Source organism: Podarcis vaucheri (assembly GCF_965113315.1).
Source record: "Podarcis vaucheri genome assembly, chromosome: 13".
Taxonomy (NCBI): domain Eukaryota; kingdom Metazoa; phylum Chordata; class Lepidosauria; order Squamata; family Lacertidae; genus Podarcis; species Podarcis vaucheri.
In genome coordinates this window covers 22,804,006-23,055,043 of record NC_138751.1, presented here as the reverse complement: position 1 = coordinate 23,055,043, position 251,038 = coordinate 22,804,006, and the positions used below count along the sequence as shown (strand labels likewise).

At 42.5% G+C, this 251,038-nt stretch overlaps 13 protein-coding genes and 1 pseudogene across 19 annotated transcripts; 5 read left to right on the top strand and 9 right to left on the bottom strand.

The window, feature by feature from the left end:
• Nucleotides 1–14,931: 14,931 nt before the first annotated feature.
• On the top strand, nt 14,932–18,602 carry LOC309516525 (vomeronasal type-2 receptor 26-like; the record flags this gene model as incomplete). The annotated part of the gene is made up of 4 exons (XM_082195288.1): nt 14,932–15,704; nt 16,038–16,265; nt 16,416–16,542; nt 17,692–18,602. Exons 1-4 carry the CDS (start codon nt 14,988–14,990, stop codon nt 18,600–18,602), a joined length of 1,983 nt encoding a protein of 660 aa, XP_082051414.1. The 5' UTR covers nt 14,932–14,987.
• Nucleotides 18,603–23,419: 4,817 nt separating this feature from the next.
• Nucleotides 23,420–39,006, bottom strand: LOC309516524 (vomeronasal type-2 receptor 26-like; annotated as a pseudogene). The gene is made up of 6 exons: nt 38,981–39,006; nt 36,804–37,095; nt 35,253–36,113; nt 31,972–32,199; nt 31,173–31,299; nt 23,420–24,321 (listed from the first exon to the last, which is right to left on the bottom strand). The product of its transcript is annotated as a vomeronasal type-2 receptor 26-like (transcript).
• Nucleotides 39,007–42,584: 3,578 nt separating this feature from the next.
• On the bottom strand, nt 42,585–61,009 carry LOC309516523 (vomeronasal type-2 receptor 26-like; the record flags this gene model as incomplete). Its single annotated transcript, XM_082195287.1, has 5 exons — nt 60,979–61,009; nt 46,332–47,192; nt 45,551–45,772; nt 44,459–44,585; nt 42,585–43,486 (listed from the first exon to the last, which is right to left on the bottom strand). The coding sequence occupies exons 2-5, from the start codon at nt 47,166–47,168 to the stop codon at nt 42,585–42,587; spliced, it is 2,088 nt and encodes a 695-aa protein (XP_082051413.1). The 5' UTR covers nt 47,169–47,192; nt 60,979–61,009.
• Nucleotides 61,010–65,191: 4,182 nt separating this feature from the next.
• LOC309516521 (vomeronasal type-2 receptor 26-like) lies at nt 65,192–79,892 on the bottom strand (the record flags this gene model as incomplete). The annotated part of the gene is made up of 6 exons (XM_082195284.1): nt 65,192–66,093; nt 72,677–72,803; nt 73,476–73,703; nt 76,975–77,769; nt 79,170–79,335; nt 79,747–79,892. The coding sequence occupies 6 exons, from the start codon at nt 79,890–79,892 to the stop codon at nt 65,192–65,194; spliced, it is 2,364 nt and encodes a 787-aa protein (XP_082051410.1).
• LOC309517034 (uncharacterized protein) lies at nt 67,867–71,602 on the top strand (the record flags this gene model as incomplete). The annotated part of the gene is made up of 2 exons (XM_082196042.1): nt 67,867–68,404; nt 70,769–71,602. 2 exons carry the CDS (start codon nt 67,867–67,869, stop codon nt 71,224–71,226), a joined length of 996 nt encoding a protein of 331 aa, XP_082052168.1. The 3' UTR covers nt 71,227–71,602.
• Nucleotides 79,893–81,374: 1,482 nt separating the features above from the next.
• LOC309516520 (vomeronasal type-2 receptor 26-like) lies at nt 81,375–90,348 on the bottom strand (the record flags this gene model as incomplete). The annotated part of the gene is made up of 6 exons (XM_082195283.1): nt 81,375–82,276; nt 84,383–84,509; nt 86,181–86,408; nt 87,691–88,545; nt 89,013–89,304; nt 90,203–90,348. 6 exons carry the CDS (start codon nt 90,346–90,348, stop codon nt 81,375–81,377), a joined length of 2,550 nt encoding a protein of 849 aa, XP_082051409.1.
• A 4,860-nt stretch (nt 90,349–95,208) lies between these two features.
• LOC309516519 (vomeronasal type-2 receptor 26-like) lies at nt 95,209–106,349 on the bottom strand (the record flags this gene model as incomplete). The annotated part of the gene is made up of 6 exons (XM_082195282.1): nt 95,209–96,110; nt 97,782–97,908; nt 102,376–102,603; nt 103,618–104,472; nt 104,978–105,269; nt 106,204–106,349. 6 exons carry the CDS (start codon nt 106,347–106,349, stop codon nt 95,209–95,211), a joined length of 2,550 nt encoding a protein of 849 aa, XP_082051408.1.
• A 4,253-nt stretch (nt 106,350–110,602) lies between these two features.
• LOC309517021 (vomeronasal type-2 receptor 26-like) lies at nt 110,603–130,213 on the bottom strand. The gene is made up of 8 exons (XM_082196017.1): nt 126,429–130,213; nt 124,951–125,178; nt 124,029–124,155; nt 122,568–122,638; nt 116,058–116,906; nt 114,370–114,597; nt 112,969–113,095; nt 110,603–111,541 (listed from the first exon to the last, which is right to left on the bottom strand). Exons 1-8 carry the CDS (start codon nt 127,263–127,265, stop codon nt 110,640–110,642), a joined length of 3,369 nt encoding a protein of 1,122 aa, XP_082052143.1. The 5' UTR covers nt 127,266–130,213; the 3' UTR covers nt 110,603–110,639.
• A 7-nt stretch (nt 130,214–130,220) lies between these two features.
• LOC309517038 (serine protease 27-like) lies at nt 130,221–142,047 on the bottom strand. 3 transcript variants are annotated; one of them, XM_082196047.1, is made up of 6 exons: nt 141,917–142,047; nt 133,560–133,586; nt 133,304–133,466; nt 132,495–132,766; nt 131,638–131,810; nt 130,221–130,566 (listed from the first exon to the last, which is right to left on the bottom strand). In XM_082196047.1, exons 3-6 carry the CDS (start codon nt 133,378–133,380, stop codon nt 130,327–130,329), a joined length of 762 nt encoding a protein of 253 aa, XP_082052173.1. In that variant the 5' UTR covers nt 133,381–133,466; nt 133,560–133,586; nt 141,917–142,047; the 3' UTR covers nt 130,221–130,326. The 3 variants fall into 3 exon arrangements, with proteins under 3 accessions (XP_082052173.1, XP_082052171.1, XP_082052172.1); XM_082196045.1 differs by lacking the exon at nt 141,917–142,047 and adding an exon at nt 141,799–141,898; XM_082196046.1 differs by lacking the exon at nt 141,917–142,047 and adding an exon at nt 137,625–137,812.
• Nucleotides 141,874–170,555, top strand: RNF112 (ring finger protein 112). 4 transcript variants are annotated; one of them, XM_082196027.1, is made up of 15 exons: nt 141,946–142,072; nt 152,484–152,571; nt 153,412–153,486; nt 155,634–155,937; nt 156,427–156,636; nt 157,407–157,544; nt 158,376–158,480; nt 158,588–158,638; nt 159,430–159,486; nt 162,326–162,412; nt 163,524–163,644; nt 164,887–165,017; nt 167,377–167,430; nt 168,129–168,203; nt 168,906–170,555. In XM_082196027.1, exons 3-15 carry the CDS (start codon nt 153,464–153,466, stop codon nt 169,446–169,448), a joined length of 1,899 nt encoding a protein of 632 aa, XP_082052153.1. In that variant the 5' UTR covers nt 141,946–142,072; nt 152,484–152,571; nt 153,412–153,463; the 3' UTR covers nt 169,449–170,555. The 4 variants fall into 4 exon arrangements, with proteins under 4 accessions (XP_082052154.1, XP_082052155.1, XP_082052153.1 ...); XM_082196026.1 differs by lacking the exon at nt 141,946–142,072 and adding an exon at nt 147,867–148,406; XM_082196029.1 differs by lacking the exon at nt 152,484–152,571 and having other exon boundaries at nt 141,924–142,072.
• A 613-nt stretch (nt 170,556–171,168) lies between these two features.
• On the bottom strand, nt 171,169–179,038 carry LOC309517036 (microfibril-associated glycoprotein 4-like). The gene is made up of 6 exons (XM_082196044.1): nt 178,753–179,038; nt 176,597–176,681; nt 175,573–175,733; nt 174,827–174,923; nt 173,552–173,734; nt 171,169–172,721 (listed from the first exon to the last, which is right to left on the bottom strand). Exons 1-6 carry the CDS (start codon nt 178,756–178,758, stop codon nt 172,474–172,476), a joined length of 780 nt encoding a protein of 259 aa, XP_082052170.1. The 5' UTR covers nt 178,759–179,038; the 3' UTR covers nt 171,169–172,473.
• A 6,037-nt stretch (nt 179,039–185,075) lies between these two features.
• Nucleotides 185,076–198,475, bottom strand: LOC309516518 (serine protease 27-like; the record flags this gene model as incomplete). The annotated part of the gene is made up of 6 exons (XM_082195281.1): nt 185,076–186,031; nt 187,565–187,734; nt 188,703–188,974; nt 189,550–189,715; nt 190,531–190,557; nt 198,418–198,475. The coding sequence occupies 6 exons, from the start codon at nt 198,473–198,475 to the stop codon at nt 185,702–185,704; spliced, it is 1,023 nt and encodes a 340-aa protein (XP_082051407.1). The 3' UTR covers nt 185,076–185,701.
• A 24,863-nt stretch (nt 198,476–223,338) lies between these two features.
• LOC309517041 (vomeronasal type-2 receptor 26-like) lies at nt 223,339–226,297 on the top strand. Its single transcript, XM_082196050.1, has 3 exons — nt 223,339–223,386; nt 223,787–223,913; nt 224,996–226,297. The coding sequence occupies exon 3, from the start codon at nt 224,998–225,000 to the stop codon at nt 225,895–225,897; it is 900 nt and encodes a 299-aa protein (XP_082052176.1). The 5' UTR covers nt 223,339–223,386; nt 223,787–223,913; nt 224,996–224,997; the 3' UTR covers nt 225,898–226,297.
• Nucleotides 226,298–228,729: 2,432 nt separating this feature from the next.
• Nucleotides 228,730–237,955, top strand: LOC309517448 (vomeronasal type-2 receptor 26-like; the record flags this gene model as incomplete). Its single annotated transcript, XM_082196681.1, has 6 exons — nt 228,730–228,805; nt 230,827–231,071; nt 232,075–232,935; nt 233,854–234,081; nt 234,859–234,985; nt 237,017–237,955. The coding sequence occupies 6 exons, from the start codon at nt 228,730–228,732 to the stop codon at nt 237,916–237,918; spliced, it is 2,439 nt and encodes an 812-aa protein (XP_082052807.1). The 3' UTR covers nt 237,919–237,955.
• Between the last annotated feature and the right edge of the window lie 13,083 nt (nt 237,956–251,038).

Here is a 251,038-nt window from a genome sequence, read left to right as displayed (position 1 = left end):
AATCAGTGCTTTTTTCAAAAAAAAAGTTTAGGGGTACTTTCATTTTCCTATTCATATTGAAAAACTGCCCTTCAATGAGGCCAAACTTGGATTCAAAAAATGTTTAGGGGTATGCGTCTCCCTGCGTCCCCCCAGAAAAAAAGCACTGGCAATAATATCAACACACGTGTACATCCTACCTGTGGAATCTTGTAAATATCCAAGGCATTTGCCACATGAAGGGAGATTTCAGAGTCCAGTCCCCCAATGACTGCTATTAGATTATTCTGGATATTGCATATGTAATTGGGGACAAATCTCTCCAGAGTTGAAGTAAGTAGTATAGTGGCATGATAGGTCGCCTTGGCATTGAAATAGCTGTCATAAATGTGGAAACCCAGGGTGATATTGGGTAAGATCTGAGGGTTTTCATTGATCTCCTTTACTGAGAAGGCCAAGGCCAGGATGTGTTGGTAATTATTAGGTACTATACTAGAATGATAGTTTCATTGTGTATCAGAAAGATATAACAAGAACAAGAAGATGCCACTCTTATCTGCCTATTCATCATCAGGATTGTTTCAGTATAGAGGCTTATTCAAATACAAATTACAAAAATATTAAACAGCTGCCAATATCACTGTTTATCATTAAAAATGCAACACTGATACGCAGCGGCGTAGCGTGAGTTGTCAGCACCCGGGGCAACTCAAGTAATTTGCGCCCCCTAACCCGGGGCAAGGCAAGTAATTTGCGCCCCCCGCTGCCGCCCAAACGACGCCGCTTGCCCGGAGGAGGAGGGGGGCAGAGAGGCGAGGAAAATGCAACATGGCCCAGCAGCTGCAGCAGCACCGGCGGAGGCGGGGCTGTGAGGAGGGGCTGCCTGGCGCGTCCTCCGCTGAGAGCGCTGAGAGCCGCTGCCTGCCGGGCGCCTTCAGCCCGGACGCGTGCACAGCTCGTCGGTTCCGCGAGACATGCGGCTCCGCTACAGCCTGCGCCCGAGGCTCTTCGGCGACTCCGGAGGCAGCGAGCGCGCCCCCCAGATGTTGCGCCTGGTGCGGCCGGCACCCCTGGCACCCCCCACGCTACGCCACTGCTGATACGTCTCTGGAAAAGTACTATTTAGAGTAGAATGCACTAAAATGATCCATGCGATTTAAATTAATTTGAAAATGTGATTTAATGCAGTCTCAAACCTATCCACTCTTTGCAATTGTGTTCTAATACAATACACTTTCTACTGATAACATCCTTTTTCTGCACTATCAGCATTCATCACCCAATGTCTTATTTTTGCCCTTTTTATTTAACCTTTCATAGATAGGTATTTACACATATTTATAACAAAATAAAAAGTTTGATGAAACAGAATTGTACAAGAAGATGAAATAAAACAGAGGATGGAGGAACTAATATAATTCGATTAAAGAATATTACACTTTCATTGGCTGATAGATTCCTATTATTTCGATCAAACTAACGAAACAATTTTTGAAGCAATCTCTTTTATCTTCTACAGCATAGAAAGGAATTTTCACAGAGGATGAATGCATACATTGAGAGAGGAAGATGTAAGATGGGATGATGTGTAAGTGAATTGGAGGAACTTGGTGACATGCAGGAATTGATAAAGTAGGATAAGATAGTGCTTAAAACAGTTCTAGGACAGTTACTCCATTCCAATGATTAATAGGATCCTCCCCACTGAGCATTAATGTAAGGCCAAAGTCAGTGCCATGGACCCAATCATATGAGCCATAAGGTCACTTTTTCTGTGGCCATATAAAATGAAATCAGCGTCTCCTCCCCCTCTTTTTTTTTGCATTGATTTAATTGTATTAGCATTTTTACAATCTAACACCATAATTCACTACTGGGAGCCTGATGCTCCAAAAACTGATCTTACTGCAATACCTCATCTCCGAGCAGAAAAGAAGGGGGGGAGGAAAGGTAGGAAATAGATTTTTAAAAAAAATTTAAAAAGGCAGCACTTCCTCACATTAAGTCTTCATTCAGTGTTGGAGGTGGCTGTTCAGTGAAGTCTATTGAGCTAGAGACAATGAAGCTCTGAGAAGCAATGACACCAATGATGAGGTCTCCATTCTGATAGTATCTATGAACAGGCTGAGGTGGGTGCTGGACCTTGCACATATGAATGTGAGTTTCAGATGTTATATGGGGAAGCAGTACCAGCAGCAAAACCACTAATGCCATTATGCTAAGCAGAAATGCTCGTTATTCTACTATATTTGTAGGTTCTTCTCTTTTTATCTATGACGCTATGCATAAGGAATATGATTTTAATGACCTGACCAGAATGTTCAGAAAGTTTCTAAGAAACCTGAAATCAAGATCCCTGAACACAAATATCAGTAATCATACTAAAGTTCCTGTTTCTAGTGCCTAAACCTTTCTCTGAATGCAAGAAGGTATATTTATGACATCCTTCACATACAATATGATCTCTTGATTTTAATTTTAACTTTGCCTTAGAGCTTTTTTTTTTTTTTTACAAGCAGCAGAATTGATTACACTCTTTATGATAATTAATGGGTGAAGTAATTGCCAAGCCAAAGTCAGGGAATTGTGGATTTGAAGAAGAAAATAATTCTTCTGTGTTAGCAGAAGTTTTGAACTTATTTGAACAGAAATAATTGTGGCGGGCTTGGACTGGCCTATGGCAAGGAAAGAATGAGTCTTAGGTGTGGGACTAGATAGAAGATTCATGTTTTTTAAACTAGCTTTTGATTGATTTTATAAATGGAAAGATTGAAAATAAGAGTGTTTCAGTTCCTTGAATGAGAGGGAGTCATGGCAAACTCTCATTCACAAATGCAAACATATTGCTCATAATTGTGATTTATGGGCATCCTGTAGCAGCACTAAACTAGGGGGCTTAGATGATGTTCTACAAGTATCTTCTTTAGAGTGGGAGACATGGAAAATGAGCAGAGAAAATGTCTAAGCCTCTGTTCCAGAGGGTTGTCAGTCCTCCACTCACTGTTAGAGTGTGGTTGGTGCAGCTATGTTTCTTAGCACCATTGCAACTGATGCTGTTCACAATAATGAAAGCAGTTTTTGAAAACAATCCACCAATTTAATAGCTTTTAAGAGTTCATTCATAAATTAATAAATAAACTAGGGTAAATGAAAAGGGCCCATGAGCGTTGTCATTGCTAATTCCAAATAAATACACAGAACGGAAGAATCAAACATACAGAAAATACTTTATGTAGAGAATGTTGAAATTGAAAATTTAGTAAGGGCTGGCTGAATTTTCCTGAACTTTTTTGGGGGGATGGAAGCAATTTCCACCAGGACACTGCTGACAAATTCTGTATTCAAGCTATATGGCAATCCTAGGAAAATACCTCTACTAAATATTTAATGTATCCATTTCTATCACTGAGGTTCATTCATAGGAGAGATTCATTGGACCCATTGCTGTAATACTTGTTACTGCTTTGATTCAAAAAGTGAATTCTATTGTATATGAGAATGCCTCTGAGAGTTTCCTTCTAAGATAGCTACCATCAGATTTCAGAACTTGAAAACAATTAATGTGTCTCAAAAAGCTCCACTGAAGGAACAGAGACTCATTTTTCAGTTCATTCTTCTTATGAACTTTTCCATATTGCTTAGTTCTGGACGCAAGACAATAATGTAGGTAAAGGTAACATTTTGGAGAAAAGATGCAACACAGCAAGCCAGCCCTGGTAGGTAAGATAAAAAAAATATCCACAGCAACCATCAGTCTTCGCTTGGAGCTCAGATAGGTTGGAACAAAGGCGAACCACACACTGCAGAAGACCAACATGCTGAAAGTGATCAACTTATCTTGAACTTACTGACTGGTAATTTCCTGGCAAGGAAAGTCACAGAAAAACAGGCAATGGCCAAGAAGCCCATGTAGCACAAGACATCATAAAACACACCCCTCATTACATTGTAATATAATTTCTTCAACAACTGACTTACTATCAGCATCTGGAATTGCAGGGGAGGGTGGGTTGAGCAGAGAAGCTTAAGCAGATTCCCAAAGGTTGTTCATAAAATAAGAATGTCAAATCTTTGGGGATACACATATTCTATTTCCAGTTTGGATAATCTTTACTGGTGCATTTATAATAGTCATTCATGTCTGAAGGAAGAATAGATGTAATCGGACCCAAAAGTATGCCACAAATCTCTCAAAACATAAAGTAGTTGCTTTTATCAGAGTTTAATGTATGTATTTCTTCATTGCCCTATTTGCTGATCCTGTAAAATATGTAATGAAAAATGATATACTGATGAGCAGGAAATGCAGAATGGTAATGCCTCTGAAGTTTATTATATATGAGAAAAATACATTTCTTTTAACAACAACAAAAAATAAATAGTAACAGTAAATAAATAGTAACAATCACTTAACAAAAAAAATTAAAATAGCAAAGAAAAGAGAACACAAACAGAGCAGACAAATATACATTTAGGTCCGTATTCTCTTTGGATGTCCAATCAGATACTATATGAAGCTCACAAACAGGATTTGAACACAATAACTGTTTCCTGCTCATGTTTCCCAGCCACTGATATTTAGAGGGATATCAGCTTAGATCCTAAAAATAATGAGTGGTGTTCAATGAAGTTTTATTCAAAGTAGATCTATTGGAATTAATGGACCTGACATCACCAAGATAATTAATTTCAATATGCCTACTGTGAGTACAACTTCATTGCATATCATATAAAGCCGTACCTTGGAAGTCAAATGGAATCCGTTCCAGAATTCTGTTTGACTTCCAAAACATTTAGAAACCAAACCGCGGCTTCTGATTGGATGCAGGAAGCTCCTGCAACCAATTGAAAGCCACGGAAGCCCCATTGGATGTTTGGCTTCCAAAAATAGTTTGCAAACCAGAACACACACTTCCGGGTTTGCAGCGTTCAGGTGCCAAAACATTCAAGAACAAAGCTGTTCGAAAACCAAGGTACGACTGTAACTTCATCCACCACGAAAATAATAAAAATAAAAATTTATTGGTATTTCTTTTACTGGTTTATTCTGTTTGTGTTCTCACTTCCTCTCCTGTCTGATGTAACTGTGATTTGTGCCCCGAGGCTCCCAAGCCCTTTCCCAGTAAATAAATTCAAACAGACACATAATTTTAGTTTAAGTTTTTGGGCAAAATTTAGGCCACAACTTTATTGATTACAAAACAAATTGAGCGGTATTGGCCTAGGCATTGGCCAGGGACTATAATTGCCTCCTGCCTCTCTGGCTAGCAGTCTGAAAGGGTAAGCACCAAACCAGGGTAACAACATCGGTGAAGATTGATTGAAGCTCACCCTGTGGTCTTGGAATGGCCCTAGCACCTCAAGCAGACTTCAGACGAGATCCAGGACCCACAAATTACTTTAAGGGAATACCCTAATTCTGGAGGGGCAGGTAATGGCCACACCTCCCCTCCCACACATTTCTATAAACCAATGCCTAACCACCAAACTTTACAAAGTTGTGATGATTGCTAAGGGGGGTAGGCGAAAACCAAGTGGCCGAAGCTAAGCTGCCAAATGGAAAAATTCCTACCCAGACCCTGCTCCAAAGCAGGCGACCCAATCCAAAGCAAGGCCAGTGGAGCAGCACCAAATGGGGGTGGGGGTGTTCGGCAGCACGAACCACTTCAAACCACTGATTGTGTCCTAAAACAGGCATAGACAAAGTCTTGTACTCAGTAGGTTTTTTGACTCAAAATCCCATCTGCCTGGTCTGTCATCAGTTACAATGGGGTTGGGGGGGTCTAACAACTTTTGGAGGATTCACTTTGGGTACCCCTGTTCTGCAGCAAGACAATCTCATGCTCAAACATCCCCTTTTTCCCTGGCTCTGAACAAATTTCTTGTTTCTTACAGCTAATTCAGTTGCCCCTTGAGATCCTTAATGGACTGGAAAAAGTAAAAAGTAAAAAGTTAATTTCAGACATGAAAAACATGTCCTCAGTAATTCCACATGGAATGCTCCTTGTTGAATTGGTGACTTCTTCCTTTTTAATTATCCAAAGTACTCTAATTAACAAGCTACTTTTCAGCACTACAGTGCAGTTTACTGTGGACTCCAGCAAAACTAATAGCACAGTTCTAAATAATTGTATAAATATACCCTCCAGAAATCTAGGACTGGTTTAGGAATTAAGACTATTAGACAATATTGTGTCAGTCTGATTTCTGACCCTATGTATTTTAGTCCTGAGCTTTTTGAGATAAAAATAAGAAATCTGCATCTAGAGAAAACATTTCTGCCCACAATGCTGTTATTGTTCCTCTTGCTTCTGGTACTGCTTCCTCACATGGTAAGCAAAGCGCACATCATTAAGTGCATGGTTGATGATCCAGATCCTCCGCTTCATGAGTACCACCAGTCAGGAGACCTAATTATTGGAGCTATCGCTTCCCACACTTTCATCATCTCCAATGCAATCAGCTTCATTGAAAGACCCCCATCACCTTTGCCTGAAGAGCTCGCGTAAGGGCTTAACTATAATATTTTGTAAACTAATATTAGTTATTAGTCTTAATTTTCATTCCATTAAGTATTTGTTTGAAAGGCAATAATCTATCCAGAGAAACAACTGTTATTTAAAAAAAGAGGGAAAGCTATGCCCAGTGATTTGTATCAAATATCATATCCTGAAGATCTTAAATTATACCATTTTGGAACACCCTGCTCTGAATTGCTACTTTACTGATAAAGAATAGGAAAGCATATGTTTTGATGAACAATGGTAACATTTGGTTGTTGTTGATTTAAAATTTGTATGGGCCACCTAAAGGTAAGGTTACCTCAAGAAAATTGTTAGATGAATATGAATAATGAGATATAGAATACATTATTTTTATAACATTTGCAATACTTTTTACAACATGTAATTGTTCCTTATGATTCAGAATACAACTTATCTTCTAGTGCAGTACCTAAGAATTATCAGCACATCCTGGCCTTGGCATTTGCAGTAAAAGAGATCAATGAAAACCCTCAGCTCTTACACAATGTCACCTTGGGCTTCCACATCTATGACAGCTATTTCACTGACAAGTGGACCTACCATGCTACAATGCTACTCATATACACCTTGGGAGGTTTTGTTCCAAATTACAACTGTGATGTCCAAATGAACCTGATTGGGGTCATTGGGGGACTGGACCCCCCAACCTCACTTCAAGTGGCAACACTGGTGGATATTTACAAGATTCCACAGGTATGATGGGTCTCTTGTGTGTGTGTGTGTGTGTGTGTGTGTGTGTGTGTGTTGTTCTATACAGTGCTTTTTTTCTTTTTTGAGAAAAAAAGGTGCCAGTACTCACCATGAGGTTGTTAAAGAAAAGGCCACAATGTTAACATTTGGAGAGAGAAAGAGTCACCTATGTACCATTGAGTACCCCCAGGAAAAGCACTGGTTCTATGTGTACTTTTACAATTTTAGTACTTTGTCACATTTCCTCTTTTTTTGGTATACACAGAGAATAATATAAATACATGGCCATTCCTTCCTATAAATGTCAAATCTCATCTGTGAAATAAACCTCTGTGCATGTTCTTAAATTAATAATAATTAAAAAAATCCCTAGTTATTATTTATGCTACTGAGAAGTTGACTGGCTCAGCCACAGGAAAGGAAAAGCCACTAACATTTCAAGTTTACTGAAAATATTATTGACAAAATGTGGGTGTATTTTTCTTCGGACATTCTGTCTATTCAACACTGGTCCTACTCATATTAAACCAATGAAGTTAATGCATATGCATTATTGAGATTCATTCATTTCAATGGGTCTACTCTGACTAGGACTTCATAACATACTGTTGCCTACCATCCCAATCTCAGAGCAATTTGAAGTTCCAGGCACTTACCCAGGGTTTGTGTTTCCCTTAAAATAAGGTACAGTGGAGACTGCATAGTCTTTATGAGGCATACATGGTTTGTGTATGCATATATACACCCTGAGCCTATGATGGAGATGTTCACAGCATTAACACACCAAAAGGCTCTTGCTTCTCCCATAGCTGCAGTCTTGGATTCATTAACACCCCAAAAGGGTCTTACTTCTCCAATAGCCACAGCCTCTGATTCAAGAAGAAATGAAGCATGGCTATCTCTCTCTGGCTTCCTAGCCTGCTATTTCCAGCTTCTAACTTACACACAAACACAACTCAGCTTTGTCCTGGTCATTTCTAACTAACTTCCAATGAGTTGAGAGAAGGGCACCCACCCATTTGTTATCAGACACAGAGACACTTCCTTTGTTACGTTAACTACCCATACTTGAGGGCTGTTATCAAGAAGCCTGTCTGGTTATTTAACCATTTGAATCCTTCCTTAGATTTAAACATTTGCTGGTTCTAGCTGTTAAGAACCTTCTAAGGGTCTTATGTATGTAAGCATACAACCTACTTCCTCCTCCAAATTCATAAGAATACAATCCCATTCTTTCCTCTCCACCCTTTTCTTTAGCTCATCTATGGCCCTGCTCCAGTGATGAATGACAAAACGCCAGGCATCCCATTCTACCAGATGGTGCCCAGAGAAGACAGTCAGTTTGCAGGGATTCTTTCTTTGCTGCTGCATTTCAGGTGGACGTGGATTGGACTCCTAACTATGGATAATGACAATGGAGAAAGATTTGTGCAAAGTGTGGTTCTGCCTTTTTCTCAGAGTGGTATCTGCTTTGCCTTCATAGAAAAAAGCCTAACATTTACCATTGTCACTGATATTAATGACATGATTAACAAGGGGGGTAAAATACATGACAAAATCATAGACAGTAAAGCCCATGTAGTGGTGGCATATGGAGAATCCTATGGGATTGCGTTGTTGAGATGGTTTCCATATCTGTCAGGACAAGAACATATAGAGAAGAAATCAAAAGGTATAGTGTGGATAATATCAGCCCAGATGGACCTCACTTCAATGGTGTATCAGAGGACTTGGGATACAGAAATAATCCATGGATCTCTCTCATTTACGATTCATGCCAATGATCTACCAGGATTTCAAGAATTTGTTAGAAGTAGAAACCCATCCAGCACCACAGGAGATGGTTTTATCAAGGACTTCTGGCAACAGGCCTTTGGCTGTGTATTCCCAAATACAAATGCGGTCAAGGTGGATGGAGACATTTGCACTGGGGAGGAGAAGCTGGAGAGTCTCCCTGCGTCTTTTTTTGAAATGAGCATGGCCTCCCACAGCTACAGTATCTACAATGCTGTCTATGTTATGGCCCATGCTTTACATGCTATGTCCTCATCTAGTCTCAAGCACAGTGTAATGAAGAACAGAGGTATGCAGAAATGTCCGGGCCAGTGCCTTTGGCAGGTAATGAATATTAGAGATAGAGGAAAAACCATTCTGTGTATATTTTAATGTATACAAACACACTCCCCAAATTAATACATAAATTTAAATGCAGCTTTCCTCTGAAATTGGAAACTATTCTAATTTTACAATGGTGTTCTCCAATCGAATAATGTGAACGAGAAAGGAACATGTATTGGGGGGAATGTGAGCCCCAAAATGTGAATTTTAATGAAAATAGCATTCATAATATGTTCTATTTGGGAAACCTTGCAAAAATGGAATCTATTTCACATTTATCACTTTACAAACAAGCTCAAGTTGCAGAATTTTCCAATTCTTGCTCTTTCCTTTTCAATTCAGCTACACAGGTTTATGAAAGGTGTCTCATTTAACAACAGTGCAGGGGGGGAAGTTTCCTTTGACCAGAATGGGGAGTTAGCAGCTGGTTTTGATATCGTGAACTGGATTTTTGCCGCAAACCAATCCTTTCATAGAGTGAAAGTTGGAAGGCTGGATCCCCAAGCTCCTCCAGACCAAGCGTTGAAAATCAATGAGGATGCTATAAGATGGCACAGGGAATTTAACCAGGTAGAGACAGTTTTGGATAATACTCTACTGCCCCTATTAAATGCTGGATTTTGTGAATGTTGTGTATCTTTTGAGAATTAGTTTAGATTTTAAGGGTTCCAAGATCCTTATCATCAAGATTATCATTAACCCCTTTCACTTACACTTTAGGCACAGCCTCTATCTGTGTGCAGTGAGAGTTGTTACCCTGGTTCTTGCAAGAAAGTGAAGGAGGGCGAGGCATTTTGCTGCTATGATTGCATTTCATGCCCAGAAGGAAAGATTTCAGAACAGAAAGGTAAAAATGTTATATACAGCATTACCAGACAGATGTAGCTCAGCTTCCTTTTAATAACTGGATATTGAGACTTGGGTTTCTTTTTGAGCAGCAGTATATCAGCTGAAGAAACACTTTCCCATGCCTTTCAACAGTGGAATTTGCTGCCAAGGAGTGTGGTGGAGTCTCCTTCTTTGGAGGTCTTTAAGCAGAGGCTTGACAACCATCCTATCTGCCTGGTCTGTCATCAGTTATGATGGGGTTGGGGGGGGTCTAACAACTCTTGGAGGAACCACTTTGGGTACCCCTGTTCTCCAGCAAGACAATCTCATGCTCAAACAACCCCATTTTCCCTGGCTCTGGGCAAATTTCTTGTTTCTCACAGCCAATTCAGGTGCCCCTTGAGATCCTTAAGGGATAGAAAAAAGGAACAAGTCAATTTCAGACATGAAAAACATGTCTTCAGCAATTCCACATGGAATGCATCTTGTTGAATTGGTGACTGCTTCCCTCTTTAATTATCCAAGGACTCTAATCAACTGAGATACTTTCCAACACCACAGTGCAGTTTACTGTGGACTCCAGCAAAACAAATAGCATAGTTCTGAATAATTGTATAAATATACCCTCCAGAAATCTAGGACTGAGGTTAGGATTTAAGACTATTAGACAGGAATGTGTCAGTCTGATTCCTGAGCTTTTTGAGATAAAAATAAGAAATCTGCATCTAGAGAAAACATTTCTGCCCACAATGCTGTTATTGTTCCTCTTGCTTCTGGTACTGCTTCCTCACATGGTAAGCAAAGCGCACATCATTAAGTGCATGGTTGATGATCCAGATCCTCCGCTTCATGAGTACCACCAGTCAGGAGACCTAATCATTGGAGCTATCGCTTCCCACACTTTCATCGTCTCCAATGCAATCAGCTTCATGGAAAAACCCCCATCACCTTTGCCTGAAGAGCTTGTGTAAGGGCTTCATTGTAATATTTTCAAACTATTATTCGTTATCAGTCTTAATTGTCATTCCATGAATTGTTTTGAAAGGTAATAAACCATCCAGAGAAACAACTCTTTTTTAAAAAAAAGATAGATGTGTTCTGACGTTTGTATGAAATATCATATCCTGAAGATCTTAAATTATACTGTTTATTTTGGAACACCGTGCTCTGAATTGCTACTGTACTGATAAACAATAGGATAATATATGTTATGAACAATGGTAATGTTTGGTTGTTGTTGCAAAATTTGTATGGGCCACCTAAAGGTAAGGTTACCTCAGGAAAGTTTCTATATAAATATGAATAATAATAATTAATAGACTATATACAGAAAACATTATTTTTATAAAATTTGCAATACATTTTACAACATGTGATGGTTCCTTATGATTCCGAATACAACTTACCTTCTAGTGTGGTACCTAAGAATTATCAGCACATCCTGGCCTTGGCATTTGCAGTAAAAGAGATCAATGAAAACCCTCAGCTCTTACACAATGTCACCTTGGGCTTCCACATCTATGACAGCTATTTCATTGACAAGTGGACCTACCATGCTACAATGCTACTCATATACACCTTGGGAGGTTTTGTTCCAAATTACAACTGTGATGTCCAAACGAACCTGATTGGGGTCATTGGGGGACTGGACCCCCCAACCTCACTTCAAGTGGCAACACTGGTGGATATTTACAAGATTCCACAGGTATGCTGGGTCTCTCTTTGTGTGTGTGTTATACAGTGCTTTTTTTGTTTTGTTTTTAAGAAAAAAAGATCACCATGAGATTGTTACAGGAAATGCCACACTTTTAACATTTGGAGAAAGAAAGGTTAACCTATGTAACATTGAGTACCCCCAGAAAAAAAGCACTGGTACTATGTGTACTTATACAGTTTTAGTACTTCATCACATTTCCCTTTTTATCTTTTTTTTAGTATACAAAGAGAATAATATGGCCATTCCTTCCTATAAATGTCAAATGTAAGTCTCTGTGCATGTTCTCAAATTACTAAAAGAAAAATCCCTACTTGTTATTTATGCTACTGAGAAGTTGACTGGCTCAGCTACAGGAACCTCTGCTGAAAGAAAAGCCACTAACATTACATGTTTACTGAAAATATTATTGACAAATTGTGGGTTTATTTTTTCTTCGAAAATTCTGTCTATAGGTGGTATTCAACACTGGTCCCTCTTACAGGTCTATTAAACCATTGAAATGAATACACACGCATAACTGAGATTCATTTATTTCAGTGGCTCTACCCTGAGTATGACTTCATAAAATACTGTTGCCTGCCACCCCAATCTCTGGGCAGTTTGAGAATCCAGGGGTTCCAGGCACCTACCCAGGGTTGTGTTTCCCTTGAAATGGGGTAAAGTGGAGACTGTGTAGTCTTTATGATACATGGTTTTATGCATACATACAACCTGAGCCTATAACGGGGAGGTTCACACTCTTGCTTCTCCCATAGCTGCAGTCTTGGATTCATAAACACCTCAAAGGGATCTTACTTCTCCTATAGCCACAACCCCAGATTCAAAAATAAATCCAGCATGGTTATCTCTTTCTGGCTTCCCAGCTTGCTTATTCCAGTTCACACACACACAACTCAGCTTTGTCTTTTGTCATTTCTAACTACAGGAACTACAAAAGAGTTGAGGGAAGGGACCCCAATCATTTGTCATCTGATGCAGGGCCACATCCATTGTGGCTATATAACAACTTTAATCCTTCCTTCTATTTCTTGCTTGTTCTAGCAGGACAGCTCCCCTTTTTTGTGGAGCGGGGGTGGGCTGACTGTGGGAGGGGTTCTAGGACCTCACAGTGACCCAGCAGTGGGCAGAGGGATGCTGCTCACATCATTAGGACACCCCACCGCATCACGCCCCCCTGCTGACAAATTGGCTTAGCCGGGGCTGGGGGTGTCCATGTGCTGTTTAAACTGCAGCATGGCTGGGAAGGCAGCTTCCATTAATCTGCTTCATCAGATCTCTACCCTTGTTTTCCTCAAAATAAAAAAATTCCTTTCAGTAGCACCTTAAAGACCAACTAAGTTAGTTCTTGGTATGAGCTTTCGTGTGCATGCACACTTCTTCAGATACACTGTATCTTTTTATTTTGACTATGGCAGACCAACACGGCTACCTATCTGTAACTTGTTTTCCTCATTGTTTCCTGCTCTTGCCGTCAGTCTTTGTTTTGTTTCATCATTGCTGTCTTCCCCAGCAAAGCTTTCTACATCTACACAGAAAGTGGCTTCCTCTTGTCTGCGTGTGCCAGGTGCCCGCATCTAGTGATCTGCAAAGCCCTAGGATCAGGCAGCGCGTTTCTCTGCTGCTGAAAGGAGATTGGCCATCGGGCGCACGCCCGCTTCTTTAAAGGATTGGGCGAGATCATTTGGAATCCCCCCTTTCTTTTACAAAGCCTTTGTATGCTGCGTGTGTTTGTTTCCCTCATTATTTAAGTCATTTCATTTTCATGTGTTCTTGGCAACCTCCCCCTTGGAGATTGGGTGTGAATGTGCTTGCTTTTGTGTTGTTGCGATTCTTGTCGTTTGGCTTTGGATAGCTGTGTGCCTTCTACTCTGCAGCTTGGGGTGTGTGGGCAGTCTGGCTGGCCATTACCCCTTCTTTTTGCCTTGAGCTTTTGTGGGTTTACTGTGGAGAAGCAGCCTTCCCGGCAGTTTGGAGCATGTCTGTGTCCCACTGCCCTTAATTTAAGTTTGTTCTCCATGGTGTACCATTCAATCAGTCGGAAGTTGGCAGTGTTTCCTTCTGTTGCTGGTTAGAATCCTCAGGGCGGGTTTTTGTTTTTCCTTACCTCTTCGTCTGAGTGGTTTAAGCATTGCACGTGGTGGCAGGCCTGTACATGCAATACTAAACCACACAGCTGCCGGTTTGTGTATTCCAGGGGTTGTCAACCTGCCCCTACCTCCCACTAGTGGGCATTTCAGGATTCTAGGTGGGCGGTAGAGGGTTCTACGGCACAAGCTGAATCCTCCTTCCATTGAGCACTGGTGGGCAGTAAGGAATTTTTACCATCAAGAAAGATTCATTACTGGGCGGTAGGTATAAAAAGGTTGATGACCCCTGGGGTAGTCAATCCTGTCACTGTAGACAATATTGAGCCAGGTGGCTGCTTGTCAGTGTAGATGTTGTTTATGATAAGGATAGTTGCTTGTCGGCAGTGGCGTAGCATGGGGGGTGCAGGGGGGGCCGGCCACATCGGGCGCAACATCTGGGGGTTAGGGTTAGGGGTTGCAATTCCACGGGTTAGGGGGTGCAAATTACGTGCCTTGCCCCGGGTGCTGACAACCCATGCTATGCCACTGCTTGTCGGTGTAGTCATTATTGATAATAAGTCCCGCTTCCTGTGGGGGGTCTTACTTGTTATTGTGGTTTGCGTTGCTGAAAGTCAGTGCAGACAATATTGAGCCATTTGGTTGCTCATCAGCATATCTTTACTGATACCCTGGTGCATGCTGTCCATTACTCTACACAATACTGATTGGTGTTGCTGCTGTTCAATGAGGGCAATATTGGTTTGCAATTTGATTTATTTCATTTTAACCAAATGGTTAAGAACCTTCTAAGGGTCTTATGTATGTGGGCATCCAGCCTACTTCCTCCCCCAAACTCATAACAACAAAATCCCATTCATTCCTTTCCACCCTTTTCTTTAGCTCATTTATGGCCCTGCTCCAGTGATGAATGACAAAACGCCAGGCATCCCTTTCTACCAGATGGTGCCCAGAGAAGACAGTCAGTTTGCAGGGATTCTTTCTTTGCTTCTGCATTTCAGGTGGACTTGGATTGGACTCCTAACTATGGATAATGACAATGGAGAAAGATTTGTGCAAAGTGTGGTTCCGCCTTTTTCTCAGAGTGGTATCTGCTTTGCCTTCATAGAAAGAAGCCCAACATTGACCGTTGTCAATGATATTAATGACATATTTAACAAGGGGGGTAAAATAGATGATAAAATCAGAGACAGTAAAGCCCATGTAGTGGTGGCATATGGAGAATCCTATGGGATTGTGTTCTTGAGATGGTTTCCATATCTGTCAGGACAAGAACATATAAAGAAGAAGTCAAAAGGTATAGTGTGGATAATAACAGCCCAGACTGACCTCACTTCAATGGTATATCAGAAGACTTGGGATACAGAAATAATCCATGGATCTCTCTCATTTACAATCCACTCCAATGATCTACCAGAATTTCAAGAATTTGTTAGAAGAAGAAACCCATCCAGCGCCACAGGAGATGGCTTTATCAAGAACTTCTGGCAACAGGCCTTTGGCTGCATATTCCCAAATACAGATGCGGTCAAGGTGGATGGAGACATTTGCACAGGAGAGGAAAAGCTGGAGAGTCTGCCTGCATCATTTTTTGAAATGAGCATGATCTCCCACAGCTACAGTATCTACAATGCTGTCTATGTTATGGCCCATGCTTTACATGCTATGTCCTCATCTAGTCTCAAGCACAGTGCAATGCAGAACAGAGGCATGCAGAACTGTCAGGGCCAATGCCTTTGGCAGGTAATGAATATTAGAGATGGAGGAAAATTCATTCTGTGTATATTTTAATGCATACAAATCCACATTTCCCAAACTAATACAGAAATTTAAATGCAGCTTTCCTCTGAAATCCAAAATTCTTCTGATTTTACAATGTTGTTCTCCAATCAAATATTGTGAGCAAAAAAGTAACATGCTGTGAACCCCCAAATTAGCTTTTTAATGAAAATAGCATTCAAAATAGGTTATATTTGGGAAACTTTGCAAAAATGGAATCTATGTCACATTTATCATTTTGCATACAAGCTCAAGTTGCAGAATTTTCTAATTCCTGCTCTTTCCCTTTAAATTCAGCTCCACTGGTTTTTGAAAGGTGTCTCATTTAACAACAGTGCAGGGGGAAAAGTTTCCTTTGACCAGAATGGGGAGTTAGCAGCTGGTTTTGATATCATGAATTGGATTTTCCCCGCAAACCAATCCTTTCATAGAGTGAAAGTTGGGAGGCTTGATCCCCAAGCTCCTCCAGAACAAACATTTGAAATCAATGAGGATGCTATAAGATGGCACAGGGGATTTAACCAGGTAGGGACAATTTTGGATAATACTCTACTGCCCCTATTAAATGCTAGATTTTGTGACTGTTGTGTAACTTTCGAGAATTGCTCTAGATTTTAAGGGTTCCAAGCTCCTTATCATCAAGATTATCATTAACCCCTTTCACTTACACTTTAGGCACAGCCTCTATCTGTGTGCAGTGAGAGTTGTTACCCTGGTTCTTGCATGAAAGTGAAGGAGGGCGAGGCATTTTGCTGCTATGATTGCATTCCATGCCCAGAAGGAAAGATTTCAGAACAGAAAGGTAACAGCATTACCAGACAGATGTTGCTCAGCTTCCTTTTAATAATTGGACATGGAGAATTGGGTTTCTTTTTGAGCAGCAGTATATCAGCTGAAGAAACACTTTCCCATGCCTTTCAACAGTGGAATTTGCTGCCAAGGAGTGTGGTGGAGTCTCCTTCTTTGGAGGTCTTTAAGCAGAGGCTTGACAACCATATGTCAGGAGTGCTCTGATGGTGTTTCCTGCTTGCCAGGGGGTTGGACTCGATGGCCCTTGTGGTCTATTCCAACTCTATGATTCTATGATTCTATGATTCAAAACCAGACAATTCTCTCTCTCAACAGAGTGGAGCTTAATTTCCTTACATAGATTGTCCTGGCTTTCTTTTGTGCACCAGTGGATAATTTCTAGTGCAACATTCAGAAACAGATGGTTGTAATGTCTTAATGTCTTCTTAAATCGGACATTTAAGTATTGTAATATACTTGAGCTTAGCCTTGTAATATTGTAATATACTTGAGCTTAGCCTTGTAATATTGTAATATACTTGAGCTTAGCCTTGTTGTGGGTTTGGAGGTGATGGTGCGTTGAAAGATTCCATTGCTAACTGGGCAGTTGTAAGATAATGACCTTAGTGTGTCACTTAAGCACCTTCATAAACATCCCTTTAATTATTTAGGCTGTGGCTGGGCACTAAGGCCCCCATCCTAAAATAACGATATGGGTTACAATATCATTATTGTAATCTGGCCAGTACAAATAGTACTTTCTGGGCAAATGGATGGGCCTTCTGGCAACTCACCTGATGGGTAGGTAGAGAATCATAGCGAATGTGATGTAAGAGAGCTGAACTGGAAGCAGGCAGAAGGCTGAAAAGCTGAGAGACAGAGAAATGCCAGATTTGTGCTACATTCAAAGCTGTGACCAATGAAGAAATGAGATCTGTTGATGCAGTCAGTGCTGTGAGTCTCACCATCTTAGGAGTGTGGGGACAAGCACTTTTGCTTTAATGCGCCTCCAAACCAAACCTGCAACAATAGCCAAGCCTGATCTCAAGTATATTAAAATACTCAAATGTCTGATTTACAAAGGCATTAAAAGATTACAGCCATATGTTTATTGCATGATGCTGTAATTTCTAGCTACACAAAGATTCCATCCTTTTTTCAGATGCAACTGATTGTTATAAATGCACAGATGAAAAATATCCAAACGAAAGACAAGACCAATGTATTCCGAAGGATGTCAGCTTCTTGTCTTATGAAGAACCTTTGGGCCTCTGTTTAGCCTCTTTAGCTCTTTCATATTCTATGATCACAGCTCTAGTGCTAGCAACGTTTATAAAACACCACAATACTCCCATTGTCAAAGCCAACAACCGGGATCTCACCTATACTCTCCTCATCTCACTCCTGCTTTGCTTCCTTTGTACATTTCTGTTTATTGGAGAACCCCATCTGGTGATGTGTCTCTTCCGACAAAGTGCTTTTGGCATCATCTTCTCATTGGCTGTGGCTTGTGTGCTGGCAAAAACCATCACGGTAGTTCTGGCTTTCATGGCCACCAAACCTGGATCCAAAATGAGGAAGTGGGTAGGAAAGAGTCTGACCAGCTGCATTGTTCTTTCCTGCTCCCTCCTGCAAGCACTTATTTGTACTGTTTGGCTTGCAACCTCTTCCCCATTCCCAGATGTTGACATGCACTCCTTCACTTCAGAAATTGTGTTAGAATGCAATGAGGGGTCTGTGATTATGTTCTACTGTGTGCTTGGCTACCTGGGTTTCCTGGCATTTGTCAGTTTCACTGTGGCTTTTCTTGCCAGAAAGTTACCTGACAGTTTCAATGAAGCCAAGTTCATCACTTTCAGCATGTTTGTCTTTTGCAGTGTTTGGTTATCATTTATTCCTTCCTTCCTGAGCACAAAGGGAAAACACATGGTGGCAGTGGAGATCTTCTCTATTTTAACTTCCGGTGCTGGACTGCTGGGTTGCATCTTTTCCCCAAAATGTTACATAATTGTCATGAGACCTGAGCTGAACAACAAGGAACAGCTGATAAGGAGAAAATCTCAAATAATGTAATTATCCATTTTGATTTTGGTTTTTCTCTTTTTAGTTTCTTCACATGGTTGCAAATTTTAAGGTGAAGGCTGAATCAAACGTTCCCTAGGAAACCCTCAAATTACATTTCCTTTCATAATAGTACAGTATAATATTATTCTCACATGATTGCTATTGAATACTGAAAGCAATTCTTGTCTCCCTGTGGAAGTTTTCATATCAGCAAGTGACAAGTGGGGTTCCACAGGGTTCCATTCTGTCCCCGTTGATGTTAATCGTTTCTATAAACAATATGTCTGTGGGAATTCAAGGGATGGTCATCAAATTTGTAGGTGACTCCAAACGGGGAGGGGTTCAAGATGGCCTTAGCAGATGGGAGAACTGGATCCACACTTACAAACTGAATTTCAATTGGGACAAATGCCTTTCTGCCTCAACATCAGGAAGAACTTTCTGATAATAAGAGTTGTTTGAAGTAGACTCCCTTGTGAGGTTATGGACTTTCCTTTATTGGAGGTTTTTAAGCAGAGGTTGGATGTCCATCTGCCATGGAAGCTTTAGCTGAAATTCTTGCATTGCAGGGGGTTGGATTACATGACCCTTTGGGTCTTTCCAACTCTACAATTCTATGATTCTATGAAATACATAAAATAATACATTATGGCACCTTTAGAGGAAAAAGAAGGCAAAATCTCATGGGAATTGTTGAAGGAAACACCTCCAAAAGGGAGACTTTTTCAGTTTGAGTTTTTCAAGGTTATGGTAGCCAAAGCAAGAATATATTTAGAACTACCAGATGAACAATCCAAGGGCACAGAGACAACAGAGGCAACCTCATCTAAAGACACCTTTCAATATCTACAAATGTATATTAAATGATACAAACAGCCCCTTTATAATTCAAGCTAGTGCATCACAGAAATAATGTGAATGATAGTGAGTCAGAATGATGATGAGATGAGTTTGTGATGAGAATTTACTCCTAAATCACCTATTAATGGTTTATGCCCAGGTGAGATATAACACCTTAAGGAAAAACACAACTGTCAGAGCTGCTACCAGGTCCCAGCTCACATAGGACCACGCCACACAGCGTCCACTTTAAAAGAGTCTTTATTGAGTTACAGGTTTCATTTCCGAACTGCAGCGTGCAGCTCTACACCTTCTGCTCTAGGTCGGCGAAGACCCGTCTGAGTCCCCGCCTCTTGCACACCAGCTTAATACCCTAGCCTTGCTCCACCTCCTTCGCCTCTCCCTACGTCTCTGGGTCCTTCTGCCCCCCTGGGCCTCCTCCCTTCTACTCTCCTCTGACGCTGACCCCCCTGATCCTTCTGCCTCCTTGCGGCGGGCTTTAGGACCTGGCTCACTCTCCGGGCTGCTTACTGCTCCAGCTTCCGCTGCATTTGAACTTGGCGCGCGCGCCCAACTCTCTACTTTCCTCTTAACCGTTGCCTCGCTCTCTGAGGAGGGCGTGACCACCCCTGACTCGTGCCCTCCCTCCTGCTGACAGCCTCCGGAACCCGATGCCTGGCTACCTTCCTCCCTGCTGCTCTCAGTCTTGAGCGTGGGTCCCGACTTCCAGCTGCTGCCGCCCTCAGTTATGAGCGTGGGTCCCGACTTCCAGCTGCTGCTCTCTGAATCTCCTCTGTTCCCTTCCTCCTGGGGTGTCCCTCCGGATCCCCCCCTTGCTCTGCTCACTGGGGCTCCCTTTTGGGAGTCCTCTGACTCACTGCTTAGGCTTGGAGATCTCGGGTCGTCATCATCACTCATTCTCCCTTCGGCTTCCTCCCCCTCGCTCTCTGTTTCCACCCTTCTCTGCGTCTCTGCTTCTGAACCCCTGACAACAACCAAGAGAGATATAGAAGCTCAGCATCCGGTAGGGACACAATTTATTAGAGGAGTTATTGAAATAGGGCTGCCTCCCTAACCCAGTTGTTCAGAGAATTGCCAATTAAGGGAACTGCCCTCAAGTCACATTTTTAAAAAGCTTTTATGGTGGTGTTCAAGCACGATACATCATGCATGCATGCATAAAGAGGGGTCACAGGTCAAGGGGTTCAAACTGTCTGGCTTCACTGCCTTATCTTCTTTCCTACATTATCTTCTGTACCCCAGTACTCTGGAGTCTCAGGAATCATGCTTCTCTGTAGTGATCAGGTGGGATTGCTATGAGGAATTATAACATATATAGAGTAAGCCGTCTGTGTCATCAATGAAAGCATTGTGTTGACTGGGTTTAAACTATTTTGATATGATTTTTGATCAATCCACACCTCTGCATCCCTGTTCCATTTCTCTCTGCTTGACAAGTCACGTACACAGACCAGCTGCCAGCTGCTTCGCCAGGCAGGCATCCTGGGCCATAAAAGGTAGTGGGCAGCTTCTTTGATGTAGCCTTTCTGATATGTTAATCTTAGGGCCAGGAAACAGATTTTCACATAAAGGTGATAATGATCTCTATCCTCCTTGCCATCCTTCTTATCATGTATATTGCTTGTTTATGACCTCCGGGGTTGCTGGATGTGCTCCTTTGTAGTTCTGTTTTATTTACCCCAGAAGTGCATGCTTAATTAGCTTTTGTAGTGTAACTTTGTCCCCATGTGGGGTTTGTTGAAATGCTCAGAGGAAATCTGATTGGTTCTTACGAACACATTGTAAAAAATTCTTTTGTGAATAAAACGACCTGGGCCGGAGGGTGGACAGGGATTATTATTATATGCACCCTTCCCAGAGTCTTGCTGGTTCAAGCCTCTGTGTATATTGTTATTAATCAGAGTTCAATCCTTCCTTTACTTTGGGAATGCCTCACTTCACCCACCTATCATCCATCATCCTTGACAATCAGTCCTCCAAAACATCCTTAACATACTATTCTTACAGTTTCCTACAATCTGGGGGATCTCACTGAAGCTTGTAGCCTAAACTTTCTGATTTTATATGCCCTCATGCTATGCAAACAATCCTTCAGAGATAGATAGGCAAGGAATTTTGTAGTTCAGAGTTTGTAGTTCAGAGTTTCACATAAGGAACCATAAAGATACAGAAAAAGAAGAATCAAACCATTCAATTATACATCGCTAAAACTAATTTTATATCTCAAGTTGGTAACGTGCAAACCACATAAAATGCCAACATAAGAGGTAAACTGAAAGAGAATGGCCTTAAAGGAATGGCACATAGCTGGATTAATGAACATTTTTATATCAATGGTAAGATTATGAAAATATAACGTAAAATTAAGGAAAACAGAAACAGCCTTTATTTGGTGGTACAAAACTCTGTGGTAAGAAAATGTTGTACTACAATTTACATATAATCTCCAGCTACAGATATGGCCACCAGCTCTTTATGAAGAAAACCACATTTATTTAGGATTTATTTAGGATTTGAGCTCCTAGGAGTCATCATTCCACACAGAGGGAAAGGAAATAGAGAGAAATAGAAATACTCATTTTGATTGAGTTATTGTGAAAGAGACAGATAGAAATAAATTTATTCAAGCTCTACAAGCAATGGTGGGGGTGTTTGTGGGCAAAGTCAACTGTGCTAGAGATGATGAAACTGTGCCATGCAATGCCACCTATGATGAGGTCTCCTTTTTATTATATTCATGAAGTGGATGGTATGGATTATGGACATGGCAATGTGTGCACTGTATACCATGTGAGGAAGCAAACGCACCCATGTCAATGAAGTTCTTTCAGCACAAATTCTCCAATAGCCAACTATTTTCATTTTTGAAGGCTCAAGTCTAATGTGTAAAATATCATAGAGCAGCCTGCATATCTCACTCTCTAACTGTAACTCTAAATGTTCTAATTTATATAATCCATCGCAGCATGCTATGTTTTCTAGTGGTGGTTGCTGTCATGCTGATGAATTTGACAAGCCCTTTTGATAATATGAAGTGAAGTTAAACACCAGCTCAAAATTTGTTATTCCCTGTGAAATTACTGAAGAAAATACATTTGTCCCCTATGAAAAGAATCAAACCCCCCCCTTTTTACTTGGATTAGAAAGGACACGGGCTTACGTTGAAAAAAATGCAGTATGTTATGAAGTTTGCATTTAGTGGATCTTGGAGTTTCCTGTTCCAGAAGGGCTGTGTTCATGTAATTCTTTCACCCTGGCTGAGCTAGGGTGCTGTAACTTAAACTGGCATAAATCCAAAAAGGGTGTGTTTGGAGAAGTGGTGGTGGGTAGGATAAGGAGAGACTTGCATCTATTCAAACTCAATTCAGCTCAGGCATGTCATCTAGGGCCCAATCCTCAAAATCCAGGCCCACACTCATCTGATGTCTTACCTGACAGAAAGCCTTCTCACTGACATATTGGTATAAATACCAGCTTGCTATAGCTTGTCTTTGTAGAAGTCCAAGGTGTTGTCTAAGAGTCAGAGAAGAAGTAAATATGTTTAATGCTAGAACTGCTCTCTTTAGGAACATATGTATGTATTTTGAAGATGTATATATAGATCATCAGTGAAAATTCTTAGGCAAGGTGATATAAAAGCGTAAAAACAAAACAGCAGGATCACCAGGTAAAGGAAAATCCATAATATTCATCAGAAGATTTCAAATCAACTTAACATTATAAAGTGTGATGCCATGGCAGATAAAAAGAACTTCACTAGATTGAATATCTTTCATGTTTACCTCTTTGTGGGCATGTGCTGTATTGTTTTCAGTAATTATGGTTCCAAATAAAGAAAATGTGTTCATTGTTTGTCATGTTTTATTTTACCTAATCCCAAAGATTTCACATAGTCAGAGGTTTCAGTCACACACAGTAAGCTCCACACTGCAGACTATAGCTAAATGCACAGACATTTCAGTTATTCAAGTTTTCCTTCTTATTAGTTGTTCCTTGTTATTCAATTCGGGCCTGAGCATAATGATGTAACATTTTGGTGCAAAAATGCAACACAGCAAACCAGCACTAGAGGCCAAGATAGAGAAAATCTCCACTGCAACCATGTACTTTCCCTTGGAGCTCAGGTAGGATGGAATAAAAGACAGCCAAACACTGCAAAAGACCAACATGCTGAAAGTGATGAACTTGGCTTCATTGAAACTGTCAGGTAACTTCCTGGCAAAGAAAGCCACAGCAAAGCTGACAATGGCCAGAAAGCCGAGGTAGCTCAACACACAGTAAAACATAATTACAGACCCCTCGTTACACTCCAGTACAATTTCCTCAGCAAATGAGTGAATGTTGGTGTCTGGGAATGGGGGAAAGGTTACCAACCAAACAATACAAATTCCATTTTGGGCAAGGAAGCAAGGTAACATAATGGAATTGGTCAGTCTTTTCCCCACCCACTTCCTCATTCGAGATCCTGGCTTGGTGGCCATGAAAGCCAGAATCACTGTAATAGTTTTTGCCAACACACAAGAAACAGCCACCGAGAAGATGATACCAAAAGCAGTTTGTCGGAAGAGACATGTCACCTTCCCAGGTTGGCCAATAAATAGCAAAGCACACAGGAAACAGAGCAGAAGGGAGATGAGGAGAGTGTAGGTAAGGTCCCGGTTGTTGGCTTTGATGATGGGAGTGTTGTGGTGCCTCACAAACATTCCTAGCACCATAATGGTGATCAAAGATAGGGCAGAAGCCAAACAGAATAGACTGATCCCCAAAGGTTCTTCAAAAGACAAGAAGGTTATAGCCTTGGGAATGCATGCATCTTGGTTTTTGTTTGGATAGTCTTCATTGCTACATTCAGAGCAGTCACTCTGGTCTGAAAAAAAGGGGTCTTAAGCTTAAAAAGTCATGAACTGCACCAACACATTGATGCTCTGAAGTGTCTGTTCTCCATTGTTTTAGAGTTTTACTGTTTATAGTAGCAAATTTACAGTGGTTTTGAGGATTCAGAAGAGTTCCATATTTGTTGCTTATTTGGGTTGTCTTTGGAGAAGTTTGCAATTTGTTCCTTGAGGAAATGAACTCAATATATTTAAAATAATTCGCATACCCTTTTCATAGTATTGAAAGTATCCCAGAGTTCTGGGCATATAAAACAAAATAAAAATTATATATTATATTATAGTATGCCAGAGATCTGAGGCTATATCACAAATAGCACTGTGGCAAGTACATGGTTTCACACAAAAAAAAGTTTGAGTTATAAGCAAAGACTTATTGATGTTTCTTCAAAAAAACATTCAGGAAATTTCAAATGGATAGCATGCTCCCATTGACTCTTTTAAGGTGCTGTACCAACAGAATACCTATTTAGCAAGAACATCAGATATCATCCCAATTTAAAGGAAGTTTGTCATGCCAAGCCAATTGGGTGTTTTGGGGTTTTTCATAAATAGAAATTGAGTAAGCATCCAATGTATGTAGAACTGAACTTGACTTAATACACACTCCTAAATAAATATTCCTAAATAAAAGTCTAAGCAGGTGTCAGGGAACTGCCATCAGTGCCGGAGGGAGAGAGCAAGCTCCAGAGGGATCCCAGAGAGCGTCCCGGGATTGGGAGAGGCAGCCCATCTTCTGGGGAAGGGAATCAGCTTAGCTCCAGTGGAGAAAGGGGGCAGATGGGGGAATCAGAGAGGCGGTCACATGACTCCTTGCCGGGGACCAGCGGGGAGAGGAAGGGTCCTCCGCTGCCTACGCCCTCCTTGCGCAGAAGGCTTCCGTGCAGGGAGAGTAGGAGGAGACTGGGCATCAAAGAACTTCTTTGCTGGAAGAAGTTTAAGAAACGCCCACTGGCGGATTCTGCCAGCGATTGAGACAGCCACGGGTGAGTGGCTGTCCGGACAGGAAAGGTTCACTCAGGCAACCCAACCAGGTGTTGGCACAGGCTTACACACGAGCAACCCCTAAAACCATTACAGCAATCCGTCAGTCCCTGACGTTGCTTGTGCGCAGTCCCAGAGAGGCAGCACGATGAGCCAAACAGAGCCGGCCGGAGGAACAGAGCAAGAAGCCTTGGTGCGAGGTCTGGTCGAGAGGAACCGAGACCTGGAGGTGCATGTAGCTACCCTGACGGCGCGGCTGGAGGAGAGACGGGCTCAGGATGCACAGGTCAGAGCCACCCCGATAGGGAGGAGGGTTCAGGGGCTGGTACACAAATTTGGTGGAAAGCCCCAAGACTACAATGCCTTCCGAACGGAAATCCAGTACGCTTTGGAATTGCAGAAAAATGACTTTGCTGATGACGGGGAGAGGGTGGCTTACATTGTGGGACATCTGCAGGATGAGGCGCATGAGTGGATCAGGCCCCTAATGGTGACACAGAATGATGCATTGAAAGATCTGAAGAAATTCTACCAGGGAATGGATGCGATGTTCTCCAGCGAGGTTGAGCAAAGCGTGACACAACGGGAGCTGATGGGGTGCAAGCAGGGGAGCCTGTCCGTCAGAAACTACTGGTCGCGTTTCACGATGTTAGTCCACAAGCTCGGGTGGGATCTGGGCTCTGAACCAATGCAAATGTTGTTTGAGACGGGTTTGTCCCCTGAAGTGAAAGACGAATTGTCCCGAGTGCCCCGCCCGCGGTCGATGGATGAACTCACAAAGACTGTGCTTGTGATCGGTGTACGCCAGGAAGTGCAGGCTCAAGAGAAGCGGGAGATAAGGGAGGAATGTTTCCATGACAACCGCATTCCTGAGATGCTGAGGGAGCCTTCCCAGGTGGCGGAGCCGATGGAAATTGATGCAGCGCGCACGCGAAGTTTCAAGCGCTGGTGAAGGTCGGAAAAGGGAGGGAAAGGAGTGGAAAACTACCAAGAAGTGTTTCCTCTGTCAGCGACCGGGACATTTTGCAAAGGTCTGCCCTCAATGAAAGGCCTGGCAAGGCATGATGGGGGCTGCAGGCCACGACGAGAAGGGGGAGGAGGGGCAGGCGCAGAGAAACGACAATGCCTGGCTGCCAACCAGCAGGGCCAGCAGCCAGGCCATCAACTAATAGAAGTGCCCCAGCCTGACCCCTCCAAGGCAGCGATAGCCATAGAGGTGGTGCTAGAACTCCCAAATGGGCACCCTGTCAAGGTGGAGGGACTGCTAGATTCTGGCAGCTCGTGTAATTTCTTCAGCAGAGACTTCGCTCTGGAGCACCAACTCCACCTGTTGCCACTAGATTTTCCCTTGCAGGTGACCACCATCGATGGCAGGGAGCTCCTGGGAGGGGAAGTGACACACCAGACACCACCAATGCGAATGAGGGTCTCCAGGCACATGGAAACCATTGCCTTTCACGTGGCCATGCTGGCAGGACCCCCAATAATACTGGGAATGAGCTGGCTGGCAATACATGACCCGGTGGTGTCATGGAATCAGCGGTCGGTCACCTTTGGGTCAGCTTACTGCTCAGAACACTGTCTGGGAGGGAAGGAACCAAGAATGACTGTAGCCAGGGTGGCGGAGTTGGCCCTGGAGCAAAAAGGGCAGGTGCCACCACAATATGCTGATTTGAAGGAGGTCTTCAGCGAAAAGGAGGCAGACAAACTGCCCCCCCCACAGACCCTTTGACTGCCAAATCAACTTGCTTCCAGGGGCTCAGTTACCAGTGGGTAAGCTGTATGCCATGTCCAACCGGGAGCTGCAGGAGCTGCGGCAGTTTATTGACAAGAACCTGAAGAGAGGTTTCATAAGGGAATCTAAGGCAATGGGGGGCAGTCCAGTGTTCTTTGTGGACAAAAAAGAGACTAATCAGCCCAGATTAGTCGTGGATTACAGGGCCCTAAACCTGGTATCAGAACCCGTGACTTTCCCAATGCCCAGGATTGACGATATTTTGACACGTGTGAGGCAGGGGAAGATTTTTACCAAGCTGGACCTCAGGGGAGCATACAATCTGATTAGGATAAGGGAGGGGGACGAATAGAAAACGACCATGTTCACCCCCCTGGGGGCTTTTGAGTACTTAGTCATGCCATTTGGATTACAATCAGGATTGGCCTGCTTTCAAGCCTTCATGCACCATGTGTTGGGGCCCCTGCTGTACAAGAATTGCGTAGCCTTTTTGGATGATGTCTTAATCTATTTGGACGAGGAAAAGCAACACGTCAGAGACGTCAGGGAGGTGCTACAGAGATTGAAGAAGCATCAGTTGTGGGTCAAGCTGGAAAAATGCCAATTCCAAGCTAGGGAGGTCGAGTTCCTGGGGTACAGGCTGTCAGACAAGGGACTAGCCATGGATCCGGGCAAGGTGAAGGCAGTGCTGGAATGGAAAGCCCCCCAAAACAGAAAGGATGTGCAAAGGTTCCTAGACTTCAGCAACTTCTATAGGAAGTTCATAAAGAACTTCGCTCACTTGACAGCACCCATAACGGACTGTCTTAGTAGCAAAAAGAAGTTCGCGTGGACAGAGGGAGCGCAGCAATCCTTTGAAAAACTGAGGGGGCATTTGCCTTGGAAGAGCAGCTCCTGCACGTGGATCCGGAGAAGCCCATGAGACTGGAGACGGACACGTCCCACCGCGCCATTGGAGCGGTCCTTTTGCAGCCCAGGGCCAAGCAGAACTGGAGGCCGTGTGCCTTTTTCTCAAGGAATCTGAGCAAGTCAGAGCAAAACTACACAGTATATGAGCGAGAACTGCTTGCTATCTATGCGGCATTTCGGCAATGGAGACATCTGTTGATAGGGGCGCAGCACAAGATTCAGGTCCGAACTGACCACAAGAACTTGGAATACTGGCGGACCGCGCGAGTGCTCAACCAGAGACAGATCAAATGGTCCCAGGAGTTCGCCAAGTTTTCCTTCGAGATCTGATACGTGCTGGGAGAGGAAAACGTAAGGGCAGATGCTCTCTCCCGGAAACCGGAGTACATGGAAGGAGAGGGGCCACCAGAGACCAGGCACATGCTCCCCGAGGACCGGTGTGTATGTGGGGGAGCGTTGGTTTGCAAACGGGAACTGGCAGGGCTCACCAGAGACGATGAGTTTGCTCAGACAAAAATCAGGGAACTCAGGGACAGAAAGGAAGTCAATGGAGGGTTCGAGGAAAAGGAAGGGCTGTTGTACTATAAGGGGGCACTGTATGTACCGGGGGAGACTTAGAGGGGGAAGGTACTTAAACAACTCCACAACAACCCAACAGCTGGGCACTTTGGACAGCACAAGACCATGCTACTTGTCACCAGGCAGTTCTGGTAGCCAAAGGTGAGGGAAGACGTAAGAGAATATGTACGAGGGTGCGACCGATGCCACAGAGCTAAGGGGGAAAGGGCTGTCCCCACGGGGTTACTGGAACCCTTACCCACACCGGAAAGACCCTGGGAGGTGGTGTCCATTGATTTTATGACAGATCTGCCCAAGTCAAGGGGAAAGACAGCGGTCATGGTAGTAGTCGATCTACTGACAAAAATGTGCCATTTCGTAGCTTGCTCACATACAGCAACGGCAGAGGAGACAGCCAGACTCTTTGTGGATCACATTTTTAGACTGCATGGGGCTCCCTTGAGGGTAATCTTGGATCGCGGGAAACAATTTACATCCCGATTCTGGCAGAAACTCATGAGCTTGCTACAGGTCGAGGTGAGCTTCTCGCCGGCGAGGCACCCAGAAACCAACGGGCAAGCCAAAAGAGCTAACGGCATACTCCAGGAATACCTACGCTGCTATGTCAGCGAGAGACAGAACGATTGGGTAGAGAAATTAGCTTTGGCTGAATTTGCGTACAATAATGCTGAACACGTGTCCACGGGAATGAGCCCTTTCATGGCCAATTACGGATGTCACCCCAGGGCATTCCCTGGGGGAGGAAGGATGGAGCGTACCTGTGGCTGAGCAATTTGTGGAGGAAATGGAGGGCTTACACCAGCAACTCAGGCTGAACTTGGAGCGGGCCAAGGAAGTTTACAAGAGGCAGGCGGACAGGCACCGTCGGGAGGGGGAGGCCATATGGGTGGGAGACCGGGTGTGGTTGTCATCCCAAGGGTTGCCCCTAAAGGGAGGGTGCAAGAAGTTGCAGCCGAGGCGGCTGGGGCCTTTTGAGTTAATACACCAGGTGAACCCAGTGGCATTTAAACTCAAGTTGCCTGACAGCATGAAGATACATCCGGTGTTCCACAGGTCCCTACTTTCACCTTACAGGGAGGGGCGGGAATTCCCAGGACGGCAGGGAGGGGTTACCACCCACCTGCGGGTCAAGGAGAGGGAACACTGTAACGAAGCCACGGAAATACTCAATTCAAGGTGGTGAGGTCGCCAGGTAGAGTACTTGGTAGCCTGGGAAGGGGAACCTAGGTCGGAAAACACGTGGGTCCCTGCTGAATCAATCACTGACGGGTATCTGGTGGAAGAATTCCACAGTTTGTTCCCGGATAAGCCCAAACCATTAGCTAGACTTTGGGAGGAAGAATTTGGACCCACAGATGACGGAGGGGACTTTGTGGGTTTTCCTGCCTCCAAAGAGGAGGGAGAGGAGGTGTCCGAGGGAGAAGAATCAGACTGGGAGGTTCAACCAGCGGGAAGAGATCTGAGCGGATGGGAGGCTGGTTTTGAATCCTCAGAAGAGGATGACAGCTCTTTCAGGGGATTCCCCGCATCGTCGGCCGAGCAGAGAGAGAGGAGGTTGTGTTGGAAAATCGCGCCGGGGGTGGGAGGGGTCCTGAGGAGGAGGTGGGTATCAGGGAACTGCCATCAGTGCTGGAGGGAGAGAGCAAGCTCCAGAGGGATCCCAGAGAGCGTCCCGGGATTGGGAGAGGCAGCCCATCTTCTGGGGAAGGGAATCAGCTTAGCTCCAGTGGAGAAGGGGGGCAAATGGGGGAATCAGAGAGGCTGTCACATGACTCCTTGCCGGGGACCAGCGGGGAGAGGAAGGGTCCTCCGCTGCCTATGCCCTCCTTGCACAGGGAGAGTAGGAGGAGACTGGGCGTCAAAGAACTTCTTTGCTGGAAGAAGTTTAAGAAACGCCCACTGGCGGATTCTGCCAGCGATTGAGACAGCCACGGGTGAGTGGCTGTCCGGACAGGAAAGGTTCACTCAGGCAACCCAGTCAGGTGTTGGCACAGGCTTACACACGAGCAACCCCTAGAACCATTACAGCAGGAATGGAACATGATCTGTTGATGGAAATAGAATAGATGGGAAAGTATTAGATTTTTTTTTTTAAGTATTTTATTGTGAACAGTAAAAGAGGGAGGGGAAAGTAGCATTTTGAAAGGGGGGTGGAAAGTCAATTTTATAAATTGTGTTAAATTTGAATAAATTTGTTGTTAATCTGTTAAAAATTTGGATAATTAATAGAAATAAATTGGTGAAATAAGTAATGGGCCAGACAGGCTCAGAGGAGGAGCCCACCCCCTCGCCACAGTCTGTCTGCTTGGAATTGATACACAGGGGGAAGCTAGTGGAGCAAGGCGGTGTCAGTGGTCAGTTTCAGCAATGGCTCCAGCTGAATGGGATGAGGCAGAGGAACTCTGCTGTGTTGTTACTTTCTCTGAATAAAAGCTAATTGCACTTCATGCCTCATGTTCTTTCCTGCCCTGTAGATGATCTGTGCTTGCCTGAAAGCTCCTTGACATAGATCCAGAAGTGGCTTTAACATCATGTTAAAGCTCAAGTATAATGTGAAATGGAGCAGTTAGACAAAAATTTTGAAAATGGAATAGTTCAACTATACAAAATATTACTTACCCCTTTGTTCTGAAATCTTCCTGTCTGGACATGGGATGCAATCATAGCAGCAAAATGGCTCTCCCTCCTTCATTTTCTTTCTAAAGCCAGGATTGCAATGCTCAGTGCATAAAGAAAGAGGCTGGACCTATTTCATACAGGAAATGACAGGATATTAATCTTGAGAACAATAACATTGGAATCTTAATGATATGAGGGCCTTTATATGATATTGAAGCAGCATGGGAACTACTCTTTTAAGGTTTCATCTTATGCTGCTGTGCTAAACTTGGAAATGCTGGGAGGTTGATGGGGAGAAGAATAGGCATGTTCCAGACCCAACTGCTTTGTGCTTCAAGATGGATGCTTATTGTAGGATGGATACTCAACATGAGAACCTAGGAATAGTTTTGTCACATCAGGGCCCTCTAGAGCAGCATTGCCTTCTCACAGTGGCCATGATAGCTGCTTTCTATCTCTACTGCCTCTGAATGCCAGTTACTGGGAATCCCAAGTGACGTTGGGCTGGTAACAGGATGGTGGACTACATGTGCCATTGGCCTGATCCAGCAGGCTCTTTTAAAGTTTTTTATTATTATTATTGCTGACCAAATGCCTACGGAAAGCCCAGAAGCAGGACCCGAATGCACCAACACTCTCTACTCATGGACCTCCAGTGATGGTGAATGCTGGAAGGTTCAGGACCCTGACTTCCACAGGAGGCAGTGATGGCTACCAACTCAGATAGCTTTGGAAAAGGACAGGACATCAGTGGTCACTCAAAACTGAAATATTTTCCAAACACAAAATTGGATCCTACCTGATTAAACCACTTGTGCCATGTTATCACATCCTCACTGATGCTGAATGCTTTTTCTGGAGGACCCTGGGGATCTATCTTCCCCACCTTCACTCTATGAAAGGTTTGGTTTGGGGAGATAATCCAGTTGATAATATCAAATCCAGCCACCAACTCCCCATTGTGGTCAAAGGAGATCTTATCCCCAGCACTGTTGTTAAAGTGGATACCTTTCAGAAAATGATGCAGCTTGATTCAAACAGAAAAGGGAAAAGCTTAGAATAATTGGTAGTTTCATGGAATCTTTAGCCCTAATTACTTGGATTTTTCTTCAGAAAGGGAGGCAAATTTGTTCCAGTTGGTTCTTGGTTATGTGGACATTTCCAGACATACAGCTGTGCATGTGAAGGTTCCTTTGCTACCAGCAGTACCATTCTTCACACAAAGACTAAGTGCAGAACATTTTAGAAATGAAAGGATTAACACCGTTGATTAACCTAAGTATCCCCCTGTCCCACTCTTGAATTTCACTTACATTATCCTCAGCCTCTCCTCAGTTTCCAGGGTTGTAGTCTTTTTGCAGCCCAGCACACTTTTCTGTCCTGTGAGCCCAAATACATTCCATGACAAAGGATTGACTGTGGCTCCAAAGGCCTCAGTTGCAGAGATTCCAAAGAATATTGCACAAAACAGCAGAGTGATCTGTTCTAGTGCATTATTATAAAGACGTATATAAAAAGGCTTACAAGGCAATACAGTGGTACTTCGGGTTAAGAACTTAATTCGTTCTGGAGGTCCGTTCTTAACCTGAAACTGTTCTTAACCTGAAGACCACTTCAGCTAATGGGACCTCCAGCTGCCGTCGCACCGCTACTGCATGATTTCTGTTCTCATCCTGAAGCAAAGTTCTTAACCCGAGGTACTATTTCTGGGTTAGCAGAGTCTGTAACCTGAAGCGTATGTAACCTGAAGTGTATGTAACCCGAGGTACCACTGTACACATTTTTTTGCCATTGCAGCTCGGAATGAATGAATGAAACAGCAAGCCTTCATGACTGCTCATGATGAGCTAATAGTATATGCATTATTTATACAAAAACAAAATACAAAAAAACCCACACACAAGCTAGGTTAGCTGGTATAAACAATCCAATTAATCTCTTAATTAATTATGCACACCTTGGGAATTTTTTGTTCCAACTAACAGCAGTGATATTAAAACTAAGCTGGTTGTGGTCACTGGGGGTCTGGATTCCCAACCTCCCTTCAGGTGTCAAAACTTGTGGATATTTTCAAGATTCCACAGGTTTGCCGAGTCTCTCTTTTTGTGTGTGTGTGTGTGTGTGTGTGTGTGTGTGTGTGTGTGTGTTGTTCGATGCAGTGCTTCTTCTTCATTTAAGAATAAAAGGTGCTACTATTCACCATGATTTTGTTACAGGAAATGCCACACTTTTAACATCTGGAGAGAAAAAGGTTTCCCTATGTACCATTGAGTAGCCCCATAAAAAAGCACTGGTTTTATGTCTAATTTTACAGTTTTAGTACTTTTTCACATTTCCTTTTTTTGTTTTGTTTCTGTTTTGTTTTGTTGGTATACACAGAGAATAATATAAATTCATGGCCATTCCATCCTATAAATGTCAAATCTCAGTTGTGAAATAAAACCTATGGGCATGTTCTCAAATTACTAAAAGAAAATCCCTAGTTGTTATTTATTCTATGGAGAAGTTGCTGGCTCAGCCACAGGAATCTCTATGTTGAAAGGGAAAGCCACTAACATTGCAAGTTTACTGAAAATATTATTGACAAAATGTGGGTGTATTTTTTCTTCGAACGTTGTGTCTATAGGTGGTATTCAACACTGGTCTTACACATATTAAACCATTGAAGTTAATACACATGCATAACTGAGATTCATTCATTTCAGTGGGTCTGCTCTGAGTAGGACTTCATAGCATACTGTGGTCTGCCACCCCAATCTCTAAGTTGTTGAAAGTGATGGCTCTGTAGGTTTCATGGAATATACATTGTGGCTTTACATGTCAGTCTTTCTATATGCCAAGTTCAAGATGTAAATGTGGATCCTTAGCCATCATCCACATGCAAAGGGATGGTATGAGCAGGTTTAGGGGAGCCCCAAGATTTGCAGAGGTACCGTACAAAAGAAGACTTTAGCAAAGGAAACTCTGAGTGGAGTACAAACCCCCAAACATCCAAATGAAGACTGAGAGCATTTACTGTAGCAGCCAAAGAATGCTTACTGTTTGTTAGGGGAGACGGACTGAAAAATAGAACATCAAAGCAGCAGAAATATTAGATGATTGGACCTTTTCTGAACTCGAAGCATGGGTACCCCCAACAAAAATTTAAAATTCGGCTAAAGATTTGCAATGTATTGTGTATTGGTATAATTTGGAATTAATGTGATATGATTGATTTGTTAATTGGAAATTTAATAAAAATTATTTTTTAAAAAATAAAAACTGAAAAATAAGGTAGGAGAATGGAAATGTCATAGTAGTTAATAATAATGAAAAATAAATACACAAATAAATATAATACATATGTTCACACACCCCAGTATGTAAGCAAATCTTGAATTGCTTGAACTCACCATATAAAGAATGTAGACCAGTGTTTTGTGTGGGTCCTTTCAGGTAGTAAATGGGCATTGCATATAACTCGTTCATGGAACATTCTGTATAGAAATACTTAATTTTACTTCCAAAATAAAACAGAATGTATAAGGGTTTGAGTACATAGAACATACATACACAAATAGGACAATAGTGTACAGTATCTGTAATGAAGAAAACATTTCAAAACCTTATACAATTCCAACGTATAGGGAAAGAGGAGAAATATAATTTTGTTTGCATCTTAATAATCAATTCACACTTTTTGAACAAATATGTGAACTGAAATACAAATTTCCTCCCAAATTCACACTTCTCTGAGTTTTGTGATGCTTCATTTGTGAAAAGAACTTGTATTGGGAAAATGTATCTGCTAGTCAAAACTGTTTACGAAAAATAATAACAATGAGGATTTCACAAATATATACCCACATTATCTCAGGAAGGTGGATAATAAAATTTACTTTATGAACTGTTAAGTACATGTTGGTGAAGGCAGAATGAAAAAGGGAAAGACTAGAACTCAGCTGGAATAAAACTCATATTTTCATTTTCGCTGTATATTTCTACTTCAATTTTCAAACATTCCCTCTTCTGTGGTACACAGTGAAGAGGCAGGGCAAATAATGTCCATGCCTTGTTAAATGAGGATGCTCAGCCCCTTACCTGCCACAGCCATTGATTCTGAAGCTTCAGTTCTCCACGGCCTTCCATTGATCTGTGTTTGACTTGGGAAGTAGACATGGCATGCAAAGCTTGGGCCACAACATAAACAGCATTGTAGATGTTATAGCTGTGGCTGGTCATGCTCATTTCAAAAAAAGGACCAGGAAGATTCTCCAATCTCTCTTCCCCAGTGCAGATATCTCCTTCCATATTGCCAGTAACTTGATTTGTGAATACACAACCAAATGCCTGTTGTCAGAAGTCCATGATAAAACCATCTCCTTTTGAGCTAGAAGGGTTTTTGTTCTCAACAAATTTGTGAAATCCTGGTAGATCACAAGAATGGGTTGTGAAGGAGAGAGCCCCGTGCAGTATTTCTGTATCCCAAGTCCTTTGATAAACAAATGATGTTAGCTCCATCTGGGCTGTCATAATCCACACTTTACCTTTTTGATTACTTGGCATTTCTTCTTGTTCTGACAGGTATGGCAACCATCTGAAAAAAGGCACAGCATACGATTCCCCATAGACCACAACTGCACTGGCTTTGCTATTAATTATATTATCATGAATTTTTGCCCCCTTGTTAAACAAAGCATTAATTTCTGTGACAAAAGTTAATTTCTGAGTTCTTTCAGTGAAGGCAAAACAGATACCACTCTGGGAGAAAAGTGGAACCACAGTTTGTATAAATTTATCTCCATATTCATTGTTGAAGGTAAGGATCCCAATCCATGTCCACCTGAAATGCAGAAGGAAATAGAGAATCCCCTGATACTGGAGGTCTTCCTTGGGGCTCATCTGGTAGAAATAAAGTCCTGGAGTTTTATCATTCATCAGTGGTGCAGATCCATATATGAGCTAAATAGAAATGTGGGGAAGGGAGAAAGTGACAGAAGTGATAACCACTTTAACTTGAAACATGTTGTTATATCAGCAGTTCTTCCAATGGTGCTACAAAAATGCTATGGCTAGAGAGTGGAGGTAGAGCAAGACTTTTGTAATATGGTGCCCTGAGGAAGGACAAAATTTGTTGTTCCCCTAAATATTTCTTATTTTCACAATAATTACTTAATTATTTATTGCTGTTTTGGGCACCCTCAGCTTGATGTGAGGAAACCGCTTACACCAACCTATATTTGTGTCGCTGGCAGAAGCAGAGAGAACAGTGTCATGTGTAAGGATTTCCAATAGATTCAAGGTGTAGCAACAACACTGAGGACTTCTGGGCTCAAAAGTCACACCCTTTAGATACTAAATTGTAGGAAATGAGGTACATATATCTTGAAGCAGAGCCAAAAGTTTTCGAGAGATAAGAAGTTCCCTGAATGCTCCCCAAATTGTCGTTGCAGTGGTTGAAATGAAAAGAAAAAAACAACCTTATTTCTGCCTCAGGAGCAGGCTTCATTTTAAAAATCTCCCATCCAACATTTATGCAAAAAATATGTCCCTCTAGTTATTTGGAATGCACAGATTTGTTTTTCTAAACTACATCATCCAACATAGATAGAGTAAATCCCTATTCTGGACACCAAGAGAGAAATATCCCACCTGTGGAACCTTATAGATATCCAATATTGTTGCCACTTGAAGGGAAGTCTGGGAGTCCAGTCCCCCAATGATGGCTAAAAGGTTTTGCTTGATGTCACAGATGTAGTTGGGGACAAATGTTTCCAGTGAGGATGTGAGTAACATTGTGGCATGATAGGTCCATTTGGCATTGAAATAGCTGTCATAGATGTGGAAGCCTAGAGTGACGTTGGGTAGAATCTGAGGATTTTCATTGATCTCCTTCACTGCAAATTGCAAGGCCAGGATGTTCTGGTAATGCTTAGGCACCACACTAGAAAGAGAGTTGCATTCCTTATCAGAAAAGTATGCCACATTCTGTAAATGCTTCACAGCTATGTTCTACATTGAGTTCCAGTGCTTGTCATTAGGTCAGCTAGGCAGCTGCCTATGGGGCAGGCCTCAAAGGAGCAATTCTGTCTTCAGATGAGAGGAATACTGACCATTTAGAAAACAAGTGATAGATTTCCTATAACCAGGGCTTTTTTTCAACTGAAATTTGCCAGTGGGTGCCATTGCCATTATAAGATAACAAGAGTGGCTGAGTTCCGGCACCTCTTTTTCTAGACAAATGTGTTTGTCTAGCCTGCAGCATTAACTAAATGAAATAAATGAACTCTACTCCATGTCTCATAAATCTCAGAGATAACAGAGCATCAGTTCAGAATTGCATTGCAAAGAATAAATTTTTATGGCTTCAAACTAAGTAGCTTGTGCTTTTAAAAAAACAAACAAAAACAAACAAACATATTTTAAATGTGAGGGGAGGACAAACTACAGCCCCCAAATTGCCATGACCAAAGAAGGTGGAGATAATTATCACACAATGTCAAAGCTGGAAAGTTGCAAACATTTTGTATACAGAATATACAAAATGGCGGGGTGGCGCCTCCGGCAATGGTGGACTCCTTCTGAACTGGAGGGACTAGCACTGGAGGGACTAGCTCCGCATGAAACGGGTCTTTTCCGCTGCGGTGTAGCGGGGACCCTTCTGGAAATCACAGGCGGATGAAGCCTGTGACCGTGGGACTCGGCGGGCACCATTAGCGCCCCCCCAACTCACAAAGGAACCCATAAACGGGCTCCGAAGTGAAGAGGGGGAAGTGGCGCGGTGCTGTGAGTTAATTGCTTTTTCTGTGGAGCGAAGCTGCATAGCCGTTGCCGGAGAGCGCTGCCTTTTTCCTGGGACAATTTGGCATCTAAAATAACCAACCGTGAGTACTGGAACATTAAATATTTGGACTTTAAATAAGAACTGGCAAAATAAAAGGAATTTGGACTTTAAAATCAACCCTAATTTGGTACTGAAACGGGAAGGTTTAAACAGGAAGTCACCCTTCCGTTTCCTTGTAGTCAGAACAAAGCAAAGACAACGCAAACTAGAGCCTTAAAAATCACTCTTAAAGGATCGACTTTCATCATTTAAAATTGCGGAACCCCCCTTCGGAAGCAGGGGAAGAAGGGGGACTTTTTCCTGAGCCGTTTAAACCTGCAGAAGTGAAGCTAAAGCAAAGTAATTTTCCACCGTCCTGACCCCGGAGCAGGGTGTCAGATTTGATGTTTGAAGCTCATTGACCAGAAATAAATGCTTTGACAGATAGTTAAAAGGAGAGAAGCATTGTGATTCCATTGTTTCCTTTCATCTTTTAAAAGAACAAATATGGACAAAATATCTTTAAAAAGAAACTTTGTTGCTATTGTTTTCAAGGAAAAGAACAACCAGAAGTTTTTCCCCCTAGAGGGGAACTGCGAAATTGTAACTAAATCCTGGGAACTTGCAGCTGCTACTGATTACAACTGTGGGAAAAGTTTTGTGACCTTGTAGGACAATGCCTTCAGAAGCACTGTTGGGTGCTTTCTGTAAAATAAATGCCCTATTGGATCAGTTAAGTCAGAAGACGGTTTTTATGACTAATGCGGCCAGAACCTTTGAACAGGTAGTGGAAAATTATATGGAGCCCACCCAGGAACCAAAACAGGAGTGTGCCATGACAGAACAACTGAAAGAAGAGGATCTTGCTGAATCTTGGGCGCCAGGGATGGAGGGACTCTTGGCCCAGCAGGAAAATGAGCCTTTGGATTTGACATATGAACTTGGAAAAAACCAGATTTGGAAAGACAAAGTTTGGATTGACTTGGAAATGGGGGGTTGGACTGACCCCCTTATGCAGGAATGTTTGGACATTCCGAGTCTGGCAATGGGCTGTAAGAGGTTTGGAGCTGTTGGGATTTCCAATTTTGGAGGGAATTTGAAACATGTCCTAAAATTCCACATGGAGTCTAGTCTGGACTATGGAAAAGGGGCTGATTTGTTGAAAAGGGTCAAAAACACTACTAAGCTGGAGTTCCCACGAGTGAAAGGAAAACATGAAGAAGAGCTGCGGAAGGGACATGGAAGAGATTTGAAGGCCTCGGATATAAGATCACCAGGTTAATGTGCCAGACTAATGGGATAAAAAGGACTGACAATCCCGGGACCGGGGGGAGGGGACACTGGAAGAAGATTGGTTTTTTTATTCTCTTTTTTATTATCAGAAATGTTTTATGAACGTTGCAAAAATGTTGAAATGAAATTACTTGGCTCTTGTAAGAATGTTTAAAGAACTAGGTAAAAAGGTAATGGTTATGAGAAGCTGGTAAAAATAAGATTTAAGTTTTAAGTTTTAAGGTTTTTTATAAGATAAGATAAAAGAGAGTAAGGTAATGCAGTGACAGAGTATTATGAATTATGGAAAGGATTTGCTGTGACAATTATTAATCAAGATACAAGAGATGGGAGGAGGAGGTGGTCATGGAAAGAAGGTAATGAAAGTGGAGAATTTGAAAAGGATGGTTTTATTTTTTCCTTTTTTCTGTTTTTGTTTTTTTTTTCTCTGTAATTTTTTCTTGTTTTTCTTTGTAACTTTAAAAATTCTTTTTTCAATAAATATCATTATATAAAAAAACACAAATTGCCATGACCAAAGAAGGTGGGGATAATTATCACACAATGTCAAAGCTGGAAAGTTGCAAACATTTTGTATACAGATAGATTAAGGCTGTATCCACACTCCCAATTAACCTACAACCATTAACCCCCCCACACACTGCTGGTTTGGGACAAGGTGTACATGTGACATGAGCAGCAATTCATGTCTTTTCTGTATCTACTCTTTGATTTCATCTTATAAAATACAGTGTTTTGATGCATTTCCCCCCAAACCAGCTTTAATCCAAATCAAGAAAAAGAATGATCTAGAAGTGTTTTTAGACAGTAACCTATACACAGCCCAAATATCTATCAACTTATCTTAGACACAGGATGTGAGGATGGGACTGTGAAAGATTTCGATCTCAGACCTCTTGCCAGTAAGAGTTCAAACTGAGCTAATTGGACCAATCATATAACAGAACTTTAACACACTTTCATTGAACTGTGATATCATCCACATCAGTATAAAAGTAGATGTCTGAGAGAAATTCAAAGAACTTTGAAATGGTTGTGAGAATAAAAGGGGATAAGTGTGGAAATCTGTTTCATTTTTTTCAGAAGAGGGTCTATTTTATATACCGTATTATATTCTAGAATACTAAATATCATGTTTGCAGAAGGATAAAAAAAGGAATTAACTATTTCTAAATAATGTGGGCAAATATACATGTGTTATTTTATTACAACATTGATTATGAAAAATGATTGTGAGATACACACACACACACGAGGTGCAGGAGGAGAGACGGAGCATAAGGCACACAATGGGACAGAGTAAGCATGCAGAAACATTTTTGGCAGATAACTTGACAGAGGAATTAAAAGCTTCAATCCACCTTGGTATTCATTAAGGTTTTTTGAGATGGACCAGCCTATCCAGCCCATCAAAGATTCCCTTGCCTTGGTTAAAAAATAACCAGAGTCCCCCTCCCCTCCACTTAAAAACAACAACAAGGAGACAACTGTTCTTTTTCCATTCTAATTTGAGGGGTCTAGAAAATGATATGCATTAATTCTTTGCCAAGGACTGAACTCCCATGCAGATGTTGCTACATGTAATGAACCCACTTGCTTGCCATGGTATATAAGGGTTTAAAGTATGAGTCAAAGTAGAAAACTGAAATTATTAATTCCTTACTTAAGCTCTTCAGGTAATGCTGGTGGGGGTTCTTGGCTGAAGGCTATTGAGTTGGAGATGATGATGCTGTGAGAAGCGATTCCACCAGTGATGAAGTCTCCATTCTGATGATACTGGTGGAGTGGTGGTTGTGGATCAGGGACATTGCATTTAACAATGTGAGTCTTGGATAAACATTGCCTTAACACTGAAAACAACTATTTCTAAAGATGACAGTATCACTGAGAAAAAACATTGGCAATTTAGTCTCCTTATATGTATAAAATACAGACTGCAAGAAAATGTTTTTAAAAAATAAAAACCCTGATCATGCTGGCAGATCCTTGTCTATTCACATTCCCTAATTCTAGCTGTGATCGCTAGAGATTGCCAGCCTTCTTGAGCACCCTCCATATGTTTTGAATTTCAATTTCCAGCATTCACCACTGGCTGGTTCTATTGAAGTTGTAGTCCAAAACAGTTGGAGGACATCATTTGGGGGAAGATTTGTGTATATTATCTTTTACAGACTGTCTCATTAGCTTTGATGGTGTCCACATTCATGGGGGGATAGAGAAATTGGAGAATTACTATACTTATGATAATTAAAGGAAAGATGTTCACCAGCTGAAATCTATCAATTCTCTGAGGAATTGTGAAACTGAATTTGTTTGTCTATCTTAAAAGAAGTTATAATTTTCACTTAGTTAGGTGAAAGTTGGGCATTTGAGCTTACAGTAATGAAAAACAGAGAAACAATGATAGAAATTCATTTTCATGGGACCTTTTCACATAATTCAGAGGAGAGTCAAATTTCTGAATGTTTTCAGGATAGGAAGCCTGACTTTTGTTAACTTTGTGAACTGGTCAATTGATATTGCACACACTTCTTCTGTACTTAAAGGGGGGGAGGAACCTTTGCCAACACACCCAAGAAAGATGGGTAACAGGTTATATTTATTAAAACTAATGAGGTCCCAGCAGTGAGGTGGATTAATGGGAGGATTTCAACTTTCCCAGTTCCCAAGCCAGCTGCCTGCCACATGCTGCATATCATGATAAATCTAGGTTGTTGGTAATCAGCTTTTTCTCTACTATTTAATGTTTCTCATAACAAGAGTTAATCTAAAGCAGTCAAAAAATTTAGTTCTCCACAGTGGTCTTTCGGGTATTGTTTTAATATACTCCAGTCGTTACTCAATATTTGTTTCGCTTGGTCCCTTATCTGTCCTGTCAGTTTATCCATGGAAGCTGGCATAGTTTAGGTTGGTGTAACTTCTACTGGTAGAGGTAATCACTACTCCCAGTTTTGTTCAGGACTCTGCGTCAGGTGCTACTATTGACATAGCAGATGAATGTGAGCCCTAGGTTTGAGGTTTTTATGATCGAACAGTATATAAATTCCATGCAATAAATAAATAAATACATTGGATGAGGGCATTATATGTCTGACTTATCCAAAAATGCATTTAACATGAACTTCTATGAATCCAAATGTTTAAAGTCTGTGGAATTTATGGAATTCATGAAGAATTTGGAAAAGAGTCTTGAGGCAAGTGAGTTGGCATATATTCATAATGCTGTTTCTTACAGCAACACATGATAATACATTATATAAATGCAACAAACACCACTGTATCGTAGGCAATAACCAAAACACAGACAAGTACGTTCTTTAAGACTTTCTTCTTATTAGCAGGCCCCTGTTATTCAGCTCAGGCCTCAACAAAATAATGTAACATTTTGGAGAAAAGATACAGCCCAGCAGCCCAGAACTAGAGGTTAAGATAGAAAAGATCTCCACTGCTACCATGTATTTCCCTTTAGTGCTCAAGTAAGTTGGAACAAAAGATAACCAAACACTGCAGAAGACCAGCATACTGAAAGTGATAAACTTGGCTTCATTGAAACTGTCAGGTAACTTCCTGGCAAGGAAAGCTACAGTGAAACTAACAATAGCCAGGAAGCCCAGGTAGCCAAGAACACAGTAAAACATAGTCACAGAGTTCTCATTACATTCGAGTATAATTTCATCAGACACAGAGTGCATGTCAACATCTGGGAATGGAGGATTGGTTGCCAGCCACACAAGGCAGGTGCCAGCTTGAATGACAGAAGAGGAGATGACAATGGAGTAGGCAAGGCTTTTCCCAATCCATTTCTTCACCCTAGATCCTGGCTTAGTGGCCATGAAAGCCAGGACAACTGTGATGGTTTTTGCCAGCACACAAGAAACAGCCACAGAGAAGATGATGCCAAAAGCAGTTTGCCGGAGGAGACATGTCACTTTCCAAGGTTTGCCAACGAATAGCAATGCACAAATGAAGCAGAGTAGGAGGGAGATAAGGAGAATGTAGGTGAGGTCCCGGTTGTTGGCTTTGACAATAGGGGTGTCATGGTGCTTCATAAAGGTCACTAGGACAAGAGCTGTGATCAAACACAATGAAAGAGACAAACAGGCTAAAGTGATTCCCAAAGGCTCTTCAAATGTCAGGTAGCTTACATTCTTGGGAATACACAAATCTCTGTTTTTGTTTGGATAATTTTCATCTGTGCATTCATAACAATCACTCAAATCTGAAAAAAATAGTTATTTCCCTTTTAGATAAGTTATACACATCTCACCAAAGATGATAGACAGATGATTGATAGATGATAGATGATAGATATAGAGGCCAATTTTTTTCAAGATAGAAGTTCATAATGAATTTGTTATTTATACCTGACACATACATTTAAAATAATTGAGGTAGCTTATAGCAAGAAGAATAAATGGTTTGTGTGTGTAGAAAAGATATAGCGAGTAGAAATCATCGTTCTGAGAGCAGGAAGGTTCAATCCTGTGGTGTTCTGCTTCACAAGGGCTCTGAGAACACAACATGAGATGGGGAAAACTCTTTGAATGATGTGTAAATGCATTTGCTTTTATGCTTACAAGTATCCCCATCATCAGGAATGTGGCCTTATCAGGGCTCTTCTTCACAAGGAAGCTTATAAACATGTTCCGGCAAATGCACTGACAAGGTTCCTTCATATTTTTCTTTTGATCACACAGAGGCCAGGAATGGAGGTGTGACCCAGCTCCTGCCCACCTAGCAGTTCGAAAGCACCCTTAAGTGCAAGTAGATAAATAGGTACCGCTTTATAGCGGGAAGGTAAACGGCGTTTCTGTGCGCTGCGCTGGTGCTGGAGCAGCTTCGTCACAATGGCCACATGACCCGGAAGTGTCTTCGGACAGCGCTGGCTCCCGGCCTCTTAAGTGAGATGAGCACGCAACCCCAGAGTCGGTCACGACTGGCCTGTACGGGCAGGGGTACCTTTACCTTTACCTTTATCTCCATATACGTGTTTGCCTTTATGTATCCCAGCTGAACACTGAATGATGCCTTTTTGAATATGAGTAGTATAAGGAGGGGCACATGAATCCCCAGAGTAATACAAATTATTTATTCTTCTTCAGGTTCACATCCAGTCCAAACAGAAGAAAACAAAAATAAGTTTGTATGCTATGTGGGGTTGGACCTAATCTTTGTAAAGTCTATTTCTTACCATCCTTATCTGAAATCTTCCCTTCTGGACATGGGATGCAATCATAGCAGCAAAATGGCTCCCCCTCCTTCACTTTCTTGCTGGAACCAGGATGGCAACTCTCAGTACACACAGAAACAGGTTGTGTCTAGTCATAAAAAAAGAAAGAAGACCTTTACTGGGGCTGCAGATCTCCATGGGATTCACTATTCCATGGTTTCATCCTATAATACCGGGGTCAACAAACTTTTTCAGGAGGGGGCTGGTCCACTGTCCCTCAGACCTTGTGGAGGGCTGGACCCACCACCTCCCAAAAGCACCCCTCTCCTGAAAGGCCCCCCGCCTATGTCACTCATGCCCCAGCCGCCAATGCTGCCTCGTCTTCACCAGCTTCGGCATCCTCTGTGTCGGCGGGGCACAGAGCCCATGCCACTTGCCTGGGCAGCGGAGGCAGGCTCCATGCTGCTGCTACTTCCCGCTCAGCCGCTTCCTCCTACTCAGCCGCCTCAGCGGGAAGGAAGAGATGGCACCCTGATGCCGCTGACCAGGGCAGCCTCCGCGCTGCCACCGATTCCTCCTACTTGGCCGCCTCAGTGGGAAGGAAGGGGCAGTGCCCAGAGGCATCCATGGCTTTTGATTAGCTGCAGGAGTTTCCTGCAGCCAATCAGAAGCCATGCCGTGTCATGGAAGTCATTCTCCATGTGGAGAGGCTTCTGCCCCTTCTTAGTGCGGGGACTGACCGAGAGGGCGGCAGGGTCCGCAAGGTTCGTGGGCTGGATTAACGAGCCGGGTGGGCCGTATCCGACCTGTGAGCCTTAGTTTGACAACCTCTGTATAATACTGTGCTACTCTTGGGATATACGAGCTGAGGCCCATCATGTATTCAAAATAAATAATCATTTTCAAGTCGTCAGTTGATATATGTTTCCATACATTTCTATTTATTGTGCTTCTATTCACATTAATTCCCCTTTTTTGGAGTTTGCCCTTATTTAGCAAATATTTAAGAGTACACACAAACACACACACATACATTCATACACAAAGACAGAGACTTTCTTCTCATTCAAGTATTAAAGAATAGATACCAAATTGCTGGATGGTGAATCTTACCTGGTTAAACCAGCTGTGCCATGTAATGGCATCTTCGCTGATGGTGAACGCTTGGCCTGAGTGAGCCTTGGGATCCATCTTCCCAACTTTCACTACAGGTTTGTCTCCAGAATTAACCCAGTTGGTAACATCAAATCCAGCTACAAACTGTCTGTTATTGTCAAAGGAAACCATTTCCCCAAAGCTGTTGTTATATGAGATACGTCTAAGGGAATGATGGAGCTGCAATGAAAGGCATACCAAAGAAAATTTGTGGCAGTTGTCAAAATAAAGCAACCTCACAAAATAGGTCACAATTAAAAGATTTTGTTGTTGTTGCAGTTGTTTAAACCCACTAATGCTTGAACATTTTTTCCTGATCAAGAGTGATGGGGTTGGATCTTTCAAACTAAATAGTTTGAAATAGTTTGAATTGCTGTGCACATGAAAATATTTCACCAACCTATTCATCAATTTAAGCTATTGAAATAACACTATTTCATTTCTGTGAAGATGTGGGAAGATGGAGTCTGTCAATCACTACACTAAATAACACAGGAGGTGATACAATGTGAGCCAAAGGTGCAGCAGTATGATCTGGGCTAATGTTAAGCTCATAGACACCAGGAAGAAGAAAAAAGATTGCTGAATGAAAGTTGAACTTTTTTGTTTTCATTCAGGATTGTGGGAGCTAGAATTAAGATGAAAATGTGAGATCACAAAGAATTTAGTTTGCACATTATGATCTATTATTTCACTCAAAATATTCTGTTCATCTACAAGCGAACTTTAAGTTCCTTACCAGCAATGAAAGTTGTTTTTGATGTTTCAGTCCATCTTTCTTCACCACTGCACTTCGTTTGAGTCTAGTGAAGGACATTTTATGCAAAGCATGGGCCACAACATAAACAGCATTGTAGATACTGTAGCTATGGCCAGTCATGCCCATTTCAAAAAAAGAATGAGGGAGGCTTTCCAGTTTCTCCTTCCCAGTGCAAAAGTCCCCCTTCTCCTCATCCAGAGCATGAATTGGAAATTCACAGCCAAAGGCACTTTGCCAGAAGTCCCTGATAAAACCATCTCCTGTCCTGCTGAATGGATTTATGCTCTCAACAAATTCGTGAAACCATGGGATGTCATTGGAGTGAATTCTGAAGGCAAGAGCACCATAGAATAGTTCATCATCCCATGACTTTTGATAAACAAATGAAGTATGTTCCACCTGTGCTGTTCCTATCCAGACTTTACCTTTTAATTTACCTGTCATGTGTTCTTGTTGTGCTATATATGGAAGAAATCTAAAAAATGCCAAGGAATATGATTCCCCATAGGCAACCAATACATTGGCATTGCTGCCCATCACTACATCATGTATTTTTTCACCCTCTTCTAGAACATTCTTAATGTCAGCAATAAAAGTCAATATTGGAATTCTTTTTATGAAAGCAAAACAGACCCCATTCTGGGAAAACAGTGGAACTACAGTTTGCACAAATCTTTCTCCATCTGAGGTATCCATAACAACAAGCCCAATCCATGTCCACCCAAAATGCAGAAGTAAAGAAAGAATCCCTGTATACTGAATGGCTTCATTAGGGACCATCTGGTAGAATGGAAGGCCTGGAGTTTTATCATTCATCACTGGAGCAGGGCTGTATGTTAGCTAAAGATAAATGGAAAATGGAAGTGGAAAATAAGATGCTTATATTTCTGCAGTAACTTATATCAATTGTCCTTAGAATCAAACTGTAAGTTAGGTGTACGCTTGAAATTCTTTTTCTACATATTTTGAAGGGGTTGGGTGGCTACCTAACAAGCCATTCTCAGATGTTTTGCCTGAACCTGAACCTCTTGATTTGGACATGTCTGGTTATAAACCTTTGTCAGGAGATAGTGTAAATATGATTCTATTAAAAATGACTTCTTATAAAATCATAGAAGGGACCCCAAGGGTCTTATAGTCCACTCACTGCAATAAAGAAAACATCCATGGCAGATGGCCATCCAACCTCAGCTTGAAAACTTACAATGAAGGAGAGTCCTTCCTGTTAGCTTTGTTTAACATTAGTGTGATGTTACCAGCCCACTCACAGTTCATACAATTAGAAACTCGAATTTCATTTGCAGGATCAATGTCATGGTTCCAATATCATTTTCAAGTTGATGGGTTGTCAAAGCATTTTGGTTGCCTTCTACACACTGTGGCTCATATGGATAATATTATTTACTTTCCTAGATGTATACATAGCTGTACAGTATATTATTTATACCCCTTGACTGATATAGTTGGGCCACTCCAGAGACAACTCACTCCAAGACTAAGCTAAAAGAATGCTTTCACAATTTCTGGAATGCTCTTGTTCATGGATGGGGAAATTGTGGTTCTCCAGATGCTATTGTACTTCAACTTTCATCACCCAAACCATTCATAATTGGATAACGGGAGTCAGGATCCAACAACATCTAGAAGACTTTAGTTTCCCCACCCTTGCTCTTGGTGAGTAGTACACAATGGCACTCTCATTCCGTTAACTTTTTGTTCTTAACAGAAAATCATTCTTCAGATCAAAAAACTGAAGCTCATTATTGAATGAGAAGTTTATTAAGAACAAGATTGTGCTAAAGGACACAATCATGAGCAAAGAAGGTCAGTTTGCTTCTTTAAAAAGCTTGACAAGTAACAGTTGGCAATATCATACATTTAACACGATAGATGCAAGCCTCTGCTCCCAAGCCACAATACTTCTTCACATCCATGCAGCTACCTTCCTTGTTTTCTTTACCAGCCTCCTCAAAATTTTACATTTCTAAGAAGCCTTTGAACTACCTATCCCTTAGTCCAAGTGGCCACAAGCTGCATTCAGGGGTTGTGTGGTGTGTCTGTAAAATACAATACAAAGCTCTGTTGTTTCCCTGTTCTGTTTTGTTATATGGTAAGTGCCTTGGGATAGCAACCTGCCATATCTGTTCTTACTAGGTGTCATGCATATAAAGAAGCTTAATAATAATAATAATAATAATAATAATAATAATAATAACAACAACAACAACAACAACAACAACAACAACAACAACAACAACAACATCAACACACATGTACATCCTACCTGTGGAATCTTGTAAATATCCAAGGCATTTGCCACATGAAGGGAGATTTCGGAGTCCAGTCCCCCAATGACTGCTATTAGATTATTCTGGATATTGCATATGTAATTGGGGACAAATCTCTCCAGAGTTGAAGTAAGTAGTATAGTGGCATGATAGGTCGCCTTGGCATTGAAATAGCTGTCATAAATGTGGAAGCCCAGGGTGATATTGGGTAAGATCTGAGGGTTTTCATTGATCTCCTTTACTGAGAAGGCCAAGGCCAGGATGTGTTGGTAATTATTAGGTACTATACTAGAATGATAGTTCCATTGTGTATCAGAAGGATATAACAAGAACAAGAACATGCCACTCTGATCTGCCTAGTCATCATCAGGATTATTTCAGTATAGAGGCTTATTCAAATACAAATTACAAAAATATTAAACAGCTGCCAATATCACTGTTTATCATTAAAAATGCAACACTGATACGTTTCTGCAAAAGTACTATTTAGAGTAGAATGCACTAAAATGATCCATATGATTTAAATTAATTTGAAAATGTGATTTAATGCAGTCTCAAACATATCCAGTCTTTGGAATTGTGTTCTAATACAACATTCTTTCTACTGATAACATTCTGTCAGCAGTCGTCACCCAATGCCTTACCTTTTCCTCTTTTTACTTAACCCTTCATAGATAGGTATTTATACATATTTATAACAAAATAAAAAGTTTAATGAGACAGAATTGTACAAGAAGATGAAATAAAACAGAGGATGGAGGAACTAAAATGATTTAATGAAAGAATATTACATATGATGAACTAGACAAAAGCAGTCACTTTCATGCACTGATAGATTTCTATTATTTCAATCAAACTAAAGAAAGAAATTTTGAAGCAAACTCATTTGCCTTCTAAATTAAAATTAAATCAGTGTCTATTTCCCTCCTTTTTTGTGTAGATTTAATTGTATCAGCAATTTTACAACCTAACACCATAATTCACTACTGGGAGCTTGACACTCCCAAAACTGATCTTGCTGCAATACCTCCCCTCCCAGCAAAAATGAAAAAGAAAAGAAAAGTGGCAAAAGGAAAGGAAGGAAATGGATATTTTTAAATGGAAAAAGTTAGCACTTCCTCACATTAAGTCTTCATTCAATGTTGGAGGCGGCTGTTTGGTGAAGTCTATTGAGCTAGAGACAATGAAGCTCTGAGAAGCAATGACACCAATGATGAGGTCTCCATTCTGATAGTATCTGTGAACAGGCTGAGGTGGGTGCTGGACCCTGCACATACGAATGTGAGTTTCAGATGTTATATGGGGAAGCAGTACCAGCAGCAAAACCACTAATGCCATTATGCTAAGCAGAAATGCTCATTATTCTACTATATTTGTAGGTTCTTCCCTGAACACAAATATCAGTAATCATAGTATAGTTCCTGTTTCTAGTGCCTAAACCTTTCTCTGAATGCAAGAAGGTATATTTATGACATCCTTCACATACAATATGATTTCTTGATTTTAATTTTAACTTCAATGCCTTAGGGCTTTTTTTTTTTTTTTACAAGCAGCAGAATTGATTACACTCTTTATGATAATTAATGGGTGAAGTAATTGCCAAGCCAAAGTCAGGGAATTGTGGATTTGAAGAAGATAATAATTCTTGCGTGTTAGCAGAAGTTTTGAACTTATTTGAACAGAAATAATCATGGTGGGCTTGGACTGGCCTATGGCAAGGAAAGAACTCGGGAAATACAAGTCTTTGGTGTGGGACTAGATAGAAGATTCATGTTTTTTAAACTAGCTTTTGATTGATTTTATAAATGGAAAGATTGAAAATAAGAGTGTTTCAGTTCCTTGAATGAGAGGGAGTCATGGCAAACTCTCATTCACAAATGCAAACATATTGCTCATAATTGTGATTTATGGGCATCCTGTAGCAGCACTAAACTAGGGGGCTTAGATGATGTTCTACAAGTATCTTCTTTAGAGTGGGAGACATGGAAAATGAGCAGAGAAAATGTCTAAGCCTCTGTTCCAGAGGGTTGTCAGTCCTCCACTCACTGTTAGAGTGTGGTTGGTGCAGCTATGTTTCTTAGCACCATTGCAACTGATGCTGTTCACAATAATGAAAGTAGTTTCTGAAAATAATCCACCCATTTAATAGCTTTTAAGTGTTCATGCATAATTAATTAATTAGGGTAAATCAGGCTTCCTCAACCTCGGCCCTCCAGATGTTTTTGGCCTACAACTCCCATGATCCCTAGCTAGCAGGACCAGTGGTCAGGGATGATGGGAACTGTAGTCTCAAAACATCTGGAGGGCCGAGGTTGAGGAAGCCTGGGGTAAATGAAAAGGGCCCATGAACATTGTCATTTCCTGTTCCAGATAAATACATGGAAAGGAGGAATCAAACGTACAGGAAATACTTTATGCAGAGAATGTTGAAATTGTATCAGCTTCTATCACTGAGGTTTGTTGGAATGAAACCACGACAGACGAGTTGCAGGTGTCATGAGAGAGTCGTCTGCCAGGGCGAGCCCCAGGAACTCTCTTTTATTGAATATTACAAACATTGCCACAGATGTGCTTGTGGCTGATTGGTTGATACAAACACAAAGCAACTTGTTGCTGATTGGTTAACATAAGTACAAGGCGGGAATTACATGTGAACATTAATCACCAATAGATTAAAGGCTGGGAAAAGGAGCACAGAACTAGACAGGCATGAAACCTCCTAATTAAATTATAACTAAATATTGATATAGCATGACTAAAACAATTACTAATGATTGATCATAACATGAAAGAATATAATAAGTGAATTCCGTAGATGTGCTCAGCTGTGTATTAAATACAGGTCATAGTGTTTTTCATGAACTTAGCAATGAGGGAATGTCTTGGTATTTAGAACAGGTTGTACAGTGTGTGCAGATGCTGAGAAAAGCTTATAAGCAAAACTTCCCAGAATGCAAGAGAAAAGAAGCAATGCTTCCCCATAATGCAACAGTTATGTGCAGAAAGAGAACTTCCCTTTATCTCCCCCTTTCTTTTCTTGTCTTTCATAGGAGAGATTCATTGGACCCATTGCTGAAATGCTTTGATTCAAAAAGTGAATTCTATTGTATATGAGAATGCCTCTGAGAGTTTCCTTCTAAGATAACTACCATCAGATTTTTAGAACTTAAAAACAATTAATGTGCCTCAAAAAGATCCACTGAAGGGACAGAGACTCATTTTTTTCAGTTCATTCTTCTTATGAACTGTCCCATATTGCTTAGTTCCAGCCACAAGACAATAATGTAGGTAAAGGTAACATTTTGGAGAAAAGATGCAATACAGCAAGCCAGCCTTGGTAGGCCTGGAAAAAATCTTCACAGCAACCATCAATCTTGGCTTGGAGCTTAGATAGGTTGGAACAAAGGATAACCACAAACAGCAGAAGACCAACATGCTGAAAGTGATCAACTTATCTTAAACTTAAAGGTAAAGGTAAAGGTACCCCTGCCCGTACGGGCCAGTCTTGACAGACTCTGGGGTTTGTGCGCCCATCTCACTCAAGAGGCCGGGGGCCAGCGCTGTCCGGAGACACTTCCGGGTCACGTGGCCAGCGTGACAAAGCTGCATCTGGCGAGCCAGCGCAGCACACGGAATGCCGTTTACCTTCCCGCTGGCAAGCGGTACCTATTTATCTACTTGCACTGGTAATTTCCTGGTAAGGAAAGTCACAGAAAACTGGCGATGGCCAGTAAAGCAGACCCCTCATTACATTGTAATACAATTTCTTCAGCAACTGACTTAATATCAGCATCTGGAATTTGGGGGAGGGTGGGCTGAGTAGAGAAGCAGATTCTCAAAGGTTATTCATAAAATAATAATGTTATGGTAAATCTTTGGGAATACACACATTCTGTTTCCAGTTTGGATAATCTTTACTGGTGCATTTATAATAGTCATTCGTGTCTGAAAGAAGAAAAGATGTAATCAGACCCAAAAGTATGCCACAAATCTCTCAAAACAAACAGTAGTTGCTCTTCTCAGAGTTTTATGTATATTTTTCTTTATTGCCCTATTCTTTGCTGATCCTGTAAAATATGTAATGAAAAATGATATGAGCAGGGAATGAAGACTGGTAATGCCTCTGAAGTTTATTATATATGAGAAAAATACATTTCTTTTAACAACAAAAATAAATAAATAGTAACAGTATATAAATAGTAACAATCACTTAACAAATAAACATTTTAAAATAGCAAAGAAAAGAGAACACAAACAGAGCAGACCAAAGACACATCTAAGTCCATATACTTTTTGGATGTCGAATCAGATACCTATATGAAGCTCATGAACAGGATTTGAACAAAATAACTGTTTCCTGCTCTTGTTCCCCCACCACTGATATATGTGACGGCTGGTTTCCATCAGGGATATCAGCTTAGGCAGTAGAAATAATGAAATAATGAATGGCATTCAGTTAAGTTTTATTCAAAGTATCGGTAGATCTATTGGAATTAACGGACCTGACATCACCAAGATAATTAATTTCAACATGCCTACTGTGAGTACAACTTCATTACATATCATCTAAAGCTGTACCTTGGAAGTTGAATGCAATCCGTTCCAGAATTCTGTTTGACTTCCAAAACATTAGTAAAGCAAAGCGTGGCTCCTCATTGGCTGCAGCATGCTCCCGCAGCCAGTTGGAAACCATGGAAGCCCCGTTGGACGTTCAACCTCCAAAAATAGTTCGCAAACCAGAACACACAATTCCAGGTTTGCGGTGTTTGGGAGCCAATTTTTTTGAGAACTAAACTGTTCAAAAAGCAAGGTAAGACTGTAACTTTGTCCTCCATGAAAATAATAACAATAAAAATAAAAATAAAAGAAAATTGCTCCAGGCACTCTGGGCAACTTCCAACATATATAAAAACATAAAACTTCCCTATACAGTGGTACCTCGGGTTAAGTACTTAATTTGTTCTGGAGGTCCGTTCTTAACCTCAAACTGTTCTTAACCTGAAGCACCACTTTAGCTAATGGGGCCTCCCGCTGCCGCCGCTGCACGATTTCTGTTCTCATCCTGAAGCAAAGTTCTTAACCTAAAACACTATTTGTGGGTTAGCGGGGTCTGTAACCTGAAGCGTATGTAACTTGAAGTGAATGTAACCTGAGGTACCACTGTACTGGTTTATTCTGTGTGTGTGTGTGTGCGCACACACACGTGCGGGTGCGTATATGCCTGGACAACACAAAAGAGGAAAATGTTCTGTTGGCAGATTTGCAGTTCATATGATGTTATTTAGCTGTGTGAATTCCACTCTTGTCTTCATTGTTGCCCCCCCCCCAATTCTGTAAGAATTGACCGTGCTTATCACTAACTTTGGCTCTGCTTTTCATTAGCTCTAGTTGGTCTCTCTGCCATACCAGTTCCAATGGGCACCAACTTCTAGCTACTGACTGTGTCCTGAAGCAGGCATAGGCACCATCTTGTACTCAAAATCCCATCAACCTCTGTCTGCCTAGTCTGTTGTCAGTTACGATGGGGTTGGGGGGGGTCTAGCAACTTCTGGAGTATTCACTTTGGGTACCCCTGTTCTGCAAGAAGACATTCCTATGATCAAACACCCCCTTTTCTTTGGCTCTGGACAAATTTCTTGTTTGTCACAGCCAATTCAGGTGCCCCTTGAGCTCCTTAACTGATTGAAAGAAATAAAAAGAAAAAGTTGATTTCAGACATGAAAAGCATGTCCTCAGCAATTCCACATGGAATGCTCCTTGTTGAATTGGTGACTACTTCCTTTTTAATTATCCAAAGTACTCTAATTAACAAGCTACTTTCCAGCACTACAGTGCAGTTTACTGTGGACTCCAGCAAAACTAATAGCACAGTTCTGAATAATTGTATAAATATACCTTCCAAAAATCTAGGACAGGTTTAGGAATAAAGACTATTAGGCAGGAATGTGTCAGTCTGATTTCTGAGCTTTTTGAGATAAAAATAAGAAATCTGCATCTGGAGAAAACATTTCTGCCCACAATGCTGTTATTGTTCCTCTTGCTTCTGGTACTGCTTCCTCACATGGTAAGCAAAGCGCACATCATTAAGTGCATGGTTGATGATCCAGATCCTCCGCTTCATGAGTACCACCAGTCAGGAGACCTAATCATTGGAGCTATCGCTTCCCACACTTTCATCATCTCCAGTGCAATCAGCTTCATGGAAAAACCCCCATCACCTTTGCCTGAAGAGCTTGCGTAAGGGCTTAACTATAATATTTTAAAGCTATTATCCGTTATCAGTCTTAATTTTTATTCCATGAATTATTTCTTTTGAAAGGTTATAAACTATCCAAAGAAACAACTGTTTTTTTTAAAAAAAAAGAGGGAAAGCTATGCCCAGTCATTTGTATGAAATTTCACATCCTGAAGATCTTAAATTATACCATTCTGGAACACCCTGCTCTGAATTGCTACTTTACTGATAAAGAATAGGAAAGCATATGTTTTGATGAACAATGGTAATATTTGGTTGTTGTTGTTTTAAACTTTGTATGGGCCACCGAAAGGTAAGGTTACCTCAAGAAAGTTGTTATATGAATATGAATAATGAGATAAGATATAGAATACATTATTTTTATAACATTTGCAATACTTTTCACAACATGTGATGGTTCCTTATGATTCCGAATACAACTTACCTTCTAGTGCAGTACCTAAGAATTATCAGCACATCCTGGCCTTGGCATTTGCAGTAAAAGAGATCAATGAAAACCCTCAGCTCTTACACAATGTCACCTTGGGCTTCCACATCTATGACAGCTATTTCACTGACAAGTGGACCTACCATGCTACAATGCTACTCATATACACCCTGGGAGGCTTTGTTCCAAATTACAACTGTGATGTCCAAACTAACCTGATTGGGGTCATTGGGGGACTGGACCCCCCAACCTCACTTCAAGTGGCAACACTGGTGGATATTTACAAGATTCCACAGGTATGATGGGTCTCTTTTGTGTGTGCATTTGTTGTTCTATGCAGTGCTTTTTTCCCATTTTTTGAGAAAAAAGGTGCCAGTACTCACCATGAGGTTGTTACAGAAAATGCCGCAATGTTAACATGCGGAGAGAGAAAAGTTTACCTATGTACCATTGAGTATCCCCAGAAAAAAAGCACTGGTTCTTTTTGTAATTAGACAGTTTTAGTACTTTTTCACAATTCATTTTTTTGTTTTTTTGGTATACACAGAGTAATATAAATTCATGGTCATTCCATCCTATAAATGTCAAATCTCAGCTGTGAAATAACCCATTTGTTATCTGACACAGACCATTTGTTACCTCAACAAAGAAGCCTGTCTGGCTATTTAACCACTTGAATTCTTCCTTAGATCTCAAAACCTGTTAGTTCTTGCAGTTAAGACCCTTTAAGGTAAGGTTACCAGATTTTTTTCAATGAATCTGGGGACACTTTTCAACTTCAATGTATTTTGTATGGGGACTGGTTTGTACGAGAACTGTCCCCAGGACGTCTGGCACCCTTACTTTAAGACTCTTATATATGTAGGCATACAACCTACTTCCTCCTCCAGATTCATAGCAATACAATCCCATTCTTTCCTCTCTGCTCTTTTCTTTAGCTCATCTATGGCCCTGCTCCAGTGATGAATGATAAAACGCCAGGCATCCCTTTCTACCAGATGGTGCCCAGAGAAGACAGTCAGTTTGCAGGAATTCTTTCTTTGCTTCTGCATTTCAGGTGGACGTGGATTGGACTCCTAACTATGGATAATGACAATGGAGAAAGATTTGTGCAAAGTGTGGTTCCGCCTTTTTCTCAGAGTGGTATCTGCTTTGCCTTCGTAGAAAGAAGTCAATCGTTTACCATTGTCACAGATATTAATGACATGTTCACCAGGGGGGGTAAAATACATGACAAAATCATAGATGGTGAAGCCCATGTAGTGGTAGCATATGGAGAATCCTATGGGATTGTGTTCTTGAGATGGTTTCCATATCTGTCAGGACAAGAACATATAAAGAAGAAGTCAAAAGGTATAGTGTGGATAATAACAGCCCAGACTGACCTCACTTCAATGGTCTATCAGAGGACTTGGGATACAGAAATAATCCATGGATCTCTCTCCTTTACAATTCACGCCAATGATCTACCAGGATTTCAAGAATTTGTTAGAAGCAGAAACCCATCCAGCACCACAGGAGATGGTTTTATCAAGGACTTCTGGCAACAGGCCTTTGGCTGTGTATTCCCAAATACAGATGCGGTTAAGGTTGATGGAGACATTTGCACTGGGGAAGAGAAGCTGGAGAGACTCCCTGCGTCTTTTTTTGAAATGAGCATGGCCTCCCACAGCTACAGTATCTACAATGCTGTCTATGTTATGGCTCATGCTTTACATGCTATGTCCTCATCTAGTCTCAAGCACAGCGTAATGAAGAACAGAGGCATGCAGAAATGTCGGGGCCAAAGCCTTTGGCAGGTAATGAATATTAGAGATAGAGGAAAAGTCATTCTGTGCATATTTGAATGCATACAAATCTACACTTCCCTACCGAATACAGAAAGTTAAATGCAGCTTTCCTCTGAAATCTGAAATTCTTCTAATTTTACAGTGTTGTTCTCCAATCAAATATTGTGAACAAAAAAGGAACATGTATTTGGGGGAATGTGAGCCCCAAAATATGGATTTTAATGAAAATAGCATTCATAATATGTTCTGTTTGGGAAACCTTGCAAAAATGGAATCTATGTCACATTTATCATTTTGCATACAAGCTCAAGTTGCAGAATTTTCTAATTCCTGCTCTTTCCCTTTAAATTCAGCTCCACCGGTTTTTGAAAGGTGTCTCATTTAACAACAGTGCAGGGGAAAAAGTTTCCTTTGACCAGAATGGGGAGTTAGCAGCTGGTTTTGATATCATGAATTGGATTTTCCACGCAAACCAATCCTTTCATAGAGTGAAAGTTGGGAGGCTGGATCCCCAAGCTCCTCCAGACCAAGCGTTCAAAATCAATGAGGATGCTATAAGATGGCACAGGGAATTTAACCAGGTAGGGACAATTTTGAAGAATACTCTACTGCCCCTTTTAAATGCTGGATTTTGTGACTGTTGTGTAACTTTCGAGAATTGCTCTAGATTTTAAGGGTTCCAAGCTCCTTATCATCAAGATTATCATTAACCCCTTTCACTTACACTTTAGGCACAGCCTCTATCTGTGTGCAGTGAGAGTTGTTACCCTGGTTCTTGCATGAAAGTGAAGGAGGGCGAGGCATTTTGCTGCTATGATTGCATTCCATGCCCAGAAGGAAAGATTTCAGAACAGAAAGGTAACAGCATTACCAGACAGATGTTGCTCAGCTTCCTTTTAATAATTGGACATGGAGACTTGGGTTTCTTTTTTAGCAGCAGCATATCAGCTGAAGAAACACTTTTCCATGCCTTTTAACAGTGGAATTTGCTGCCAAGGAGTGTGGTGGAGTCTCCTTCTTTGGAGGTCTTTAAGCAGAGGCTTGACAACCATATGTCAGGAGTGCTCTGATGGTGTTTTCTGCTTGGCAGGGGGTTGGACTCGATGGCCCTTGTGGTCTATTCCAACTCTATGATTCTATGATTCTATGATTCTATGATTCTATGATTCTATGATTCTATGATTCTATGATTCAAAACCAGACAATTCTCTCTCTCTCAACAGAGTGGAGCTTAATTTCCTTACATAGATTGTCCTGGCTTTCTTTTGTGCACCAGTGGATAATTTCTAGTGCAACATTCAAAAACATATGGTTGTAATGTCTTAATGTCTTCTTAAATCAGACATTTAAGTATTGTAATATACTTGAGCTTAGCCTTGAATATTGTTGTGGGTTTGGAGGTAATGGTGCGTTGAAAGATTCCATTGCTAACTGGGCAGTTGTAAGATAATGACCTTAGTGTGTCACTTAAGCACCTTCATAAACATCCCTTTAATTATTTAGGCTGTGGCTGGGCACTAAGACCCCCATCCTAAAATAACGATATGGGTTACAATATCATTATTGTAATCTGGCCAGTACAAATAGTACTTTCTGGGCAAATGGATGGGACGTCTGGCAACTCACCTGACGGGTAGGTAGAGAATCATAGCCAATGTGGTGTGAGAGAGCTGAGCTGGAAGCAGGCAGAAGGCTGAAAAGCTGAGAGACAGAGAAATGCCAGATTTGTGCTACATTCAAAGCTGTGACCAATGGAGAAATGAGATCTGATGTGTTGATGCAGTCAGTGCTGTGAGTCTCGCCATCTTAGGACTGTGGGGACAAGTACTTTTGCTTTAATGGGCCTCCAAACCAAACCTGCAACAACAGCCAAGCCTGATCTCAAGTATATTAAAATACTCAAATATCTGATTTACAAAGGCATTAAAAGATTAATAATAATAATAATAATAATAATAATAATAATAATTTTTTATTTATACCCCGCCCTCCCCAGCCAAGGCCGGGCTCAGAGCGGCTTACAAGCAATAATAAAAACAAGATGAGTGATTACAACTTAAAAACAAAAATAAAATACAACATTAAAATAATGGAACATTAAAATATTAAAATGAAGCCTCATTGCAGGAGAAGGAAAAGAAAAAAGAAAAAAGGGGGGAGGGAATCAAATTGGCTCCAATCCAAAGGCCAGGCGGAACAACTCTGTCTTACAGGCCCTGCGGAAAGAAATCAGATCCTGCAGGGCCCTGGTCTCATGAGACAGAGCGTTCCACCAAGTTGGGGCCAGTGCTGAAAAGGCCCTGGCTCTGGTTGAAGCCAATCTAATTTCCTTAGGGCCTGGGACCACTAGGGTGTTGTTATTTATGGACCTTGAGGCTCTCCGTGGGGCATACCAGGCGAGGCGGTCCCGTAGGTACGAGGGTCCTAGGCCGTGAAGGGCTTTAAAGGTCAAAAGCAGCACCTTAAATCTGACCCTGTACTCCACCGGGAGCCAGTGCAGCTTGAAAAGCACTGGATGAATATGCTCCCATGGCAGAGACCCTGTGAGGAGCCTCGCTGCAGCATTCTGTACCCGCTGGAGTTTCTGGGACAGCTTCAAGGGCAGCCCCGCGTAGAGCGAATTACAGTAGTCAAGCCTGGAGATGACTGTCGCATGGATCACTGTGGCCAGGTCGGGGCGGGAAAGGTAAGGGACCAACTGCTTGATGCGGCGAAGGTGGAAAAATGTCGCCTTGGCTGTTGCTGTGACTTGCGCCTCCATGGAAAGGGAGGCGTCAAGGATTACACCCAAACTCTTAACGGAAGGCAATGGCACTAATTGGGCCCCCGCAAGAGAAGGGAGTTGGTCCCTCATCCCCATGCTATCCCGACCTAGCCATAGGACCTCTGTCTTCGAAGGATTTAGTTTCAATCGGCTCCCACGAAACCATCCAGCCACAGCTTCCAAGCATCTGGTCAGTGTGTAAGGGGCCGAGTTGGTGTGGCCATCCATCAGCAGATAGAGCTGAGTGTCATCAGCATATTGATGACAGCCCAGCCCAAAGCTCCGGATAATTACAGCCATATGTTTATTGCATGATGCTGTAATTTCTAGCTACACAAAGATTCCATCCTTTTTTCAGATGCAACTGATTGTTATAAATGCACAGATGAAAAATATCCAAACGAAAGACAAGACCAATGTATTCCAAAGGATGTCAGCTTCTTGTCTTATGAAGAACCTTTGGGCCTTTGTTTAGCCTCTTTAGCTCTTTCATATTCTATGATCACAGCTGTAGTGCTAGCAACTTTTATAAAATACCACAATACTCCCATTGTCAAAGCCAACAACCGGGATCTCACCTATACTCTCCTCATCTCACTCCTGCTTTGCTTCCTTTGTACATTTCTGTTTATTGGAGAACCCCATCTGGTGATGTGTCTCTTCCGACAAAGTGCTTTTGGCATCATCTTCTCATTGGCTGTGGCTTGTGTGCTGGCAAAAACCATCACGGTAGTTCTGGCTTTCATGGCCACCAAACCTGGATCCAAAATGAGGAAGTGGGTGGGAAAGAGTCTGGCCAGCTGCATTGTTCTTTCCTGCTCCCTCCTGCAAGCACTTATTTGTACTGTTTGGCTTGCAACCTCTTCCCCATTCCCAGATGTTGACATGCACTCCTTCACTTCAGAAATTGTATTAGAATGTAATGAGGGGTCTGTGATTATGTTCTACTGTGTGCTTGGCTACCTGGGATTCCTGGCATTTGTCAGTTTCACTGTGGCTTTCCTTGCCAGAAAGTTACCTGGCAGTTTCAATGAAGCCAAGTTCATCACTTTCAGCATGTTTGTCTTTTGCAGTGTTTGGTTATCATTTATTCCTTCCTACCTGAGCACAAAGGGAAAATCCATGGTGGCAGTGGAGATCTTCTCTATTTTAACTTCCAGTGCTGGACTACTGGGTTGCATCTTTTCCCCAAAATGTTACATAATTATCTTGAGACCTGAGCTGAACAACAAGGAACAGCTGATAAGGAGAAAATCTCAAATAATGTAATTATCCATTTTGATTTTGATTTTTAGTTTCTCCACATGGTTGCAAATTTTAAGGTGAAGGCTGAATCAAACGTTCCCTAGGAAAGCCACAAATTACATTTCCTTTCATAATAGTACAGTATAATATTATTCTCACATGATTGCTATTGAATACTGAAAGCAATTCTTGTCTCCCTGTGGAAGTTTTCATATCAGCAAGTGACAGGTGGGGTTCCACAGGGTTCCATTCTGTCCCCCTTGATGTTAATTGTTTTTATAAACAATATGTCTGTGGGAATTCAAGGGATGGTCATCAAATTTGGAGGTGACTCCAAACAGGGAGGGGTTCAAGATGGCCTTAGCAGATGGGAGAACTGGATCCACACTTACAAACTGAATTTCAATTGGGACAAATGCCTTTCTGCCTCAACATCAGGAAGAACTTTCTGATAATAAGAGTTGTTTGAAATGGACTCCCTTGTGAGGTTATGGACTTTCCTTTATTGGAGGTTTTTAAGCAGAGGTTGGATGTCCATCTGCCATGGAAGCTTTAGCTGAAATTCCTGCATTGCAGGGGGTTGGATTACATGACCCTTTGGGTCTTTCCAACTCTACAATTCTATGATTCTATGAAATACATAAAATAATACATTATGGCACCTTTAGAGGAAAAAGAAGGCAAAATCTCATGGGAATTGTTGAAGGAAACACCTCCAAAAGGGAGACTTTTTCAGTTTGAGTTTTTCAAGGTTATGGTAGCCAAAGCAAGAATATATTTAGAACTACCAGATGAACAATCCAAGGGCACAGAGACAACAGAGGCAACCTCATCTAAAGACACCTTTCAATATCTACAAATGTATATTAAATGATACAAACAGCCCCTTTATAATTCAAGCTAGTGCATCACAGAAATAATGTGAATGATAGTGAGTCAGAATGATGATGAGATGAGTTTGTGATGAGAATTTACTCCTAAATCACCTATTAATGGTTTATGCCCAGGTGAGATATAACACCTTAAGGAAAAACACAACCAAGAGAGATATAGAAGCTCAGCATCCGGTAGGGACCCAATTTATTAGAGGAGTTATTGAAATAGGGCCGCCTCCCTAACCCAGTTGTTCAGAGAATTGCCAATTAAGGGAACTGCCCTCAAGTCACATTTTTAAAAAGCTTTTATGGTGGTGTTCAAGCACGATACATCATGCATGCATGCATAAAGAAGGGTCACAGGTCAAGGGGTTCAAACTGTCTGGCTTCACTGCCTTATCTTCTTTCCTACATTATCTTCTGTACCCCAGTACTCTGGAGTCTCAGGAATCATGCTTCTCTGTAGTGATCAGGTGGGATTGCTATGAGGAATTATAACAAATATAGAGTAAGCCATCTGTGTCATCAATGAAAACATTGCGTTGACTGGGTTTAAACTATTTTGATATGATTTTTGATCAATCCACACCTCTGCATCCCTGTTCCATTTCTCTCTGCTTGACAAGTCACGTACACAGACCAGCTGCCAGCTGCTTCGCCAGGCAGGCATCCTGGGCCATAAAAGGTAGTGGGCAGCTTCTTTGATGTAGCCTTTCTGATATGTTAATCTTAGGGCCAGAAAACAGATTTTCACATAAAGGTGATAATGATCTCTATCCTCCTTACCATCCTTCTTATCATGTATATTGCTTGTTTATGACCTCCGGGGTTGCTGGATGGGCTCCTTTGTAGTTCTGTTTTATTTACCCCAGAAGTGCATGCTTAATTAGCTTTTGTAGTGTAACTTTGTCCCCATGTGGGGTTTGTTGAAATGCTCAGAGGAAATCTGATTGGTTCTTACGAACACAGTGTAAAAAATTCTTTTGTGAATAAAACGACCTGGGCCGGAGGGTGGACAGGGATTATTATTATATGCACCCTTCCCAGAGTCTTGCTGGTTCAAGCCTCTGTGTGTATTGTTATTAATCAGAGTTCAATCCTTCCTTTTCTTTGGGAACGCCTCACTTCACCCACCTATCATCCATCATCCTTGACAATCAGTCCTCCAAAACATCCTTAACATACTATTCTTACAGTCTCCTACAATCTGGGGGATCTCACTGAAGCTTGTAGCCTAAACTTTCTGATTTTATATGCCCTCATGCTATGCAAAAAAAAATCCTTCAGAGATAGATAGGCAAGGAATTTTGTAGTTCAGAGTTTGTAGTTCAGAGTTTCACATAAGGAACCATAAAGATACAGAAAAAGAAGAATCAAACCATTCAATTATACATCGCTAAAACTAATTTTATATCTCAAGTTGGTAACGTGCAAACCACATAAAATGCCAACATAAGAGCTAAACTGAAAGAGAATGGCCTTAAAGGAATGGCACATAGCTGGATTAATGAACATTTTTATATCAATGGTAAGATTATGAAAATATAATGTAAAATTAAGGAAAACAGAAACAGCCTTCATTTGGTGGTACAAAACTCTGTGGTAAGAAAATGTTGTACTACAATTTACATATAATCTCCAGCTACAGATATGGCCACCAGCTCTTTATAAAGAAAACCACATTTATTTAGGATTTATTTAGGATTTGAGCTCTAAGGAGTCATCATTCCACACAGAGGGAAAGGAAATAGAGAGGAACAGAAATATTCATTTTGATTGAGTTATTGTGAAAGAGACAGATAGAAATAAATTTATTCAAGCTCCACAAGCAATGATGGGGGTGTTTGTGGTCAAAGTCAACTGTACTAGAGATGATGAAACTGTGCTATGCAATGCCACCTATGATGAGGTCTCCTTTTTATTATATTCATGAAGTGGATGGTATGGATTATGGACATGGCAATATGTGCACTGTATACCATGTGAGGAAGCAAACGCACCCATGTCAATGAAGTTCTTTCAGCACAAATTCTCCAATAGCCAACTATTTTCATTTTTGAAGGCTCAAGTCTAATGTGTAAAATATCATAGAGCAGCCTGCATATCTCACTCTCTAACTGTAACTCTAAATGTTCTAATTTATATAATCCATCGCAGCATGCTATGTTTTCTAGTGGTGGTTGCTGACATGCTGATGAATTTGACAAGCCCTTTTGATAATATGAAGTGAAGTTAAACACCAGCTCAAAATTTGTTATTCCCTGTGAAATTACTGAAGAAAATACATTTGTCCCCTATGAAAAGAATCAACCCCCCCCCTTTTACTTGGATTAGAAGGGACACGGGCTTACGCTGAAAAAAATGCAGTATGTTATGAAGTTTGCATTTAGTGGATCTTGGAGTTTCCTGATCCAGAAGGGCTGTGTTCATGTAATTCTTTCACCCTGGCTGAGCTAGGGTGCTGTAACCTAAACTGGCATAAATCCCAAAAGGGTGTGTTTGGAGAAGTGGTGGTGGGTAGGACAAGGAGAAACTTGCATCTATTCAAACTCAATTCAGCTCAGACATGTCATCTAGGGCCCAATCCTCAAAATCCAGACCCACACTCATCTGATGTCTTACCTGACAGAAAGCCTTCTCAGAGGCTCCTGAACGGAATTGGAATAAGGAAAACTTACACTGACATATTGGTATAAATACCAGCTTGCTATAGCTTGTCTTTGTAGAAGTCCAAGGTGTTGTCTAAGAGTCAGAGAAGAAGTAAATATGTTTAATGCTAGAACTGCTCTGTTTAGGAACATATGTATGTATTTTGAAGATGTATATATAGATCATCAGTGAAAATTCTTAGGCAAGGTGATATGGAAGAGTAAAAACAAAACAGCAGGATCACCAGGTAAAGGAAAATCCATAATATTCATCAGAAGATTTCAAATCAACTTAACATTATAAAGTGTGATGCCATGGCAGATAAAAAGAACTTCACTAGATTGAATATCTTTCATGTTTACCTCTTTGTGGGCATGTGCTGTATTGTTTTCAGTAATCATGGTTCCAAGTAAAGAAAATGTGTTCATTGTTTGTCATGTTTTATTCTACCTAATCCCAAAGATTTCACATAGTCAGAGGTTTCAGTCACACACAGTAAGCTCCACACTGCAGACTATAGCTAAATGCACAGACATTTCAGTTATTCAAGTTTTCCTTCTTATTAGTTGTTCCTTGTTATTCAATTCGGGCCTGAGCATAATGATGTAACATTTTGGTGCAAAAATGCAACCCAGCAAACCAGCACTAGAGGCCAAGATAGAGAAAATCTCCACTGCAACCATGTACTTTCCCTTGGAGCTCAGGTAGGATGGAATAAAAGACAGCCAAACACTGCAAAAGACCAACATGCTGAAAGTGATGAACTTGGCTTCATTGAAACTGTCAGGTAACTTCCTGGCAAAGAAAGCCACAGCAAAGCTGACAATGGCCAGAAAGCCGAGGTAGCTCAACACACAGTAAAACATAATTACAGACCCCTCGTTACACTCCAGTACAATTTCCTCAGCAAATGAGTGAATGTTGGTGTCTGGGAATGGGGGAAAGGTTACCAACCAAACAATACAAATTCCGTTTTGGGCAAGGAAGCAAGGTAACATAATGGAATTGGTCAGTCTTTTCCCCACCCACTTCCTCATTCGAGATCCTGGCTTGGTGGCCATGAAAGCCAGAATCACTGTGATAGTTTTTGCCAACACACAAGAAACAGCCACCGAGAAGATGATACCAAAAGCAGTTTGTCGGAAGAGACATGTCACCTTCCCAGGTTGGCCAATAAATAGCAAAGCACACAGGAAACAGAGCAGAAGGGAGATGAGGAGAGTGTAGGTAAGGTCCCGGTTGTTGGCTTTGATGATGGGAGTGTTGTGGTGCCTCACAAACATTCCTAGCACCATAATGGTGATCAAAGATAGGGCAGAAGCCAAACAGGATAGACTGATCCCCAAAGGTTCTTCGAAAGACAAGAAGGTTATAGCCTTGGGAATGCATGCATCTTGGTTTTTGTTTGGATAGTCTTCATTGCTACATTCACAGCAGTCATTCTGGTCTGAAAAAAAGGGGTCTTAAGCTTAAAAAGTCATGAACTGCACTAACACATTGATGCTCTGAAGTGTCTGTTCTCCATTGTGTTAGAGTTTTACTGTTTATAGTAGCAAATTTACAGTGGTTTTGAGGATTCAGAAGAGTTCCATATTTGTTGCTTATTTGGGTTTTCTTTGGAGAAGTTTGCAATTTGTTCCTTGAGGAAATGAACTCAATATATTTAAAATAATTCACATACCCTTTTCATAGTATTGAAAGTATCCCAGAGTTCTGGGCATATAAAACAAAATAAAAATTATATAATATTATTGTATGCCAGAGATCTGAGGCTATATCACAAATAGCACTGTGGCAAGTTCATGGTTTCACACACAAAAAAGTTTGAGTTATTGATGTTTCTTTAAAAAAACATTCAGGAAATTTCAAATGGATAGCATGCTCCCACTGACTCTTTTAAGGTACTGTACCAACAGAATACCTATTTAGCAAGAACATCAGATATCATCCCAATTTAAAGGAAGTTTGTCATGCCAAGCCAATTGGGTGTTTTGGGGGTTTTCATAAATAGAAATTGAGTAAGCATCCAATGTATGTAGAACTGAACTTTACTTAATACACACTCCTAAATAAATATTCCTAAATAAAAGTCTAAGCAGGTGTCAGGGAACTGCCGTCAGTGCCGGAGGGAGAGAGCAAGCTCCACTGACGGATTCTGCCAGCGATTGAGACAGCCACGGGTGAGTGGCTGTCCGGACAGGAAAGGTTCACTCAGGCAACCCAACCAGGTGTTGGCACAGGCTTACACACGAGCAACCCCTAAAACCATTACAGCAATCCGTCAGTCCCTGACGTTGCTTGTGCGCAGTCCCAGAGAGGCAGCACGATGAGCCAAACAGAGCCGGCCGGAGGAACAGAGCAAGAAGCCTTGGTGCGAGGTCTGGTCGAGAGGAACCGAGACCTGGAGGCGCATGTAGCTACCCTGATGGCGCGGCTGGAGGAGAGACGGGCTCAGGATGCACAGGTCAGAGCCACCCCGATAGGGAGGAGGGTTCAGGGGCTGGTACACAAATTTGGTGGAAAGCCCCAAGACTACAATGCCTTCCGAACGGAAATCCAGTACACTTTGGAATTGCAGAAAAATGACTTTGCTGATGATGGGGAGAGGGTGGCTTACATTGTGGGACATCTGCAGGATGAGGCGCATGAGTGGATCAGGCCCCTAATGGCGACGCAGAATGATGCATTGAAAGATCTGAAGAAATTCTACCAGGGAATGGACGCGATGTTCTCCAGCGAGGTTGAGCAAAGTGTGACACAACGGAAGCTGATGGGGTGCAAGCAGGGGAGCCTGTCCGTCAGAAACTACTGGTCGCGTTTCGCGATGTTAGTCCACAAGCTCGGGTGGGATCTGGGCTCTGAACCAATGCAAATGTTGTTTGAGACGGGTTTGTCCCCTGAAGTGAAAGACGAATTGTCCCGAGTGCCCCGCCCGCGGTCGATGGATGAACTCACAAAGACTGTGCTTGTGATCGGTGTACGCCAGGAAGTGCAGGCTCAAGAGAAGCGGGAGATAAGGGAGGAATGTTTCCATGACAACCGCATTCCTGAGATGCTGAGGGAGCCTTCCCAGGTGGCGGAGCCGATGGAAATTGATGCAGCGCGCACACGAAGTTTCAAGCGCTGGTGAAGGTCGGAAAAGGGAGGGAAAGGAGTGGAAAACTACCAAGAAGTGTTTCCTCTGTCAGCGACCGGGACATTTTGCAAAGGTCTGCCCTCAATGAAAGGCCTGGCAAGGCATGATGGGGGCTGCAGGCCACGACGAGAAGGGGGAGGAGGGGCAGGCGCAGGGAAACGACAATGCCTGGCTGCCAACCAGCAGGGCCAGCAGCCAGGCCATCAACTAATAGAAGTGCCCCAGCCTGACCCCTCCAAGGCAGCGATAGCCATAGAGGTGGTGCTAGAACTCCCAAATGGGCACCCTGTCAAGGTGGAGGGACTGCTAGATTCTGGCAGCTCGTGTAATTTCTTCAGCAGAGACTTCGCTCTGGAGCACCAACTCCACCTGTTGCCACTAGATTTTCCCTTGCAGGTGACCACCATCGATGGCAGGGAGCTCCTGGGAGGGGAAGTGACACACCAGACACCACCAATGCGAATGAGGGTCTCCAGGCACATGGAAACCATTGCCTTTCACGTGGCCATGCTGGCAGGACCCCCAATAATACTGGGAATGAGCTGGCTGGCAATACATGACCCGGTGGTGTCATGGAATCAGCGGTCGGTCACCTTTGGGTCAGCTTACTGCTCAGAACACTGTCTGGGAGGGAAGGAACCAAGAATGACTGTAGCCAGGGTGGCGGAGTTGGCCCTGGAGCAAAAAGGGCAGGTGCCACCACAATATGCTGATTTGAAGGAGGTCTTCAGCGAAAAGGAGGCAGACAAACTGCCCCCCCAGACCCTTTGACTGCCAAATCAACTTGCTTCCAGGGGCTCAGTTACCAGTGGGTAAGCTGTATGCCATGTCCAACCGGGAGCTGCAGGAGCTGCGGCAGTTTATTGACAAGAACCTGAAGAGAGGTTTCATAAGGGAATCTAAGGCAATGGGGGGCAGTCCAGTGTTCTTTGTGGACAAAAAAGAGACTAATCAGCCCAGATTAGTCGTGGATTACAGGGCCCTAAACCTGGTATCAGAACCCGTGACTTTCCCAATGCCCAGGATTGACGATATTTTGACACGTGTGAGGCAGGGGAAGATTTTTACCAAGCTGGACCTCAGGGGAGCATACAATCTGATTAGGATAAGGGAGGGGGACGAATAGAAAACGACCATGTTCACCCCCCTGGGGGCTTTTGAGTACTTAGTCATGCCATTTGGATTACAATCAGGATTGGCCTGCTTTCAAGCCTTCATGCACCATGTGTTGGGGCCCCTGCTGTACAAGAATTGCGTAGCCTTTTTGGATGATGTCTTAATCTATTTGGACGAGGAAAAGCAACACGTCAGAGACGTCAGGGAGGTGCTACAGAGATTGAAGAAGCATCAGTTGTGGGTCAAGCTGGAAAAATGCCAATTCCAAGCTAGGAAGGTCGAGTTCCTGGGGTACAGGCTGTCAGACAAGGGACTAGCCATGGATCCGGGCAAGGTGAAGGCAGTGCTGGAATGGAAAGCCCCCCAAAACAGAAAGGATGTGCAAAGGTTCCTAGACTTCAGCAACTTCTATAGGAAGTTCATAAAGAACTTCGCTCACTTGACAGCACCCATAACGGACTGTCTTAGTAGCAAAAAGAAGTTCGCGTGGACAGAGGGAGCGCAGCAATCCTTTGAAAAACTGAGGGGGCATTTGCCTTGGAAGAGCAGCTCCTGCACGTGGATCCGGAGAAGCCCATGAGACTGGAGACGGACGCGTCCCACCGCGCCATTGGAGCGGTCCTTTTGCAGCCCAGGGCCAAGCGAACTGGAGGCCGTGTGCCTTTTTCTCAAGGAATCTGAGCAAGTCAGAGCAAAACTACACAGTATATGAGCGAGAACTGCTTGCTATCTATGCGGCATTTCGGCAATGGAGACATCTGTTGATAGGGGCGCAGCACAAGATTCAGGTCCGAACTGACCACAAGAACTTGGAATACTGGCGGACCGCGCGAGTGCTCAACCAGAGACAGATCAAATGGTCCCAGGAGTTTGCCAAGTTTTCCTTCGAGATCTGATACGTGCTGGGAGAGGAAAACGTAAGGGCAGATGCTCTCTCCCGGAAACCGGAGTACATGGAAGGAGAGGGGCCACCAGAGACCAGGCACATGCTCCCCGAGGACCGGTGTGTATGTGGGGGAGCGTTGGTTTGCAAACGGGAACTGGCAGGGCTCACCAGAGACGATGAGTTTGCTCAGACAAAAATCAGGGAACTCAGGGACAGAAAGGAAGTCAATGGAGGGTTCGAGGAAAAGGAAGGGCTGTTGTACTATAAGGGGGCACTGTATGTACCGGGGGAGACTTAGAGGGGGAAGGTACTTAAACAACTCCACAACAACCCAACAGCTGGGCACTTTGGACAGCACAAGACCATGCTACTTGTCACCAGGCAGTTCTGGTAGCCAAAGGTGAGGGAAGACGTAAGAGAATATGTACGAGGGTGCGACCGATGCCACAGAGCTAAGGGGGAAAGGGCTGTCCCCACGGGGTTACTGGAACCCTTACCCACACCGGAAAGACCCTGGGAGGTGGTGTCCATTGATTTTATGACAGATCTGTCCAAGTCAAGGGGAAAGACAGCGGTCATGGTAGTAGTCGATCTACTGACAAAAATGTGCCATTTCGTAGCTTGCTCACATACAGCAACGGCAGAGGAGACAGCCAGACTGTTTGTGGATCACATTTTTAGACTGCATGGGGCTCCCTTGAGGGTAATCTTGGATCGCGGGAAACAATTTACATCCCGATTCTGGCGGAAACTCATGAGCTTGCTACAGGTCGAGGTGAGCTTCTCGCCGGCGAGGCACCCAGAAACCAACGGGCAAGCCAAAAGAGCTAACGGCATACTCCAGGAATACCTACGCTGCTATGTCAGCGAGAGACAGAACGATTGGGTAGAGAAATTAGCTTTGGCTGAATTTGCGTACAATAATGCTGAACACGTGTCCACGGGAATGAGCCCTTTCATGGCCAATTACGGATGTCACCCCAGGGCATTCCCTGGGGGAGGAAGGATGGAGCGTACCTGTGGCTGAGCAATTTGTGGAGGAAATGGAGGGCTTACACCAGCAACTCAGGCTGAACTTGGAGCGGGCCAAGGAAGTTTACAAGAGGCAGGCGGACAGGCACCGTCGGGAGGGGGAGGCCATATGGGTGGGAGACCGGGTGTGGTTGTCATCCCAAGGGTTGCCCCTAAAGGGAGGGTGCAAGAAGTTGCAGCCGAGGCGGCTGGGGCCTTTTGAGTTAATACACCAGGTGAACCCAGTGGCATTTAAACTCAAGTTGCCTGACAGCATGAAGATACATCCGGTGTTCCACAGGTCCCTACTTTCACCTTACAGGGAGGGGCGGGAATTCCCAGGACGGCAGGGAGGGGTTACCACCCACCTGCGGGTCAAGGAGAGGGAACACTGTAACGAAGCCACGGAAATACTCAATTCAAGGTGGTGAGGTCGCCAGGTAGAGTACTTGGTAGCCTGGGAAGGGGAACCTAGGTCGGAAAACACGTGGGTCCCTGCTGAATCAATCACTGACGGGTATCTGGTGGAAGAATTCCACAGTTTGTTCCCGGATAAGCCCAAACCATTAGCTAGATTTTGGGAGGAAGAATTTGGACCCACAGACAACGAAGGGGACTTTGTGGGTTTTCCTGCCTCCGAAGAGGAGGGAGAGGAGGTGTCCGAGGGAGAAGAATCAGACTGGGAGGTTCAACCAGCGGGAAGAGATCCGAGCGGATGGGAGGCTGGTTTTGAATCCTCAGAAGAGGATGACAGCTCTTTCAGGGGATTCCCCGCATCATCGGCCAAGCAGAGAGAGAGGAGGTTGTGTTGGAAAATCGCGCTGGGGGTGGGAGGGGTCCTGAGGAGGAGGTGGGTATCAGGGAACTGCCATCAGTGCTGGAGGGAGAGAGCGAGCTCCAGAGGGATCCCAGAGAGCGTCCCGGGATTGGGAGAGGCAGCCCATCTTCTGGGGAAGGGAATCAGCTTAGCTCCAGTGGAGAAGGGGGGCAAATGGGGGAATCAGAGAGGTGGTCACATGACTCCTTGCCGGGGACCAGCGGGGAGAGGAAGGGTCCTCCGCTGCCTACGCCCTCCTTGCCCAGAAGGCTTCCGTGCAGGGAGAGTAGGAGGAGACTGGGCGTCAAAGAACTTCTTTGCTGGAAGAAGTTTAAGAAATGCCCACTGGCGGATTCTGCCAGCGATTGAGACAGCCACGGGTGAGTGGCTGTCCGGACAGGAAAGGTTCACTCAGGCAACCCAGTCAGGTGTTGGCACAGGCTTACACACGAGCAACCCCTAGAACCATTACAGCAGGAATGGAACATGATCTGTTGATGGAAATAGAATAGATGGGAAAGTATTAGATTTTTTTTTAAAGTATTTTATTGTGAACAGTAAAAGAGGGAGGGGAAAGTAGCATTTTGAAAGGGGGGTGGAAAGTCAATTTTATAAATTGTGTTAAATTTGAATAAATTTGTTGTTAATCTGTTAAAAATTTGGATAATTAATAGAAATTAATTGGTGAAATAAGTAATGGGCCAGACAGGCTCAGAGGAGGAGCCCACCCCCTCGCCACAGTCTGTCTGCTTGGAATTGATACACAGGGGGAAGCTAGTGGAGCAAGGCGGTGCCAGTGGTCAGTTTCAGCAATGGCTCCAGCTGAATGGGATGAGGCAGAGGAACTCTGCTGTGTTGTTACTTTCTCTGAATAAAAGCTAATTGCACTTCATGCCTCATGTTCTTTCCTGCCCTGTAGATGATCTGTGCTTGCCTGAAAGCTCCTTGACATAGATCCAGAAGTGGCTTTAACATCATATTAAAGCTCAAGTACAATGTGAAATGGAGCAGTTAGACAAAAATTTTGAAAATGGAATAGTTCAACTATACAAAATATTACTTACCCCTTTGTTCTGAAATCTTCCCTTCTGGACATGGGATGCAATCATAGCAGCAAAATGGCTCTCCCTCCTTCATTTTCTTTCTAAAGCCAGGATTGCAATGCTCAGTGCATAAAGAAAGAGGCTGGACCTATTTCATACAGGAAATGACAGGATATTAATCTTGAGAACAATAACATTGGAATCTTAATGATATGAGGGTTTTTATATGATACTGAAGCAGCATGGGAACTACTCTTTTAAGGTTTCATCTTATGCTGCTGTGCTAAACTTGGAAATGCTGGGAGGTTGATGGGGAGAAGAATAGGCATGTTCCAGACCCAACTGCTTTGTGCTTCAAGATGGATGCTTATTGTAGGATGGGTACTCAACATGAGAACCTAGGAATAGTTTTGTCACATCAGGGCCCTCTAGAGCAGCATTGCCTTCTCACAGTGGCCATGATAGCTGCTTTCTATCTCTACTGCCTCTGAATGCCAGTTACTGGGAATTCCAAGTGACGTTGGGCTGGTAACAGGATGGTGGACCACATGTGCCATTGGCCTGATCCAGCAGGCTCTTTTAAAGTTTTTTATTATTATTATTGCTGACCAAATGCCTATGGAAAGCCCAGAAGCAGGACCCGAATGCACCAACACTCTCTACTCATGGACCTCCAGTGATGGTGAATGCTGGAAGGTTCAGGACCCTGACTTCCACAGGAGGCAGTGATGGCTACCAACTCAGATAGCTTTGGAAAAGGACAGGACATCAGTGGTCACTCAAAACTGAAATATTTTCCAAACACAAAATTGGATCCTACCTGATTAAACCACTTGTGCCATGTTATCACATCCTCACTGATGCTGAATGCTTTTTCTGGAGGACCCTGGGGATCTATCTTCCCCACCTTCACTCTATGAAAGGTTTGGTTTGGGGAGATAATCCAGTTGATAATATCAAATCCAGCCACCAACTCCCCATTGTGGTCAAAGGAGATCTTATCCCCAGCACTGTTGTTAAAGTGGATACCTTTCAGAAAATGATGCAGCTTGATTCAAACAGAAAAGGAAAAAGCTTAGAATAATTGGCAGTTTCATGGAATCTTTAGCCCCAATTACTTGGATTTTTCTTCAGAAAGGGAGGCACACTTGTTCCAGGTGGTTCTTGGTTATGTGGATGTTTCCAGACATACATTCTTCACACAAAGACTAAGTACTAAGCTACTCTGCAAACCCTTGCTTCCATGTTGCCAAACCTAGAGGCAAGAATACCTAAATTGGACTTTTGAGACTGATATCTCTGTCAACTACTTAATGAGCAAATGTTTACAGCAGCAGCATCAAGGCTTTTCAGTGTATGCAAGAGAGCATGAATGAATTCTTCCAAATAATTTTTGAGTCCTGAAAATGAGGTGTCAAACAAATGTAGGTTAAAATATTCAGAGTGTACAGTCCTGTGGCTTTCTGAACAGATAAACGGCACTCTACAAACAAAAACCAAATAAATACCCCTACTTTATGCACTTCCTGGTGTGGTGTGCTCAGTGACAGGTCAAGGGAAAGTGCTTTGAAGCAGTGGAACACACCTGATCACAGTTAATGGGAACCAGGTGAGAGTGAGGCCGATGCTGACTCCCCAGGAAAGTTTTGAGAGGAGTTCTCAAACCGAAGGGCACTGTGTGTATGGAAAGGGGTTTCTCATGGTTTTGGCACTATTTAAGTGGGAAAAGATGGGAGAACCTCAGTGCAAAAAAGGGGGGCATTCCCGACTGTGAAATGCCTCAGGACCCAAGCAAAACAGCATCAGGTCTCTCTGAAATTAAGACTAGGATATGAAAATCTATGCTTCCCAAGGAAATTATCAGTTCATAACTAACAGAAGAGGGAAGTAAGTGACTTTATATTTATGCTAAATACAGAAGCGCAAGGCAGAGAGATCCACCTCTGCGTAGCTTTTAATATTGTGACTGAAAAGCTTTACGAAAAGGAATACATCAACAAGAAGCAAAAAGCATATCAAGCAACCCCGGTAGTGGTGAGAATAACATCAAATATAAACTTACATGTGAGCAGTCTGATGTGGAACGAGAAAGTAAAGGAGGAATAGGAGAAGCAATGAGAGAAAAGTGGAAAGTTAGACAGAGAGCCAGGGTGAAAGTAAACCTTCACGCAGAAACTAACGGCTGGGGAGCCTCTCTGAGGCTTTGAACAGCAGAGGGAGGTGTGTGGGGAGTCGTGGGAGCAGTGGCAGGCGATGGAGGAGAGGGAGGAACAGGACGACAAGGGATATGGAGAAAGATTGGGCTACATACAAACAGAAGAAGAACATGGTCAATTAAAATTAAAAGCCTTTGAGGAAATTAAACAACATTTTACTGGCTGTCTGCAATACCATCAATTAAATGATATATTTAATTAGGATAAAAAATGGATTTGGAAAAGAAGAATCCAAATTACAAAACACAAAGAAAGTATTATTAAAAAACTTATAATCTGTTGTTAGAATGGGAATTAAAGGATGAGGAAGTAAAGGGGGTGATGGTCAGGGGGTCCCAGGATATTGGATATACCATTCAGATGGAGCTATGGGAAAAATTGTGGAAGCAAGACATTAAATTTACTGCCTGTTACACAATTAGAGAAAACCTGATGAAGATGATGGGCAGATGATATATGACTCTCGTCAGACTAGACAATATATACATATTAAAATCAAATAAGTGTTGGAGATGTCATGAGGTAGGAGAAACAGTGTATCGTGCATGGTGGGGATGTGGGAAAATCTAAAAAATTCTGGAGCAATATTCATGAATAATTAAAAAAGATACAGTGGTGCCCCGCAAGACGAATGCCTCGCAAGACGGAAAACTCGCTAGACGAAAGAGTTTTCCGTTTTGGAGGTGCTTCGCAAAACGAATTTCCTATGGGCTTGCTTTGCAAGACGACAATGTCTTGCAAGTTCCTGCTGGTTTTTTCCCCTTCCACCCCCTTTTTCTAAGCCGCTAAGCCGCTTATCAGCTGATCCGATCAGCAGATAAGCCGCTAAAAGCCGCTAATAGTGCTAATCTGCTAATCCTTCAATGGGCTTGCTTCGCAAGACGAAAAAACTGCTAGACGAAGAGAATCACAGAACGGATTCTTTTCGTCTTGCGAGGCACCACTGTATTTAAAACATCATTTGAGAAAAAGCCAGAAGCATTTCTATTAGGCTTAGTTTCAAAGGACATCCCTGCTGCCTGATTACTAATACCTAAAAATTGGAAAGGTGACAAGTTTTCATCAGTAGCAGAGTGGCAATACAAGCTTTGTGAATTAATTGAATTGGCCAAAATGACAACAGCTATTAGATTCCAATCAAATCAGAAATTAAGAAAAGAATGGGAATGTATGACAAAACATTGTTCCAAAACAAATTCATTGATATGCATTGTCTGAAGTTCATAAAGTTAAGGTTAAAAGATGAAAAGGGATTAATGGGGAATATGTAAATAACTTTCTTTAACACAATATTAAAGGAATGAAAAACAATGGAAGCTGAGCACGGGTGGAGGGAAGTCACAATGGTACAAATATGAAAAATAGATAGATTTTTATGTAGATAGAAATAGATATATATAGTCTGTATTGCAAAGAATGATTAAAGAGGTAATTGAATGTAATGTTTCAAAATAAAATGGAAAAAAAATGAAAAAAGAAAAGAAATACTCCTACTTTATGCTTTCATCTTTGCTAATTCATTCTCCAATTTTCAGTTAATAGACGTATAAAACAGATCTTATTTTTAAGAATTGACTTATGTTCATCCTTCCTTCTGAAAATAAGTACAACTTAAGTCATATTATATATATATGACTTCATATAGTTAATAGTTGGAAATTAATTCCTAAAGTAAGATGGAAGATTTGCTAGTTTGCTAGAGATGCCTTTGAAAATATTATGTCTATATAACCATTCAGAGTTTAAAATTGTACATCATAATTTACTGTAGCTTTTAATAAAAGGGAGTAAGAGAATGCATAATATATCCATCTATGAAATGGTTTCTCTGATCCTTAATGGACTTGTTTAAACACTGGGTCGGAGGCAGATCTTTTGGCTTCCAAATATTGAAGGTCAATCTATCAACAATGCTGTTTGAATATAATTTAGAAAATTGTTGTATTCATCAGTCAGGAGAAATGTTGCAGAGGAACTTAAAAATAAAAGATGAAAATGAGAGAACAGGAGGAGTTTGGGGAGACATTTTATTTTGCACGTGGCAGCCTGCTACTACAACCACCTATACTGTATCATAAAGCATAAGGATGTTTATATCATTACCTGCCATGCATGTTTATCCTGAAAATTAAGCTCCCTTTTGTCCACCAGCAATTTGTGAATGAATCTAGATGAGCACATGGAATGTAAAGCATAAGCCATAGCATATACAGCATTGTAGATGCTATAGCTATGGCCAGTCAAACTCATTTCAAAACAAGTCCCAGGTAGATTTTCCAACTTCTCTTTTCCTGTGCAAACATCCCCATCCATCTTGTTCAGAGCTGGGTCTGGGAACACACAGCCAAAAGCCTGTTGCCAGAAATCCCTGATAAAACCATCTCCTTTTGTGTTGGAAGGGTTTCTACTCTTAACAAATGACTTGAAACCTGGCAGATCATTCGAGTGAATAGTGAAGGATAATACACCATGGATTATGTCTGTCTCCCAAGACTGTTGATAGACCATTGAAGTGAGCTCCATCTGGGCTGTGACTATCCACACTTTGCCTTTTTGTTTATTTGTTGTATGTTTTGAGAGATAGGGAAACCATCTCAAAAACACAATAAGATAAGATTCTCCATAGGCAACCACAACGTTGGCTTTGCTATTGATCACTGTTTCATGTATTTGAGATCCTTTCTCTAGTCTCTCATGAATGTCAGTGATAGTCGTAAATTTGCTACTTCTTTCTATGAAAGCAATACAGACACCATTCCTGGAGAAGACTGGAAACACAGTATGTACAAATCTTTCTCCATATTCATCATTGGAAGTAAGGATCCCAATCCATATCCACCCAAAATGCAGAAGTAAAGAGAGAATGCCTGTGTACTGAAGAGTTCCTTTAGGGGCCATCTGGTAGAAGGAAAGACCTGGGGGTTTATGATTTATCACCGGAGCAGGGCCATAGATGAGCTAAACATAGATTTTAAATTGGATAGATGTTAGTATTCATATTAGCATTGTCACCACCATCTTCAGCGTTTATGAAATTACATGTCACTTTCAGGAGCTTCAAAGTTCTTCACATGCATCACACCAGAAGTCTTTACAACTATTTCGTTAGTAAACTTTATTATTTTTACAATATAGAAGTTCACACGCTATGGATAAGAAATTAGTAATAGAGTTGGTTGATATTGTAGCCAAGATGAAGTGTGTAACGGTTCAACTTGTTACTTCCCTCACAACTCCCTTTCTATTTTAACCTGCCATGCTGCATTCCACATGGGACTGGTAGAGTGAAGTGTAGGGAGTCCAACAACACTTGCAGCCAGAGCCAATGACCGGCAGAGCCATCTATTCTTAGTTTTGCCTCCAACCTGCTCTTTGTTGAGTTCTACAGGAGTGACATTGAGACTAGGAGGAGGAAGCTCACAGGCAGTGCTTCATGGACTGGTTGTAAGTAAGAACAAAGGCAGATGATTGAAGGCAAACTGATGTTGGTGAGGAAGAGTCTCATTCACAGTTATGAACCGGACTCTGCGGCTTTGACTATTACACAATACCAGCTAATGAAGGGAAAATATCTAAAGGAACTAGGTGGGTTTATATTTGTATGCTCAAGCACAAGCAAATAAAAACATAAGGACATAAGAGCCCTGCTGGATCAGGTTGAAGGCTAACATCCTGTTTTCACTAACCAAATGCTTATGGGAAATCTGTAAGCAGGATTTGAAGGAAACAGCACTCTCTACCCTTATGATTTCTAGCAACAGATATTCAGAGGCATACTGCTTCCAACAGTGGCTTACATGTGAAATTAAATAATTATTCATCAAGATCAATTGAGGCTGAATCCTGAATTCCATTCTAGGTGTTCTGCTATTTAGTGATGTGACTCTAATCATTTAGAAGAACTTCCTAATTATAACACTGGATACCCTTCATCAAACACCGGACTTGTAATATTTTCTTTACATGGAATTTGAAATTCTATGAAGGTTCCACTATGTTTTCAAGATCCTCATCCATAAACATATTTCTTAGCTTCCACTTGTCTTTTGCCACAAATACACACATTTCTGCCTCCAAACCATACAATTTTATCTGTGTTGACGAAGGGAGTAATAAGTGTAAAAACCCCACATCCCACTTATACAGAAACATCTACACAGAATGTAACTTAACTGGGGAATCTTGTAGGGATCCAATACAGTTGCCACATGAAGAGAAGTTAAAGGGTCTAATCCTCCGACAACTGCCATTAGTTTATTCTGGATGTTGCATATGTAATTGGGAGCAAATTTTCTCACTGTGGACATTAGCTGTATTGTGGCATGAAAGGTCCTCTTTGCATTGAAATAGCTGTCATAGATGTGGAAACCCAAGGTGTGATTGGGTAAAATCTGAGGGTCTTCATTGATCTCCTTGACTGCAAATGACAACGCCAAGATGTGCTGGTAATTCTTAGGCACTACTCTAAATGGAATAATTAAGTGAATGTAAGAAGGTATTTTAAATAGATTGCTAGAGTTACATTTTGAGCCCCATGTTGCCCTCTTTCCCCCCTTAATATCCTTTGCACTACTACTGTACACATTTCTTCTTAGCCTTAGATGGTCTTAGCAAAAATGAAACAATTGAAGAATATCAGCTATTCTTCAGAATGCAACACTTTCAATGCTAACATGTACTAAAATGAACGATGTGATTCAAAAACTTCAGAAGCTGGTATACCCTCATTCTAATATAGATAAATAGATGAAGACCACTATTGCTGTAGCCCCCCACAACCCCACTCAATTAATCTATTTTTTTACTTTTATAAAATTGTTCCCTCTGGTTCAGATATCTAATTGAAACCCAGAAACTTTTTCCAACGTTACTTACGCAAGTTCTTCAAACAATACTGGTGGAGGTTCTTGAACAAAGGTTATTGAGCTGGAGATGATGAAGGTCTGAGAAGCCATGCCACCAATGATGAAGTCTCCCAGCTGGTGATACTTGTGAAGTGGTGGGTGTGGGTCTCGTAACATGCATTTAATGTTTTGGCACTTACATGCCATGTGAGGAAGTAGTACAATAATCAAGACTGTTAATGCCACCATTCTGAACACTAATCGTCTCTCTAAACAGTCTCCTATTCCATTTCAGGAGACTCAGGTGAATCCCTGTCTTTTCATAGTCTCTGGTAACATACCTAAATGTTCTTGTGATTATTTATATCAATCTTTCTAGACTGTGGGAATTGTTTTGATTCTAACCATAGCAAATTCTCAGGGAGCAAGGAATTAATTACAGTCCTTTTCATAATTATCAGAGAAGATGATCAATAATTTAAAGTTGGTGCTCCCAATGGGAATTGCTGAAGAAACAATGTCTGTCACATCTGGGGAAAAAGTTTTCCCTTCCACATAGATGGATAAGAAGGGATCCTGCTTGAGTTTGGAACTCAAACACATGAGTTGGGAATGATGCAGTGCATGAAGAGAAAACTGTTCCCTGTGGGGAACATGCAGATGAAGCAGACCCCTGCAGCCTGAAGGATTTAATTCTCCACTCACCAGGTGATGAGCAGAGGGTTAAATCCTGCTCAGTTTGACTCTGTGCATGTGTTCCCTTACTGGAAAGCAGGTGCATACAGCTAAAGCTCCTTCTTCCCACCTGACACTCCACCCCTAGACAGGCCTGGCTCATGCTGGGATGCCTGACTGCCTCCACTGGACTAAGTTGAAGCCCATATCTCCTTCATACTGTATAGATTTAGTTTGGGTTTTGACTGAACCTGATGCAAATCCCTATTTGTTATGATGCATGCAAATATACGATGAATTTGAAACTTCTGAGAGAAGCTGATCACATGATGTTCTTTGTCCTGGCTCCCAACTTTAAAAAAGCAGCAAGTGACTATTACTTGTAAATGAGAAATTGATTTTTATTCATGCAGATAATGATATAGAATGGATCAGCAGCAGACAGAGAGCTCAGGAGTCATGCTGGGACAAAGGTTGGTCTGCCTCAGGGTGTCCCAAACCTGGATCTCCAACTGTTTTTGGGTTACGACTCCCATCATTCCTAGCTAGCAGGCGCAGTGGTCAGGGATGATGGGAATCATAGTCTAAAACCAGCTGGAAGATTGGGAAACCCATGTCTAGCTTGATATTCTATGCAAAAACCTGGGAGTACATTTAAGAGCTGAAGAAGCAATGTCCAATATATGCACTGAAAGATAGATGATTAAGCAATGCATTCCTCCTGAACATCAATGTGACCCTCACTGCCAAAATGTGCTATTGCTTAAATCTATGAAGAGGATACAGGGTTTTTGGGGGGGAGGGGTTGTGTTTTAAATCCCATTATTGAACCCATCCTCCCCACCAGGGATGTATGAAACATAAAGGCATATGTTAACTCAAAGGAGCCTCTCTCTAGCAATACAGTAACACTCTGAATGATAATTCATACACAAAATTTCCTGAGTGGCACAAAATAGCAAAACACAAAAACATTGAGATTATTCAGCCCTTCCTTCTTATTAGTTGTTCCCTGTTGTTCAGCTCAGGCCTCAGCACAATGATATAACATTTGGGGAGAAAGATGCAACCTAGGAGCCCAGCACTGGAGGCTAAGATAGAAAAGATTTCCACAGCTACCATATATTTCCCCTTTGAACTCAGGTAGGATGGAATAAAGGAGAGCCAAACACTGCAAAATACCAACATGCTGAAAGTAATGAATTTGGCTTCATTGAAACTATTGGGCAATTTCCTGGCAAAGAACGCCACAACAAAGCTGATTATGGCCAGGAAACTGATATAACCCAAAACACAGTAAAACATAGTCATGGACCCCTCATTGCATTCGAATATAATTTCTTCAGTAACTGAGTGCATGTCAACATCTGGGAATGGGGGAGAGGTGACTAACCATACTGTACAAATGCCTGCTTGAATAAGAGAGCAGGAAAGAACAATGGCACTGGCAAGTCTTCTCCCCACCCACTTCCTCATCCTGGAACCTGGTTTGGTGGCCATAAAAGCAAGAACCACAGTAGTGGTTTTTGCCAACACGCAAGAAACAGCCACAGAGAAGATCATGCCAAAAGTGGTTTGTCGGAGGAGACACAACACCTGCTTAGGATGTCCAATGAATAGCAATGCAGAAAGGAAGCAGAGCAGGATTGAGATAAGGAGAGTATAGGCAAGGTTCCGGTTGTTGGCCTTGACAATGGGAGTGTTGTGGTGCTTCAGAAATATTCCTAGCACCAAGACTGTGATCAGACAAAAGAAAAGAGCAAAGAAGGCTAAACTGATGCCCAGTGGTTCTTTATACGATAAAAAGGAAATGAACTTGGGAATACAGAAATCCCTGGTTTTGCTTGGATAGGCTTTTGCTGTGCATGTAGAACAGGCATTCATGTCTGAAAAACAAAAGACATGGGCTTCATTTCAAATTGATTCCAGACATCTCACAAGCATACTGCAATGTTTTCTCTTTTACATCTAAAACAATCCATTCATACTAGGATATTCCTTTGGTGTCAGTCTTCTCAAACTATGGAAGGTGAGGAGATGGTTATGTGAATTCCCATTCACCTTCCTGGAAATGTCATTATCTCATGTATTTTAGAGCTCTGTGAATCTGCAAAGTAGTGAGCTAAAATTACAGCCAATTCATGTTTATAAGCCCCGTTCTGTGCCCAATAAGCATGGGACACCTTTGTCTGACTGGGCTCTGGCCCATAGATTGAAGCAAAATACTGGACAAGGTTTTACCCAGTACCTCCCTTTGTGGTGGGCTCATGGGAAAAATCTGTCCCATTGGCACCTGGTTGGTATTTTTTCTTCACCTTTCCCTCAGGGAAATAATGGCTTTCTTTGTTAGGCAGAAGAAAGACTCTTCTCCTTCCAGAGGGGAGGAGTTGTGAGCAGATGCCGTTTATTGCATTTTGCGCGTACCGGCCCCTGCTTGGCTGTCCCTGCTGCCACGCTGTGTCCCCAGGCAGCCAACCAATCAAGGGGAGGCTTGGGGGCGGGGTTTAGCTGCTAAAATGCAGCCACGGCAGCACTTTCCCCTCATTTTGCTGCCGGGTGTCAACGGATCACCCACCCTTCCCTTTAGTTCTTTGCTTCGTGCTTGACCTTGCTATGGGCCTGTAGTTGCTCACCTTGGTTGTTCAAGGGGTCTGGTAGGAATTTTTATTCAACTGCCAAATTGGCACCAGCCACTTGGTTTTTCACCTACCTCGTAGCAAATCAGCACAACCTTTACTTATTGGTGGTTAGGCATTGGAATATGTTGTTGGTGTGTTGGAGGGCAGGGTGTGGCCATCGCCTACCCCTCCACTTTATGGGTATTCTGTTAAAGGAATCTGGTGGTTGTGGATCCTGTCCGATGCCCTTGCTGGTGACTAGGGCCCTGGCACGACCCCCAGTGACATCAGGGGGACCTTACAGTTGTATTTTCATCAACAGGCTCCTCCTACTGGTGGCTAACCCCTGTTAGACTCACCCCATCCTGAGGGGATGGAGTCAAGCTCTGCTGTTTTATGCAATGCCTGAGCCAATACCTCTCACATACTGTAATCAATAAAGTCGCGGCCTTTTTTAGCCCATTAACCTAGTAATATACTGTGTCCATATGTGTTTCTTATCCTCAAGCGGGTGGCGGGTCCTCAAATCACAACATTGTTTTTATGAGGGTGGAAATGGCATTGGGCAGGATCAACATAGTACCGGGGAGGGCATAAGGGGCCTGAGGAGAGGATTGAGCATGGCAAACCCAAGCATGGTTTCAGTATCTGCCTGGTTGGAGTCTGCACCCTGGTCCCCCAGTGAGACCCCTGCTTGCTTGCCTTGCAACATGGCATCGTTCAAAATTAGCCGACTCCCATCATACAGATTTGGAGTGATCTAAACCCAGCAGATCCATTCCATCAACATGGGCCTTGTGAAATGATGAACTGATCCTGGGACCCAATGCCATGCCAACCTTTGCCCCATTTGCAGCTGTCAATAAAGATTTGGCCTGATTTTATCCCATCACCTTTGTTTAGTCTGGTTATTTTGCTGCTCTCATGAGTCACATAAAGTGCCTGCCTGGACAATTTCTTTGCTCATTTGTGAAGTTTAGATACAGTTTTCCCACTTTCAATTCCCAAGTGCTATACAAAAGAAAGAAGGAAACCATTTTATCAAACAACAGAGCAGTATACAAGGAAAGGACTTGTATACCATCTCATAACGTAACATCATCTTTACTTGTTTTTTGACACCACAAGAATTGAATGTATGTGTGCAGATGAACACCAACTGGATACAACACATTTCTACACCTTTTAATATAATCCCCTGATGAACAAGCTGTGTCTGAAACACATTGAGGTTAGCATGTATGCCATTTGGTCCAACTTGGTCTTCTACATCTATCACATTCACTTTTGCTTCTACTTTGACATGCTGTAATTTTGTTGTGTTTCCTTGATCGTGCACAAACTTTCCCCAGCTTTCTACACACTATTTCTTACCCTTCTGGTCTGAAAACTTTCCTTCTGGACATGGGATGCAATCATAGCAACAAAACGGTTTTCCCTCCTTCATTTTTTTGCTGGAACCGGGATAGCAACTCTCAGAACACACAGAAAGAGGCTGGGCCTTATTCAAAAGTGAAAGAGTAGAATGATTATCTGGAGAAGGAGTCTCATGTTCTTAAGATGATCTTCATGTATAACTGAAACTCAATTAGGACCACTCTTCCATAACTTCATCTGACATCCTCCTGAGATGTGAAATATCCTGGGCTGTGCAAGGTATTCCAAGTGTGGTTACAACCATTAAAATAAAATATTAAAAACATTTTAAAAACAAATTGAAAGGAAAGGAAGCCTATGGGGAAATATTACAACATTTGGGCATTTTTATCTTAGAAATAAGGCAAGTAAGGGAGGTGTTCTGGTCCAGGGGGGAGATTACCGTGGGGCGAGGTCTCAGGACCTGAGTTGAGGGTCAGCAGACAGTCCTCCACGGGCGAAGCAGGGTCCACAGCGAGGAGCCGGGCAAGGACAGAAACTCTGGGGGAACCGGACTGGGTGCTGGCTGAGACAGCTCTTCAACAACGTTGCTCCTGCAACCTGAGACCGAGCTGACTGGCCTTTATCTTCTCTGAGGCCAGGGGCGGTCCTGGCCCCTAGGAGACCCACCTCTCCTGGCCTTAAGGCGAGCACTCCTCCTGGGAGAAACCAGTTCCCTTCGCCTCTCTGCCCTGAACCTCTGCAGTTCAGGAGAGGCTGAAGGGTTACTGGACCCAGGGGGAGACTCACCTGTAGGAACTGAGTCCTCAACCACCTCCAGAGCCAGAGTGGATTCACCTGGTGCCTGCTCCTGAGGATCCAGCACAGGTGCAGGCACTTCAGAAAGAAGGCCCTGCCCCAGTTCAGCCGGCCCTGGAGGCAGGGACTCCTGTGCAGGCTGGGATTCCTCCGGTTCAGCCTCTGATTTGGATTCCCAGGCCAGGGAAATCAAAATACCATACACTAAAGCTGAATGTTAGAATATTCATAACAAAACGATGTATTTCTTCATACAACACATAGTTAAACTCTAAAATTCACCAGTTAGCACTGGCTATAAACCTGGAGGCCTTTAAAAAGGATTAGACAAATTCATAGAGGATAAGGCTATCAAGGGCTACTAGCTAATTGAGTTTGTAATCAGACTAGCACAAACATATGTTTGTTCTTTTCAACACATTTAATATATTCAACAGCAAAGGAAACAGTGCATGTTTTTTGAGTCCTACTTTCTACATAGGTTGTATCATTTCTAATCAAAACTCGGTACAGTGGTGCCCCGCAAGACGAATGCCTCGCAATACAAAAAACTCGCTAGACGAAAGTTTTTTCCATTCGCGATTTGCCTCGCAAGACGAATTTCCCCTATGGGCTTGCTTCGCAAGACGAAAACGTCTCACGACTTTTTTTCTTTGACTAAAAACAAAGACATGTTTTGTTTATAAAGTTAATTTATTTTCCCTTAAATTTTTGAACTGCTCTTTACAGTATGTGTGACTTTAAAGAGCAGTTAATAAACTGTTGTACCAAATTTGGCTTTGTTTGGACTTTTTTTGACCATAGGAACGCATTAATTGATTTTCAATGCATTCCTATGGGATTTCGTGCTTCGCAAGACGAAAAATTCGCTAGACGACAAAAATTGTGGAACGAATTAATTTCGTCTTGCGGGGCACCACTGTATTTGTTATGGGCTGAACATTGTCCATTCAATGAAAATGAATGGTTTCCCAAGCAGTTCCCAATTGAATCCTACCTGATTAAACCAATTGTGCCATGTGATGGCATCCTTGTTGATGGTGAACACTTGGTCCAGAGAACCCTGGGGATCCATCCTCCCAACTTTCACTCTATGAAAGGATTGGTTTGCGGAAATAATCCAGTTTATAATATCAAATCCAGTTACTAACTCCCCATTCTGGTCAAATGAGATCTTGTCTCCAGCACTGTTGTTAAACGAGACAATTTTCAGAAAGTGATGGAGCTGAGTTGAAAAGGAAAAGAAGCTTAGGAGAAATGAAACACTTCCTAAACTTATTCAACATTGATGGTCCAAAAACATAGTAGAGCTCAAAGCTGCCCTTAGTAAACTGGATTCTGGCTGTAGTTGTAGAGTTTCAAAGGTTTTATCTTGCTTCTACTGGACACCTTCTAAATGACACCGGTCTCTTCTACACACAACATTACTGAATCAGAAAGCCTCTTACCAGCAGCATCCCAACAGCCATCTAGGAGACAAATCTTAGGAGCTAAACACCCCTCCTACAAATATTAAGACCACACTAGTCAAAGAATCTTTGTTCTTGAAGCTACTAGCATGAATTTGATCAAACTGCGGGAGGCAGTGGAGGACAGAAGTGCCTGGCGTGCTCTGGTCCATGGGGTCACGAAGAGTCGGACACGACTAAACGACTAAACAACACAAGTCAAAGAATCATTGCATATTCTCTGCCATACTGCCTGCTTCCTCACCCATGGAAAAATATTTATTTATTTACTTTAAAAATGCAATATACCACCTATTTCTCCCAACTGAATCAAAAGAGAAACACAGAGCAAGAAGACTTCCAACCAATTTCCAAATACAGACTTTTCTTAAGGGCCTCAAAATGTAGTTGTGGCAGTTTCTGTGAGCCAAAAGGCAGCATGAACCAGAGTTAGCATGAATTGGCAGATGTATAGCAGCAAAAGAATAATGTGAATACTTTAAGTTCACCATTACAAAAAGAGGGAAACAGCTCAGTTGGATGAGCATGAGACTCTTAATCTCAAGGCTGTGGGTTCCAGCCCCACGTTGGGCAAAAGATTTCTGCATTGCAGTGGTTGGACTACATTAATCTAGTGGCCCCTTCCAACTCTACAATTCTATAATCTCAGAACATGCCAACACTAATATAGAGAAAGAGGATGGAAAGGAGCTGATGGACATAGTTTGGGATAGAGATGCCATATGTCTGGAATTTCTCAGATATAGATAGGATTCGCCCTTCAAAAATTGTGTCCAGCAGATTTTTTTTGTAAACTGGATTTTCACTTTTTCCAATATGACAACTCTAGTTTGGGGAAACCTTTTATTTGACAGAATAAAAAGAGACCTGCTAGATCAGTCCAAAAGCCTATCTAGTCCGGTGTAATGCCCAACCATATGTCAACGGGAAGCCCACAAGAAGAATCTGATTGGAGCATATTGTTATATGTTATATGTTAACATATTGTTATATGTTATTGTATTTTGCCTTCCAACAGGAGGAACATCATCCCATTACCTGCAACACCTGCTGATTCTGAAAGTTCATCCACCTTCCTTCAACCACTGATTGATGATTCACTCGAGATGAAGACATAGAGTGTAAAGCATGTGCCACAGCATAAACAGCATTGTAGATGCTGTAGCTGTGGCCAGTCAAGCTCATTTCAAAAAATGTCCCAGGAAGACTTTCCAACTTCTCTTTTCCTGTGCAAATATCTCCATCCACCTTGTCCCCATCTACACTTGGGAACACACAACCAAAGGCCTGCTGCCAGAAATCCCTGATAAAGCCATCTCCTGTTGTGAATGAAGGGCTTTTGCTTTCAATAAATGTCTTGAATCCTGGTAGATCACTGGAGTGCATAGAGAAGGACAGAACACCATGGACTATATCTGTATCCCAAGTTCTTTGATACACCATTGAAGTGAGCTCTATCTGAGCTGTTACTATCCACACTTTTCCTTTATTCATTGTGCATTCTCTATCTGAGATAAATTGTAGCCACCTCAAAAACACAATGAGATAGGATTCTCCATTAGCAACCACTACATTGGCTTTGCTGTCAATGATTCTATCATATATTTTGGCTCTCTCATGTAGCTTGTCATTAATTTCTGTGACAATGGTAAATTTACCGCTTCTTTCTATAAAGGCAAAACAAATACCCTTGCTGGAAAATACTGGAAACACTGTCTGCACAAATCTTTCTCCACATTCATCATTGGATGTAAGGATCCCAATCCATGTCCAATTGAAATGGAGAAGCAAAGTCAGAATGCCTGCATGCTGAAGAGCATCTTTAGGAGACATTTGGTAGAAGGAAAGGCCTGTGGTTTTATCATTCATCACTGGAGCAGGGCCATATATGAGCTAAATAAAAGGAAATATGAATGGATGAATGAACGAACAAACAAACAAACAAACAAATAGGAGCCAAACGTTGTCCCACAGAATCCCTTTCTTCAAAAAGTTGATGTGTAAGTTTTAAATTACAAACACAAGATTTTCAATGGAAGCTGTTTCCCCTGCCTGCCATCTTACTTACAACAGGTCAGGGGATTGGTTTCCTTTCATTGCCTCTGGCTGCCATTATTGCTGAAATTCCTCCTTTCCATTGACCTGCCATCACTAGACAGTTTACTTTCTTCTATAGGTGCTGTTACATTTCCAATACTCACATTTTTGATTATCTGTACTTGACCTTCCATTTGACATTCCTACACATTTCACTCACTTCAATTTCCACACCCACAATCTTGTCTGTGTGGTGAAAATAAGCATTTAAATGGATGAAATCCCATATTCAACATACAGATAGAGACATCTACACAACCTACCTGTGGAATCTTGTAGATATCCAAGACAGTTGCAATATAACGAGAAATTAGAGGCTCCAGTCCCCCAACAACCGCTATTAATTTATTCTGGACGTCACATATGTAGTTGGGAACTATTTTTTCTTTTGAGGACATAAGCTGCATTGTGGCATGATAGGTATTCTTTGCATTGAAGTAACTGTCATAAATGTGAAAGCCCAAGGAAGTATTGGGTAAAATCTGAGAGTTTTCATTTATCTCCTTTACAGCAAATGCCAAAGCCAGGATGTGCTGGTAATACTTAGGCACTACACTAAAAAAGAGTACAGATTATTAGGATATCCCAAACATTGTAAAATGTAGACTATGTTGTCCTGCATCTCCTTCCTTATTATTCCTTACAGTATTTGTGTACAAACGTTCTTTAGGCAATGCTTAGCCTTATGTGGGCTGCACAAATATTAGAAAACTGTATTCTCCTTTACAACAATGCACTCAATATACTTTATTTATAAATTACCAATATAAAGTTCCGTGTGTTATCATGAACCATACGATTTGACATTTTCAGAAGGATGTATTTGATGCATGTGAACACCTACTCCCATTCTTGATATTTATCTAATTCTATAACAATACTGGATCATTTCTTAAGAATGCCTCAGAATACAGAACACTTTATAAGTTCTTGGTGAAGTACCCCCAACAGTTGAAGGTGAAATCTACATTTTAAGAACATGTTCAGAGTGTGGTGATAACTGCACTAGAATTAGAGTTGTATTCTGTATTTGAAGAAACTTCCATGTCTTGTAGAACTGTTGCTTCTCCCTTGGCATCTCCTTCCTTATTATTTACAAATATATAAATACTTAGCTTTGAATTCAACAAACACTCCCCCCAGCTCTCTTACAAAGACATTTTGAAATTGTATAAGAAAAATGATACAAATTAAGATAGTTTATCAATTATCATTAATATTTCTGCCCTATTGATAGTACTTTCTAAAATGTTTAAGTGGAGGAAGCCATCACTAGTATTTTCAAAACCGGATGAACTTAATCTGTCTCCATTCTGAATATAATTAAATTAGTATTTCAAGTTCACCACTTGAAAATTCTTTGACAAACCTGGAGAAAGACAGAAATTCACATCCTTAATGCAAACAGAAATAGTAACAGCAAACAATAACAATAACAATAACAAAGTCTTACACAAGCTCTTCAAACAACACGGGTGGAGGTGCTTCAATGAAGGTTAGTGTGTTGGAGATTATGAAGGTCTGAGAAGTGATGCCACCAATTATGTTGCCTCCCAACTGATGATACTCTTGAAGTGGATTGTGTGGCGCTCTTACCATGCAGTTATTGTGAGGCTTGCATGCCACGTGAGGAAGTAGTACCAGTATCAAGACAACTAATACCACCATCCTGAGTACTAATTTTGTCTCTAAACACAGATTGTTCTATTCCCTCTCAGGAGAATCAAAGAGGTAGTTTCTTTGTTTTTTTCTGAGTTCCTGCTTCTACAACTAATTATTAAAGTGAATATTTATATTATCCTTCATACATTGTGCTATTATTTTTGCTTCTGTCCACTGAAAATCCTCGGGGAGGAGCATTGCCAAGTACTTGAATTAATTACAGCCCTTTTCCCAATTGCAGGAGTAAGTAATCATCAACTTAATATTGGTGTTCACAAATGGAGTTGGGGAAAAAAAGAAGTAGTTTGGGGCATCTGAACAGAGGTTTTTTCTTCTTCCATGTAGTTGGATAGAAAGGGGCCTCCATAACAGTTCAAACTTCAAGGCCCCAAAATTGTACTTCCTTTTGACTGGCATGGATTTTCCAACATTCTGTTTTATTGGATGACAGTGTCAGCAACAGTGTAACCTAGCTTCTCCCTGTAACCTAGCTTCTCGCAGTGAGGGAACTGCCAGAAGGCTTTTGGAGCTGGACCTCAGTGTCCAAGCAGAATGATGGAGGTGGAGACTATCCTTCAGGAATACTGGGCCAAGGAGCATGATGGTGCATTCCATGACCTATGTGCATCCATCCAATTGCCACTAGACTGGGAAATGAGGCCTATAATTGTACATCTGATAGATCCTCCACCTATTTGCAATATTTTGTATGCTACCATGGACATTCAAATGCTATCATGGTGCTATGGGATGAAGACATGGAAATTATGTTGCATGTATTTAATTTATGCCACTATGCTAATGCTGGAAATTGTAGGAGTGTCTTAGTATTGTCTAGGGGATTTCCACCCACTTATCCACTATAATGAGGTGTATGTGGTAGTCACCCTCTACCTAGTTTCGGTCTTTCAAATATTACCACAGTGGCGCATTGTGAAAACATGGAAATATATTTTCAAAAAGGTTGCCCATCCCAGCTGTACATGCTCAACAGTATTATCCCAAATTTTAAGACTTAAACCTAGTATTGTAGCACCCTGCTTGTGGTTAACGCTTAGCTGGAATGAAATATTCAACGCAGCAATAGAGAAATTAAAATAATTATTTATTTGTCAGACAAATAAATGAGAGGCACAGTGGTATATGGTTACCAAGCTCTGGCCTGGCCTCCTGCCATTATGGCCAGCACTTATATTCCCTTAATCCAGCCCCCTTTGCTCCTCCTGTGGCTACCTCTGTCCAATCAGCCTGGTTGAATTTCCTATTGGCTGATTGCTAGAACCAATCCTAGAAGATACACCCATATCCTCCTGTCCTTATATGGAACACAAAGAGCTATATATTGTTACATCTATAAATGACAAATAAGTAGTAATATATCTTACATGTGTCTCAACAAGGCATCTTAATTACCAGCTCACCTCTTGCCCTCCTTGCCCTATTGCCTTCTAAAACAAATGGTTAATCTTAAATTTTTATCTTAAACATATGTCAAGGATCTTGAGTTTCACATCAACATTGAAAGATCTCCCTCATTTGAAGGTTTCTAAACAAATGTTTGACAACTAATAAATCAGGACTGCTCGGATGGCGTCTTCTTGTCTGGCAGGGCTAGGCTGGTGGCTGACTTAATTTAACTCTTACAACTATATGAAATCTAGCATTTCTCAAATCCTTTGCATAATTACATTTAAGACAATATTTTTAATACATAACATAGGTAGCCTTTTAAAAGGAATAAGGCCTTTTGTAAAGTAGAAAAGGAACTCAGTAAAAAGGAACACAGTAAAAAACCGCTTTAAAAGAAGCCTCTTCCCCTGTTTACAATTCCCCCCCCTTCTCCAGCCAGCTGCTTTTTCCATTAGCTCTTCCCAACATTTATTGCCCTTTAACTCTCTTCAGTTTAAGAAAGAAACAGTTTTAAAAAAAGACTTGCCAGCTAGATGCTTCTCCATTTGGTCTTTAACCTTGGAAAGAAGATCTGGCTCATTTTACTGGGAGGCACATTGGCATTATTTTACTATTTACTCATTCCTAATTATTTATTTCTGCCTTTTTTTATCTTCTGTAACATATAGGGTCAGTGTCCTCACTCAGTCTGTAATTCCAGCTTTTACGACTTTGAGAATTGTTTTCTGCTATCAATCAAAGGGGCCCTTGTCTAGAAGAATAAACATTACCAAGGTTGTAAACTGCTGGTCTTCTGGCTTGAAACTTTTGAAAATTTAAGCTCTCTCTTTAATATACAAGTCCTGATCAAACATTAATAAAATGCAGGCTTATGCCTGATGCCTCAGTATGAAAAACAGAATGCTTGTCTGAAGCCTAGTAAATTTGGGGCACAAATGAATAGGTATCAGACACGCTGACTTGGGAAGGAGATTGGGGGGCGGGGTTTGACATTGCACAAACATCACAATGGTCAGGGATAATGGGAATTTTAGTCCAAAAATAGCTGGATGTTTGGGAAACCCTGGACTAGCTTGATATTCTTTGTAAAAAACCTGGGAGTACATTTTAGAGCTGAAGGATTACTGGCCAACATATGCACTGAAAAATATATGATTAAGCAATGCATTCCTCCTGATCATCAATATGACCCTTACTGCCCAAATGCACTTTTGTTTGATTATTATTATTATTATTATTATTATTATTATTATTACCCCTCCCATCTTGCTGTTTCCCCGGCCACTCTGGGCGGCTTCCAACAAAATATTAAAATACAGTAATCCATCAAATATTAAAAACTTCCCTAAACAGGGCTGCCTTCAGATGTCTTCTAAAAGTCTGGTAGTTGTTATTTTCTTTGACATCTGATAGGATGGCATTCCACAGGGAGGGTGCCACTACCAAGAAGGCCCTCTGCCTGCTTCCCTGTAACTTGGCTTCTCACAGTGAGGGAACAGCCAGAAGGCCCTTGGCGCTGGACCTCAGTTTCTGGGTAGAACAATGGGGGTGGAGACGCGCCTTCAAATATACTGGACCAAGGCCGTTTAGGGCTTTAAAGGTCAGCACCAACATTTTGAATTGTGCTTGGATGAAGAGGATAAATTATGGGGTTTGGGGTGGGTGGGTGGATGTGTTTTAAATCCCATTATTGAACCCATCCTGCCCACCAGAGATGTAAACAACATAAAGGGATATGTAAAATCAGATGAAGTCTTTGGTAGAAGACAACGTGTTTACAGTTGAACCATTGGCAGAAGGGAAACGGGCAGTGGCCTGTAGATGGGTGTATAGATTAAAAACTTTACCGATGGAAGTATTAAATACAAATCTTGGATAGTAGCACATGGTTTTACTCAAAGAAAAGGAGTAAGTTTTGATGAAAACTTTTCTCCAACTACAAGGAGTGAGAATGTGTTTTTGTTGCTGGCTGTGGCAGAACAATGCAGGTTCAAGGTGAATCATTTTGATATTGAAACTGCTTACCCCAATGCAGGTTTTCAAGAGGAAATATTCATGAGTCAAGCACCTGGGTTCAAGGCAGGTGAACAGGGTTCTGTATACAGATTGTGTAAAGTGATCTATGAGCTCAGACAATGTGCTAGGAATTGGAATGAATGTCTTGACAGTGTTTTGAAGAAACTTGGTTTCAAAAGAAGTATAGCTGACAACTGTTATGTAGGCCCTTTGGTGACAAACATGATAAGTGTGATCTGTGTCTTTCATATGTCTTTGATTTACTTTATACTGCTAAAAGCGATAAGTAGGTAAAACACATTTTCCGTTCTTTACATAATACACTTGATTATTTTCTTAAATTGTCATCCTCAGGTTCAGAAGAATTAAAGTGTTTTGTTGATAGTGATAGGCCAAATTTACCAGACAGGAAATCAGTGGCTGGGATGGTATTTCAATTTGGCAATTCTTTGGTGGGGTAGAAGTCCAGGAAACAAGGGATTGTAGTCACTTCCTCCACAGATGCTGAATACAGTGCTCAATCTGATCTATGTAATGAATTGAAGTACCAATATACAAATTCTCACTGACATAGGAGTAAAGTGTACTGTACATATCCAGTGTAGGTATGGAAGGATAATCAAGCAGTCATTGCAGGGATGGACTCTGAACAGTTTAAAAGTAGAATGAAACACGTGGATATTAAATACCAAAATGTGAAAGAGAATGTGAAGCAAAATCAGATACAACCGCAGTATTGTAAAAGCAGACAAAATGGTGCTGATGTGTTTACAAAATCTCTTACTTTTGAGATACATGCACAATTAGTTGAAAAGTTGGGACTTGTGATGCATAATGTGCCATTAAAAAGCCATTAAAAAGCGGAACTATCAGTTTTGCTTTTGCAGACGGAAGACATCTGACCAATGAGTGCTGCCTGAAAATCTGCTGAGTCAGGACTGCTAAGAATCTGCATCCTGCATCCCCAGTGAGACCTTGCTTCCTTGCATTGCAATCTGATTACAGACTGGAGAGGGAGAAACTGTAACTGAAAGCATGCCGCTATAGCTGTTTGCTTTAATGATTGTAAATAGTTGCTACCGTAATGCTTTTGTAACTGATCAAGTAATAAAACTCTTGACTGAGATTTCAAGGCACCAGTGAGTGTTTCATCTCTAAAAGAATAACTTCAGTTACTGTTCAATGTTTCCAGAAAAAAACTCTCCAAAATGAGTTGTAAGTGTTTACAGAGCTACCTTCACACAAGTATCCAAGTGCAGATAAAGTGTAATGGGCAGTGACATTTAAAAGAAGTAAAGGTCTGAATGATAATTCAAACACAAAATTTCCTGAGTGGCACAAAATAGCAAAACACAAAGACACTGAGATTATTCAGACCTTCCTTCTTATTAGTTGTTCCCTGTTATTCAGCTCAGGTCTCAGCACAATGATATAACATTTGGGGAGAAAGATGCAACCTAGGAGCCCAGCACTGGAGGCTAAGATAGAAAAGATTTCCACAGCTACCATATATTTCCCCTTTGAACTCAGGTAGGATGGAATAAAGGAGAGCCAAACACTGCAAAATACCAACATGCTGAAAGTAATGAATTTGGCTTCATTGAAATTATTGGGCAATTTCCTGGCAAAGAAGGCCACAACAAAGCTGATTATGGCCAGGAAACTGATATAACCCAAAACACAGTAAAACATAGTCATGGACCCCTCATTGCATTCTAATATAATTTCTTCAGTAACTGAGTGCATGTCAACATCTGGGAATGGGGGAGAGGTGACCAACCATATGGTACAAATGCCTGCTTGAATAAGGGAGCAGGAAAGAACAATGGCACTGGCAAGTCTTCTCCCCACCCACTTCCTCATCCTGGAACCTGGTTTGGTGGCCATAAAAGCAAGAACCACAGTAGTGGTTTTTGCCAACACACAAGAAACAGCCACAGAGAAGATCATGCCAAAAGTGGTTTGTCGGAGGAGACACAACATCTGCATAGGATGTCCAATGAATAGCAATGCAGAAAGGAAGCAGAGCAGGATAGAGATAAGGAGAGTATAGGCAAGGTTCCGGTTGTTGGCCTTGACAATGGGAGTGTTGTGGTGCTTCAGAAATATTCCTAGCACCAAGACTGTGATCAGACAAAAGAAAAGAGCAAAGAAGGCTAAACTGATGCCCAGTGGTTCTTTATATGATAAAAAGGAAATGATCTTGGGAATACAGAAATCCCTGGTTTTGCTTGGATAGGCTTTTGCAGTGCATGTAGAACAGGCATTCATGTCTGAAAAAGAAAAGGCATGGGCTTCATTTCAAATTGATTCCAGACATTTCACAAGCATGTTTTCTCTTCTACATCTAAAACAATCCATTCATATTAGGCTATTCCTTTTGTGTCAGTCTTCTCAATATATGGAAGGTGAGGAGTTGATTATGTGGACTGCCATCTACCTTTCTGGAAATGTTATGGTCTCATGTATTTTAGAGCTCTGTAGATGAACAGCTGTCTCATTAGTTGAATCTGCAAGGTAGTGAGCTAAGATTAGAGACATTTTTTGTTTATAAGCCCCGTTCTGTGTCCAATAAGCAGAGGACACCTTTGCCCAGTGGCACTGTGGCCCACAGATTGCAGCAAAATACTAGGCAAGGTTTTGTCAAGTACAGTGGTACCTCGGGTTAAGTACTTAATTCATTCTGGAAGTCCGTTCTTAACCTGAAACTGTTCTTAACCTGAAGCACCACTTTAGCTAATGAGGCCTCCTGCTGCCGCTGCACCAGCACTGCACAATTTCTGTTCTCATCCCAAAGCAAAGTTCTTAACCCGAGGTAATATTTCTGGATTAGCAGAGATAGTAACCTGAAGCATATGTAACCCGAGGTACCACTGTATCTTCTCTGTGTGATGAGCTAATGGGAAAAAGCTGTCCCATGAGCCCTTGCTGCAGAGAGGAAGGGTAAGCCTATATAAGACTGCTTCCCTTGGATGTCACAGCCATTTTGTTTTGAGAGGGTTGGAAAGGATTTCTTTTCTCTCAACCCGATTGGCACCTGGTTGGGTTTTTTTATTCACTTTTCCCTCAGTAAAATTATGGCATTCCTTTGTTAGGCACAATAATATTGTTTGTATGAGGGCGGAAATGGCATTGGGCAGCATCAGCATAGTATAGGGGCCTGAGGGGCCTGAGGAGAGGATTGACCTTTGCAAACTCAAGCGTGGGTTCGGTATCTGCCTGGTTAGAATCTGCATCCTGCATCCCCAGTGAGACCTTGCTTCCTTGCATTGCAACACGGCAAGATTCCACACTGGCCAACTCCCATCATACAGATTTGGAGTGATCCAAACCCAGCAGATCCATTCCATCAACATGGGGCTTGTGAAATGATGAACTGATCCTGGGACCCATGCTAACCTTTGTCCTGCCTTCTGCTGTCAATAAGGATTTGACCCAATTTTATCCCATCAGCATTGTTCAGTCTGGTTATTTTGCTGCTCTCATGAGTCACATAAAGTGCCTGCTTGGAAAATTTCTTTCCTCATTTGTGAAGTTTAGATACAGTTTTCCCACTTTCAATTTCAAAAGAATTCAATTCCAAAAGATTTTTTTAAAAAAAACCAATTTTATCAAGTAACAGAGCAGTATACGAGGAAAGGACTTGTATACCATCTCATAACGTAACATCATCTTTACTTGTTTTTGGACACCACAAGAATTGAATGCATGTGTGCAGATGGACACCAACTGGATACAACACATTTCTACACCTTTTAATATAATCCCCTGATGAACAAGCTGTGTCTGAAACACATTGAGGTTAGCATGTATACCATTTGTTCCAACTTGGTCTTCTACATCTATCACATTCACTTTTGCTTCTACTTTGACATGCTGTAATTTTGTTGTGTTTCCTTGATCGTGCACAAACTTTCCCCAGCTTTCTACACACTATTTCTTACCCTTCTGGTCTGAAAACTTTCCTTCTGGACATGGGATGCAATCATAGCAACAAAACGGTTTTCCCTCCTTCACTTTTTTGCTGGAACCGGGATAGCAACTCTCAGAACACACAGAAAGAGGCTGGGCCTAATTTGAAAGTGAAAGAATAGAATGATTACACTGGTCAACAACAAACTTGTTGTTTGCGTTTTTTTCAGTTGATTTAGGATGAATTTGATGCGCTGAATCCAAAAATCACATTGGTTTTGCTCAGTCAGGTCAAGTTTTGGAGCTATGGCCACATGTCTTTTTTTTTTTACATTTTTGTTCACATGTACACTTGTGTGTAGCATTTTAGAAGAAGTTGGTGGGGGTAAAATGCCATGTCGAATAATTGTTTTGATTGGAAATGATTATTTTAATGACAAGAAGTATTCAGGTCCAATAGTTCTGGGTTATTATGTCGAAAAGGGATCAGTTTGAAGTCATAAAACCTCGAAATCTTCCATAAATTGGTGCGGCTGGGATCAACAGAAAGAACCGGAGCAGCCTCAAGTATCCTGATCTTCAATCATCATATCATCCTGTAGCTCATTGTGATGAAATTCCAGTGCCTATCTTCAGAGAACTTCCTGACATTAGTGACGAAGATGCCTCCAGTGTTGAAGGACATGAAGAAGAAGAAGTGGTTCTTGAAGATGATGCTCCACATCCATTTTCCCAAAATGGGTTGAATGATCTAGTTCGCGACCTCAGCTTGTCAAAGGACTCTGCCGAACTGTTGACATCCAGATTGAAGGAAAAAAACCTCCTCTCTGAAAGTGCTCGCATCAGCTTTTCCACAACAGGCATCAAGAGCACATCCGTTTTTTCTTGGAAGAGAAGGACTTGGTGTACTGTGCAGATATTGTGTGGCTTCTGCTCAAGCTTGGAGTGCCACAGTACAAACCCAAAAATTGGAGACTGTTCATTGACAGCAGCAAGTGATCACTGAAATGTGTTCTGCTACACAACGGCAACCAGTTTGCCTCTATATCCCTGGCTCACTCGAGTACACTGAAGGAGAACTATGAAGCGGTGAAGTATGTGCTGGAGAAAATTGGTTATGATCAGCATAAGTGGTTTATTTGTGTTGACCTGAAGATGGTGAACGTTTTGTTGGGACAACAATCTGGCTTCACCAAGTACCCATGTTTTCTGTGCAAATGGGATAGTAGGGACCGTGCTCAGCATTACACGAAGAAGCACTGGCCTGTGCGGGAGGAATTGGTGCCTTGCAAAGAAAGGAACGTCATCAACAACCCTCTGGTGGACAGAGACAGAATACTCTTCCCACCGCTGCACATCAAGCTCGGCTTAATCAAGCAGTTCACCAAGGCTCTGGACAAGGATGGTGACTGCTTCACTTACTTGTGCCAGGCTTTTCCAGGATTGACCATGGAGAAGTTGAAAGCTGGCATCTTTGATGGTCCTCAGATCCGTCAGCTCATCAGAGATCCAGAGTTCAGAAACTCAATGAACAAAGTGGAACTGGAACCGTGGAATGCATTTCTTCTGGTAGTGAAGAACTTTCTTGGCAACAATAAGGCCAGAAACTACGCAGAACTTGTCAACAACATGCTGACTGCTTTCAGAAACCTGGGCTGCAACATGAACGTCAAGATGCACTACCTATTTTCACATATGGACCAGTTTCCTGGGAACCTGGGTTCAATGAGTGACGAGCAGGGGGAGAGATTCCATCAGGACATGAAAGAGATGGAGACCAGGTATCAGGGTCGCTGGGACACAGTCATGATGGCTGACTACTGTTGGACTCTGAAGAGAGACCTCCCTGCCGCTGAGCATTCCAGGAGTTCCAAGAAACGGAAGTTCAAGCCCTGAAGTTTGAAAAACGTTGAAGCAACGTGCAATTTATGTGTACTTACCTTTATCAATGCCCACCATTCAGTTTACAGTAAACCTGACCTGATGGAGAGAAATGGATGCCATTTCCTGATTCAGCAGTGCAAAAATACCCTAAATCAGTTGTAGAAATCTAGACAACATTCAAAAAGTAAAAAATTGTTGCCCAGTGTTATCTTGAAAAGGAGTCTCAAGTTCTTAAGATGATCTTCATGTATAACTGAAACCAAATTGGAACCACTCTTCCGTAACTTCATCTGACATCCATCAGAGATGTGAAATATCCTGGGCTGTGCAAGGTATTTCAAGTGTGGTTACAACCATTAAAATAAAATATTAAAAACATTTTAAAACAAATTGAAAGGGAAGGAAGCCTATGGGAAAAGATTAATACATTTGGAGCTTTTAAGCTTAGAAATAAGGCAAATGACAGGAAAGAGTAAGGATACATGAAATCATGCATTTATAATGCCTAAATATGTATGGAAGTGAGAGCTGGACTATAAAGAAGGCTGATCGCCGAAGAACTGATGCTTTTGAATCATGGTGCTGGAGGAGACTCTTGAGAGTTCCATGGTCTGCAAGTAGATCAAACCTCTCCATTCTTAAGGAAATCAGCCCTGAGTGCTCACTGGAAGGACAGATCCTGAAGCTGAGGCTCCAATACTTTGGCCACCTCATGAGAAGAGAAGACTCTCTGGAAAAGACCCTGATGTTGGGAAAGATTGAGGGCACAAGGAGAAGAGGACGAGAGAGGACGAGATGGTTAGACAGTGTTCTTGAAGCTACCAGCATGAGTTTGACCAAACTGCGGGAGGCAGTGGAAGACAGGAGTGCCTGGCGTGCTCTGGTCCATGGGGTCATGAAGAGTCAGACACGACTAAACGACTAAACAACAGCAACAACAAAATATCTTACACTGAAGCTGAATGTTGTAATATTCATAACAAAAGGATGTACTTCTTCATAAAACACAGTTAAACTCTAAAATTCACCAAAATGAGTACAGGCTACAAACCTGGATGCCTTTAAAAAGGATTGGACAAATTCATAGAGGATAATTCTATCAAGGGCTACTAGCTAATTTCTACCTCAACCATTGTAAGCAACAGGCCTCTGAATACCAGTCTCTAGAAATTGCAAGTGGGGAACTTCCGGTTTGGCTTGCCATGGCTGAGGCTGTTGATTACATCTGTGCCGTTTTACATGGGATATTTTGAGGATGAGGTGGGAGTAATCATCCTCCCAACCCCCCAACTGTGGGGCTAGTGGGGGCAGCTTCACACGCAGATCACCCAACACTTGCCCCAATGTAGTAGGAATGAGGTGGCAGGGGGCTCTGGGTGGAAAACACTCTCCAAAGTCGCCGCCATGAGTGAACAAACTCCAGTTTTTTAATATGAAAATTTGGACTTAATTAATGGGCATACTCTGAGTGAGGGGAGATAAACTACTCTGCTAACTGATTCAGCCACTGAGGAGCCAAAGGATTCGAGTGGAAGAGAGATTATCTTTACTATGGAACTTTTATGTCAGAACGAAAAAAGGGGGGGATATTGCGTATTTGCTATTTTACTTGACAACACCCCCCCCCCCGGAAACTCTGAATACAAATTGATTAGGTACGCAATTGTTGTTTAGTCATTGAGTCGTGTCCAACTCTTCGTGACCCCATGGACCAGAGCACACCAGGCACTCCTGTCTTCCACTGCCTCCCACAGTTTGGTCAAACTCACGCTGGTAGCTTCGAGAACGCTATCCAACCATCTCGTCCTCTGTCGTCCCCTTCTCCTTGTGCCCTCCTTCTTTCCCAACATCAGGGTCTTTTCCAGGGAGTCTTCTCTTCTCATGACGTGGCCAAAGTATTGGAGCCTCAGATACGCAATTATTAACTGTGTGGAAAAGATTTACAAACTTGCAATTAATTCTGATGGGTTGTTAAAAGCGGAAGAGGTTTCTAGCCAAAGTACAGGCTTATCTGTTCTGGTATAAGATGAAATGGAAACGTTTGGACATATGCCTGGAACAATTGGCAGAAAGCCAGATTTCCTTCATTTTGGGACGTGTCATATTGAAGAAGCAAAAGTGAAAGACATGGAAGAAAATAAACATCCACACAGAAACATACTGTTTTGATGTAACTTGCTTGCTGGATGAACTCAGAGGCTGTGGAAATGAACAGTTTAACATCGGATTGATTTTTGGGAAGCACCTGGACTAATTAAGAAAGCAGCGCGAATGTAAGATGATGGCAATCGTCCAACCTCAGAACATGGGAAGACAAACAAAGATTTATGATTTGCCTAATATTTGGACTATTTGATTATTTTATAATTCAGAATGTCTTTAATGTGGCCTTTATTAGATTGTCAAATTGGAAAACTTAATAAATATTATTATTAGTCTAAAAAAAGAAATTGCAAGTGGGGGGAACACTTCTGCAATTACATCCTGCATTCAGTCTTCTCAAAGACATCTAGTTGCCTATTGTGGCATTGAATATGTAATCAAACTAGCAGAAACATATGTTTATTCTTTTCAACACATTTAATATATTCAACAGCAAAGGAAACAGTGCATGTTTTTTGAGTCTTACTTTCTACATAGGTTGTATCATTTCTAATCAAAACTCGGTATTTGTTATGGGCTGAACATTGTCCATTCAATGAAAATGAATGGTTTGCCAAGCACATCACAACTTTATCCTACCTGATTAAACCAATTGTGCCATGTGATGGCATCCTTGTTGATGGTGAACACTTGGTCCGGAGAACCCTGGGGATCCATTCTCCCAACTTTCACTCTATGAAAGGATTGGTTTGCCGAAATAATCCAGTTTATAATATCAAATCCAGTCACTAACTCCCCATTCTGGTCAAAGGAGATCTTGTCTCCAGCACTGTTGTTAAAGGAGACAATTTTCAGAAAGTGATGGAGCTGAGTTGAAAAGGAAAAGAAGCTTAGGAGAGGCTGCATTTCTGTGGAATCTTTCACAGTAAGTCATACAAACATCTTCCCTGGGTGGAAGCAACACAGTTCTTTGTTTTCATACTCAGACATGTGAAAGTCGATGTCACATTTGCCAAACAACACTTCATTACAATATTGTTGTTTTTTAGAAGTATCTCATGTGGGGTGAGTCTTGGGCCTTTTTCTACACATTGAACTCCCAGTGTGAATCACAGGATGCAAAGACGGCACCAGGAAAGAACAGGTGAGAGAAGATATACAATAGGAGCAAAGGGGAAAGAAATACCAACATCAGGATTTGCTGCCCCGGTGGATCCTTAATTTAAAGCCTAGTGACACTTCATTTAAAGCCTAGTGACCCCTTCCAACTCCACAACTGTATAACCTCAGAACATGCTCAAATTAATATAGAGAAAGAAGATAGAGAGGATGGGCAGAGTTTGGGTTAGGGCTGCCATAGGTCCAGCATTGTGTCTGGGCAGAATTTTCTGAAACGGCTAAAATCTCAACAACTTTGCCAAAAAACCTCAAAAACTTTGTGTTTGGCTTTTCACTTTTTGACATATGGCAACCATAGTTTGGGGAGACCTTTATTAGACAGAATAAAAATAGACCTGCTAGATCAGTCCAAAGCCTCCCTGGTCCAGCATATAGTTCTTGCAGTAGATTGTACAGTTGGACTAGATTGCCCCAGTGGTCCTTCCAACTCTACAATTCTATGGTCTCAGAACCTGCTGGCAGTAACATGGAGGAAAAACATGCACCTTAGAGGAAGAGAAGAGTTTGTCGATACCTTTTGCCAGACAGAATCATAAGAGACCTGCTAGATCAGCCCAAAAGCCTATCTAGTCCATAATATGGTTCTTACAGTGCCCAACCATATGTGAACGGGAAGCCCACAAGAAGGATCTGATTGGAGCATATTGTTATATATTCTGAGAAGTATTTTGCCTTCCAACAGGGGGAACATCATCCCATTACCTGCAACACCTGCTGATTCTGAAAGTTCATCCACCTTCCATCAACCAATGAGTGGTGATTCAGTCGAGATGAAAACATGGAGTGTAAAGCATGTGCCACAGCATAAACAGCATTGTAGATGCTGTAGCTGTGGCCAGTCATGCTCATTTCAAAAAATGTCCCAGGAAGGCTTTCCAACTTCTCTTTTCCTGTGCAAATGTCTCCATCCACCTTCTCCCCATCTATACTTAGGAATACACAACCAAAGGCCTGCTGCCAGAAATCCCTGATAAAGCCATCTCCTGTTGTGAATGAAGGGCTTTTGCTTTCAATAAATGTCTTGAATCCTGGTAGATCACTGGAGTGCATAGAGAAGGACAGAACACCATGGACTATATCTGTATCCCATGTTCTTTGATACACCATTGAAGTGAGCTCTATCTGAGCTGTTACTATCCACACTTTTCCTTTATTTATTGTGCATTCTCTTTCTGAGATATATGGTAGCCACCTCAAGAAAACAATGAGATAAGATTCTGCATTAGCAACCACTACATTGGCTTTGCTGTCAATGATTTTATCATATATTTTGGCTCGCTCATGTAGCATGTCATTAATTTCTGTGACAATTGTAAATTTGCTGCTTCTTTCTATGAAGGCAAAACAAATACCCTTTCTGGAGAATACTGGAAACACTGTCTGCACAAATCTTTCTCCATATTCATCATTGGATGTAAGGATCCCAATCCATGTCCATTTGAAATGGAGAAGCAAAGTCAGAATGCCTGCATGCTGAAGAGCATCTTTAGGAGACATTTGGTAGAAGGAAAGGCCTGTGGTTTTATCATTCATCACTGGAGCAGGGCCATATATGAGCTAAGTAAAGGAAATATGAATGAATGAATGAATGAATGAATGAATGAATGAATGAATGAATAGGAGCCCAACTCTGGCCCACATAAACCCTTTCTTCAAAAAGTTGATGCGTGAATTTTTAATTACATGCACAAGAACATTTTCAATGGAGGCTGGTTCAGTAGGTAAAATGGGGTGCTGCCTTTTCTCAGAAAGTCTACACCCGCTTGCCTCTTACTTACAAGTCAGGTGATTTCTCTGCCTGTCATTGGCTCTTGCTGTAATTATTGCTGATATGCCTGCCTTCCACCTACCTTCTATCACTAGAGAATGTTCTTTCTTCTGTAGGTGCCTCTCATTTATGAATACCTGTATCTCAGCTTCCATTCCTACACAAAGAAATATTTCCCACATGCTTTCAACCACTTGTTTCCACACCCACAATCTTTTCTGTGTGGTGAAAATAAGCGTTTAAATGGATGAAACCCATATTCCACAAAGAAATAGAGACATCTACACAACCTACCTGTGGAATCTTGTAGATATCCAAGACAGTTGCAATATAACGAGAAATTAGAGGCTCCAGTCCCCCAACAACCGCTATTAATTTATTCTGAATGTCACATATGTAGTTGGGAACTATTTTTTCTTTTGAAGACATAAGCTGCATTGTGGCATGATAGGTACTCTTTGCATTGAAGTAACTGTCGTAAATGTGGAAGCCCAAGGAAGTATTGGGTAAAATCTGAGAGTTTTCATTTATCTCCTTTACAGCAAATGCCAAAGCCAGGATGTGCTGGTAATACTTAGGCACTACACTAAAGACAGTACAGCTTATTAGAACATCCCCCACATTGTAAAATATGTACTATGTTGTACTGCCTCCCCTTCCTTATTATTCTTTGCAGTATTTATGTACAAAGTGTCTTTAGGCAATGCTTAGCCTTTGGTGGGTTGCTCATATCTTAGACAACTGTATTCTCCTTTACAACAATGCACTTAATATACTTTATTTATAAATTACCAATACAAGGTTCCATGTGTTATCAAGAACCATATGATTTGATATTTTCAGAAGGCTGTATTTTTTTTTATTAAAGTTTTCTTGGTTTACAAAGGTATGCGCAATGTCTCTTTTTTCAAGTTACATTTTCCATAGGTCATGTGAACACCTACTCTCTTTCTTTCTTTCTTTCGAAAGCCTCAGAATACACAACACTTTATAAGTTCTTGGTAGCAGCACCAGTTTAAGGTGAAATCTACAATTTAAGAACATGTTCAGAGTTTGGTGATAACTGCACTAGAATCAGAGTTGTATTCTGTATTTGGAGAAACTACCGCATCTTGTAAAACTGTTGTTCTCCCTTGGCATCTCCTTCCTTATTATTTACAAATATATAAAGACTTAGCTTTGAATTCAACAAACATACACACAATCCTAGCTCTCTTACAAAGACATTTTGAAATTGCAAATGACATCAATCAGAGCAAGTGGTAAGAAATAGAAATTAAGAAAGCTTATCACGGATTCATTAATATTGATAGTAGTTTCTAAAATGTTTAAATGGAGGAAGCCATCACTACTATTGTCAAAACCAGATGAACTTGATCAGTCTCCATTCTGAATATAATTAAATTAATATTTCAAGTTCACCACTTGAAAATTGTTTGACAAACTTGGACAAAGACTGTAATTCACATCCTTAGTGGAAACAGAAATAGAAACAACAAACAATAACAACAAGGTCTTACGCGAGCTCTTCAAACAACACGGGTGGAGGGGCTCCAGTGAAGGTTAGCGAGTTGGAGATTATGAAGGTCTGAGAAGTGATGCCACCAATTATGTTGCCTCTCAACTGATGATACTCATGAAGTGGATTGTGTGGATCTCTTACCATGCAGTTATTGTGAAACTTGCATGCCATGTGAGAAAGTAGTACCAGTATCAAGACTACTAATATCACCATCCTCAGTACCAATTATCTCTCTAAACACAATTGTTCTATTCCATCTTAGGAGACTTAAACAGGTAATTCCTTGATTTTTCTGAGTTCCTGCTTCTACAACTAACTTATAAAGTGATAATTTATATTATCCTTCAAATACTGTACTATTACTTTTGCTTTTCTCCACTGAAAATCCTCAGGGAGGAGCTTCACCAAGTAGTTGAATTAATTACAGCCCTTTTCCTAATTACAGGAGTAGGTAATCATCAACTTAATATTGGTGTTCACAAATGGAGTTGCAAAAAAAAAAAAATGTATGGCATCTGAACAGAGGTTTTTTCTTTTTCCATGGAGGTGGTTAGGATGCCCCCCCCCCCATTCAAACTTCAGGGCCCCAGAAATGTACTTTATTTTGACTGGCATGGATCTGCCAACTTCTTCAGCAGTTCATGTTGATGCTACCGCAGCAAAGGCAGCATGAGGTAATGGAGGGCACCCATAACGTCATGGCCCCCCCAAATGTACTTCCTTTTGACTGGCATGGTTTTTCCAACATTCAGTTTTATTGGATGACAGTGCCAGCAACACTTCTTGAGCAATTCAAGTCGATGCTAAAGCAGCAAAGGCAGCATGAGGGAATGGAGCAATGACAAAGCCTGCAGCTTGAACTAATGGGGCAGTGGCAGAACCAGTGCTTCAGTGAATTGAAGCAGCTGCAAGCAGAGTGCATGAGAAGTCTCCTTGTAGAGAAAAGTATGGCTCTCTGTGAGGTGGGAACCTTGCCTGGTGAAATGCTATTGGAGTCTGCAACTGTCCCTGGAGCCCAGCTGCCAGGTACCCAAAAGGAAGGGGTGGCCAGAGAGATCCACAATGTGGATGGGAAGTTAAAGGGCTTGGACTATGCAATCTGTAGCTGAAGGCAAGGAGAATGTCTCAGAGAAGGACAAGTTGGCTGTAGTCTGGAAGCAATTAGGGACTCAGCTACACTGAGAAAGAAAAAGCGCTTTATAAGCATTGTATATTCCTTATAACCCTGTGACACCAGATGGCGTGTGGAGTCCAATTTTGCCAACCCAGTTTCTCATGTGACGTTTACAACACTTTTAACTGAAACACTTGTAGTATTTAAACCTCATGCCTACCTTTATTGGTTGTCAGAGGGAACTACTAGTGAAAACCATTGTGAATGGCTAGATCTCTAAAGTTTGCCCATTTCATTTCAGCTCTATGTATCTAATGCCAAAATTTCCAGTCTCAAGAAACCAACTTGTTTCTGTGCATTTATTTGTATTCAGTTTCCCATGTATTCTATGTATTATTCAGGGGGGACTGGATGCAGAACCAGTGACTTGCAGAAAGGATGACCCAATTCACTCATATCTGCACACGATTCCGCCTCCCCTGAACACATAGGCGATCCTTTTTTACCTACTGATTGTTGACTAGCAGGTGAATTAATATTCCATTTAGATACTACTATTAACAGTTATTTTATATGCAATTTATTTTGACTTAAAGAAACACCTGAACATATAACAAGTGTGAGAGGATAACTGATAGAACCACATAGCAAGTCCACAGGGACGCGGACTTATAAAAAATATTGGGGGGGGGCCCGGGAAAGCTCATGAATAATAAATAAGCTCATGAATATGCAAATAAAGTGGCGCCGCCTCCTCGTGAGCGAATAGGGGAGAGCGTGCTGCGCCTATTAATCAGCTCTGGAACAGCTGATATGCGGGAAACGTGGGGCTAGCCGGAGAAGAGAGGGCGAGCCCCCTCCGCTCCGGCCCTAAACCGCTGAAACCGCCAGGAGGAAGGAAATTCCCCCTGGCAGTGCCTTGGCAGTGGTGCTGCGAAGCAGCGAGGCAGGAGCCCCCGCCCCCGGGGATTCCCTAATCTCGCGGGGGACGGCCGGGGCTCTCCGGCCGGGGCTCGAGCCCCCTTCAGGCCCCATGGAGTCGGCGCCTATGCAAGTCCAATACATGTCAAATGGGATTTGCTAGAATGAGCACTCACACTTTACACTGTGGGTGCCCTTTGCGGGATCACGTGTGGCACTTTGGACCCCAGGGAAATTACCAGTTGTATAGGCTGGCTTGCTTCTCAGTGTTATTCTTTGGAGGTTCACTGCCAGCCTCAGTTAGTCAATTTACACTGCTGGGAGGTGGGGCCAGTTGCATAAATAGGGGGTGGAGCCGGCAGCAGCCAGGCAGTCAGCTCAGGAGCTTCACCCACCCAACCCCTCCCTTTGTTTAATGTTTTCTTGTTTGCAAGTTAACCTTTTTCTTCCTGTTTAGCGGGCACTGCTACGGTCTTTTGACTGGTTGCTGTTGAAGAACCAGGAATAAATTTTCCTGCATTGGCAGGTTTTGTCTTCCCTGTAGCAATTTGTCACAACTTTAGCAGTTTAAAGCCTTAGGCAGAATCCTTTAGTCTTTTCTTCCCTAAATGGTGGTGGGGGTGAAGTGGTGACTCACCGCCCCCCCCCCCACAGCAGCAATTCCAGCAACTCTTAAAGGGGTTTTATTATGGGTGTCACTGGCCATACACTGAAAGGTTGTCACTGAACTACCTTCCGTGTGGGGATATGGGGTGGGCTGCCTGCAGGGCACCCCCATATCCCATTTACCCTGATTAGCCCCAGTTCTTCCCTGGCTGCGGGGCTGGGAGGGATACATGCCGAATTCCTAAGCCGAGGTCTTCCTACATTTAAAAGTTTAATAAAATTGTGGCCAAATTTTAATTCCATAAAACGTTATCACAAGTCTTTTTTCCTTTCTGGTAGTCCCTGGGAGCTGGGGCAGTCGGCGCCTGGTCATGCAAAAAAATTTCACAACCACATTTATTGAAATATTTTAATATACATTTTTTTTACGGTATCCTAAGGAAGGTCTGGTGTTTGAATTTTGTTGGGATTTTTATATATGCGATTTGGAGGAATAAATTAGTCTGCTGCATCCTCCTCATTCTCATTTGTTTTCGCTTTGTGATGCTGAACTTTGATGTGTCCTCTACATTCTGATCCAATTGCACAATAACTTTACACACATATTTCTTTCCCTCCTGCTCTGAAAACTTCCCTTCTGGACATGGGGTGCAATCATAGCAGCAAAATGGCTCCCCCTCTTTCATTTTCTTGCTAGAACCATGATGGCAACTCTCACTACATACAGAAAGAGGCTTAATCTAATCCAGAGATGAAATAGCAGAATGTTAATCTTGAGAAAAATCAATTTAGATCCGTATAGATAGATGTAAATCTCTCTCTATATATATATATGTATATGTATCCACCTATATACATCTATATGTACATGTATATTGTAACTGAAAATGAATCTTGAACCATTGTTGAATAACCTAATCATATACCACCACGTTAATGTTGAACATCATAGGAGCATAATGGTGCATTCAATGACCTATGTGCATCCATCCAATTTTCACTAGACTGGGAAAGGAGGCCTATAACTAGGTTTGAAAGATCCTCCACCTATTTGCAATATTTTGTATGCTACCATGGACATTCAAATGCTGTCAGGGTGCTATGGGATGAAGACATGGATATTATGTTGCATGTATTTAATTTATGCCACTATGCTAATGCTGGAAATTGTAGAAGTGTGTTAGTGTGTATTGCCTAGGGAATTTCCATCCAATTATCCATTATAATGAGGCATGTGTGGTAGTCACCCTCTACCTAGTTTCGGTCTTTCAAATATTACCACAGTGGTGCATTGTGAAAACATGGAAACATATCTTCAAAAAGGTTGCCCATCCCAGCTGTAGATGCTCAGCGGTATTATCCACATTTTAAGACTTCAACCTAGTATAAAAAACAGAATGCTTTATGAAGCCTATTAAATATTTGGAACAAATGAATAGGTATCAGACTTGAGAAGGAGATTGGGGTGGGGGCCGACATTGCAGAGAACATCACATTGGTCAGGGATGATGGGAATTGTAGTCCAAAAACAGCTGGATGTTTGGGAAACCTGGTCTAGCTTGATATTCTTTATAAAAACCAGGGAGTACGTTTGAGAGCTGAAGGAGCACTTGCCAACATATGCACTGAAAGATATTTGATCATCCTCCCCACCAGGGATGTATGAAACATAAAGGCATATGTTAACTCAGAGGAGCCTTTCTCTAGCAATACAGTAACACTCTGAATGATAATTCATACACAAGATACCCTGGGTTGCAGATAATAGCAAAACACAAAGACATTGAGATTATTCAGACTTTCCTTCTTATTAGCTGTTCCCTGTTGTTCAGCTCAGGCCTCAGCACAATGATATAACATTTGGGGAGAAAGATGCAACCTAGGAGCCCAGCACTGGAGGCTAAGATAGAAAAGATTTCCACAGCAACCATATATTTCCCCTTTGAACTCAGGTAGGATGGTATAAAGGAGAGCCAAACACTGCAAAATACCAACATGCTGAAAGTAATGAATTTGGCTTCATTGAAACTATTGGGCAATTTCCTGGCAAAGAACGCCACAACAAAGCTGATTATGGCCAGGAAACTGATATAACCCAAAACACAGTAAAACATAGTCATGGACCCCTCATTGCATTCTAATATAATTTCTTCAGCAACTGAGTGCATGTCAACATCTGGGAATGGGGGAGAGGTGACCAACCATATGGTACAAATGCCTGCTTGAATAAGAGAGCAGGAAAGAACAATGACATTGGCAAGTGTTTTCCCCACCCACTTCCTCATCCTGGAACCTGGTTTGGTGGCCATAAAAGCAAGAACCACAGTAATGGTTTTTGCCAACACACAAGAAACAGCCACAGAGAAGATCATGCCAAAAGTGGTTTGTCGGAGGAGACACAACACCTGCTTAGGCTGTCCAATGAATAGCAATGTAGAAAGGAAGCAGAGCAGGATTGAGATAAGGAGAGTATAGGCAAGGTTCCGGTTGTTGGCCTTGACAATGGGAGTGTTGTGGTGCTTCAGAAATATTCCTAGCACCAAGACTGTAATCAGACAAAAGAAAAGAGCAAAGAAGGCTAAACTGATGCCCAGTGGTTCTTTATACGATAAAAAGGAAATGAACTTGGGAATACAGAAATCTCTGGTTTTGCTTGGATAGGTTTTTGCAGTGCATGTAGAACAGGCATTCATGTCTGAAAAAGAAAAGACATGGGCTTCATTTCAAATTGATTCCAGACATTTCACAAGCATGTTTTCTCTTCTACATCTAAAATAATCCATTCATTTTAGGGTATTCCTTTGGTGTCAGTCTTCTCAAACTATGGAAAGTGAGGAGATGGTTATGTGAATTCCCATTCACCTTCCTGGAAATGTTATGATCTCATGTATTTTAGAGCTCTGTGAATGCACATCTGCACCATTAGTTGAATCTGCAAGGTAGTGAGCTAAGCGTAGAGACATTTTATGTTTATAAGCCCCATTCCATGCCTATTAAGCATGGGACACCTTTGCCCAGCAGCACTGTGGCCCACAGATTGCATCAAAATACTGGGCAAGGTTTTGTTCAGTATCGTCTCTGGATGGTGGACTGCTGGGAAAAATCTGGCCCATGAGCCCTTGCTGCAGATAGGAGGGGAAAGCCTATATAATGCTTCTTCCCTTGGAGGTCACAGCCATTTTGCTTTGAGAGGGCTGGAAAGGATTTCTTTTCTCTCAACCCGATTGGCACATGGTTGGGTTTTTTCTTCACCTTTGCCTCAGTGAAATCATTGATTTCCCTGGTTAGGCAGAATAATATTGTTTGTATGAGGGAGGAAATGGCATTGGGAAGGATCAACATAGTATAGGATGCCTGAGGAGAGGATTGACCATGGCAAACCCAAGTGTGGGTTCGGTAACTGCCTGGTTGGAATCTGCATCCTGGTTCCCCAGTGAGACCTTGCTTCCTTGCATTGCAACACGGCTTGGTTCAACACTAGCTGACTCCTGTTGTAAAGATTTGGAGCCATCTAAACCCAGTGGATATATTCCATCAACATGGGACTTGTGGAATGATGAACTGATCCTGGTACAAAATGCCATGCCAAACCTTGACATACATGCTTCTTTCAATAAAGATTTGGCCTGATTTTATCCCATCACCATTGTTCAGTCTGGTTATTTTGCTGCTCTCATGAGTCACATAATGTGCTTCTTTGCTAATTTCTTTGCTAATTTGTGAAGTTTAGATACTATTTTTCCATTTCTATTTCTTTCCATAGTGGTATACAAAAGATTATGGTATACAGAGTAGTATGCAAGAAAAGGGTTTTTATCCCATCTCATAATCTAATATCATCTTTACTTGTTTTTAGACACCACACGAATTGAATGTATGTGTGCAGATGAACACCAATTGGATGCAACTCATATGAATTCTTACACCTTTTAAAATAATCCCCTGATGAACAAGCAGTGTTTGAAACACATTGAAGTTAGCATGTATATCATTTGGACCAAGTCTTCTGCATCTATGACATTCACTTTTGCTTCTGCTTTGTGCTACAATTTTGCTACAATTTTGATGTGTTTCCTTGATCATGACCAAAGTTTCCCCAGCTTTCTACACTCTATTTCTTACCCTTTTGGTCTGAAAACTTTCCTTCTGGGCATGGGATGCAATCATAGCAGCAAAACGGTTTTCCCTCCTTCACTTTCTTGCTGGAACCGGGATAGCAACTTTCAGAACATACAGAAAGAGGCTGGACCTAATTTGTAAGTGAAAAAGTAGAATGATTATCTTGAAAAGAAGTCTCAAGTTCTTAAGATGATATTCATGTATAACTTAAACCAAACTGGGACCACTCATCCATAACTTTATCTGGCATCCTTCTGAGATGTGAAATATCCAGGGCTGTGTGAAGTAATCCAAGTGTGGTCACACCATAGGTTTTACTTCTGTCAACAAGATATTGCCAAGTTTTTTTTTCCACCCCCCTTCCTAATGTTCCCTAATTTAGAATTTGGCTTTTTCACAGCTGTTGCACACTTGATCAATATCTTCAGTGAGGTACACGCGTTGATGCAAATGTCTCAGTCACAAATTTAATGTGAGACCACAGCTGGAATGTTCAGAAGAGTTTTAGATACTGCACCTCAAAAAGAATATTGATGAACTGAAAAGGGTTCAGAGAAGAATAAGCAAAGTCATCAAAGTGCTGGAGCAACTACATCATTGTCATCATCATTCTTAACAAGCCCTTTATCTTAATACGCTGTTAAAATAAAAAATTTAAAGCATTTAGAAACAAATTGAAAGCAAAGAAAACCTACGGGGTTTACAATATTACAAAGATTACAATATTTGGGGATTTTTAGCTTAGAAAAGAGGATTAGACAAATTCATGGAGAAGAAGTCTACCAAGTGCCACTAGCTAATTTTTACCACAACTGTTGGAAGCAACAATTGTCTGACCCAGGCAGAGGGCCTTCTCAGTAGTGGTGCCCACCTTGTGGAATGCCCTATCATCAGATGACAAGGAAACAAAAAACTACATGACTTTTAGAAGAAATCTGAAAGCAGCTCTGTTTAGGGAAGTTTTTAATGCTTGATCTTTTATCATGTTTTCAATATTCTGTTGGGAGCCACCCAAAATGGCTGTGGTAACCCAGCCAGATGGGTGGGGTATAAATAAATTATTATTATTATTATTATTATTATTATTATTATTATGCCAATCACTACAAATTGCAAATGGACAGAACACTGCTGCTCTCAAGTCCTGCTTTCAGTCTTCTCATAGACATCTTGTTGCCTGTTGTGGCATTGTGTGTGTAATCCAACTAGCACAAACATATGTTTATTCTTTTCAACACATTTAATATATTCAACAGCAAAGCAAACAGTGCAGAAATTTTTTGAGTCTTACTTTCTACATAAGTTGTATCATTTCTAATCAAAACTCGGTATTTGTCATGGGCTGAACATTGTTCATTCGATGAAACTGAATACTTTCCCAAGCAGTTCCCAACTGAGTCCTACCTGATTAAACCAATTGTGCCATGTGATGGCATCCTTGTTGATGGTGAACACTTGGTCTGGAGAACCGTGGGGATCCATTCTCCCAACTTTCACTCTATGAAAGGATTGGTTTGCGGAAATAATCCAGTTTATAATATCAAATCCAGTCACTAACTCCCCATTCTGGTCAAAGGAGATCTTGTCTCCAGCACTGTTGTTAAAGGAGACAATTCTCAGAAAGTGATGGAGCTGAGTTGAAAAAGAAAAGAAGCTTAGGAGAAGCTGTATTTCTGTGGAATCTTTTACAGCAAATCATACAAACATCTTCTCCGGGTGGAAGCAACCCATTTACATCCCATTCTGAATCGCAGGACCCCGAAATGGCTCCAGGAAAGAATGGGTGAGAGAAGATATGCATTAGGAGCAAAGGGGAAAGAAATACCAACATCAGGCTCTGCTGCCCCAATGGATCCTGCCACCTAAGGCAGTTGCCTCACTTTGGGCCAGTCACTCTTGATTAAAAGTCATTTAGTGTTTTAAAGGTTAAAGAGTGCACTTTAAATTAGGTATCAAATGCATTTTCTAAATCCAGCGCCTTTTTCACGATATACAATTAATTTAGCACTTCCTAAACTTATTCAACATTACTGGTCAAAAAACATAGTAGAGCTGCCCTTAGTAAATAGGATTCTGGCTGTAGTTGTAGAGTTTCAAAGGTTCTATCTTACTTCTACTGGACAACATCTTCTAAATGAAACCTGTCTCTTCTAAACACAACATTACTGAATCTGAAAGCCTCTTACCAGCAAATACACACACTTCTTAACGGACTCACAGTGTAGTTGTGGCAGTTTCTGAGAGCCAAGTGGCAGCATGAATCAGATGTAGCATGAATGAGTAAATGCATAGCAGCAAAACTATAATGTGTATATTTTAAGTTCACCAGTGGAGAAAGAGGGAAGCAGCTCAGTCGGTTGAGCATGAGACTCCTAGTCTCAGGGCTGGGAGTTCTAGCCCCACGTTGGGCAAATAGATTACCCTAGTGGCCCCTTCCAACTCTACAATTCTATAATCTCAGAACATATTAACACTAATATAGAGAAAGAAGATGGAAAGAAGAGAATGAGCAGTTTGGGGTAGGTCTGCCTTAGGTTCAGAATTGTGTCCAGGTGGAATATTCTGAAAGTGGCTAAACTGTTCAACAACTTTGCCAATGCTCAATAACTTTGCCAAAAAAAGCAGAACAATTTTTGTTCTGCCAAAAAAAGCAGAACAGATTTTCAGCTTTTGAAATATGGCAACCCTACTTAGGGGAGACCTTTTATTAGACAGAATAAAAAAAAGACCTGCTAGATAAGTAAAAAATCCTCCCTGGTCCAGCATACAGTTCTTATAGTAGATTACAGGATTGGACTAGATTACCCTAGTAGTCCCTTCCAACTCTACAATTCTATAGTCTCAGAGCCTGCTCACAGTAACATGAGAAAGAACATGCCAATGAGAGGATGGGCAGAGTTTGTGGAGACCTTTTACCAAACAGAATAGATACTTACTAGATCAGTCCATAGCCTATCAAGTGCAGCGTATGGTTCTTACAATGCCCAACCAGATGTCAATGGGAAGCCCACAAGAAGGATCTGATTGGAGCATATTGTTATATATTCTGAGAGATATGTTGCCTTCCAACAGGAGGAATTTCATTCCATTACCTGCAACAGCTGCTGATTCTGAAGGTTCATCCACCTTCCTTCAACCACTGATGGATGATTCAGTCGAGATGAAGACATGGAGTGTAAAGCATGTGCCACAGCATAAACAGCATTGTAGATGCTGTAGCTGTGGCCAGTCAAGCTCATTTCAAAAAATGTCCCAGGAAGGCTTTCCAACTTCTCTTTTCCTGTGCAAATGTCTCCATCCACCTTGTCCCCATCTATACTTTGGAATACACAACCAAAGGCCTGCTGCCAGAAATCCCTGATAAAGCCATCTCCTGTTTTGAATGAAGGGCTTTTGCTTTCAATAAATGTCTTGAATCCTGGTAGATCACTGGAGTGAATAGAGAAGGACAGAACACCATGGACTATGTCTGTATCCCAGGTTCTTTGAAATACCATTGAAGTGAGCTCTATCTGAGCTGTTAATATCCACACTTTATTTATTGTACATTCTCTTTCTGAGGCATATGGTAGCCACCTCAAATACACAATGAGATAGGATTCTCCATTAGCAACCACTACATTGGCTTTGCTGTCAATGATTCTATCATTTATTTTGGCTCCCTCATGCAGCTTATCATACATTTCTGTGACAATGGTAAATTTGTTGCTTCTTTCTATGAAGGCAAAACAAATACCCTTGCTGGAGAATACTGGAAACACTGTCTGCACAAATCTTTCTCCATATTCATCATTGGATGTAAGGATCCCAATCCATGTCCATTTGAAATGGAGAAGCAAAGTCAGAATGCCTGCATGCTGAAGAGCATCTTTAGGAGACATTTGGTAGAAGGAAAGGCCTGTGGTTTTATCATTCATCACTGGAGCAGGGCCATATATGAGCTAAAAAAAGGAAATAAGAATGAATAACTAACAAACTAACTAACTAGAAGCCCAACTTTGGCCCACAGAACCCCTTTCTTCAAACTGTTGGTATACAAGTTTTTATTACAAGCACAGGAATTGTTTTAATGGAGGCTGGTTCAGTATGGCAAATGGGGCAATGCTTTATCAACCTCTATCTTTTCTCAGAAAGTATACATCTGGCTGCCATCTTACTAACAACAAGTCAGGGGATTGGTCTGCCTGTCATATGCTGTGGCTGTAATTATTGCTGATATTCCTTTCTTCCACCTACCCACCATCACTAGACAATTTACTTTCTTCTCTAGGTGCTGTTATATTTCCAACACTCTCATTTATAATAATCTGTATCTCAGCTTCCATTTGACATTCCTAAACAAGGAAATATTCCTACATGCCTTCACCCACTTCAGTTTCCAAACCCACAATCTTGCCTGTGTGGTGAAAAAAAGCATTTAAATGGATGAACTCCCACATTCCACATAAAGATAGAGACATCTACGCAATCTACCTGTGGAATCTTGTAGATATCCAATACAGTTGCAATATAATGAGAAATTAGAGGGTCCAGCCCCCCAACAATTGCTATTAATTTATTCTGGATGTCACATATGTAGTTGGGAACTACTTTTTCTTTTGAGGACATAAGCTGCATTGTGGCATGATAGGTATTCTTTGCATTGAAGTAACTGTCGTAAATGTGGAAGCCCAAGGAAGTATTGGGTAAAATCTGAGAGTTCTCATTTATCTCCTTTACAGCAAATGCCAAAGCCAGGATGTGCTGGTAATTCTTAGGCACAACCCTAAAAAAAAAAGTACAGCATATTAGGGTATCCCACACATTGTAAAATGTGGACTATGTTGTACTGCCTATACTTCCTTACAGTATTTATGTACAAACTTTCTTTAGGCAATTCTTAGCCGTAAGAAGGCCTCACAAATATTAGACAACTGTGTTCTCCTTTACAACAATGCACTCAATATAGTTTATTGATAAGTTACCAGTATCATGAACCATATGATTTGACATTTTCAGAAGGCTGTGTTCGATGCATGTGAACACCTGCTCCCATTCTTGATATATATCTTATTCTATGACATTACTGGATCTTTTCTTAAGAATGCCTCAGAATACAGAACACTTTATAAGTTCTTGGTGAAGTACCCCCAACAGTTGAAGGTGAAATCCATATTTTAAGAACATGTTCAGAGTGTGGTGATAACTGCACTAGAATTAGAATTGTATTCTGTATTTAGAGAAACTTCCATGTTTTGTAAAAATGTTGCATCTCCCTTGACATCTCATTCCTTATTATATACAAATATATAATCACCCCAGCTCTCTTACAAAGACATTTTGAAATTCTATAAGAAAATGACATCAATCAGAGCAAGTGGTAAGAAATACAAATTAAGATCGCTTATCACTGACCATTAATATTTCTGGCTTCATTGATGGTAGTTTCTAAAATGTTTAAGTGAAGGCAGCCATCACTAGTACTGTCAAAACCAGAGGAACTTGATCTGTCTCCATTCTGAATATAATTAAATTAGTATTTAAGTTCACATGAAAATTGTTTGACAGATTTGGGGAAAGACTGTAATTCACATCCTTAATGTAAACAGAAACTGTAACAACCAACAATAGCAACATCAAGGTCTTACGCGAGCTCTTCAAACAACACAGGTGGAGGTGCTCCGGTGAAGGTTAGCGAGTTGGAGATTATGAAGGTCTGAGAAGTGATGCCACCAATTATGTTGCCTCCCAACTGATGATACTCATGAATTGGATTGTGTGGAGCTCTTACCATGCAGTTAATGTGAGGCTTGCATGCCATGTGAGGAAGTAGTACCAATATCGAGACTACTAATGTCACCATCCTCAGCACAAATTTCCTCTCTAAACAGAGATTGTGTTTATACTCAAACAGGTGGTTCCTTGTTTTTTCCCCAAAGTTCCTGCTCCTACAACTATTAAATTGAATCTTTATATTATCCTTCATACATTGTGCTATTACTTTTGCTTCTGTCCACTGAAACTCCTCGGGAGGAAGCATTGCCAAGTAGTTGAATTAATTACAGTCCTTTTCACAATTACAGGAGTAGGTAATCATCAACTTAATATTGTTTTTCACAAATGGAGTTGGAAAAGAAAAAGTTTGAGGCATCTGAACAAAGGAGCCTCCATAACAGTTCAAACTTCAAGGCCCCAAAAATGTACTTCCTTTTGACTGGCATGGATTTTCCAACATTCAGTTTTATTGGATGACAGTGCCAGCAACACTTCTTGAGCAGTTCAAGTTGATGCTACAGTTTTCCCTCAGTGGGGGGAAAACACATAGGCAAACCTCCAAGAGATGTGCCTGCATGCGCCAGGAGAGCAGGAGGCTCCTGCTGATTTTGGTGAAGTAAAAAGTGCCAGTGATGTTGCCCTTTGGGTACTTCCAGATGGCTTTGTGGGGTGGGGGATGCTTCCCAATGCTAGGGAAAGCAGCCCAGATCAGTGGCGTAGCGTGGGGGTGCAGGGGGGGCCGGTCGCACCGGGCGCAACTTCTGGGGGGGGCGCGCTCGCTGCCTCCGGAGTCGCCGAAGAGCCTCGGGCGCAGGCTGTAGCAGAGCCCCATGTCTCGTGGAACCGACGAGCTGGCAGCGGCTCTCAGCGCTCGTCGCGGTCCCCGCCGTCAGGGCCGCGGAGGGCGCGCCAGGCAGCCCCTCCTCACCGACGGGCAGTGTTCGCCTGCGGGGCTCGGCCAGCGCGCTGGACTGGCCGCGTGGAGTCGCCACGGAGCCGCCGCCTGCCATGCCGCCCTGGCTGCTTCAACCACATCCGACAGCCGGCTCGAGGCTCCTTCCAGCCGGGTCTCCCAACGGGGCGCTGCGGGCGGAGACTCCGGCACCAAGCGCCACGCCGCCCAGGCTCGGGTCGCTGTCTGGACGCGCGCAGCCCGCCAAATGCGCCATCGGCGGTGCTCTAGTGCCTGCGCACCAAGACCGCCCACCCGCCCCGACGGCCCCCCCCACCCGCGCAGGAGGCCGGCCGACGCACTGGCCCCAGAGCCGCCCCCTCCCCGCGCCAGAAAGAAGCTGCGTCGGGACTAGCTGGGCCGGGGAGGGAGACCGAGAAGACTGTGCCGCGACGTCCAAAGACGCGTGTCTTGGCGCAAAGGGGCCCGTGGCACCCAGACGCGGAAGGGACCCTCTCCCCCTGACCCGGCACTGAACTGCAATTTCCAGCTCCCTTGGCAAATCCCAGTCCCCTATCCCCAAGATGCTTTATTTGAGGCAGGGGTCCTTTAATTGCAAAAACAACACCACGGAGGGCAGTAGTCACCACGACGTTTGCCCCAGAGTAGAGCCGTCAGTATTAATGACCATGGTTAGGGGTTGGGGGCGCAAATTACTTGCCTTGCCCCGGGTGCTGATAACCCACGCTACGCTGCTGGCCCAGATCACCCATGGGTTTGGATGGCAAACTGGGAAAGCCATATGCCTTTGTTTAGCCCATTGAAGCTCTTCAGAGATGATTGGAGTAAGCATGGAGGGATTTCTAGCCACCAATCTGAGTGAGCTCTGCCATGGGTTTCTAAATTAGGTGCCTCCAGACAAAGCCTGGTGGCAGGATTTTGATTTGTGGTGTGGGGTAGGAGATGAAATAGATTTGCCCTGGGGTAGCAAAGGGGAGAAAATTGGAGCGGTACCCTACAGTCTTAGTAAGAAAGAAGAAATGATCACAATTTTTCAAACATTGTTTCTTCATGATGCTCTGCAGGCAGCTAGGGAGATTTCTTTGGGGCAAGAATGTGAGGGAAAGCCAAAGAGAATTTGAACAGCTCCAGGAAGAAGGAACCTGCAATTTTGGCCAGTTAATCTACTGGAACTGTGAACTTTGAGAAACCCTAGGACAAAGAACTATACAGTCATATTTTGGAAGTCGAATGGAATCCATTTCGGAAGTCCATTTGACTTCCAAAATGTTCAGAAAACAAAGTGCGGCTTCTGATTGACTACAGGAAGCTGCGGAAGCCCTGCTGGGCATTCGGGTTCCAAAGAACGTTTGCAAACCGGAACACTCACTTCTGGGTTTGTGGTGTTCAGGAGCCAAAACATCCGAGTACCAAGGCGTTCAGGATCCAAGGTATGACTGTACAGACAACCACATGGCACAGGGGCCTGTTTAGTGGTGTACTCTTTACATGGTTATGATGAGGAGAACTATTAATGATTTTTAGGAATTATTCTGAATGTTTTATGTATGCACAGCTGCAAACATCTTGTACTCAGGTTTCAATAATTGAAACTGATACTGTACAGATGGAACACACAGTGTGCTGGACCTCTCCATTTGGACTCCCTGTGCAGTTAAATTACAGCTCTATAGGGAAATCTGGAGGCAGTGAAACTGACAAGCGACAACATATCATCATAAACATACAGTGGTACCTCGGGTTACAGACGCTTCAGGTTACGGACGCTTCAGGTTATAGACTCTGCTAACCCAGAAATAGTACATCGGGTTAAGAACTTTGCTTCAGGATGAGAACAGAAATCGCGCGTCAGCGGCACGGCAGCAGCGAGAGGCCCCATTAGCTAAAGTGGTACCTCAGGTTAAGAACAGTTTCAGGTTAAGAAAGGACCTCCAGAATGAATTAAGTTCTTAACCCAAGGTGCCACTGTATTAGGAACCTCAATGGATATAGGAGGCTCTCTAATTCATACACTTACCCTGCATGAAACGAGGGCAATGAAAATAGGTGTGTGGGGGGGAGCTACGGCACTTGTTCTAATGCCTGAATAGGGTTAAATATATCTTCATGCTTTCTTCCTTATTAGCTGTTCCCTGTTGTTCAGCTCAGGCCTCAACACAATAATGAAAAATTTTGGGGCAAAGATGCAACTTAACAGTCCAGCACTGGAGGCCAAGATAGAAAAGATCTCCACAGCAACTAGGTATTTACCCTTGGAGCTCAGGTAGGCTGGAACAAAGGATAGCCAAACACTGCAAAAGACCAACATGCTGAAAGTGATGAATTTGGCTTCATTGAAACTGTCAGGTAACTTCCTGGCAAGGAAAGCCACAATGAAACTGATAATTGCCAGGAAGCCCATATAGCCCAAAACACAATAAAACATAGTCATTGAACCCTCGTTACATTCCAGGACAATTTCCTCCGTTACTGACCACATGTCAACATCTGGAAATGGGGGAGAGGTTACTATCCACACAGTACAAATGCCTGCTTGAAGAAGGGTGCAGAAAAGAACAAAGAAGGAGGCAAGTCTTTTCCCCACCCACTTCCTCATCCTAGATCCAGGTTTAGTGGCCATAAAAGCCAGAAGCACTGTGATGGTTTTAGCCAGCACACAAGAAACAGCCCCTGAAAAGATGATGCCAAAAGCAGTTTGTCGGAGGAGACATGTCATCTCCCCAGGCTGGCCAATGAATAGTAATGCACAGAGGAAGCAGAGCAGGAGAGAGCAAAGGAGGGTGTAGGTGAGATTGCGATTGTTGGCCTTGACAATGGGAGTGTCGCTGTGCTTCATAAACATTCCTAGCACCACAGCTGTGATCAAAGAAAAAGAAAGGACCAAAAAGGTAAAACTGATTCCCAAAGGTTCTGTGTAAGACAAAAATGTAATGACCTTAGGAATACAGAAATCCTGCCTGTTGCTTGGATAGGTTTTGTCCGTACATGTAGAACAGTCGTTCATGTCTGAAAAACAAATTAGGTAACCACAATTTTACATACAAGCCAAACATGTTGTAACTCTTTATCTCATAAGGTTTTTTAAAAAACCAATTCTTATTAGGGAATCCTTTTAAGGTCAATCCTTTGAAATGTGTCCAGTTAGGAGATTCATTAACTAGCATCCTCATGAAGGTATTATGTTCTTTCGAACAACATATTTATTTATGTATTTATCATTTCCTTTGTTCATTCCTGAGGCTTTTCTCCTTTTGTTTTGAAGTGGAATAAGTGGTGTGCAATTGATATGGCACTTCCGCTCACGTTATGTAACATTGATGGAGGAAAGGAGTCACATAAGGAAGAATCTTCCACAAGCGGCTATCCCAGCACAGAAGTCTGTGGCTATCCAACAACATGCTAAGAATAATTTTCACGAGCTGTTAAGTAACAGGATAGGCAGCACAACAAAACTATGCTCAAGTGTTTGCATGAATGCTTCTAAGGGGATTCAACAGAATGTACTTAGAAACCCCCTTCAGCCATTCATGCCAAATACTTAAAGATCTGAAGAGGAGTCCACGCATCTAGAGGTTGAGGGTGTGAATGCCCATGCACTCCCATACCTCCATCCATAGTTTCAGCCCAGTTTCAGGTTAATGCCCAAACACGGCTCAACACAATCCCTTATTTTGTAGTATTGAACACCTCCTGCCTACCTTTACTGGTTGTCAGAGGGAACTACTGGTGAAAGCCATTGTGAATGGCCATATCTCTAAAGTTTGCCCATTTCATTTGACCAGCTCTATTTATCTAATGCCAAAATCTCCAGTCTCAAGCAACCAGCTTGTTTCTATGCATTTATTTGTGTTTGCTTTCCTATGTATTCTATGTATTATTTAGTGGGGACTGGATGCAGAATCGGTGACTTGCAGACAGGATGACCCAATTCACTCATATCTGCACAAGATTCTGCCTCCCCTGAACACATGTGATCCTTTTTTACCTAATGATTGTAGACTGGCTGGTGAATGAATATTCCATTTAGATACTACAATTGACAGTTATTTTATATTAAATTTATTTTGACTTAAAGAAACACGTGAGCATATAACAGGTGTAAGAGAATAACTGATAGCACCACAAAGCAAGTCCAATACACGTCAAACAAGGTTTGCTAGAAAACAATTTTCACAACATTCATTGCAATATTTAAATATACCTTTTTTTACGCTACCCTAATGAAAGTCTGGTGTTTGAAATATGTTGGGATTTATGTTTATGCAATTTGGATAAATAAATTAGTCTGCTGCATCCTCCTCATTCTCCTTTGTTTTTGCTTTGTGATGCTGCACTTTGATGTGTCCTCTTCATTATGGCCAAATTACACAATAACTTTACACAGCATATTTCTTACCCTCCTGCTCTGAAAACTTCCCTTCTGGACATGGGGTGCAATCATAGCAGCAAAATGGCTCCCCCTCTTTCATTTTCTTGCTAGAACCAGGATGGCAACTCTCACTACATACAGAAAGAGGCTTAACCTAATCAAGAAATGAAAGAGCAGAATGTTAATCTTGAGAAAAATCAATTTAGATCCACACAGATATAGATGTAAATCTATATATCTATCTATATGTATATAAATATATCCACCTATATACATCTATATGTACATATATATTGTAACTGAAAATGAATCTTGAACCATTGTTGAATACCTTAATCAAACACCACCATGTTAAGGTTGAATATCATAGGAGCATGATGGTGCATTCAATGACCTATGTGCATCCATCCAATTGCCACTAGACTGGGAAAGGAGGCCTATAACTAGGTCTGACAGATCATCCACCCATTTGCAATATTTTGTATGCTACCATGGATTTTCAAATGCTACCATGGTGCTATGGGATTAAGACGTGGAAGAAATTATGTTGCATGTATTTAATTTATGCCACTATGCTAATGCTGGAAATTGTAGACATGTGTTAGTATTGTCTAGGGAATTTCCACCCAATTATCCATTATAATGAGGCATGTGTGGTAGTCACCCTCTACCTAGTTTCGGTCTTTCAAATATTACCGCAGTGCTGTGATGTTAAAACATGCAAACATATCTTCAAAAAGGTTGCCCATCCCAACTGTAGATGCTAAACAGTATTTTCCCACATTTTAAGACTTCAATCTAGTATGAAAAACAGAATGCTTGTCTGAAGCATGGTAAATTTGGGCACAAATGAATAGGTATCAGACATGATGACTTGGGAAGGAGATTGGGGGGGAGGGGTCTGATGTTGCCCAGAACAGTACAATGTCACGTAATCTGAAGACCTTACCTGTTTAAACCAATGGGGCCATTCTATGACAGTTTCATTGATGGTGAATGCTTGGTCTGGTGAAACTTGTGGATCAATCTTCCCAACTTTCACCCTATGAAAGGATCGGTTTGAAGAAAAAATCCAGTTTATAATATCATATCCAGCGATTAACTCCCCATTCTGGTCTAAAGAAACCTTATCACCAGAGCTGTTGTTAAAGGAAACACCTCTGAGATAGTGATGGAGCTAGATTGAAAAAGCAAACACAAAAGTTTAGGTAAGGCTGTGATTAGACAACAGTGTTCTGGATCTTTCAGAGTATAAGACCATTGTCTCTTTGTCAAAACTGTTTTCATTTATTTTTTTCCCAGACCAACAATTTCATAGACTATAGTTGGGGAACTTCCAGCCCAATACCTATTGGATCCTGCATGGATCTGAGTTAGACCCATAAGGTCGTTTCCAGAAATCACATCCACCCACCCCACACCTGAGGTCATATGTGATGTCAGGTGTGGGGCCCTAATGTGGCACTCCTGACTGGTCATTGGCAAGGGAGGTTTGCTGACATCACTAAGCAGTTGATGGTTGGTGATTGCAACTTTTGAAGGATCTGCTGTGCTACTGAGCTCTTCACACTGAATTCACTAGCAGAGCTAACTCTAGCCATAAGCAGGACTTAAAGTAACCACCTATCACTTGACAGATGGTGAGGTCAAGTCTGCTGTATTGGCTTAACTACCAAGTTGCCAATAGCCAGATCCAGTTCCTCCCCCCTGCCGTGGATAATAAAACAATACTTTTTCATATTTGAAAGTTTATAAGTTTCAGCTAAATGGTACCTTATAGAGAATGGAGCCTTTCAGTATTGCATTGCCTATTCAGTGTAGGAATCCAGAAAAAAATGAAAGAGAAATGGGAATAAAAGGAATGGTATGTTTTTCTTTTTCAGTGCTTGGAATGAACCAGTTTATAAAATTACATTTGAATTAAGTTCATTCTGGGTAGAATTCTAAAGTATTTTTATTTCATCTTCAAGCTCATTTTCTTGCATATGTTTTTCACTCTTCATACAATTTGAGTCTTTAAGTTTAAAGATAATAATCACACGGGGAAATAAATTAAACTGCTCACATTCCACTGTGCATGTTTTGAAGTTTTCTTAGTGTGTTAAAAAATATTATATACTTAATCACAGCAGCTTGTATCATTCTGAATTCAAGGATTATTTGAATGAATCTGAATTGAATAGTGAACTGAATGTAAACAGAACTAGTTCATTTTGTAAAGGGTCTAAGGTGAACTGGAATTAGTTTATGGACATGTGGAACTGGAACTCTTAAAATAATTATTATTTATCAATTTATTATTAAAAGTAAATGTTCTGAGCTTTGGTCTTTTTAAAAGAGTCATGGGTATTTCTAGCTCACGTGGAAAGGAATATTAAAAATGGAGCAAGCAATGTAACCTTTTGCCCCCCCCCCCCAATCCATTACCTGCCACAACTTTAGATTTGGAAACTTCAGTCCTCCATCAACAGCCATTGTTCGATATTTGTGTCTAGATGAGGACATTGCATTTAACGCATGGGCCACGGCATACACACTATTGTAGATGCTGTAGCTATGGCCAGTCATGCTCATTTCAAAAAATGGCCCAGGAAGATCACTCAGCTTCTCTTCCCCTGTACAAATATCCCCATCCACATTGCTCATCGCTGAATTTGGAAATACACAGCTGAATGCATGTTGCCAGAAGTGTCCGATAAAACCATCTCCTTTGGTTTCAAGAGGTTTTCTACTGTCAATAAATTTGTGAAATCCTGGTGGGTTATTGGAATGAATTGTGAAAGACAGAACACCATGAAGGATGTCTGTATCCCAAGTCCTTTGATAAGCAATGGAAGTCAGCTCCATCTGGGCTGTTACTATCCACACGATGCCTTTCTGTTTATTTGTCATGTGCTCTTGCCCTGATAGATATGGAAACCATCTCAAAAACATAATAGTATGAGATTCTCCATAAACCACTACTACATTGGCTTTGCTGTCAATAATGTTATCATGTAGCTTTGCTCCCTGATTGAACATGTCATTAATTTCAGTGAAAATCATATGTGTGTGACTTTTTTCTATGAAGGCAAAGCAGATACCACTTTGAGTAAACTCTGGAACCACAGTTTGTAGAAATCTATCTCCATATTCATCATTAGAGGTAAGGATCCCAATCCACGTCCACCTGAAATGCAGGAGCAAAGAGAGAATCCCTGCATACTGCCAGTCTTCCTTGGGGGCCATCTGGTAGAAGGAAAGCCCTGGTGTTTTATCATTCATCACTGGAGGAGGGCCATAAATAAGCTAAAGATAGATGTGGAGGGGAAGAGAAGATAATAGCATTAATTTCATGCTTCCAAGTGTTGAAAGTAATTCACAAATAAGATATCAGTAATCATTGTCACATTTCCATATGCATTGTCACCAGGTATTAGTTTGTTCAAACTATGTGTTGGTATTTTTATTATTATTACAAGAACAGTGAGAGAACAAGTACTTCTGAGGAAGGGTTTACATTGTCTTGTTTCTGATTTATGAATAACCCACGTGACTGTATTTCTTAGGGAAGATTTGATGCTCACTCAAAAAGAATGCCCATCTCAGCATGCATCTCTGCCTCTTTCTTCTTCCTACCCCATCTCTTTCAAAACAGTTAAAATCCTATATTCAGCACACACAGAGACCAACACACATACATCCTACCTGTGGGATCTTATAAGTATCCACAACAGTTGCCACATGAAGGGAGGTTAGGGGGTCCAATCCCCCAATGATCGCAATCAGGTTATATGCAATATTACATTTATAATTGGGAACAAACTTCTCCATTGTTTGTATAAGTAGCAAAGTTGCATGGTAGGTCCATTTTATAGTGAAATAACTGTCATATATGTAGAAGCCCAAGGTGACATTGAGTAACATCTGAGGGTTTTCATTGATCTCCTTGACTGCAAATGCCAAAGCCAAGATATGCTGATAATTCTTAGGCAACACACTAGAATGAGAACCACTTTCTGTATTACTGGAAATATCAGGAGTTATTTCACATGTTCACTTAAAGTACAATAACAAACACACCTTCCCTGCACCTTCAAAATGACATTGAGAAGAAGAAGAAGAAGAAGAAGAAGAAGAAGAAGAAGAAGAAGACGACGACAGCAAGGATAGCAGAATATGAGACATAGACAAAGACATGAGATGGGACAATGTAATCATGAAGAAAACTGGGGAGAAGCAGAAGGAGATGTGGGAGGAGCTTAAATTCCAGTTATGAAGTCATTTAATTTTGACACTCTTTTAACTGCTTTGCTTTTTGAAAAAAGAAGACCCAATCAGATGCACCAATGACAGTTTCCAAGACGGAATACAAGAGAGAGAAACAAATCGCCTTACATAAGCTCTTCATAGGATGCCTGTGGGGGTACTTTTTTGAAGGGGATGAAATTGGAGACAATGAAGCTGTGAGAAGCCATTCCACCAATAAAGAGGTCACCTGACTGATGATATTCATGAAGCGGAGGGTGTGGATCTTGAACCATGCATCTGACAATATGTTCCTTGCATGCCATATGAGGAAGCAGTAACAGAATCAAGAAAACAATATTCACCATTTTCAGTACCATTTTGATACAACTATTGCCATCTTTGAAGGTTTGAATGTAAAATAAAAGGCAAAGCATCAGAGATCAAACTGGAAGTGTCCTGTCTATTCTTTTCCTAGCCCCAGCACCAAATGCTAAGTGATATATTTATATCACTCCTTTCCCTGCTACTTTTGGCAACTGCAATTTCACATGGTGTTTTTTAAAGCAGCAGCATTAATTGCAGTCCTCATGATAATTAAAGGGGAAGGTAATAACCAGTTGAAAGTCAGGGATTACCTGTGGAAATGCTGAATAAAATCCCTTGTTACATCTGAGCAGACATTTCCCCTTCCACTTAAATGAGATGAAAATTTGCCTTAGAGACAATAATCACAGGTGCTAAACATGCCTGAACATCTGTCCCAAATGACCATTGAGTCTCATTTAATTTAATCTCATTCACACCCTGCTAAATGGGGCTAGAATTGCAGCTGAAATCACTAACCATCTATTTGTGCATAGAAGTGCTCTCTCATCTGAAGATGTCCTGGGTAAAGATTCCATGAAAATATGTGTCTTGAATCTATGTCTTGTACCATGTTGGTTCTGGCAACATATGTGCAGTCAGACAACACAAAGTAAACTTTCAGTTGAGCCACTTTTTATTTTTTAGACCTTTATTTCTTTCCAGGTTTGAGAACAATCTTAATATTTGGCATTTTTGTCTGCCATTATTTCATTTCTTTTTGGTATGTGTGTGTGTTTACAATATATTTCCAAAATCCCACTGTTGCGCATAGTCCCAGACTGCTTAGACCAGGGGTCAGCAAACTTTTTTCGAAGGGGTCCATTTCACTGTCCCTCGGACCTTGAGGGGGTGGAACTATATTTTGAACAATAAATAAATGAACGAATTCCTATGCCCCACAAATAACCCAGAGATGCATTTTAAATAAAAGGGCACATTCAACTCATGTAAAAACACACTGATTCCCTGACCGTCCGCAGGCCGGATTTAGAAGGCGATTGGGCCAGATCTGGCCCCCAGGTCTTAGTTTGCCTACCCATGGCTTAGACTCACAGTGAGTAACTTTACCCAATGAATGAGAAGATTGGAAGTCACTCTGAGAATAAGAGGGGTCATTTCTTGGATCAAACATGAGAAGCCTACAGATGTTGCAGCATCAATAAGCATATGGGGACATCTAAATGATATAGCAGTGTCTTTTATTATGGATAGTCTTTCACACTCCTAACTGGCTCAGACCAACAATTGTGACACAGCCACTCAGATGATTGACAGTTTACAGAGAGCCTTTGCATTTACAAGTAAGACTTCTCATCAAGCTTGGATGTGGGAACTATTCAAATTGAACTTTACTACAGGAAGAACTGTAACAGTCACATGACACAGTTCCTAACTGTTGTTGAGAAGTTGAAACTAGCAAATTTTAAATTGAATGGATTGAAGGTTTGCTACTTTGTGGGGTAACTTGGACCAAAGTTAGAGACACTTGCCACTCGCTTGGTGGCAAATCATTAAAATAAATTAAGGTTAGATTTAATACAATGTAAAGCTGACAGAAAGTCTATAGAATAGCTCTCTTCTGTAACATAGATGAGGTACCATTGTTTTATGATGTTTCCCAGAACTCCAGGTATTTCATATATCCAAAAATGCTTTCCCGGTCACCTTTGCCAGGTATTGGTCACAGCAAAGAAGCTATAGCAATCCTGACCCTGCATACTGTTGGTAGTTAATGAAGGCAGTGTAGCACTATTAGTACCAGAAACAGGGCACAATCCCTGCTTGAGGCACCATTGATGAAATTGGCAGTCACTTCTGGGGCATGTCTCAATATCCAACTGCTGTGGGCGCTGACCCGGGTATAGACACCAGGACGCTTAGGGGCACCACAAATATCCCCCCAGCTCACCACACCAGCCACAAGCCAAGCCCCACCCCACGGGCAAATCAATGGTCCTCCTGAGTCCCCCTGTAAAGAAAAATAAAGGAATAAATGGTTATCCACCAGGAACACATATCCCCAATCCCACCACTGCCACCACCAGCATCTTATGCAGGAAGTGCTAAATGTCCTCTCTGCAGAAGCCCTGGAGATGAAAAAAACACAAACACCCCCTCCCACAAGCGGAAGTGCTCCCATGACTCCGGAGAGATCAGATTAGTGACTCATGTCCTCCTGTATGGCTCCTTTTATTGTGAATCGTTCACAATGGCTATTGAACCTTTCTTATCAAATCTGCCAGGATGATCAGATGCATTTTACATCCTTTAGCTCCTTCTGGATCAACATGCATCTCTCTCACTCTGTGTGGCCAAGCACTGTGCTGCAGCAAGCAAAACCTACCAGGAACTGATTCTAGACATTTTGTAATTTTCCTCTTTGGAGTTTGTGACAGGATTCTAAGTTTTTAAGATGCTTAATTTACTCTCTCTTGCCAACCTAGCAGATAAATAGGTACCGCTCTGGCAGGAAGGTAAACGGCGTTTCCGTGCGCTGCTCTGGTTCGCCAGAAGTGCCTTAGTCATGCTGGCCACATGACCCGGAAGCTGTACGCCGGCTCCCTCGGCCAATAAAGCGAGATGAGCGTCACAACCCCAGAGCCGGTCACGACTGGACCTAATGATCAGGGGTTTCTTTACCTTTACCTATTTTACTCTATGCTATTTTTTTTCTACCTTGCTCCCCCACCCCACCCCCATTCTACTCTATCATATGCATTTGGATTTTTTTATGTGTTTCCTATTTTGTTTCTATGTTGCTGGTCATTAAAAAAAAAAAAGATTTTGAGAAGGTGCTGTTAGACATGGCCAGCTGTGCCCAGCTACAAAGTTTATAGTGTAATACATGTGAGAGGCTGCAACAAGCCCCCACCCAGGAAGAAGTAAGCATCCAATTAAATTTCTCTTCAGCCATGAAAGGTGGGCAAGTGTCTCTCTCAGTCTAAGCTGTTGTAAGGATAAAATGTGTTTCAGGAGGGCAGAAGGTTGAGCTAATTGGAGGAAAGGTAGGATAAAAATGTCATAAATGAATACATTGTACCTGGCAGGCATCCCTTTTCCCTTCCATGTATCCTGCACACATCATGTCATCCTTGATTACACTAGTACTTGGAGTTTTTTCATCTTTATAGTCACTGTAAAGTGCCTCACAGGTAGCTGTATCCATCAGCGGAAGAAGCACTTCCTGTAGGAGCTCTGGCTCAGGTAGTGGGACTGGGAGAGAGAGAGAAAGAGAGAGAGGTGGGAGATAATGCAAATTTGTCCAAGGCGTACTTTGAGCAAAGCCTCATTCCTGAAACCTGCTTTGCACTTTTCGAAACGGGCCTTTCTGGCTTCTAAACTCTAATGAGTTGACAAAGTGACCTTGAGTGTTTCCATTTTAACCACCATTTTACTAACACAAAGGATGGAATACACGTTCTCCCTAAGATTTCATTCTTTATTAAAAGCACACACCCCACACACAAATGGCCCGCCCCCAGAGGCAAACATCAAACATAGTGATTTGCCAGGGACTATCCTAGGTAAGCAGGAACTATCCTAGGTAAATAGGAACTCTGATTTACTGCTAACATATCTGATGCTGGCAGGTGGCAGCCTTGAGTAGCTTGGATTCTGGCACCCTCGAAAAGCCCATTACTGATTTGTGTCCTGGGTTTCCTTTGGAAAGGTTTTTCCTGGTCCAGTGCCTTGAGCAGCGTCAGGTGACTGGGTCTAGCTGCCTTTTTAATATCCCAAAATTTCAGAGCATTATGGAAAATAAAGGTGGTGGTAGTACTTTTGCTGCTCACCAGTCATTTCCAGGCAAAGATTTTCCAGCAACACAGGAGAGAGAAGCACAGCAGAGGGGCCCTCCCAGGGCCCCATCAAATGTGTAGCCAGCCCTGACTTCCTCACCTCCCGATTGGATGTTTCCCCAGCCTGCGACCCAACACCCCAACCTGGGAAGGAAGGAGATGGAAGGTCCTGGGATGCAGGCAGGCTGGATGCGGTGGGTGAAGTTGACAGGGCCTTCCAGTTCCATAAGTGCAATATCATTGCCATCCCTGTATCCCAAGAAGTCAGAGTGGATGATGATTTGCTTCACAAGAACTGACACAGCTTCAGGTCCAGGGTATGAGAGATTGTGGGCTCCCAATATGACGACAAACAAGGAAGGATCTGTAATACTATAGACAAAGATGCTGGCTAATAAAACACAAGAGGAGAGAGTGCAGTAGAGTATTCAGACCTCTGGTTTCAAGGAAACTGTCAATTTGGGGGGGGGCAATAGGGTACAAAAGTGTGAAAGAGGAAGGGGAAAAGAAATGAGAGCAGATGAGTAAAAATACTTTCAGAGTCCTGTGAGAAAGGAAAAAGGGGAAGACACCTTCAATGGCACATTCTAACCAGAATGAGGATGAGTCGAAGTAGGATTAGCAAGTGGGGCATAACGAAGGGGAGAGGGCATGGCCTGGGAGACTCCTGAGGGGTCTGATAAAGAGGAAAGGAGGGTTGCATTTGGCCCTTCAGACCTGAGGTTTCCCAACCCTAATATACAGCAAATGACAACCACCTTGGTAAGGAAATGAGAGAAGATGGCTACCAGAATGCCTGGATTGTCTGAAAGGGGAGTATCATTTTACAGGTAAAAAATTAAAAAAGATGGGAACAAGGTCTCCAGGTTTCCCTAAGAAGATAGAGAAGCTTGGGGGCTCTCTTCTCACCTGATAAAGCAATGTGCAGCTGTGAGTACCCAGCGTGAGGCAATGAGGGTTCCCCCACATTGGTGTGAGTCAAACATCTGCAAGCTGGCCTGCCATGGCCATGCACCCACCTCAGCCTCCTCACCACCTACAATGCGGGCAGAGGGGACCAGTTGGCCACAGGCTGTGGAGAGAGCAAGATGGTTGGTGAGCATATTGGAAAGGAGATTCCCCCCGCCCCCCAAAGACAAATCCCATCAAAGAAGTTGTTACTCACCTGGTGATAGCTCAGCTTCTCTAATACCTGCAAAGACAAGGGAGGAAAAAATTATTAGAAGCCACAACTTTCCATCATTTTTAGCCACAAATGGTTATAATGAGAGAGTGGCTGTATGCAAAGGAGCTGTTTTATATTGAATAGGATCACTGGAATATTTAGCTCAGTATTGACACAGGCCGCCTAGTCGCAGCCACCCCCACTATGATTTGATGTATTGTATTTCTGCTTGCAGTAATTATTTATATATTTGCATTAATTCACATAAATTAGCATATGCAAAATTTGGGCAAATATATATCCTCCCTTATACTCTTTTTGACAACACATTTCCTCTTTCTGATGATGTGTAAGTGTTGGGGCTGTCAGGCATGCGGGTCCATCTCCAGGTCAGAATGAAGACTAGAACTTCCGGTCTCTTGCTGTGGGAAATGGCTGTCTCCCACATGAACAGACCTCAGCCGTGCTAGTAATTCAGGGTTGATATGGGTGTAATTAGCCCTGGCAGACTCCCCAGGGTGGGGGAGGACTGTCTCATAGACCCGCAAATCGTCTGTGATCTGTCTGCTTGCATCAAGGTGCGAGCTGCAGGGACGCTGGGTCTAAGAGAACGGCACGGCTGGCACTCTCCAGAGCCACTCCTACACGCAACAGACACCCATTTTTCATGCTTGCTATAGAAGGACCGGGCAGTTGCTGTGAAACTGCTGCAGCGTCTGGCTCCTCTTTGTCAGAGTCTGTGCCCCTCAATATTTTTTCCAAGTTGGCACCCCTGGTTGGTGCCATCTTTCAGCCTAACCTATCTCACAGGATAGGGAAAATCATACATGTCATTCTGACCTCTTTGGAGGAATAGCATTTTTTGTTTTAAACAAGGAAATTAACAGTACATCAAGTGAAATGGGAAAGTCCCTAGCACAGCAGCAAATGAAATAGGCAAACCTTCAGATCACATTACACACACCTTCCATGTCTCTGCCAATCCAAGAAACTTCTCATTTACTTTCTTTATTAAGATAACAGAATTGTACGTATGAAATACAATTTATATATGATTTAACAAAATGTTCAGTCAAAGCACGTGGATGAAAATTTGAAGGTAATTCTACATTATCTAACCTGTTTGATAACAGTTATGATAACTTATCTCTCTGTGTAATAAAAATTAGGGCAGTTAGCCCAGCTTTTTTCCTTATTACTATTAAAATATCGTACACACATAGCATATGTTTGATAGTAACCCATTTTTATTGCTGAATTTGGTAAAGTTATCCCATTTTATCCTAAAGTTATGCTAAAGAAAATGTGTTGAATATGGCCACTAAGGCAAATCAAGCCATTCTTTAATTGATGATATATAACTGACAGCCTCCCTGTCCTTGCAAAGAGTATTTGCTGCTGCCAGCATATAAGATGCTAGTTCTTTATGATTTGGCCTCAGCCCAATATACCTGAATGAGCATCTCCACCCCCATTGTTCAGCCTGGACACCGAGGTCCAACTCTGAGAACCTTCTGACTGTTCCCTCACTGTGAAAAGTGAGGTTACAGGGAACCAGGCAGAGGGCCTTCTCGGTAGTAGCGCCCACCCTGTGGAACACCCTCCTGTCAGATGTCAAGGTAATAAACAACTATCCAACTTTTAGAAGACATCTGAAGGCAGCCCTGTTTAGGGAGGTTTTTAATGTTTGAAGTTTTATTCTCTTTTTAATGTTCTGTTGAAAGCTGCCCAGAATTTATTATTATTATCCCCACTGGTCTTTCCACATAATTCAGTAGGATCACCAAATGTAGTGGAATTTCTCAACCTAAACCTTCAACATACTCTCCCCCCCCAAAAAAAAAAATAATAATTCAGATCTGCCTTGGGAGAGCCCGGAAAGTGAAAGTAGAGAAGAAGAGATGGCTCTGTGGATCCCTGCACATCCCCCAGCTTCACATTCTGAAAACAGGTGTGCTGAGACAGAAATATTCTCTTACCAATCAGAATGGAGAAGATGATGAGCTCCTGTATCCTAAGACAACACATCTTCCGCTTAAGGACCTCCTGACTTGACTGAGTGACTCTCAACAGAGGCAATGCTCAGCACGTAGAGGAAATATAGAGGAATATAGCTAGAACTGTAACCTAGCCTCCTCAGTGGACTTTGTGATGTAACGCTGACTCATCACAACAGCCCTAGGAAGTTGTCTGTTGCTATTGACTGGGGATTATTTCTTTGACATAAACCTCGCCAACAGGTAGGACTCCTGAATCCCGCAGCACAGGGCAGCACATGACCCTCAGCACAGGGCAGGAGAGAGAGCAGGAATTAGCTGTCTGATTTAGGGCAGGGGGAAGAAAGTATGGATGTTTGGGCATAAGTATGTAAGTGACCCAAGCCATTTTGCTGCCTGAGGGTCTATTGGATAGCCACAACACCCAATTGGTAGGTCCCTCATTGCTGGGTTTAATCTGGCCAATGGGTGCTGTCTAAACGGATCGAGGGACCTAGATAGCTTCCTCTTTTGGCTCACGCATCGGAACACCCACCTCTCCCTAATTTTAGGGCATTTTGCGATTGACCTTGTTATGCTGTCATGTGTCATCTGTCGTTGGGACAGGGCCACGGCAGGAATTTTCCCCACTTGGCTGATTGGCTGTTGCCATTTGGGTTTTGCCTGCCGCGTAGCAATTCGTCACAACTTGTAAGGTTGCGGATAGGCACTGGTTCATGTGATAGGGATGGGAGAATGGTCTCACCATCCCTATATGAAGGGTATTCTATTAAAGGAATCCAGGGACTCAACTTGGTTTGGTCAACCCCCGAGAAGGGGTTGTGCCCGTGCCTGAATCCAGGGGAACATCTGGGGAGTGAACAGGGTCCGTTCCCAGGCTTTTCACTTGTCTCAGGTGTTCACCCTTGGCTGACCTATGATAGAGCTCTGGGTCAGTGCTACCTGTAAGGGTGTAGGGGGCTAGTCGAACCAGAGCCTATGCAACCACTAACTTTTCTGTAATCAATAAAGTTGTGGCCTAAATTCTGCCAAAAACCAAAACTAAAATTTGAGTCAAATGTGTCCTTATTTAGGAGGGAGGTCTCTGGGTCTGAACATGCAAAACAGCCATCAGCTTGCTGATCAAGCTTATAGAAGAGAAGCCACTGTAAAGCATGGAGGACCATGGACAGAAATGTGCCTTCAGAGAAGTTCAGTGTAGGCTTGGCAAAGTAGGTGCTATGAAGGAGTGGACAATAGCCTCTCCTTTCTTCACCCATAGACAGTCAGGAGGATCACATGCTTCTGTTTTGAACCTAGAAGCAGAAGATACACACATAAAATTCTGCAACATGGCTCAATGTTGTTGTTGTTGTTTTTCCACAGCAGCAAAATGGAGAAGAGTGTGATGGGGATATGAAAGTGTAGTTTTGCCTCAGATGGTTTCCCAGCATCAGACAATTTCACAATGTTCTCTGTGGTAAACAACATGAAACAGCAGATTTATCCAAATTCAGCAGTTATTTATTACTGCCTACAGACAGAGGACAACAATCTTTTACTGTTAAGAGGAGCAATAAACAAATTAACTGAATCATATGCTGATTCTTATTATCTCAGCCTGAATTGGCCAAGCTTTCTTTCCCTCTGGCAGTTTAGCAGACCTAATCTCTCTCTCAGACTTTGAAACTAACTGTGAATGTGATATACTATTATTTCTTCCGCATGGCCTGCTAGCCTGCAGCAGGTCCGTGCAGAGCGGGGACAGGGGAACAAAGCTGGGTACACTTGCCTCAGTCCTTGGAGGGCTAAGCTAGAGGGCAAACCCTCCAAGCATTCCTAATTTCCATGGACAGTCCTGGATTTGCAGAAGCCACCCCAGTTTCTGATTTGATCCCGGAATGTTCCGCTTTTCCTTAGGATGTCCCTATTTTCACCAGAGAAATGTTGGAGGGTATAGAGTTATGCAACCACCCCAAGCCAAGGATATAAGTAACTATACAATCTTTAGAACACATCTGAAGGGAGCCCTGTATAGGGAAGTTTTTAAATGTTTAATGTTTTATTGTGTTTTTATATGCAGTCATACCTCTTGTTACGTTCGGTTCAGGTTACGTCTTTTCAGGTTTCACCGCTTGCGCATGTGCAGATGCTCAAAATGATGCCACATGCATGTGCAGAAGCGGCAAATCGCAACCTGCACAGACGCAGACGCGGGTTGCTTTCTGCTCATGCTGTGAACAGGGCTCTGGAACAGATTCCATTCGCAACCAGAAGTACCACTGTATGTTGGAAGCTACCCAGAGTGGCTGGGGCTAAAATAGCAGCAATTATTATTATTATTATTATTATTATTATTACAGGACTTCCCTATTTTCATTGGAGAAATGTTCGAGGGTAAGCATGTGGAGGTTCCTATTTTGTTAATCTTACTTTCCCCCAAGCTCAAGCAAATCTTTATGGCAGGGGTGGAGCACATTTCTCAGCCTGAGGATGGCATTTCCTTCCGGGCACCCTGCCAGGGGCCACATACGAGTGAAAGGCAGGGCAAGAGTGGAAGTAATTTTTACCTTGGCTCAGTAGACTAGTTTCTACACACACACACACCCTTCTCTGTCCTCCACTGAGGCGGGCAAGAGGCATTGTGAAAGTTCAAGGACTCATTTCAACCAGGCAAAAACACTCAAAGAAGGTGCAAAGCAGGGCTGGTGTGAGGCATTGCCTGGGGGAGAAGTGATGTCGTAAGGAGGGCTGCATTTGGCACTTAGGCCTGAGGTCCCCCACCTCTGTTTTATGACTCTCTGTTTTCAGATTATGTTATTATCCATGACTAATAGCTAACATCATTAGATGCCTCTGGCTCATCATAGATGAATTTGTGGAACCAGTGAGATAAGAGAGATTCCACGCTGCACACTTTTGTACTTGGGACCCTGTTCTAGACACAGCTTTACTGGGATGGCACACAAAGTGCTCTATCCCAGAAAATATGTTTATTCTTATATTACAAAATTTATATACTGCTTAATTTAAAAAAAATCTCAAAACAATGTACATATTGTGGTATAAAATGTGCATTGAAACAGACTTTTAAAAGTAAACATAATAAAATTATCAAAATATAAAACGATCAGTGCTTCCCCTCCAAATGTTAAAAGTGTGGCACTGTAACAACTTCATTGTGAGTACCGAGACCTTTTTTCCCAAAGAAAAAGCACTGGAAACAAATATATTTTAAAGCAAATGTACATAATAATATTGCATGTTAAATTATATGTCTGGTTAGCAGGCATCAAAAACTGTACAATGAAAGAAAAATATGTGTTATCAATTGTCAGACACTATATTTCTTTTTATTTCTTTTATTTATAGGTTGGCTCTCTGCATTAGCTGGTGCAAGGCTCTGAGCAAAAGTGCTTTTGGAAATTGTAAATTGCCAAAATGATGCCTGATTTGGTAATAATTTCATTACTTCTTTCATTGTACTTTTTATCTCTTCTGTTCCTTATTTTTCTTCTTTGTTTTATTTTTGTTTATTTTTAAAGCCTTTTTTCATGTTGCAACATATGCAATCATTACATCAGCCACTAGATGTCGGGGTTAACTCACTTGCACAACGAGTTTCATTTCCCCTGGTTAAGTTAAATCAATATGTGAATTTTTTTTATAATCTAACTGTAGATTTACTCTTTCTGCCCATGCCATATTCCCTAAGCCTCCACAATTCCTTTGTGGATCACTACACTTTAAAGTAAAATTACAGGAGTTTCACACCGTTCCTTGAATGGTAGGAAAACGTGAGCAGGGAGCATATACTGGTGACAAAGTATATTTTTGGAGGCAAGGGGAGGTTGGACTAGATGCTCGTGGTCCCTTCCAACACAATACAATTCTATTATATTCTTTTTTTTATTAATATTTTATTAAGTTTTATCAGTAGAAAAGTTCAGAAAAATACAAAAACAAAAAAATACAAAATACAAAGATGCAAACATTAAACACAAAAAAGAAGAAGAGAAAAGAAACACATAGAAAAGAAAACAAAACTCCCTCTTTTTAAATTTCTCATCTTTAGTTAACTTATTTTCCTGACTTCCTCACGCCTCCCTTTTTTGTATCCCTTTTAAAAATTGGTTCAGCAAATTCATATCCTATTAGTTTATCTATTATCAATCCCATCTTGCATTTTACCTTGTTGCTAGAACCCCTTCAATTCATTTCAATGTCATCAGCATTCAAAAAATTTACAATGTTTCTGTAAATAAGTTTTAAATTTCCTCCAATCTTCTTCCACCAACTCTTCTCCCTGGTCTTGGATTCTGCCAGTCATTTCCGCCATTTCCATATAGTCTATTAATTGCACCTGCCATTCTTCCAGAGTGGGTAGATCTTGTGTCTTCCAATGCTTTGCAATGAGAATTCTTGCTGCTGCTGTAGCGTACATAAAGAAAGTTCTATCCTTCTTTAGCACCGATTGGCCAACTATGCCCAGGAGAAAGGCCTCTGGTTTCTTCAGGAAAGTATATTTAAATACCTTTTTCATTTCATTATAGATCACCTCCCAGAAAACCTTAATCCTTGGGCACGTCCACCAAAGGTGGAAGAATGTACCTTCAATTTCTTTACATTTCCAACATTGGTTGTCGGGCAAATGATATATTTTTGCAAGCTTGACTGGAGTCATGTACCACCTGTACATCATTTTCATAGTATTCTCTCTTAGGGCATTACATGCCGTAAATTTATTCCCGGTGGTCCACAACTTCTCCCAGTCAGCAAACATAATATTATATCCTATATCTTGTGCCCATTTTATCATTGCAGATTTTACCGTTTCTTCCTCAGTATTCCATTTCAACAGCAGATTGTACATTCTTGATAGTATCTTAGCATTGGGTTCTAACAGTTCTGTTTCTAACTTTGATTTTTCCACCTGGAAACCAATTTTTTTATCCAAGTTATAAACCTCTCTTATTTGAAAATAGTGTAACCAGTCTCACACCTTCTCTTTAAGCTTCTCATAGCTCTGCAATTTCAATTTGTCACCTTCCTGTTCTAGAATTTCCCAGTATTTTGGCCATTTGGCCTCCATGTTAAGTTTTTTCAAAGCTTTCGCTTCCATAGGTGATAGCCACCTTGGGGTTTTACTCTCCAGAAAGTCTTTATATCTTATCCAGACATTAACAATTCTATTCTATTCTGAACCTACTTTTTCACTACCTGGTAAAAATGTGAGAAGCTAGTAAATATCAAATTATCGGCAATAAAGGAATTGCAGTAACTCTCTCAAACACCCCAACCACAACCACTATTTCCCAAACTGAAGCTCAGGCCAAACTGTGGAGCAAAATTACATACTCCTTGCCCCTGGAGCTTCCTGATCTCACCAGGAAGCATCCACAACCATCCCCCACCCAATTATATGTCTGTATCTATCTATCTATGTACCCAGACTGCAGATGTTGTGTGTGGCTGCCATAGGTTCAGAAGCACTCAGGAAACGAAACTGTAACTATTTCAACAAACTCCAGGTTAATAGTAAGAGTGTTAAGTAAACATTTGCTTGGATACAGCCCAGTTTTCTTACTGAGACACAGAGGTGATTATTCTTTAAAAAAACCAAATCTCACTATTCAACGAAAGCTAAGTTCCAGAGATATTCATCTGTCATGCATGTACAAGAAAGGAAAAAATGGTTCACTAAATTTCTGGTGGCGGGTAAGCAGGGATTCCAACTTGAGGAAAATATTGGGGGGGGGGGGCGCAGGTAAACCCCACCCCACAAGACGTGGCACAAGCACACCATTTTAATGGCAATGCCCATCATCTGGGGTGGGTGAAGAAGGCTCCAAAATTTTATGGGAGGAGGGCGAAGAGACCTCGGGCCCTAGGAATTGGCTCCTATGAGGATAAGAACTTGTATCAGAATTCCAAAATCCATTTCATGGGAGGGAAAGGGGCAGTCAGAGAGGGACGATGGCGCCCCAGGCCATCCACCTGCCACACTCGATTTTTATCATAGGGTGGCTCAGTTTAACAACGATCTCCATCTTTGCGGAGAGGGCAGAGATGACATGCAAAGCAGTTTTAAAACAAACCAGGAAGGACGGTGGATTGAGAGCGAAACTGGGAAAGTTGACTGTGTCAGCAGGAGTTGTGTGCGCGTGCATGAGAGGAGAGGGGGCTAGAATCAGACATGATTGATTCATCCGTCCCCACCCCGCCAAAGCCCTGCCTTAGAATGTTAAAACAACTTGACTCACTTTTTCTTGTCTAATTCCTTTATCTTCCCTTTATCCTTTCTTCTCGCTGCCCCGCCCCTCTGTCTCTCTCCTCCAAGTCTCTTCCCCCCCCCCCGCAAAAGGCACAGTCCGGAGTCACCTTCTATTGGCCAATCGCTCCTGCCTTCTCAGAAGCATCGCCAGAATGGGGAAGTAGCTGTGCGTTCTTCGCGCAACAACGATGTTTTTACTTTCACTTCTTACGCCTTCGCCCGCAGGCATTGTTGAGGGGTCTGCGGAGCCTGATCGGGAGCAGGTAGGAGCGTGCACGCGCAGAAGAATCTCCTGTGTGAGGGGCTTTTCTTTCCGCCCCCGCCCCCTTTTCCTCCCTCCTCTGTCATGTAGGAGGCTGATCCTTCTGCCATGCATTGTCATGCTCAGCTGACGGAGAGAGAGCCTCCCGTCCCTTCTCCCTCGTGGGCTTCTTTCTTCTTTTGCTTGTGTTTTAAAGATAGATTTAGCCTCCTCGTCTTTCTGCCTTCATTGCTTGGGAAACTTCGCGTCCTGAAGATCGGGTGGGATTTCAGCTCCACCTTTGACAGCTGCAGGTTTTGTTTTGTTTTCTTCCCCCCCTGGATGCTTTACGAGTGCATTTTGATACGAAGCAGGAGTGAGGACGGCTTGGGGACAGGATTGGGCATAAAAACATCGAAGTGAATGTTTAGGGATCATTTCGGTGTTATTGCAATGTTAAGAAAGCTTCGTGTTGCCCTGTTATCTTTGCCTTACCGCCTAGTCCAGGGTTAGACAACTTGGTGCCTACAATTCCAATAATTCCTGACCAGTAATTTATACTGGCTGGGGCAGATGGGGGTTGTAGTTTAAAATATCTGGAGGGCATATCAGACATTGGCTATCCATGCCCTGTTAAGTGTGCTTATAGCATTGGCGCCTGAGTCTCCAATTCCTTGGTTCAATTTGCCTGAAATGTGTCACTTCTAAAAGTTGCTAAGTTAAGGGGTAAAAAGAGGAAGAGAGCCAATTTCTCACCAAACATACCTTTATAGCATTCTAATCAGAAATACCTTTACACCAGGGGTGCCAACTTGAATAAAATATTGTGGGGGCCCAGGTAAGCCCCGTTCCACATAACTGATCACATGGCACAGTGCACACACACACACACACACACACACACACACACACACACTATTTGAATGGGAATGCCCACCAACTTTGTGAGGGTCCAGTCCCCTCAAATATTTTATTGTGGGGGCTGAAGTCCCCAGAGCCCCTAGGGGTTGGCTCCTATACTTTGTACCCATTATAGTCAATGAAGGGCTAGCAGAAATGATAAATGGCAACCTTTCCTCCTCCCTTAAAATTCTAGTCGTTTTATGTTTTTACTGTAAACTGCCTTGGTAGTATTTGTATCAACGTTGGTATGGAAATCCAGTGAATAAATGAAGGGTATTATCTCAAGGAAAGGCAGGGCCCACCTTCAAGCACACATTTCTAGCTCTACCCCTGTACAAAATGTATTCTATCAGCCTTTTTGCATAGGAAGGCCAGTATGTGGTGTTCTATGCATGTCTTCTGTGTGTCATAGTAGATCCAAGCTATCTGAAAGATCATAGTAGTATCTGTAGAGTTGGAAGGTACTTCAAGGATTATTTAGTCCAACCCCCTGCAATGCAGGAATCCTGTTCACATCTATCCCTGGGTGGGCTTGAACCACCAACCTTCTGGTTAAGAGCCAGACACACTGACTCATTGAGCCACTTTGTAAATGCTCACAGACACTGTGGGTTGGATACAAAGAAAGTTCAAGCTACTCTGTAGTCCTGTTGAAATCTATGGCCATGGCTTGACTTTATATTCCATTGGGACAAAAGTGTAGCTAACTTAACCTCTGGATCCAGCCTGATGTTCTTGCTTTGGATGCTGTGAGGTTAGGTGCTGGCAGTGAAGGTAACAGTTCTGGGCTTAACACTTTAAGTGTCCCTGGTTCAAATTAAGCTGAAGACTGGGAGGAAGTAGGTGTAGATCCTCACTCCAAAATCAGAGCTCCTCAGACACATATAGTGTGTTGTTCCATATGCAAAATATACTTGGCTAGTTTAGTCTCCAGCAGGGCTGGAAAAAATTCCCTGCCAGAGACCTTGGAGAGCTGATGCTGGTTGATATCAATATGAGCTAGATGTATCCATTGCCTAACTTGGTATAACGAAGCTTCCTTGTGTGTTTATATCCTTAAGTAGTGAAAATCCTGTTCTTGCTCAGTTATTCCCTTTTCATCACTGAAGAGAATATCTCCATCCCCAAGTAGAGGTTGGTTCCTCCCTCCCTTCCTCCATGAAGACAACATCCTCCTCCCTGAGTAGAGGTCCATCCCTCCCTTCCTCCTTTCCCAGATAAAGTCTGCTATTTATACCTCCCATACTAACAGAGAGATTAACTCAGCAACAATGCCCAATAACTTAAAGGCTGCCAACACCCTTTATTGTTGCTACTGAGGTTTAATGACCAGAGCCACTGTAGTGTAGTGGTGTCTGACTAAGACTGTAATTTCAAACCCAGTCACCTGGGGATAAATTGATGGTACAATTCACGGGTTGGATCAGATTGTAAGATACAGAGCTGTATTGCAGGGAGCCAAAATCCCTCAGTCACAAACCTGCTAGTTGGCTTTAGGCATGTCACTCTCTTTCATCCTCGACCCCTGGTTCTCCTACAATATAACAGTGCAATTATTTGGAGCATATTTTTGGGAGTATGGAGAGTGCTGAGGACCTTCTGTGTAGATTTTGCACCTCTAAGCAGAAAGAGGGAGAGAAACTCTGCATATGTGCAGTGAATGGGTAAAATCATACGATGACTGGCCTGAAAGGACAAATTATTATTATAATAATGTATTTATTTATACCCTGCCATTTCACCTTACAGGACTCAAGGCGGCTTACCAGGAGTGCCAACTTGGCCCTGTGGCCATGGGTGCCATGCAGTGTGCATGGCCCTGGCACTGAAATTTGTGGGTGCCCGGCCCCTTCATGGGGGATTTTGTGGGTGCTCAGGCACCCAGGGCCCCAGGGAGCTGGCACTTATGTGGCTTACAGATAAAAACTATAATCACTTTAAACTCAGGAAATAATATCATTACAATAATAATAACAAAACAACAACAACAATAGGATTAATTCTATATACAGATATTAAATCTATCTAAAACATTCAAATAATTACAATAAAGAACAGCACAGCACCAGCCCTTTCCATAAAAGCTGTCAATTCCCAAAAGCCTGTGGGAACAAAATGGTATTCACATGTCAGCAGCAGGTCAACAAGGAGGGAGCCAGCCTAGCTTGTCCAGGGAGGGAGATCCAAAATCTGGGAGAAGCCACCAAGAAGGCCTCTTCCCATGTCCCCACCAAGCATGCCAGAGAGGGTGGCAGGACTAAGAAAAAGACTTCCCTTGAAAATCTCTGAACCCGGGCAGGTTCATATAAGAGAATATGGTCTTTCAGATAGCTTGGATCTAAATCTTGTACAGCTTTATAGGTCATAACCAGCACTTTGAACTGTGCTTAGAAGCAGACCGCCTTAGCAGGGGAGTCATATGCTCCCTATAATGAGCCCCAGTCAACAAACTGGCTGCAGCTCTTTGAGCCAGTTGAAGTTTCTGAGCATTTTTGAAAGGCAGCCCCACACAGAGTGGGTTACAGTAATACAAACAGGATGTAACTAAGGCGTATGCTGCGGTGGCCAAATCAGACATATGAAGAAACAGGCACCTCAAGGAACCCTCAAGGAGAAGGTTGCACAAGTCTTGAAGGCCTGCATGATGTACTGTTAGTAAATATCCGCAAGAGAGAGAGAGAGCAATTAGGAAATATGCCAGCGTTCTTCCACCTAATGAAGGAAACCACAGTAATTTTAAAGAAATTAAAGGGCAAGATCACTGAGTTAATGTGTGTGCAGTGAATTCTCTAACGTTCAATAAATGTGCCTTTGGTCATTTTTGCACAGGGTTGGAATTTAATTATAAAGTGCCACTTTTGATGGTGCAAACTGATTGCAGGGGCTCCCATGCATGTGTGGAGCTCTCGTATTTGAAATGGCTTCCTGGCTCAGTTGGTTAGAGCGTGGTGCTGATAATGCCAAGGTTGCTGGTTTGACAGCTGCATATTCTTGCATTGCAGGGGGTTGGACTAGATGATCCTCAGGGTCCCTTCCAACTCTACAATTCTAGGACAGTCCTCCATGTGCAGGTTTTTGTACAGGGAAGCTGCTCTCTTCACTGGAAGAGGAGGGAGAAAGGTTGTTTTCTACTGCTCCAGAGAAGCGGACACGGAGCAATGGATCCAAACTACAAGAAAGAAGATTCCACCTAAACATTAGGAAGAACTTCCTGACAGTAAGAGCTGTTCGACAGTGGAATTTGCTGCCAAGGAGTGTGGTGGAGTCTCCTACTTTGGAGGTCTTTAAGCAGAGGCTTGACAACCATATGTCAGGAGTGCTCTGATGGTGTTTCCTGCTTGGCAGGGGGTTGGACTCGATGGCCCTTGTGGTCTCTTCCAACTCTATGATTCTATGATTCTATTCTATGATTCTAAAAGGTCACATAACCTGATGCATAAGTGCCTCTGAGCACATGCAAATCTTTATATCCAGGGGCAAAGAGTTTTCTGCATCCTTTGGAGAAGATGCCCGGTATCTTATTTCAGAAGCTGGCGAACTGAGCAGAAGAAATGTTGTGAATTTAAACCACCACCAAGGAGGATTTCCTCTGCCCTTATCTCTTGCCCACTCATACCTGGTTCTCTCAGACATTCATGCAAGCCCAATTTTGCACCAGGCAGCATTTAAACCAAGAGAACAAAACAAAGAAGTGCCTAGCTTATCTTTGCCATCTGTTTCCTTGCCTCTGACACAGTTTCTCCTCATCTCTTTTTAATGCAGAGGCTTGCATGACTGCTCCATTAGTTCGAGGGCATTTTCAGGTCTTTCCCTATATCTAGGTGGGTCTCTGCAACCTGGTGCCCTCTAAGCAATCTACTCCAATGCTGGTGCTAATGGGAGTTGTACTGCAAAACAAAATATTTGCTGTTGTTCAATGCTTATCTCCGTTCCACCATTTGGCCAAACAGGCAGGGTTGGTCAGATAAAAGGCACGGGGGCCACATGCAGCCCTTAAGACCCTCAACATTCGAGTGCCCCTTCCCAGCCCTTGCACTGCCTTCCCAAAGCTGAGTAAGTGTGCCTCCTTCAAAAGTGGGCCGGAGGGTTGCAACATGAGAATGTGCCTTCTCTGTGGTGGCTCCCTGCTTGTGGAATGCTCTCCCCAGGGCGGCTTACCTGGCGCCTTTGTTATATATCTTTAGGTTCCAGGCAAAAGCTTTCCTCTTCTCCCAGGCCTTTGGATAATTAAACAATCTATGGCCTTTAAAACTGTGTTGTTGTTGTTGTTGTTGTTGTTGTTGTTGTTGTTGTTGTTGTTGTTACAGATAGGTAGCCGTGTTGGTCTGCCATAGTCAAAATAAAAAAAATCCTTCCAGTAGCACCTTAAAGACCAACTAAGTTAGTTCTTGGTATGAGCTTTCGTGTGCATGCACACTTCTTCAGATACACTGAAACAGAAGTTGCCAGATCCTTCTATATAGTGAGAAGGTGGGGAGGGGTATTACTCAGAAGGGTGGTGGGAATGGGAGATTGGCAGATAGCTGAGATGAGCCTGTTGATGACTCTTAACGACTGTAATAGGTCTTACAGGAAAAGGCAAGGGGTGAGAAGGTGAGAAATGGCTTAGTCATGTATAATGGGATAAGGATCCAATGTCTTTGTTCAAACCAGGTCTCTCCATGGTTTTAAGTTTGGTAATGAGTTGCAATTCAGCAGCTTCTCTTTCCAGTCTATTTCTGAAATTCCTTTGTAGTAAAACAGCTACTTTGAGATCTTGTATAGAATGTCCTGGGAGATTGAAGTGTTCTCCTACTGGTTTCTCTGTTTTGTGATTCTTGATGTCAGATTTATGTCCGTTTATTCTTTGGCGTAAGGTTTGGCCTGTTTGCCCAATATAGAGAGTTGTTGTTGTTGTTACAGTAGTACAGTCATACCTTGGTTCTCGAACACCTTGGTACACATACATTTTGGCTCCCGAACGCCTCAAACCCAGAGGTGTTCCAGTCAGGGGTGGAGGTCTGCCCCGGGTGTCACCACTGAGGGGGGTGACAAAATGCCGGGCGGCACTCAGCGCGGGGCCTGCGGTACGCCCGAGCCTGCGTCTCTCCTGGGAGTGACGTGGTGGCTTGGGCGCCTGCAGGCGCCGCTCTGCCCCAAACAGTCCAGCTGTAGGGCAGCTGAGTGGGAGGAGGCAGGCAGACTCCTTGGAGGCCCCATGGAACTTCCTGCTCCGGCTCGCCTCGCCCTATGGGTGGCTGCCCCCACCCCTGGGCTCAGGGCACATGCGCCGCCCCAGGTGCCCGATTGGCTTTCTCTGCTGCTTGTTCCGGTTTGCGAATGTTTTTCAGAAGCCAAAAGTCCAACACGGCTTCCACTTGAGTTGCAGGAAGCTCCTGCAGCCCACTGGAAGCTGCGGCTTGGTTTACGAATGGTTTTGGGACTCCCAGAATGGATTAAGTTCAAGAACCAAGGTACCACTGTATGTATTTTTTCTGTAGATCCCAGGTTGGTTTACAACATAAAATGACAATATAAAAAACAATCATAGAATAGCTTTGGGGTAGATTTTTCTCACTTCTGCTTCTAACATGTTTTGTTTTGTTTTTGTTTTTTAATATTTCCTTTCCTTTTCGATTCTATATATGGGGTGGGATGGATGTTTGGGTGGGCTGGGGAATTTGTTAGATTTTGATGAATTTGTAATTTTTGCAGTTTTTGTTTGTATTGTTGTATTGTTTTCTGGGTTGTTTTTGTTTTTTGTTTTTACTGTTTTAAGGTTTTATTGTTCTAGGCTGCGAAAGAATAATATTAATTGCCATCAATGGAGGCCACTATGAGGCCTGGGATTGCTACCGTGGAGGGGCGAGGGAGGTATGGCGGTGGGGGCAGATGTTACAGGCGAAGGGGATCGAGATATGGATACGCTCGTACCCTTTCCAATCTGCGCCCCATCCCGAGGGACGAGGGTAGGGTGAGCAAGGATTACTCACCTCCGTCACTGGTGCTGTGCAATGCCAGGTCTATAGGCAATAAAACCGCCACCCTGCGAGATTTCTTTATCTCGCAGGGGGTCGACCTGGCTTGTGTGACGGAGACCTGGGTGCGCGAAGGGGCAACAGTTACCTTACGAGAGATGGCGCCCCCGGGTTTCTCTGTCCTCCACCAGTCGCGGACTGTGGGCCGGGGGGGAGGGGTGGCATTATTAATCCGGGAAGATTGTCCTTTCAGGGCTCTACCATCACCATCGATCCCCGGCATCGAATGTGTTGGCCTAGTGTGGGGCTCCGAGGAGAGCTTGGCTGTCTGGCTGGTGTACCGGCCACCTAGCGCACCAGCAGCCACCCTGTCAGGCCTGCTGGAGGCGGTGGCCGGCTGGGCCTTGGAGTTCCCTAACCTATTGGTATTGGGGGACTTCAACATCCATGCCGATGCCACTCCCTCCTCACAGGCTCTGGACCTGGTGTCTTCCATGGCGACACTAGGGCTCTCCCACTTTGTTTCGGGCCCCACACATCAAGCAGGCCACACGCTGGATTTGATCTTTGGCGTCGGTATAGATGTGATCATGTCTCCTCCGACGAAGGTGCCATGGTCTGATCACTACGCTCTGAAAGCCAGGATTGACTTTCCACCCCCACCCTGCTTAGGTGGCGAGCCAATTTGGGCTCGCCCGCAGAGGCTGATGGACCCCGAGAGATTCCGCCAAGCCTTGCGGGACCTTGCTCCCCCTGGCGACTCATTGACTGAGCTTGTTGAGGGCTGGAATGCCCAGCTCCTGGCAGCCATCGATGAGATCGCACCTAAGCGCCCTCTGCGACCCCGCAGAAACCGGGCTCCCTGGTTTACCGAGGAGCTTCGGAAAATGAAGCGGGACCTCAGACGGCTAGAGCGAGTATGGCGGGGTGCCCGTGACGGAGCCTCAAGAACATCTTATAGGGCTTTTATGAAAACCTACGAGATGGCGGTGAAGGCTGCTAAGAAGTCATACTTCTCGGCCTCCATTGCATCCGCTAACTCTCGCCCAGCGCAATTATTTAGCATAATCAGGTCTTTAACGTCCCTTGAGGGACAGCCAAATTTAAATAACAAATTGACACACGGCTGTGAGGCATTTGCGAGCTTTTTTGCGGAGAAGGTCTTGTCGCTCCGCCATGACCTCCCTGCCAATTTGGATACAATAAAGGAACTGGAGGCCCCTCGACTGTCCTCGGGTCCAGTATTGGACCACTTCGACCAGATATCCCCAGCCGATGTGGACAGACTCCTCCGAGCTGGAAAGCCCACCACTTGTCCTCTCGACCCGTGCCCGTCTTGGCTGATTAGAGCGTGTCCAGACGAGGTGCGGGCCCTCCTGGGGAATATCATCAATTTGTCCCTTGGCACGGGGACATTCCCAGGGGAACTGAAGGAGGCAGTGGTGCGCCCGCTCTTAAAGAAAACATCATTAGATCCTTTAGATCTATCCAATTACCACCCGGTTTCGAATCTTCCGTTCCTGGGTAAGGTGATTGAGAGAGCGGTTGCTGAACAGCTTGGTGGGTTTCTGGATGAAACATTGGCTCTGGATCCATTCCAGTCTGGCTTCCGCGCTGGTCATGGGACCGAGACGGCTCTGGTCGCCCTAACAGATGACCTTCGTAGACAGCTGGATCGAGGCGGGTCAGGGCTGCTGATTCTTCTAGATCTATCAGCAGCTTTCGACATGGTCGATCACGAACTTTTGGACCACCGCCTTACCGACGTGGGGATCCAGGGCACAGTCCTTCAATGGCTGCGCTCGTTTCTCTCTGGTCGGGGACAGAGGGTGGCGCTTGGGGGGGAATTGTCATCGCGCCACTCCTTGGTGTGTGGAGTACCTCAGGGCGCGATACTCTCCCCGATGCTTTTCAACATCTTTATGCGCCCCCTCGCCCAGCTTGTTCGGAGTTTTGGGCTGGGTTGTCATCAGTATGCCGATGACACCCAACTCTATCTGTTGATGGATGGCCATCCTGACTCGGCCCCAGACACACTGACCAGATGTTTGGAAGCTGTGGCTGGATGGTTACGTGGGAGCCGGTTGAAGCTAAATCCTTCGAAGACAGAGGTCCTGTGGCTGGGACGGGGCGATATGGGATTGGGGGGGCAACTCCCATCTCTTGCGGGGGCGCAATTAGTGCCAGCACCGTCCGTTAAGAGTTTGGGTGTAATCTTCGACACCTCCCTTTCCATGGAGGCGCAGATTGCAGCTATAACAAAGGCGGCATTTTTCCATCTCCGCCAAGCTAAGCAGTTGGCTCCTTACCTCTCTCGCCCTGACCTAGCCACTGTGATCCACGCGACGGTCACCTCCAGACTGGATTATTGTAACTCGCTCTACGTGGGGCTGCCCTTGAGACTGACCCAGAAACTCCAGCGGGTGCAGAATGCTGCAGCGAGACTCCTTACGAGGTCTTCGCTGCGAGATCACATTCACCCGGTGCTATACCAGCTGCACTGGCTCCCGGTGGAGTACAGGATCAGGTTTAAGGTGCTGGTTTTAACCTTTAAAGCCCTATATGGCCTAGGACCCTCGTACCTACGGGACCGCCTCTCCTGGTATGCCCCACAGAGAAACCTACGGTCTTCAAATAAAAACATCTTGAAGGTCCCAGGCCACAGAGAAGTTAGGCTGGCCTCAACTAGAGCCAGGGCTTTTTCGGCTGTGGCTCCGATCTGGTGGAACACTCTGTCACAAGAGACCAGGGCCCTGCAGGACTTGACATCCTTCCGCAGGGCCTGCAAGACAGAGCTGTTCCACCAGGCCTTTGGCCAGGGCACAGCCTGACTCCCTCCCTCGGCAATCTTCGCAGAGCTCTGGCCCAATGGTTGCTAGTGGCTTGAATTAATTAATTTTTATAATGAATGATTTTAGAATGTTGTTTATGTTGTACCTTTGTACTGTTTTATTGTTGTTAGCCGCCCTGAGCCCGGCTTCGGCTGGGGAGGGCGGGATATAAATAAAATTTATTATTATTATTAGATTAGCCGGATAACTACAGGAAAGGTGCCTCAGTTGGAGCTTCATTACAATCTGACAAGTTTTGGCAATAAGTTAATAATGAATATGTGAAAAATGGAGTGGATGGGAAGTTATATGTAAAGTAAGAAGATATTCTTTATTTTATTATATTAGTTTTTTCCCCTTTTAGTTGATTTGCTTTATAATTTTGTATTAATGGATGATGAAGAATCTTTCTTTTGTTTATTTGAATTAAGCAAATAAAATTTAAAAAAGGAAAAAAGGAAAAAAACTACTACAGGAAAGGTGCCTCAGTTGGAGCTTCATTACGACTGAAAAGATTAAAGTTGGTAGTTTATGGAGTTGATATCTCTAACCGCCAGCCTGTTGTGAGCAACGCCCTTACATTTTTCTGTACAGCAGAGGAACTTCCTGAAACGGTTTTGGCCCACTGGTAGATTATTCAGTCTGGGAGAGCAGCACACACACAAACATTATCATCAGCTTCAGCCTACGCCATCCTCCATTTCATTTTATTCAGTTTCTTTCTTTCATGACATTTAAAAAGAAAAAAGAAAATTCTTCCTTCGAGGAGTTCAAGGCAACAGACATAGTTCTCCCACCTGCCCATTTTACTCTCACAGCATCTTTGTAAGGTAGGTTGGATGTGATTGGCACTTCATAGATGAGTGACGATTTGAACTTTGCTCTCCCTGGCCCCATCCTTTAAGTTGCACCCGTATAAATGCCTCCTGTATCCCCAAACACAGAAGTGACTCCATTGGATCCTAAGTAAGTCCATCGTTTTTAGCTGATGGTTCACACTTTCATACTCACCACATGATGACTTACAGGTGTTACATGATTATAATGATGGCAGGTCAGACATGGCAAGTAAATGGAAAAAAAATATAAGTGGGACCTTCAGCAAAATATTGCAACATGGAGTGCTTTTGTTCGTAATTCTAGTGACTCCGGTCCATTTTCTCTTCCTCGAAATAGTTAGTCTGCATGCCATGACTACTTAGCATTGGGCTGTTTGTGGGGGTTCATCCTCCCCTTTAAGTTTCCCCCCTATTTCTTCTACATTGGCAAACCTTTGGGTTTCCCCAAGTCTCTTACTCCCTTTCTTTTACATGTGGGTGGCATTCCCCCCCCCCATGCTAAAAGTGTGACATTTACTGTAACAGCTTCCTGGTGAGTATCTGCACCTTTTTTTCTCAAAAAACAAAAGCACTGGGAGGAGAAGTATGTACACCACTTTGAGTTCCTTGGAGGAAAAGTGGGATAGAAATGTAAGAAATGAATAATGAAATAAATATTTATTCCATCCCAAATAAGGTGAAAGAGGGGGATCTCCATGTGTTTTAGTGATCTCCTATGCACCCTTACCACCTCCTGCTGCTGCTCCTTTGTTTCTCTATTCCTTACATTACACCAGAGGATACTGAGGAAAGAAGGCACTGGCTAACAGTAACATTATCTTTTTGTTCTAGGAGCAGGGAAGGTTATACTGTGGGAGGCTGCCAGCATCATCCTATCCCCAGGATGGGAAACACAAATACTAAACTGTGAGTTGGCTCTTGTTCAGCTATTCTCCTCACTCCCCCACCCACCCACCCTACTAGAAAAGAAGAAGAGTTTGGACTTGATATCCCACCTTTTACTCTCCTTAAGGAGTCTCAAAACGGCTAACATTCTCCTTTCCCTTCCTCCCCCACAACAAACACTCTGTGAGGTGAGTGAGGCTGAGAGACTTCAGAGAAGTGTGACTAGCCCAAGGTCCCCTAGAAGCTGCATATGGAGGAGCGGGGAAGCGAACCCGGTTCATCATATTACAAGTTCACTGCTCTTAACCACTACACCACACTGGCTCTACCAGGAAAGAAAAAGAAATGCATGTCTTAGGAAATGATGTCTGAAAGAATCAGCACAATATCTATATTTGATTCATCCTTTTTTCCCCATGATTATTATTGCCACTGTAGCATAGGAATGAGAGTGTCAGACTGTGACTGGGGAAACCCAGAGTCAAATCCCTAATCATCCTTGTCCTTTGATGGGTGGACAACAGACCAATCACTATCTGCCTAGGGCAGTGGTTGCGAACCTATGGCACAGGTGCCAGAGTGGGCATGCAGAGCCCTCTCTGTTGGCACGTGCCATCATGCCAGCAGTGCCGTTGTTTGGGGTTTTCAAATTGGCCAGCCACTTCCCCCCATGCCTCCTCGTGAGTAAACCACTCTTTCCCCCCCCCCCCCGCCGCAGCTTAGAGGCAGTTTACCTCCACAAAGTAGCTGTATTCCTGCCCCACCCCCAGCAATTGGTGGGATTTTTGGCAGCCAGCAGGCTGTAGTTCCTGCGATTGGTGACTTTGTCAAGGGTTTTTGTTGATTGGTTGCTGCCTGCGATCCTTGAGACTATGTGTTGTTTCTGCTCTGTGTGCCAAAGGAAGCGTTTATAATGTGTGAGAATGTTTTTCTCCCCCCCCAAAAAAAAATCAACTGTGTTCCAAGCCCCCCCCCCCAAGCTCAACAACTCAGGGCAGCCCCCCAGCTCATTTTATTATGGTATGTTAATTATTATCCCATATTAAATTGCTGTGTTGGCACTTTGCGATAAATTAGTAGGTTTTGGGTTGCAGTTTGGGCACTCAATCTCCAACAGGTTTGCCACCACTGGCCTAGGGTATGGTACAGAGTTGTTGAGAGCATAAAAGTGGGTTGAGTTGGGACACCTTGACTTCATTGGAATCATTGGTGAGTTCTAAGTGTAATAATACTATGATGGGCACATCGCTGCTAAGATGTCTTTAGTTCAAGGGACAATACTTTCATAAGGAGATAAACACTCTGAAGTCTTCTTCTTCTTCTTCTTCTTCTTCTTCTTCTTCTTCTTCTTTTGCAGAGGGGAGCATTCTCATGTGTCACTGTAGGACTCAAGTCTCCTGAAGTTCATTTTTGTACCCTTGGTGTGTCCACCTTGGTGTGTGCATAAGGAGTTAACTCCAGGAAGCTTTTTCTATGAGTCATCCTCCTCAGACTGCCTGCCCTGCCCAGAGGCAATCTAAGAACAGGTCTGGGGTTTATAGCTCCTCCTCTAAGCAATAAGCCTTAACTGCTGTTTCTCTTTCACTCTCTGTCACAACAAAACTCATAGGCTTCAAAATCTGTAGGGCTACCAGGTAGAGAAATGTTGACAGGTTTACTCACCTACCCCATCACTCTTCCCCATATCAGCCTGCATAAACAGAATTCAGGATCCTCCAATGTCTTGAGAGAAGGCATCTCTAGGCTGAAAATCAGGTAGTAAGCCACAGCTGGTGTTTCTTCCCCCTTCCCAATCCTGAGGAAACTTATGGGCCTAAAGATCAGCAGGGTTGCGAGGTGGAAATGAGCAGGTGGATTTGCTCATGTACCCCATCTCTCTTTTCCACAGCAGCTGGCAAAAACAGAATTCAGGGTCCTTCAGAGTCTAAGCAGAAGCCTGATATTCATTGGGAGCACATTGCAAACCGCTTCTTCAACTTTGCTCTTTCAAGAAAGAGCATTCAGCAAGGGGAGGTCACATCCCAGACAATTAACTGAGTGAAATGTGTAAACATGATTACAGTTTGGTTTTAACCAAGGCCTTATTTGTGGACACAGCAGAATGAGGTACTGTCAGAAACCAGAGTTTCAGTGTTCATCTTTGTATTTTATCTGTTTGCTTTTTGCAGGCTGAGCTCACTGGCAAGCCCCACAAAGACGTCTGCAGGAGGCATGATCCAGGACCTGAAAGAGGATATAACTTGCTCCATCTGCCTCGAACCCTTTGAAGACCCTGTATCCATTGACTGTGGGCACAATTTCTGCAGGGTCTGCCTCTCTGCCCACTGGAGTGCAACCTCGCACTATGGGTACCGCTGCCCCGAATGCCGCCATCCCTGCAGCCGGGAGAGGATGATCCCGGACACTCGGCTGCGGAGCCTGGTAGAAAAAATTGGACAGTTGCCTGTAAAGGAGGTGGTTGAGGAGGAACTGGTAAGACCCAATCTGGGGAGGCTTAAAGTGGCTTATATAAGTAACCATCTTATGCCGTTTCCACTAGGACACTTGATGCAACATGAAGGAATCACAGCATCAATGTAAGTGCTGGCTGGGGAATCATATTTTGCATTTTCCTAGCTCCTCCTCTGACAATGAGTTTTCCTAATAGAAAATGAATGCTATGAATGCTCACCTCCAAATAGCAATATGCCCTAAAACACCTTAAAATTCTAGCCTGCTGTGGTGAGATTTATTGGTCAAGAAAGCAAGAGCTGTATATACAGTGGGTGGCCAACAGTCATCATCTGCTAGCAAGATTTTGGTGCACAGATGCTCAGTTGCCAGCCTGATGTAAAACTGATCACGATTATAAATTGATCTGCTGTGCTTTCTTCTGTGCTGATATCTCTAATATCCATGGGGTTGCCAGACTGTGGAGCATCTTCAGATCTGGGTGACCTATCCATCTCCCTTCTCTTTCAGGAGATACTGGTATTGGAGCCAGGAAAGCCAGTGCAGCTGGTGGGCTTGGATGATGATGGAGATCTCTGCCTGGATGAGGAAGCCTTGAGCCGCTGCTTGGAGCAGGGGCAGGTGAAGGACGCCCCTGTCTGCCTGGTCTCCATTCTTGGGGAGCAACGGCGAGGAAAATCCTTCCTGCTGAACTTTCTCCTACGGCGGCTTCAGAACCTGGTGAGAACAAATGCATGGGAACTTCTCTCTCTGTGTGTTGTTAGGGTGGGTCAATAGGTGATGCTTGCAGAATTTCCATTTGAAAAGGGTCTGGCTTGGATGAATGTCCTTCACGGATCATGTTGCCCCATCTCATCTAGGTAATCAGCTGTACAAAATGGGCTTTTGTGCAATGGATTTTGTGCAAGTGCAAGTCAGAGCTGAAATATTATTTATTTTATTTTGTTTATATCCTGACATTTTAAATGAGGGCAGTGTGCATGTGATCAGCCATCCAGACCCAGACCTGCTTAGCTTTAGCAAAGTGGTGACCACATGCACCTTCAAATTATACCCTGGCACACATTTGTGATCCGAGCAGAAGTTAAGCAGCTGTGTGGACATCTAAGGGTAGCAGAGGTATATGAAGATGAGCCCTGCTGGATCAGGGCAAAGTTTCATGTAGTCCATCCTGTTTTCACAGTGGCCACCTATATACTTATGGGAAGCCTTCAAATAGAACCTAAGTACAACAGTCCTCTCCCTGCTTGCAGTTCTCTACAATTGGTATTCAGAGACATACACTGTATGCAGGGCAGATGCTCCAGGTGGATGGGAAGGGCAACCAGAGACACTCTTACTCTCTTCCACCCTTATGGGTTCTGAATCGGAGAGTGGTATTGTCCTATCTAGCTCAATACCACATAGCTTGCCTTTCTATGCCCTGTCTTCATGAACATTCTGTGGGTTTAACAAGATCACCATCCTCTGCCTTTCTTCCTTGTTGACAGGAGGCTGAGGACGGATCATGGATGGGTCAGGAAGATGAAGCACTGACAGGTTTTGAATGGCGACCAGGACCTAACACCACCACCAAGGGTGTGTGGATATGGAGTCGGCCATTTTGGGTCCAGAGTGAACATGAAAAGGTAAGAACAGCACAGCACAGGGTGTGAAGGTAACTAGGGAAAGAACAAGAGGAAGAAAGCTTCTCTCCCTCAGTGGAAATGGGACCTTCTGGTCATCCCAGCCCCCTGGAGATGTCCTCATGAAGTACTTCCATTCCACATAATCTCTGCCCCACACTCCTCGCATCCTAACTCAGCCTTCCCCATCCTGCTGTTCTTTAGATGTTGTGGACTACAGTTCCCATAAGCCTCAGCCAGTACTGGAGTTGTGGTCCAAAGTACTAAAATGCCTAGGCAAATGGGAAGGTCTTCTCCTTGCATTGTAAAGCTTATAATGTTAGTACTGGAACTGCAGCCTTGGGGATTGAAGTTGGAGTGTCACCACAGAAAAGGCTCTCTCCTTGCAGAATTACAAACACCCTGTGAAGTCTGTTAGGCTAAGAGACAGTGACTTTTTGTGGTTATCTGGTGAGCTTTGTGGCTGAGTGAACTCTGGCCTTCCAGATCCTAGTTTGATATTCTAACCATTATACTACACTGCACATCCTCTAAGTTCTATGGTGGGCATTTAGATCAGGGCCTCTCTGGAAGATCTCATGACATTGGCTGGCCAGTATGAGAAGAAGAACTTCATGGGGAATTTGGATCCCAAGACATTTAGGATGTTCAAGGCACATACCACCCACTTAGGCTCAGCAATGGACAGGAAGCCAATATGGCTTACCATCACAACAGACACATGCCACCTATAAGCTATAAGTAGGTACTTTGGAGCCCGCCGGCCAAACTAATTCCTTTTCTCTCAGGAAACTTCTCCTATGAGAGTCTGTTAATCTCTTACTGTCCCTTTAGATTGCCATGTTCTTGGTGGACACAGAGGGGTCAATGGATGTGGAAAGAAATGTTGAAGATGGTGTCAAGCTCTCAGCTTTCTCCATGCTGCTCAGCTCCTATCAGGTGGGTTCCTGCCAGATCCCTCCTTTCCAGGTGTGCTTTCTCTTCTTCCTTCCTGCTGCAAAAGTAAGTTCAGCGCATCTTCTGACACCCCTGTTGTTTCTTCCTAGATACTCAATTTGGCCACCATGATGAAGGACCCAGATTTGGAATACCTGGAGGTGAGTAGGATTGTAAAAGGGGAAAGGGGGATTGGGCATTATCCAGGGGAAGAATGAGGAAAATAGTTGGCTGGAATAAAAATAGCTGGTTCTCTCCATGTGGGCTAGAAAGGTGGGTGGGCAAGATCCAGAATTCCTGAGTTCCCCCAAGTTTCAGGGAAGCAGAAAGCTGGATATATAGAACTGGAAGGGACAAAGTTTCTTTTTGTCTAACAGTCCCTAATAGACAAAAGGCAGGTTTCTGCCCAGCAAAACAATCCATGCAGCCAAAACTGCCTCACACTGCAAGCAGAGAATCCATGCACTGCCAGAAAATGCTGGAAAAGCAGATGCCAAGAGATGGCTTGAGTAAGCCATGCTGCACATTGCAGTGAAAGGCAACTTATCCCTAGGGCACCTTTCCCTGACCTGTAGGCCTCCAGATGTTGTAGATTGAGTTTTTGGACCAAGATTGCTGTGGACTGAGTTTGAATGTTGTTCAACCATGCAACTAATCATGGACCAATCAAGACTTTCTCAGCTTTGCCTACCTCCAAGGGATATTATGACCATAAAATGAGATGACTCCAACTATTGTTGTAGGGGTGGGGATACAAATGGTGATGTACATAACTAATACCACAATATAATAAATACCATAGTCATAAATTTATCCTGTGTGGTTTTGGCTCCTTGCTTCTGAAGCCCATGGCCTCTTGAGAGGGGAATAGATATTGTGGGCTGGGCTAAAGGGCTAAGTAAACCAGATTTCTTCATTTCCTGGGTGGGTCTCCCATTTCCTCTGCCCACAGATGTTCATGTATGTAGCTGAGATGGTAGGAGGCTCCTGCAGATTAAAGCCCTTTCAGGTAATGCGCACCGGCTGTTCCACTTCCTTCTCTTTGTTCCAATCTCTTTTCCTTCTCCTACGATTGCCATGATGTTCGTGTTCTCCGCCTTGCTGAACTGTCAAAGAGCTCCTTTGTTCCTGGGTTCCCATCGCCTCAGCCACCTCTCCCAGCCTCGTGTTCCTCTGCCTGGCACCCACATCTCTTTTTCTCTCATTTGCAAGCACCCAATAATTTGCTCTTCCCACTGTTTTTGTTGTTGCTTTTTAAAACAACAACATTTCTTTTCATTTGCATTTCTTTTCAATCATAAGGAGAGTGTCACAAACCCAAAATAACACCTCTATATGGAATGAAAAAGGCAAAACCGATATATAATTTGGCAGACATTGATTTGTCCACCCAATTCATATGTAAATCAGCTCTGGGCAATTCTGCCTATCCCAAGGTTGGGAATTTCATTCATCCAAAGGGCCATGCTTCTTTCTGGGTCACTTTCCAGGTGTCACATGCCAATGGTGAGTAGGGCCAGAAGCACACATGAGAAAACCAAGGGACGTGCCTTTTACCTTTCTACTGTAGGCATGTTTCTGCAGACACTTGCATTCCCCTCTCCGTCCTTCATCTAGGCAAGCAAGAGACGTTATCAGAATGCAAGGAGGGCTCAAAGGAGGGAGTATGGCTTGGGGAGAATCCCTTCATTTAAGTATATGCTGTGTGAAGGCGTGCCTCCTTTTCTTTGCCCTGAATCTTCCCAAGTTCGGCTTTATTCAGCTTGCAAACAGAACCTGAGCACAATGGCATTCTCCCACTTGTTTTTCTCCAGCAATTGGTATTGCCTCTGATACCTGAGCAGTAGCAATGGTAGCGATTGGTAACTTTATCCTGACCAGGTTAATGGTCATCACTGCATCTTCCATAGTTAAAACAATGCTCCATGTGAGCAAAGATTCTCCATTGTTTGTTCTGAATTTCACACCGTTCATGGATGACCATGTGTATTATGAGACAGGAAAAAGAGCATGTCCCTCTCTGTATTACTCAACACCAGGCATTGTTTTCTATGCCTCTGTCATGTTCCCGGTTATTCACATTTTTCCTAAGGTAAAAACACACAAATGCAACTATTAATAATTATACTGATATTATTATTAGCCGCTCATCTGACTGAGTTAACCTGCACTTCCATGGACAGTGGTGAGTCCAAAAGAACCAGTGGCTATGCATTGTCATACGTGTGGAGGAAAAACTTACTGTATTTTTCTCCCCATAGGACGCACTTTTTCCCCTCCAAAAATGAAGGGGAAATGTGTGTGCGTCCTATGGGGCGAATGCAGGCTTCCGCTGAAGCCTGGAGAGCGAGAGGCATCGGTGTGCACCAACCCCTCTCGCTCTCCAGGCTTCAGGAAGCTATCCGCAAGCCTTGCGCGCCTGGCGGGAGGTCCCGCGGGCTCACAAGGCTTGTGGGCGGTGCTTTGGGTGGGTGTCCGCAGGCCTTGCGCGCCCGGCGGGAGGTCCCGCGGGCTCACAAGGCTTGTGGGCGGCAGCCTGCAGCCCGAAGCACGGGGAGCCCTCTGGAGGGCTCCCCGTTCTTCGGGCGGATGTCTGCAAGCCTTGCTTGCGGGTGTCCACAAGGCTTGGGGCGGCAGCTGCGGCTGGGGGGGGGAATATATATTTTTTATGCATTCCCCCCCCCCAAAAAAAATAACGAGGTGTGTCCTATGGGCCGGTGCGCCCTATAGGATGAAAAATATGGTAAACACAATGCAGTTTCCAAAAATAGACCAGAGGCAATTGTACTTCATCCAGCAGAGCTTTACTAGTGCTGAAGGCAAATGAGTATAAATGGTTACAAATCCAGTACAGTGGTACCTTGGGTTATATACGCTTCAGGTTACCAGCTCTGCCAACCCAGAAATATTACCTTGGGTTAAGAACTTTGCTTCAGGATGAGAACAGAAATCGTGCTCCGGCGGCACGGCAGCAGCAGGAGGCCCCATTAGCTAAAGTGGTGCTTCAGGTTAAGAACATTTTCAGGTTACAAACGGACCTCCTGAACGAATTAAGTACTTAACCCCAGGTACCACTGTACATTAAGGATTGGCACAGTCCATAAAAATCCAGTTGCAGCACTTAAAAAAACTTATAAACTTAAAACAAGACTAAACTTTAACACTAATCATACTATGTACACACCAGAGGGATAGAAAGAGAAAGTAGAAGCCAGGCTCTTTCTGGCCTATATTTATAGTCAGCATGACCTTAATTGGAAGAGATAAGAGAACCAGTTCAAACCAGCTGTACTCAGCTTCCAGAAGGTATAACCAAAACAATCATGACCCTTCTGCTTGCTTCTCTCACACAGAGAAACTAGTAGCTTCTAGAATCCTCTTGTATTAACCAGAATAGGAAAGATCAATACATCAGATCAATACTTTCTTCACTAAGAAATGCAAACTGGTCCTTTAGTGGCAGTTACTCAATGCAGGTCCAGGGAGATCCCACACCTGCCCTTTCCCGCCAGAAACGCCTGTCTTGTTGGGATTCAACCTCAGTTTGTTAACCACCATCTACCTTCCAACTGCTTCCAGACACTCACACAGGGTATTCACTGCTTTCACTGGTTCCGATTTAAATGATATATTGTTTGCATCATTTGGGTTGCACTTTTCTGCAGTTTTCAGCCTTACATTATCGTTTTTCAGACTCAGTGCCCGAGCTGGACACAGTAGTCAAAGTGTGGTCATTGAAAGGATTTGTGTAAGAGGAATATTGTAGGAAAAGCAGTTCACATTGAAAGGATTTGTGTAAGAGCATATTGTAGGAAAAGCAGTTCACATGCTTCGTCTCTCTGTTGCAGCATCTTGATGTCCTGGTGCGTGACTGGTTCTTCCCACCTCAATTTGGATTCCAGGAGGGACAGAATTACCTCCAAAGTACCATACAGGTAAATGTGACAGTGGAAGCATTGAATGGAGAGTCTTTCTCCAGTTTCTCCATTCCAACTATGTGAGTAAGGTGGTTACCAGGGAGAGGGCCTTTTTGTTGGCGGCACCCCATTTTATAGAATGCTTTCCGAAGAAAGACTTGCCTGGTACCCAATCTATGGCCTTTTAAGGTTGAATAGAAGGCCATTTTGTTTATCCAGACCCATTGATTCAGGGATGGGGAATGAGATCCAACTGGTGGGGTGGGTTCTTATCTCATCTACCTTCATGGGCAGCTTGAACTGGTGGGTAGGGTCACTCATCTGTATCACAGTGATGCAGATAACTCATTTTTGTCCACATACTTTGAAGGGCAGAGCTTTGTACTTTTCAGGTGCTGTTGATAGGAGATGGCCTTTGGGCCCAGTCACATCTTTACCTGCCCCACACCTGGCATCAAATATGATGACAGGTGTAGGGTAAGTAGGTAAGGCTTGGCTGAAATGGCCTGGTGGGTGTAACTGGGCCACTGCTTTGATTGCAATAGGCATATTTAAATTCTTGTGCCAAGTACTTTCCCCCTTCCTGATTTTCTGTTCTAATTGCTTTTAGCTTCTGGACTTACGTAGGATTCTGGATTTTTATTCCAACTGCTGTTTGTATTAGTTATCACTTGCTTTGTCGGCTCTATTATTTTTACTGTTGAAGTTATGGCTTGTTGAATGGGTTAGAAAACCATGCAGAGATAAAAGTGAGGTTACAGGGAACCAAGCAGAGGGCCTTCTCGGTGGTGGCGCCCACCCTGTGGAATGCCCTCCCATCAGATGTCAAGGAAATAAACAACTATCTGACTTTTAGAAGACATCTGAAGGCAGCCTTGCTTAGGGAAGTTTTTAATGTTTGATGTTTCATTCTGTTTTTAATCTTTTGGGAGCTGCCCAGAGTAGCTGGGGAAACCCAGCCAGATGTGTGGGGTATAAATAATAATATGAATACAAATATGAATATATCAATCCAACCCAACTAGCTGCTTTGGAAGAGTGCTTGAGAAGTCCCATTCACAACAAGCCTGGCTCCGGGTGGTTGTTTTTGGATGGCTACATCTAATTCTCTCTCATTCTTTCTCCTCAGAAACTGGATCCCAAAAGGCACCCACGGGCTCTGGAGGCCCTCAGGAGCACCAGCACCCGCTGCTACCTGATGCCCTTCCCTGGCAAGAGGCTGGTGGTGGGAACTGAGGGCACACTTGCAGGTAAGAACCTCTTCTCTTTCCATCATTCCCACAAGTAGCTCCAAATCCAACTCTTGCTCCCCTAATCTGCATTAGCTCTGTGCAGCATGTGAGCTGTTCACTCATTCATCCACTAAGTGGAGCTTTGGTTCCATACCAAACTGCTTTGTTAATCCATAGTGGCATTTTCTCCTTGCTAGCCAAAGACTTTAAAGAGGAGAAAACTGCTTAATTCTGCTATCTGGCGGCTGGAATTACTGGTTCCCTTTGATGTCCTCATTGTTTCTTTAGTCTGCCCGTAGAAAGCAGTACAGCATGTACTACTTAACCCCAAAGCAATAGAAAAGCATTTCCCCACTTCTATCATGTAAAAAAAGAAAAAAAGAAGTGATGTTTCTTTCATTATTTACCAACCCTTCACTTCAAGGCCCCAGGGTGGGTCGCAAGAACTAACACAAAATGTTAAAAACAGTTTAAAACAACTTGCAATAACTTGGGTCCTTTAGTCCTTCCAGTTTCTCAGGCTTTGGCATCACTTATGTCAAACCTAAATGTGATGCAAACAAATGTTATCTGTCACTTTGATCTACCATTTCTTCTCACTTTCTCCCACCCATATCTAACTGGGCAGCAGCAGCCTGGATCAGGCTGCAGGAGGGTGGAAGCTACAGCTTCTCATTGCCTAGCCCCAGACCAAGGCGGCTGAACATGTGACATGTCATCAACGCTGACCACTGACCATCCTGACTGGGGTTGATGGGAGCTGGAGTTCCAAAACATCTGGCAGACCCCATGTTCCCCATTCCTGGTATTGCATGCAAACCTTTAACCGGAAGGTTGGTGGTTCGAGCCCAGCCATGGATGGCAGTGCAGGACGTTGGACTAGATGACCCTAAGGGTCCCTTCCAACTCTACAATTCTGTGGTTCTAAGTTACTGCTCCAAATGCTCTGTTCACGTGCTTTTAGGTTTCTCACTCCTTATATTCAGTCAAAATAAAAAAATTCCTTCCTGTAGCACCTTAAAGACCAACTAAGTTAGTTCTTGGTATAAGCTTTCGTGTGCATGCACACTTCTTCAGATACACACATTCAGTGTATCTGAATGTATATTCAGTGGCATGGTCAAATGTAAAATTGGGGAGGGCTACTGAACCTTCAGCATCATTCTTTGTGGCCACCAGGGGGAGCAGCTGTTCTGAGGGCGTCATTTGTTACAGTTCCTTTGCCTGAATTGCCTGCTTTGTTTTTGTTTCCCCTTCCAGACATGGATAAGGATTTTAGGGATTGCCTGGAGGCTTATGGGAACGACATAGCCAGAACAGCTGTAATGCATGTAAAGAGTGATCAGGAGGGAAGAGCCCTTACAGGGGCACAACTTGCAGCCAAGGTGAAGGTAAGAGATGCAGAATCAAGTCTCTAATCTGGACAGAACATGGAGAATTCCACCTGTTGGTTTTCTGCCCGTCACACTGCTCTCATAGGCAAAGAAGATGTGCTATGTGCAAAGAGATGGCTTAGGGTAGGCTTATATAAAAGAGTAGAGGCTTTTGGTTCTGCTCTGCCTTAATGGAGGAAGACCCCATGCAGTGGCGTAGCGTGGGTTGTCAGCACCCGGGGCAAGGCAAGTAATTTGCGCCCCCTAACCCGTGGATTTGCGCCCCCTAACCCCCAGATGTTGCGCCCGCCCCCCCCCTGCACCCCCCCACGCTACGCCACTGACCCCATGACAGCAGGAGATTGTTGGCAAAGGGAAAACAAGGACGATTGAGGGTAATTATCCTTGCAAATCCCCCCCCCCGGGATTGGGGGGGATGGGGGTAGTTTGTCTTGGTACCTGGCTCTTACTCCGGCATGGAATGTGGGGGGCCAGGAGACGCTGAGTGCAAAAGCACTTTGCCTGCCGAAAACCTCCCTACACTGCCATTAAGAAGTAGAGGCTCTCCTGTTAATTAGAGTTTAATTGCACTAAAGTATAGGCATGCGCTAAAAGAGATTGACCAATAAAAACATTGCCCTAACATGTACATGTACATATGACAGAAGTTTGATCCGTTGGCCCTCTTGTTGTCGGACTCCAAGATCCATCAGCCCCAGCCAATGTGGCCAGTGGTCAGAGATGGTGGGAGCTGTAGTCCATAAGCATTGGTGGCAGGGCAGGTGTTCTTCATCCCTGTGTTGCTTTTCAGCAGGTGAAGTTTTTCACAGCCCAGAGCTAAACATTATTGCATGCTAATAGCTGGACACCGTGTGACTGTTAAATGCACAGCTGTAGGGGCTGACTTAAAAGCTGGCCAGTCAAAGTCTAGTTTTTCTCTGAAATGTAACAGTTGCAACACAGGGTTGAAGTAAGATTCAGTGTCTGTGTGATGCTGTTTTGGCTATGTGAAGAAAGGCTGCTAGTATGTATGTGTATAGATGGGTGTACTCTTGGACTGCTTCTAATCTAAAAATAATTTAGACCTGGCTGATATCCAATGGGTGGATGTAACTCAGTGGCAGAACATCTGCCTTGAATGCAGGAGGTCCCAGATTCAGTTCTTAGCATCTCCAGGTAAGTCTGGGAGAGACTCCTGCCTGAAGCCTTGGAGAGGTGCTGCCAGTCAGTGTAGACAGTACTGAGCCCGATGGACTCTGACTTTGCTCTGACTTTGCTACATCCTGTATTAATTAGGAGCATCCATAGCTCAGTGTTAGAGCAACACCTTTGCATACAGAAGGTTTGATCTCTAGGTAGGAAAGATTCCTGCCTAAAATCCTGGAGAACATAGGCCAGCATAGAGTACAGACAGTACAGTGGTACTTCGGGTTACAGACGTTTCAGGTTACAGACGCTTCAGGTTACAGGCTCTGCTAACCCGGAAATAGTGCCTTGGGTTAAGAACTTTGCTTCAGGATGAGAACAGAAATTGCACAGCGGCGGCACAGCGGCATCTGGAGGCCCCATTAGCTAAAGTGGTGCTTCAAGTTAACAACAGTTTCAGGTTAAAAACGGACCTCCAGAACGAATTAAGTTCTTAACCCAAAGTACCACTGTACTGAGCTAGATGGACCCAGTAGCCTGACTCAGTATAAAGCAGCTTCCTATGTATTTTGGGACAGGGACCAACTCATTGCCATCCCTTCCACTCACCTCACTTGCTAAGCTGTACTTCAGGTCTAGTGTAGCCAGTGCTGCTATTGCTAAGTTCGAGATATGAGACCTCTCCGCCAGGCACACTGCTGCAATTCAGAGGTGCCGTTGACTCCCTTCAGCATGTCCAAATGTTAGTGTGGGTGTGGCTTGTCCTAGCACACAGGCTGAGCTGCAACTCCACAGCAGTGGAACTTAGGCCATGATGCCAAAGTCAAGATTTGTTTTTTGTTTTTCTCTCCCTTTTTGGGATTTGTCAGTTGCCCTAGCTTGAACTCCATTTCTCTTGTGTTTGTCATTGGTTCTGCTTCTTACATTTGTTCTAAATCTCATTGCAATCTTGATATTTTTATTATCCTAGTTGTATTAATTAAATGTTAAGGTCTCTTTAACTGTGAGGTTGCCTTATTAGGGCTGAAAGTCAAAACATCGTTTGTAAAAAAAAGCAAATGAATGTACAAACTCCCAGTGTGGGAAAACAAATGTGATGTACGTGTGGACTGTGAATGTATTTAACTGCAGCACTGTGGCTTCTGACAGTATGTGACTGTCTTTTGGTATGAGGAGACAGTTGTAAACCCCATCCTCAGATGCCACTCCTTTTCTTCTCTCTCCTTTTCAGAATTTCTCCTCTCTGATGAAGAAGTATAAGTTTGGCTTCTCTTCAGTCACTCAGGTATCAAACTTCACTCTCATCATCTGATGTTCATGATCAGCTCTACTTCTGTTTCCTTGACCAGGCCCCCATTTTGCTTGTCATTTGGCTTACCTGTTTGATCTATTTAAGCAGAAGCTGCATTTTTGGACACTGCATCCATCAGCCAGGGTACATCTCAATGGCAAATAATACAATAACCTTGCTGAAGCTAAGCAGCTCTGGGTTTGGTTAGTGCTTGGATAGCAAACCACTGGTGTCCATCACTTGATAAATGAAATAAAAACCTTCTCGAGATGAGACTGAGAGGTCAGTGAGTGTGTGTGGGTGCGACAGCTTCTGTTGCTGTGTTATCAATAGGGAAGGGCTATAACTCAGTGGTAGACTATTCATTATGCCTGCAGAAAGTTCAGGGTTCAATCCCTGGCAGCTCCAGGTAAGGCTGGGAGAGACTACGGCCTGAAACCCTGGAGAGCCACTCCCAGTCAGTGAGTACGACACTGAGCCACATGGATCAATGGCTTGGCTGGGTGTAAGGCAGTTTCCTCTATTCCTGTCCATCACCACAAGTAAGATGTCATATGCAAACTGAAGAAGATGGCCGGCACAAGCAGAATTGGTACATGAATGAGCACTTACCTTCCTTTTCTGGCAATGGGGTTTGCGGGGACTCAACTGAAAAATGAGAATCTTCCATTTTTTCCTTCCACCCTCCCCAGATGGCGATCACCTTACACAATCTGAACACCCAGGAAAAACTGCGGCAGGAGTTTGCAGATTTCATCAGAGACCAGGTATGTGCAGAACCAAATCAACAGGTCTAGCTGTGGGTTAAGAAAAATGTTTGCAAAGAAGATTTTGAGGAATTTCTGAGGGTTGGATTTGGGAGAAGGAAATAAATGTGCCGTGCAGGTTGCTGGTGGCAGGACATATTTATAATATTGGACCACTGTTGGTTGCACTTTAGGGATAATGGGTGGTGTCGTCTGCGGGATCCATTTGAGAGAACTGTCTGGGAACATTTAAATTTTTAGATGATTTGGTTAGGGTGTGAAACTGCAGGAGTGACTTTACTTTTGTACAGTAAGCTAATTTCTGCACACACTCACACATCTCTATCCATCTGATATCCAGGCAAGCACCAGGCATTGCCGGAATTCATGGACACATTACGGCAAGGCAAAACAACAACAAACTCGCAAGAAGGTCTTGAAGTAGGAGTGGTGAAGCCTGTGACTAGCAAAGAGGGGATCTAGCTATGCTTGGGGAAAGTCCCCATGGGCCAGATAGAAAGGCCTGAAGAGTTACATTTAGCTCCCAGGCCTAAGGTTCCCCACGGGTGCCATATGATCCTCTAGGAGAAAGGGGAGGAGAAATACAATTGTATTACTATGAAGTGGGATTGTCTTGGGTCATGAACTGGCATCTCCTTTCTGTTTCCCTTTCCTCCTACCCAGTTCTGTAATCCTGACACATCTTTTCCTTCTTCCACTCAGGATGAGCTCTGTCGTCCCATGATTGCTGGCCTGCAAGTGACTCCCAAGTCCATGACACGGCGCCTTCTGAGCAAGCAGTGCGAATTAATGCGGCGGTGTGAGGAGTCTCTGCAGGGTGATGAGCCGGGCCGGACAGAGTCCATCTTGTCGCTGGAGGACCACCTGAAGCACGAAGCTCAAATTTTTAAGGAGCGCTACCACCGTCGCTACAAGTCCCATGCCCTCAAAGCTGGGATGGCAATTGGCGTGGGTGCTGTGGGGTTAGCTGGTGGAGCCATTGGGGCTGGTGTGGCAGCTGCCGTGTTGGCCGCAGAAGCCATTGTGCTGGGCACTGGCACTGCCGCTACGTTTGCCATTGGGACCATGGCTGGCGCAAGCACCTTTGCGGTCATTGGGGGTGGGGTTGGGGCTGGCGTGGGGAGCAGCATTGGGGAGAGGAGGACCCAGGAGGCCAAGAATGTGAGTGAAGATGACCCTGAGGGTGAAGAGGAGACCAGCCTCTCAGACAAAAGGTGCCTCATTGGGCCACGGAACTCACCTTAGGCAGTCCTGTGACCTACAGCTTCCGCTGCAAACAAGTGGCAGATCACTGTAGCCTGCACACCTCTCCTTTTCTCATTCAGGCATATCTCCAAGGGTGTGGATGGCAGCAGGGGAATGGATCTTACATACTGTCCTGTAAAACACATTAAGAATTGTTCTCCTTCTCCCTCTCGTGGCTGGTTAAGGGATAGCAAAATAGCATGCCCTTAGTGTTCATCAACATGGAGAGGTGACACACTAGTGATGACTTGAGGCCTAGTAATGCGGCCTTCTGATGCTAGGGTGATTGCATTCTTTCTAGTGGTAGGTAAGGGAGCAGTGCTTCCTTCTGTGTCCTTCAGTGTCCGGGACAGGTAATGCAGAACAGGGGGCCTCTGGAGTATCATGGACCCTTTTGCAGGTTACTTTTGCCCCCAACACCTATGCTGAGATAATAAGCAGAGTGGAGGGGACGGGGAAATCGGACCCTTCCTATTTTTTCCTTGGCCTATCTGTAGCACCAGCAACACACGCTAGGGAGCAGCCTGGTGGCATCCTAGAAGGGCATCCTGGGAGAAACATTACTGCCACCTCTTTAAAGAGGTACGTATTGAAAAGCGAGCCCTCACTTTAGCCTCTAGTGTGAAGTCAGGGAATGGAAAGAAGTTATTTTCTTCTTGATGTAGTTAAGCTGCACCCTCTCCCTGCAATTTATTTCAGGAGGTCAAAACCTTTCAGCTGTTACCATGTTCATGGGGGGTTAATCAGTTTCAGCACCCTGCTGATTCAGTCTCTCAGGTATGCAATGTCAGGTGAGTGAGGGATACAGTTCCCGATTCTATTGAACAGCAAAGGCTGCTGGGAAATTTGCACTTGTTCATGGGAATAAAGCCTCTCTCATTATCCTCAGGGAAACCTTCCCATTGATTCTCCATAGTCTATTCTGAAGTGCCTAGAAACTTGATGTTCTGATGCAACACGTTTTAGGAAAGCAAATTCATTGTCAGAAATACTCTATATTCCCGGCATTATATCCAAGTGCCTTGGCTTTGGGAGCTGCTTATTACTTGTCCCTGCCCACCCAGCCTCTCTTGGCTATTGTTTCAGGAAATACATTTATTTCTTTTACCTGGCTTGGCTGTGTGTGTGGTTTTTCTGCCCCCTTCTTACTCAGACTGCAGCTCAGGATCCAAACCTTTGTGGTAGGTCTTTCCACCACCGTTTCCTCCCCCTCCCACCCTGCTACACACACCCAAAACACAACCAGTTTTATGAGAACACAAAAAGAACACCATATATCCTGGTTCTCAGCCATCACAATGCTGTAGCCTCAGGTGACTTTTGCCTTAATTGCAGGGGACAAAATCCAGATGTGAACAGCCTGGAGTCAAAACAAGCTTATTGGCAGGACACGAGAAGGCTGGGGAAAGCAGTGTTTAGTCTTCATTTCCATCTTCTAAGTTTGCTTTGCAGTTTGGATGGTTACTCAGGCCAGCCAGATGTCAAAAGAAGCACACATATTGAAGAACTAATACTCTTTTTCTCGGTGCAGGGAAGTTGACCAGTAAAGAAATAACAAATTACCTAAACTTGGGGAGGGGAACCTGTCACTCTCCAGATGTTGCTGTACTAACTCCCATCAGTATGGCCAACAATCAGGGGTGACATCTGGAAGGCTACAGATTTTTCACTCCTGGCCTCAAAAAAGCTCCCCCCCATAACAGTTGTATCACTGTCTCAGTTTCAGAGAATGTGGCTTTATTTCAAAGTATAAACCAAAGGGGTACAAAGGATTATAATTATTCTTAAACTTGGAAAACTGGTTGGGCTGCTTTTGCCTGTGTTCTTCCCCTCTTCCCATCATTTTATCACTCTCGGTTTGAATGCTAATCCAGTCATCTGTGCTGCAGACTCTCAATCCTGGCCTCAAACAACATGAAGATCATCTCTTCCCCTTAGCAGATTTAGATATGTCTCTCTTGTGCACTTGTGAGTTTCAGAGTAGCTTCACTGTTTCCCAAAGAGCTCTGAGAATCATTTTCTGAGAGTATTAGAAAACCTTCCTTAAGGAATTATCCAGAGCATTGCTTTGTAGTCATGGCAGTTAAACAGGTTTGAAACAATGATGTGCAAAAAAGAGAGAGCTCTTTTTAAAATGATTGTCTGTTTTTTGTAAAAAGAAATTGCATTTGAAAATGATCAGACTTTGGGTGAAATCTTTATTAGTGTGGTGTGGGAGTTTTGTTGCACTCACATGACTTTTGACATAGCCTATTTCTTCCTTTTCTACAAAACATCCCTCTGGTGGTCTGCAATCTGTAGTCTGTACTTCCTGAGCATCTCATGACTTCCTTGGGTGAGGTTTCCTGAAAGCAATAGAGATTGCGGAGGTTGCCTACCATGCCCATGATAGCTGCCTGACAGTTGATGTTTTTAAAGTAACATCATCTTTTATTTTTAAAGTGATCCTTGTGTGGATGTTGTGGTGTTGTGTTTTGATTTTAAGGTAAAAGGACAGACCAGTTTCATGCAGTTGGTAGGCAACCTCCTCAGCTTCCTCCAGTTCGACTGAAGCCCAAGGAAAGAAATGATGAGATAACTGCTCCCATGTAGCTTTTTCAGATCAGGAAGCACAGACAGGCAAGATGGCCACAGAGTGCTGGAGAAATTGATTGACACCAAAAAGCCCCCGCCACTACTGGCCACCTTTGCAATGAATGATAAAGTAAGTAAGCTCAGCCCCAACTCACCGTAACTGCAAATACTTTCTGAAGTACACTGAGAAAGAGGCAGAAAAATCAAGCATCTTTCTTTGGGAAAGAAAATTTTCAAGGAATTAGAAGACAGATTTCAGCACAGCACAAGTTTAAGACAAGGTAAAATTTGTTTGTGTTGGCAATGGCTTTAGTTCCATCACAGCCCTAGTCCCCACCTGCTCAATCCCAGTTCCACAACCTTATCCACAATATAGGTTTTGTTTGTTTGAATGGAAATTCATCTTCGGAAGGCCACTGGAAAGGAGGAATGGGAGCGGCCACCCCGTCTCTCAGACACGGCGTATTTTCATCTCACTTCTCTTGAGGGAATAGTAGAAGCCCTTCCACTGGGCCCAGTTAATGCCACTTGCATAGGAGAGGTGGGCCCCGCCAAGGTAGAAGCCATTCAGGTTGGAAACATGACAGCTCTTGAACCACCAGGCACCCGAAGACAGCGCCGCACAGTTCTGCACAAAAAGGTCTTGGTCTCGGTCGAACGTGGAGAACTTCTGGCCGTTGTGGTAGGTCAATGAGTCACCTGGTGGGAGCACAAAGACAATGGTGTGACAAAAATGTGGATTCCATAAAGAAAGGGTGGGTAATCTGTGGCACCTCAGATATTATTAGACTCCCACAAGCTCATTGTGAAGGCCAGCGGTCAAGGATGATGGGAGCTGTAGCTCTGCAACATCTGAGGTTAGGTACCTGCCATGAAGCCTGCTGCAATAAAAAGCTGGAGTAGTGTGCTTACTTTAGAGTAGATTCACTTGCAGCTAGGGGCCTAGCTTGATACAACTGGCTGTTGGCATGCTTTCCAAAGAGTGGACTTTCTTGTGATCTGAGTTTCGGGGCAATTATACTTAACCACACTGATGTACAATTTTTCCCCCCAAAGTTAAGAACCAAACCCTGGGAGGGGAGTTTGATCCAATGCATTGTCCTTATGTGACTCAGAACCAGGACTTCTGGATTATGTGGTGTTGGATGGGACTGGAGGTCACTTCAGGACTCTCTATAACAGTAGCAGGGAGTCTGTTCCTGGACCCCCATCAGCTATACTGGCTGGGGCAGATGGAAGTTAGGAGTCCAACATATCGAGGTTCCTCCACACGTTCCTCAGTGCTGCACTCCAACTCCACATATCCCTGACTATTGTCCATGCTGGCTAAGACTGATGGAATTTGAAATCCAACAACATTTTGAGGGCCTGAAGCTCTCCACCCTTGCTATTGTAGTTGAATGATCTATTTCAGGGGATAGAGCCAATGTGTTAGGAGCTAGCACCCTACCCGATCCTGGGTATGGGGTGGGGGGCTGAAGTAACAGTAGAAAGGGATGGCTAGTAACTTGGCACCCACAGCCCCTCACCTGCTCCCCCATCAATAAAGCCAGACACATGCAGTGTGTAGCCATCCTCTTCTGCACTGATAGCGTGTGGCGACAGTGAGAAGTCCGTATATCTGGCAAAGACCGTACTGTTCTCAAAGTCCTCCAGCTCCACACGTAGTTCATACTTCTGCTTCAGGGTCAGGAGGTGGATATTTTGCAGCCCTGGGCCATAGAGCAGATAAGACGTATTATTTAGGAACCCAAACTGTATACACACAGAAAAAAAGACAGCCACGCAACCACCCACTCTTTTCGTTGGGAGCTATGTATTGTCTGAGCAGTGTCTTTGGACAGAAAAGTGATGGGCAGGCAGAAAAATGAAGGGGAACTTGGCTGCATCTCCTGGCTCAGAGACACTGTAAACATGCTCACATTTTACATTGGAATTGTCTGGGCCCAGGAACATGTTTCAGCTGCATAGGGAAGAAACCCAAACATTTGGTGTTCCAAAATGTCCTGGCAAAGGGAAATGTCTGTGTCAAGAGCCAGGGGGAGGGGGGGGAGAAGAGAAAAAGAGGGCTGGAAAAAGGTCTCACGTTATACCCTAGATAACTGGTTCAGGAAAGTTATGTTCATCACTATCTCAAAGAAATTGTAATCTTCATGCAACTAAAGGTGATGCTGATCTTTCTGACTCTACCTGTTCTTAGCGGTTATTTATTAACTACGTGACAACACAGTCACTCAGGTGGCAAATCCTTGTCTGTAAATGGGCTGGAACCCCTTTCCTCTTATTTGGTTTGTTGTGCAATGTAAGCTGAGTTTTTTCCACCCCGCTGACAACTTCGTAATTATGGAGTCATTCAGACTCTCTTTTGTGCCATGTTTCTAGGCACAGGTCCACACTTCAAAGGGTCCAAGAGCGTTTTGTTGGGTTTTCTTGTTTGCCCCAATGCTTTTCCCATGAAAACCTTCTCTTTACCACTAAATCAGAACAAACTGCAACCCACAGAAAACTTGAATTGTATTAAAAGAGCAGGTTTTCATGGGGAAAGAAAAGTATTCAGCCTTAAAGCATGGATCAGTGCCTAAAAAGTGCAGGACAAATGGTAAGTGTGGATGAGCCCAATATCCATTCCATTTACTCGTGATTTTTGACCAATTGGCTTTTGTATTTTATCATCAAAACCTCCTTGTACTGAATTCATGTTACTTTTTGGTTGTCAATTATTCATATTGTCTGTTTTGTTGTTGTTGTTGTTTAAAAGGAGGGGGGGAGAAAGAAGGTATTTCCCGTTACTCATTTCTATTTACCTAGCCAGTATTCACTGTCTGCTCTGCCAAAGCCAAACCGATAGTCATTCCATCCCCGAAAGAAACTGATTGAACCATTGAATCGTTTCTGGAAAACCTGGAAAATGTGGTGGAAGGAAAATGATAACATTAATCTCTAATGAACTGGTACCCACTCATTCCCCCGGCCGCTGCCATCAACGGCGTTCCTCCCATCACCATGGAAAACAGGAATCCCAAAGTGAAGGAGATGGTGTGCCTTCAAGGTACAAAAACAAAGATTCCTTCTTCCCATAAACATTCACTCCCTCCTGTCTTTTAAAAAGAAAACTTTACTTAAAGCCTGCCTTTTCTGCTGCCAAACACTCATGAAGGTGGAAAAATGTAAACAGTGAAACACAAAAAAATATAAAAAATGAAACATAAGAAAATTTCAACTAGGGTATTTAAAAAATCCAAAGGCTAAAAACAGGGAATGTTGTACCTATGCACTTCAGTGTGTGAGTGCAATTATGCATCCATATATGATCACAAATGAGAAAGACAGACAAAGAATGAGAGAGGGGGGGGCAATGGCCAAAAAGAGGAAAGATGTGAAATAATTTACCAAAAACTCACACACAAACTTTGTTTCATTGCGGTGCCTTTAGTGAAACACCTGGGTAAGCACAGAAACAGCTGAGCTACCTCCATCAATCTACCCCAACCCTGTGATCTCTACTGCCAGGTTGAGGTGGACCTCCCAAACCACACTTTGCTCTTGTTACCGTCCATTTTCCATCGTCGGTGGTCATATCGCAGTACACAGGCACCGGGATATTGGGGCCCGCGGGATAAATAAGGTACACGCCATCTGTCTCAGAGCCTTGGTCATATATGTCTTCACAGTCTAGTGGGAGGCCATCTTCGCAGTGTTGTGGCTGCCGGGCTGCCGCAGTGGAGGCAATATATATATATATTTAACAGAAGTTAAATGTATGTGCTCAATGTAGGGATGTTGTGGGAGAGTCATCGCTCCTCCTCTGCATTCATCTAACTCCTCACATGTGGAGTGGAATTGCTGAATAGGGTTTGTAAGTTTAAAGCGCACTCTTGGAAGGAAATCAAAACTTTCTGTGCTCCCCGGAACCTCACACCAATCCTGGAAGTGGGGATTGTGCGACAGTGTTGTTTCAGTCCCTCAGCTTTTCCAAGCAGGGGGATGTTTCAGGGAGTACCTTTTACAGGATCAATTCCCTTGTAAAGAAAAGAATCCTGGAGACTTGCAAGCTACTCAGAGTAAGACACACCTAAGTCTATTGATTACACTGGATTGTAAGGCCATGATTTGCAAAGTCTTTTTACAAATGTATTACATTAGCTCCAGGAAGTAGGCAAACATCCAACATTTTTTTTTTTTTGGGGGGGGGGAGACTAGCTCAGTGGAACAGCATCAGCTTTGCATGAAGAAGGTCCCAATTTCAATAACCCACATCTTCAGGAAGTCCTGCCTGAAACCCTGAAGACCAACTTCCAGTCACATGCCCTGGAAAAACTGGGGCATCCTGGGTTTTTTCCTATGAGAGCATGGTATCCATAATTGGCTCCTTGCTCTCTCGTGATTTCGGGCCAAGATCTCACCTCGAAAAAAGCATTTTCTCCAGCTCTACGAGAAGATGCCAGGGATTGAAGATGGGATCTTTTTCATGTAGGGGCCCTGAGCTATATGGCCCCAATGGGAAGGGATAGGAATGGCAGACTTAACATGAGGGGCTTGGGCAAGCTCCATATAGCAGAGTCAGCAGGTCTTACCTTCAGGGTTGATGGCCTGTCCTTGTGAGGTGGGCAACTGAACAAGGAGGAGGAGGAACAGCAAGCCTGGCTGGAACAGAGAGACCTGGGAGAGCCAGAAAGAAAGCGCATGGTATTTTAGAACATGGTGCATACTGGGGACAAAACAGAAAACGTGGAGAGGTGTTCTCCAGGGTAGCTGGAGCAATAATCTGACTTGGCATAAGGCAACGTCCTATGTTGTAAGAATACAGTGGTTGTGGTGTGTGTGTGTGTAGACTGCCTTGTATTCATTGAAGGAAAGGCAAGATAAAAATGTGATCAATCATCCTCTATTTCCAAGCTGTGAGTGTTATTGCTTATGTATCCAAAAGGCTACCACCCGTTCACAAAAGGGAAGCATCAGCAGGCTTGGAGGAACACTGAAAATTGCAGAACAAAGCACAACACAATTGCACAACAAATTAGTGGGAAGAACTAAGCAGGGGAGGAAGATCCAGAAACAAACCAGCAAGGACAGAGCTTGCTCAGTGGCTACAAGAGGCTGGCTGTCTTCTGGTGAGGGGTGGGGACAGAAAAGTTCTCTAAGGTGAATGGGACAGTCACTGGAATCCTGACATTTTGTTGAAGATTTCGCTTGTAACTACTACTAACAAAATTTCAGGGAAAGATTGTCGGCTAGTTTGGTCCTATGCTGAGGATCCTGTGCTGAGATTTCCCTCGAAGAAATCTGAGTGAGAGAGCCACCGCTTTGTTTTACTTGGAATTGTACTGAAGTTTTTGGCCAACAGCCTGACATCCAGCAAGAACGCACCGCAAAGAAATCTGAGTTAGCATTCATGCCAATCTTGCTTGAAACAGCTCCCTCTTCCCTCAGACTGAAACCTAAAATGGACATACATTTTTAATCTTCAAATGCTTGGCTTAATCTTTGTTTTATAGCTTGTTCTGAAGCTTTCACGACCCCCCTTGAGCTCCCCCTTTTTTGGAAGGTAGGGCAAATATTATAGGTAATGGAATACCCACAGAGGCGTTAAACTACCCTCCTTTTTCAGACGTTCATTGAATTTGTGGAGGGAGGAATAGGGATTATTGCCTTCTATTCTTGCTCCCAATTGCTACCTATATAACAACTTCTGCACACGCACTGGGACTGGGGAGGCTTTGTCTGTGCAATCTGCAAAAGTTGCAAAGTTTGTACAAACAACCAGATGTACTTTGGGTGATATCCAGTGTTATTATACTCAGAGCAGACCCAAGGGACTTAAGCAACTTGTGTCTATTTATTTCAGTGGGTCTGCTCTTGGTATGACTTAACTGGATATGACCTCATTAAATCTGTATTTTAAAATTAGCTAATGGTGCCACTGCTTTTACAACTTGTGCATCTCTCATTCTTTTTCTCCCTCTTATTTAATTTAACCTTACCTGTTCCTGCTCTCCTTGTCTCCCCACCTTTCCAGTCAAAAATAGAGTTGTGCTTCTGCTAATTTGCCAATCTCTACTATGGTTACAGTATGTGAATAGCGTCACATATCACCAGCACCATCATTGATTGATGAGTCCTCCATAACTCCACACATCCTGGATATAGATCGCTTGCTTGTTTTGGATCAAAGCTCTAGTATTCCGGTGGAATTTCTCCATTTAGAAAGCAGGCACTAGATATTGTTAGACATATGGGTAGCAGAATAAGCATGCCTGTGGCTTGGGGGGGGGATGTCAATTGTAGAACAAATGACTAGATTTAGGAATGCAAGAAAAGCCCTCCTGGATCAAACACAAAGTCTCTCTAGCCCTGCATTCTGCGTGTCACTGCAGCTAGCCTGGATAATCCATGGTGCACGCAAGAAAGACATGAGTTCAGTAGCCCTCATCAGTGTCTGGTTTTCAGAGATATACTATCACTGAAGCTGGAAGCTCCACTAGGTACTATGATGGGTAACAACCATTGTTAGACCTCTCCTCTTTTAAAAACAATTACTCTCAGGCCATTGCAAGTCTTTGATCAGTGAATCCAATGAATTAAACAAATCTTACACTTATGTAGATCACGGCCAAAAGCCACTGATAATAGGGGGAATATAGAAAAGCCCTGTGAAGAAAATTAGACCCAGCTTTCCACACCAGCCACCACCACACACAAGCAAATACCCTCCCCTCAGATACTACATTACCTTCATGTTGTCCTACAGTTCCTCTTCCTTTACTGTTCTTGTTCCTGTATTTATAAGTCTGGTGTGCAGATCTTTTCCCTGCTCCTTTAGAAGCTGTTTCTCCCACCCACCTTCCTCTTCTCCTCTTGCAGGGTCTGGCATGCAGCTGCAAACAGGTTGTCTATTTACCCTTTCCCACTTCCAATGCCTGCCCACTAACACCCCCCAAGGCCAGGGATCGGAGACAATATGTAAATCCTGGATTTATAGTGCTGCAAGAATAAGAAGCCAGGAGGGTTGAGACTGTGTGTGTGTGGAGGGGGGGTTATAAAATAACTGCAAGACAGGAAATGAAAGTTGGGGGAGAGCGGGAGAGAGAGACTAAACAAGCCAAGAGCTTAGACGCTGTCCAGGGCTCTTGGCACAGACAAGTTTTCATTATTCACCCTTCACACGCACGTGCAAGAGGTTGTGTGTGTGCGCGCGCAATAAGGGAGGGCTAACTTCAAACTTTGGATGGAGAGAGTAGAATTATTGGCGATCAAGACTCTTCTCCAACAGCCTGTGGGATCCAGTGGTCTGTGGAATCCAGTGGAGTGTTGGAATTATAGGAGCCAACTTTCCTGGGTTTGGTGAGGGAGCTTTAGTGGTTAGAAAGTAAAGAGCCTGGGAACAAAGACCTCCATTGATGTTCAATGGTAAAAGAGAGAAGCTAGGAAGCCAAGCAGAACTGATGCCCGACTAAGGGAAGGAGCCTTCTGCACACTATTGCTGATGCCCTCCTCAACATCATCGGCTTGGCCACAGCCATGTTGTATTTCTTCTTCTTCTGATGTTGCTATAGATTTTATAGTCCTATAGATTTCAGATGTATATAAGCTTCTTGATGCAAGAATGGGGGTTTGACACAATGGCTCCCTGAGCACTCAGTTCAGTGTTGTGGAAGTCTGAATGGCTTCTTGGTATTTGTGGGGGGGGGGGTCTTCAGGCTGTGAAGCAAGCAAGATGAAGTCCAGAAGGCAAGTGTAAGAGGTCTCACTCCAAAGCCAACCAAACACCAAGCAGGGCACTACTTTATCCCCAATGCTATTTAATATCTGCATGAAGCTGCTGTGAGTGGTCATTAGGAGTTTGGGGCAAATTGCCATCAGGACACCTATGACACTGAGATCTGCTTCTCCAGAACATGACAATCAGGAGATGCTGTGTGGGCACTAATCTGGTGACTGAACACATCAGTGGGATGAATGAAGGGGAATAAGCTGAGCTTGAAAAGGACACTATCCTATCTATACCAGCTCCCAGGCAGGGATGGGGTGGGAAGCTGGGAGTTGGAGCCAGAGGGTTTTTTTGGCACTGTCCAAAGAGAATGCAACTTTCTCCTCTGCTTTTAATTATACGACTTTTGCTTCAGCAGCAGCTGGCTGGGTCTTTCCGGTTCACCCAGAGCTGGATCCCAACCAGCCAGCATGTCCCCCAGCATCCTTATTCATATGCATGTCAAAGCCAGATGGGCCTGAGTTGCCCTCCACATCCTTTCTGTTCCCACCAACAATTCACCTGAGGCCACATTGGGGTGTTGGCTGAGGGCCATAGGAAGCTGAAACCCCTTCTCTGTTTCCAATTAGCTCTCAGACAGAACTGGAGAGTTGGAAAAACAAAGTATGTGAGAGAGAAGCAAGAAGAAAGAACACTCAGCCTCTGCATGTTCCAGGAAAATCAGATGCCTTCTCTTGGTAGGAGGTTTGCTGTAATCTTTTTGTTGTTGCCCAAAAGCATTGTTTTCAGTTAGGATTCATAAGGCACCCCTTTCAAAGTGAGGCCAAAGATTGGAAGGTGGCCCAATGAATGGGTCTCCACCTTTGGATATCCACGTTTTCCATTCATTTATGGAATTCGTTTCTTTAAAACGTCGTGATCCCACCTTAGAGTAAATATATAAAACCATCGGACTATCACAAATTGGCTGCTCTCACTGCAATGACCGCTCCCCACATTAAATGAGAGGCACCTTTTGCATGCTTGAGCACAGCCCCCCTGGACCTATGTGGCTCCCGGCAGTACAGCCTGGCTCCCCCCCCCCCAACTGGACACCTGGATGTCGCTGTGTACCTCTGCCAGTTATCCAATCCCAACTGAGGAGGCGTTGCCAGGTGATTTGGCCAGGTAAGGGGAGGGACTGGCCTGCCCACACAATAGAGGGAGGTACTTACCTGGGAATCCTCAGTCGGCTCCAGAGCTTCTCCCACCCTGCCCTCTCTCAGTTAAGCTTTCTTTTGCAGTTTAACCTCTTCTCCAGTTATGCGGGCGCTGCTATGTCATGGTCGCTGTTGAAGGGCCGGAAATCAATTTTCCTGCATTGGCAGGTTTTGCCTTCCCTGTAGCAAAACATCACAACTTTGGCGGTTTCAGGCCTTGGGCAGAATCCTTTAGCCTGTCTACCTAAATGGGGGGGGGGCGTGAAGCAGTGACCCACGCCCCCCTTGCAGCGCTGATCCCAGGGTTTCCCATTAAAGGGGTCTTGAGGCCATACGCCGAGAGGTTGTCATTGCTCTCCCCTCCAATGGCGGTGAAACGGGGGGGGGGCTCTCTGCTTGAACATATGTTCTCCAGAGCCAGCCCAATCCCCACACATTCTGGATAACTCTGATGTTCCCCAGATCCCAGGCCAGGGACTGGGAGGGATAAACACCCAATGCCTAAGCCAAGGTCTCCCTACATCTGAAGTTTTAATAAAGTTGTGGCCAATTTTAATCCCATAACACAGTGTCTTGAGTCATTATTCCACCCGGGTCACCTGGGGTTGGGGGGACTCTGCCTGTCCATGCAAATGCAATTGTTACACCAGTAAATAATATTCTTTTTTACAGTTGAGGCTGCATTCCTATAGGTTTAAATAGGGGGACAAGCTGAAATTCTCAGGGCTGCCTTAGTAAAGTAACAACCTAGTAAACATTCTGATTTGAAGCAACAATAGCCAAGTTCAATTACATAATAACCATTCAAGCCAGCGAGACCATCTGTTCTTATTAATTCTTATTCAATAGTAAAATGGAACTTACCCCCCCACACACACACACTTTAAAATAGTGGCTGTGCTGTTTTGTACCACTGCTTCTAATGGGTGAACTGAGGTTTTTTGTTGACTGGAAATATAAATACATGATGGCAAGGGATGGGGAAGATTGAACAAATAAGTAAATCATGTAAGAATGGAAGGGGTGCAGTAATAGGGGGTGTGTGTGTGCAAATATACACACACACTGGCCGGTCATCATGCTGTGATGACAGTCTGAGCCACTAGAAGGCACAAGAATCATGTGGATTGAGCTAGGACTTGACAGCTGGCACTTACAGGAATCCACCACAGAGTTCAAATGGGTCACCTTTGATGGAGGAGGAGCATAGGAAGGGAAGCACTGCCAGATGGGCTCTCCCCCCTCTTTGACACTGTGGGAGGCTTTTAGTCATACGTGTGTGTGTGTGTGTGTGTGAGAGAGAGAGAGAGAGAGAGAGAGAGAGAGAGAGAGAGAGAGAGAGAAACTTGGAAGAGGGAGAAGAGATAATAGTGTAATAGTGTTGTCCTTTCTGGGGGACAAGTTGTGGATGGGAGAAAGCTTGGCTGGTGGAAGGGGGGATGTTGTGATCCTTGGGTGGGTTCAGAAGCTGAGAGAGAAAAAGAACACAATGTGATAGGAAATGAGGCAGGGTATTGTCATGTTGTAGAACATGGGTAGGCAAATTAAGGCCCGGGGGCCAAATCCAGCCCAACCGCCTTCTAAATCCAGCCCACTGATGGTCCAGAAATCAGTGTGTTTTTTACATGAGTAGAATGCATCCTTTTATTTAAAATGCACCTCTGAGTTATTTGTGGGGCATAGGAATTTGTTCATTCCCCCCAAAAAAAATATAGTCTGGCCCCCCACAAGGTCTTAAGGACAGTGGACTCTTTACCCAGATTTGCCTTTAGAGGGGAGGGGATATTGCAAATGCCTTAAATGCCCTGCTGAAAAAGTTTGCTGACCCTTGTGTAGAAGAAATGCTGGGAAAGGCAGTGAAAAGGGGATTAGTGAGCAGGGGAGCAATGCTTGTGTGCATCACACACAGTAATACATCACATTTGATAGTATCTGATGGTGGTATCACATTTGGTGGAAGTAATAAGTGTCAGTCCTTTGCAACTGGTGGGAGTGTAATAGTGCTAGTTTAAACCCTTGGCACTGCTGAACACAGTAATTCTGACATGAGGTTTTATAGGCAAGAAACAACTTTGCCTGATAGATAAAGTGAATAAGTTGGGTGCAAGATGTGCACATGGTTTGGGGCGGTGGTAGGGAGAAACTCTTCTGCAAGGGGGAGATTGAAAAGATAAAGTGAAATGACATATGTTGAAACATAGAGATATCATGCATGGATCAATCCACTGAAGTTAACAAGATTCAATCAGCAGATATTAACAAGCCCATAGATGTTGTGATGTTGACAGTCTCAGGCACACCCAGTGTTTTATGACTACATATGTAACAAAGTCCTCATCATTGTTACTGAGGAAAAGTACCTGATTTCTGGTATCTGTTCCTAGCAAACCAGTGGGTCCTCTTTACCCAGATTTGCCTTTAGAGGGGAGGGGATATTGCAAATGCCTTAATAATAGTTAGGATGAGCTAGCTTTCCTTCCACTGTACAAGTAACCATTAAAAAGGAAACTCTTAGCAGTTTACTTACACAACCCCTAAGTCAGGCATAGGCAAACTCAGCCCTCCAGATGTTTTGGGACTACAACCCCCATGATCCCTAGCTAACAGGACCAGTGGTCAGGGATGGTGGGAGTTGTGGTCCCAAAACATCTGGAGGGCTGAGTTTGCCTATGCCTGCCCTAAGTATACCTTACCTCTGCAACAGTTGAGGCTGAAGCATTCAATCATTACTCACACAGCAGGGTAGGGAGCTTGTGGTCTTCTAGGGACTCAGCTATACAGCTGCAAATGAAACATTTTAAGTGTGTTGTAAAGTGCAATATACAAATGTGACACTAGATGGTGATGGTAAGCTGTGGGAAATTTAATATATTTTTCAAAACATGTTTTTTTTTAAAAAAAAGCATGTTGTTTTTTAAAAAGCATTTTCATTTATATGTATGTAGATTCCTCCTTGATCTTGGTGGACTCAAACCCCAATTCCCATTAGCCCTAGTCAGCCTGACCAATTTCTACACAAATCCTTGGCTTTGTGTCCTTTTTCTGGATGGATCCATTTAAATCAAGGCAACTTATGTCATGCATCTGAATAATTTAATTCACCAAGAAACAGGGTTGATTTAAATCCAGTTTCCAACTTTATAATTCATCTATTTCTTGAACATGTATGCATACTAACCGCTTCCTGCAACAATTCAAAGGCATAATATTTTTTTACAGCTAAATAGAGCTGTTGTATTACCCAAGGACATAACCCAAAATCTCTGGCAATGGAATCCATGTCCTTTTTCCACTATGGAATTTGTGCTTAGGGGAACAACTGTGAAATGGAGGATTTCTGCTTGGCACTATCTGTACACATAATAGAGACGCGAAGTAAAATCTGCTGCCTTGAAGGTTAAGGGCTTGGACTGTTGCACTGGTAGTTGTCAGAAGTTTTGGACACACTGATCTAATACTTTCTGAAGTGAAATACATTGCTGGAGTTGGTCATTTGTTTATTGTCTTAAAAATAACACAATATCTAACAGTCTAAAAGAATGTCATTTTTCACACATGACTTTTCCATTTTGGCTTTATCCCTCTTAAATAAATCATGACACAGTGTAATTTGTCATGTGTTGTTCTTCACCTGAGGTTGTATTTACCTAATTTTAAGACCTGCTAAGGAACAGATGATTGTTATTATGTCTTCATATGTAAAACCACAGAATTCAAAGAGGGTGCACTTTCTTTCTCCCACATCTATGTATCATAGAGAGTCACACAGCCCAATCAAAAGGTTCTTTGTCACACATTCAGTGACTCCAGCATGCACAGTGAGATTCCCTTCAGTGCAATTAAGGAACCAAATGCAACATAGCATAACATACTTGTGGAGGGGAGTGATTGGGGAGAAAATGAGACATTTATAAAGATTAATTCTGGGGCCTGACAGCGCCTGATTGTTTTAGGCCCCCACCCCCTGAAATCTCTGTGCACACTGAACTAGACAAACAACACACACCCATACAAATACATATCTCAATACTACTGGAGAAATAATTTAAATCACAACATGGCGTGAAAAAGAAGATTGCAAAAAAAAAAATTCAAGTTCCACTAATTAAATATGATTCTGTCAACCTCTGGCTTAAGACTTGTCAAATATGGCCAGTTGAAATATAGGTTCAAAATGGAGAAAAAACCTTTAGTATTTCCAGAATTTAAATCCAGTGTTCAGAGTCACATTTGAAAACTTTAAACCAGGATGAAATGCAGTGTGTGTGTGTGTGTGTGTGTGTGTGTGTGTGTGTAAAGCAGATAGAAACTTTTGATAACTCCAGAATATGAAAACATATTTTACATACAGGAAGTTGACATTTTGTACTGGTAAGTAAGAAACTGCCAGCAAAAATCCTCATTGACCATGCACTAATATAAAAATAAAGCCCTAATTTCTACCCAACTTAATAATCATCCTTTGCATTTGAAGAATAATGTTTGTTTTAACTGGTTTGCTTGTCTTGCCTAGAAGTTCTTGAAATGTCTCTCACATCAGAGAAAGCAGTAATTCTAATAAAAAAAATTCAACAATAAATAAAAATAATGATCTTCCCCCCACCCCCCCTTTGAAAAAGAAGATAATGAAAGCCAGCTTGTTTGGTACAGCTAATGGCGATGCTTCACTGGGAATTAAGGCCAGACCTCAGAAAGGTCAGTGAAAAGCTTGATGGCATCCTTCTGTTTCATAATCTTGCTTGCTAGGAAACACATTCCCCACTGTCTTTTGGCTATATGAGAATCAGTAGACACAGCAAGAATATCAGAAGGTTGGCGCTGAGAGAAGAGGCGTGGGAAGGTAAGTGGACTCCGGGATGCTTTTGCCCACTGGTGTCTGACCTCCAGTAATGTATGTCACGCCATTCGCGTAGTCCATGGCTATTTGGGTCTTTGACAAATTGGATGCCTGGGATATGGCTGTGGATCCACTTTTGGTAGTATGTGAGCCGACTATACACACCAGGGCGGTTCTCAATGGCACATCCTTCACCCCAGCTCACAATGCCAGCCAAGACCCATGACTGGCCAACTGGACATACCATGGGGCCCCCAGAATCACCCTGTGAAACAAAGAAACAGAAATGAATAGGGGCAATGAATGGCAGAGTTGCTATCACCAACAAGGTCCTCTATTAATTTTAACAGCAGGTGTATTTTAGGAGATATAAAGTGGTGAGTTCAGTTTTGAACATTGAGGGCCCCCTAGATGTTCTTTTTAATGCACATTCATGATGATTTGAACCCATGATGCTGTTGGGGCTGTCACACACAATCCTACTCTCAGTACTGTTTGTGTGTGCAGAAGATTTGGAACAGTCACCTACCATTTCCAGTGAGTGCATATCCCTTGACTTTCAGCTGAAATCCCCTAACTTTTTATACCACAAGTGTTCTGGTTTATTTCCATTCTATTTTTTGCTGCCCCAGAGCACCGCAGAATGAACTAAGACTGCATTTAGACAGCAATTTATTTTGTGTCCCCAGTGTGTTCTTACCCAATGATTGCTGCATTTTATGTGCCTTTTCACATGACATAAAAGGCACATGAAAAGCTAGCAGGAATTCCGTACTTATTCCTATATTAATTGGTTCCAGAACAAAAATGCTTGCAACTGTGTAAACCCTGAAAAGTGCAGGAGTTTTGTGGTGTTTGTGTGGTTCACAGCATGTGATGAAACTTGAGGCAGTGTTCCAGCATACAGTTATTTACCCCACCCGACCTCACCCCCTGTTTTCATGAGGCAATCTTAGGGGAACAGAAGCACACATGCAAATAAAAAGTTGCAACATTTCCATTGACATCTGCTGTTGTGTCACACCATGCCCACTGTTCTGAATGAAATTTAGCATGCCATGACAGTTGTTATATTTTTTTGAGGGGGAGGGGGAGTGGTCAATCTGAATTATATCCGTGGGGTCTCTTCTAGGCCTCTGATCCTGTGTCTGTGAGGTTAGAATCTGAAATAAAAAACCTGGTGAACTGCTCGAACCAGTTGCTTTGCCTTGGCTGGCTTCATCGGCATCTCAAAGAGTAAGATAAGAAGAGATGTCATAATGAGAAATAAAAATGCTTCTGGGGGTGGGGGGGGGTAAGCATTTCTACACCCCACCCCTGACCTGGTTTGATACCAATTTATCCTAGGAAGGAGAATAATAGGCCAGGGTCCATTTTGTCTGATGCTGGAAGCTGAAGGAGTAGAGAATTGAGTTGGGGAAATGAAAAATTAACAGAACCAAAACTGAAGTGCCACCTCTATTCTTGCAGCTATTCTTGTAGCTAATAGCAGCTATGGAGGCCATTGAATTTTAACTGAAACCACAGTGGGAAGGGAGAGCTAATCACTCCTGCATTCTGTGATCCCTTCCCTCTGTAGTTTTTATTTGATTTTTTTTAAAAAAAAAAACAAGAAACATTAAATGCAATCATGCCTTCCTGTCATATCTAATTTGGCCTTCAAACTACTTTCAACTCTCTTAAGACATAAACACAAATATCCATCTGTGCTAGCAGCAGAAGTCGCCAAGCAATAATAGAGGATCAGGAGGAGTATTCACACATTTTTAGAAGTGAACGAACAGATAAGCACTCTCACCTTGCATGCATCTTTCCTGCCCTCCGCAAAGCCAGCACAGATCATATCATCCTTGATCACCCGTGGGATCGGGCCATCAGCTATGTTGGTGCGGTAGAGGGCACTGCATGTCTTGGAGTCAATAATGGGCACCTGCAACTTCTGCAGGGTTTGTGGGGATGGAAGGTCGACTGCAATGACAATAACATACACCACTGAAGCAATCCTCCTCTTAAATGCACTTTTGGGGAGGGAGTGTGTCTCCTCACATACATACAGTGGCATGCATTGAGCCTCTCCATCCCATTATTTCTCATATTTACCAATCTATTCACTTTATTTATTTATCACATTGATATCCTCTCTCCCTCCAAATAGCCTAGTGTTGTGTACATGGTTCTCCCCTTACTCATTTTATCCTCACTAACAACCTTATATAGTTGGTTAGACCACTGGCGGAGGAACGGGAGTGCGGAGGGAGCAGACCGCCCCCAGGACCACTATTCCGGTAGGATGCCATCACGGCGGCCCCCCCGGACATGCGCTGTGCACCCCCCGTGTGCCGGGCGCCATGCCCTCAGAATGCATGCCACGCCCCTGGGTGTGCCAGCCACGCCCCCGCCTACTGTCCGCGCCCAGTAGCGGAGCATGCAGCTTCGCCACTGGGTTAGACTGAGAGAGAGTGATTGTCCCACTGTCACCCAGTTGGTTTTGTGGCTGAGTGGGGATTTGAACTCGAATATCTCAGGCCCTAGTACAACACTCAAATCACTACACCAAACAGGGTCTCTTAGCCACTCCTCCTTTTCTTTCTCTCTCCTACTGTCACTGGCAGAGGAAGGGGGTGCAGGGGGTGCAGTCTGCTCTGGATGTCATCCCTGAGGGTGGCGACATCGCCGTGCCACCCCTCCCACTCTTGCTTTCCTTGGTATAGGGTATTCATATTCAATTTTAGATTTTAATTTAATATAAAGCAATTTTACTGGGTACCCCGCTTTCTATTGTGAAGTTATTACTATATCTTTTTCCTCCACACAAGTTCCTGCCCCTTATCCTGCCCCTGTCTCCTCCTCCTCCTCCTCCTCCCTCCCTCCCTCTCTCTCTCTCTCTCTCTCTCTCTCTCTCTCACACACACACACACACACACACACACACAAACCTGAATGGCGCAGGTTGCCCCAGCCGGTGACCCAGCAAACTTTGCCTGGAGGAAACTTCACAGAAGCATCAGGCAGGCAAATGGGTAGGATAAATTCCGAATAGTGGACCTTCCTGGTCAACTGCACAAGAGCGATGTCCCCGCTGCTGGTCTGTCCTGCGTAAGTTGGGTTTACGATGACCTTCTTCACTCCCAAGCAGCATGACTGGGGGCCAGGATTGGATAGCTGGTTGGCCCCTAGGAGGACCTGGTACTGGGAGAGATCCCTGAACCTGGAAACATGTCAGAAAGAGTGGGGCTAGGTGAATGAATGGTATTCGGGGCTGGATTTTGGAGCAAATTTTGTTGGAGAACTGCACTGCAAAATTTGGATCAGTGCACATTTTGAATGATTGCTCTGTGTCAGTTTGTATCTTGTTTCAGAAAGTATGAGTTTGATAGTTGACCCTGTGGGTGGAGTGGGGGATGGGTGGGAGAAAAGCAAGCCAGAGCAAGCTGTGGTAACTTCTTTGCCTGTCCTTTCCTTCTCAAAAGGCCAGAGTTAGTATTGCCATACATCCGGAATTTCCCAGATGTACCCAGAATACTGTAATCAGAAGCAGTGTCCTGTCAGAAATTGGCTACTGATAAATGTCCAGAAAAATCTGGACATATTGCAACCCAGATATATTGCAACCCGTGTCAGCAATGTTGGTTTCTGGTTTGCAACTCCCCCCCCCCCAATGCTCAACAACCTTTGTGTGCAGATTTTCACTTTTTGAAATATGGCAACTCTACCAGATCTAGTATTCTGGGTTGGGGGATCCAAAGGCATCAGTAATTTTGGCATCCCACCCTGTATACTCACTGATAGAAACAGTGTGCTGCGGTTATCACCCACTCCTCGGAGATGAGGGACCCTCCACACACATGCCTTTTGTTCAGCTGTAAGCTGATCTGCCAGGGGAACTCCCCTGGCACTGTGTCCTGTCCCTTCACAATCCGGTTGAGGCTGACATGAGGCCGCCCACAGGCTGCAAGAAAGGACAAAGATTCATTCAAACTGCCATGAGGTTAGAGGAGACACTGAGATCATATGGATTCTAATTGATAATATAGTGGAGACAGGTTTGACTCAACCTTAACAGCACATTCACGTAATCGTATGGCCATCTTCATCATTATCCCTGGTGAGAAAAAAGCAAGCCAACAGCAGTGACTCTTATATAGGTGCAATGAGCAGAATCTCATAAAGGCGGGGGAATTCCGTCTCTCATAGGAGCCACTCCTAGGGGCCAAGTTCCCTTCAGTACCCCAATAAAGTATTTGAGGGGCTGGGGCCCCCAAAGTTGATTTCAATTGCCATTCAAATGATGTGCATGCACCACACCATGTGATTAATTGTGTAGGGCAGGGCTTATCTGCCTCCCATATTTATTCTAGTTGGCACCCCTGCAGTGTCTCTGCATCAAAAGGTATTCAGTGCTTCACTTGCCCCAAGGAAGAAACGAGAGAAAAATTACTCAGTGCTAGCAAAACAGCTCCTTAGAAGACTTCTCTGTGGATGAACAATCTGTTGATGAACAATCTGGGCTCACGACATTCAAAAATATTTAAATTACTTATTCCATGCCTCACATATATGCTCCGATACACAGCTGGGCAATTACTGGACAAAGGAATTGCTGAGCCAAATATTTTCAAATGAAAAAGCTGAATTTGGAGGGAAAACACAAACCCTGCATAAAAGCCTTCAACCCCTGGAATCTCAAACCGTTCAGAGATTGGGGTGACATGCATCAATACATTTGAAACAGAAGGAAGAGAAATGCAGAAAATGTACACTCACCACTGGTAGCCTGAGCTTCTTGCAGACCTGCAACATGACAAGACAGCAGTGAGAGGGTGCCAAGAAATCCGATGAGATTCACTGGATCTAAGACTCATTGGCGTAGCTGCACTGTATCTCCAAACAGCAGCTCTACTTTATTCCAAGCCAATGCTCTTGAGACAGGAAGCATCCTTGAAAAAGGCAACATACATTCCCTCCAGGACGTCCCAATGCCAACACAATAATGTGTACAACTTTATGGACCATCAGTAGTCATCATCATTCCCTTTCCCAGTGAATGTGCCAAATAAAAGCTCTCTAGGTATGTTTTTGATCTCTCGATGTCCTGACATCAGTCCTGACAAATGAGCAGGTTGCATTAATGTATCAAATTTGCAGATGAATCAGAATTGGGAGGGAGTGCAAACATTTTAGAGGATGGGATTAATTTTTTTTAATGATCTTAGTAAAATGGTAGACATCAACAAAAACTGGTTCTACCAGAATCAAACCAAAACAAGGAGCTCATTCAGCTGAAATCCCGAATGAAAAGTTTCTCCTGTTGTATACATATTCCTGTCTCCTGGGTGGGACTGGAAAATCCCTTCTCTTTTCTTTCTCAGAAATTACAGCACACAGACACGTATTCTGTTTGGCCTTTAACTGGGAGGTGGGCAGCAATTATACAGGATTATGGGGCAGGTCAACAGGGTGGTTGTATGTGGATTGTTGGCTCTAGCTGGGCTTGAGGTGGGGCAGCTAAGCCGACTGCAAGTCTAGCCCATATCTTCATCCCAACAGCCCACATACATCCATGTCTCCAGTTGCAATCGGGAAACAATAGACTGGTATGCTTCATAATTCCTCACTGTCTGGGACATCTATGCTACCTTGTCCGTCTTGATCATACCAGCCTCTCCTTCTGTACTGTGGCATCACAATTTCCGTTCCAGTCAAGAACCTGTGCTCCCAAAGTAACCTCTCTCTCGAACACTAATTTAGCAAAGCCGTAATTTACTTTCCCCCACCTACCTGGCAACACCCTGAAACCCAATTATAACATCATCAAAATCAACTAAAGAAACTATTATGATGTCTCTTTCATCTCAATTAATGGCTTTTCCTTGCAGACACATGTCTGGTGCAGGATCGTTAAGATGGTATCTCTCTGCTTGTTAGTATTATTTATTTTTTAAAAAAACATAGTTTTATTAAAGGTTTCTTAGTTTACAAAAATACACGTGTTGTCTCTTTTTTCAAGTTGTGTTTTCTGCACATCAGTTTCATTTGTTGTGAGACATTAGTGTGACATACAGTGTTAGGTTAGGAAAGGGGGGAACGGTAAGTGGGGTGGGGTCAGGTGGTTATTCTTCTATTCTTCTACTTAGTGTATGTGTGGGGTTTTGTGTCAGCGTTACTTGTATGGGTTCTCTTACTATTCACTTGTATTTCCTTGGTGGTGAGAGAGGTTGGGGTGGCTTAGGGTGTGGTTGGTTGTCTTTGGTTGGCTGTAGTGAGATTTGGTTTTTGTGTGTGAGCAGGGTGTGTGTGTATTTTTGAATCTAGTTAGCCAGATTGATTCGTATGCTGTTGGCAGATTGTTGTTGTTTTGTTGGAGTGTGTATGTGATAAAGAAGAACTATACTGGGGTGAAGGCATCTTCTTCTATTTGTCTCCATGTCAGTTTCAGTTTATTAGTTAGTTTTTCTGATAAAACTGAGCCACAAATTTTCCCTCAGGTCTTGAGTTCCTCTGAAGTCAGAGGCAGAGAGAGTCTCACAACTGTATTCAGGTAGATAAGCCAGCCCTAGGAGCTGCCTTATGCACTGGGCCTAGAACTTCTCTCAGAAAAATTGGGTGAGCATGACCATGCATTATTAAGCCAAGGAAAAAGCATGCCTTGGTTTTCAATCAGTGGATTTCAAGCAGCTGCAGAATAAATGAATGCAGCATACAACAGGTAGAAGAGAGACTTAAGCAACAGTGTAATAATGGATGAGGAAGCATTGGCATTGATCCTTGGCACCATAAGTCACTGGTAGATTAGAGTGCATGCTTTGCATGCAAAAGAGCCTTGTTCACATGGTGGATCTCCAAGTTGGGCCAGGAAAGACTTCATCTGAAAACTTAAGAGAGCTACTGCCAGGCAGTGTAGACCTAAAGCGGGGAACATTTAATGATTCAAACATAGCCAACCCTTTCAGGTCAGCATTCCAGCAGCAGACTGGGTCAAAGGTGGAAATGGCCATAAATGGACTTGTTTGAAATGAAATCAATTGAAATTATGGTGGGATAAGTTAAAATCTACTTTATATTTTGGAAAGTTGATTGCTCATTATAAGTCATAAGATATAGTAGGCAAAATTTGTATAGTGGTTCCTGAGATCAAGGAGCAGATTTTCATACGTTTGGCTACAACTGGACACCATTTTGAATGAAACAGTGGTCAGGACCTTTCAAAATGGCATTGATTTTAACCATTGATCTGAAAACTGCAGTGATTTTTTGGGGGTTTCTTAGAACTTCTAATCATGGATGGTTTATAATGGTTTCATTTCTCCACCACCCTCACTAAACTTTAGATTGTGGGCCTGCACCAAGCAATGCTGGGTATGAGGCTGCCAGTAAAAAAAGAAGGGCAATGCTGCTGCCATAGACAATACTGAGATGGAGCAATGGTTTCATCTGATATAATAGTATTTCCCATGCCCCCTAACATGCTATGAGAAAATTGGAAGAGGAGGAGGAGGAATGATAATGATAATAATAATAATAATAATAATAATAATAATAATAATAATAATAATAATAATGTTATACCCTGCACATCTGGCTGGGTTTTCTCTGCCACTATTAACAAGTGTATCCTTATTTTGATCTGGAGGGTATGCTGCAGTTATTCAGAGGCACATCAGACATGTTCAGAGATGTTTTCCAATTGCCTCACATGCTACAAGATTCAGCCATTGACTTGAAAACCTCCAGGGGAAATGGCAACGGATTTGCAGTGATGTAAAGGAAAAGGGTTAACCACAGCAATACCAAGCAGCAGAATGAGCCACAGAATGAGATGGCTGGGCCTGCTCAAGCAGCAGATGAGATGGGAATCAAGTGGTCAAGTGCTGAGGTGGTAGAATGGACTGTAGCACTTCAGACTACAGGTGGGTGGGAATCACATTTTTGACTATTTCCCTGTGTTAAAAATGAAGCCAAGCTCAGCAGGAAGAGGGATAGAGTAGAATCTTTGCCCTCAGTGCACGAATTTTCAACTTGCAGGGGACTGTGACATGGAGCAGTGTTAAATAAAATGGAGCCCTCACCTGCAATGTGAAGAAGTGTCATCTATTCTACCACCTCATTCTGCTGCATGTGTAGGCCAGACCAAAGATCTAGACCCAACTAGGCCCAGTTTCACAACAATGGTTCACCTATCCCAGAAGCTGGGAGCAGGTTTCAGAACCTGTGTTATGTAGTGGTTAGAATGTAAGTTAGATCCAGGTTCATATCTTTGCTTAGGCATGAAGCTCACAGTGTAACCTTGGGCTCTGCAAATCTGTGAACTTAATCTACTTTGCAAGGTTGATGGGAGAACAAAAAAAGGAAAAAAGTTGAGCTGAAGAAGAACTATGGGAAAAGAGTGGGAACTGGATAAAAATTAAGTTTCTCTACAGTTGAAAGGATAGGAGAATGTCTAAGTGCTTTACTTATAACAACAACCAGCTGCAGTTAAGCTATAAGGCAGCACAAAGCAGGTAAGGCAACTATAAGATCGCTGATTAGAATCTCTACAAAACCACAACCACACAGGAATAATCAACAGAGATCAAAGGGTGAGGAAGGAGAAAAAAAGGGAACTTGGAGGCAGTCAGCAAAAAAGCCAAGCAAAGCCATAATAAGACATAAAGGGAGGCAGAATGATTTAATGTCTGCAAGGGGAAGAAGGAATGTTTCTGAAAATATGTCCTGGAGGAGTGTTAAGAAACCGATTAGAGGGAACACTGGCTGACCTGATGCCAATGAAGGACACAAGAACTTGTAAAATTAATAGACCATCAAGCAAATCCAGGGAGGTAGGGAGGTTTACTGGGAGATATATATATTCTCCTGATGGAGACACAAGGGAAAGTTATTTGCAGCTGAAAATAGATGTTGGTAGGATTTGTGAGTCCACTCATGAGAGGTTTGTGGAGAACTGGAGTAAAAGCAAACTAATAAATGCTTGGCATAACTCTTCCCTCAGGCAGAAAGACAAATTCTCTTTGCTGTGATTTCAAAATTGGAGCCATCTGGTTGAGATTTCTAAGGGTGAGGTAATGTGGATTTCAAGACACAGCTGGTTGAAATTTGTATACAATGTTCACGGGGAACATTCAGAACTGGTCTGGTGTTTAGAAGCAACCCCCACACTGGATCATATACTACAGTTGGGGTAAAGGCTGTTACAGACAATCAAGACATACCTTCAAAGGAAATCTTGTGGGAGTATAGGCGATTAGAAGATGAGCTATGTGTCTGCCTGAGCTATGGTGAACCTGGTGAATGTGATGAGGCTTTGTCTGCAGCTAATGATTGCTGTCATGAGCAGTACTTTGCTTCAGTACCATTGTCTCTGTCTGCTATGTCCATCCTCTGAACTAAGCTCTCAGATTGACAGTTCACACCAGAGAGAGGGAAGTGGCATCTCCAAATCCATGTCCATCAACCCCTACCCTCCACAAAGAAACCAGAATGATACTTTTAGACATGCCCAACTAATGAAAATATTCAGGATCCATTCTGGATAGTTCACAAAAGTCAGATTTTTTGGGGGTGGTTGAAGCATTTCCTTGAGTACATTATTTTGGAAAAGTAGTTGAATAATGATGGGTACAATAGGTCAGTGCCCAACCGGCTGTGCACAGGATTCCTCCTGCATTGCAGGAGGTTGGACTAGATGGCCATCAGGTCCCTCCCAACTCTACAATTCTATTATCCTATGTCGTTTGGCAGCATGCCAAAAAATTGAAGAAGAAGAAGAAGAAGAAGAAGAAGAAGAAGAAGAAGAAGAAGAAGAAGAAACAGCAGCTATACCACTATAAAGAGTAAATGCAGAAAGAACCAGAGTATAGGCAGGGATTGAATTTAGTACTTTTTGCTTGAAAAACTTGTGCTTTGCCACTGAGCTATAGTCCTCATGTGCTGGCGACACTATTTGGATAGCATTGGCTTCAAAGGGATGTGTTTTTAATATAGTAAACCTAGTGCATGCAAGACCTGCTGGAAGAATTCCACTTCTGTTTCCCAGTCCTGAGCAGAGGAATTTCATGGAAATTCTGCGGTAAATCTGGGCTGGCAGCTAAACCTCTGGCACGTGCACTCAACATCATCAGAGATTAGCTTTACATAAGTGTCCCAGATGCTTTGGTGAAGGCTGCTAACTCATTACAGAAACCTTGGGTGATTAATTGTGCGGTCTATAGTCAATGAATTAATTCATTGATTAAGCCTACATAAATTTTCACAATTGCTCTATTAAAAAAAAAAAAAGTTTTATGCTTAAGGCATCTTTGTATTTGCATATGTTTGTGTGTGTTTGATTAAAAAAATAGGTGCAGCAATACAGCTGGCTGGAGCATGGGAATAAATAATTTCAGACAGGTTGGTAGGAGTTAGATGGTAGATCCTATAACAGGGGCATTGCTGTAAACACAGATTTGCACATGCTCATTTATAGGAGAAAGATCTAGGGGTTGAAGTAGACCACAAGCTTAACATGAGTTAACAGTATGACGCAGAAGCTAAAATAGCTAATGCTAGTCTAGGCTGCATCAAGCGAAGTATAGGATCCCAATCAAGGGAAGTAATAGTACTGCTCTGTTCTGCCTTGGTCAGACTACACCTGGGGTACTGTGTCTAGGAATTTACAAGTTGCCACCATTCTATGTTTCTAAGGTCCCTAAAAGCATTCAGCCAGAGGAGCCGTTTACATACATCTCTGCAATGCCATTGAATTCTTTTTGTTTCCATAGTGTTCATCCTTAACTAAAATGGGAACTCTGCCCCCTCTGCGGTGGTTGAAGGGCGGGGGGACCCTATCAAAAAAGAGGGCTAGATGGACTCTAGAGGAAGTTGTTGCGGCACCAGACCAATAGCTTCCTTCCAAAACCATAGTCCATGTGAACTTAACTGTTGTACACTTTCCAAATGAGCACGAAAGCACTCCAAACTATAATGGGATTCTTGGTGGCTTTGCTCTGCCTCAACTGACAGAGGCAGTAATGTTTTTGAATGCCACTTGCTAGAAAACCACAGGAGATGCTGTTGTACTCAAGTCCTGCTTGCAAGCTTGCAGTTAGCCACTGTGAGAACAGCAAGCTGGATTAGATGGGCCTGAAATGTGGTCCAGTAGATAAGAAACAGGAGCTTCAACATGCTCCTTACAGATGCTACACATTGCAAATGAGCAAAGACATGTGAGAACTCTACATATCCCAAGACAATATTTAGACCTGCCCTTATAATGAGTCAGAAAGCGGGTCCATCTACCCCCAAAAACTTACTCTAGAATTACTTTCCAGCATCTTAAGTGAAAATCTGTCTCATCCTCTGCTACCTGAACCTTTTAACTGGAGATGCCAGGGAATGAACTGGGGAGCGGGGGGTGCTTATCCAGACAAAGCTTGGGCTCTGCCTCTCAACTGCTTTCTCTACTCCTTTGAAGAAAGCCTCAGACTTCCCCACACCACTTCTTCAGTGCAGGTATCACTGAGGTAAGGTGGAACAATTTTCCTCAGGTGGCAGATCTGCCCCATCTCCTCCATGCCTCTGCCATTGCGTCACTGACAGCCCCACTAGGACTCTGCCCTCATTGCACTTGCTGCTGCTGAAGCAGCTTCACAATTGTGCTGGCTGCAATAAGGAATGAATGCCTAAAGGGGGAAGTAGTCCAGATATAGGCTAATACATATGAAAAAGAAAAGCTTCAGTTGAGTCAGTCCATTGATCCATGTAGCTCAGCATTGTCTTTTCCTCAGCAGCTCTTGTAGGTCTTTGCAATCACATTTTAGTGGCAGACCACAACTCAATGACAGAGTTTAACAAGATGTGCCATGGATTGAAACTGGGTACCTTTAATATGGCAAACATACCACTGAGCTATGGGCACCTCTTCATTCCTCTGTATGCATATCTAAAAGGCTGCTAATACAAGGCATTAAATGAATTTGTTATAAGGTTATTAGAGAATAACAGGACAAAACAATGCTAACAACCTTGAATTCAAAGTTTGGAAAGTGGGCTATTGCTGAGACTCAGACATCCTTCTTGGACTTCATTCTTCTAGATCTGTGTCCATAGCCACTAGCCCTTTTCCATTGCACTACCAAAGCAATACCACTTCTGTCCTAGAGCTAGGAGCAAAACCAAAGAGTCTTCTCATCCTTCTAAGATTCTAAAACTCACTGTTGTATTTCGTTGTTGTTTAGTCCAATTGGTTTAGCTGTTGGAGGTAGGTAAAAATATGGTGGTTTTTCTTACCCATCAGTGCTAACAGAAGCATGAGTAGACGAGCTTCCCTGGTCGCCACAAGGCCTTGTCTTTTGATCACTTGCCACTCCAACATGGTGGGTTTTGCTAGTGCCAAAAACCAAAGAGCCAATCAGGAAGAATCTGTAGCTTTCCAGAAAGTGGACACATAAGTGATAGAAAGCGACTGAAAGATATCCAGTCATCAGCAACGAGAGTCACCTCACTTATATAGCTGTCTGTGGCAAGTAGGTTGTGTCCTGGTCGAGAATGTTGACCAACAAGTTCAGCAGATCTTGGCACACATCTTTGCCTTCATTTCTAGCATCCATCCTGCTGGGGCCAATTGCTGAGGTTGCCAGGAAGAAGTAAATGCAACTGAGAGACCACACCTGAACCTACCATGCCCAGCCGTCTTTTCTCCATGCTCATCCACCCTCAGCTCCATACCAGCCTCCATTATTTGTCTAGCACTTGGGGAGTGGTGACACCCCAGGTAACCTATACTGAAATCTGAGCTCCAGGAAACAACAACTTGTGAACAGTAGCACTGAAGTGCAATATTTCAGTAAACGTGGCAGCACCGTGATGCTCCTGATAAGGTTGCAGAAGGATAATATTGATTACAGCATTGGTGTGGATGGTGCTTTACAAAATATAAGAGAACATGTCCCTGCCTCTGAGGAGCTTATAGGAGAGGAATAGAGGAAGAGGATGGAAATGGAGATAGGGGTAAATAATTTGAAAAAGTATGCAGTTATTTCAATTGCACATACTTAGACATATTTAGATTATATTCTTCCCACCATTTATGGAAAGTTTGAGGTTATGGGAACTGAGAAGTTATGCTAAAAGTTTTACATACATGGTGGGAGATCTTTGAGGAGAGATACGAAGGAAGTGGAGGAGTTTGCATCATATAGGTTTTCTGGAAAATAGCTCAAAGCCTAAGGAGCAGCAAGTGAGAAAGGGTGGGGTTGTAGAATGAAGTGGGATGTCTGATGATAATGGAGCTAAAGGCCATGGGCAAGTGTATATCAGATGTCTTAATCAAGTCTGCAGTTCAGTACCCATTACCTTGGAAGTGGGCATGTCTAGGATTGCACTATTAAGTTACTTAAAGAGTTCTACTTCAGGAAGATCTCTAAGGTGATATTACTCTTAAAAGAGGTCCAGTAAGCAACCCTGGCATTGGACATTGTTTTCAGGATGGAGTGTGTAGGAACACTAGTAAAGATACACTGAAAGAGTCAGGCAACAAATCCACACACCAGCATAACATGAGATCATTGGAATATTTCATGCACTGTGTCCACCACAAGGGAATGTTTTTAGTGAATAGCACAAAATGCTTGTGCATTAGGTAGAACCATGAGGTCCAGACCTTCCATTTGATGTTTCATTTGAGGTTTCCTTTTCTACCACCAAGAATTATCTTTGCATCATCTTAGATTATCTTTGCTCTTAAAAAAAAAAAAAGTGATAACATCACTTTTTGAGAGTGACACTGCTTTAAGGACATAGTAGGGATAAAAAGAGAGAGGGATGTTTCTCAAAATGCAAATAACCTAGACACTGAACTCACTAAGAGATAAACATAAGATCAGGCCTACTGGATCAGATCCAACATCCTACTCTCATAGTGGCCAAGACTCTCCCCTCCTGCAGTTTTCAGGTATTCAGAAAGATAACTGAGATGTCCTCAAATGTTCCTTCCAACAAGGACAACAACAATTTAATTGCTGTAAACGACATCAAGGAGTGGCTGTACACTTCAAAAGCTTATTAAATACCTTTTGAAATATGATAGCTTCTTCTACCAGAACAAAAGACATATTGCTAAAATGGGGTGTGGGGAATCTGATTTGAGTAACTAATTTGGCGTTTTATTAATGTGCCTTGGTAAATTGCATGTTCTAGGCTGCCTAATAGGCCTAAGACTCCAAGGCACTGAATAGGCATGAAAAGTGCATTGTCACTCCAGAGGTTATACATTAGTATATTACTTAAAACTGATGTTTCTGGTCTTTCGTGTAGACATTATTTTTCCCCATCCAAGGGGATATTCTGAATTGTCTGCTTCGTCCCATTAAATTCTTCCCATTTACCTCCTGGAGTTTGGTAAAGCTCCAGAATTCAATATCCAACTCAAAACAACAGTTTTCCTGTTCCTGGTTTGGCCCCACTTAGCATCACTGCTCCTGCTTTCCAATAATGAGGCACTCACTCCCTATTTAATTAGAGACTCCTCAGGTGGAAGCTTGTTGGACTTTCCAGGAACCCCTTTCTTAAGCATCGGCATAGATGTTATTGGTCACCTGACCAAATGCACAACATGTTCTGTGCTTTACTCCCTCAGCCCTAATACATCTGAGATATTTCCTAGCTTAAATAGTGGTTGAGTAATGGAAGAAATGAAACATGCATGAAATAGCCTACTACAAGTGGGTTTTGGCTCTCTAGCAGATTACCTAAAATGCATATTTATGGGGAGGGAGGTGGAGCTATTATTGAGCCATAGTCACAAAGTCTTGGCTCCCTCCAGAATATTCCACCTCTTTTTATTCCCTTAATGTTCAGATTTCATTTTTAAATATTCTTGGGTCCTGGGTGTTCTGCACTGATCCCTTGATGTAACTTTAGATATCCTGCACACATGCATACACAGACACATGCCATAGAATTTCTGACTTATAGATGTGGACCACACTCTGCTCTACAACAAATATTGAATTTGGGGGTGGGGCTGGAATCCCAAATGCAAATTCTCAAAAATCCAATTTTTAATGGCTTTTCCTACCTACTTTGTATCCTGTCTTTGAGTGGGAGAGGTGAAGAAAATGTGTCTTGCTTTCCTTTAAAAAAGAAAAAAAGCAACTAGTTAAAAAAGTCTTTGTATTTTGTATGAGAAGGTGTTGGCCGTGACCAAACAAAAACATTTTATAATCCATTACTGTTTCGGACCACCCATGAAGAGGTGTTGAACTATGCGGCAAGATATATTCCTCATTCCATTACCTTCCTGTGTGCTCCACCTTTTCCTGTTTGCAGTCTGTTTCCTGGTATTTTCTATTTTGTCCCTATTTTGTTTACAAGGAAAGACAGTAGCTCAGTAGCAGAACATTGCATGCAGAAGGTCTCAGTTAGTGTAGACCAGGGTTTCCCCAACTTGGGTCTCCAGCTGTTTTTGGACTACAATTTCCGGGTCATCTCTGACCACTGGTCCTATTTGCTATGGATGATGGGAGCTGTAGTCCCAAAACAGCTGGATACCCAAGTTGGGGAAATCCTGATGTCAGTGCTATTTTCTGGGGGGGATGCAGGGGTATGCATACCGCTAAACATTTTGTGAATCTAAGTTTGGCCTCATTGAGGGGCAGTATTTCAATATGAGTAGGAAAATGAGAGTACCCCTAAACATTTTGGGGGGGGCGAAAGCACTGCCTGCTGTAGACAATACTGAGCTAGATGGACCAATGGGGCTGATTTGGTATAAGGTAGCTTCATAAGTGCTTTATTTAAAAAAAATGTCTTTGAATACTTTTTATTATTTTGCTGGGTTGAGTTGCAAGAGTCCCCTGCTCAGGGTCTTAAGAACATAGGAATCTGCTGCAATTCCCAGCCCTACTTTAAGATGTCAGGAACTGAACCTGGAATCTTTTTCACACAAAACCACGTGCTGTACCATCAGGTATGCCGACTTGGGAAAGCCATTGAGGGAGCCTGATGTTGCACACAACTTTCAGGAGTTGTGCAGCAGCTCATCTTCCATGACCTGCAGCTCCTCTGCCTCCTTCCGCCACCATGAGCTGTGGGCTGCTTTCCCTCTGTAGCAGGAGGAGGAGCCACTGTGTTCCTGGCTTGCTCAACAGTGTTGCGTCTGGGCATCGTGCATGATGTTGTGACGTCACACATGATGTCCAGACAAACATCAGGGGACCCAGCCCCCTGCTAACCCCCACACTTCCTGACTACTGGCCGTTCTGCTTGGACTGATGGGAGTTGGTATCTGACAACACCAGCTCCCCAACTTTGAGGGCCAAAGTTTTCCCGCCCCTGCTGCATACAGATGAAACTACAAAGAAAAATGCCCTAATGAAAACCAAGGTATGGTCTTGAACATCATTCCTTCTACACAGTCTTTCTGCTACTGAACAGATCATCATTGTCAGTAAACAAAAATACAGATATTATTAGGTATTATGAAACCCTGGGCTAAGATTGATCTCTTTATTTGTGCTAGTATATGCTGACTGTTTTTTGCTGTGAAATGACTCACTGAAGGTGTTACTTCACAACTGGTAAGTGCTTGAGGCATAATATTAACACACGCTAATGTATGTATCACTACTTGTTTTTCATGTACTGAAATTGCTGCAGTAGCAAAGAGACTGAAGAAAATGCAGGGGTTATCTAACTCAGCTGTATGTCCCCTTTGCTACCATATACTAAGGATAGCCAACATGGTGCCTTACAGATGGTCTACAACACCCATCATCCCTGGCCAGCAAGACCAATGGCCAGGGATGATGGGAGTTGCAGTCCAAAACATCTGTAGGGTACTCCATAGTCTACAGCTACCTTATTTCATAACATGTTAACTATGGTATACGCAATAGGATTTTGTGGTACTTCTGGACAGAAGAATGGAACACAGAACTAGTTATGGTATAATTTATTGGGTGCATTCTGATCTGTTTTTGCACTGCTCCCCTGCTGCCTACTCAGGAGAATAGAGGGAAAGCCACATCAAGGCAAGAATAGGAGTGGTGGGCAGCAAATGTTCAGTAATATGCACTAGAAGGTCACTAGCCCATAGTTTGGACTTGATTTGTACCAAAGAAGCTGCCACCACTAAGCTAGATCCACACTATATACTGTACTCAAACTGGTTTAAAGCCATTCCCTCTTCACTGGGAACACTGTGAATTGTGGTTCTGTAAGGGAGGGCTAGAGATGTCTAAAAGAGAATTATCAGCCTAAATAAATCCAGATTATATAACATGAAAAACACAATTCTAGTTGTGTAGCTGTGTTGAAGAGAAACTATTCATTATCTCTGCAAAAACAGATTGCCAAATTTGCACTTGCCATGGTGCAAATACAGGGATTGAAGGCAATTGAAACCCTGGGAAAACCACTGCCAGTCCATGTAGACAATACTGAGCTGGATGGGCGAATGGTGTGACTTGGTCCAAGACAGCTTCCTATGTTCCAGTAGCCCTCCAGATGTTGTTGGACTCCAGCACTTACCATCCCCTGTTAGGGATGAGGAAAGCTGGAATCCACAACATCTAGAGGGCTATAGGTTTTCCCATCTGTGTCATATATACATTTGCAACCACTTCCTGTTTATGTGAGAACAAACAATCCTTGGTATCCTTGCTTTGCTTGGGACGATGAGACATTCAGGGTTAAATAAACCTGCTTGAGCAACACCAGTGACTTCATTTCAATTACACTAAGACACGATTTGGCCCTGCTTGCCACCTCCATGATTCACCAAGGGTTTGGTCTCCTCTTGAGTTCCCAATGTGCAAGGTAAAGGCCACAGGAATCCACACGCAGAATTCTTTCTCCTCCATCCTTCCTTGCCACTGCCAGCCCCCACGATACATGATGCCATTCCTTACCTCCTTTTTTGTTATTCTTGTAAGCTCAGTGGCTTGTTTGTGCACAGTTCTGAACAATGGAGCCCTTTATTTTAAATCCATAGGTGCAACTCGTTAATCACCACAAAACAATAATGCAACTAACAGGTAAACCTGTGACAACACCCACCTCCAATTGCCATGTAAGGGCACAAAATGAATTATTCAAGGACCCAATTCACCCCCACATCATTAGCATGTGAATGACGGTTAATAATAATAATAATTTATTATTTATACCCCACCCATCTGGCTGGGTTTCCCCAGCCACTCTAGGCAGCTCCCAACAGAATAAAAAAATGATAAAATACCAATAATTAAAAGCTTCCCTGAACAGGGCTGCCTTCCGAAGTCTTCTAAAAGTCAGATAGTTGTTTATTTCCTTGACATCTGATGGGAGGGCATGCCACAGGGCAGGTGCCACTACCGAGAAGTCCCTCTGCCTGGTATAAAATAAAAGAATAGAAAACCCAAGAAGAATTGGATTAGGAAGTGGGGCTTTATCTAGGGATGGGGGAGAAATTCAATTCAGTTCACATTTAAAGGTGATTCTACCTTTTTCTCATTTCCTGACTAGAACTAGAACTCAGCCATCCTTCAAAATTTGCAGGTCTCTGAATTTTGCAATGCAGTTCACCAGGCAAGTAATATGTACAAAAATGCATATTGAAAAAATGCATGGAAACAACTACTACTACTACCACTACTACTACTACTACTACTATTCTTCTTCTTCTTCTTCTTCTTCTTCTTCTTCTTCTTCTTCTTCTTCTTCTTCTTCTTCTTCTTCTTCTTCTTCTTCTTCTTCTTCCTTGATCACCCGTAAAGTAAAATTGTCTTCCATGAATATGGTCTTAATGGTATGTCCTTCCACAGTGGGGACATAGGTTTCCGGGCAGGAGTTGATCATGGTGAGGATTTGTAAATGTGCCTTCCTCTTGGCACACTTTTTTCCTTTTGTTCTGAGTTCGTACTTCATATACTAAAGTGAAGTGGGCATAAAAATGCACACATTGGGAGAAATAACATACCGTACAAAACTTTATTACTATACAGTGGTACCTCAGGTTACAGACGCTTCAGGTTACAGACTCTGCTAACCCAGAAATAGTGCTTCAGGCTAAGAACTTTGCTTCAGGATGAGAACAGAAATCGTGCTCCGGCAGCACAGCAGCAGCAGGAGGCCCCATTAGCTAAAGTGGTGCTTCAGCTTAAGAAAAGTTTCAGGTTAAGTATGGACCTCCGGAACGAATTAAGTATTTAACACGAGGTACCACTGTACTAGAGAACGTCGATGCAAAATTCAGGGAAGTGTGAGCTGGGTAAGCAATCATGGAATCATAAAATTCTAGAGTTGGTAGAGACCCTGAGGATCATCTAGTCCAAACCCCTGCAGTGCAGGAATATGCAGCTGTCCCATACAGGGATTGGACCCCCAACCTTGGTGTTATCAGCACCATCCTCTAACCAGCTGAGCATTGTTTCTGCCTTTAAATGGAAACTGAATCAATTTTCTCTCCCACCCCTCATTCAAATACCCTATGTGTTCTCAGTTAACCTTGAGTACAGCCAGTTGAAAGTTGAGCCTTCTGAATGTTGTGCCCCCTTGCTTACAAAGCTCCCCTTCAGTGAAACACCTGCTGGTGAGTTTGTTGCACCTTGTCAGTTGGATTGGCTAACGCTGCACCATTTGTTTCCATTTGCTGTGGCATGGAAACAAGCTGTGCAGTGCCTGCCAATTCACGTAGCACACTTGTAGGCCAAGAAAACCACTGCAGTCATTAAAATGCTAAAATATTTGGAATCATTTGGATGGCATTTCTAAATCTAATCTATGCCAGAAGCAAAACAAAATACTAATAATTAAAATCAAATAAGATAAAAACACTACATTGTGAAGCAATTTAAGGCTGAGCAGCAGGCTGAAGTCATACGTAGCACTTTGTAAATTCTAATCTAGGCATCTCCCTACTTTGTCTGCTGACAAAGCAGTTGTTGAAGGCACTAATTAGGAATTAATTCAAAACTTGAGCTGCAAGGCAGCTTGGATCTGAGGTCTTGCAAGGCTCACACCTGAGCTCAACGTCGTGATCCATTGATTCTCAGCTGTGTCTTAGGACCCACTAGTAAGGTGGACTCTTTGAAAAATAAGCTACTATGTTGAATTAAGCTATTGCAGAGCTTCCAATTGTTCGTATTTTTCAAGGAGAGACCCAGATTTACAGAAGCCATCCTGGTTTCTGATTTGATCCTGGAAAATCTTGCTTTTCATTAGGATGTCTCCATTTTCATCAGTGAAATGTTGTAGGGTATGGACTTATTTGACCCCTGAACCAAGGAGTTAAGTAGCTATATAACCTTTAGAAGAAATCTGAAGGCCGCCCTGTATAGGGAGACTTTTTAACTTTTAATGCTTTATTATATCTTTTAAATATGTTGGAATCTGTCCAGAGTGACTGGGGAAACCCAGTCAGATGGGTGGGGTAATAATAATAATAATAATAATAATAATAATAATAATAATAATACAGTGGTACCTTGGGTTACACACGCTTCAGGTTACATACGCTTCAGGTTACAGACTCTGCTAACCCAGAAATAGTACCTCTGGTTAAGAACTTTGCTTCAAGATGAGAACAGAAATTGTGCTTCGGCGGCGTGGCAGCAGCAGGAGGCCCCATTAGCTAAAGTGGTGCATCAGGTTAAGAACAGGTTCAGGTTAAGAATGGACCTCCGGAACGAATTAATTACTTAACCCGAGGTGCCACTGTAATAATAATAATAATAATAATAGCACACCCCTATATTCATTGGAGAAATGTGGGAGGGTATGCCATTGTTGTATTCTGAGAAAGGAGGCCTCACGAAACATTATCCTCCATTCTGTCTGCCAATATATCAATATATTAATGAGTGCCAGTGTCAATGAGATCATCCTGGGGAGGGAATAAGGACATACACATGGTGAAATGATATTCTCTTGTGCAGGCATGCAAGAATCCTAGAAGCATAATCATTTCCCAGAAAGCACTCAGAAAAACTTGGAGGTGAACCTTGGGAGGTAAAAATAACTGGGCTGGGTTCCAGTTTCAATGAGGTTGCCTGCCCATGTGATCAAGAAAATGTGTGTTTGTGTTTATTAATTTATGATTATATTAATGTATGAATCAGCTTCCACATGAGTCTCAAGGATATTTGCATAAAAGTTGCTTTGGGTTGTCCTGGGCAAAATATAGCAACTAACACATTTAAACAACAACAACAGCTTTAAAAACATTACAATGACAACAATTTAAAATAGGTGTTTATTTTGTATTATTTTTGAACCTAAGTCGAAGACATTTTCACCCTGTTGAAGAAACTTGTCTAAACAAAAATGTCTTCAATTGTTTTAGGAAAGTACAGATATTGGGCACCTGTTGTATCTCAGCTGGGCTACTCTTCCATGTAACAGGTACAGTCACACTGAAAAGCTTGATTGGAGTTATTGTGAGATGGGGCTTCTGATATTTGGGGGCTCTCCTCTAGAGAGCCAGTGCTCTTCATGCAATGACACGAGGTCAAACCCACTTGCGTGGACAGGCGGAGTCCCCAGATCCTGCGCGGTCCCCCCGTCATGTGGAATAACGACTCAAGACAACGTGCTATGGGATTAAAATGGCCACAACTTTATTAAATTTCAAATGTGGGTAGACCTTGGCTCAGGCATTGGGCGTTCTCCCTCCCTGGTCCCCAGCCGGGGACCTAGGGAGCATCAGGGTTATCCAGTGTGTGGGGGGGGGGATGGGCCAGCTCTGGAGAACATATGTTCAAGCAGAGATGGCCGCCCCCGTAACGCCGCCGCCGCAGGAGAGAGCAATGACGACCTTTCGGTGTACGGCCAAAGCCTCCCTTCAGAAAACCCCTTTAACGGGGAACCCTGGTATCGCCGCCGCAAGAGGAAGATGGACAAAAGGATTCCGCCCAAGGCCTGATACCGCCAAAGTTGTGACGTTTTGCTACGGGAAAGGCGAAACCTGCCAATGCAGGGAAATTCCTTTCCGGCCCTTTAACAGCGACCTTAGCGTAGCAGCGCCCGCATACCTGTGAAGGAAAAGTTAACCTGCAAAACCTGTGAAGAAAAGTTAACCTGCAAAATAAGACATTAACTGAGGGTGGGTAGGGTGGGAGAAGCTCTGGAGCCAAGTGAGGATTCCTAGGTAAGATCCTCCCTCTATTGTGTGGGCAGGTAATCCCTCCCCTACCTGGCCTGGTCTCCTTGGCAACGCTTCCCCCAGGTGGGATTGGACAACTGACTGAGGTAGGCGGAGACCTCCAGGTATCCCACCTGAGGGAAGGCAAAGCCAAGCCTATGCTGTTGGAGCCGCTCCAGATCTAGGGGCTGCATGCGTCCACGCAAAGGGCGCCCCCCATTTTAAGTGGGGAGCGGTTATTGCAGAAATACAGTGGGATACAATGCAAAGTTGCTGCTCATTTCTGTGCTATTTGCTTCCAGGAAGAACAAAGTCAAATATAATGTAGAAATTAGTTTGAGAATGTCGGCAAATGGAATAAAGTACCATGTGAATGCAGCCTAAGTGTCCAATTTTAATCCTGCAAAAAACTGTGGTACCGATATCATAAAGAAGGGAAACAGTGTATCTCATTAGCAGAGACATGCTTTTCATGCAAAAAGTCCCAGGCATCTACAGAATCACTGGATCACAGTGTTGGAATTGATCCCTGTCATCTATAGTTGTGGCTGAGAAAGACCCTGGAATCTTAGGCTGCTGCTGCCAATCAGTGAAGACAATACTAAGTGAGATGGACCAATAGTCTGACTTGCTATAAGACAGCTTATTTGTAACCATGACTGCACTCTGGTTCACTTCTACCCCTTATGAGGCAATGCTTCTGAAGGGCAGGAGAGACGTTCATTAAATAAATAAATACATTATAAACTTTGAAGCTGTGGCCAAATACTCCCCGCCCCTGCGAAAGAAGAAGGAGGTGGATATTTGTGACTTTCACTGGTGGATAGACAAATTCAAAGCACCTGTGAATTGTGGGCTTATTTGAAAATCAGATGACTAATAATTGGGTATACCGTGTGTGTGTGTGAGAGAGAGAGAGAGAGAGAGAGAGAGAGAGAGAGAGAGGGAGAGAGAGAGATTTGGCACTGCTTCAAGAAGTGACTTTGCTACACTTAGCAGGTCTGACAACGGTCTCTTTGAAATCTGAGATGGGAAACCCCATGGGAATGATGCTCTGCCATGTTGTTCCCATGGGACATTCTTAGGAAGATCTCTCCGCCCCAATTGGCCAATCTTTGGTTTGATCCTTGGTTTGAGATAAGGGTGTTACAATTAAACAAAGGTGTCTGTCTTTTTCATCTGTGAAATCTAGGAGGGTGCATATATGCAAAGAAGAAGAAGCTCAATAATAATTCAGGATGCAGATAAATAATTAAAGTGATGACATACAGTATCTAAGCTTCATATCTACATATCTTAACCCATCAATGGCCTTCTTTCATTTATACCCATCTTGGGAGGTGGAGGAACACCAGCCTTGTAAGCCAATAGCCTTAGTTTCAATCCCAATATCTGCAGTTTAAATGATCAAGGAGTAGGGAATGTTGAAAACTTCTATGTAGCACACCAGAGAGTGGCTGCTAGTCAGAATTGTCGAAACCAGGCTAGATTGCTCAATGATCTGATTTAGTATGACACCACTTCATGTGTTTAGATAAGAAAAGAAGTTTCATGTAGACTTAGTAAATTAATGAGAAGAGGCAGGACTCCAAGTGGAATGGGAAGTTGTCACATACCTTGTCACACCATAGGTCCATTTAGATCAGAACTATCTACAATGGCTGGCTGACTATCTGGGTTGTTCCCAACACTTCCTGGAGATGCTTGAGGGACCTGGGAGCTTTTGCATGGAAAAGATGTGCTCTGCTCCAGAGCTACATCTTTTTGCCAGTTTTCTACAAGGAGAATTTAAAGCAGGAATCAGTAACTGAACTGGAGGTCACGGGACAAACTGAGCCACCGTCTGGCTCCCAAGCTGAATGCTTAGAGGCAAAGAGAATTGTGACTGATTGCCATCAATGGCCATAGGATTTGACATCAGAGTATTTGGAGGAGCCATCATTGAGCCTCTATTCTCCTCCATTTTCTTCTCAAATTAGCCCTCCTGATGAAACTTTTTACCATCCTGCAATCTCTGGGTTACAACAGAAAAGAGTATGAGGAAGAATTCCCCTGTCTTTGTGCAGCAGCAGTGACCCTTTCCCGAATGTCACTGTGTTGAAATGTACCGACACAGCTAAGCTTACTGTCGCCAGAGCACCTCCTGATCCTTAAATGGCACCCACTGTCATGTCATGTTTAATTATCATTAATTAAAACTGATTCTAGAGGGCTGTGCGGGAAAGGTGGAGAGATACATCACAAAAGGGAGAGAAAGAGGAGGCAGCAAATGCCACAGGGAAGGGATTTTGCAATGGGACATTGCAATCAAAGCTTAGCTAAAGTTCCAGAAGTTAGAACCCCAAGGAACTAATGTATGGTTACCATATTTTTTTCCAATGAATCCAGGGACACTCCCCCCCCCCCCAGCTGCATAGCAACAGGGAGTCAGTAGTGGGGATGGTGAAGCAAAAGACCCTGGGCCCAAGCACACATGCATATTGTATAAAGGTGCAAAGCCCTTCTTTCGCACCCTGTGAAACATAAATGCGCAGAGTTTTTTAAAAAAACTGGGCAACGGCTGGCCGGCCGTAACTCCCGAGCCTCCCCCGATCAGTCAAAACAAAGGGGGAAGGGGGCAGGAGATCCTTGAATTAATTCAAGAAAATAGCCATTGCCTTTCCCACTCTGAATTTTACTGGGCAGGGCAGGCATCACCTGTAATAATGTGCTCCAGCTCCCACTACCCATAACCATTAGGTTTGCTGACTGACTTCACACTCCACCACCATCACCTTTCACTGGTATGAGCCTTACCCTCCATCTTGGAGCTCTCCCCCAGCCACAACCCATCTGCAGCTACACCCCTCCCTTCAAGCCACGCTCATCAGCTCTACCTCATCACACACAGAGAGAGATGATTCATAAATAATAATAACAATACCCTTGATAAATGTAGTAGGGGCAAAAACTGAGGGTATGGTTGGTACAGCTAATACCCCATGGACGACCTTAGTTTCCATTCCTTTCCAAGTTTTATCCAGGAGAAGCTCAACAGCACGTCCAGTTATAATTATACATTCCCCTGTTTTCACTTGATACACTGGGGGGTCATTTGCACCCCACTTTTTACAGTTAGCCCTCACCCAATAAAACTGCCCCCAAAGATGTAATCACAAAGTGTCTAAGCACATCCCACACCCTGCACTAACCCTGATACAGCTGTGAAAGATGGACCGAGTGACCTTGCAGGAACCTTCCCTGCCCTCAGTAATGTGTTTGTGCGATTGGCCTCTTGTTAGCGTGTCTCAGAGATAATAACCCTCCCTGACACTCTAGCGTTACACGGATGTCATAAAGATAATTTTCATCAGCACCTGCCAAGTTACGAGTGACACAGGAGTGAAGGGCGTGCATGAGACGCCTGCAAGGAAATTAATTTCTGCTTAATATGGGGCCCGGCAGGTATGTGGGTGATGAGGCCTCTCTCTATCCAGCCACAGGGCAAGGAGGAGAAAGAGGTAAAACTGGAAGGCTAATGAGCCATTTCAAATTTAAAGCAAATTGAAGTTGGGAGGGTGTTGCAATTGACACAGGAAGGGCACCGGAAACCTCAGGGGAGAACGCTGCAAGTTGTACTGTTTGAGGCAATCTTTTTCATGCTCTGGTGCTATTTAGTTTCTCTCACCCAAAATTTCATTGTTTATTGACCAGATGCAAATGTGCAAAAAGGAGACAATTTTATTGTTCACCTTAGATTATCATTAGAGCATGTTTGCAGCACTAGTAAACAGTTTTTAAATATATGATAGGCTGCACCTCCTAGCAAATTAAGCACCACCTTCTACTGCTGCATGAGCTGCCCAGAGATAAAGGACAGGACCTTCTGGGAGTGAGTCATAGGGAGTAGAATGCCCCTTTTCCTGAGATTCCTATGTCCTACACTGGAGTGGGAAAACTTTGGCCCTCCGTACATTATTAGACTACAAGTCCCATTAGCCTTGACCATTGGCCAAGCTGATTGGGGCTGATGGGAGTTATAGTCCAACAACATCTGGAGGGACATATATTCCATACACCTGTTTTAAAAAGAAATGCACCTCAGGCATTCCAATGCTCTGTAAAGGTCACTTTATTTCACCAGACCTTTGTGTTGATTTGTTGGTTTATTATTTTTGTATTTATTTATTTTTAATTTGAGGCTATTTTTCTGCTGCTCTGTTCTAACACACACACACCATTTTATTTTGGAATTTTACCTCCAGTCCTACTGGGAGTTATAGAGGATTGAACCTGAGACTGTTTGCATGCAGATTAAACTGTGAGATATAGATTTGAAAAGGGTAAGCTTGTTGGTGCGATGGAGGGAAGTCATAAGCTCGGCAGAGCGGTAGGGAATGAGAGTTGTAGACGAATGTTTGAAATTACTGTTTATTTTTTAAAGTGAAAATTTAATTAAAATTATATTCAAAAAAATAGAGAGAGACTCTTTGCATGCAAAACATGTGTTCTCCATTGACCTAAAACCTTTCATTGTGCAAGCTGTAATGAGATTTTGGTTGAATCAAATGGGGTTTGGGTCTCCTCTGCCTTCTTTCCAAGGAAACCAAATTTAAGGTATGTGTGTAACTTATTGCAGCAGAAATAGTGGCAAGGAATAGGGAAGGCAGTTAAGAACTGCACACACCTGAGACCCATAGCTGTCAACGTTTTCCATTTTTTAAGAGAAATTTCCTTATTCTGAATAGGATTCCCTGCAAGAAAAGGGAAAAGTTGACAGCTATGCTGAGACCTGTCACCAATGCACCTGTTCCTTGCTGTAGCTGCCTGCTTATATTCTCTGAGTTAGCAAACAGCCAGGGAAGCAAGGAGAAGGACTTCTGGTCATTTTGCCCTCAGTCCCTGGGCTGTGGTGTGGATTTTAGGGTGCCTTCAGACCATCACTGTTTTGTGGGAGGGAGTAAAGTGCGCATAGCAGGAATTTAGGTTTGCACAATGTGGATTAAACCACTCTGTTGCAAAAGCACAAGAAACACATTTTCTGCGGTTAGCAAAATGTAATGCGGAAATACATTGAAAAGTGTAGGAAGAATGAATGATTAACAGGAAGATGTGCAACCATGCCACAAGCAAATTAGAAAGAATGAAGGAGGACAATGATCATTGTCATAGAACAATTCCACAAACAAATCAGTCTAACCTGTATCTAAGATTTGTGCAAACAAATCAGGATGGATGCTCAATAAATAATGCTCTAGTCATCTAGTCATCCAGAGCTGTCCTTTCTTAGCAGGAGTGATCAAATGGACAGCAGCAATAGTAGCAAGGAATAGGGAAGGCAGTTAAGAATTGCCAAAGGGGAAAGAGGAGCACACTAAAGTCACCTTTCCAGGGACCCCTAACAATCCTGGAGACAGCAGTGTTGGTGGGCATAAACTCTGTAAACTTCTTCAATCTACTATTTACTGTCTCATGGTGATTAATAAGCCTGAGTTCTGATGACGCAGCTATTCCTTCCTCACTGTAGATTAATAATGCAGGAACGTTACAAGGGAACATGATGCTCATGATTGACACTAGTTTCATCTCATAAAGGGAAGATTTAAGTAAACACAGAAAGAATCTGAGTTACACAGTCAGCCTAAAGCAAGGTGGGAGAACCTCCAAACTGTGAAGTGGATCTGGTCCATGGGGCTTCCCCATCTAATCCACAGATTCCTGTTCCCACATCTCCCTGCTTCCCATGCAATAATTAGTTTTGGAACCAGTGCTAAATCTTTATATTTCTGAACCATGAAACTGGAAACTTACATATTCCATTCCTCTTGATGTTTTTGTGTGAAAGAGAACAATGGACACAGACTTTGCTAGCCAGATTAAGTTAAACTGTGTCAATGGGAACATTGGTCGTAGCCTGAATATTCAGAGTAAATCCATTGATGTTAATGGACATGCCTGACTTAGATCCATTCATATCCGTAGGTCTACTCTGAGCTTAACTTAGATGCAACATATTTCCAAGAAGCTCAGAACAGTGGATTCACATTCCCATGGCTGTGAAAATTATTCTTGCTACATCAGAATCCATGGATCTCTTCCCATGAAAAGTAACCCCCATGGGATTTTCACAAGCCAAATCATGAAGAACTCTGTTATAACTTGTGATGAAACGAGCCTTGTAGGTGTTATCATTCCCTCCACTAACCATTCATCTGAGTTGCCAACTCCGCCAGCCCCAGATATCAGCAAGGCGTTGACATCTTCAAAGGCAGCTTTAAAGGGTAGGGGTAAGTGTGGTGTGGGAAGAGAGGCACATAGCACAGGCAGTTAGTGACTGTGCTATGGGCCAGCCCCTCCTCCAACCTGGGGAATTGTGGTTGTCATATCAGCCAGCCCTTGGGTTTGTGACAGCTGCTGTTGAATTCCAGGTTGGCCCAGAATATAATCTCCCTCATCCATGATCTGATTGTGGATGAAGAGGCTGATCTGGCATGTATCACTGAAACCTGGGTGGGTGAACAGGGTGAAATGAATGAGAGCCAACAAACTGAAACTGAATCCAGATAAGACTGAGGCACTGTTAGTGGGTGGCTCCTAGACTGGATGGGTGGGAGATCACCTGCTCTTGATGGGGTTACACTTCCTCTGAAGGAGCAGGCTCATAACTTGGGGGCACTCCTGGATCCTTTGCTGTCACTCGAGGCTCAGGTGGGCTCAGTGGCCTGGAGTGCCTTCCATCAGCTTCAGCTGGTGACCCAGCTATACCCTTATCTGGACAGGGATAGCCTAACTATTGTTGTCTATGCTCTGATAACTTCAAGGTTAGATTACTGCAATGTGTTATACGTAGGGCTGCCTCTGAAGATGGTTCGGAAACTTCAGCTAGTGCAGAATTCAGCAGCCAGGTTGCTCACCAGAGCAAGATGGTTTGAGCATATTACACCGATCCTGGTTCGAATGCCCTGGCTACCAATTAGTTTCCAGGCCCGTTTCAAAGTTCTGGTTTTGACCTTTAAAGCCTTAACTGGCTCAGAACTGCAATACCTCAAGGACTGCCTCTTTCCATATGAACCCGCCGGGACCCTGAGATCATCTTCTGAGGCCCTTCTCCTTGTGCCTTCTCCTTGAGAGGTCCGGAGGGTGGCAACACAAGAACGGGCCTTCTCTGCAGTGGCTCCCCATCTGGGGATTCTCTCCCAAGTGCCTGGCACCTTCATTATATACCTTTAGCAAAAATGTTCCTTGTTATCCAAGCCTTTGGTTGATTTGATTGACATCCTATTCCCTTTTAAAATGTGGGGTTTTTTGGGGGGGTTATTGGGTTGTTGTTTTTATTTTGATTGTGTATTTTGTGGTTTTATATTTTGATTTTATTCTGGGTTTTATTCTGAACCACCCAGAGACCTCCAGGTAAAGGGTGGTATATAAATTCAATAAATAATAATTTTTCCACGCCCCATTAACAGCTGATTAAGCTGCTCTCCATGAAGCTGATAAAAGAGACACACCTCAGTTCACCCACAACAGCAGCAAAAAGTTATCAGAGCCGCATCTGATAACACAGCTCCCATCCAACCGGTACCACAGGCCCTGGAAGCCTAGAGCTTTAAGGACTGCTGGTATCAGCAAGCTATCACTAGAGCACTCAACTGAAGTGGGTGGGCCACATGATCCAGAAATGATGCCTGGGAAGATGCAATCAGGAATGCCTTCTTCAGACACATGACAATGGACTAGGGTAGATGTGAAGAAGTTGATGGGACCTTTAGGTAATTTCGTGGTTTCCAAGAGCAGGCCGAGTGCAGGGATGCTCGATGCATATGCTTTTCACTGAGGAGAAGATGTTAAACTTCAGCAGACATGGTTAGTGTCAACAATGCATGTCCTCACTCACATTTGAGAGTCCCACAAGATCTTACAGAGACCTCTAGAGGCCAAAAGGAATTATTGTGAAAACAAGAAATATTTGGTGGCTTCTTGTTGTTGTTTTGCTAAATGTTTTCCTTGTTCAGGGTGCTATATTACCGAAAACCGTCCCTGGATGTGATTATCTATCTCTTTCAGAATCCATTTCTCCCTGCCCCTGTCTTGCTATCTAAAAATAAATGTGTCTTCTACCTTCAGCAGGGATAAACCAAGGAAAGACTTCTTTCTGGGAATTTGGACACTGACATGAACCCTGGCACTTGAGACTGTTCTCTTGTGTGTACCTTTTTATAAAAACGTCATTTGCTAGCAATCAGTATTGAAAATTGCAATTTTAAAATTTGCCATGTAGAAATTTTAGATTCATCTATCAAAAAAACCTTCCAATCTTGTTTCCACTCTAGTCTTAGATGCTTGGAAATTCACAAGCTCCAAGGTACCAACACCTGTTCACCTTACCTTAGAAAATGGGCCATGTGAGGAACTGATCGATCATGGGTGATGTATGGAGAAAGGATGGACATTAATGTGTCAAATTCTTCAAATCCCATGTCATATAATCCCACCTTTTCCATGCTCTGCTTCCTGAATTTCTAAAGCTCCAAACATTCACTCAGGAGCTTCTTGTATGGCTATGCCTTCAGTCTATCATTGTCTCTTTGGCTGATGTCAAATAGAAGAGGTGTGTGTTGTTCTGATCATGTCACCTTGATGTCAAATATCTCCTTTCTGAATAGAGACAATAGACCCATTGAAAACTTTCCGCCCTAACTCGTTCCTTTGTGTAGGTGGCATTATTTAACCCTTTTGATGTGTGTAGGCAAGAGAATAAAAAATTAGCTTCTGTGTGATTGAATTTGATGTGGGCTGATTTACTGGTAGCATAAGCATTGTGAGTCAGTAATGGGATTTCTCAGGGTGGGGCGGATGTAAAATACCAGTTTGTTTTTTTAAAAAGGGTGCAATCAAATAGCAACTTCTCTTCCTATATGCTCTTGTAGGATGACCTATCAATTCCATAACATTTTGTTCCCCACCACCACATCAGTAATGGGCTGGGACCGGATACAGCCAACTTTAGAAAAGTCGATGAAGTGATTTCTCACTGGTCCAGGGTAGCAATTCGCCAACAAGGTGCTGCAAAAGGGCTTTAGGTCTGCTTTGAAAAACTAAGGCACCATGCAGTGATGCTGTCAGAGCAGGATTTGGGGCAGAAGTCCAGGACACCATTCAACGGAATAGGCAAGAGGGCCCCCCAAACAGCAGGACTATCTTACCATATTTGGAAGCATTAGCTATTATAATCTAAGGGGATTGATTGACAGGATTCCTGAATGAGTATTACATCCAGAGCCAAAAATTACCTAAGTGCACCACCGACAACATGTTGTTTTCATCTACCATAGGGCTGCCATATATCCTGGGTTTGCCCATCGAAAACAGCATCCAGGTGTAATTTCTGAAAAGCGGGAAAATGTCTGGGAAAGCCAGAGCATATTGCAGCCCTATATGAATGCAACATGCAGTCAGTGGTTTTTAGTTTTTGGGGTTTTTTGTGGGTTTCTTTTTGGAGATTTTGCAAAGCAAGCAAGCAAACAAACAAACAAACCCTCTACATGCTACAGAGAGCCAGTGTGGTGTAGTGGTTAAGAGCGGTAGTCTCGTAATCTGGTGAACCGGGTTCGATTCCCTGCTCCTCCACATGCAGCTGCTGGGTGACTTTGGGCCAGTCACAATTCTTTGAAGTCTCTCAGCCCCACTCACCTCACAGAGTGCTTGTTGTGGGGGAGGAAGGGAAAGGAGAATGTTAGCCGCTTTGAGACTCCCTAGGGTAGTGATAAAGCGGGATATCAAATCCAAACTCTTCTTCTTCTTCTACGGAACCAGGTTATATAATGCCCTGTTCTTTATAAGCAGCCTTTCACTGTAAGCATGAACAGATCATGCTAGAGGTGTATGATACAAATGTTTATTTTTGTTTGTTTATTAATTGACTTATATCCCACTCTTCCTCAGTGCAAACTTCAAAAAGTTAAAACAATACAATTTAAAATAAAATAAAATAAAAACCCATTTGAAAATGAACCAAAAATATTTTAAAACAATTTTGAAACATTTAAAAGCATCTAGAAACATTTCAAACAATCAAATACCTCAGTTACTTATTTCAAGGTTTCCATGTACAGTATCTTAAGAGCATATAATATGAAATTAGATATGTAATTAAAAACATATTTAAATGTACAAATGTGCATTTTATCTTACCATTCACATTTCTAAATGTATTTTATCCTAAACTATTTTTTTCCTCAACTAGAAAAATATATCAAAATGCATTAAATGTATTGTAAAATCAGGAGAAAAGTGTACGGGAGATGCAGATCAGGTTAGTTTGCATCAAGATTTGTTCAAATTACATTCGTCAAACACTTTAACAGGCACCCAAGGTTACTTAGGAAAAGCTAAAATTACTCCTTTTTGTAATGTACCTTGAAAACTCAGTGGATATCATTAACAACATTATAATCATCAACACCAATTAAAAAGAAAAAAATGATATTATGATTAAACAAAGAAATGGGGGGGGGGATCTTCTGTATGGTTGGGAGAGAGCTCTAAGGTTATCAAGTTTAACCACTGTGCTGCCTTTGCATTACCTACAGAGCAGGCAATAACATCCTGACACACCTAGAATCCTCCAATTTAGACCTCAGGGCCTCACCTCTCATCACATTAAGGTCAGCTAAAGGGCAGTAAAGTTTAAATTGTATTTCCTGATGTTGGAGCCTGTAAACAAGTCTCCTGATTGTCAAAAGTGTCCTGGATGATCTGATCACGCTGCTATGATCACTCACAGTGGTGCCTCCAACCTATGGGGGGGAAGGATTGGGGCTGAAAGACCAAGAGAACGTGTTGCTCCATTGAGCCTAAGTTATAACTAGCACAAAATGCCAGATCATAGTCTTTATATTCCTAATGTCCCTTTCTTATTACATTTATATCCCACATTTCCTACATAGAGCTCAAGGTGGTGTACATGGCTCTCCGTCTCCCAATTTTACCCTCACCACAACCCTGTTAATGTAGGTTAGGCTGAGAGACTGTGGCTTGCCTCAGCTTACCCAGTGAACTCTACTAGAGAGTGCATATTTGAACTCTCATCTCCCAAGTCCTAATTAGGAATGTGGAACCTTTTGGCTCTGGCACCAGATCTCTATCTGACCCCACTTGATGGGCCAACTTTGACTGGTGGGTGGGACAACCCAGCAGTCACTTCTAGCACCCTTCTCTTGCTGAGGGTTATTCCACAAGTCTCCATTTCTACCAAAGAAAGCAACAGTCAACATGTCTGTTCAGATGTGACAAACATGTTTTCTTCAGCAATTCCACAGGGAATCCCTGGATTTGAGCTGGTGATTACCTTCCTCTAAATTATTAAAAACATGTAATTGAGTCTGCTGCTCACGCAGTACTGCTTGAAGTTTCAGCAACCATGAGAAAAATTAACAGCATATTATAAATAAACCCAGCAGCATTTAGAGTCAGGGAGAGGGACTGGGTCTGATACTATGATCTCCAATAGTCTACATTACATACTTCAAGACCATTTCCTTCATTCTGAATATGATAGTTTTAGTGGTCTTGATGTTGGCAGTGATTCCTCACAATGTATGCCAGGCTCAAACCGTGAAATGTAGGGTTTCCCATCCACATCGCCCACAACACATATACCATCAGCAAGGAAACCTCATCATTGGTGGCATTGCAAGTCATGGCGGCTTCATGAAACCTTTAACAGCTTTTACTGAAGAACCGCCACTAGCATTGCTTGAAGATTTCATGTAAGAATTTTATTTCATTTCCATGTCCTTCCCTCTGAAAAGACCAGTGCTAGTGCTACAATGTATATGCAGAGGTATATCAACTTAGCCTATAGAAAAAAGAATGATTGAATTAAGGTGAAGCTGAAGGTAAAGGTTTCAATTTTTCTAGAGGACGAAGACTTCTGTGGAATACATTTAAGCTTCCTAAAATAAAAGTCTTTCTTTCAACTCCATTTTCTTTTACCTTCTTATATCTTTTTCCTCCTGACTGTTACAAAAAAGTTCCCCTCCAGTTTCTTTGGCTCACATTTCAATTCTGCTTTTATTCTTGCACCACTCATGTCTTTCTTCGACACATTCTAATGTTATATGTTAATGTAAAGATTGTTAAACAAAACTGATTTTTGGATGTTGTCTGGAAACATCACTCAGAGGCAATTGCTTCTGGTATATCTGCATTTTATCTTAATTTGTATATTTCATGTGATGTAAAATACTAGAATCTTTTGACTCATGAGAGCTGCCATCAACTCAGTTCCTTCCTCTGACTTGATATGAAAACAGATATATTCCTACTTGCTTAGTTAAATTCCATTTTCTCATATAATTCTTTTTCATAGAAAGTAACTTCATAAGAGAGTCGGTAATAAAGGCCTATATTGAAAAACGTATATTTGTACCTTGGAATTACATTTGGATGAAGTTTATGATATAACTCACAGGTGACTCACAAAATGTTTAGTGTTCTAAGTTCTGAAATTGTTGGACTCTGTTATCTTAGCCCAAAGCAGTTTAACTCACGTTACCATGCTGTTTATTAAATATAGCTGCTTTGATTGAGGAATTTCACTCTACTGGGGGCTGTTTAGCAATGGCTTATACAAGCACAAGAAGGGAAGTGTGGTATATTGTACATTCGCTCTCCATTATCCTCACCCATAGGAAGTGATAGAAGGGCTCTGGGTGTACAGAAATGCCTTGCTCTAGATCCGATTCCATTTACACACTATCGCCACAAGCTTACTCTTCTGCTTGGACAATAAACAGCTCTGCCGTAAATAATATACCGTGTGAGATAGTCAGAAAGCAAAATTCACACAAACCTTCAGCAATAATTCAGATAGATGGCACTGTTGTTCTAGATTCTGTAATCCACACAGGGCAACATCCACATGGTATGTTGTGATGTCAGGCACAAGCTCTCATAAAATACTCATGTTGATAACATGTCTCTACAACAGTTCTTGTATGCATCCATGCCCACCATAGCATAGGTGTGTGTCACAAATGAGTTCTTCTCTGCTATTGGAGGACCATGTCTTCGTAACCCTAACCTTCTCCATCCAGAGAATCTTGACTTTAGGATTTCTCTAGAATACTGCAATCAACCATCATCAACATGAAAATGCAGATAGTGGTGTTGGTTTTTCAAAAAGTGTGAAATATAATTCTGATAAGGAATGCAATTTTAATTCTAGTGTAGTGCCAAAGAATTATCAGCATATTTTGGCCTTGGCATTTGCAGTAAAGGAAGTCAATGACAACCCTCAGATCTTACCCAATATCACCTTGGGCTTCCACATATATGACAGCTATTTTAATGAAAAGTTGACCTACCATGCCACAATGCTACTTTTATCTTCGTTAGAGAGGTTTTCCCCCAACTACGTCTGTGACATCCAGCATAATCTAACAGCGATCATTGGGGGACTGGATTCTGAAATCTCTGTTGTTGTGGCAAATATCCTGGATATCTATAAGATTCCACAGGTAGGGATAATCTGCCATTGTGTATATTGAAAGTATGGGAATGCAATACTTCTTTATGCGGCTTTTGTCCTTCCAGATTTATTTTGCAAGTCGGAGAGAGGGAGGTTGATATTCTATTAAACCCATATTTATGACTTATGACATGGGAAACCAATGAAAGAAGTATTATAGACAGCAAAATACCCAAGCAATGACAAAGCAAAGTAAACATAGAATCGCAGGACAAAGAAAGTTAGGGCTTGTGTTTTTTTCAGTTTTTGTATAAATTCGTATGTATGTTTCATTTTACTCTTTCCTCCTGCCCCTGTAGTTAAGAAGAAGCATCTTTTTAAATTGTTGTTGTTGTTGTTGTTTGAATAAAGAGCATTGAATCCTTCTTTGCATGGAAAAGACTTCATACTGAGAAGGAGGTGCTGAGAATGAGAGTTGTGGTAAGGAGAGCCTTCCTAGGAAAGGAGTTTCATCAAGTAGACATCCATGTCCCAGAAAAACACATCTCACAATATGCATATGTCATATTATAGTATAGTATAGTGTAAGCAATTTTGCAGATAGCCACATAAGGTAGCCACTGCAGTAGTAGAAGAAGAAGAGTTTGGATTTGATATCCTGCCTTTCACTCCCCTTCAGGAGTCTCAAAGCGGCTAACAATCTCCTTTCCCTTCCTCCCCCACAACAAACACTCTGTGAGGTGAGTGGGGCTGAGAGACTTCAAAGAAGTGTGACTGGCCCAAGGTCACCCAGCAGCTGCATGTGGAGGAGCGGAGACGCGAACTCAGTTACCCAGATTACGTGACTACCGCTCTTAACCACTACACCACACTGGTAGGGCAGAACCATCCTCCCAGGACCAGCATCACTGTGGCTTATTTGGACAGTGCTGGTTGGTGTTGTTGTCCGGACTGTGCAGATGCATCAGAAGCCCTTTACACTGATTTATCCATTCTTCCCTGAGCTTGCTTGCACTTTGACACACTTCAGCACCATCCAGGGATGTTGCAGCAACAACAGTGTCAGGAGTGAAGCTCTGCTACACTGCACTGCACTTCAACGAAGAATTCACAATAGAAACCATTTGCTTCATTTTGAAAATCTTTAGTTCCACCTGCTGATGTCATGTACCTAAAAAAAAGAAGTCCTTAGACTAAGCATTTATCTCTCAGGACTAGCCCCCTATCTTGATAAGAGGTAATAATATCCACGTACCTTATCACTTGCTATACACCTTGTGTCTTAATGTACTGAGTGATCAGAGCATATGAAACTACATCTTAAAAATGACTATAACTGTCTCTCTTTCCCTTCCTGCTTTTTCTTTTAGCTGCTATATGGTTCAAATCCAGTGATGAATGATAAAACTCCAGGGCTTGATTTTTACCAGATGACCCCTCAGGAAACCCTTCAGTATACAGGGATACTCTCTTTGCTTCTTCATTTTAGATGGGTGTGGATTGGGGTTGTAGTCGCAGATACTGACAATGGAGAAAGATGTTTGCAAATTATCATTCCACTGTTTTCTCACAGTGGTGTCTGTTTTGCCTTCATAGAAAGAATCCCCATGTTTATTTCTTTCGATGAAATTGATGAAAACCTAGAAAGAGGAGGTAAATTACATAATGAAATCATGAATAGTAAAGCCAACATAGTGGTTTTTTATGGAGAATCAAATGCCATGATGTATTTGAGATGGTTTCCATATCTGGCAAAACTATTTGCCTCCTACTCAAAACTCTTCAGTAAATCATTCTTGCTACCATTAGACATTAGTCTGAAAACCCTACTCCATTTTATTCCATCCAGCTCCATGACTACTTGAGACATGTTTCATTTAACAACAGTTCTGGGGACAAGATCTCCTTTGATAATAATGGGCAGTTAGTAGCTGGATTCGATGTCATCAACTGGGTGGTTTCATCCAACCAAACTTTTCACAGAATAAAAATTGGGAGGATGGATCCGCAAGTTCCTCCAGAAGAAGCATTCACTATCAATGAAGAGGCCATAACATGGCATTACTGGTTTAACCAGGTAGGATCCAATTGGAGATTTAGGGTGAAAGTGTTTTAGAGAATAGTGTCAGTAACTGTATCTCTTCAAAACTGTCATCAAACATATAAGAGCCCAGACTAAAGATTAGTGTCAGTATTCTCTCAAAGTACAACCTAGTTCTTTAACGAACAATCATGTTAATGATGCATCTGTTTCTAGTTTTGCTGTTAGCCTCACACCTAAGCCTATCATACAAAGCTACCAGGAGGTCTTTAAAGCCTTCCTTCTGTGTGTCTATGATGGAATGGAATTTGTACTTTAATTTGCATGTAAGGTGCATATGTGCTTGAAATTCCTTAACATTGCAAAAAGAAGTGGAAAGGCCCATGAAATTTAAAGATTCCAAGCTCATTATTTTGCTTTCTGACTTATGGATTAGGCCCAGCCACTTTCTACATGCAGTGAGAGCTGCCATCCTGGTTCTAGCAAGAAAGTGAAAGAAGGGAAACCATTTTGCTGCTACAATTGCATCCCATGTCCAGAAGGGAAAATATCAGACAAGGAGGGTAAGTAAGTATAATTGATGCTACTGGGTGTTTTCTGTTCTCGGTATTCCAATTTGATTTGTGTTAGGGACACATTTTTACAATCAGGCTACACCAAGCTTGATGTTTCCCCCCCTGTAGATTCAGGTTTACCTGATGTGGGATTAATCCAATACACGAGGGAAAATCAGGCTCCAAGCTGCTTCACTTGGGTCACAGACTATTCATTTTCATGGTTTGGTGATGAGTGGATAAGTTGTCACTTTCTGTTATCCCTCTTTCCACACCCATTATTCCTTCGTGCTTTCTTTTCGTTTCTAGTCATGCTCATAACTATTTCTGGTGTGCTTCTGAATGGAACTAGTGGTGTACATTTTTTGTTGGTTCCTCAGATTTACACAGAACCAGAAAACTGCACAGGCGAACCACAAAAAATCCTCTATTACACAGCATGTTAAAATTAAAAGTGTAAGCTGAGAATTTAAAGTTGATTTCTTTTCTATTTTGGCTGTGCTCCTATTTCCATTGTTCCCGAATATATTTCCTATGAGCCCTCATAATTATGAAAAACCAGAAATCTCCAGAAACAAACTACAGTTAAATATCTTATTTAATGTGGTATGCTTGTGCAGGTTTCTGGTTTTGTTCAATTCTGAGGGATTTTTTTTAAAAAAACACACCAATACAACTATTTGTGCACATGCCCTGTTGGTACTGATTTACCATAAGTAACTCAACGAATTGGAAAGTTGGGACAAACATAAGAGGAACACCTACTGGTATGAATAGGAAAAACCTAAATATTTCACAAAGAAAATCACAGATGTAGGGGTCAACTTAAACCACTGCGAAAGGAACCATTTGAGCATATTATTAAGGTTTTATGTAAGATCAGTACCATAGCCCTTTTCACATATTACTGGTGTGTGAGGTTCTATTTCACACATGAATTCTAAATCATGCTATGATCAACATAGTGGGAGCAAAAGACAGTGTTACTTTGCAGCTGTGGCTATATATACAGGCCTGCATATATATTTTTTGTATTAGACCTCAACACTCAGGTAATGCAGAAAGAAGGCTTATGTCTTTTCCTGTTTCAGATATGAATGACTGTATTAAATGCACAGATGAGAAGTACCCAAGTAAGAATCAGGATACATGCATTCCCAAGATTGTAACCTTCTTGTCTTATGAAGAACCTTTGGGGCTCAGTTTAGGCTGCATTGCTCTTTCCTTTTCTTTGATCACAGCTCTGGTGCTGGGGACATTTATGAAGCACCATGGCACTCCCATCATCATTGCCAACAACAGGGACCTCACCTACACCCTCCTCGTCTCCCTCCTGCTCTGCTTCCTTTCCACATTGTTGTTCATTGGCCAACCTCAGAAGTTGACATGTCTCCTCCAACAAGCTGTATTTGGCATCATCTTCTCAGTGGCTGTTTCTTGTGTATTGGCAAAAACCATCACAGTAGTTCTAGCTTTCATGGCAACCAAGCCAGGATCAAGAATGAGGAGGTGGGTGGGGAAAAAGCTGGCCACCTGCATTGTTCTTTCCTTTTCCCTTATTCAAACTGGCATTTGTACTGTGTGGCTGCTGACCTCTCCCCCATTCCAAGATGTAGACATGCACTCAATGGTTGATGAAATTGTACTGAAATGTAATGAAGGGTCTGTGACCATGTTTTACATTGTCCTGGGCTATATGGTCTTCCTGGCAATTGCCAGCTTCACAGTGGCTTTGTTTGCCAGGAGACTACCTGATAGTTTTAATGAAGCCAAGTTCATCACTTTCAGCATGTTGGTCTTCTGCAGTGTGTGGCTATCCTTTGTGCCAACTTACCTCAGCACAAAGGGGAAATACATGGTTATTGTGGAGATCTTCTCTATCTTAGCTTCCTGTGCTGGCCTTCTGGGCTGCATCTTTTCCCACAAATGTTACATTATTGTGTTTAAACCTGAGTTGAACAACAGAGAACAGCTCATAAGGAATAAACACTGAAGAATTTAATAAATCTCTTTCCTAAACTGTAATTTGCAATCTGGACTTATCATTGTTTGTTCAAGTATTTGTTTTTGTTTTGGTTGTTACTCAGATATTGTAGTGATGATATGGTGTTTATCATTATGTTTTACACAGCCTTGGTAGTTTATGGTATTGTAAGTGGCATGCTTAAATGGTTATAATAATAGAAAAATCAATCTTGAGCAGTTAATGTGGAAGTCCTGGGCTGTCCAGATGACAAGACCCCCTCTTGGCCTTGCTGAGGTAATACAAAGGAAAGCAAAACAATATACTTGGCACCAGTTTGGCTGCAGGAATTGCCAGAAGTAAATGTCTTCCCTCCCCCAAATGTAATGTTATTGTGTTGAAGCCTGAGTTGAACAGCCAGAAACAATTCATTAAGTAAAAAGATGGGAGAATTTGAATACTCCTGTCCTTTATGATAATTTGTAAACCGGAAATGTATTTGCTCTGCAATATATTTCTAAATGTTTTCTTACACAAAATTTTAAAACAAACCTGTCAAACTCTTCCTTGCTGAAAACCCTTTTAAAAGGTGAACAGACATTTCATCAGTCTTCACCTCCTTGAACACTGCCCATGTCATCATTCTGTTATTTTCATGACACCTTAGTCCAAAGAATCTTTCTTGCGTTATGAAGATCCTGTGGTGTTCTATTTAGCCAGCCTTGCCTTTACCATTTATTTGATCACAGCTTTGGTGCTATTGATGTTTAAGAGGAATCATGACATTCCCATAATTGTTGCCAATAACTGGGATGTCACCTACACTCTCCTTGTCTCCTTCCTGCTCTACTTACTTTCTGCTTTGCTGTTCATTGGCGGACCTCAGAGGTTGGCGTGTCTCCTCCTACTAACAGCTTTTGGCAATATTTTTTCAGTGGCTGTCTCTTGTATATTGGCAAAAGCTATTACGGTAGTTTAAACTGGCACTTTACTGTTTGGCTGGTGACCTCTCCCCCATTCCAAGATGTAGACATGCACTCAGTGACTGAATAAATTGTAGTGCAATGTAATGAAGGCTCTGTGACCATGTTTTACATTGTCCTGGGCTATATAGGCTTTCTGGCAATTGCCAGAGTCACAGTAGCTTTCTTTGTCAGGAAGCTACCTGATAGTTTCAATGAAGCCAAGTTCATCATTTTTAGCATGTTGGTCTTCTGCAGTGTGTGGCTATCCTTATATGAGCTCTAAGGGCAAATACATGGTAGCTGTGGAGGTCTTTTCTATTTTAGCTTCCAATGCTGGGTTGCTGGGTTTCATCTTTGCATCCAAATGTTACATCCTTTTGTTGAGGCTTGAGCTGAACAACAGGAAACAGCTCAGAAGGAGAATAGACCGAAGAACCTAAAAATCTATATAATTTGGATTAGTTATTCATCTGCATATGTTTGTGTTTGTGCATCTGAGTATTTGTGATTGTTTGTTTTATATTGTTGAGATGACCTTGTATTTATTCAATTAAGTTATGCTGCACACCACCTTGGTAATTTCTGTTTTTTAACTGGAAATATAAATTATTCTAGTAATAGAATAATAAATCCAGAAGCTGCTTTTTAAATTTTTGAAGAGTATAGGCTTTTTCTGAATTTGTAGCAGCTGATAAGGAAATTCTTGTAGAAACCATTGTCAATAAACTTTGCAATTAGTAGACCCCACAGATATTTTTATCATCAAAGCAATAATAATGCTATGCCTATGTCATTCTTAATATATTCTATTTTCTATTATTATGTGTGTAATGCCAGGGGTTCCTTCCTCAAACAACCAGCTCTCAAGTGATATATATGCATGATTCTTGGCCCTATTCTTCTTCTTGAACCAGCAGAACTTCCGGCCTGCTCCCCCCATTATCACATTCTACCCCGTTCTCTCCTTGTGGCTCTGCAACTACAGCTCTAGAAATGCCATCAAAACCTACCCCAAAGGCTACCCATTGCCACACAGCCAGCTTCCATACTTTTTAGGAATTTCCACAGTGTTCTGTCATTGCTAAAGTCTTCGAGGGCAGGAACTGGCAAATGCTGGAAGATTCTAGAAGGTTCATTTCTGTTGCAGATATTGTTTTGACTATCTCAAGGTCACACTGAGACAGGAGAGATAAATTTGTGTGCTCAGCGAGCTGGTGATTCTCTCTCTCTCTCTCTCTGTCTGTCTCTCTCTGTCTCTCTCTCTTACTTTTATTTGTACCTCACACGTCTGAAATTTTTATTCCCCTGAAGTTTTTTGTAATAAAGCCTTTACCTTTAGTAAAAGATTTCCTTTTACTGATGAACCTCTGACTCTGTGATTTTATTTACTACATACCACAATTCATCATATTCATACATCTTCTTTTCTCTCCCAAGTAATTTCCACCTCAGCATTGACTTTTGGGCCCCCTGAGCACATGGGTAGCACCCAATGTGGAATTTCTGCCAGTGGAGCCACACAACCCATACCCCAGTCAACAAGTCTGTTCAGATGCAGCAAACATGTTTTCTTCAGCAATTCCACAGGGAATCCCTGGATCTGAGCTGGTGATTACCTTGCTCTAAATTATTAAAAACATGTAATTGAGTCTGCTGCTCACCCAGTCCTCCTTGAACTTTCAGCAACCATGAGAAAAATTAACAGCAAAGATGGTATATTATAAATAAATCCAACAGCATTTAGAGCTAGGATGGGTGACTGGGTCTGATACTATGATTTCCAATATTCTACATTTCATACTTCAAGGCTTATATGTGTGAGAAAGTACCATTTAAGTCAATGGTTTTCATCAGGACAACTCTAACAATAGTGCTGTAGAAAAGCAAAGGATCGTCTATGTACAGGCAAGATTTCCTTCATTCTGAATATGATAGTTTTAGTGGTCTTGATGCTGGCAATGATTCCGCACAAGGTATGCCAGGCTCAAACTGTGAAATGTAGGGTTTCCCATCCACATCACCCACAACACATATACCTTCAGCAAGGAAACCTCATCATTGGTGGCATTGCAACTCATGGTGGCTTCATGAAAACTTTAACAGCCTTTACTGAAGAACCACCACTGGCATTGCTTGAAGAGTTTATGTAAGATGTTTTTTGTTGTGTTTTTTTTTTCATTTCCATGTCTTTCCCTCTGAAAAGACCAGTGCTAGTGCTACAACATATATGCAGAGGTATATCAGCTTGGCCTGTAGGGAAAAAATGATGGAATTAAGGTAAAGCTGAAGGGAAGGTTTCAATTTCTTCAAAGGAAGAAGACTTATGTGGAATACATTTAAGCTTCATAAAATAATAGTCTTTCTTTCAACTCCATTTTCTTTTACCTATTTATAATTCTTTCTCCTGTCAGATACTAAAAGTTTCCCTTCTGTTTCTTTGACTCACATTTCACTTCTGGTTACATTCTTACAGCACCCATTTTTTCTTCAGCACATTCTAATGGTATATATGTTAATGTAAAGATTGTTAAACAATACTGAATTTTGGATGTTTCTGGAAAAATCACTCAGTGGTAATTGCTTCTGGTATATTTGCATTTTATCTTAATTTGCTTATTTCATGTGATGTAAAATACTAGAATATTTTGACTTGTGGGAGCTGCCATCAACTAAATTCATTCCTCTGACTTGATATGAAAACAGATATATTCCTGCTTGCTTTGTTAAATTCTATTTCCTCATATAATTCTTTTTCATAGAAAATAACTTCATAAAAAAGTAGGTAAATAAAGGCCTATATTGAAAAATGTATATTTGTACCTTGGAATAACATTTGAATAAAGTTTATGATATAACTCACAGGTGACTCACAAAATGTTTAGTGTTCAAAGTTCTGAAATTGTTGGATTCTGTTTTCTTAGCCCAAAGCAGTTTAACTCACGTTACCATGCTGTTTATTAAGTATAGCTGCGTTGACTGAAGAATTTCACTCTACTGGGGGCTGTTTAGCAATGGCTTATACAAGCACAAGAAGGGAAGTGTGCAATATTGTACATTCACTCTCCATTTTCCTCATCCATAGGAAGTGATAGAAGGACTCTAGGTGTATGCATATGCTTTACTCTAGATTCCATTTACACACAGTCGATTCCATTTACATATAGTCGCCACAAGCTTACTCTTCTGCTTGGACAATAAACAGCTCTGCCGTAAATAATATACCGTGTGAGATTGTCAGAAAGCAAAATCCACACAAACCTTCAGCAATAATTCAGATAGATGGCACTGTTGTTCTAGATTCTGTAATCCACACAGGTATGTTGTGATGTCAGGCACAAGCTCTCATAAAATATTCATGTTGATAACACGTCCCTGTGACGTGCATGCATGATTGAAAATTTAACCTAACCCTAATGAGAGTTTCAAGAAATAAAATTCATTAAGTACATTATTCTAAGTGCAGTGAGGTGGGCTTCCACCAACCAAGGCTGTGTTGATTAGCATCCTTCCCACATGTAGCTTCCTTTTTTAAGCCTCCCCATTCCAATCAGCATGAATGTAGTTATTCCAGATCCTGACTGCTCTCAAGGAGGGCCCCAATCCTGAATTGGCTCTTTGAAGATAAAGGTGCCTGGGAACTACTGGAGGCATGGATTTGCTCTGAAGCCTAAAATTGGCAACTGCTTGTGGAACAGTTCTTGTATGCATCCATGTCCACAGAGTTCTTCACGAGCATAGCATAGGTGTTTGTCACAGATGAGTTCTTCTCTGCTATTGGAGGACCACGTCCTCATAACCCTAACCTTCTCCAGCCAGAGATTCTTGACTTTAGGATTTCTCTAGAATACTGCAATCAAACATTATCAACATGAAAATGCAGATAGTGGTGTTGGTTTTTCAAAAAGTGTGAAACATCATTCTGATACAGAATGCAATTTTAATTCTAGTGTAGTGTCAAAGAATTATCAGCATATTTTGGCCTTGGCATTTGCAGTAAAGGAAGTCAATGACAACCCTCAGATCTTACCCAATATCACCTTGGGCTTCCACATATATGACAGCTATTTTAATGAAAAGTTGACCTACCATGCCACAATGCTACTTTTATCTTCGTTAGAGAGGTTTTCCCCCAACTACGTCTGTGACATCCAGCATAATCTGACAGCGGTCATTGGGGGACTGGATTCTGAAATCTCTGTTGTTGTGGCAAATATTCTGGATATCTATAAGATTCCACAGGTAGGGATAATCTGCCATTGTGTATATTGAAAGTATGGGAATGCAATACTTTTTCATGCGGCTTTTGTCCTTCCAGATTTATTTTGCAAGTCGGAGAGAGGGAGGTTGATATTCTATTAAACCCATATTTATGACTTATGACATGGTAAACCAATGAAAGAAGTATTATAGACAGCAAAATACCCAAGCAATGATAAAGCAAAGTAAACATAGAGTCGCAGGACAAAGAAAGTTAGGTCTTGTGGTTTTTTGTTGTTGTTTTTTGTATAAATTTGTATGTGTGTTTCATTTTACTCTTTGCTCCTGCCCTTGTGGTTAAGAAGAAACATCTTTTTACATCATCATCATCATCATCATCATCATCATTATTAGCATTGAAACCTTCCTTACATAGAAAAAACTTCATACTGAGAAGGAGGTACATTAGAGCTGTTGTAAGGCAAGCCTTCCTAGGAAAGGAATTCCATCAAATAGACATCCATGTCCCAGAAAAACACATCTCACAATATTCATATGTCATAGTATAGTATAAGTAATTTTGCAGATAGCAACCACTGCAGTAGGGCGGAACCATCCTCCCAGGACCAGTATCACTGTGCCTTTTTTGGACAGGCCTGGGTGGTGGTGATGTCAAGACTGTGCAGATGCATAAGAAGCCCTTTACACTGATGTATTCATTCTGCCTTGAGTTTGCTTGCACCTTGACCCACCTCAGCACCATCCAGAGATGCTGCAGCAACAACAGTCCAACTACACTCCAACAAAAAAATAAGAATGGAAACCATTTACTTAATTTTGAAAATTTTTAGTTCTACCTGCTGATGTAATGTACCTGTGAAAGGACTAGTCCCCTATCATGATAAGAGGCAATAATATCCACTTACCTTACCACTTGCTGTAAACCTTGTGTCTAAGCCACTGTAATGAGTGATCAGAGCATATGAAACTACATCTTGAAAATGACTATAACTGTCTCTCTTTCCCTTCCTACTTTTTCTTTTAGCTGCTATATGGTTCAAATCCAGTGATGAATGATAAAACTCCAGGGCTTGATTTTTACCAGATGACCCCTCAGGAAACCCTTCAGTATACAGGGATACTCTCTTTGCTTCTTCATTTTAGATGGGTGTGGATTGGGGTTGTAGTCGCAGATACTGACAATGGAGAAAGATGTTTGCAAATTATCATTCCACTGTTCTCTCAGAGTGGTGTCTGTTTTGCTTTCATAGAAAGAATCCCCATGTTAATTTCTTTCAATGAAATTGATGAAAACCTGGAAAGAGGAGGTAAATTACATAATGAAATCATGAATAGTAAAGCCAACATAGTGGTTTTTTATGGAGAATCAAATGCCATGATGTATTTGAGATGGTTTCCATATCTGGCAAAACAAGAATGTGAGACAAGCATACCAAGAGGGAAAGTCTGGGTTCTTACAGCCCAGATGGAACTTACATCAACAGTCCATCAAAGGAATTTTGTTACAGAAATAATCCATGGTACGCTAGCCTTCAAGATTCACTCCAACGATGTACCAGGATTCCAGTCTTTTATTGAGACCAGAAATCCTTCCATCCCTAAAGGAGATGGGTTCATCAGGGACTTCTGGCAGCAGGCCTTTGGTTGCACATTGTCAAAAACGGATGTAGGTAACGTGGATGGATACATTTGCACTAGGGAGGAGAAGCTACATAACCTTCCAAAACCCTTCTTTGAAATGAGCATGACGGGCCACAGCTACAACATCTACAATGCTGTCTATGCTGTGGCCCATGCTTTACATGCAATGTCCTCATCTGGAGTCAAGCACAGTGCAAATCTGGATGGAGCGAGAATGAAACTACAGAATCAAGAGAAATGGCAGGTAGTGGCCTGAACATCTTGACGTGACAATGCATAATTTCTTACTGTTATATTTTTACTCCCACAGAAAGGTACTCCTGGAATATTCTGCCTCAGGTACCAAATTCATTTGACCAAGCTTGGGGCCTTGGGATTTGGAGGGTGTTGTTGTGATAGGTGTCACGTACTGTTTGACCTGACTTGCACCAGCCTGCTAGCTCCAGATTTTGTTCGGCGTTTTATCTGAAAAATTCATGTAGGCATGGAAGGCAGGTTTTGCACAGGCATCTGGTTGACCGCTGTGAGAAGAGGATCCTGGGCTAGATGGGCCACTGGCCTGATCCAGGAGGCTTTTCTTATGTCTTTATGTCGTTACCTTCTCTCTTGCCACTGTTGCAGTTGTGACTGGTGATTCCCCGCACCTTGTGGATATAATGGGGTGGATTACAGTCAAATAGATATAAGGTAATGCTCATTGGGAAAGAAGGGTTGATTTTGATTCCTAGAAGGTATAGGGCCTATTCATGGGGCAGAATATGGCTAACCATACAGGTGAGATGCAGCTAAAAAAAGCAACAGAAATGAGTGATGAGTTATTTATACTGGAAAAGATTGTGGAGCTCTTTGGGCATACATTTTGAAAGCTATATTTTCTAAGTTTTTGAGAAGAAAAACTGATGTGAAATATGGGAGGAGAATGTTTTGCTAAAAGATACCATAAACTGATCTCTTTGAGGTGTTTTAGCTTAATATATGAGCAACATGTATTCTTATCAGTTTGCTGAATAACATAGTGATCCTTCCTATTATTCCTATCCTCAATTATAAATAGTAAGCAGATATTTCGCCAACTGCCTCCTACTCAACACTCTTCAGGAGATCATCTTTGCTGCCATTAGACATTGGTCTGAAAACCCTACTCCTTCTTCTTTCCATCCAGCTCCATCACTTTTTGAGACATGTTTCATTTAACAACAGTGCTGGGGACGAGATTTCCTTTGATAATAATGGGCAGTTACTAGCTGGATTCGATGTCATCAACTGGGTGGTTTCATCCAACCAATCCTTTCACAGAATAAAAATTGGGAAAATGGATGCGCAAGTTCCTTCGGAGGAAGCGTTCACCATCAATGAAGAGGCCATAACATGGCATTACTGGTTTAACCAGGTAGGATCCAATTGGAGATTTAGGGTGAAAGTGTTTTAGGGAATAGTGTCAGTAACTCTATCTCTTCAAAACTGTCATCAAACATATAAGAGCCCAGACGAAAGATTAGTGTCAGTATTCTCTCAAAGTACAACCTAGTTCTTTAACGAACAATCATGTTAATGATGCATCTGTTTCCAGTGTTGCTGTTAGCCTCACACCTAAGCCTATCATACAAAGCTACCAGGAGGTCTTTAAAGCCCTCCTTCTGTGTGTCTATGATGGAATGGAATTTGTACTTTAATCTGCATGTAAGATGCTGTCAGGAGTGATTGGTGAGTGCTAGAAGAGATAAGAGTCCAGGAATCCAGCCATATTTACAGGATTTATTGGTTTCTTTCTGCTATTTACATGGAGCTCTGAGAGTACATCTGCATCATGGAGTGTCAGATGCAGAGACTGGCGATGCTTTCGCTTTCTTCCAGCATAACCACTTCCGGAACCCTCCCCCTTTCCTTCCTCTGTTACAAGAGTGGCTGGGCCCTGGAAGCTGCTCCCCCCTCTCTGATTCATTGCTTTCTGACAGCCATTCGTCACCCTCCTCCTCTGAGGAACTACAACTGCTAAGTATCGGAGGCTTATCTCTATAGGCCTCTATTCTCTCCCCCTTCTCTGCCTCCGGTTCCCTGACAGATGCATATGTGATTGAAATTCCTTAACATTGCAAAAATAAGTGGAAAGGCCCATGAAATTTAAAGATTCCAAGCTCATTATTTTGCTTTCTGACTTATGGATTAGGCCCAGCCACTTTCTACATGCAGTGAGAGCTGCCATCCTGGTTCTAGCAAGAAAGGGAAAGAAGGGAAACCATTTTGCTGCTACAATTGCATCCCATGTCCAGAAGGGAAAATATCAGACAAGGAGGGTACGTAAGTATAATTGATGCTACTGTGTGTTTTCTGTTCTCGGTATTTTAATTTGATTTGCGTAGGGACACATTATTACAGTCAGGCTACTCCAAGCTTGATGTTTTCCCCTTGTAAATTTTGGTTTAATTGATACGGTATTGATCAAAGAAGGTGAGGAAAATCAGGCTCCAAGCTGCTTCACTTGGGTCACAGACTATTCGTTTTCATGGTTTGGTGATGAGTGGATATGTTGTCACTTTCTGTTACTCCTCTTTCCACACTCATTATTCCTTCGTACTTTCATTTCATTTCTAGTCATGCTCATAACTATTTCTGGTATGCTTCTGAATGGAACTAGTGGTGTACATTTTTTGTTGGTCCCTCAGATTTACACAGAACCAGAAAACTGCACAGGCAAACCACAAAAAGTCCTCTACAGTCTATTACACAGCATGTTAAAATTAAAAGTGTAAGCTGAGAATTTAAAGTTGATTTCTTTTCTATTTTGGCTGTGCTCCTATTTCCAGTGTTCCCGAATATATTTCCTATGAGCTCTCATAATTATGAAAAACCAGAAATCTCCAGAAACAAACTACAGTTAAATATCTTATTTAATGTGGTATGCTTGTGCAGGTTTCTGGTTTTGTTCAATTCTGAGGGATTTTTTTTTAAAAAAACACCCAATACAACTATTTGTGCACATGCCCTGTTGGTACTTGTCAGGGGTTCAGGAGCAGAGACGCAGAGAAGGGAGGAGACAGAGAGCGAGGGGGAGGAATACGAAGGAAGGATGAGTGGGGATGACGACCCGAGATCACCGAGCCTGTCCAGTGAGTCCGAGGATTCCCAGAAGGGAGCGCCAGCGGTCAGAGCAAGGGGGGGAAGCAGGGGGACACCCCAGGAAGAAGGGTCCAGAGAGGGATCAGAGAGCAGCAGTTGGAGATCGGGACCCACGTGCCCAGCCGGGAGCAGCGGGGAGAAAGGGGACCAGACGTCGGGTTCCGGAGGCTTTCAGCAGGAGGGAGGGCATGAGTCAGGAGTAGTCACGCCCACCTCCGGGAGCGACGAAACGATCAAGAGGAAGGTAGAGAGTTGGGCGCGCGCGCCAGGTTCAAATGCAGCGGAAGCTGGCGCAGTAAGCAGCCCGGAGAGTGAGCCAGGTCCCAAAGCCCGCCGCAAGGAGGCGGAAGGGTCAGGGGGGTCCGCGTCAGAAGAGAGTAGGAAAGAAGAGACCACGGGGGGCAGAAGGACCCAGAGACGGAAGGAAAGGCGCAGGAGGTGGAGCAAGGCTAGGGTATTAAGCTGGTGTGCTAGAGGCGGAGACTCAGACGGGTCTCCGCCGGTCTGACATAGAAGACGTGGGGCTGCACATTGCAGTTTGGAAATGGAACCTGTAACCCAATAAAGACTCTTTTAACGTGAACGCTGGATAACGTGGTCCTATGTGAGCTGGGACTGGGTAGCAGCCCTGACAGTACTGATTTACCATAAGTAACTCAACGAATTGGAAAGTTGGGACAAACTTAAGAGGAACACCTACTGCTATGAATAGGAAAAACCTAAATATTTCACAAAGAAAATAACAGATGTAGGGGTCAACTTATACCACTGTGAAAGGAACCATTTAGGCATATTATTAAGGTTTTATGTAAGATCAATACCATAGTCCTTTTCACATATTACTGGTGTGTGAGGTTCTATTTCACACATGAATTCTAAATCATGCTATGATCAACATAGTGGGAGCAAAAGACAGTGTTACTTTGCAGCTGTGGCTATATGTACAGCTCTGCATATATATATATATATATATATATATATATATATATATATATATGCTTTCGTAGATTTTCACGGGTTACAAGAAGCCGAAAGCACCAGCCTGAAGATGACGAGTGAGACCTCGTCGAAACGTCGCACAGACACCCCGACTCTTACACGGGAAGACACCCGAAGACACCAAAACCTCCATATATATATATATATATACATTAGACCTCAACACTCAGGTAATGCAGAAAGAAGGCTTATGTCTTTTCCTGTTTCAGATATGAATGACTGTATTAAATGCACAGATGAGAAGTACCCAAGTAAGAATCAGGATACATGCATTCCCAAGACTGTAACCTTCTTGTCTTATGAAGAACCTTTGGGGCTCAGTTTAGGCTGCATTGCTCTTTCCTTTTCTTTGATCACAGCTCTGGTGCTGGGGACATTTATGAAGCACCATGGCACTCCCATCATCGTTGCCAACAACAGGGACCTCACCTACACCCTCCTCGTCTCCCTCCTGCTCTGCTTCCTTTCCACATTGTTGTTCATTGGCCAACCTCAGAAGTTGACATGTCTCCTCCAACAAGCTGTATTTGGCATCATCTTCTCAGTGGCTGTTTCTTGTGTGTTGGCAAAAACCATCACAGTAGTTCTAGCTTTCATGGCAACCAAGCCAGGATCAAGAATGAGGAGGTGGGTGGGGAAAAAGCTGGCCACCTGCATTGTTCTTTCCTTTTCCCTTATTCAAACTGGCATTTGTACTGTGTGGCTGCTGACCTCTCCCCCATTCCAAGATGTAGACATGCACTCAATGGTTGATGAAATTGTACTGAAATGTAATGAAGGGTCTGTGACCATGTTTTACATTGTCCTGGGCTATATGGTCTTCCTGGCAATTGCCAGCTTCACAGTGGCTTTCTTTGCCAGGAGACTACCTGATAGTTTTAATGAAGCCAAGTTCATCACTTTCAGCATGTTGGTCTTCTGCAGTGTGTGGCTATCCTTTGTGCCAACTTACCTCAGCACAAAGGGGAAATACATGGTTATTGTGGAGATCTTCTCTATCTTAGCTTCCTGTGCTGGCCTTCTGGGCTGCATCTTTTCCCACAAATGTTACATTATTGTGTTTAAACCTGAGTTGAACAACAGAGAACAGCTCATAAGGAATAAACACTGAAGAATTTAATAAATCTCTTTCCTAAACTGTAATTTGCAATCTGGACTTATCTTTGTTTGTTCAAGTATTTGTTTTTGTTTTGGTTGTTACTCAGATATTGTAGTGATGATATGGTGTATATTATTATGTTGTACACAGCCATAGTCAAAATAAAAAAAAAATCCTTCCAGTAGCACCTTAAAGACCAACTAAGTTAGTTCTTGGTATGAGCTTTCGTGTGCATGCACACTTCTTCAGATACATACAGTGTGTATCTGAAGAAGTGTGCATGCACACGAAAGCTCATACCAAGAACTAACTTAGCTGGTCTTTAAGGTGCTACTGGAAGGAATTTTTTTATTTTGACTATGGCAGACCAACACGGCTACCTATCTGTAACTACAGCCTTGGTAGTTTATGGTATTGTAAGTGGCATGCTTAAATGGTTATAATAATAGAAAAATCAATCTTGAGCAGTTAATGTGGAAGTCCTGGGCTGTCCAGATGACAAGACCCCCTCTTGGCCTTGCTGAGGTAATACAGAGGAAAGCAAAACAATACATTTGGCACCAGTTTGGCTGCAGGAATTGCCAGAAGTAAATGTCTTCCCTCCCCCAAATGTAATGTTATTGTGTTGAAGCCTGAGCTGAACAGCCATTCATTAGGTAAAAACATGGAAGAATTTGAATACCCCTGTCTTTTATGATGATTTGAAAGCTGGATATGTGCATTTGATCTGCAATATATTTGTAAATGTTTTTCCCACATAAAGTTTTTTATACAACTCCCCCTTGCTGAAAACTTGAATTGGAAAATTGAATCAATATTTCCCTAAAGGCAGGCTCAGCACTTGTCGCTAGCAAGTTCTGGATCTGCCTGCAGGTCTCAGTGGCTTTGTGACATCGGCACCCTTTTTGTTGGTCACCTGTGCAGCTGTTTAGGCACTGCAAATACTGCAGTTCTGCTTTTGAACAGGAACCAACCTCAGCTCCTATGTAAGTATACTCTTGGCAACTAGAAGGGAATAGCATTGCTGATCATTCAGGAGTGCAAGTGGGAGCCAGTGGTGGGAGAGAGAAATGTCACGTAATACAATTCACACCAAGTAGAAGCATAAGGCGCAGAACTGTTTTTGATTGGCAATCCTGTGCTTTTAATTCTTTCACATTAGTTTATGGTGCAACATGTGCATGCTATTGAGCATTTTCATATAAATATAGTTACAGGTAGTAGGATTTATTGAGAACCCTGCAAGACAAAAAACTATGAGCACATTTGTATTGCAGAAGCACAGCAAGAATATTAGGCAATAAAACCTATTTCAGAGAACTGAATGGGGCTGGGAATCCATGTGGACATATTGGGCTGCTTTAGTGCTAGCAAATAATGAAATACCTATAGGAAGATATGTGCAGTCAGTCCCTGTATGCCTCTCTCACACTTCCCCCCAACAACAGCACTGTGATATATGTCAAAGTGTGCTTAACTGGGAGAGGGGATTTTACCCTCCCTTTCCTTCTTTGTAGGGACAGGAGGGGACAGGAGACATAAGCAAGTAATTGCTGTGATATGTGGTGATGTACAAGCAGTGGGTGGGGAATGAGTTCATGTCTCTTTGCACAGACTACAACACTCAATGTGTTTTTTCAAGGAGGCCTGCATTGTCATCAAGCTTCTATATTTTTTTTTTATTGTTCCAGATTGCAGCCTAATATTTCTGGCGTCCCCCTTCTTTGTTATTCATTCCAAACATAATCATCAATTTCTTCCAAGCTAATCATGAGTGAAAACTTTTGTTCAGCTGTGAAAAACATGTTTTCTTCAGCATTCCATAGGGAATCGTCATATCTGAATGTTTGATTTCCTTCTTCTTCAGTTATCGAAAGTATTGCAATATTAATCTCTGGTGGAATTTCAGTGGCCACGAGTAAAATAAACTTCAATGATTAAGAAGAATGTTATAAATATGCCTGGTACTATTTAGAGATAAGAGTAGGAACTGGAATAAGGCCAGGATCTAAAGGTTTATTCTCTGATACTTTTGCATTACATGACTCAAGATTTAGATCTGTGAACCAACTACCATTAGAGGAATCTCTAAGCATAGACACTCTGAGTTTAGAAAATCTGCATGTAGAGGGGGAAGTTGCCCTTCTACTGAAGAAGATGGTTGTTTTAGTGGTCTTGTTCATAGTATTCTTTTCTCAGATGCTATGCAAAGCTCATACTGTGAAATGTAAGGTTCGTGGTCCACATTATCCACAACACATGTACCATCAGCCAGGAGACCTTATCATTGGTGGCATTGCAACTTATGGTGGTTTCGTGAATTATTTATTAACTTTCACTGAAGATCCCCCACCAGGATTACTTGATAGCTTTTTGTAAGGACGGGAAAATTTGCTAATATTTTTATCCTTGTGTTTGTACCTGGCAAGACAAACTCTTAACAGTTTATTCTGAAAACAATGGGCGATGATGATGATGATTTCTTATCCACCCTTCCCCATAAGGTCCCAGGGCAGGTCACAATAATCCAAAAACACATTCTTAAAAACAACTAAAACAGATTATGATCATGAGTGAAAGTAGAAGGAAATAAACACTTATTTTCTGCACAGGAGAAAGTCAGGGTAAAATGTATTTAAGCCTTTATATTTTATTTCACTTCCACATTTTCTTTCTCCTCATTTCAGTTATTTCTTCGAATGATTCTGTGATGCTCAGAGGTCATCTGTGGTTTCTCTTAAGGCTCTGAATTCTTGCAACATTTGTTTCTTTGTATAATATTGGCCGTACATAGGACATGCATTTTAACATTATGGGAATCATTCCAACCACAAGTTTCACAACCACCTTCATATATTCCTGATTCCTGGTCTTAAAACATATCCTCTTTTGCTGGCTATATTACATTTCCTTTTCTTGTATAATAATGTTTCCCCAAAAATGTCTTCATAAGAAAGTAGGTGATAGAGACATATAATGTAAAATGAGAATTTGGAATACATGTATGTGTGTATTAATATTTGAATGTTCCTGGCTCCTATTAGTAAACTCAAATTTATATTCTCACTCATATTAGCATACATTCCCTACGTACTAATCAGTAAATATACAGTTCTGTTCTTAAGCTGAGCTCTGAAAATGTTTGGCTGTGTCTCTGCTGAGTTCAGCCTTGTAGCCATTTGAAGGATACTCGTCAGCTCTCTGAGTTGAAGAACCTTCATTCTTCAAGTGACACTGGAAAACAGATGAGCTTAATTTCTCCAGATAGATACAGCATATACCTTAGTCTGTGCCTGGTTCATTTTGCATAGGCACCACAAGCACACCCATCAATTTGGACTGTTAGCAGCTGCAGTAAGAATAAATCACCAGAACATAAAACAATGTCCTGTTGATTGTTAAATTGCTTTTATTTGATTTATTTTATTTTAATATCGTTATTATATCATTCCCACTCTGAGATTGCTCTTGGTAATAAAGGGTGTGTGTGCAAATGGAACTGCAAATGCTATGTCAATCTGTGGCACAGCCTCATATTTAACTTTGTCCTAGATAAAACCATCCCCTCTGGAGGCAGAACCTATAAGTTCCCTCTCATGGATCCTTGTTCAGGTGGATAGGTATAAAAGGTCTCCATTGCTAATCTTTAACTACTAGCTGCCTGGAATAGAAGTTCTATGGTGAATAATATAATGAAGAAGGTGCAGGACACAGTGGAATTAGCTTTAATTTTTGATGCAGAATGCAACTATTTTTATAGTGTAGTGACAAAGAATTACCAGCACATCTTGGCCTTGGCGTATGCAGTAAAGGAGATAAATGAAAACTCTCAGATACTACCGAATGTCACTTTGGGCTTCCACATCTATGACAGCTATTTCAATTCTAAGAAGACCTATCATGCCACAATGCTACTTATGTCCACACCAGAGAGGTTTGCTCCCAACTACATATGTGGCATCCAAAGTAATCTAACAGCAGTGATCGGGGGACTGGACTACCGAATTTCTGGTCTTGTGGCAGATATCTTGCATATATATAAGGTTCCACAGGTAGGGATTATGTGCCTGTATGGATGTGCAGACGATGGGATTTAATCCTTTTAAATGCCCCTCAGATCCTTGAATTTCAAATAATATGATGGGTGAGATACATAAGCATTATAGCATGTCTACAAAAAAGTAACATTTATGTCTTTATGTCTTCAAATAATTTTTATCCCTTTATCTCTCTTTTATGAATGGGAGTTTATTCCATAAGGTCAATGGTATCCTAACACAATTAAAATAATGGTAAAGACCCAAACCATTCTCCTCCTCTTCCTCCTCCTCCTTCTTTTTTATTGAATTGATATACTGCCCTATACCCAGGGGTCTCATATAAAACATATTTAAAATGTTGAGATTAAAATATCAGTACAACCAAACATATGTAGTTGTGTGTGTGTTTATTGTGTGTGTGTGTGTGTGTGTGTGTGTGTGTGTGTGTGTGCATGCACATGGATGCACATACTTGTGGCTTAGGTCATTGTAACTATAACATATTTCCTGGGTTATAGCCAACACTAGTCATAGTCAGAGTAAAGTAACTGAAATCAATGGTTTTAAGCTGATTTCAACATGGGTTATCAATGGTTATCACACCTTCTCCATTTTAAATTTACTGTTATTATTTTAGAAAAAATATAGAAAATAATATAATATAGAAAATGAATCAAATGCTTTAATTGGTGCATAATTTAGTTAATGCATAAGTAACTAAGTGTAAAGCTACGTGATTGAAAAAGCAGAGTCTCTGTGCAATGTCAATATGAATATCCCATTCAGTGTTTGAAGCCCTTAACATTCTTAATCTATGGGCATAAAACACTGAAAGAATATGAAGGTGGGCTTTAAGACTTATATAGCCATAGTACTTAATATAGACGTTCATTGTACAAGTAAATCACAATGTATGTCTGACTTTAGCTCAATCACCTTTAGGCACTTGGATAATAGACACACACACACAATTAAAAAGGGAGTAGAAAGGGGCTGGGGTTCTGGGGAAAATGACTTTGGCACTGCCACCTGCCACAGACCCCAATGTGTTTTAACTATGCACATTTTTGGCTTTATGTGCATGACCCATTATGTAACCCACGTGTAAGATAAATAAAATAAAATAAAGGTACATAAGGAGAGTCTTGCTAGATCAAACCATGGACCTCTCTCTCACACAGAAGAGCACAAGCATGACTGCAATACCTTGTGTTATAGGAGATCTAGTATACCTGTAAGAAGTATTTCTTTACTGATCTTCTAATTCAAAACGTAATGTGAGAAGCGATTTGAATATCCTGTCTTCTGAGTTTACACCGCACATCATCAAACAATGAAGGAAGCTCTAGATATGACCCAAACTGAATTTTGGTTCATTTTAAAGTGTATATCGTTACACCCATACACATCTAATCTTTCTTGAAAATCTTTTGTCTCTGACTGCTAAGGTCAAATATTTGTGACAGAGAGGAAGTTTGGAGAGAAATAGTCCCCTCTGATGTTTCTACCCCCGATATAAACCAACTTGACAACCTTAGCATAAAAATGAAGCATCCCATCTTTAACATATTGTAATAACATTCCCATGTCTGTTGCAAACAGTGTATCTTAGTGCATTTTGTAATCTGAGTTCTTCAATATACTGTTTAAACGTGACTACTAGTGTCACCCTTCTCAAATTTCCCCTTAGCTTCTCTATGGCTCTGCTCCAGAGATGGAAGATAAAACCACAGGAGCTTCCTTCTACAAAATGACCCCTGAGGAAACCCTTCAGTACACAGGGATTCTTTCTTTATTACTGCATTTCAGGTGGACGTGGATTGGAATCGCTGCAATGGATAATGATAATGGAGAAAGATTTCTGCAAATTGCAGTTCCACTGTTTTCCCAGAATGGTATATGTTTTGCCTCCATTGAAAGAGTTCCTATGAAAATTGCACTCACTGAATTGAATGACCTGCTAACATGGGGAGCAAAAATACGTGACAAACTCATGGATAGCAAAACCAATGTAGTAGTGTTCTATGGAGAGTGTAACTCCATGGTATATTTAAGATGGCTCCCATATTTATCGGAACAGAAAAATGCAACAAATTTACTAAGTGGTAAAGTGTGGATTATGACAGCCCAGATGGAACTCACATCATTTCTCTATCAAAGAGACTGGGACACAGAAATAATCCATGGTTCTCTTGCCTTCACAATTCACAGCAGTGAACTACCAGAATTCAAACCATATATTGAGAGCAAAAATCCTTCTAGCACAGAAGGTGATGGTTTTATCAGGGACTTCTGGCAGCAGGCCTTTGCCTGTGTATTCCCAAACACTGAGGCAGATGGGAAAATTTGTACAGGGGGAGAGAATATTGACAGTCTTCCAGCACCATTTTTTGAAACAAGCATAACTGGCCACAGCTACAACATCTACAATGCTGTCCATGCTGTGGCCCATGCTTTACATGCCATGACCTCATACAGAGTCAAATACAGCAAAATAGCACAGGAGGGACGACTGAAGCCTCAGACACAGCAGGTGTGGCAGGTACTGTCCTCCTGAATTGAATATGCTCCTATGGCAATGTATAATATTTTAGGTATTGAAATAGGGCCTACCCAGTATAGTAAGTTGTCTCCCAAACTCTTCTTGTGCACACATTTACTTTCCCCTCATCTCCAAACACTCAAGAAACGCCTCTCTTTTCACCCTCACGTGCTTCCCTTGTTGAAACTCTGTCCTCCAGCCACTCCCCATACTGCTCCTACCCCATACCTTCCTTCAGTCCTTTAATGTATTAGTTCTGGGGTCAGCAAACTTTTTCAGCAGGTGGCCGGTCCACTGTCTCTCAGATCTTGTAGGGGGCTGGACTATACTTTTTTAGGGGGGAATGAACAGATTCCTGTGCCCCACAAATGACCCAGAGATGCATTTTAAATAAAAGCACACATTTGACTCATGTAAAAACATGCTGAATCCTGGACCATCCACGGGCTGGATTGAGAAGGCCATTGGGCCAGATCCGGCCCCCAGGCCTTAGTTCGCCTACTCATGTATTAGTTGAATGTAAAAAGACTTTTGTATGGCTGGCATGTTGCCTAATGTACAAAATTACCCTGCCCACTTTTGACTCTCACCCTGCCTGCTTTGTCCTTAGTCTCACTCACCACTGGCTTGCGGCCCTAGTAAAGTTGCCCATGAGACTGAAAATGGTTGCCTATTCCTGCTGTATAGTATGGTGGGGGTTTTTTTTAGTTAGCTTCTCTGATTGCATGTCGACATATCTGAGTTATTAGCAGCCGGCTGTTGATGTCAGCTGTGGGTTATAAGTCAAATCGGAACCCTTCCTTGAGATCTGTGGATTGTAAATAGCAATCTGTAGCTGGGATGGCAGTCACCCTTTCTTTAGTTCTCATTCCTCTTCCTGCCTTTGGACCTACTGTTTCAGCCAACCACTTTGAGATTTTTCTGGGTTCTGCTTCCCAGTGCATTCTCTTTAGTTAACATGCTGAGAAATCAAATTCTAAATTTAAGCTCGCTGGTTATTTTATTAATCGTCCCCTATTCAAAACTGTTCAGGAAACCTTTAGTCTGCTGCCGTTAGACCTTCATCTGAAAATCCCAAACTCTTTCCTTTTCCATCTAGCTCCATCATTTTTTGAGACGTGTTTCATTTAACAACAGTGCTGGTGACAAAATTGCCTTTGATCATAATGGTCAGTTACTAACTGGATTTGATTTTATCAACTGGATTGTTTCCTCAAACCAAACCTTTCACAGGGTGCAAGTGGGGAGTGTGGATCCAGAGGCTGTTCCAGAGAAAGCCTTCACCATCAATGAAGATACAATAACCTGGAATAACGGGTTTAACCAAGTATGATCCATTTTGGGGGGCAGTTTCAGGAATGTCCCATTGTTAAATGAGCCCCGGCTCTCTGCAGGAGTGTGTAAAGTAAATGTCATGGTGAACGCCAGTAGGAATGTTATTGAATCAAAGTGCAACATTGTATGAATTGATGAATTCTTGGAGTTACAAAACATTCTGTCCTTGATATTCTGCTGTTTCTTTCAATAACTGAGATATTGATGGAGGGAAACTAATGTATATATATATTTATTTATGCTTTCGTAGATTTTCACGGGTACAGGAATGCAGGTTTTGGTGTCTTCGGGTGTCTTCCCGTGTAAGAGTCGGGGTGTCTGTGCGACGTTTCGACGAGGTCTCACTCGTCATCTTCAGGCTGGTGCTTTCGGCTTCTTGTTACTGGAACAGAGCAGAATCTGGTGTTTGAGTTCCTATAAATACTGTTGAGGGGTGTGGTGTATAGCCTCCAACGTTCTGGGCAGAGAGGAAGTTCCTAGATTAGTGTGCCTCTTCTTCTTTTGTTCCTTAATTACTTGAGGGATATCTTGAGTGATTTCATGAGTGATATTCTGAATACCACTGGGTGGGTCATTAAGTGTAGATTAGTTGCTAAAGCTTTTGTGTCTTGACCTCTTGAGCTTGTGAAGAGTTTTTCTGAGAAGATGGCTGTGCTGCATTTAGTTGTGCTCTGGCTTGGCTTCGTGTATAGGGGCGAGCTGTGGTTTTGTGCCTTGTGCCAGCCAGATCTGTGTAGGGATTGCAGGGGGGTGCAGCATCCGGAGGTGCCAATATAGTTTGGCTACTGGATGGAGTCTGTAATATGTCTGTGGAGAGGGTCTGGGTTTGGGTCTGGTGTGGTTGATTGGTGACGGCGTTCTGTGTGCCTCTGGTTCTGGTGTCGGTTTTTGTGGGGAGGGCTAATTTCCAGATGTCTGGCAGGCGGGACGTGTCGTCACGCTTGTTCATGTTGTGAGGGTGTTTCTCTATCTCGATGGCTTCCATGATTATTCTCTTGTGGTGATGTTCCATGTTAAAGAGCAATTTGGAATCTGCAAAATTAATTTCGTGTCCTGTTTCTTTCATGTGTTGGAAAAGAGAGGAAGTTTTTTCTTCTTTTTTGACGGCATTCTTGTGTTCTGCGATACGTGCATTTATTCGTCTGTTTGTTTGTCCAATGTACGTGGCTGGGCAGACTTTGCAGGGTATTTCATAGACCCCTTGGTTTTCCAGCTGGATTTTGTCTTTTGGGTTTCTGAGGATATTGGCTATTTTTTGGTTGGTGCAGAAGGCTGTTTTGATATTGTGTTTATGGAGGATTTTGCTGATTTTGTCTGTAGTGCCCTTGATATAAGGAAGGAGGGCCATGCCATTGTTTTCTTCTGTGTCTTGGTTTTTTGGGGGTGTTTCTTTTTGGATTAGCTTCGTAACCCTGTTTTTCTGGTATCCATTGGCGATTAACACATTTGAGAGATTCTGTAACTCAGTTGTCAAGTGGTCTTTGTCAGCCAGGCGTTTGGTTCTGGAGATGAGAGTCTTGGCTACGGAGTTTATTTGTGCAGGGTGGTGGTGTGATTGTGCATGTAAGTAGCGGTTGGTGTGTGTTTTTTTCTGGTAGATAGTGTGTCCTAGGGAGCCATCAGGTTTTTTGTAGATTAGGACGTCAAGAAAGGGGAGTTGGTTGTTGTCTTCTATTTCCATAGTGAATTGTATTTTGGGGTGTAGGCTGTTGAGATGTGTGAGGAAGCTATCTAGTTTTTCTTTCCCGTGTGGCCAAATTACAAAGGTGTCGTCAACATATCTGAGCCAAAGTTTGGGTTTGTGTTCTGACTTGTCTAAAGCATTGGTTTCAAAGTGTTCCATGTACAAATTTGCGATGACCGGTGAGAGGGGTGATCCCATAGGTGCTCCTTCTATCTGTTTGTATCTTTGTCCATTGTGGATGAAGTACGTGTTGGTTAGGCAGTGGTTGGTCAGGTCCAGGATGTATTTGGGGGGGTTGTATTTGTTTTGAATGGCTGTCAAGGCTTCATTAATGGGCACTTGAGTGAAGAGAGATACAACATCGAAGCTCACAAGTAGGTCATCGGGATGTAGGTATTGCTTCTTTATTGTTTCTATGAACTGGAAGGAGTTAGTAACGTGTGAAGCGATGGATTCTGCATAGGGCTGAAGTTGCTTAGCGAGAAATTTAGCGAGATTTTGTAGAGGTGAGCCTATGGAGCTGACTATTGGTCTGAGTGGTGTTCCTTCTTTGTGTATCTTGGGGAGACCGTAGAGTTTGGGGCATCTGGATGATTTTTCTCTGGGGATGATTCTTAGCTGGATTTCTTCACTGATAGGAGAGGCTTTTATTTTGGATTTGGTGGTTTTTTCCAGATACGTGGTGGGATCTGTTTTTATAGGTTGGTAGGTAGGGTCTTGGAGTAGATTTGATAGTTTTGCTTGGTAGTCCGATGTGTTCATCACAACAGTGGCGTTGCCTTTGTCTGCTGGGAGAATGATTATGTTGTTGTCTTTCCTCAGGTTGGTGAGTGCTTTCTGTTCTTCTTTGTGTAAATTGCTTCTGGGTGGTTTGCTGGAGCAAAGGATGTTGGTGACCTATGGGATCACCCCTCTCACCGGTCATCGCAAATTTGTACATGGAACACTTTGAAACCAATGCTTTAGACAAGTCAGAACACAAACCCAAACTTTGGCTCAGATATGTTGACGACACCTTTGTAATTTGGCCACACGGGAAAGAAAAACTAGATAGCTTCCTCACACATCTCAACAGCCTACACCCCAAAATACAATTCACTATGGAAATAGAAGACAACAACCAACTCCCCTTTCTTGACGTCCTAATCTACAAAAAACCTGATGGCTCCCTAGGACACACTATCTACCAGAAAAAAACACACACCAACCGCTACTTACATGCACAATCACACCACCACCCTGCACAAATAAACTCCGTAGCCAAGACTCTCATCTCCAGAACCAAACGCCTGGCTGACAAAGACCACTTGACAACTGAGTTACAGAATCTCTCAAATGTGTTAATCGCCAATGGATACCAGAAAAACAGGGTTACGAAGCTAATCCAAAAAGAAACACCCCCCAAAAACCAAGACACAGAAGAAAACAATGGCATGGCCCTCCTTCCTTATATCAAGGGCACTACAGACAAAATCAGCAAAATCCTCCATAAACACAATATCAAAACAGCCTTCTGCACCAACCAAAAAATAGCCAATATCCTCAGAAACCCAAAAGACAAAATCCAGCTGGAAAACCAAGGGGTCTATGAAATACCCTGCAAAGTCTGCCCAGCCACGTACATTGGACAAACAAACAGACGAATAAATGCACGTATCGCAGAACACAAGAATGCCGTCAAAAAAGAAGAAAAAACTTCCTCTCTTTTCCAACACATGAAAGAAACAGGACACGAAATTAATTTTGCAGATTCCAAATTGCTCTTTAACATGGAACATCACCACAAGAGAATAATCATGGAAGCCATCGAGATAGAGAAACACCCTCACAACATGAACAAGCGTGACGACACGTCCCGCCTGCCAGACATCTGGAAATTAGCCCTCCCCACAAAAACCGACACCAGAACCAGAGGCACACAGAACGCCGTCACCAATCAACCACACCAGACCCAAACCCAGACCCTCTCCACAGACATATTACAGACTCCATCCAGTAGCCAAACTATAGTGGCACCTCCGGATGCTGCACCCCCCTGCAATCCCTACACAGATCTGGCTGGCACAAGGCACAAAACCACAGCTCGCCCCTATACACGAAGCCAAGCCAGAGCACAACTAAATGCAGCACAGCCATCTTCTCAGAAAAACTCTTCACAAGCTCAAGAGGTCAAGACACAAAAGCTTTAGCAACTAATCTACACTTAATGACCCACCCAGTGGTATTCAGAATATCACTCATGAAATCACTCAAGATATCCCTCAAGTAATTAAGGAACAAAAGAAGAAGAGGCACACTAATCTAGGAACTTCCTCTCTGCCCAGAACGTTGGAGGCTATACACCACACCCCTCAACAGTATTTATAGGAACTCAAACACCAGATTCTGCTCTGTTCCAGTAACAAGAAGCCGAAAGCACCAGCCTGAAGATGACGAGTGAGACCTCGTCGAAACGTCGCACAGACACCCCGACTCTTACACGGGAAGACACCCGAAGACACCAAAACCTATATTTATTTATATATATATACATACCTATATACATTATTTATATGTATATAAATATTTATATATTTATTGCTTGGATTAGAGGAAAAGAAACACATTTGAAACCCTTCCTATGAGCCAGAACCACAGGACACTTTCACATTCATCACATTCAGTATTCCCATGCTTGTATCTCATGTCAGGCAAATAACACTGCACTGAAAGGAGCTTGAATGTGATGATATCCATTCCCATCTTAAGTTCAACTAGACATTGTCAAGAAATAAATGGAGCAAAAACATATGATTGATGGTCAAAGTGTCCTGTGGTTCTTTTAAAAGAGGCCCCGTGGAACATGTGTACTCTGTATCCAGGGGGCCTCTTTTAAAGGACTCACCCTGTAGATAAACCGAAATGCAATAGTCATAACCAAGTGTGTAAGCTGCATCACTGAGAAAAATGTGAAACCTTCTTTTCTGCCATGTGCTCAAAAGAATAGCACCAGGGTGCTCTATATTACCTACAGTGATGTATGTGGTCCGCATAAAGTTGTCTCTTTAGGGGAAAATAAGTACTGGCAATTCCCCATTATGCATGTTTGAGTCACACACAACTGTCTTGATGTGTGCTGCCACAAAATAAATAAATAATTTGATTCAAACCTGGAAATGGTGCAAAAGGGCAAAAATGGCACACAGAATGTCTTGAAATCCCAGGAGCCTTTGCACTGACCTTTGAGGAGAGTTAGATTTTAAGAAAGGAGGTTTGACAGACATTTGTAGGTTTGGGGCAGAGTTTGGCAGAGTATGGCAGAGTTTTGGGAGGATTTGGGGGGATAGATTTTTCTAAGAATTAAAAATAATAATTTTACATGTTGTGTGTTGCATCAGCCCCATTCAACTTGGCCAGAGGTTAGGGAAGATAGGAGCTGTTCTTCAACAACTCTTGGAAAGTGGCACTTTGGATACCTCTGGTGCAGAAGACCTTCCAGGACTTAAAAAGAATGCCTTATGATCAGCAAGTCAACTTTGGGCAACAAAGTTT

Excerpts from the sequence above, each read along its gene's own strand:
- LOC309517021 (XM_082196017.1), bottom strand. The coding sequence starts at position 127,265 with ATGAATGATAAAACACCAGGGCTTTCCTTCTACCAGATGGCCCCCAAG. Across the intron at positions 125,179-126,428 it reads CAAATCTAAAGTTGTGGCAG|CTCCATCACTATCTCAGAGG; the intron begins GTAATGGATTGG and ends TTTTCAATCTAG. Across the intron at positions 111,542-112,968 it reads AAAGTTTTCAGACCAAAAGG|ACATGAATGCCTGTTCTACA; the intron begins GTAAGAAATAGA and ends TTTCTTTTTCAG.
- LOC309517038 (XM_082196047.1), bottom strand. The coding sequence starts at position 133,380 with ATGTTTGACTCACACCAATGTGGGGGAACCCTCATTGCCTCACGCTGG. Across the intron at positions 131,811-132,494 it reads GGGAAACATCCAATCGGGAG|TCCCACTACCTGAGCCAGAG; the intron begins GTGAGGAAGTCA and ends TCTCTCTCCCAG. Across the intron at positions 130,567-131,637 it reads GGAAAAGGGATGCCTGCCAG|GGGGACTCAGGAGGACCATT; the intron begins GTACAATGTATT and ends TTTTCTTTACAG.
- RNF112 (XM_082196026.1), top strand. The coding sequence starts at position 147,989 with ATGCCGGGCGGCACTCAGCGCGGGGCCTGCGGTACGCCCGAGCCTGCG. Across the intron at positions 162,413-163,523 it reads ACCTCCAAAGTACCATACAG|AAACTGGATCCCAAAAGGCA; the intron begins GTAAATGTGACA and ends CTTTCTCCTCAG. Across the intron at positions 168,204-168,905 it reads CAGATTTCATCAGAGACCAG|GATGAGCTCTGTCGTCCCAT; the intron begins GTATGTGCAGAA and ends TCTTCCACTCAG.
- LOC309517036 (XM_082196044.1), bottom strand. Across the intron at positions 175,734-176,596 it reads ACAGGCCATCAACCCTGAAG|CCCGGCAGCCACAACACTGC; the intron begins GTAAGACCTGCT and ends CCACTGCGGCAG. Across the intron at positions 173,735-174,826 it reads AGACAGTGAATACTGGCTAG|GGCTGCAAAATATCCACCTC; the intron begins GTAAATAGAAAT and ends TCTATGGCCCAG.
- LOC309517041 (XM_082196050.1), top strand. The coding sequence starts at position 224,998 with ATGAATGACTGTATTAAATGCACAGATGAGAAGTACCCAAGTAAGAAT.